This window comes from Cucurbita pepo, chromosome 11 (assembly GCF_057944985.1).
Source record: "Cucurbita pepo subsp. pepo isolate OVF chromosome 11, ASM5794498v1, whole genome shotgun sequence".
NCBI lineage: Eukaryota > Viridiplantae > Streptophyta > Magnoliopsida > Cucurbitales > Cucurbitaceae > Cucurbita > Cucurbita pepo.
In genome coordinates this window covers 1,696,599-1,907,968 of record NC_141808.1, presented here as the reverse complement: position 1 = coordinate 1,907,968, position 211,370 = coordinate 1,696,599, and the positions used below count along the sequence as shown (strand labels likewise).

General features: G+C 34.6%; 36 protein-coding genes, 1 long non-coding RNA gene and 3 pseudogenes across 58 annotated transcripts; 17 read left to right on the top strand and 23 right to left on the bottom strand.

Moving 5' to 3' along the window:
• Nucleotides 1–1,731: 1,731 nt before the first annotated feature.
• On the top strand, nucleotides 1,732–4,429 carry LOC111805372 (uncharacterized). Its single transcript, XM_087128233.1, has 2 exons — nucleotides 1,732–2,530; nucleotides 3,307–4,429. Exons 1-2 carry the CDS (start codon nucleotides 1,943–1,945, stop codon nucleotides 4,138–4,140), a joined length of 1,422 nt encoding a protein of 473 aa, XP_086984359.1. The 5' UTR covers nucleotides 1,732–1,942; the 3' UTR covers nucleotides 4,141–4,429.
• Nucleotides 4,430–6,138: 1,709 nt separating this feature from the next.
• LOC111805373 (PHD finger protein ALFIN-LIKE 4) lies at nucleotides 6,139–10,659 on the bottom strand. Of its 2 annotated transcripts, none has more exons than XM_023690430.2 (5): nucleotides 10,285–10,659; nucleotides 10,104–10,136; nucleotides 9,262–9,490; nucleotides 6,984–7,116; nucleotides 6,139–6,723 (listed from the first exon to the last, which is right to left on the bottom strand). In XM_023690430.2, the coding sequence occupies exons 1-5, from the start codon at nucleotides 10,379–10,381 to the stop codon at nucleotides 6,454–6,456; spliced, it is 762 nt and encodes a 253-aa protein (XP_023546198.1). In that variant the 5' UTR covers nucleotides 10,382–10,659; the 3' UTR covers nucleotides 6,139–6,453. The 2 variants fall into 2 exon arrangements, with proteins under 2 accessions (XP_023546198.1, XP_023546199.1); XM_023690431.2 differs by having other exon boundaries at nucleotides 7,044–7,116; nucleotides 10,285–10,656.
• An 8,671-nt stretch (nucleotides 10,660–19,330) lies between these two features.
• LOC111805741 (protein BIG GRAIN 1-like A) lies at nucleotides 19,331–20,657 on the top strand. Its single transcript, XM_023690958.2, has one exon. It carries the CDS (start codon nucleotides 19,417–19,419, stop codon nucleotides 20,557–20,559), a length of 1,143 nt encoding a protein of 380 aa, XP_023546726.2. The 5' UTR covers nucleotides 19,331–19,416; the 3' UTR covers nucleotides 20,560–20,657.
• A 3,553-nt stretch (nucleotides 20,658–24,210) lies between these two features.
• LOC111805621 (uncharacterized) lies at nucleotides 24,211–27,300 on the bottom strand. 2 transcript variants are annotated; one of them, XR_002816686.2, is made up of 9 exons: nucleotides 27,049–27,300; nucleotides 26,912–26,951; nucleotides 26,761–26,831; nucleotides 26,478–26,572; nucleotides 25,838–25,905; nucleotides 25,501–25,611; nucleotides 24,918–25,102; nucleotides 24,810–24,824; nucleotides 24,211–24,694 (listed from the first exon to the last, which is right to left on the bottom strand). XR_002816686.2 is itself a non-coding variant. In XM_023690758.2 (7 exons), exons 1-7 carry the CDS (start codon nucleotides 27,257–27,259, stop codon nucleotides 24,973–24,975), a joined length of 726 nt encoding a protein of 241 aa, XP_023546526.2. In that variant the 5' UTR covers nucleotides 27,260–27,300; the 3' UTR covers nucleotides 24,811–24,972. The 2 variants fall into 2 exon arrangements, 1 of the variants encoding a protein (XP_023546526.2); XM_023690758.2 differs by lacking the exon at nucleotides 24,211–24,694 and having other exon boundaries at nucleotides 24,811–25,102.
• Nucleotides 27,301–28,298: 998 nt separating this feature from the next.
• ACL5 (S-adenosyl-L-methionine-dependent methyltransferases superfamily protein) lies at nucleotides 28,299–31,788 on the bottom strand. The gene is made up of 10 exons (XM_023690756.2): nucleotides 31,495–31,788; nucleotides 31,333–31,399; nucleotides 31,105–31,199; nucleotides 30,084–30,186; nucleotides 29,895–29,983; nucleotides 29,644–29,800; nucleotides 29,483–29,558; nucleotides 29,328–29,386; nucleotides 29,119–29,255; nucleotides 28,299–28,621 (listed from the first exon to the last, which is right to left on the bottom strand). The coding sequence occupies exons 1-10, from the start codon at nucleotides 31,686–31,688 to the stop codon at nucleotides 28,516–28,518; spliced, it is 1,083 nt and encodes a 360-aa protein (XP_023546524.2). The 5' UTR covers nucleotides 31,689–31,788; the 3' UTR covers nucleotides 28,299–28,515.
• A 3,917-nt stretch (nucleotides 31,789–35,705) lies between these two features.
• LOC111806004 (uncharacterized) lies at nucleotides 35,706–39,028 on the bottom strand. Its single transcript, XR_015422830.1, has 3 exons — nucleotides 38,633–39,028; nucleotides 38,334–38,482; nucleotides 35,706–36,030 (listed from the first exon to the last, which is right to left on the bottom strand). It is a non-coding gene; the product is annotated as an uncharacterized LOC111806004 (long non-coding RNA).
• Nucleotides 39,029–39,603: 575 nt separating this feature from the next.
• YLMG2 (YGGT family protein) lies at nucleotides 39,604–41,600 on the bottom strand. The gene is made up of 3 exons (XM_023691324.2): nucleotides 41,232–41,600; nucleotides 40,821–41,020; nucleotides 39,604–40,153 (listed from the first exon to the last, which is right to left on the bottom strand). The coding sequence occupies exons 1-3, from the start codon at nucleotides 41,523–41,525 to the stop codon at nucleotides 39,886–39,888; spliced, it is 762 nt and encodes a 253-aa protein (XP_023547092.2). The 5' UTR covers nucleotides 41,526–41,600; the 3' UTR covers nucleotides 39,604–39,885.
• A 1,205-nt stretch (nucleotides 41,601–42,805) lies between these two features.
• Nucleotides 42,806–67,690, top strand: XI-I (myosin). The gene is made up of 38 exons (XM_023691323.2): nucleotides 42,806–43,135; nucleotides 43,235–43,381; nucleotides 44,275–44,420; nucleotides 44,574–44,730; nucleotides 45,098–45,156; nucleotides 45,910–46,066; nucleotides 46,267–46,416; nucleotides 46,517–46,653; nucleotides 47,354–47,500; nucleotides 47,593–47,694; nucleotides 49,020–49,077; nucleotides 49,152–49,253; nucleotides 49,665–49,702; nucleotides 49,797–49,923; nucleotides 50,023–50,196; nucleotides 50,674–50,805; nucleotides 52,047–52,156; nucleotides 53,020–53,080; nucleotides 53,582–53,759; nucleotides 55,694–55,899; nucleotides 58,618–58,737; nucleotides 58,852–58,950; nucleotides 59,166–59,387; nucleotides 60,508–60,647; nucleotides 60,868–60,979; nucleotides 61,118–61,165; nucleotides 61,261–61,350; nucleotides 61,504–61,674; nucleotides 61,841–61,993; nucleotides 64,394–64,570; nucleotides 65,366–65,500; nucleotides 65,855–65,925; nucleotides 66,015–66,114; nucleotides 66,206–66,262; nucleotides 66,343–66,399; nucleotides 66,532–66,612; nucleotides 66,690–66,772; nucleotides 66,901–67,690. The coding sequence occupies exons 1-38, from the start codon at nucleotides 43,016–43,018 to the stop codon at nucleotides 67,022–67,024; spliced, it is 4,548 nt and encodes a 1,515-aa protein (XP_023547091.2). The 5' UTR covers nucleotides 42,806–43,015; the 3' UTR covers nucleotides 67,025–67,690.
• Nucleotides 67,691–68,381: 691 nt separating this feature from the next.
• Nucleotides 68,382–69,812, bottom strand: LOC111806162 (protein OXIDATIVE STRESS 3 LIKE 2). Its single transcript, XM_023691533.2, has 2 exons — nucleotides 69,176–69,812; nucleotides 68,382–69,022 (listed from the first exon to the last, which is right to left on the bottom strand). Exons 1-2 carry the CDS (start codon nucleotides 69,487–69,489, stop codon nucleotides 68,635–68,637), a joined length of 702 nt encoding a protein of 233 aa, XP_023547301.1. The 5' UTR covers nucleotides 69,490–69,812; the 3' UTR covers nucleotides 68,382–68,634.
• A 2,034-nt stretch (nucleotides 69,813–71,846) lies between these two features.
• On the bottom strand, nucleotides 71,847–73,727 carry LOC111805653 (uncharacterized). The gene is made up of 4 exons (XM_023690801.2): nucleotides 73,060–73,727; nucleotides 72,354–72,449; nucleotides 72,194–72,261; nucleotides 71,847–72,108 (listed from the first exon to the last, which is right to left on the bottom strand). The coding sequence occupies exons 1-4, from the start codon at nucleotides 73,687–73,689 to the stop codon at nucleotides 71,994–71,996; spliced, it is 909 nt and encodes a 302-aa protein (XP_023546569.2). The 5' UTR covers nucleotides 73,690–73,727; the 3' UTR covers nucleotides 71,847–71,993.
• Nucleotides 73,728–74,557: 830 nt separating this feature from the next.
• LOC111806142 (V-type proton ATPase subunit c''1) lies at nucleotides 74,558–76,173 on the top strand. Its single transcript, XM_023691505.2, has 4 exons — nucleotides 74,558–74,833; nucleotides 74,929–75,006; nucleotides 75,371–75,541; nucleotides 75,663–76,173. The coding sequence occupies exons 1-4, from the start codon at nucleotides 74,706–74,708 to the stop codon at nucleotides 75,832–75,834; spliced, it is 549 nt and encodes a 182-aa protein (XP_023547273.2). The 5' UTR covers nucleotides 74,558–74,705; the 3' UTR covers nucleotides 75,835–76,173.
• A 1,823-nt stretch (nucleotides 76,174–77,996) lies between these two features.
• On the top strand, nucleotides 77,997–81,397 carry LOC111804972 (uncharacterized). The gene is made up of 3 exons (XM_023689819.2): nucleotides 77,997–78,252; nucleotides 79,492–79,614; nucleotides 80,904–81,397. The coding sequence occupies exons 1-3, from the start codon at nucleotides 78,099–78,101 to the stop codon at nucleotides 81,119–81,121; spliced, it is 495 nt and encodes a 164-aa protein (XP_023545587.1). The 5' UTR covers nucleotides 77,997–78,098; the 3' UTR covers nucleotides 81,122–81,397.
• Nucleotides 81,398–83,799: 2,402 nt separating this feature from the next.
• On the bottom strand, nucleotides 83,800–85,498 carry LOC111805775 (EG45-like domain containing protein). Of its 3 annotated transcripts, none has more exons than XM_023690999.2 (4): nucleotides 85,314–85,498; nucleotides 84,459–84,622; nucleotides 84,072–84,372; nucleotides 83,800–83,997 (listed from the first exon to the last, which is right to left on the bottom strand). In XM_023690999.2, exons 2-4 carry the CDS (start codon nucleotides 84,574–84,576, stop codon nucleotides 83,991–83,993), a joined length of 426 nt encoding a protein of 141 aa, XP_023546767.1. In that variant the 5' UTR covers nucleotides 84,577–84,622; nucleotides 85,314–85,498; the 3' UTR covers nucleotides 83,800–83,990. The 3 variants fall into 3 exon arrangements, with proteins under 3 accessions (XP_023546767.1, XP_023546768.1, XP_023546766.1); XM_023691000.2 differs by having other exon boundaries at nucleotides 85,412–85,429; XM_023690998.2 differs by lacking the exon at nucleotides 85,314–85,498 and having other exon boundaries at nucleotides 84,459–85,283.
• Nucleotides 85,499–87,590: 2,092 nt separating this feature from the next.
• On the top strand, nucleotides 87,591–90,238 carry LOC111805914 (ammonium transporter 2 member 5). Its single transcript, XM_023691208.2, has 3 exons — nucleotides 87,591–88,304; nucleotides 89,077–89,362; nucleotides 89,486–90,238. Exons 1-3 carry the CDS (start codon nucleotides 87,705–87,707, stop codon nucleotides 90,022–90,024), a joined length of 1,425 nt encoding a protein of 474 aa, XP_023546976.2. The 5' UTR covers nucleotides 87,591–87,704; the 3' UTR covers nucleotides 90,025–90,238.
• A 2,637-nt stretch (nucleotides 90,239–92,875) lies between these two features.
• On the top strand, nucleotides 92,876–97,490 carry LOC111804998 (putative boron transporter 7). The gene is made up of 14 exons (XM_023689854.2): nucleotides 92,876–93,066; nucleotides 93,752–93,876; nucleotides 93,985–94,067; nucleotides 94,177–94,369; nucleotides 94,460–94,598; nucleotides 94,672–94,837; nucleotides 94,930–95,096; nucleotides 95,252–95,425; nucleotides 95,513–95,608; nucleotides 95,691–95,807; nucleotides 95,891–96,195; nucleotides 96,319–96,607; nucleotides 96,687–96,824; nucleotides 96,918–97,490. Exons 2-14 carry the CDS (start codon nucleotides 93,782–93,784, stop codon nucleotides 96,948–96,950), a joined length of 1,995 nt encoding a protein of 664 aa, XP_023545622.2. The 5' UTR covers nucleotides 92,876–93,066; nucleotides 93,752–93,781; the 3' UTR covers nucleotides 96,951–97,490.
• Nucleotides 97,491–104,154: 6,664 nt separating this feature from the next.
• Nucleotides 104,155–106,257, top strand: LOC111806058 (BIIDXI-like protein At5g11420). The gene is made up of 3 exons (XM_023691406.2): nucleotides 104,155–104,353; nucleotides 104,881–105,378; nucleotides 105,604–106,257. The coding sequence occupies exons 1-3, from the start codon at nucleotides 104,170–104,172 to the stop codon at nucleotides 106,134–106,136; spliced, it is 1,215 nt and encodes a 404-aa protein (XP_023547174.2). The 5' UTR covers nucleotides 104,155–104,169; the 3' UTR covers nucleotides 106,137–106,257.
• A 962-nt stretch (nucleotides 106,258–107,219) lies between these two features.
• On the top strand, nucleotides 107,220–110,928 carry LOC111805613 (GTP-binding nuclear protein Ran-3-like). The gene is made up of 8 exons (XM_023690746.2): nucleotides 107,220–107,376; nucleotides 107,467–107,536; nucleotides 107,892–107,948; nucleotides 108,052–108,169; nucleotides 109,383–109,472; nucleotides 109,659–109,838; nucleotides 109,957–110,034; nucleotides 110,693–110,928. The coding sequence occupies exons 1-8, from the start codon at nucleotides 107,374–107,376 to the stop codon at nucleotides 110,760–110,762; spliced, it is 666 nt and encodes a 221-aa protein (XP_023546514.1). The 5' UTR covers nucleotides 107,220–107,373; the 3' UTR covers nucleotides 110,763–110,928.
• Nucleotides 110,929–110,967: 39 nt separating this feature from the next.
• On the bottom strand, nucleotides 110,968–118,497 carry DNMT2 (DNA methyltransferase-2). 3 transcript variants are annotated; one of them, XM_023690744.2, is made up of 10 exons: nucleotides 118,325–118,493; nucleotides 118,122–118,232; nucleotides 115,887–115,980; nucleotides 114,775–114,893; nucleotides 114,568–114,690; nucleotides 112,960–113,293; nucleotides 112,762–112,856; nucleotides 112,391–112,456; nucleotides 112,212–112,276; nucleotides 110,968–111,204 (listed from the first exon to the last, which is right to left on the bottom strand). In XM_023690744.2, exons 1-10 carry the CDS (start codon nucleotides 118,397–118,399, stop codon nucleotides 111,126–111,128), a joined length of 1,161 nt encoding a protein of 386 aa, XP_023546512.2. In that variant the 5' UTR covers nucleotides 118,400–118,493; the 3' UTR covers nucleotides 110,968–111,125. The 3 variants fall into 3 exon arrangements, with proteins under 3 accessions (XP_023546512.2, XP_023546513.2, XP_086984398.1); XM_023690745.2 differs by having other exon boundaries at nucleotides 115,887–115,942; nucleotides 118,325–118,485; XM_087128272.1 differs by lacking the exon at nucleotides 114,568–114,690 and having other exon boundaries at nucleotides 118,325–118,497.
• Nucleotides 118,498–119,107: 610 nt separating this feature from the next.
• On the top strand, nucleotides 119,108–126,175 carry LOC111805310 (peptidyl-prolyl cis-trans isomerase CYP95). 4 transcript variants are annotated; one of them, XM_023690314.2, is made up of 14 exons: nucleotides 119,108–119,267; nucleotides 119,689–119,815; nucleotides 120,092–120,146; nucleotides 120,489–120,577; nucleotides 120,882–120,906; nucleotides 121,902–121,940; nucleotides 122,894–123,011; nucleotides 123,190–123,317; nucleotides 123,420–123,795; nucleotides 124,032–124,150; nucleotides 124,275–124,470; nucleotides 124,560–125,246; nucleotides 125,359–125,427; nucleotides 125,617–126,175. In XM_023690314.2, the coding sequence occupies exons 2-14, from the start codon at nucleotides 119,738–119,740 to the stop codon at nucleotides 125,918–125,920; spliced, it is 2,283 nt and encodes a 760-aa protein (XP_023546082.2). In that variant the 5' UTR covers nucleotides 119,108–119,267; nucleotides 119,689–119,737; the 3' UTR covers nucleotides 125,921–126,175. The 4 variants fall into 4 exon arrangements, with proteins under 4 accessions (XP_023546082.2, XP_023546085.2, XP_023546086.2 ...); XM_023690317.2 differs by lacking the exons at nucleotides 119,108–119,267; nucleotides 119,689–119,815; nucleotides 120,092–120,146 and adding an exon at nucleotides 121,008–121,062; XM_087128496.1 differs by lacking the exons at nucleotides 119,108–119,267; nucleotides 119,689–119,815; nucleotides 120,092–120,146; nucleotides 120,489–120,577 and adding exons at nucleotides 120,722–120,760; nucleotides 121,008–121,062.
• A 3,091-nt stretch (nucleotides 126,176–129,266) lies between these two features.
• On the top strand, nucleotides 129,267–133,122 carry LOC111804872 (uncharacterized). 3 transcript variants are annotated; one of them, XM_023689678.2, is made up of 10 exons: nucleotides 129,267–129,451; nucleotides 130,106–130,197; nucleotides 130,287–130,401; nucleotides 131,293–131,329; nucleotides 131,425–131,494; nucleotides 131,619–131,723; nucleotides 132,069–132,219; nucleotides 132,330–132,412; nucleotides 132,519–132,612; nucleotides 132,698–133,122. In XM_023689678.2, exons 2-10 carry the CDS (start codon nucleotides 130,167–130,169, stop codon nucleotides 132,792–132,794), a joined length of 783 nt encoding a protein of 260 aa, XP_023545446.2. In that variant the 5' UTR covers nucleotides 129,267–129,451; nucleotides 130,106–130,166; the 3' UTR covers nucleotides 132,795–133,122. The 3 variants fall into 3 exon arrangements, with proteins under 3 accessions (XP_023545446.2, XP_086984714.1, XP_086984715.1); XM_087128588.1 differs by lacking the exon at nucleotides 129,267–129,451 and adding an exon at nucleotides 129,525–129,588 and having other exon boundaries at nucleotides 130,108–130,197; XM_087128589.1 differs by lacking the exon at nucleotides 129,267–129,451 and adding an exon at nucleotides 129,749–129,796.
• A 123-nt stretch (nucleotides 133,123–133,245) lies between these two features.
• LOC111805486 (CRC domain-containing protein TSO1) lies at nucleotides 133,246–139,102 on the bottom strand. Of its 5 annotated transcripts, none has more exons than XM_087128583.1 (10): nucleotides 138,864–139,102; nucleotides 138,439–138,596; nucleotides 138,272–138,362; nucleotides 138,032–138,187; nucleotides 137,816–137,941; nucleotides 135,480–136,235; nucleotides 135,302–135,400; nucleotides 134,136–134,202; nucleotides 133,881–134,034; nucleotides 133,246–133,810 (listed from the first exon to the last, which is right to left on the bottom strand). In XM_087128583.1, the coding sequence occupies exons 1-10, from the start codon at nucleotides 138,954–138,956 to the stop codon at nucleotides 133,357–133,359; spliced, it is 2,154 nt and encodes a 717-aa protein (XP_086984709.1). In that variant the 5' UTR covers nucleotides 138,957–139,102; the 3' UTR covers nucleotides 133,246–133,356. The 5 variants fall into 5 exon arrangements, with proteins under 5 accessions (XP_086984709.1, XP_086984710.1, XP_086984711.1 ...); XM_087128584.1 differs by having other exon boundaries at nucleotides 137,816–137,935; XM_087128585.1 differs by having other exon boundaries at nucleotides 138,032–138,070.
• A 769-nt stretch (nucleotides 139,103–139,871) lies between these two features.
• On the bottom strand, nucleotides 139,872–141,173 carry LOC111805485 (UPF0481 protein At3g47200-like). Its single transcript, XM_087128724.1, has one exon. It carries the CDS (start codon nucleotides 141,171–141,173, stop codon nucleotides 139,872–139,874), a length of 1,302 nt encoding a protein of 433 aa, XP_086984850.1.
• Nucleotides 141,174–143,698: 2,525 nt separating this feature from the next.
• LOC111805986 (RNA-binding protein involved in heterochromatin assembly dri1) lies at nucleotides 143,699–144,912 on the top strand. Of its 3 annotated transcripts, none has more exons than XM_023691299.2 (4): nucleotides 143,699–143,855; nucleotides 143,941–144,315; nucleotides 144,490–144,591; nucleotides 144,721–144,912. In XM_023691299.2, exons 2-3 carry the CDS (start codon nucleotides 143,942–143,944, stop codon nucleotides 144,587–144,589), a joined length of 474 nt encoding a protein of 157 aa, XP_023547067.2. In that variant the 5' UTR covers nucleotides 143,699–143,855; nucleotide 143,941; the 3' UTR covers nucleotides 144,590–144,591; nucleotides 144,721–144,912. The 3 variants fall into 3 exon arrangements, with proteins under 3 accessions (XP_023547067.2, XP_023547068.2, XP_023547066.2); XM_023691300.2 differs by having other exon boundaries at nucleotides 143,705–143,855; nucleotides 143,938–144,315; XM_023691298.2 differs by having other exon boundaries at nucleotides 143,705–143,855; nucleotides 143,935–144,315.
• A 1,515-nt stretch (nucleotides 144,913–146,427) lies between these two features.
• On the bottom strand, nucleotides 146,428–147,786 carry LOC147790079 (UPF0481 protein At3g47200-like; annotated as a pseudogene).
• A 524-nt stretch (nucleotides 147,787–148,310) lies between these two features.
• LOC147790078 (UPF0481 protein At3g47200-like) lies at nucleotides 148,311–149,776 on the bottom strand. Its single transcript, XM_087128601.1, has one exon. The coding sequence runs from the start codon at nucleotides 149,676–149,678 to the stop codon at nucleotides 148,365–148,367; it is 1,314 nt and encodes a 437-aa protein (XP_086984727.1). The 5' UTR covers nucleotides 149,679–149,776; the 3' UTR covers nucleotides 148,311–148,364.
• A 452-nt stretch (nucleotides 149,777–150,228) lies between these two features.
• On the bottom strand, nucleotides 150,229–151,695 carry LOC147790077 (UPF0481 protein At3g47200-like; annotated as a pseudogene).
• A 2,268-nt stretch (nucleotides 151,696–153,963) lies between these two features.
• On the bottom strand, nucleotides 153,964–155,568 carry LOC111805985 (UPF0481 protein At3g47200-like). The gene is made up of 2 exons (XM_023691297.2): nucleotides 155,424–155,568; nucleotides 153,964–155,339 (listed from the first exon to the last, which is right to left on the bottom strand). The coding sequence occupies exon 2, from the start codon at nucleotides 155,300–155,302 to the stop codon at nucleotides 153,995–153,997; it is 1,308 nt and encodes a 435-aa protein (XP_023547065.2). The 5' UTR covers nucleotides 155,303–155,339; nucleotides 155,424–155,568; the 3' UTR covers nucleotides 153,964–153,994.
• A 1,168-nt stretch (nucleotides 155,569–156,736) lies between these two features.
• On the bottom strand, nucleotides 156,737–163,278 carry LOC111805483 (UPF0481 protein At3g47200-like). The gene is made up of 2 exons (XM_087128312.1): nucleotides 162,242–163,278; nucleotides 156,737–157,236 (listed from the first exon to the last, which is right to left on the bottom strand). The coding sequence occupies exons 1-2, from the start codon at nucleotides 163,182–163,184 to the stop codon at nucleotides 156,737–156,739; spliced, it is 1,443 nt and encodes a 480-aa protein (XP_086984438.1). The 5' UTR covers nucleotides 163,185–163,278.
• A 1,957-nt stretch (nucleotides 163,279–165,235) lies between these two features.
• On the top strand, nucleotides 165,236–167,089 carry LOC111805482 (UPF0481 protein At3g47200-like). The gene is made up of 2 exons (XM_087128597.1): nucleotides 165,236–165,317; nucleotides 165,501–167,089. Exon 2 carries the CDS (start codon nucleotides 165,506–165,508, stop codon nucleotides 166,895–166,897), a length of 1,392 nt encoding a protein of 463 aa, XP_086984723.1. The 5' UTR covers nucleotides 165,236–165,317; nucleotides 165,501–165,505; the 3' UTR covers nucleotides 166,898–167,089.
• Nucleotides 167,090–168,304: 1,215 nt separating this feature from the next.
• LOC111805481 (UPF0481 protein At3g47200-like) lies at nucleotides 168,305–174,800 on the bottom strand. Of its 3 annotated transcripts, XM_087128018.1 has the most exons (4): nucleotides 174,656–174,781; nucleotides 173,308–173,442; nucleotides 171,077–172,627; nucleotides 168,305–169,685 (listed from the first exon to the last, which is right to left on the bottom strand). In XM_087128018.1, the coding sequence occupies exon 4, from the start codon at nucleotides 169,658–169,660 to the stop codon at nucleotides 168,347–168,349; it is 1,314 nt and encodes a 437-aa protein (XP_086984144.1). In that variant the 5' UTR covers nucleotides 169,661–169,685; nucleotides 171,077–172,627; nucleotides 173,308–173,442; nucleotides 174,656–174,781; the 3' UTR covers nucleotides 168,305–168,346. The 3 variants fall into 3 exon arrangements, with proteins under 3 accessions (XP_086984144.1, XP_086984143.1, XP_023546354.2); XM_087128017.1 differs by lacking the exon at nucleotides 174,656–174,781 and having other exon boundaries at nucleotides 173,308–174,299; XM_023690586.2 differs by lacking the exons at nucleotides 171,077–172,627; nucleotides 173,308–173,442 and having other exon boundaries at nucleotides 174,656–174,800.
• Nucleotides 169,988–171,016, bottom strand: LOC147790076 (uncharacterized; annotated as a pseudogene).
• Nucleotides 174,801–175,085: 285 nt separating the features above from the next.
• Nucleotides 175,086–176,944, bottom strand: LOC111805323 (UPF0481 protein At3g47200-like). The gene is made up of 2 exons (XM_023690340.2): nucleotides 176,642–176,944; nucleotides 175,086–176,557 (listed from the first exon to the last, which is right to left on the bottom strand). Exon 2 carries the CDS (start codon nucleotides 176,537–176,539, stop codon nucleotides 175,187–175,189), a length of 1,353 nt encoding a protein of 450 aa, XP_023546108.2. The 5' UTR covers nucleotides 176,540–176,557; nucleotides 176,642–176,944; the 3' UTR covers nucleotides 175,086–175,186.
• Nucleotides 176,945–177,418: 474 nt separating this feature from the next.
• On the bottom strand, nucleotides 177,419–179,328 carry LOC111805324 (UPF0481 protein At3g47200). Of its 2 annotated transcripts, none has more exons than XM_023690342.2 (2): nucleotides 179,036–179,328; nucleotides 177,419–178,941 (listed from the first exon to the last, which is right to left on the bottom strand). In XM_023690342.2, exon 2 carries the CDS (start codon nucleotides 178,921–178,923, stop codon nucleotides 177,571–177,573), a length of 1,353 nt encoding a protein of 450 aa, XP_023546110.2. In that variant the 5' UTR covers nucleotides 178,924–178,941; nucleotides 179,036–179,328; the 3' UTR covers nucleotides 177,419–177,570. The 2 variants fall into 2 exon arrangements, with proteins under 2 accessions (XP_023546110.2, XP_023546111.2); XM_023690343.2 differs by having other exon boundaries at nucleotides 177,419–178,938.
• A 902-nt stretch (nucleotides 179,329–180,230) lies between these two features.
• Nucleotides 180,231–181,530, top strand: LOC111805079 (transcription factor HY5). Its single transcript, XM_023689955.2, has 4 exons — nucleotides 180,231–180,398; nucleotides 180,522–180,702; nucleotides 180,987–181,143; nucleotides 181,279–181,530. Exons 1-4 carry the CDS (start codon nucleotides 180,302–180,304, stop codon nucleotides 181,318–181,320), a joined length of 477 nt encoding a protein of 158 aa, XP_023545723.2. The 5' UTR covers nucleotides 180,231–180,301; the 3' UTR covers nucleotides 181,321–181,530.
• Nucleotides 181,531–182,370: 840 nt separating this feature from the next.
• Nucleotides 182,371–185,112, bottom strand: LOC111805774 (adenine nucleotide transporter BT1, chloroplastic/mitochondrial). Its single transcript, XM_023690997.2, has 3 exons — nucleotides 184,160–185,112; nucleotides 183,190–183,351; nucleotides 182,371–183,104 (listed from the first exon to the last, which is right to left on the bottom strand). The coding sequence occupies exons 1-3, from the start codon at nucleotides 184,703–184,705 to the stop codon at nucleotides 182,631–182,633; spliced, it is 1,182 nt and encodes a 393-aa protein (XP_023546765.2). The 5' UTR covers nucleotides 184,706–185,112; the 3' UTR covers nucleotides 182,371–182,630.
• A 326-nt stretch (nucleotides 185,113–185,438) lies between these two features.
• On the top strand, nucleotides 185,439–186,429 carry LOC111804866 (EG45-like domain containing protein). The gene is made up of 3 exons (XM_023689669.2): nucleotides 185,439–185,722; nucleotides 185,817–186,096; nucleotides 186,176–186,429. Exons 1-3 carry the CDS (start codon nucleotides 185,602–185,604, stop codon nucleotides 186,180–186,182), a joined length of 408 nt encoding a protein of 135 aa, XP_023545437.2. The 5' UTR covers nucleotides 185,439–185,601; the 3' UTR covers nucleotides 186,183–186,429.
• Nucleotides 186,430–189,735: 3,306 nt separating this feature from the next.
• On the bottom strand, nucleotides 189,736–191,078 carry LOC111806201 (putative sugar phosphate/phosphate translocator At5g25400). The gene has a single exon (XM_023691583.2). It carries the CDS (start codon nucleotides 190,970–190,972, stop codon nucleotides 189,938–189,940), a length of 1,035 nt encoding a protein of 344 aa, XP_023547351.2. The 5' UTR covers nucleotides 190,973–191,078; the 3' UTR covers nucleotides 189,736–189,937.
• A 2,035-nt stretch (nucleotides 191,079–193,113) lies between these two features.
• On the bottom strand, nucleotides 193,114–198,098 carry LOC111805229 (DEAD-box ATP-dependent RNA helicase 15). 2 transcript variants are annotated; one of them, XM_023690191.2, is made up of 12 exons: nucleotides 197,940–198,098; nucleotides 197,691–197,805; nucleotides 197,263–197,363; nucleotides 196,311–196,483; nucleotides 195,963–196,194; nucleotides 195,654–195,772; nucleotides 195,022–195,078; nucleotides 194,760–194,944; nucleotides 194,247–194,391; nucleotides 194,073–194,156; nucleotides 193,940–194,003; nucleotides 193,114–193,512 (listed from the first exon to the last, which is right to left on the bottom strand). In XM_023690191.2, exons 2-12 carry the CDS (start codon nucleotides 197,801–197,803, stop codon nucleotides 193,502–193,504), a joined length of 1,284 nt encoding a protein of 427 aa, XP_023545959.1. In that variant the 5' UTR covers nucleotides 197,804–197,805; nucleotides 197,940–198,098; the 3' UTR covers nucleotides 193,114–193,501. The 2 variants fall into 2 exon arrangements, with proteins under 2 accessions (XP_023545959.1, XP_023545958.1); XM_023690190.2 differs by having other exon boundaries at nucleotides 197,691–197,809; nucleotides 197,940–198,097.
• A 1,165-nt stretch (nucleotides 198,099–199,263) lies between these two features.
• On the top strand, nucleotides 199,264–205,068 carry RDR6 (RNA-dependent RNA polymerase 6). The gene is made up of 3 exons (XM_023690187.2): nucleotides 199,264–199,514; nucleotides 200,902–203,624; nucleotides 203,910–205,068. The coding sequence occupies exons 2-3, from the start codon at nucleotides 200,910–200,912 to the stop codon at nucleotides 204,783–204,785; spliced, it is 3,591 nt and encodes a 1,196-aa protein (XP_023545955.2). The 5' UTR covers nucleotides 199,264–199,514; nucleotides 200,902–200,909; the 3' UTR covers nucleotides 204,786–205,068.
• Nucleotides 205,069–205,420: 352 nt separating this feature from the next.
• On the top strand, nucleotides 205,421–208,885 carry LOC111805228 (phospholipase D alpha 1-like). The gene is made up of 5 exons (XM_023690189.2): nucleotides 205,421–205,823; nucleotides 205,927–205,935; nucleotides 206,058–206,111; nucleotides 206,207–208,067; nucleotides 208,150–208,885. The coding sequence occupies exons 1-5, from the start codon at nucleotides 205,737–205,739 to the stop codon at nucleotides 208,581–208,583; spliced, it is 2,445 nt and encodes an 814-aa protein (XP_023545957.2). The 5' UTR covers nucleotides 205,421–205,736; the 3' UTR covers nucleotides 208,584–208,885.
• Nucleotides 208,886–211,370: the final 2,485 nt, after the last annotated feature.

Genomic DNA, 211,370 nt, shown 5'->3' with positions numbered 1-211,370 from the left:
ACCATCCTCTTAACAGACGCCGTCGAGAGGGTTGACTGACGGCTTGGTACCATCCTCTTTACAAACAATATGGGACGATATCTTTCCATAAGATTTCAAATGTATTCTTGAGTAGCATTCAGTAACAAAGATATCTTTCCACCGTTTCAAAGAATTAGAGACTCGATCTCAACTCATAATGGGTTGTAACCCTGCTTCAACGGTCATATAAAATTGACGGTTGAATATAATAAAATTATTTATAATGTAAAAAAAAATTATTATAATGTACAAAATTGACGGTTGTAACCCTGCTTCAATTGTTGACATTTGTATCGATAAATAATGAAAATATATATGTATAATCCATGATTTGAAAAGGGTGACGGTTTCTTTCGACATCCCAAATAATAATAAGAATAAAAAAAATTAACCATTTGATAAACATTAATTAATAATAATTTAGTCGGGCATAAAACATATTCGAATACAAGTATCACAATATGATTGTTTTTTAACAACAATAAAACATAGATTGATTTTTCTTTCGGTAAAACATGGCTAACTATATTTATCGTGGTCTCGTTCAATGATTTTTCGGACCCAACTCGTCTAAGAGTCTTATTCTTATGATGTTAACCAATTCTATAAGTCACGTGGTTCATAGAATCCTGTGACTTAACCAACTTAGTCATTGACCTAACCGAGACTTGGAATCGTTATGCAAGGCAACTTGAACATAAAATCGTTCACAACCCAATATTTTATTCTAATCTTGTTTGATAAAGTTATTATTTCTACTTCCAATTTTTTTACAAATACCAAACAGTTGTGATATTTCTCGAAAATTGATCGAGACAAAGAGGTTTCATCAAGCCAACAACTAGGTTAGTACAAGCTCATATAAAATCATGGACCATTGGTTGGACTGGGTTGTAAACTCTATTTAAGTTGATCGAATCACCAACCCAGCCAACCCAAAATTTGGAAATTTGGGTTGATCTAGTCAACCAAAGATTTTGTCAGTCTAACATACGAGTACAACTATTTTACATTGTAAAAAACTATATAACCCACCAAATAAGGAAAAGACGAAATTATCCCAAACTTGAAAGATTTAAATATCAATAAAATTCAAGAACTAAAAGGACAAAAATGTAATTTGAAATCAAAATTTAAGAGCAAAAATGTATTTTTCTCAAAATTCTACCCTTTTCTTAATTTTGGAAAGTTGTCTTGTCGGCTGTTCAAGTTGTCCAAGTTGTCCAAATAATTGCAGATTCCCACAGTTCCTCTCGCAGCTTTAGTTAGGCCTCTTCTTAAAACCGCTGGCCGCCCAAACGGGGTTTCAATGGCTAAGTACTCCTACTCGACGTGGGACCTTCTCGGCTCAGTGTTCTTACTAGCACACCACCTCGTGTCCATTCTTTTTTGGCGCTCACCCTTCTCGCTAGTATATCGCCGAGTGTTAGACTTTTATATCATTTGTAATAACCAAAGCTCACCGTTAGCAAATATTGTCATTTTTGGGCTTTCTATTTCAAGTTTTGTTCAAGATTTTTAAAACTTAGTGAGAGATTTCCACACCCTTCTAAAAAAATATTTCGTCCTCTCCCCAACTGATATGGGGTCTCACATGTACGGTCTTTCTTCGACCGATGTGGCGGAGCCCATCTCCCCTTCCTCTTCCAAGTTGAGCCTTTACAAGGATTAAAATATGGATTTGGTCATTAGATTGAAGGACTTAGGCATTGGCTTGAGTTTGGAACTAAGAAGTAAATTTGAACACTCAAACCCCATTTGTTTTTTATTAAACTATTCTAGGAAGAAACTTCAACGAATCCTCATCACTCTCTTCGGAGCTCCATCCATGGCTGCTCCGCTCCTTATATATATATACAGCCAAATATATACATATATCTACAAGCAACACATCGGAGAAGAAAAGAGATAAGCTTCATTAATGGCCGCAGACAATGGAAGTAAGAGGCTTTACGAAGCCGCCATTGAAGGCAACGTAACAACGTTGTTAGAGCTGCTCCGACAGGATCCTATGTTGCTGGCCAGAGTTAACCTCAACGACTTCAACGAGACGCCTCTACACGTGGCGGCTCTTCTTGGACACGTCGGATTTGTGGATGAGATTCTTAAGCGAAGGCCTCAGCTGGCTAAGGAGTTGGATTCCCGCCGTTTTTCCGCCCTCCACTTGGCCGCCGCCGAAGGGTTTGTGGAAATTGTGAAGCTTCTGCTGCGAGTTGATGCTGATATGTGCTTTGTCTGCAACCAAGATGGCCGGAACGCTATCCACCTCGCCGCCGTTAGAGGCCGGCTTGATGTCTTGGCTGAGCTCGTCCGTGTCCGACCGGCTGCTGCTCGGATGGCGGTGGACGGCGGCGGAACGGTGTTGCATTTGTGTGTGAAGTATAACCAGGTGGAAGCTCTGAAGAAGCTGATTGAAACTGTGGCTGTGGATGATAGTCACTTTGTTAATGCTCAGGATGATTATGGCTTCACTATCCTCCACCTTGCTGTCTCCATGAAACAACTTCAGGTAATTAATTAGAATTACTCGTCTTCATCACCTATTTCATCCTTAATTTTCGCAATGTGAATTTACGTCTACTTGAAGAAGAGACGGTTTACCCGATACTTTCATATTTGGATTTTCCTTTTCGGGCTTCTCCTAAACGTTTTTAAAATGCGTCTACTAGAAAAAGGTTTTTACACCCTTGTAAAGAGTATTTCCTTCTCCTCGAGCCGATGTAGGATTCCCATTCGGGACCCAACTTCTTCTACGACTTGTTCTCTTCTCCAATCAATGTGAGACCCCCCCAATCCACCCTCCTCGGGACCAGCGTCCTTATGTCCCATTTATTTATCATGTAAAAAATGTTTTCCACTCCCTCCTCCATTCTCTTTCTAAATCTAAACGGGTAATCAGCTATCAGTTCGAGACTAGTCTTATCCCTTATAAAGAGTGTTTCCTTCTCCTCTCGAACCGATGTAAGATCCCCTTCGGTTCAGCATCTTCGCTTGCACTCATTCCCTTCTCCAATAGACGTGGAACCCCTAAATCCACCATCTTCAGGGTCAACGTCTTTGTGTCCATTTATTTATAACGTAAAGAAATGTTTTCCACTTCCTCTTCCATTCTCGGTCTAAATCTCAATGGAAATCTGCTATCCGTTCGAAACTGTTCCTGCCCTGTGGGTAACATAGACATTTCTAGTCCCACAGATCAAATAGACATCTCTAACTATCTTGTGGTCTCGAAAAATTACGAGAGGACACGAACTCAAACTAGTTTATCTGGTTCTCTAATTGCAGGCTGTGGAGTATCTAATCAACCATACAAGAATCAAAGTAAATGCCAAAACCACAAATGGGTTAACAGCTCTGGACATTCTAACTCAAAGCCATAGAGATCTAAAGGACATGGACATCGCAGAGACTCTCACAGCTGCCAATGCCATCCGAACCACACCAAAGAAGCCGTCGTCGTTGTCGCGGTCGTCTTCTTCGCCTTCTTCCTGTGTCAGCAAAATGGAAAAGACTCAATCTTGGAAATGGCTTCTCTCCGCCGTCTTCCACAACGGAGATTGGTGGTTCTTTAACCAGAAAAGCGAGTGGCTGAGGAAGCAAGATTCACTAATGGTGGTGGCATCACTAATAGCGACAATGGCTTTTCAAGCCGGAGTCAACCCTCCAGGTGGCATTTGGCAAGACGACAAAGCCTCAGGGAACCCAAATCAGCCGGCCGGAACGTCGATATTCGCCGGAAAACACCTACAAACTTATAATAAGTTTCTGGTGTTTAACACAATGGGATTCATGACTTCCCTGATTGCGATTCTGATGATAATCACTGGGTTGCCGGAGAAACGTATTTTCATGAGGGTTTTGATCGTTACGATGTGGATTGCAGTGAGCTCCATGGCTTATACTTATGGATACTCCATTAGGTTCTTCACTCCACGAGCACCAAAACTCTCAGGCTCCGGTGCTCCGTCCGGAGCCGACTCCGTCATCTTTTTGATAGCCATTTTGGTGGCGATAGTGGCTACTTCTTCAATCGGTCTGTTCTTAATTGGGAAGCTTTTCTACGTTCATTCTCGACAGAATAAGTCTACTAAGCACCCAGTCCCATCCGAACAGATTTAATGGCTGCATCACCCAATTATAACTATTTCAAGTTCTATACATTTTGGTTTCAAAATTGGCCGGAATGTTCTTGTTTCTAGTTTTTCGATTCTGATTTGTATAAGTTTTATATGTATTTGGTAATTGCCCTTTTCTTCTTTTTCGAATTCAGATACGTAAAAATAGTTTTCGAACAAATAGTACTCGTTTTCTTTGCAACCTTACATGTACCATCTGCTCTGGAGGATCGTTACTCTATTGGGTGTTAAATTTTTATCCATACAACAACATCTTGATTCATGTTTTCACATGTTCATAGCTTAACATTGTGATTCTTAGAAAGTCTCGTGTTCAACTTGTAAACGAGAAATTATTGCGTGTAGTTAACCGTTTTAGGGATTGAATAATGATTTTATTGATGTGGGGGTAGTGATTGAATGTTTGGGATGTAGGTCAGTTATTAGAGCCAAGTGGTTCATTTTTTAATTCAAAGGATTTGGAAGCTAAAATTGATGGGTCAAAGGAGTTTGGCATTCACCAAAATTTGGAATTAGAAGTCAAATTTGGACGCTCAAAAGATGTTGTTGCGTTTGATGACTTTGTGCCTTCTTGGAATGGAAACTGTTTCAAGTCAATGGTTTGTCGACTAGTTATAGGGATGAGCTCATGACAAGCACCTAAGGAAAAATATTAAACCCTAGAAATTAACTCGAATTTCTTCCTTCTACAATAGTCACCATTTACGACCACATTGACTACCAGTAACTATGGATCGTTACCACTTCTGCAACGATCATCGATGTGATTGTTGGTTACCAGTTTATGGTCAATCACAACCACTAGCCACGGGTCGTAAGTTTTGAAACTTGGGACTGTAACCAAGGTTTGGGACCCATTGGTGATGATCGGTGACTAGAGATGGGTGGCCAATTATCGAGATTAGTGACCACTTTGGCAAACGAGATAGGGGACTGACGATTGACAATAATCGGCAACCACCACCTAGTACTAGTAACTGATGGTCGGGATCGACATCAACAACTAGTGATTGGATTTGACAACGAACAACGAATGACCATCATCAAAGTGGTCACTGATGATCAAGATCCTTGATCTCGATTGACAAAGTGGTCATTAATCACTAGTGATTAGTAATTGGGTTTGAAGACCAAGGACCAGCGACCATCCTCAGTCTCGATATTGATCGTTGGTCACTAATCCTATGCATCTGTCACTAGCCGCTTGTTGCCGATCTCGATTCTTAGCTAGTCACCAATTACTAGTGCCGGTCACTAACCATAGCCACCAATGATCGGGACTGATGACTAGGAATTGTGACTAAGGATCGAGATTAGCAACTAGTGGTTGGTGATCCAGGACCAAAACCAGCAACCAACGATCAACAACTAGGACCAATGACCAGCAACTATCCATCACTGTTGGTGACAAACTCCAATAAATACTTAAATTTAAGAGCAATCCCAACAAAGTTTTGCATAAAAACACTTGGAGAAAATATAATCAAACATAACAAAGTTGTTTGCAGAAGGAATTGTGAGTTAACAAAAACAAATATTCAATAAACAGCCTACTTTTATAAAAACACTTTAGGTATGCTTTTCTCTGATTTCTTTTATATTATTAAACAGCCTACTTCTAGAACACCTAAAGTTCTTCTTTCTAGTCAATTATAATGATTTCAAGTTAGAACAGAAGCCATCAATTATAAGATATCTGCGAGAGAATTGTTTAAAGAAAACTCCAAACAAATCCTCACGTTTGGGTATCTAAAATGTTGCCTAGTGGTAAGTGATGTAAATGGTTAATTGTAAGCAGCAAACTAGTCTACAAATACTTGAGTAGGATATGTTCAGCCTAATTCTTAATTCCAAGCGTCCTAATAGAGATAGGTATTGAGATGATAAATGAGAGAGTAACTAACCTTAACACAGTGAACCCACGAAGCGAACGAAAACTCTCTCGTGACCCCAACGGCACGTACAATGGAGATGGGCATCCTGACAAGTATAAACTTTTGACAGTAACATATTATACCACATACAAAATACAAGTAGTTCATACAATACACAAACAGAAAGGAGTTTGTCCACAAATAACATAGAATGTAAATTTCCAACCTAACCACAGTCCTAATTTAAAGTTTAAACTAATCCTAATACACAATTAGTGGTCTACACTGAGATCCTAAGGGAAGCAACATTTGACTATCTCTTGGTTCATTTTCCTCTCTTTTTTTTTCCCCCTTTTTTCCTTTGGTTTGGGGAGGGAGGGGAGGTTGTTGCAAATACCTACCATGCGTGCCGTGTAAACACATCAGGGTCGGATTCGCTTGTTGCTGCAAGATGGACATTTATACTGCTTAATGTGCTCTGCCCTTGCCGGAGTGATCTTGACACACTTCCCATGGAACCATTTCTCACATATGTCACAGCAAATCCAGAACTCATCAGATGCATAATTCTCTCCGCAAGCTCCACAAAGTGTTTCTCCATGTTCTTCTTCGTCTTCCTCTTCCAAGCCTTCCTCATCCTCGTCTTTCGATTGAACAGCTTTCGCACTTTTTATTTGAGGTTCGGAACTCCGCTGTATATTGCAAATATATGCCAAATAATATAATTAATAAGTTGCCTCCCACATGGATTGAAACGCATACTAAGCAAAGAGAATCAGTAATCAAAGAACACTCTAGTATGGTATGCAGGTCGACTGGTTTTCTACAGGCACCTCAACCAAACCATTAGAGCAATTAAAAATCACCAGCAGTTTTGTGTCTCATTTTAAGCCGAATTGGCTAGGAAAAACTAAAAAACAGGAGAAAGCAGGATAAAAAAATTCTTTCAAACCTTTGGATTTGATTTAGATTTATTACTGCTATGATTTGAAACTGATGATTTATCCTTAACTTGTTTTTTGGCTGTCCCTGTCACCACTTCAAATATTGTTGGAAGATCATTTATCATATTAAATAGACGCTTCCTGCAACAAAAGCAACAGAAACTTGAATCCCCAGTCATGGAAACTTCATCAGGAACCAAAATATGACCAAGATAAAAATGAAAGAATACAAGAAAGTCAAGAGAAGACCAGCAACCCAGACCAACAAAATGACAGCCCAAAATGGAGCCAAAATGAAGACAACCATCTAACTCCAATACATTAAATTATCTTGGAAACTGATAGAACTTTAAATCCAAGTTAGGCGGCCATTATGATTTGAACTCATTTCCTCACACTGATTATTTTTCACTGACACCAATGACTACGGCCAAACCATAGTTGATTAAAACCAAGCTTACATTGAGAAAATGAAAGAATACAACAGTATCCATCTTACAAAGAATGCTGTAAGTCCTAAAAACGGTCAAGAGAACAACTCCTTTGAAAAACCAAGCATGTATAGTAGGAAGATAAAGCCTATGACACCGTGGCATGCCATAGACACTGTGAAATCATTTTCTATAAAATGAGAACACGAGCATGCAGGGGCATGCTTAATAAAATTTACAATTTCCGGAATGTTGGTTAAATGACAAGTTTAGTGCCTAAACTATCATGTTTGTGTCATAAACTTTTAAAAAGTCTAATAGATCCCAATCTTTTTTTAACCTAGTAGATTCTGAACTTTCAAATTATCTAATAGATCCTTCAACTTTTTAAAATTAATAAATCTATTATATATAAAATTGATCTCATATCTAACAAGGTCCAAAACTTTCAATTTTGAGTCTAATAATTTCGCGAATTTTTAGGTGTTTCAAATAGATCAAGAACCTACGAACACAACTTAAAAGTCTAAAGACCTTTTAGATATCCAAGAACTTAATAGACACAAAATTGAAACTTTTAATATTCATGGACTTATTAGACACTAACTTAAAGGTTAAAGGACTAAACTTATAACTTAAATTAAAACATATTTGAACATATCCTATATTTTAATGTTTTTATATAAAAAATACATTGTATGGTCTTTTCGTTTCGAAGATAATATAAAAGTGATGAATTTTTTGTTTGAAAAGAGTCATGAAATGTACAATGTAGAGAGTTAATTTATTATAAATATTGCATATGTATCTAATGATGCAATGTCTTATAGTAAAAGAATCAAGAACCAACTAAACATGTTTCCAAATGACTCAACGTTGAATAGAAAAAGAGACATAAAAATCGACTATCATTAAATGCTTAAACACTTTAAAGAACGCATTGCGATCAAAATTTGTAAGTATTCTCCCATATTTGTTTATATGGTTGATTAGTCTTCAAACAAAATGTTAGGCATCCAAACACTGAAATTATATGAAAACACCAATGATAATTATATTGCAATATCTAAAGAAATTCAATATAGGTAATTCAAGATAGTTACACCCTCCCTCTTGAGATCTCTCCCTGACCCTAATTCACTAGCCACAAAGTAATGCCTCATTCCCTCTATTTTTAACCAAACTCCATAAACACCTCCCTATCTAATTACTAATATCCTATCCTAATAGCATTTCTAACAGAATAACAAATAAATAGCTTAACACTTAAAAACGAAGTGCTCAATAATTGTCTCAAATATGTCCATCCAATGTGTTCAACAAGCGTACATGTGTGTCATGTGTTAGACAAGTAACCAACGCGTGTCCAATATATTCAACAAGTGTGAAACACATATTGAGCAATCACAAATGCGTTTGTGTTTCCTTGTATAAAACATATAATATGAAAAAAAAAATTATAGTTTGAAATAAAACCTTAGAAGAAAGAGATTGGCTAATACCAATTGAATCTAAAACAATAACCAAAATATAACACCCCACAAAAAAAAAAATCCCATTATAGAACTTTAGATCATGAAAAGCATGTATGGGGTTGCAAAACCTATCATCATCATGAAAAGAAATAAGAAATTCAAGGGCAGAGAAAAACAGTTTCCCAAGAGCACGTGAAATGAACAAAAGTTGAACAAAATATTAAATTAAGAACTGCTCAAAGACAATAGAAGACAGAGAGAGAGAGAGAAAGAATTGAAGCTCATGCCCAGCCCTTCGCTACAACCTACGACCAGTTTAAAATATACTATGCATGAATCATTAACATAAAATAACGAAGGCAGATCAGGTGAACACATACCTATCTGTCTTATCAAATCCAAACCTAGCTCCAAAATAAAATGCCACAGAAAGCAGCCAAACATCACTATGCACTGCAACCAAGGATAGCCAATCCTTTTCTTGCATCCCGTCTCTAGCAAAGTTTATACCCAGTGCAGGTTCTGGAAGCTCTGGAGGCACCTCTTCCGCAGGTAAATTGACTTCCCACTGCTCACTAGGAAATCCGTAAAGGCAGAGATTTTCTTTCTCTGGCAAGTGTGAAGTTTAAGAAAATTTGGGTTATGATTCGATGTACCAAACAATCCCTTATTTGGGTTATAATTCAAGAAAAAAAAAAGTGTTAAAAGTAGTATGTTTAGTTCTTTCTTAACTGTTATAGATTATGTATCAAACGATTTTTTACACGCTGAAATTAGAATATCTGAACAGTATAAGCCTTACACATTTTAAAATGATACGACAAGATTACCATTAAACCTCATTACTTATCAGCTTACTACAGATTTCATCCTGTAAGGCCAGATAATTAAATCCTTGCATTACCATATAAAACATGTGCTCTGTTTTACGTTATAAAGTATGAAGGCTTCACACACATGCACTGCTTACAGACAAGGCGGTGAAATAAAAGGACAAAAGAAACACGGAAATTAATGACAAACTGGCTTAGGAAAATAAGCCGCGGAAACCTCTCAACTAAACCAGACATCAAAATCGATAAATTTTATTAGCTATTTATATTTGCAGTCATCGAAATTTAGTTCCTAGTAGACACCACTTTTCCTACGCATTACTTCTAGCATCCTCTCCGACAATGCATACTAATATTCAAAAACGTAAAAAAGCAGCGAAAAATCAAACCAGGATCACATTGCTGGTAGAACTCTTCAACATCTGCAACCAAAAAAGCAGAAATAGTAAAAATCTGATGAAATTAACGGAAAAACAAAAATTATTACAACACGAAGCAGAATGAAGCAGAGAAAACCAAAAGGACAACAGGTGAAAACAATTTAACAGGGAGAATGAAATAAAAGTTCACCAGTAGTTAGAGCCTTAATCAAACCAGCTCTACGGCCCTTGAAATCCCTAAACACCTCTTCCACGGTACGTGGATTGTACGGAGCACCCCCGTCCATAGCCTACCAACTCTTACCTTGAGAAACTAGAACTTGAAGCTCCAGAAGTGCGATAAAGAGAGCAGAGAAGTGTGCAGATAAGGATAAGAATTGAGAAAGAGAAAAGAAGAAAATGAATTACAGATCGAGAGGCATGGCGAGGAAGAAGAGAGAAGGGAAAGCAAAAGGAGGGAAAAAAACAGCCAAATATTTGACCTCTGAGCGACGACACACAGTGGAAGGAAGAGAGAGAAAGAGAAATGAACGCGGACTTGAACCGGAGGAGAAAGGTAAAATTAAATGAAATGGATAAAAAGAGGGAAAGTCCGGAACGGAGGATTTTGGGCCGGGAAACAGAAATAAAAAAAGGGGGAAATAGAGCCCTTAAAACTAACCACGCGGTAAAACCTGATTGGACAACATGGATTAGGGAAGGTCCCACAAAATTTAATCCGGAGATGAATTCTGTGAGTCAAAGCTGAGGTGGCACATGGTCCCCACCAATTTGCTTTTTCTTTTTCTTTTTCTTTTTTTTAATTGGGCCACGTCCTCCCAACAATTTTTTCTCAATAAAATGGTGATATTTGATAATGATCCGAAGAAATTTTAATCTGCCATTTAATAATCATTTATTTTTAAAAAAAAATTACAAAAATTTGTTTTTAATATATATATATATATATATATTTTTTTTTTTTTTTTTTTAACTTTTGACTAATAATTTTAATATTCATTTTAAAATGTAAAAATCACATTAAGTAAATTAGGTAAAAAAAAAATTAATTAATTTCTTAAAACATAAAATTCTTACCAAATGAGACCAAGTTAATTAGTAATTTTTTAATTTACTTTATTTTGCCTAAAATTAACTATTTATATCTAATAAAAAATATTTAATTTGACAATTTATAAGTAAATGTTGATCTTATAAATTATTCTAACCTTTTAAATTACAATAATAATGATTTTAATATTTTATATAGTCGCACTAAAATAAATATTACATCATCATTTAAATATTTTGTATAGTTTTCATATATTATTATAAGCATGTTCAATTAAATTTTAAATTTATATTTAGCTAGTCCTAAATTTACAAAATTACAAGGTTCGTATAATTTAAGATGGGCCGTTAAGCCCATTGGAAACTTATTGGGCTGTGGGCTGGGCTAAAAGCCATAGCATTGCTTTACCCTCTTCTAAATCCTTGTGGGCTCGGCTACTTTGGAGCCCAAAAGTGAAGCATTTTGAACTACGGATTTTTAAATTATTTATAATACATAAATTATTTATTTGTATTTACAACTTTTTAATTTTCCCATATTAAATTTTTTAAAATCTTTGTGCAAATCTCCCATCATTGTTATCAATTTTAATCCAAATATATTAGATTAATGATTTGTAAATATGACGTCATCTATTTTGTCAATATTGTAATAGAGGTAAATTTTAAATATTAAAATTGAGATTTCAAAATAAAACGTGTGTATTAGTTTAATTTTTTTAATAAAAAAAAATGAACCAAAAAAATGTGAAATTACAAGTATAGTCATGAATTTATGGTTTGTATTGGTCTATAAACTTTAAAAAATAAATTTCAAATTAATAAAATTTTAATTTATTCCAACATTTTTTTAATTTACAGATTTATTAGACATAAAAGATTTGTCTAATAATTTTATAATTAATAATAGAGACATGTGAAATAATTAAATTATTGATTAAAAATGAAAAACAACGATAGTATTTAAATTAATTTTTTATTAAATTAAATTGGCATCAATTTAAGCGGAAAAAAAAACCGCCCCGACAAATTATAAGATAACCATGGCAGGTGAGTTGATATGAGATGGGTGATTGGGTAATGGGCGCAACCGACTCCGACATCTCCACTACAAAGACGGCGACATGAAAACGACGCTGTTTTTGTAACTGTCATCCCTTTTGCTTTCTCAGGGCGAAATTAAACCCCCTGAACCCATTCCTTACACATACATACATGCACACCAACTGTTCGACGAAATGCGTAGCCGACTTGAAGTGAAGAAAACGACCGAACCCATAGGCCACGCCCACATTAATGAGTGATGGGTCGGCTTAATTAACCAAAAATCAAGATATACGTTTTGTTAACAATGAGAAAGAAGGAACGAAAGCGATTGATGTAAATGAAGGGGGTGTGAGTGTGCTGCTGATGCTGCTGATGCTGCTGATGCTGCTCCTTAATGGCATGGTGTGGAAGGAAAATAGAGGTAGGGAAGGGGCACGTGAAGGAGACAGAGACGTGAAGACAAGGCAATGGGGTGAGCCACATGTTGCAGCACGTGGAGGCAAGGCTCTGTGAGGCGCCATGGGAGTGAAGGGTTTTAAAGTGGATGCGAAAAGACAGAAACGTATATGGGGGAGTGGGGGTGTGGGGCCCGTGGCGGAGCCTCAAACACCACGCCAGCGCCAACGCCAGCGCCAATGCCAATGCCAATGCCAATGATTTAAAGATGACTTGGTTTGTGGAGGAAGGCTTCTTTTTTCTTCTTTGTGTTTGTTGTTTGTGATCAGAGGTTTCAAATCCCAATGTGGAAGGCGGTTGGGTCTCCATTGGGATCTGAATTTGGTGATTGGCCCACTGCTTTTGCAGAGGAATTTGGGTCATTTTAAATAGGCCAATCGGGCTCGTTTTTTCTTGAATCTGAATTGTGGTAAAACCCAAGCATCTGCTGCTGATCCGATGCTTTAAGGCGGTTGGGTCTCCATTGGGATCTGAATTGGGCGATTGGCCCACCGCGTTTATGGACAGAGTTTGAGATGCCACATTCGTTGAACAGGGAACTAACTTGCTGCCCTTAAGAGAGTGAATTGTGATATCACAAGTAGATTGGAAGTGTGAAAACATCTCCCATGACACGTTTTAAAATCGTGAAGCTGACGACAACACGTAACGAGCCAAAGTGGACAATATCTCCTAACGGTAGGTTTGAGTTGTTACGACACCGGGCAGTGTGCTAGCGAGGACATTGGGCCCCCCAAAAAAGTGGATTGTGAGATCTCACATTAGTCTGAGAGATGAACGGACATTTAAGGGTGTAGAAATCTTCCCTTAGAAGACTCAATTTAAATTTGTGAGGCTGACGGCGATACGTAACGGATCAAAACGAGCAATATCTGTTAGTAGTGGGCTTGGGCTATTACGACACTAGACGACATGCTGGTGAGGACGCTAGGCTTCCAAAGGAGATGGATTGTGAGATACCATATCAATTAGATAGGGAAACAAAATATTTCTTATAAATTGTGGAACATCTCCAAACCGTAACGTTGACAACGATATATAACGAGTCAAAGCTGACAATATTTGCTAGCTACGAGTTTGTATTGTTACATATTGCTATTTTTTGCTCTAAATTATTATATATATATATATATATATATATATATATATATATATACTATATGTTTATTTTATAACTACAAATATTGAATGTTTGATGATTTATTCATAACGGTAGGTATTGACTAACTATAGAATCTCACTCCTTTTTATGAACATGTTTTATATTATAATATACCATGTTTTTCATGAACTTATAAAATATTAAAAAATTATTTCTCACAACTATTTAAAAAATTAAATTATCATGGAACAAATATTCCTTAAAAATTTATTATATTTTCCATTCATGAAATAATAAAATAATCAATTTTGTAAATATTTTTATACAAAATATAAAAATTTATGTGTATTTTACTAATTTAGCAACAAAAAAAAAAATAATAATCTAAAATAATTTTCACCTATTATTAAAATAAATAAAAAAACAGGGAAATAAATGAGTGCCGGGTCGTTAGCCAATCCCGAGGAGCGGGCGCCATTATCGAAGCCTTCCTGGCTCGTTTCTCTTTGGCTCTGCTTTCTTGTCTCGCTGGATCCAATCTGTGGTCCCTCTCACAAACCCCAACTATGTTGTCTTTTTTTTACACTTTTCATCTCTATTTTACTTTACCTGCAATCAAATTCACTCCATTAATAAAAATATATTTACCGAGGTTAAAATACTCGTCAACGAGTGAACTTTCTAAGTAATATTAAAAAATTTAGACATAATCTATAAGATGTCTATTGACAGCTTTCGTCCATATGTTAATGGTAAAAAATAATTAACTGTTTTTTAGAAGGGTGAGAGGCGTTAATTTTACTTTTAAAATTTTATATATTTTCTATATTTTTTTTTATTAATTTAATTTGAACAAAAATTATAATTATCATTATGGTTTTTAAAATTTTAAAATTGGAGGAATTATGTCTGATAATTAAAAATAATAATTTTAAAGGTTATTTTGACCGTGAGTTGACTAAGTACAGTGATTTGGCAGTTATTAAATATTTTTGTAAGCTTATGTGACATTTCTATCTCTTTTTTGGATTACCACTTTTCGTGGTTCACGAAGAAAATTAAAACAGATTTATTTCTTACAAAATCGTACAAATAAATAAATAAATAAATGTATTTTTTTTTTTCCGTTTCCTTCTCTACCATCAAAGTCATGTTCTCGTAGGTCAAAAAAACAAAATGTACTTACTGGTTGTTGTCCCGAGCATTAAAATTCCTAAAATTTTCATAAATTTATCGAGATTTTAATCTCCCACTTCTTAAAATTCTCGTATAATTATTTAATTGATGCTAACTAAAAAATAACCCATAATTAAATGGTAAAGCTGTTCGATTCGATGATGAAAGTCTCACATCCGCTAATTTAGGGAATGGTCATGATATGATAAGAAATCACTACAAGGGGAGTAAGATTCGGATTACCTTGTTGATCGAATATCTCAAGGCAAGAACATTGTTTGGGATTCGAATGACTCCACATGCAAGATCGATCCTGTCTAGCTTGAATGATTCTTGTTGATCAAATATCTCAACGCAAGAACACTTGTTTGAGATTCGAATCACTCCACAAGCAAGATTGATCATATCGAGCTTGAATGATTCTACATGCAACATAAACTACATAGAATTGCAAAGAAACTTAGTCATTGGCTAAAGAAAGCACAAATGCTCGTTTTATCTATTTTTCAAGTCTACTTATAAATACAACATACATGGTTTTATATAGCATCAAAACGCAACTTGTAAAGACATTCATAATTAATTGTCATAATTAACCATTATGTAATTGTATCATAAAGTAAATTAAAAATGTCTTAAAATACATTAATTGAAATATGTTTCTTCACATTTTCATTGAAGTATATTATATGATTGATGTTTCTTAGTTCATATCAGATCACGAGTTTATAATCAAAGAATATTTTCTCCATTGGTATAAGGTCTTTCGGGGAAGGCCAAAGCATACCCACGAGAGTTTTTGCTCGAAGTGGACAATATCATACTACTATGGAGATTCGTGTTCATCTACATGATATCAGAGTCATGTCCTAAACTTAGTGGTGTCAATAGATTGGTAAATCCTCAAATGTCGAACAAAGAACTCCAAAAGAAAAGGATTCGAGCCTCGATTAAGGGGAGGCGTAGTTTGTTCGAGGGGAAGTGTTAGATGATGAAAGTCACACGTCAGCTAATTTAGGGAATGATCATGGGTTTATAATCAAATAATACTTTCTTCATTGGTACGAGGCCGATCATATGCTCAAAGTGGATAAATTAAACATATTTTTAAATTTTACGAAATAATAATAATAATAAAATAAATAAATAGAGGTAATATTATGGTAATTATTTTGGGTGTATTATTGAAACTGAACCCTACAATTAATAAAATGGATTTATTGAGACAATGATAAAGTAATCTATAAATTTGTCTCATTAAGTAGTGGAAAATGGTAGAGATTTATTTATTTATTTAATATTTTATTTTATTTTATTTTATTTTATTTTATTTGGAAGCTTTGTCACATCAATTATTTATTTTGAATAAGTTAAAATTATTTCATTCAACAAATTTGAAAGGGAAGAGACAAGGTGGACCACCAAAACGACGTCATTTTACCGTTTCCTTTTCCTCCAAATCAGCAAGGGAGTATATATTAATTGCATTTTATATTTAATTTTAATAATATCTATGCTTTTGTTCGGTTCTTTTATTAAATTTTAGGATACCTAACTGATTTTGACGTAATTTATATCTTATCAATTATAGAGGTTTATGATTAAAATGGGGATAATCGTGTTTTGGGTCGGTAGATACACGTGTAGAAGGAGAAACTAGTCGCTCGTTGCTGTTTGTGAGATCAAATTGTCGTCGTTTGCGGGTTTGCGTTGTCGTTGTAAATTGACCGATGCATGAAGAAAGATAAATTTATATAATCGATTACAAGATCTAAATGTGGGCTGTTACATGAAACCTATGCATGAGCGATCGACCTTGCTACAACGAAGAATAAAGAGGAATGATGATCGAATGAAAAAGTCGATTACGGGAAGAGGAGTGATCGATGTCGATCTTGTGAGAGAGGCTAGAGATATGGGACGAGGGAGAAATTTAGTGAATGTCGTGTCATGTTAAAATTTCGATAAAAATTTAAATCGATTACGAGTAAATGAGTGACCGATAAAATTTTTCCTTACATAACCAACACCGGACCCACCCCTCTTTTTGGCTCCACTCCACAAACAACCGACCTTACTACTTTACCTCATGTAAGTGCTCAAGCCAACCGATGTGTCCACGTTGGCCCGTAATGTATTGTCGTAAGCCTCACGGTTTTTAAAACGCGTCTAATAGGGAAACGTTTCCACACCCTTATAAGGAATGCTTTGTTCCCATTTCCACTCTCACTGGGAGCCAACGTCCTCTCTAACACACTCCAATAACAGTTTTTAAACGTCATCGTCAGCCTCACGGTTTTAAACCGCGTTTACTAGAAAGAACTTTCCACATTCTTATAAGAAATGTTTCGTTCCTCTCTCCGACCGACCTCAATTCTCGCAATAATTTATCAACCGAGGAGTTTTAGGTACACATGGCTAATTCGACGGGTTGGTCTTTGGTCCTACATCTTGCTTAAGACCCTTCACAAATCAATAGCTACAAGCATAGAGGGTTTGAAACTTTGAAAGTACACACAAAAAGAACTAAAGAAAGCATAGTTTAAAGAGCTTTAGTGGAAGCCACCCATGGTTTATGCCTAAAATAAACACAAAAATGGAAGGAATTGGCCTTAGAGAGGATGAGCCCATCATGCCCAATTGGAACCCATGTGATCTTGATGAGTATAATGGAGGCACATCATATCTCCCTTTAAACACCATGTTTCTATGCTCGATTTCTAGGGTTTTCGTATTTACGTTCCATTTTAGGTTTGTCTCGTCTCTCTTTATTCATATTTTTAGACTGACCGACAAAAATCGGTGATCCGACTATAGCTCAATAGATCATAAACGTATTCAATTCCTTAACCCACGAAAAAAAATTCGTATATCATATCTGGGTTTAGTGTTAAAAACCCAGTTCTTCGTTTATCAAATGGTCTAACTCTCGTTTAAAGTGACGTGCTGAAATTAGTTCATGTGTTGTTTTAATGTCGTGATCACGTATAATCACAATTGATTTCATTTTTTAAAATAAAATTAAATAGACACGATAATTAGTAATGGGTTGAATCAAATGGGTCCAAAAAATTTCAATTAGGTGTCTAATAAATCCCGAACATATTAAAAAAAAACGTTCTAGTTACAAAGTTAGACACATAATTAAACTCGGTAAATTTTCTAAAAACAAACGTCAACTAGGTTAAAATTCACCCGTTCTTTTTATCTATCACTTCAATCTACTTTGCGCACTCGACAGCCTTTCCTTTTAGCCTTTTTATCCAATCAAATCTTTAACATGGTAAAAAAGAAAATTTACTGATGTAAATAAAGCCTACCCTACAAAATAAACCCTAAAAATAAATGTAAAAAATTATATTTTATTTTATTTATGAATCATTAACAATTGTACTTCACTTTGCACTTATCTAATTATTATAAATTATATTAATATTTAATTAGTTATTTTTCATGGAACATTAAAGTTGCTTATGTACCTAACAAATTATTATAACTATAAAGAGTATCTAAATACATAATTCATATAAATGAACGTTAATTATATTACTAAGTTTTAATGTGAATGGTCCAGATGTTTATAAACCACACATTTAAAGCCTTGCAGCTCGATTAATTCTTATAATATGTTAATAACTTTATAATATAACACGCGATTAAAAGTTTTTATTATTATTAAAATAAGATTAAAAGTAACGGCTAATGTATAATAATTATAAGGCATACGTGGCACGAATGGTTGAAATGGGCTCCATTCTCATCCCTCTTTTTTTATTTTTTATTTATTAATTAAAATTTTAAATTAATAATTATTAAACTCGAAATTGTCATATGTAATTTAAATATTTAATTATAAATCAGCTCGAAATCACTTAAATAAAATTATTATTTTTCAAAATTTTAAAACAATTATTAATACATATACCGTATATATTAAATATAAATGGAAAATATTTTATTTTTTAAATGGAAAATTATTTAATAATGACAATAAAATAAATTTAATTGGGTCAAACATATCCGTACAAGTGAATTTACGGATTTCACCACTAGGTGACATAAGAAGTTATGTCTCTCATTTATTTACTTTAATTTTTATTTCATTAATAACTGAATTTTAAAATTTGAATATTTCACATTTTAATCCAAATTATAAGTTAATAATTTAATAATTAATTAAACGAGATAAAAATAAATTACAATATTTTAAAAAAATAAAAATGTAAGCTTAATTTTTTAAATTTAATTATAAATCCAACAGAATCGACGGCTCTAAATTAGAACTACGGAGGGACATTTTAGGAACATGGAAAAAGTGAATTCTATTGCCACGTCGATAATGACAAGCTGGCGGGCGCGTATACTCCACGCGCCGAACAAGCGTCTATAAAAGGCATCTGCCTGTCCCCTGCTTCTTCAAACGCCTGCCATTTCCTCTCTCTCTCTTCTTTCTCTCTCTAGAAAACCATTGCAATTTGCAGTAATTTAACGATGAAGAAGTGGGATAAGTATGAACACAGAAACCCATCTTTTTCTTCCACTCTTCTCGACGAAATTTACCGATCTATCACCGACGGCGAGACGAAATTCTACAGAGAAACATCGACGGCGAGAAAACAGAGCAAAACCAGAGGTTTTGAAGACCAAGAAATGGTTAATATCCGGCGAACTTGCATGATCGAGAAATGGATGGCGAAGAGAATCGATGAGAAAGCCGACGATTATAGAAAGAAAGAATCGTCCAGAAAAATGCCTAACGATTTCGACCATGATCGCGATGCTCTGTTTTTCACTTCAACTTCCAATTCTTCCGATTCCAGTTCCGGCGGTTTCTCTTCTTCCGACTCCGAATCGGCGTTTGGAGCAAAATCCTCTGCTATTTCGTCCTGTTTTACGTCGTCGAGGCTCAAGACAATTCGCACCGGCGCCTGCAGCCGGTTGCCGGAAACAGAGAGAAAGAAGACTCTGTTTCATGGAAAAATTAACCACCGTGAGTTCGATGAATTACCAAATTCAAAATCAAGTGGGTTGAAGAAAGTGAAGCAACCAATTTCTCCGGGGGTCCGACTCGCCGGGTTAATTAACTCGCTCTTCACCGCCGGAAATACCAGAAAGTCTAAGAACTCGCCGGCGACGGAGAAGAAAGTGAAAACAGGGAAAGAATCGACCTGTTCGTCGGCTTCTTCATTTACAAGATCGTGTCTCAGCAAAAACTCTGCTTCGTCGAGAGGAAATGGGGCAAAAAGAACGGTTCATTTCTGCCCAGTTAGTGTCATTTTCGACGAAGAAGATGGATCGAGTCTAATGCCGGTGTCAATTCCGACCGCCTGGAAAATCGGCCGGCCGGCAGTTCAAAAACCAGAGGAAAAAGAATTAAAATCCCAATTCGTTGAAAAGAGCAGGAAATTAAAAGAACTCCATAAAAAGACAAGAAATCATCAAGAGTTCGTTCCGACCCAGATCGAAAACGGCAGCGACGACCACGACGACGACGCTGCAAGCTGTTCAAGCTCGGATCTTTTCGAGCTGGATCATCTGGAAATGATCGGACAACGGCGGTACGGCGAAGAACTTCCGGTGTATGAAACAACTCACGTGGAAAAGAATCGAGCCATTTCAAAGGGGTTATTATGAGTGCAGTGTTAGATTGAATTACATTGGTGTATTGTGTTCTGTAAGTGAATTAATAGAAAAGAAAAGGTTATTTGGAAGGATGAAAGCTTAATGTTGTTCATCAATGGCGTAAGAACTGAAACAGAGAAAGAAAGAAAAGGGAAAAAGAGAGAGAGAGAGATGAAGCCATGGGAATAGAGAAAGTGAAGAACAATAAAGCTTTGTGCTTTCCTTTCCCTTTCTTCCTCTGGAATTGGACTCTCACTTCCTTCAACATTGCCTTACCAAGAAAACTAATATTAATAATGATAAAAAATATATATATTTGTTTATTGTTTTGTTCGATTAGAGCTAGGTTTGAACCGTATTAGATAGATACTGTTTTATTTGGGTTCTAAGGGCACATGAACGTGTCTCGTTATAATACCATTTGTAATAGCCAAAAGGGTTTTCACTTTAATAAGTTTTAAGGGCACACCCATACGTGTCTAGTTATAATACCATTTGTAACGGCGTAAAGGGTTTTTACTTCCCCTCGAGATTTTAAAAATGTGTCTACTATTTTTCGCACTCTTACAATAAATGTTTAGTTTCTCTCTCTCGATCTTACATAGTTAGATAAGGATAAGAAATACGCGTATGATGATATGAGACAAATATAATAAAGTCGTATAATAATATGAGATAAAAATAATAAATTTTGAGAGGGAAATACATATGGTGGCTAACATATTAGTTTTATATCTTACGGAGTAGGAGAATTTAAACTTTTAATATAAAAAAATATGTCAATTACCGTTGAACTATATTCATGTTTGTGATATCCCACGTGGAGGAGAACACACCACCATTTATAAGTGTGTGGAAATCTTCCCTTAGCAGACGCGTTTTAAAGCCTTGAGGGGAAGCCCGAAAGGGAAAGCCCAAAGAGGACAATATCTACTAGTGGTGGATCTAGGTCGTTACAATGTCGGAGATTTAAATCTTTCTCCTTGAGTTTGTATCTTATTTTTTATCGTTAATATCTCTATATTATAATGCTAATATGGCATATATCTTTTAGAAATTAAAATTCAATAAGCACGCAACAATAAAATTTTTGAGTTAGTTTTAATTATTTCCTTAAATTTTAAAATTTTTAATTTTTAATTTTTACGGATGATCCACTTATAAAAGATTTAGACCATAAAATAATTTACCTAAATTAACATTTACACATCAATGTTAAAATATTGTATTTATGCCTCCTAAATTTATATATTAACAATTTACCGATAACTTCAAATTCATTACAAAAATATTTTATTAAAAAAAAAATCAAGTTCAATAGTAAAATTAGAGCATTTCAAATCTTAAAACATAATTGAAATGCTAACTTTAGAACGGTATAATTTAAAATTTATTTTATATGATAATAAAAATACATTTTTATTTACCAAAAAAAAAAAAAAAAAATACGGCAAGCGTAGGAAGCAATAAATTGAGACCCACAAATACTTTATGTTAAACAATTATTGAAAAATCAGTGTCAATTATAGTATATGTTATTAATTCATGCAAAATTGTTATGAAAAATAATGATAAATAAATTAAAAGATATTAAAATTTAGAACGAAAAGCTCAAAGAAAGAAAGAAAGAAATAGGATTAAATTAATTAGCCAAGAAAATAACAAAGAAAATGAATGTACTGTTTAATCCTAGAAAAGGTTCCTATGAGTAACCTTTTAGGTAAATAATAATTATCCAATCAATTGAATCTTTTAATGTAAAAATAAAAATAAGAGGTATTAGTCATGTTTGACTTTTTTGGGTAGATATTGCAGGATTTGACCAGTAATGATGGAGAGGAATAATGAAAGGAAGGTGAAGAAAATTTCTCAGTTTTGGGACCCTAACCTATTGAAATTATCATAATTTCTCTGATTTTTGGACCATTTTTTTAAAATTGAATTATTTGTTTGGGAGGCAGACTTTTATCGCTTTTTTTTTATTTTCGATTTCAATTATTGAGATGGGAAAATAATTTGCACTCATAGTTTGGTTGCCTTATTTATTCGTTCTTATCGTACTTGAAATTATATAATGTACGTAAATTTATAGCTAAAGTTGGCAATCTTTTAACTACCACGCTCATTGAAATGTTTGAAAGTTACCAATACAATATTTAAGTCTTCAATAGGAAGACTGATCCTTCTTCCACGACGAATTTGGCCACTCAGTGACAATTTAAACTTATTTTGGGAAGCATGTGTTCGGCCATATAGGTTGGTATCTAAGGTAATTATGATTTAAAAAAATATATATGTTGAATATAATTAATTAAAAAAAATTGAAGTTGTGAATATTACTTGACTATGTTTGATATTTTGGTTTTTGAAAAGCACTTTTGAAAACAACTCAATGTTCATATTTTTCAAAACTGCCTAAGATTTCAAGAAAGCTTTTGAAACTCAACTAGAAATTACTCACAAAGACAAATGTTAGTCAATGGGTAAGATTTTCAATAAAGAACCAAAAGAACAATAAAAAAAAGAAAAAAAAAAAGAAAGGAACTATTGGAAATGTTTTTTTAATGTTAAAAACATTTTTAAAAAGTGAAAATTTGAAATAAATGAAGGGTGTTGAATTTGGGATAGTGAGAATATTTCGGTTTGTAGGGAAAAGGGAAAGCTGAAAATGAAACTAATAATAATAATAATAATAATATAAAGGACCCTTCATTGGGATCATCAACTATTCTAATTCTACCCTCTTCACCACCATTACCCTGATGACGTGGCACTCTCCCTTCTTAAAAGTCAAAAATACCCTCCACCATCCTTGTTATTTCTTTTCTCCTTTCAAACTTTTTTGCCTTTTTACACTATAATTACCTTTTGTTAACCTTCAAAGTTTTCCTCATCATCTTCTCAATAATAGTTAGTTAGAGGCTCAAAAAAAAAAAAAAAAAAAAAAAAAAAAAAAAAAATATATATATATATATATATATATATATATATATATATATAAAACCATTGATTTCATTTTCAATAAAATATTCAAATAATGTTAAAATATTAATTTATGTATATTTCAACCAAATTTTCAACAAGATGGTAAAAAGAAGGCTTCAATTTAGAAAATATTTGAAGCAATCTTGATAACTTGAAATACTAGAGGACACCTATATATATATATATATATATATATATATATATATATATATATATAATTTTAATTTTAATTTTATATTAAACTTGTTAGATTTGAAAATATAGTGTATAAGTTGAAAGTATTAGTAATTTTTTTTTCCAATTTAATGGGAGAATCTAAATCAAACATATGAATAAGTTATTATAAATACTATAAAGATTGACTGCTTCCTCATCTACTAAACTAAAAATTTCGCAAACTTGATAAACTATTACCTCCATCTTATTCTTCTCTTTTGTTGAAGGTCATCTCGTTTCTCGACCAACATATAATTTGTGAAATTTCTCCGTCCTCGAACCATTGTTTTTGAGTTCTTGACAGTCAGTGTTAGCAAAATATTAAACAAACTTAAGCTCACTAATATAAAAGAGAGATATAGATTAGTAACTCATTTAATCTAATATTAGTGAAAAGAGAGTAAATCTGATAATATTTAGATTCAAGGGCTGTTAGATGATGAAAAAGTAGTGAGAGGTACATATAGTAATGCCCGTATGCTTTAAAGAATAAATAAGGAAAGAGTGTTTTTTCATATAAGGCTTGTTCAAGCCCAACGTTATTAATGGGCCGAAGAAATTAGTAGTCGGCCCAAGGTTGGTTTTATGACTAAAAATGTAATTGTAAACGTTCAATTGAATGCCTCTCTATCACATTTCAGTAGGAGGGTACATGAATGAACTGAGATCACATTCGAATTGAGAGTAATACTGAGGATAGGATGACTAAAAAAAAACTTAAAAGAATTGAAAGTTACTAGCTATATAGGATGAACCAAGGCGAAAGCTGGTGAACATGTGACACTCAAGTAAATGAAGAGTATATGAATGATAATAATCTTGAGAATAGGATGGCTAAGAAAGACTTGAAAAATTGAAAGTTACTACTCAGACCAATAAGGTGTACCCTTCTTTTCGGTGGCTAAATCATAAAAACTCCATGGTAGCCGAATCTAAATTCTGAATCCTAAGCATAGGTCGTTACAAACTTAATTTATTCTAAATCTTCCATACCGATTTCAAACGGAAAAAAAAACTTAGAAGCTTAACAATGAAAAAACAAGAGGAGTGAAGACAATTACCTCATCAAACTGGACCTATATAAATTAAATAATATGTTAAGGGTGTCAAATATGCGTAAATATATTACTGTTATTTAACACATTTAATTTCAATAATGGAATACTCACATTAAAGAAGATTGCTTGAGTTGGGATGAATCCTCAGTTCTACTGGATATCTATATCATAAAATTGATTCCAACTGCTTCAGTTCTGGGTCTGCAATTTCGGTTTCTTCCTCTTCTGGAGAATTATAAGCATCAGCAATAGCCTTCCCTTTAGCCAGGACATCAGGAGGAACAGTTTGAAGGAGCCTGTAATAAAGGAAGACTTTTAGCATCTTTGTTCAGAAACATAAAAAATATTGAATGGTTGTGGGATTAGATATGGTCTCGATTTGACACTGAAACATTCTGATTCCTGAAGGGTGTGCTCTGTAAGTCATAATATGAGCACGGATCTCGATTTAACTACCTAAGAATATGTTCTTAACTAATAGATTATAAGCTTAGTTTTTAAACTTACCCTCTTGGAAACTCAACAAAATCTATGTAAGTTCACGCTTTTATTATCCATTTCTCTGCAAATCCCCACATAGACTACTACAGAAATTCAGGCTTCCAGAAGACAAATCCAAACTTAGAAAGTCTTGAATGAAAAATGAGATGCCAGATCATATATGTTCCTTATTAATGAATCAAAAGTAGGTTACCGGTCTAGAGCAAGGACGGCAGTGTCAATATTGGTCTTCATCGACTCAATTGAGGTTCCCCGATCATTTCTTGTGGCACGTAAAAGGGAAGAATCAAGTTCTTCCAGGGCTCTTCACAAGTTCAAATGTTTACAAAAGTTAGAAATGGATCATTTAATAGACGCAAAAAGTGTAAGATTCGGATGGATTTTCAGGCCATAACATTCAGAATTAAGTAATAACAAGTCCCTCACATCACATAAACTACCACAAGCAGCAGAAGCTATCATTTTAAGGCTGAATTTGACATTATCCTCAAAATCAGATTCCTCTGAACTCAAAAAAGGCTAACAAAAACCTGAGACATTGATCAACATTGTCAAACGCAATGTTTCCATTTCCATCCTCCAAGGCATATTGTGCAACCTATTGTTGAAACAAAAATTTCCACAACTCTTTAAAAATTCACGAACGTAAATAACTGAAGAGAAGTAAATGCAATCGAGAATAAACAGTATTGCTGTAAATAACATCCAATATGAAATATCAGAATAGCAATGAGGACTACATATGCATGTATTCAGTTTAAATGAGGCAAGCTTGCCTAAACGAGCACATGCATTCTATTACCGCGAAATCCAAAAACTTAATGGATAGATCAGAGTATATTCAATCTTATCAATATATTCTCAAACACTTCTCTCCTAGGTGAGCAACGCATGAACAAATATATAAAATAGAGAGGGATTAAAATTGCCGGAGTTTGATCTTAGTAACAACTGTTCTGATATCAAGCTTCTTTTCAAAATATTCTTTAACAAAATTGAGTAAAATGCTTCACAACAGTAGCTAACAGAATTGAGTAATAAATTTGACAACAGCGTACGGAAAGGAAAACGGGAATACTCGAACTCTACGACGTCAAATGGAGTACGGGAATTTGAAAGAGCAGGAAAGATCGAGGAATATGCAATAATTGCAGAAGGCTTTCAACTTACTGCTCGAATATTTACGCGAAGTGATGATGCAATTCCAGAACGCAAGAGAGATCGGCATGTCGCGTATTCTGGTTTACTACTTTCCAAAATTTTTCCTGCGATTGATAAGAAAAAACAGTTAGCATTACATATAATTGCGTAGATATCAACAAACACGTATGCTTTTACATGTGAAATTTTGAACCGCGGATCAAGCCTACACACAAACGATGAAAATTTTGTTTATAAAATGCACACAAAGTCCAAAAAATACAGAGACGTAGAAGATATCTTGCTTAATTACCGACGTCTTTGATTTGTAACTGCGTCAATATGACGGCTGGAACATAAATTTCAAGCGGATCCAGCTTTTTCCTGAATAGAATGCATCAGAATAAGTTCGATGAACCTCAGCAGACAGGGAAATTCTCAAACAAATATCAAACGATCGTTACTTCTTCACGTATTTGTCCAGAAAGCTTCCGGCAGAGGCATCTGCAGAGAAAACATTTTAAACTGTACTCAACGAATTTGTCCATCCAGCAGTACTAACATAAACGACATAGAATTCGATGAACATAACGACGCATACGGTGAGGAATCAGGAACAAATTTGAGAAGACAAGAGAGATGGAGAACAGTCGCCTGCTCTCCCGCCAATTGTTTGAGGACAATGCGCACCTCACTCGCCATTGATTCCTAGTTTTGGCGGCGGTGAATCTCAGCGGCAGAGGCGGAAGGATTGAAGTGAACGATTTGAACTGCTCCGAACTAATTAGCGAAGGAGTGGTTGGTGTCGCCATTGACGATAGGACATTCGGACGATCCTTTCCCCTCAAGGAGATTGCGTCTAATCCATTTTATCCCCTCCAATATCGTCCGCGGGCTTTTTAAAAGCCCAGCAGCGTAGCTGCCCGATAAGCTGTTAACGGCCCAATACCCAAAACAATTTGGAAAATTATTGAATTTTGCATTTTTATTTTTTTTGGCGGACAATACAATAACAAACTGACCACACAATAACCGCCATATTTACAATGCCTTTATCAACCCAACCCAAATTTGCTCGAGTACACTGCTCGCAGATATTTTCGTTTTGGTCCTTTACCTGTCGTCGTTAACCTTGCATTTTTAAAATGTCTTTTAGGAAAAGATTTTCACAGAACCGAACCCTATCTGGCTTGGGCGACTATAAATGGTATTAGAGTCAGACACCGAGCTCTGTGTCAGCGAAGACGTTGGGCGCAGAAAGAGGTAGATTATGAGATCCTACATCAGTTGGGGGAGGAGAACGAAACATTCCTTATAATGGGTGTGGAAACCTCTTCTTAACAGACGCGTTATAAAACCGTGAGGCTAACGACAATACATAACGGGTAAAAGTGAACAGTATCGACTAGTGGTGGCCTTCTGGCTGTTATAAATGGTATCAGAGTTAGACACCAAGTAGTGTATCAGCAAGGACAGTAACCTCAAGAGGGAGTGGATTGTGAGATCCCACATTAGTTGGAGAGGGGAATGAAGCATTCCTTAAGAGTGAAAACTTCTCCCTAATAGACGCGTTTTAAAACTGTGAGGCTGACACTGATATGTAACGGGTCAAAGCAAACAATATCTACTGGCGGTGAGCTTGAGTTGTTACACTCATCATCAATTCATTTAGAAGATGGATCGCCTCAACTTAATTAGATTTGATAATGGCGAGACATGATTCACTGGAGAGGCAACGCTATAAACACTTTCGCTACTACAGAGTGCCAAGACAATCACGACATGAGTATAATTGAAATCTTAATATCTCTCAATTATAGAATTGGTATTAAAAAACGAGTAATGATGAACTTTGATAGTAAAAGTAATATCCATTACGAAAGATTTTAGCTTACTAAACACATTTATCCATTACATATCCAATATCCAGTAGTGTTTACCTTTGCATATACAAAATAAAACTATTCTCCAACACTTTATTTAAGTTAAAAGAGTACAAATGCTGATTGGGCTTCTTAATGATGTCTATAATTAAAGTGTTATAGTTTAAGCTCTTTAATTATTATATTTATACACCACGACAACTCCCGCCATTCTGTTGCTTGAATCCAACTCCTTGACCATGTATGAATTTTGCGGTCGTTTCAGTGTAGATATGAGTTTCGTTCAACAACCTGATCGAAGTTATAAACATTAAATCACTCATCAACTCAAAATCATTAGAATCTTGAATAGAAACTGAGATTGTAACAGCTCAAGTCCACCGTTAGTAGATATTATCCGCTTTGACCCATTACGTATCATCATCAGTCTCACGATTTTAAAACACATCTTGTAGGGAGGGATTTCCACACCCTTATAAACAATGTTTCGTTCCCCTCTCCAACCGACGTGGGATCTTACATCAGTGAGAGAGAGGAACAAAACATTTTTTATAACGGTTTGAAAACCTCTACGTAGCATACCCATTTTAAAAACATTGAGGAAAAATTCAAATAAAACAATATTTAATAGTTGGTGGACTTGAGCGGTTACATAAATCTTGAACAACAATGGTAGACATCTAATTTCATATCCCATTTAATGACAGATTTATATTTCAAAAGTAATTTTGAAACATCTATGAACGACCGGGTCGAGAATAATATTGGATAAAGTTGGATGAACTTACGCTAAAGAAACCATCTTGTTGATAATGGTGGAGGACACAATGGAAGGACCAGTTAAATAGAGTAACTCCCCATCGATTCTATCTTCAATTCTCTTATCCAATTCCTCAGATTTTATACAGAAAGGATGATCTGATGCCTGTTTTTTAACAACATAAAGTCAAATTCATTCACAACAGACATGACTTCGCTAAATTTAAATATCTCATACCATAACCCATCCCCATGTGTCTGCAAAAGATGGTATGTAAGCCGTGTAAGCAATCACATCTGCAGCAAGAAACAGAGGAGTTCAACTAATCTTACTTGGGGTTTCAACAAAATGGTTAAAAATTCATAATTACTGAGAGAGGGAGAGATAGTTACAGTTGAATGTCTGTTTGATTGTGTTATATATGGAGGTAAAAACCTCTTTGTGGGTGAAAATTCCGGCAGGTCCTGCCTGCAAACCTTAAGAGTTATCGAAAAACTATATTGTAAAAAAATTAAATGAATAATGCAGTTTATATATAATAAGGTTGAGAAACCTGAGTTACGAAGATGCCATTGTCGTGGAGCTTCGGCTTGACGATCTCCTGGTAGAAGGATTTGGTGTAGAGCTTGTAGCAAGGCCCATCTTTAACAGGGTCTGCTAGGTCTCCTATAATTATATCATATTTCTCCTTTCTCTTTTCCAATTCCGCCCTTTTCAAAGTCTTTTTCTTTTAGTTTATGTTTTCAAATTATAATGAAAATTTAAAAGAAATTTTATGTATAAATAAATGATTAATTAACTTACTTGGCGTCGTTTATTACGAGATGAAGTTTTTTGTGACAAAATGTCTCATGGTTCACCGTCAAATATTTACGGCAGAAATCCACTACATCCTGCAAACAACACATAGGTTTTGTCGAATGAAAATTAAATAAATTTAGTAATAATTCTTTTTTTGTTCAACGAACATTGAAGAGGTTCGAGTAATATTACCTGATCGATATCGCACATGATAACTTTTTCTATTGATTTGTGTTTGAGGACTTCTCTAGCTGCTGATCCTTCCCCACCTCCCATTATGAATACAGTTTTCGGGCTGTAAATAATTGTATTATAATAATATTAAGTTAATTCCAAAGCTATAAACTTCAAATTATTATACAATTATTAAAATTTTGTTTTCTTAAGAGAAGGTACAGGTATAAATTTTTATTTTCTATTGGTTATTCACTCTTTTCCTAAATTAATCTAAAAACATGAGCCAAATGGTCAAATCATCCTGAAATTTTTAAAGAACTATTCATAAAATAAAAAGTTATTGGACTTTTTTTAGTTGGCGAGGAGGAGATTCGATCCTCTATTCATCATATTATTGTATGTTTCATTTAATAATAAGGAAAAGTAAAAACATTTGGGTTAAATTAATAAAAATACTAAAAATATTTGGTTAAATTAATAAAAATACTCCAACTAAAATTAAAACATGCTTTAAAAAAAAACATACTTTAAAAAATACATTTAAACTTTTAAAAGTGTTTAAAAAATATTTTTAATTTAAAAAAAAAAAACTCAAAATACCTTTTAATTTTTTTTAAAAAAAATTAAAAATATTATTATTATTAAGATATAAACAGAATGATTATTACTGCATTTAAAAAATAACACTACAGTTATTTTTTGTTTTACCATGAGTACGAGGAAAACAATGAGTTGTAAATTAATAGTTTTCGTTGTTAAATTTTTTTTATAAAAATTAAGAGTGTCAATGCTATTTTTAAAAATTCATGAATATTTTTTTAATATATTATTAAAGATAAAAGATATTTTTAAACTGTATAAATTTTTTTAATGTATTTTTGAAATAATTTAAAAGTGGAAAGGTATTTGATATAAAATAATCATAGTTTTAAATTTTTTTAAAGTGTTAAAAAGAAAAAAAGTTTACTAATATTTTTATTAATTTAACCAATAATTTGGAGATGTGAACAAATCATGGTGCAAAAGGAAAACGCACTTGGAATGGCATAATAGTGCGGGATGAATCAAGCATTCATGATAGACGAATTCATCGGCTTCAGCGCTCTGCATCTTCCCGTCGATCATCAATGCCTACACTCACAAATCTTAATCAGATCATCTCATACAGTTAATCGAGAAAAGAATAAACGAATCCGATTGAAAATTTTCAAGAATCGCAGAAAATCGCCGAACAGAAACGGAAATCAAAACTTGATAAACGCACTTTTCCGAAACACTTGGTATCTAATAGCGCAATATCCTGAAACTCGCTGGTTCCTTTCTGCAGAACGCTGAAGAGAAGAAACGGATTTACAAATGAATCGGCGATGGAATTAGAACGGAGAAATACGAAGAGATTAGGAAGTTAATTAGCGAAATCAAATACCTATTCAGAGCAAAAGACCATTTGAGATTTTCGTCGATGATTTCCTCGAACCAATAGCAATCGTTGCCATTAACAGTATTGATTACCGATTCATGAGAAGAATCTCCGTTGATGTAATTGCTTTTCTCTTCGAAGTTTCGATCTACTGATTTGGAGAAGCCATTGGTGTGGGAACTCAGAACTGCTGGACCCATCGCCTTACGGAGCAAGAAAGGGGGAAAATGGGAATATAATGAGAGAGTCTATGAAACAGGGAGGCGGAAGTTTTGGGCGGGATCTTTTGAGATGCTTGTGAGAATCCTTTTATAGTAGGAGCAATTTTTTTTTTTTTTTTTTTTTAATTACTCGAATTTAATGGCTTTTATTTGATTAATTATTTATTTTTAATTGCCATATTATTCCATCCATTTTTATATTTCCACCTCGGAAATTTAATCACTCGGGTTTTATCTTAAACCTCTTATCAATACCTCGTTCATTTAAAACCTAATATAACGTCTCGTCAATTAATCATAAAGTTAAGAACACGTGTCTCGAGAACACGTTCACGACCATTTGCTCGTATTCTCGTACTTCAGGTTTAACTAACTCGATTTTTATATTAACGTTTTTTTTAATTTCACCTCCCTATTTAATTTTTTAATAAGTGAACGTTATCGAATATCCGACCTCCGAAAAGGTTGAGGAATATGTCGTGTTGGTTCCACTGCTACAGATTGTGGGATGTTAGGATTGGATTGAGAAAGGCTCTTGCAAGCGTGGGGTGACTCCACTACCAAAATTTTGTTGGATACTCCACTTTTAACTACCTATTATTATAATAATTATTATTATTTAAAAATCGAACCGAAAGATATTTTTGTAAGATATTAGGTTACGGGTAAGTGAGTATAGATTCAACCCGAGCTAACACCTTTGCTTGTTAGCTCGGGAATTAGGAACAGTGTTAAAAGGGTTAAACGAGAAGACGTTAAAAATTTGTAGCGTCTCAACCCTACTGTGTAAGCGCTTAACATCGTGACGGTACGTGGATTTCTTATAAAAGTATAGCTTTTTCCACGATTTCGTATTATAAGAGCATGCTAGAACGTGCATGCAGTTAGTATTGTTGGTAGCGGAAGAATTATTTAAATTTTTAGTATTAATGATTTTTTTTTTTTAAATGGAAGGATTTTAAGGATATTATTGAATTTTTTAAAATATTTGTTTTGGAGATGGGCGGCTTCGTTTCAATCGTTTTCAAGAATTTTTTAGCATTGAAATAGACGGGATAGGATATTAAGTCAATACATCATTGTGGGCTCCAACGCACAAAGTCAAAACATTTTTAAAACGTCAATCATTTTTAAGGGATTAATTGTGTTCTTATTCATTTATAGTATTGTCGGTAACACGTTGGTAATGATGCACCTGATGTTGAGAATTATTATGAAGATTTGGTTCATGTATCTTTCGAATACATTAATATTTTTCGTACATTCTCGTATATTTGATTCAAGCGAAAGTAGAGATGTCTACGAACCGGGAACAGGGAAGCCTTTTCAGTCTCGGCCTCCAATTTCAGTCCTCATTCCCAATAAGTACAGATATCGAGGTGAAAATTCAATAGGGGCAGGACTGAGATTTGGCAAAGTTGGGGACGGGATGGAAATATAATCTCCGTTCCCGACGCTATTTAGTTCTTTTCATTAGCTACCATGTTTCTCGTTTAAGAAGGGACTATCCTTCGTGTTTGGGGCGGGTGACCCCACAGATTATCGAGAGACATGTTTTAACTAGTTGCCTTATGCTCGGGTGGAGTAATATGAAAAGGAAAAGGAAAAGTTGAGAACGTAAGTGCACACAAGAAAAGTGAGAAACTTTGAGGGTGTAAATCATTAGGCAAAGCGACAGGGAGGGATGAGGCGTGCTTGGTGCTGTCCACTACAATTCTAAGTATGTGAGATTTCCTTTTACTTCCATTATATCCACAATTCACTTAAAGGACGCCTAAGTGGCCCAAACCCTACCAAAAAAAATATGTCTCGAAAAGCGAGGTCCCTCGTTCGTGCTTTTCCGCTATGTTGTCGTCTTGTTCGTCTGATCCGTATTAGAGCCGTGAACATAGTCCTAATCTATTTGATATCTAGTAGGCTCGTAAATTTTAAAAAATTGAAATTTTAAGAAGGGATTACCTATTGATATAAAGTTGAAAGTTTTCAGCGATTTGTTAGACGTTTTTTTGACGATTAGAGGTTAAATAGTCATTGACGTTCAGTTACGAGCCATTGGGTCTTTTTTTTTTTTTCTTTCTCGTGACTTGTTTAGTTTATATTTTCTTACAGTGTCTCGATCTCGAGTTTTGAGATTATTTGACCTTATTGTAACTTTACTAACATTCTCGAAAGAAGATTGAAAGTAAAAGTATGGTTAAAGTAGACAATATCGTATCATTTTTAAAAGAGGGATTCAATTTTTTCGAGATTAAAATTTAAAGATATGGACGAACGCACTTGGAATGGTTTGGTTCTTAGTGCTTCACTTCTCCAATTCCAAGTGCAAGTGGGTTGCTTTTTTCATGAAGAATATGGATTAAATCAAAAGAAAATTTGTATTGGAAATCATAATACACTTTTATATACACGTGGGAGATTCAAATGTGTTAAGTCAATTGAGTTATACTTAAGTTGATATAGTACACTTTTGAGAATTTATTTTAAATGAATTGTTGTTGACTCAGTTCACTTCTCTCGTTCTTCACTAATTCCCATGGAAATGAATGAGCCTCAAACGATTGATTTCTGTACTTTATCGGAAAAAAAATCCATCGTATTTCCTAGTCATTTGGTTACCTAATCATGGGGAATAGTCGGGAGTATTCCAGTGAGTCCTCTTTTTGACTTTTTTTTTTTTTTTTTTTTTTTTATCTTTCTCTTTTTCGATGTAATTGTATGATGTTTTTTTTTATAATAAATATTTATGTTATTAAGAGAATCAAATGTTCGTATTTTTTTTTTTTTTTAGCAAAAAAAGAAAAAAAAGATATGATACACGAAATGTTCAAAAAAGATATGATACACGAAATGAACATTTGTGCCATTAAGAGAATCAAATATTTGTGTCTGTTTTTTCTTTTCCAAATTTTAGCCCAAGAAAAAAGATGTGATGTATTAACACGATAAATAAGCATTTATGCTATTAAGAGAATCATATGTTCGCATCTACTTTTTCTTTTTAAAATTTTAACTAATTAAAAGAAAAAAAGACATTATATCTTAACACGAGAAATGAACATTTGTGCTATTAAGAGAATCAATGTTCGTGTCTACCTTTATGTCTTTAAATTTTAGCTTAAAAAAAAAGTGATATGCACGAGGAATAAACATTTATACTATTAAGAGAATCAAACATTTGGAAAAAATATGTAATGTATTAATACAATTAAATGGTTCGTGTCTAGCCAAAAAAAGGAAAATATATGTTCGTGCCTACTTTTTATTCTTTTAATTGTAGCCAAAAAAAGAAAAATAAACATTTATACTATTAACGAATAAAATGTTCTATCCAAAAAATATGTGATTCGCTATATGAATAAACATTTATACTATTAACGAATAAAATGTTCTATCTAAAAAATATGTGATTCACGATAAGAACAAACATTTATACTATTAACGAATAAATAAAATGTTCCATCTCCTTTTTTTTCTTTTTTAAATTTTAGCAAAAGAAAAGAAAAACGACTTGGAGGAAATTAATTTTGTAATTTTGTAGATTTTATAAATTTTAGCAAAAGAAAATATACATTTATATGTATGGGTTAGTTTCACATTTTAGAAATACACCTTTAAATTTGCTAACATAAACTATTTATTACAAATATCTGTTTAAATACTAAACAACTAATTAGTTTAATGAAAATTGTGCAACATAGAACAAATCATATAAAGAAAGAATATAAAGAAAGAATATGATACTTACTCCAATGGTCTTAAAAAGTGTGATAATAGTTCAATAAATTCCATTAGACAACCATTAAATCAATAGAAGTCTATTGCCGATAAAGTCAAAGTCTGATATGAATTATTATGTTCCGATAGATCCAAATAAGTGTCTGAATCACCTAATAGATAAAGTACAATAACCTTGTTTTAACCTAACGAAAGGTCCAAGCTCAACACAATAAAGTTCCCAATAAGTGTAGACGTTACTTTGTGATAATCTTGAGGGAAGCAAAGCTAAACATTTAGATATCATATTCGATCATAAAGACTAATTTGAACTACTACAAAAAAAAAAAAAAACAAAAAAAAAAAAAAAAAAAAAAACAAATTCAGCAATATACATATTTGTTTTTATGACTCGAATTCTCAACGGCTATCTCTTTTGTGTAGTAAACCCAAACATTTTAACTCAAACTCATCTACTAACGTACAAACTTGTTAAAATATTCAAGTCCTAAGTTTCTCGTGGTTTATTCATAATATTGAAGAAGAGAGAAAAAAAAAAAACCTCTTATATCACACGTGGTTGTTTCTTGACGAGGGAAACCGACCCCTACACGAAACCAATATGTTAGCATCAGAAGTAATATAAAATGAGTAAATGGAGAGGATAATGAGTGAAGAAAAGCAAATAAAGGTATGTAACAACACGCAACCCACTTTGTAATACAACATATATAAATAAATGCATTGCACAAACAAGATACCACCAACCCAATAATAATGTTAGACAAAAACAACAACAGAGAGGGAGTTTCTTTCAGAATTTGGGACACCCCTTATCTATTACTCAGCCTTCCACTACTACTACTTTCAGTAGTGCGAGGCCAACGTTTTCAACAGCCAAACTAAATGTCAAATGCCACAGAAGGTATTCAGATCAGAATTCTAATCTTTACTAACAAAACTGCATATTCCCTAGTAAACTGCATATTCCCTTGACGAAGAACCAAGGTGTGGAGTGAAAGGTCCATTGAAAATTTACAAACGGTCATTAACATTCACACTATTTGGATTCATGTTCATGGGAAAAGCACTGATTCGACGTCCCATTTCGACTTGTGCATATTCCCTTGATGAAGAACCAATTTCGACTTGTGCATATTCCCTTGATGAAGAACCAAGGTGTAGAGTGAAAGGTCCATTGAACATTTACAAATGGTCATTGAACATTCACACTATTTGGATTCGTGTTCATGGAAAAGCACTAATTCGACATCCCATTTCGACTTGTGCATATTCCCTTGATGAAGAACTAAGGTGTGGAGTGAAAGATCCATTGAACATTTACAAATGGTCATTCAACATTCACACTATTTGGATTCATGTTCATGGGAAAAGCACTAATTCAACATCCCATTTCGACTTGTGCACCTCTTCCTCTAAAAAGGCTAAATTCATAAAAATACTATCAAACTTAATAATTTATCTCAAAAATACCCCAAACTTTCGAGAAAAAGTCTTAATAATACCTTTGAACTTTCAAAAAAAGTTCAAAGTTAACCTTACCGATAGTTTTAGAGGAAAACCGTTAATACTTTGTTTCAAAAATACCCTTGAACTTTCAAAAGGGTTTCAAAATACTTTTAAGTTTTAAAAAGTTTCATTATACTCTTACACTTTTTAAAAAAGTTAAAATATACTTCTATCGTTAGTATTTTAGTATGTTTTAAACATAGTACTAACGACAAGTATATTGTTGAACTTTTTTTTAAAAAAAGTAGGTATTAATGAATGTTTAAAACACCATTAAAAGTTCATGAGTATTTTTGAAACAAAATACCAACCGTTTCCATCCAAGAGTAAAGATATTTAAGTGCATTATTGAAACTTTTAAAAGATTAGGAGTATTTTTAAGACAAATTACTATCTAAAAAAAAAAAAAAGCCAATTATCCTCCAAGGGCACCGCTATGTATCTCATTGGCCTAATACACAGTGGTTCTCAAACTCATTTATAACTCAAACCAAAGCCTATTTCTCCCATAAAAAGAAGAAGGATTCTACTCATTAACCAGATGACAAGATTCTGGGAATACAAACCATTTTACATAAAACAATAGACCGCAAAGGATCTATGGCCCAAAGCCAACAAAAAAATGTTAAAATTAAGAGAAATATAAGAGAAATATATATATGAAAGAAAACAAAGCCCACAAAAGGAAGCAATCTTAAAGACAGGGACTCCAATTAAGAACAAATAATTATGAAAGAAAATTGTGATCAATAAGTATAAAACAAGAATGGGCATATTTACTAATTACGAATAGTATAGTGATTCATATAGTAGTAGAACAACAGCCTCAGCACTAATGTTGGAGAATATTCCAAACTCGAAGCACCTTAAAAGAAGCACAAGAAGCCTGACAAACTCCAAATGACATTCATGTGAGCATTACTAATACATAACTCCCCGAGGCCCACCAAGCAAGGCGAAGGGGAGACATATATGCTCATGTGTGAAGTCAGTTATAGAATTGTAGCATTACTTGGAATGCAACTTGAATTTACGAATTAAGGATAAAATTCACTGTCAATGTCAAAGATCATAAATCATGGTTAACTAATAAAAAAAGAACAGAAAATCACCGTCAGCCACACGCTTTTAGATTTTAAAAGGGTTAGGGAGAGGTTTCCACACCCTAGAATGCTTCGTTCCCCTCTCAAAATGAAGTGAGATCTCATGATCTACTCCTTTGTAGACCAACGTCCTCACTGGCACACCACCCGGTGCCTATATTTCATACCATTTGTAACAGCTCAAGCACGCTGGTAGATATTGTCCGCTATGACCCATTACTTATTGTCGTCAGTCTCATGATTTTTAAACGTGTCTATTAGGAAAATGTTTTCATACCTTTACAATGAATGAATACCTATGTGGATCTTACAGACCGGAGAGAACTTGCAGAGTGACCCTTGACCTTCTACTTTCTAGACCTTAAGGGGACTTTCCCTAACGGTTTATCAGATAGGTCAGCTCCACGTCCTTTACTCCTTTCAGCCCTGAAAAACAATGGGTGAAACACAAAATCCTACTTAAATCACAATCTCAGAGGTCTTAAATCATATAGCACTTTTGCAAATGAAACGACATCAGTAAAGTATAGATGCTCTGTTAACTAACTTTGAAAGTCCAGAATCCAAAAGAATTACCATTTGAACTCACTTTAAGACAGCTAAGTCCGACGGAGCGCGAAGATTCAACCGCAGCAACACAAATATACCGATCCCGTGACCAGCTCGTTCGACGGCGATCGAAACCTCCACCGCCGCTGCCGATGGAATCCCATCGGCTACCGAAAGCGATCTAGCACTCGCGAGGATCGCGCAATGTTTGATTATTGTAGAAACATTCGAATGTAGAACCCCGATGTCGAAATTACGCAAAAATGTGCAGATATAAATCTGCGGCTACAAGAGAAACAACTAGAACAGCAAAGAAGTAGAAAACAATGGAATCGGCGGCTACAAGATTGCTGCGGATTAAATACGTAAAACCCTAGAATATGATCGTGACCAAATTAATAAAAGATCTATAACCGTGGGTTAACGAATGTAATTCTTTGATCCTACTTTTATCCTCAACTTGCATTTTCCTTATTTATTTATTTATTTCAAACTTTAAAGAGTAATTAATATATTTTTTATTCAATCAATTTTTAAAATTTAAAATTAATAATTAAAATTGTAATTTAATCACTGCATTAATCACCCTCCAAAGGTGGATGGTTTGAACAACACTCCTTGGACTAAAAAAAGGGACAAAAATATGTATTTTGTCATTTAAAGTTTTAAACTTTTATAACATAGGGTTAGAATTGCCTTTAAAAATCTCGTGTATAATATATTTTTTAAATACACGAATTAAAGCAATATTAGAAAACGTTAAAATCAAATAATATTATTTAAATGATCTTAAGCTTGAACGTGTATTACAATTAAGAAACATCGCTAAAGAACAAAAAAAAAAAAAAAAAACCATTAACTTGCTAGATTAACAACTTATGAAACATATATTTGGTGAAAAGTTGACGATTAAATTTAAGGATATTTAATCTTTCATTTTGTTCATTTTTTTTTTTTTAGCGGAAATTGAAATGGATTAAATAGAACAAAATCAGGGGAGACAAATAGTCTGAAAATTATACAAAATATAAAATTTACATGCAATTTTAAAAATATATATATTTCTTATCTGCACATCACATGCCTTGAACATTGGAGATGGAAGAAGTGAACTCACCAAATGACTCAACTAAAAGATTTACAGTACAAAATCAAGAGAAGTGGCACAAAATAGTAATCCCATCAACCGCACTTTACAATAGAGAGTTTTATAAGGATGAAAGTGTCACAGTTTCAAATGAATTGAGCTGAATCAACTGATACAAACCTGAATTCGAGGGCTATCGAGCGCTATCAGCCTTATTTTCCACACTTCCCTGAAGCCTTCTGATCCATTTCTTTTGGGATGTTGTAAGATCAAATGAGCCTTTTGAAGGAGTAGCATTTGGGAGAGACGAATTTGGGACAGGAAGTTCGGCAGGAAGAGCAGCGGCGGTGCTGGTAAAGGCGTTTAAGACCAGGAATGCCAATATTGGAGACAAATCAAGTGTCCCCCCAAGAGGTGGGATAATCCCACGAAATATGTTCAAATATGGGTCACATAGCGTGCTGAAAGAGAATCAAACCTTGACAATTAGCACCAAATTTTACATTACAACTGTTTTTATGAACACAAACTAAAAAGGGGCAGTCGTGGAGCAATACCCATGAACACAAAGATTGTTGTCAGTGTCGGATCAATGAGGTTGAGGTTATTTGAAATGACTTTCTAACTGTTCACTTAAAAATTCGTTCTAAACCAGCACTAAATACTTAAAATTTCGACAAAAGATGCTTTCCAAACCTTAGAAAAAGTGGTTCTAAAGTTCTTAACAACTAATTATTGTTCTTCTACTATATAAGAAAGAATTTTTCTTCAGCTTTTTTATCCATAATATTTGATTGACAGGAGAGTTTTTAAGATATGTTTCTTAAGCATAAGATGACATATGATTGAATCCGTAGTTTTGTATATGTGCTGAATCAGTAGTTTTGTATATGTGCTGAATCAGTAGTTTTATATATGTGCTGAATCAGTAGTTTTGTATATGTGAATTTGAATATGAGTTGGATCAGTAGAACTAACAATTTAAACAACATACAGTTTCCACTTTCAACTTTCAACTTCTATGTTCAGTTCAGAAATTTCATTCCAGGCTCACAGTCAATCATTGTGAAAGCGTCTTTCTTCTTTCTTCTTTTTTTAATAGGAATGTCAAAAACAAGGAAGAGTTACCTTAGTGGACTAACAATGGCGGGAGGTGTGTTCGGAAACCAAGTCAAAACTAGCCTGACGACCAACAGTGTGTTGTAGATGCTCAAGAAATTCTGAATACCATTCGTGACCAAAAGTCCTGCCACCGAATCCCCAGGCAAAACTGCCGCAAAGTTGTGACTGGAGAGAGCTCGGAAATTCCTGGAGTTCATACCATGGATCTGAAATAGAATTCAACAGAAGTACCGCAGAAATTAGAAAAATCGAAACCCCCGGGAAAAAATTAACCGTAAGCAGCAGGTCATATTCTAGCTGAAAATCAAACTGTACAAACGGATGGAAGTGCAAGAGAAGGTAGCATTACAAACACGAATCCAAATTTCGCGAGACCGTCAAAATACAGTTGGTAGCATGAAATTTGCAGTTATTTACCTGGTGATGAAAACTCTGTAACTCAGAAGACAACGACATCAATTTGTTCAGAAACGGATTCTCAGAAGCCAAAGAGTGAAAAAATACGATGCACTTTTCAGCAGTTGACGCGAAAGATTCATGGAGATCGCGAAGAAATTTACATGGTGGAACAAAATCGACGTGCCTTCTCCTGGACGCTCCAAAAGGTGTTTGAGAAAATGCCGGTGAGAACGACGATATGCAATTTGGAACGAAGCTAAAAGCCGTGGAACTTCGTCTAGGGTTTAGAACCGACGACTCGTCTGGAGTCATCTTGCTTTGCTCGTCTCTGAGAGAGCTAGCCGAGGAAGAAGAGGATAAAGGGATTGAAGAGAGATGCAGAAGCGAACACCAGAGCTCTCTCCTTCTCTCTCTATCTCTCACAAGTTGGGCCGTGCTTTCGAAGCTACGGCCCATTCTTATCCATGGACCCGGCCCAGAGAATGATGGCCCAACATATGAGCCCAGTATAAGTTCATTTACTCGCCCCGGTCCAAGTTAGGCATGGCTTATGTCGGAAAAAGATAAAATTATACACTAAGGCTAACTTACTCCACATCCACATCACATCAGTTACAAGGGAACGAATGACAGCTAGGACGCTGTACCCCAAAAGAGATGGATTGTGAGATCTTATATCAGTTGAAGAGGAGAGCGAAACATTTTTTTACAAGGGTGTGGAAACCTCCCATAGCATACATGTTTTTAAAACCTTGAGGAAAAATCCGAAAGAGAAAGCTTAAGGAGGACAATATCTGACAGCGGTGAACTTGAGCTGTCACATGCCCATTAATTTGAATGCTGAGTTTATGTAGCAAACGACGATCGAGACTCTAAGAGAATGTTGTTGACCCCCGGTTTTAGAATAAGAACCCTTTGGTTTACCTGAAGAGTTATGAAGTTTGCGAATGAAAAAACTGTGTTCGTGTTGCAGAGTTGTACGTCATCACCACTTTTATACCTCGTTTTCATCAGTAGTAGCTATCAACGGCAAGGAATTGCCATTGTTAAAAATTACTATGTTATGTTTGCAACTTGTGATCTTGTCATCGTCACAATTCAAGACGTCACGTTCATAACTCAAAAGATATTAATTATATTATAGCGAAGACGTTTTGGCTTTGGGCCTAAAACCGAAAGGCTAAACACTAAACCCTAAATTTGTATACCCACAATAATTGGGCGAGACATGGTTGAGAATGAGACAGATTCTTTAACGGGTGGTAGGTTGAAAAAGTACAAATAGAATTATTTCAGAAATTCAAAAATTCAAAAATTCAAAAATTCAAAATCTACTTTACATAAAAATCAGTTTGGCGGGGAAGACGCTCCCTGGTGGCGCGTGGTGGCGGATTCAACTGAGTCGTTTTGAAGTAATTAAAGAAAGTAAATCTTTTCAACGTAAAAATAGTGGGAGAAATGGAGGATAAAGCGAGCCGTTAAGTGAAACGGCGGTTAAAAATAAAATTAAAAAAAAAAAAAGAAAAAAAAAAGGGGGGTGACGTGTCGGTAACGCTATAAATATCTTGCTCAGTTTAACATTTCAATTTTTTCTGGGGTTTCTTTTTTGAGAGACTCAAGTCTACACACCTGTTAGAGCGGGAACCCGAACAATGCCTCTGCAACTTCGTTTTCTCTCTGCCTGTCTCTCTATCTTCTTCTCTCTTCTCTGTTCTTAGGGTTTCAATTTCAAATTTGATTTCTTCCAAACCTTTTGATTTTGCATTCTTTCTGCTCACGTTTCCACTTTAGCAACCGGAAAAATGAGCCTACGCAAGGGCTCTAAGGTTTGGGTGGAAGACAGGGATTCTGCTTGGGTGGCTGGTGAAGTCATCGAGTTCGGCGGTAAACAAGCTCGAGTTGCAACTATTACTGGAAAGAAGGTGATTTCCTTCCACATCCTTTTATTGTGCGACTTTTCAGATTTTTGAAGCGGTAGGAAATGATGTTCTTATTGTATTTTTTTGTTTTGTTAACTGTAGGTCTTGGCTCTTCCTGAGAAGCTTTTGCCGAGGGATGCGGATGAGGACGAGCATGGAGGGGTGGATGATATGACGAAGTTGACCTATTTGAATGAGCCTGGGGTGCTTTATAATCTTCGAAGAAGATATTCTCTCAATGACATATATGTAAGATGTTAAGCAGTACTTTGATAGGTGGATTAATCAGTTGTTAGTATGAGTTTTGGCTTTAGGATATTAATTATGGTTAAATGTATATTTAGCTATAATTTATTCACGATAAGTTAACTTGCTAGTTCTTTTATCACAAGGAGTAATAGTCACATAAGAGATTGGGTTTGAAGGTTCTTTGAGTATTTTCTTCTCAGTAGTCCCCTGTCTGGCACGTGAGTGTGATTTCTGTTTTGATTTAATGCCTTAAGACCACAGAGTTAGCATCTCTTCCATCCGCGGAATGATGTTAGTGCTTGAGTTTGACAAGCATGACTTTTATTTACTAAGATGTCATCGGACATGACTATTGAAATACTTATATCTTTGATAAATGTTGGATTCCCAATTTACTTTTGAAAATTCATTTATATAGCTCTGTTTTCTCTTTCTATCACAATGTGATTGAACTCCAACTATTATTACAAATTTTCAAATATAGAGCTTTCGACTTGAATCTTCTTTCGGTTTGTGGTTTTCTTAGAAGTTGCCTTCAAAGTTATTTGGGGTCCATATTCTTACATGCCATGCTCGGCTTTATCTTGGCTTGTAGGGCAAGGTTTATGCTAAAAGGCAGGAAAGCCTAAAAGTGAAAGAAAGTTATTTTTTTTTCAAATATTTGCTACTTGTAGTGTTTACAACGTCATCAATGTGTTTACAACGTCATCAATGTTCAAGTTCTGTCAATCCAGAATCATGGAAGAATCTACTCTGGACAAATTACTCTAATCTGCCATTGTAGTTTTTCAGATGCCTTGTTTAAGTTAATATATTTTGGCATCATTGTAAAACGTTTTGTGAATTAATATATATATATAATATATATATTTGTTGTCTTTTGTTTCTGTTAGACATACACAGGTAGCATTTTGATTGCTGTTAATCCATTCACAAAGCTTCCCCATCTATACAATGTTCACATGATGGAGCAGTACAAGGGAGCACCTTTTGGGGAACTGAGCCCCCATGTTTTTGCAGTTGCTGATGCATCCTATAGGTAGGTCAAGTTGTAGGGAAATCAATTTAATTGATACCCGGATCATATGTGTGTGTGTGTGTGTGTGTGTTTTGCAGTTTCTAATGCATCATCAACAATTTTCACATGATGGAGCATTATGAAGCCCTCAATTATTTTCTTTCATTTTTTCAGAGCAATGATTAGTGAGGGTCGAAGCCAGTCAATATTGGTCAGTGGAGAGAGTGGTGCAGGGAAAACCGAGACAACAAAATTGATTATGCAGTATCTTACATTTGTTGGAGGTCGAGCGTCTGGCAATGACAGAACTGTTGAGCAACAAGTTCTTGAAGTAAGGGTCCCTGTCTGTCAGTCCAATTCCATATTGTTCCATTTTGGTAAAGATTTATATGTAATCACAATAATCTTACTATTTTTATTTGTTCTGGAGGGGAGTTTTATTTACCTTACCGGTGATTTTTGTTGCGAAGAAGATATGTTAAATATCAAATAGGTTTTGGATGGACGTAGTAAGTCTGATTTTGCATCATTTTATTTTTCATTCCAAAATTATAAATTGCACATTTACGTTAAAATTCTAGGGGTTGATGTATTTGTGCTGTATTAAGTTTGCTTTCCTCATCAAATCATAGTAATAATACTCTGTTAGTTCTGGCTTTCCTCATGGTTTCAACGCGTTCAATTTTTGCCCCATGCAGTCAAATCCTTTGCTGGAAGCATTTGGTAATGCAAGGACAGTTAGAAACGATAATTCAAGGTGGAAATCTTTTCTTGAACTTGTTCTTATTATTTACTTTTTCTCTAACCATCATTGGTCTGAGTATCATTTATGCTATACCATTCTGAAGAAGACTCTGCTGGTTGTGAATCTTGACCCTGCTACATCATATACTAGTCTGTCACAACCGGTCCTAAATCTTGAAACCTTGTTAGATTTTCTCCATCACCTACTGTTTAGTTGTTGTCGAAGAGATGTACTTTTTTATTCTCTTTAATTTCATGCACACGCGAATAGGAATGCAATGTTGCTAAAGGCCAGATCACTAAGTACTTTGCTGCTATTGTGTATTTTGTTCTTTTGTTCTTCTTCTTTTTTTTTATTTATTTTTTTTACCGTATATCATAGTTTTGTTGCCTATCTTAGTTATATCTGTTACTTTTTCTTATAACTTGTCAATGCAATATCTTCACTGCCCTGGTGCTTGTTTCTGTTGATTGCTTCTATTTGGGGAAACCCTGCTTGAAGGCTAACTCTGGATAAAAACTATATAATCCTGAATGATGGGGACATTTACTTATCTGAAGTTATTTGGAAAAAGCATATGGTATAGCTCCCAATCTTAGTGAACAGAATAGTTCCAATACATGGATAATGTGAATAATTAGAGGCTTTATGTGCAATTCTTGTTAGTCTGACTGTACTGTTTTGATGCTATTTGCTGATGTGTTAATTTAATTCAACCCAAGTTGTTTTTACTTAAATACTTGTTTTGTTCTCTTTTGATCGCAGTCGTTTTGGGAAGTTTGTTGAAATTCAGTTTGATACGAATGGTAGAATATCGGGTGCTGCAATTAGAACTTATCTTCTAGAACGTTCTCGTGTTGTGCAAATTACGAACCCTGAGAGGAACTATCATTGTTTTTATCAGCTATGTGCATCTGGCAGGGTAATACCTTTCCCGTATTCCTTGTATCTCTTATCATTCTGTTGTTTAGCATTGTCTATCTTTTTATGTTTTCTTCTCTAATGTCTCTTTCTATTATGCTTGTTTTCTTAATATAAATATCGTATCAACAATATATCATGCCTTTTGATGTTTAGTGTGCTCTCCATAAATGTATATATATTTTGTGTATTCATGTCTAGGATGCAGAGAAGTACAAGTTAGACCACCCAAGTCATTTTCGATACTTAAATCAAAGCAAGACCTATGAATTAGATGGAGTGAGCAATGCTGAGGAGTATATTAGGACAAGGAGGGCAATGGATATAGTTGGTATCAGCCATGAGGATCAGGTTTGAAAGGAATATAACAGTATGAGTTTTCCTTGTCTTTTCACGGTAGATTATACAAGGCACAATCTCTTATTGTATTCTGGTACTATCATCTTGTCAGGAAGCTATCTTTCGTACCTTGGCTGCAATTTTGCATTTGGGGAACATTGAGTTTTTGCCTGGAAAAGAACACGACTCTTCCGTCTTGAAGGATGAAAAGTCTACCTTTCATTTAGGGGTGGCTTCTAATCTTCTCATGTAGGTGACTGTGGGAAGCTTGAAAAATACTTATCACACTCTACCTGATTACAATATTTTAAATTCAATTGTTAGTTATTTTTGCCTATCTTTTTATAGAACCCTTGCTTTTAATTTTGTATATTTAAGTATAAACCTTGTTCTTATTAAATTGAATTTTGTGTCTAATAGAAACCTTGCTTTTAATTTTGTATATAATAGATTTGTTAATTTTAAATTTTTTTGAATAGGTCAAGTACTAAATTGAAAGTTCAAAGATCTATAAGACACTAAATTATCAGTTTTGGACATAAAATTGGGAAGTCTCTTTGGTTTGCTACTTCACAAGCCTACTACCCTTCCATTTCCCAATTCCTAGCGCGGTTGAGTTTGCTTCTTCCCAAGCATCAACACTCTCTTAGCTATTGCCATTGCAACCCATTAGCCTTTAGCTTGCCCAAAATTCTGCCCAGCCTCTAGGCCCTTCAATTTTTGCTACTTCATTTTAGTTTAATTGATGATTAAGGTTTGATAGTTGTGATTAATTTGGATGATTGTGTTACATGTGTTTCTCCAATCACTTTTAGGACTTGCATCAGTGAATTGTTTGACTACAATCTATTGCTTCTTTTAGGAATTTTATGATAATATGAATGACTAATTCATTGTTATTGATGTTCACTTGCCTTTTGGATTGCTAAATATGCATTCTCACAATTAGGTGTAATTCCAACCTCTTGGTCTCAGCCCTTTGTACTCGTTCAATTCATACTCATGAAGGAATTATTGTCAAAGCGCTAGATTGTGAAGGTGCCGTTGCTAGTCGAGATGCATTGGCAAAGACTGTTTACGCTCGTCTGTTTGATTGGTGTGATAGTTACTGCAACTTCAATTTTTATTGACTTTTTACACAAATTATGACCAAATCACATGCTTTTCATGTATTGGCATTTGTTTCAGGCTTGTTGATAAGATCAACCGATCTGTCGGACAAGATCCAAATTCTCAATTTCAAATTGGGTTATTGGACATTTATGGTTTTGAATGCTTTAAGGACAATAGGTAGTTCCTTACCCTTAATCTTATTTCCTTACATTTTGAGTTGCACCATCAGCCTTATGATTTATTTGAAAATACTCATTTCATGGTGCATTGAATGTGAAATGAAAAAGTTCATTTGTTTTGAACCTTATAATTTCTCATTAGAGCTCATTTCATTTGTTTTTTAAGCTTATAAATTTTTTACATTTTAATGTTGAGAAGGTTTTTTGTTTAACTAGCTATATTCTCTCCTCTTTACTTGTTTACTTTGTCTTTTTTTTGCCAAATACCTTCAATAATTGTAATATATTTTGGTACTGGCATCTATTTTGATGGGGAACTTCTTGATTAAGATCTCAATTTGTATAGCATGATGTAGTAAGTGAAAAATGGTGTGAAATATTTTGAATCAGTAGACTTTAGGAAATCTTGGATGAAGTGAAGCAATCCTGCAATCTGTGGCTCTAAACATGGAACTGATATGCATTTTTTTTTTTATTTATAAAAAACTGAGTAGCTTTAATTAATCAAGAGCCAAACTATACATCAAGAGAGAGGAGATTGGTATTGAATGTTAAATTCTCTTTGAAAAAATATTTGGTATTGTGGGACTTATGTATGCCATTTTGAGTTAGAAACCTAAGCTTATTTGCCTCAGGTTATTGTGATTAATTTGTACCTGAGCATTTTAAGTAGCCTAGTGTAACTTTCTTTTTGCTTATATTCAAAGATTTTCTTGTTAGGGCTGCTGGCTTTATTTTTAAGTATAGATCTTTAAGTTTATTTATAGTTCCCACCAAAGTACATATCTTTCTATACTTGCTGATGGTAATAGATACATGATTTTATCTTGGGTCTCGATGGGAAGTTATCAGCATGTTTTTCAAAAAGTATATATATTTTTTTTGAAGAGGCGAAAGTAGACATAGTAGGTTTTCGTATTTCAGTATTTCTAACAATTGATGGAAGTTGCTTTTACTTCTGTTCAAGAACTTAATAGGATGTTTCTATATGGTGCTTTGAGTTTCTTTCCAGCATGAGATCTTGATGCTTGAAGAAATTTTTATGTCTTGCATGGTTCCCACCCTTATAATTGAAACTTGACTGTTGATCAGCTATAAAGTACTCTACACTGCTTTTTTCGTTTTAAGTTTATATTCCTGATGCATCCTTTTAGCTTAGAAAAGTATTTTTCTGGTCTTCTAACAGTTTGAATCAAGTACCTACCCAGCTTAACAACTCAAAATGAACTGTTTTTGTGATCACAGTTGATCTTTTTGATTTGAATCTTGGTATACCATCATTGTTATTCATTGTTTGATTAATAACACATTCATTTTGTATAGTTTTGAGCAGTTTTGCATCAATTTTGCGAATGAAAAGCTTCAGCAACATTTTAATGAGGTCTGCAGCTTTGTAATTGTTTTTTACATTACGCTGATGATGAACTAGAATTTAAACTTTTCCACTTGTTTCAGCATGTGTTTAAGATGGAGCAGGAAGAGTATAGCAAAGAGGAAATAAATTGGAGCTACATTGAATTCATCGACAATCAGGATGTGTTGGATTTGATTGAGAAGGTTTTCCCCTGGTTTCCTTTGAAGCCTATTTTTTTATTGGCTGATATCTAGGTTATTATAGTTCAAAAAAAATTATTAGGAGAAAAAAAAAAGTTATTAGGAGTTTAACTGTATGAATTTTATTTGGTTGGGGACGGAAATTGTGCGCATAGTCGGGTTGTAAAGAGTGACATTAAGAATGATAGGTGTTCTTGACTTCTATATCTTATCCTCATTTTCATGATCGTCTATTGCTTATTGCACTTCTGGTATTTATTGCCAAATTAGTGGCTAATTTTCATGTTGATTGAAATCCATATTTTTAGTTTAGAGAACCTCTCCGTTGCACATATTTCCCTTTTCCTGTGTTCATTGATTTTTTTTTTTTTTTTTTTTTTTTTTTTTTTTTTTTTTTTTTTTTTTTTTTTGCAGAAACCTATTGGGATCATTGGTTTGCTGGATGAGGCTTGGTACTGTTTGAGTTATTCATTACCAATTGGTGCAAGTTAGCTATAAATCATTCTGCTGCACTTTATCCTTATCCTCGTTTTCCTTTTCATGCAGTCTGTTTCCAAGATCAACTCATGAAACATTCTCAACCAAATTATTTCAGAACTTTCATACTCACCCAAGGTTGGAAAGAACAAAATTTTCAGAAACAGATTTCACTCTTTCCCATTATGCTGGAAAGGTGTGTAGTATTATGATGTAAATATTTGATCTTATTGTTTGATATAAATACTATTTACTTTATTTTGATGAGGTTTCTGCCTTTTTCCCCTTCCTGTAGGTCACTTATCATACAGACACCTTTTTAGATAAAAATCGTGATTATGTTGTGGTAGAGCATTGCAGTCTATTGGCTTCTTCTAGATGCACTTTTGTTGCTGGCCTTTTCTCTTCCGTTCCAGAGGAATCTTCAAGATCATCGTATAAATTTTCTTCTGTAGCCTCAAGATTTAAGGTGAGACTTTGAAAAGTTTTTTCAATTTATATACCATGTACTAATTCTTAGTGTTCATAGTGTTGGTAGGTTGAAGCTTTGCTATTGATAATTTGGATGCTATTGATAATTTGGAGGTAGTATATAGGAAAAGATTTAGAGTTATTCGAGGAAAAATGTTACAAGACATTTGGATAATAGCCTTTTGTGTTTTTTGGAGTTATTCAATAATGTTACTATTTGCCCAAGTAGAAGACAGGATGAGAATGGATTTTTGCATGTAAGCCATGCTTTACGTCCTTTCATACTAATACTAGTAAAGCTATAACTAGAGTGCCATAGTGTTTGGCGGCTTTTTCTTTGAGTAATAGTACTTGGATGAACCTTTTCATTTGAAGAGTGATGCTCACTGCAAGGCTATATTTGCTTGTTAATGTTATATGGTTTTTTTGCCGTCTAATGTTCTGATCTACATTTTTCAAATTGCGGTGCTGACAGCAACAACTTCAAGCACTTATGGAGACACTGAATTCTACTGAGCCCCATTATGTACGCTGTGTGAAGCCAAATTCTCTTAATAAGCCCCAGAAGTTTGAGAACCCAAGCATTCTGCATCAATTACGTTGTGGGGTCAGTTTCTAGAAATTGATATATTTCCCTTTTCCACATGCAGATAAATACATGATTCACCTTCCTGTGTTTATTTGAGTGCCATTTTTGTAAACTATTGGCTGTTTACTTGGTGAGGTTGATTTTAGTTTCCATATGTACGTCAAAATGGGATTTTATTTTTTTATCTGTTTAAACTCTGTATGTTTTTTACCTTATATCTGTATTCTAATAGTTAGATTTTTGTAGGTCTTCTAAGATGCAAGTTAAGTCCACTTTTTATTTCGATCATAAGGAACACATCAAGTGTTTTAGGATTGAGCTAGTATATCTCAAGTTTATAGTCTACAAGGATTTGCATTGGAGTCTTTTTCTTCACTGCATTAACCCAAACTCATATTGACGGTAAAAAGTTTGCATGGGTAAAATGGGTAGCAAAGGTGCAGTTGCATTGGAGATCCCATTTCTTTTTTGTAACTTCAATAAAAAACGGGGTGTGCATATGAAATCCACCCAAACCAAGACCACTAAAAGATTAGAAAACACTTTTGGTCATGATAAAGACAAGATAGTTTAAAAATACTTTAGAGAGAGCTTTTGGTTTACATCTAGCTTGGAGAAGAGATTGTATCCCATGATTGAGAAGGTTCTCTTGTCTTTGCCTTTTTGTGAGAATGGCCATGTACTGTGGCAAGCAAGATTCTTTTTTTTTTTTTTTTTTTTTTTTTTGTGGTATTATTTTAGCATTTAGCTAGAGAGGAATAATTAGATTTTTAGGAAGATTGAGAGATCCAATGAGGAGATTTGGTAGTGGCTCGGTGTAATGCCTCCATATGGATGTTTGTTAATAGTCTCTTTTGTAATTATGATATAGGTTCGATCTTGTTAGAGTTGAGCCCCTTTTTTAGTTAGTTCAGGGCTTCCTCCGCTTTTCTGTGGCTGTTTTTTTTTGGTATGGTGACCTTGTGCCGTTGTTCCGGAGACATTGTAACAATATCTTTCTGAGATAAATTTCTAGTTGTGGCTACAAAGATAGAAACAGCAAAGATCATGAGTCGTGATAACAATTAAGAAACTTCTATGATGTAGACATGAACATTGAGTTGGTTCTATGGGTTGTTTTCTTCATATGTTGACTTTGTTTTTGTCTGCTATACTTGCATGCAGTTTGTTACTTGGGTTAAATGCAACGATATCATGTAGTCCTTGTTTTAATAAATACTAGGATATGATGTAATTTTTCTTCACTTGTTTGATTGAAGGGTGTTTTGGAAGCTGTTCGAATAAGTCTTGCAGGTTATCCCTCCAGAAGAACTTATACAGAGTTTATTGACCGTTTTGGTTTGTTGGCTCCTGATTTATTGGATGGAAGGTTTGTTTTATTTTTATCTTCTTTATTTTGATACACTTTTTTGATACATTTAGGTCCTCTTTGATAATCATTTTGGTTTTTCTGTTTTCTGTTTTTAAAAAAACAAAATCTGGTAATAGTTTTTGGTTTTCCATTTGTAAAAGAACAAAAGATAATAATCAATTTTAGTACAAGTTATAAGGACAAAAGATAAAATTTAGAAAGGTAACTAGATATAGAGAGCAGAAATGAAAAGCTACAAAGGGAGATTATATTTAGCGAAGAAAGTTAGAGAGACTTAGAGGGTGAGAGATGTGTTATATAGAGATTAGCTAGAGAGAGAATGGAGAGCAAGAGGTGGTGTTATACTTGGATTAGTTAGAGAGAGTGAGCGCAGTGTTAAAAAGAAATTTTAGAGAGTTAATTTAGAGAACAAGACATGTTAGAGAAAAAAGTTAGGTTAGAAGGAGGGGGGAAATTTATAAAGAGAAAAGTTGGAGAGAGAAATAGAGAGAAAGATGAAGTAAAGATACGGAAAGAAAATTTATTGAAGGAATAATTTTAGAGAGAAAAAATGGAAAAAGAGTGATATGTTGTTGAGGGAAAGATGAGTTAGTGGGAAAAGTTAGGGAGTGATAAGGGAGATTATGTCTAATAGGTTCTTGAATTTTGAAAGGTGTGTCCCTAACTTTTCAATTTTGTGCCCAACAAATCCTTGAACTTTTAGTTTTGTGTCTTAAAATTTCATGAACCTATTAGAGACATAATTGAAAGTTATGACACTAGTTAGAAACAAAAACCTTTGATATGTTGGTGTCCTTGAATATTCAGTCTTTTTTTTTTTTTTTTTTTTGTTAAGTTTGGTGCAACTTTTGTTTTTGTAGCTACGATGAAAGGTTGATAACAGAAAAAATTCTACAAAAGTTGAAGCTAAAAAATTTTCAGGTAAGTTGCTATATGAGTGTTCTTTTAGTCATTTCCTTTCTTGAATGGTTGAATGAGTAAGTGAATATGGTATGAATGCATATATGTGATACATCAAGGAATAATTTAGAGAAGTTGAAAGTTAAGATTTGTTCAGGGAAGTAATCTGAAGAAAGATTAAATTAAATTACAAGTTAAGTTTCTAAATTTTTAGGGTTGTGTCTAATAATATTTATTAAAATCCATTAACCTATTGGACACAAAATTTGCATTGACAATTTAGGAATCTGTTAGACACTCCTAAAGTTTAGGAACCTATTGGATGTCATTCTGAAAGTTTATTGACTAAATCTGTAATTTAACCAAAAAAAACATTATTATGCTATATTGTGATATTTCTGTGTTATATATTGTGCTTTTGATCGTTGTATTTATACATGTGACTGTCCTGAATTTTTTAGTTTAAACAAACATGCAGCTGTTGAAATGTTTGCGATTCTTAAAGTTATTATTATATTGTAGTTAGGTAGGACCAAAATATTTCTTAGGGCTGGTCAAATTGGCATTCTGGATGCTCGAAGAGCTGAAGTATTGGATAATGCTGCGAAGTGTATTCAACGCCGATTACAAACATATCATGCGCGCAAGGATTTTTTATTGATGCGTTCTACTGCAATTTCACTTCAAGCATACTGCAGAGGTCATTGCACTTGTTTTCATTTTCTAATTTATTCATTCTTTGGAGGTCATATGCTTGGTTGGGCTTCTCTATCCTATTCATATGTTTGTGATTGTGAGCATGTTCATGTCAAGTTTAAGAATGTTGCATTCATGGAGTTAAATGGCTTTTATTTATTTTTTTAATAATTGTTTTGCATGGATTACTCATTACATCATTCAAATAAGTTGACTTTACCATGTATTCAGCACGTAACAATTACCTATCATTGTATTTGATGCCAGGGGGCCCCATAGATATTTTATAAATTCTTCTAGTCACTGAAATCTGGTCTCCAGCCATGCCCATTCCTTTTGTTACTTCCATAACTTCTGGTTAATGGGTAGCCTTTTTGTTTTTTCTTATTTGTTTGGACATCTGCTGCTGTTATCAATCTTGATATCTTTTTTGCTTGTTAAGAACGTTAATTTAATAAACTAAAACCACCATAAAGGTCACCATACCATACTTGAGAAGAGTAAAGAGGAGAAGAGATTATGTTTGGGAAAGAAAGAAAAGTATTAGCATTTGTGAGGTCGGAAAAAGCGCTTCATATGGGGTTTTACCATTAACCCCTACTTCTTAATGTATAACTTGTCAGATAATTTAAAATTTTGATCTATTCGTTAAAATTCATTTGTGTGACAAATCTTGCTTTTAAATTTTAATTTTGTTGCTACTTCAGGTTGATTGGCATGAAAATGATATAAGAATTGAGTAAAGTTCACGTGTTTTCAAATTTAAATGTAGAATGGCTCCAAGAAAAGTTTGTTGGTTGCCCCATGTGACACGTTCATTAAATTTGTTTAACCATTTGTAATGTAGGCACTGGTTATTAGTTACAGATCCCACTTAGTTTATCAGTTCTACTGTAATTTCACTTTAATATTAATGACTTAATGTAACAGTCCAAGCGGCTTGACTGATATTGTCCTCTTTGGGCTTTCCCTTTTGGGCTTCCCCTCAAGGCTTTAAAACGCGTCTGCTAGGGAAAGGTTTCCACACCCTTATAAAGGGTGTTTCGTTCTCCTCCCCAACCAATGTGGGATATCACAATCCACCCCCCTTCCCTTTAAGGTCCAGCGTCCTTGCTGGTACTCGTTCCTTTCTCCAATCAATGTGGGACCCCCACCAAATCCACCCCTCTTCGAGGCCCGGTGTCCTTACTGGCACACCGCCTCGTGTCTACCCCCCTTCGAGGAACAGCCTCCTTGCTGGCATATTGCCTGGTGTCTGGCTTTGATACCATTTGTAACATCCAAGTCCACCGCTAGCATATATTGTCCTCTTTGGGTTTTCCCTTTCGGGCTTCCCCTTAAGGCTTTAAAACGCGTCTGCTAGGGAAAGGTTTCGACACCTTTATAAAAGATGTTTCATTCTCCTCCCCAACCAATGTGGGATATCGCACTTAATGTCTATTTATAGAAAGGGGCAATAATCCGTATCCTTGGATATTTTAAAATTAGCTACTGTATCTACAATATCTTGTAAGTTACCATCAGCACCAAATAAGCTACTAAAATGGCTGTGATGGGATCATGGATGATATGTGTAGGTCATGGGGGTTTATAGGCAACTTGGCAATAGTTGGATGATTGCACTATATGTATTGTTTTTTTAAGCTGGTTACTATTTCATTTTTATGTGTGTGGTTTCATGATAAAGGACCTAATTCTTTTCTACTCTATGGTATATTTTATTTGTTCTTACTTGCAAACGTATTATTGCTATGATGGTTTAGTGGATGATTGCACTATATGTATTGTTTTTTTAAGCTGGTTACTATTTCATTTTTATGTGTGTGGTTTCATGATAAAGGACCTAATTCTTTTCTACTCTATGGTATATTTTATTTGTTCTTACTTGCAAACGTATTATTGCTATGATGGTTTAGTGATGATTAATTTTATTTGTAGGATGCCTTGCCCGAAAGTTTTATGTTGCGAAACGAGAAAGTGCTGCTGCCACTACGATACAGAAATATATTCGCAGGTGGTTCTCCAGGAATACTTATTTGGAGCTCTATAAAGCTGCTCTAACCATACAGTCCAGTATTCGTGGTTTTACGACTCGCAAAAGGTTTTTGCATGATAGAAGAAATAAAGCTGCGATATTAATTCAGGTAAATAAAATGACCTTTACTGCTAATCAATGCTATCTGTATTCCCCTCCCAGGTTACTCTGATGGGCTGTGTGGGCGCTTCCACAGAATAATTTTTGGGTACTTTTTAATTTAGCTGTTTTAAATGGTAAAAACTGATAGTCCCTTCTAAAATACATGAAATTATTGTTTAGGAACACATTTTTCCCAGTTGCTCTGGGGAAAAAAGGTATCAGTGAAAACAATGCTAGGGAGAATAAGTTCTAGAAAACAGCATGTTTTGACCAAAAAAAAACAAACCTTTTGTTTTAGAAAACAAAAAATAGATGGTTCCTTTAAGAAGTCAACCAACGAAGACCACCTCTTTGTACTGATTGAGTGTTATATATTGTTCTTTTCATTGGCACACCGCACATATGACTTATGAGTCAAAGCCTTATCAGGTGGAAGGGGTTTCACGTACCATTTATTTTTATGCCATGCTAGTATGTGTGTTGATGCAAGTGGCAGAAGCTGCTTGCATGTGCAAACTTCGCCATCTGATTTGGCAAAGCTATGGCCTGTAGGTTTGGGATTTTCAAAAGCCATGTTTTCAATGAAAAGTTAAAAATCCTTGTACGAGGAAGAAAATATGATTAACAGACGGGAACAAGGGGGGGATTAGATTGGTGTCCACTTTAACCTATGGTATAAAGCCTACAAATGGAGTTGTCCTATCATCTGATTCCAACTCCAACGCAATCTTGATGGAAGTAAATAGATAGAAGTAGATATTAATTTTTGTGACGAAAGTGAAAGATCTTGTTATGATTGATTAGATTTAGTTCCCTCTTTTATAGTATAAAAGAGACATGTATTTCTCTAAGAAAAATAGCAAGCTAATTCAGATTTGCAACATAGTATCAGAGCCTAAAACCAGACCCTAACTCAATTGGTAAAGCCTTCATAGCGGTTGATTATCCATCGTGATAAGTTTCATTCGGAGTCTTTCGTAGTTGCCATCATCATGACCAATTTTCATTCAGATTGTGAGGAAAAAAAAAACCCTATGATTTGGATCTACTTCATACTACCTCAGCCCACCGCAAGCCACTGCAAGCCCGAAAAACCATCTATTGTTCCGCAAGCTTTCCATCAGCCTAAAAGCAAACCCACCACAAGCCATTGCAAGCGTAAGCCACTGCATTTTCCAATAACCACCACAAGCCATGGCATTTGTGAAATCCCCACAAGCCCAATAATCTCCTCGGCAATTTAGCCTACTAGAAATTTCAAACCAACAGAAATTCCAGCCCACCAACCGATTTCCCTTTTTCCTCTTTTTCCTCTTTCTTTCTTCCGTCTTCCACAAGAATACTTCCGCAAGTCCAGCCGCAAGCAAAGCCAGTCCATTTTTGGCTAGCCATTAGTCACAAGCTCATATCCAGCTGCAAGCAAAACAAGCCCACGGTCACTTCAACCACCAACACCATCACTTCAATCATCACTATTATGCAAATCCCCCGTGTACAAGGAAGAATTTTTCCATCGTGACTAGTCATTCTTTCAATCATCATTAAAAGGCATCAAATTTCGAGATTCAGATTTGAAGTATTCAATAATGGAGGGAACCAAAGACGTTAGAGGAAGAAAAGAAGGCAATAAAACTAAGATGTCCGAATTCTTCAAGGCTGGACTCCCATTCTGGATGGAAGAATTGAACGGTACCGTAAGAAAAGTCACTACGGAAAGCCTACTACCGTAAATTATGAGTCCACCCATACTGCCGCAGAGTTACCAACTGAGCTATGCACTCCAAGAGGAGTGAGCATGAGACAGGTGAGCAACGCGCGTGGAAGTGCTCCAAGAGGATAGTATGCATAAATTATGTGCTCTCACAACTTCAACTAACGAATGTGTTGACAAAAGAACTCCATAACCACTGATAATTTATTTAGAGCATTCTGGTTACCGTTGACAAATTTATTTGGACCCTTCATAACTACTATTGACAAATTTATTTGGAGCCTTCATAACTACCATTGACAAATTGATTTGGAGCCTTCATAGCTACTGTTGATTTGGAGCCTTCATAGCTAATTTATTCGGAGTCTTCATAGCTACGGTTGACAAATTTATTCAGAGCCTTCATAGCTACCGTTGACAAATTTATTTGGAGTCTTCATAGCTACTGTTAAAGTCAAGTCTTGACGTTGAAGACACGTTGTCAAAGTTTTGCAATCAATATTTCACATAAACCTATCTAGTGTAAGCTTAGAATGAATAATATCTCTTACTCAACTTGAGGAGGGTGTCAAAGGATATTTGTGTAATCCCATATTAAATAAGGGAATAGTTGACCATTTATCTTGTTGGATTTATTTAGATTTAGTTATCTAGTATCTCGAGATTATTATTTAGATTTATTGATACCAAGTGACTAGAAATTTATTTAGATTTATCATATCTTGTTACCTATTGATTTATTTAGATTATCTATCGATTTAGATTTATTCAGCCTTTCTCCCTATAAAAGAGAAAAACAGCAAGGTAATTCAGACTTGCAACAGTATCATTATTGTTATTTTTGGTTTGCTAGATTTATTGTTATTTTTAGTTTGCTAAATTTGTTCTTAGCACTGTAAATCTTGATCGGCATGTATACTACAGTCATGTTTATTGAACACAATAGGTTGTTCTCACTTATTTTTAGTTTGGCCCTACTAATAAATGGTCTGTTTTTGTGTAATGAAATCTTAGGCTCAATGGAGGACATTCAAGGTTCGTACTGTTTTCCATCGCCACCAAGCTTCTATTATTTCAATACAATGTCGATGGAGGCAAAAGCTTGCAAAAAGGGAACTTCGAAGACTTAAACAGGTGAATATTCAGAAAGTATCAGATGAAAATTACAAGTAAATGAGAAATACAGGATTTAGGTTATTTTATATCTTAAATTTCATCATTGCACCTTTTCTTCACCTTTTTTGGCAGGAAGCTAATGAAGCTGGAGCATTGCGTTTAGCTAAGAACAAACTTGAGAAGCAGTTGGAAGATCTTACGTGGCGGTTGCATTTGGAGAAAAGACTGCGGGTAATTTTAGTTACCTTGGGCATTGGTTCACTTATTTAATTTAGTTCCATTTTAGTATAAAATGTCTGTAAAAAGGTATATGTAAATTTGTTTTTATTTAGTTATGTATCTCAGAAGTTTATGTTCACAATGTAGACCACAGAAATTAGATTAATGCAAAGGTTTTCATAACTGTGGATTTTTTTTTTTTTTTTTTTTTTTTTTTTGATATGCAGGCTTCTAATGAAGAGGCTAAGTCAAACGAAATATTAAAATTGCAAAAGATGCTGGAATCTTTGAGTCTGGAGTTAGATGCAGCTAAATTTGCTGCAATCAATGAGTGCAACAAAAATGCTGTTCTGCAAAACCAAATGGATCTGTTGGCAAAGGAGAAGTATGCATTTGAAAGAGAAATTGTAGCAGTAGTTGAACTAAAGAAAGAAAATGCTTTCCTCAAGGTGAGCTGTGCAATTAACCTTTCTGGTAATATGGTTCTGTTTGTGTTTCTTTGAATTTATTTTCTTCTGTCATGATTCTTGGTAATATCATCTTTTTGGTATTTCCGCCAATTGCAATCAAGATTGAACTGTTAAAAATTCATGTTGTTCAATTTTTGGAGCAGGGGTGATTTCCAAACCAAGCATTAATTCAATTGGTTCTTTTGTTACAATAGCAACTACTCCCTACAGGATTCCCTAGAGTATGTGGTGGGTGGGACTGATAAGATTTGACAGTATCTAACAAATATTAATTAGAACATGGAGGACCCGATCATTTTAGATACCCATCTGTAAACTTGGCCAAGACAAAGTCTAATTTAAGATTGAACTGACCCGTAATGATGGTCAACCTGATTCCAACATGAAACTGGTCAAACCTCATTCAAAATGTTACTGGCCTATATGGACACTAAAATGTTTCATATCTTTGCAGTTCTTTACGAATAAACCGGATGCCTAGGTTTCTAATCGCGAAGTTGGTAGCCTACAAATATAGTTGAGGGGCGTTCATTGAGTGAGATCATAGATTAATCGTGAGTGTATAGACAAAGATCTTTGATCAAATCCTGATCAAGAATCAATAAACCAATGTCTCTGATTACTTTTATCATTTTAAGGAAAGTTCCATACAAGCTGTGTCTAAATTATTGTGAACGTAGAAGATTGATAAATGACTATGTTGCGGTGTATGGCTTGAATGCTAAAGAACAATTTGAACAAAACAGAATATCAAGTATCAACAGTCGGTCAGCCTCATAAATAGGATTTGATAGAACTTCCTGAAGATACCATAATAGTATAGTTATGCCCTTCATGTTAGCTAACGGAAGTGGTAAAAATGGGACTTCAAAGTTTAATTGCAAATGAGTCAGAGTAGCAGTGTATGTGAACCAAAAGACAAGGTTATAGTGGGCGGAATCATATTCTTAGAAGCCAAATGAACAACAAAAATAGAGGGGTATGGCTGAGACTTTGTTATTTGATCATTTTGCTCATTTAAATTGGATAATTTTACTCTTTCAAGTGTTTGTGGATTTCCTATGTTAATTTCAAATTGGTTGTTCATAAATCCTCGCAGAGTGCTTTGGATGCCCTGGAGAAAAGGAACTCAGCTCTGGAGGTTAAGCTTGTTGAGGCACAAAAGGATGGCAGCCACACTGTTGAAAAGTTGCAGGAGGTTGAACAGAAATGCACTAAGCTGCAACATAATGTGAAAAGGTGCTATTCTTGAATCAAAATGTTAAATGTTAAAAGTTATATTTGTGTAGCACTTGAGTTCGATGACATCTCCCCTTATTGTTTTTGGCTTTGCAAACAATTTTATGGCAGGTTCTTTTTGGACTTGTATCTATTTTGCTCCTTACACTCCAATATTTGTTCTGATTTATCTTTTCCTACCTCACCTTAGTTCTTTTTCTACCCTTGTTTTAAAATATAGTCTCGAAGAAAAACTCTCAGTTTTAAAGGATGAGAATCACGTATTGCGGCAGAAAGCCTTAAGTGCAACTCCGAGGAGCACCCGGCCCAATTTTGTAAGGGCATTATCTGAGGTAAGACATTTTGTGAATAATACATGAACAATCCCATATACTAATTTTATTTTCCCATGAACTATATTGCTCTTTCATTTGATAATATGACTTTTGTTTCATGACTTAGCATGATCATTGATTTTTTTGTGAAAACAGAAATCTTCTGGTGCGCTTATCCCTAATGCTGACAGGAAAACTCTCTTTGTAAGATAATATATATACAGCTAAATATCTTTTTTAAATGGTCTGATTTATTACTCTACTGAGTTATCCTTCTGAAAAAAGGAGCATCTTTACAGGAGTCACCAACACCTACAAAACTGGTTGCACCATTTTCGCAAGGCCTTTCCGAATCACGACGAACAAAATTAACTGTAGAGAGACACCAGGTTTTTACATGTTCATTGAATACCGAGTTTTGAATTTAAACATTCCATCCATGAAAATCCATGGCAAAAATATTTGTGATAAGTGGTAGTCATTTTAAACGTCACATGGTGGAACTTTTTCCATGAATGACGAAGAGTATACTTCCTTTACAGGAAAACTACGAACTCCTTTCTAGGTGTATTAAAGAAAATTTGGGGTTTAAAGGTGGTAAGCCACTGGCCGCTTGCATCATCTACAAATGCCTTCTTAACTGGCATGCCTTTGAATCAGAACGAACAGTTATCTTTGACTACATAATTGAACGAATAAATGATGCCCTCAAGGTTATTCTCTTGTTCAGTCTTTGACATCTCTTTACTACCTCGTGTTAACAATACATTAGTTTGATGAAAGTACTTAAGCTGTGTCCTGTATTTATTCCAAATTGATTTTTTTACTTTGCATCCTAGTTTTAACTTTTAGTCTTCAAATTTGTCTATAATAACTCAGGTTGGGGATGAGAACATTGCCTTGTCATATTGGTTGTCAAACGCTTCTGCATTACTATGCCTCCTGCAAAGAAATATAAAGTCAAATGGATTTTTGAGCGCAGCTACTCAGCGTTCTGCAGGTTCTACTGGCTTAGCTAGCAGGATTTCTCAGGTGAGCTGTGTGCCTTATTTTGGGTTTGTGATTTTGTCTATTGCGAGGGTTAAATGGTTTACTCTGTGTTTTATATTTGTTTAAATAAGTGGATGATTTTTTGGAGAGACTTTGTTTACGAGAAAGATTGATTTTAACGAGCAAAAAACGTGTATATGAACGAAGGAAGGGATGTGATGCTCAATTGAGTTGCAAAAACTCTAATATATTATCAGAACTCATCAGGATGTTTTTGCAATGGGAAGAAACTCACCTTTTTTCTTATTTCTAAACAATATTACATCCCTAATTCAAAGAGATGGCATTGAACAAGAAGGGAACTAGAAACAATCCAAAAACCCTTGGAAAGTAATTGCCGAGGAGTTTTTGTTCTTTTCTCTTTTTATTAGTTGTTTGGTTGGGATGGGAGAGACATCTTTTGATGGAAAGATAAATGGTTGGGGGATGGAATGCTCTACTTTTTGTTCCTTCGTTTATTCCAATTGTTCTCAATGAGGAATCATTCAGTAGTTTCTGTCTAGTATCATCCTTTGTCCTCTCCGTTCGTTGGGGTTCCATTAACCTTTGTCCAATAGGGAATGTTGAATGTCATTGTTCTTCTATCTTTGCTTGGGGAATTTCACTGTATTTCTGGGAAAAGGGATTTTCGACTCTAGAATCCTAGTCCTTATGAAGGGTTTGTGTAAATCCTTTTTTCTTTGTGTTTTTAACCTGTCTCCCTTGGCTGACTCTATCTTGGTCTCATTGTGTAAGGTTAAAATTCCTCCTTGTCTAATGGGATTGTTGTGTTGCATCCTTCGTAGGAGGACGATTGAAGATCTTAATTGCATTCAATAGAGTTGTGATTTTGCCTACACTATCTGGAGTTGCTTTTTTTAGGAGTTGGGTCTTGGCTTGGCAAGACATAGGGGATGTAGGGTGATGTTTGAGGAATTCCTTCTCTTTCCTCCTTTTGGTGAGAAACAAAGGTTTTTGTAGGAAGCTAATGTGTGTGCCATGTTTTGGGGGCGTTTGAGAGTAAGGAACAATATACTTTCTAGAGGGTAGAAGACGTCTGGAGCAAGCTGTGGGATTTGGTTAGGTTCTATTTGTCCCTTGCGCTTCTGTGACTAAGCCTTTTATAATTATCCATTAGGTCTCATTTTGCTTGATTGGAGGCAATTTTTGTAAATTGTCTTCCTTTATTTTTTGTAGGCTCTACGTTAATACCATCTTGTATTCTTTCTTTTTTTTCTCAATGAAAGTTCGGTTATTCATTGAAAAGAGAAAAAAGAAAAAACATAGATATGGAATAAGTTGTGTAGTCGTGACCCTTCAACACTTCCAAGTTTAAAGTTTGCAGAATATGATCAACTGGGATTACACTAAAATGTTCATCATCTACATTAAAAAATTGGCAATGAAGGAAACTCTAGTCCATAAATGTTTCTTCAAGATATCCTTGAAGATCCCTCTTCCCTTTGTTTCAAATGCTCAAAAATATTCCATATTCCTTGCCCATAAAACCCGAGTTGGTTGTTGTAAAATGTTTTTTTGATTTCTTGAAAGTATTCATCTATGGAAAATGCAAACTACCTCGCTAGTATGGTTAGATGTCTAATTGAGACTGCTTTTAAGTTTTGTTCTTAAGATAATAGTTGAGTTGCAAACATGAGCTTAGTTCGATGGTAGAGTTTGAATCCCTCGCCCTACGTGGGATGTAATATTTTAAGAAAAATGGTAGTTTAGGTGTGCAATGTCTCCATACTTCTTCATGGTGCAAATCATTTCTTAAATTTAGCATCTCAACCTAGTTGAGTCCTGCCTTATCTTCCCTTCGTCTTCCCATGCTTTATTATTATTGTTATTGTTGTTGTTGTTGTTGTTTTAATGAAAACTTTGTTTCCTCTAAAATAATTGCATCTTGTTTAAAATTGCCCCATCTTGGGTGAGAGATAAGTTAAAACTATTTATTACCAAAATCTTTCATTTAAAGTTTGGACAAGGAATGTTGAGGAAATATGTTTGACTTCAATGCAACTTTCTTGTTAATGATCAATCAAAGCTTAAGACTCTTTAACTCAAAATGAATTTCTGACTCCATCTTAAAATGATCGCTAAGTCTGTTATCTTCTCTCAAACAAAATAAAATGATCACTAAAGTTTGAGTTGGAAGATAAACTAGGAAGACAGAAGAGATTGGAAAGTCTGTTTTCTTTAATTTTTTGGACGTGCTGTAATTCTCTTTTATGTAGATGTTATTTTACATTTAACTTAATAACAGTGGAGAGATTGATTGATTCTTGCCAAGTGGTTAATAAATTAACGTGGTTAGTTTCTAGTACTCTTATAATTGCTTGTTCAACTTTGGTGGAAGTTATATATATTTTTTCAGCTGAATCTTGCTTGCTTCCATGTCAGGGACTAAAATCACCCTTCAAATATATTACCTTTGAAGATGGGATTTCTCATCTTGAAGCAAGATATCCGGCTATATTGTTTAAACAGCAATTAACTGCTTGTGTGGAGAAGATATTTGGCATGATTCGTGATAATTTGAAGAAAGAATTGTCTCCATTGTTGAGCTCATGTATTCAGGTCACTGCTCTGTCCCTGAATGATAAACATGATAATTTTTGCATTACGGGCTAGTGAAAGAATAAACGAGAAAAAGCTTTCTCTAGCTCATCAGCCTTTTTAGGATCATAAACCCACTTGGTGAAATGTGAACTTGGAGATAGTTTAAACACGAGTTGAGTTTTATGTTGACTAAAAAGCGATAACTTGGAGTTCATATCATCTTATTTATTTCAAGAATGGTTCATGGGTTGCTTGGCTTTTGCTGGTTTTATTTTATGATATTTTATAACACTATTCATAGAATAATTGGATTATCTTTGTGCTCTTTGCCACTGAAAAAGTATACTTGTTCTCTCAAATTGTTTTTTGTTCAATTTGTTTGTACGTTTCCCTCAGTTCAACGTTTTTAATTGTCTGCATTTTTTATTTTTTTTCGTGCCTAAATAAAAGTTTGCATGGAATGTTTTTGAGAGTAGATTTGAAATGAATACTTTTCTTACTAGCACAAAATTCTTTGAAGTGGTTGTTAAATGCTTAAAATTACTTCTGGTTTTTCTTTTCTTTATCCTATATTTATGGTAGTTTTTGCATGCATATTTTGCGGTCTTAATACATGGACCCAGTTTCTTTTCTTTTCTTTTCTTTTTTATATAAATTCACTATATTCTTTGACATATCGTCTATGGGGACAGCCACTTCATAGTTTCCATCTCGTTTATTCTCGTTGTCTATATTTTAATTTCTAGAATTTTATTTTTCAAGGTCGTTAGGCAAAGGTATTGCATAACATAACAGTTTTTGTTTATTTGTCAGGCGCCCAAAGCTGCACGAGTACATGCTGGGAAGTCCTCTAAATCGCCTGGTGTTCCTCAGCCATCTACAAGTAGTCCATGGGATAACATAATAAAGTTTTTGGATTCTTTGATGAGTCAATTACGTGAGAATCATGTATGTCTTTGAAATAATCATCGTGGTGTTTGATTTGTTTTATTTTTAAACTAGAAACGAACATTTCATCTTATTAGAAGAAGTTCTAGAATACAAGTGAAGATAACAAGCAACCTAAAAAGGATAGAATGCTAATGTACAAATGATCTAAGCTTTACGTGTGAATCATGTATGTCTTTGAAATAAACCTGAAATGCTTACTTTTGAGGACCTTTTCAGTTTCGTTTCTAGCGTTAATACACAACAAATATTCAACTTAATATTTAAACTTTTATGTGAAGGGATGGACAAATGTGAACTTACTAGTCATGAATTTTCTTGTATTATTTTCTTACCTGAAAAATACCTTGTCAGGTACCGTCTTTCTTCATTCGTAAATTGATCACTCAGGTGTTCTCGTTCATCAATATTTCTCTTTTTAACAGGTATGTGGTTTCATTTTTTGGTCCCTTCAAGGCTGTGACAAATTGTTTATTAAATTTGGTTGTGAGACTTCGTTTGTTTTGTTTTGAAGCCTTCTTCTACGACGTGAATGTTGTACGTTTTCAAATGGCGAGTATGTGAAATCTGGTCTAGCTGAACTAGAGAAGTGGATTGGCAATGCAACAGATGAGGTAGTACATATATACATTATAGTCTGGGTTGACACGATAATTTCTCGTCCGAAATTTAACGTTGAACTTATTTTTTGAATGGAAATTGTAGTATTCAGGGACCTCTTGGCATGAACTAAACTATATAAGGCAATCTGTCGGGTTTCTGGTATATATGCTTCCTGGACTCCCCTTTTCTCTAGTCGTAGGACTGAGGCTAATTTCAATGCCATTTTACATTACATGTAGGTAATACATCAGAAGAGAAAGAAATCACTTGAAGAGATAAGACAGGATCTTTGCCCTGTATGGTCTTTACTCTTATTCGTTTGTCTCACTTATTTATCGACTCGTCAAAATATTTATTTTTATCGTCCGATCTCAAGGAGTCATTTCTATTGGAATTCGGGTTTTCTTATGTATGAGTACTGAACGCAGGCATTGACTGTGAGACAAATTTATCGCATTAGTACTATGTATTGGGATGACAAATACGGCACTCAGAGTGTGTCAAACGAGGCAAGTGTTATCTCCCATAGTTTCTTGGTGAATTTACTTTCTTGGCGAACTATGTAATTGATATGGCATGGCTTTAGGTGGTTGCTCAAATGAGGGAAATTCTGAACGAGGACAATCAGAATTTAACCTCAAATTCATTCTTGTTGGATGATGATCTAAGGTAACTTTCTTACTAAATTTGAGTCATTCTCTCCTAAAAGCTTGGATTTTTTATGAACGGAGTTAGTTTCTTCCTGTTTCTCTTATATTACATTAATAATTCTTGTAATCATTATATGTTGATTGCAGCATCCCATTCTCTACTGAAGACATTGATATGGCTCTTCCCCCTATCGAACCTTCAGACATCGAACTTCCCAGTTTCCTGTCCGAATACACTTGTGCGCAATTTCTCACCGAGCAGCAAAAGTAGTCAGTTAGCTTACCACACACGAACAAACGATCATTCTGACGGAATCTCATCCTTTACCCACCTGGGTTAGACTAATTGTTTTGATACACAGCGCAAGTAAATCTTCTTTTTCTCTACTTGATATGATCTTTCGTTATATCGTCAAAGCCTCACTGCATATGCTTGTGAGATCTGTTCGAGTCACGCATGCTTTGAATCTGAGGTCGAGATTTGTCGATTGAGAAGCAAGGAAAGCTGATTTCCAACATCGCTCAAGCATTGTGCAGATGAAGAGACTGGTCTCTTTTCTCCATTCATTCGATTTAAGTAGCCGGTAGTATACACTACTTACAGAAGTAGGAAATGGATAGTGCTAGGAAGGATTCCATTGATGTGCAGCTGACTGATTTTTTTGAATTTGTAAATGTTTTCACTTTGAATCCATTCGTTGTATTATGATGCTGAAAACAGCACGGTATGTAAATATATGTAAAACCTATGACCCTCCCAAGCTTCAGATTGAGACATTGTTGGGTTCTAATGTTAGTTTTTGAACATTTGCTAAATGTTCAATCAGTGTAACCTCTGAACGCTTTTTTTTCAAATATTCCTTTAGTTTTAGTAAGTTTTGCTAAGGTTGATTTTTTTTTGTTTGTTTGGGTTTATATATAATTTCTTTTATTATTATTATTTGGTGTGAGATAAAACCTTTACGTTTAGAGATAATAAGAGGTGTGTTAAAGGAGCTGACAACAAATTACGAATAATTTATGTTCATGAGTAGTTAATACTCAAGTTAGATGAACGATTTGTACGTCAGTATCATTGTGGGTCTCCACCCACCAGAGTTTCCTTTGGTTTAGCCCTACTCGGGCATAGTTCATCATCTTTCAGGTCTCAAAGCATGTTCACACTCGAATCCTTTTCAAAAGAGTAAGGTTAAGGTTGATTGATGGTGAAACCCATAAAGGGGGATCCTACTAATTAGCTTCCTTATGTGTTACAGTTTTACTTGCACACATGTCAAGACGGTTTGAATGTTTATACATTAAATTACAAGCTTCGAACTTAGTTTATTTACGAATTCTTGTTCCTGATCAAATTTAATTTAATTTGTGATTGGTTTGGTTTAAACATATTTCTATGAAGAATTTTGGTAATTGATAGTTCAATCTAAGATCCCATAACTATTGTTCTTGATACTTGTATTTCCATTTTAGTCCACTGGCTCCATGTTCTTCACGTACTTTAAAGATTGGACATTGAAAATCCTTCGTGATTCGTTTCCGATTTGCCCAAGTTTCTGCCCAATAATCTGTGATTTTCTTTATAATTTTATCCGAAAAAGAAACTCAGATCTTTCCATTTTCCATGCAAATTCTATAAACGAACAGACGTTGATTCGATGACCAAACAGCTATTCTTTTTTGCTTTTCAATTTACATAAAAAAAATAAATTAAAAAAAAAAAAAAAAAAAGATAAGAACAACAAAACAGAGTTGCAGCAGAATTAAGCTCGATGATAATTTGAATGAGGACGAGTTATTTGGGAGAGGCCGATTTGATGAAAGGTCAAGTTAGTCTTGATGGTGATTCGCTTCCATGGGGCCATGGAAAACTCTTACCCTACGCTACTGTATATTGGCCAAGGAGTATGATCGCCAAGTGGGAAATTTACAGAGAAGAGGAACTGCGGAACCTGAATTGCTACGAGATGCTCGTCCCTTGGGGTGCAATGGAGGACGAATCGTCGGAGACAATCTCGAATTCAGATCCTCGCCGCTTTGCCTTTCAGAACTGCTCATGAACACGGCCAACGCTAACGAGCTTCCACGTGAACTAATGATCGGCCGCTTCGATATGCCGCCGGCGATTAGATTAGATGCAAGAAGATTTCTCCGTTTCCGAGAGAAGGCGTTTTCAGGTTTCGCTATGTCTTTTATGGACGAAGTAGAGGAAGCGTCTCCCAGGCTCGTGAAGGATTTCGATTTTCCGTTGTAGAAATTTGAAATTCCTCTCCTGCAAATTCATAAGTTCATCTAATTTGTTAAAATTGAACGGAATCTCATCGTTAAAATCTTCAGAAACGAAATCGCCGATCAAGTTGCCCTAAATCTAGAAAACTTGGAGAAGAAGATTACGAAAAATAAAAAACAAATTATAATCGCTAACCTGATAGGCAAAACTTCCTCCAACGATTCCATTCCTAGAGATTCTTTATACGAACTTTCCGCCTCATTATCCTCTCCATCATCATCATTCACCGATCTAACAGAGAAATCACTATTTTCTCCGATCGACGAAGATGAAGACGAACTACATCTATCCACCACCTCCGCCGGCGCCACCACATCACCAACAACAGCATCTCGTCGAACTACCGGAATAACTCCCGTCGTATTCAAGACGGAGCAGTACGACGGCAAAACACCTTGCGAGAAAACGGACGGCGGAATCCTGCTATTGCTCTCCAAAGCAATTGACATGACTGAGTAATTCAAATCCAAAGGTATGAACCGAAATAAACCAAAACGTGTTGAGAGCTAAGTGGAAGGGTATGATGCTTATATCAATGGAGGAAGAAGATCACCATGAAAATGCAAATCAGAAACAGAAACTGAGATCATACAGTGGAGAGAGATTGGGCAAAGAAGATCAGACAACAATTTAAACATAGAAATTATGGATTCTGAAACAATTAATGAACGCAAACAATAAAATCATCTTCGATCAGAGAGTTAATGAAAAGGATAAAGAATTCAGAAAAGGAAAGCCGAAGGCCTTATCCACACCTGCCGGCCTTTCATAAATCCCATTATTTTTATTTATAAATTTTAATATTATTTATCTTTTATCCACTGCCTGCGCCTCCACCATAATGTCATGTACCACTACCACTCTGACCATTCTACCCTTTTCCTCAATTTCTATTTTCTTAAATAAACACATATATTCCTAACTTAATAGTTTATTGTGTAACTAAATAAAATTAACACTCGTGGCTAATTTAAAAACTTCCGTTTAATATAATTATCGTTTAAATTCTTGACAAATAATCAAAAGTCAACGATGTAAAATTTGTAAGCATCTGATTGGAAGAGAGAAAAAGCGTAGTGTGGATCTTTGATACAGGAGATAATTTGGGCAGGCAATGTGTTTTATAAAAAAGATAGTGCCACGTAGGCAGATTGGAAAATTAACGGTCTGGGAAGAGGACACGTTGAGGATCGTGGTCGGTCACTGTGACAAGGAGAGAGAAAGAGAGAGAGGAGAGAGGAGAGAGAAGGAGGGTTCTTGAAATTGGATTGGGTGGACTGACGTGGCAATGACTAACCAAAGAAAGTTTCGGTAAGCCTTATCCCAAATATGGCCGTGACGAAAATTGTGGGCCCCACGCGTAACTCCACCCATCCGCTTTCTTCGAGGTTCTTCCATTCCCACACGGCCACGACGACACTGCCAGCTGTCCGTTCTCGAATTTTTTTTTTTTAATTTATCTATTAAATTTCTCAAATTTTACTTTTTGTTTAATAAATATTAATATTTAATTAGTGTATTAAATTTAAATTTATAGGCCTTTAAAACACTAAATACGTTTAAGAAGTAATTTTGTAAAATAGATTCAAATTTAATATTTAATTAAAATTTTGAAAATTAATTAGAGGGCCCGATATTGTGGGCCCAACGAGAAAACTTGGATGAAGAATATTGGAACACGTGTCAAAGGTTTCAGCCTAATCAATAATTGCTTCATGGGCAGACCGGTCGTTTTCACCTCCACGTAGGAAGCTGTTGGAAAATTATCCAACACCCCAACATTTTTTTTTTTTTTTTATGGTTTTAATTTAACTGGAAAAAAAAAAGGAATAAATAAAAATAATAATATTACTTTAGAAAAAAAAATGTTTTTAAATAATTAAATTTATATATTAATCTTTTATAAACAAAAAAGTATCTATTATTTCTAACATGTCAAATTAATAAGAAAAAACAAATTCTCAAAATAATTGCTTTATCTCTAAATTTCAGTAAATTATTAAATTTCAAAAAGTATTTAATAATTTATAATTTATAATTTTGCATTTAAAAGAAATATTAACTTTACATCTTTAAACTTTTATTATCGAATCAAATTAATACATAAAGTGAAATTAATTAAAATTTTAAAAATTTATCAGATATTTATTAAACTTTGACTTATGTCGTTATTATTATTTTTTAATATGAAAATAAAAATTTACTGTTTTATTAGACAAACAAAAATTTAATGTTTTATTAGACAATCTTAAAAATATGAAAACTTTTTTTCTAATTTATTTAACCAAAATATAAAAAATATGATATAATGATTTAATAACATTATTTGTTGCCCATTTTATATACCTAAACTATTATAGATACTGATTAAATCTAGAGATGGCCATGAGCTAGTCTCGAAGTGGTTGTGTAACAGTCCAAGTCCACTGTTAGAAAATAATGGGTCGATCATGAGCTAGTCTCAATGCTTGTCAATGAAGTGGTTATGTAACATCTCAAACCCACTCCTAGAAAATATTATTTGCTTCGATTCGTAACGTACCGTCACCAGCCTCACGATTTTAAAACATGTATACTAGGGAGAGGTTTCCACACTCTTATAAAAAATGTTTCGTTCCTCTCTCTAACCAACGTGGGATCTCGCAGATCATCATAGTTGGGGTTGCCGAAAATGGCGAAGGTCAGCTCGCTAGGGTTGGGTGTGTTCTTATTGAACCATTCTAACTTCCACATTTAGCAGTAGAACCGACATTAACGCCCCATGATAGTGGGCCGATGTCGGCATTCGAAAAACTCGACTAAAATTAGTGAATTTTACTTAATTATTATTAAAATTAGTGGGTTAATTATCTATTTTAGAAATTAAAAGCAAAATTAAATTGTATGAAATTAAAAATTTCAGGAAAAAAAAGAAACAAAATCACCAAAAATATGGAAATGGGAAATAATTAAATCAGAGCCCACACAAGAAACTCTTGACCACACGGTTGAATTCTGCAGGAGCCTCAATCTGCGGCACGTGCGAGGTCTCCTTCATCACCTCCAGCCTTGTCTTTTCCCCGAGAATCCTACACCACACATTTATAACCTAAGCCCACCAATATTTCAACAAAAAAATAAAAAATAAAAATAAAAATAAAAATAAAAACTCACTCTTTCAGCTCCTTAGCCATTTCCAAGGGAAATAACTGGTCATGATCTCCCCATATTATCAGTACCTCCTGCATATCGATCCCGAACATAAACCACTTCAAATTTATTGTTAATTTTAATAAAAATACGACACTCTCGAACGAGCTAATCTTCGACCTACCTGAAAGAGTGGAGAGAGGTCGATGGTATCTTCCCGCCCGAGCGTGAGCGACTTGAGGAGTTCGATCTTTTCCTTCCTCTTTTCCATGTACAATTTCTGGATTTATTTAAACATATTATTAATTAATTCATTTCATACACTAATTTTCTGAATTTATAAATATATCCTATGGAAAAAAAAAAAAAAAAAAGTCAAAACAATTCAACAGCATACACAATTTGCAATATTTATATTTATTTATTTATTTTGTCTTTTTTAAAGGTCAAACCAGACGTCACCTAATAAATAAAGCTTTAAATTATTGAAAAAATAATGGGGAGGTTTTCTTACCTACAATTATTTACCACCATCTCACTTTTAAATAATATCTCCAACTAGAAAATTACTATGATTTCTCGGAATTAAAATTACCTAAGTTGGCTGACTGGTATGTTATTTCAAGCGTTCACGATATCTTGGTGATTCTAGATCTGAACCACACACCATCATGTTACAGAAATATTCTAGCCAAATCATAAATTATATTTATATAATTATTTACCTCAATAATTAATAAATATGATTAATCCTTTCGTTTTTTTATTTAAATATATAAAATATCTTATTAAATTTTAATAATATTTTTATGAGAGAAAAAAAATATAGAAATATTTAAAAGAAAATAAATGAATAATAATAAAATAATATAAACGAATTTTGTCCTTACATGGATGAAATCGTTCAAGAAGAAGTCCGGCATCCGTCTGCCCACTCCCTTGAATACAGCAAGCTTCATTAACGTCCGTAACTGTTCCGCCGTCATCGGCAGCAAAAATTCATCGATATTCTCCACGTTAGCTCTTTTCAACATCGCGTCGTTATCTTTCCGTCTCATATTAACGCCGGAGCTCGCGATTACAACTTTCTCGATCCTCTCCGGCCAAATCCTCGCCATATGATACGCCACAAATCCGCCGTAGCTCGTTCCCATCACGGAGTATTTCTTCACTCCGATCTTCTCCAGAAGCTTTCCGATCGAGATCGCCTGAAAAACCTCAGTCCTCTCCGCTGATTTGGTCGTCGAACCGCCGAAGAAGACGAGGTCAGGAACGTAGACGTCGAAATCATCGGCGAGGAATTGGACTTGTGGACGCCATTGCCAAATCGCCATCGGGCCGAAGCCGTGGAGGAGGAGGAGGGAGGGTTTCGCGTTGGATTTACTGGGCTTAGGGCCCCAAAATGAAAGAGTCGTTTCGGCGTCGATGTCGATGGCTTGCTGCGTAAGGCCCGCGGCGGTGAAGCAGCGGCGGAGATACCCGCCGTACAAGGATACGAGGCTGAGAAACGACGGCCACATTGAATTGATTTGGGCGGCGCCGATTATAGCGTGAGTTCTTAGGAGCGGATCGGCGAATCTTTTTCAATTCCACGTTAGAAACATTGCCCATTATATCCTTTATTAATGCCATGCTAATCCAAAATTTTAATAATATTTATTCCATTTTTCTTCAAATTATGATTTAAATTATCATATAAAAAACAATTAAATTACGAGTTTAATCTATAAAAATTAAAATTTGTGTTTATTTGGTCTCTCGACTAATTAAAGTATAGAATTTAGGATAATAATTTTTTCTCGGGATTAATGGGTCTCATTTCACCTACTGGTGACCTACCTTGGAAAATAATTTTTCTTTTAACTTCACAAACTTTATATGAAGATCGTTCAGTAGCCAACTACCATGCTCGGCCATTAATTATGGGCACATATTTTCCATATACAAACCAACCATATAATAAATGAAAGTATACAAATATATTGATGGTTGAATCATTTGTAGGTGGGGACGGGGAAGCTTTTCCCGTCCTGTCTCTATTTTTTTTTAATCTATTTTTGCAATAATTGAAGCGGGATTTTTCGTGAAGAATTTGCATGCAGTAATTTGTTTCTTTATTTAATATATTTATAAAAAAAAAATCAATTTTGTAATGATTAATTTTAGAGAGTTATTAAAAGTCAAATTGGAGGTTTAATATTTAAAAATTGTAGAGAATATTGAACACAAAATAAAAATAAATAAAAATATTATAAAATTAAGATATGTATTTAATAGGAATAAATTTATGATTTACTAAAATTTTTAAATGAAAGCCATGAAATCATGTTGGAAATTACTATACTATCCCCGAGTTTAACACTTTCCCACGCGCGCGTGGACGTTTCTCGATACTCATCCATAGATCTCCACAATTTTCAGATCAGGAACTCTATTCCTCCAGGGTTCAGACCGGCGGATTTCAGATCAAATCGGAGTCATCTGAGTAAATAACTGCGACGATTTCAGAATTAAGATCGGAGATTGATAGATAACCATGTCGACCGCCGTCTTGGTCGCACGCTCTAGCTCCTGGTCTCGTGCTCTCATCAACATCTCTCCGTACACCTTCTCTGCCGTTGGCATCGCCATCGCCATCGGCGTTTCCGTCCTCGGCGCCGCCTGGTGCTGTTCTGAACCTATCTTGTTACTTTCTCTTTGTGTTTCTCTTGATGAATGTTTATTTTGATAATTTCCTTGCGGTGTTGCGAATTTGGTAGGGGGATTTACATCACGGGAAGCAGTTTGATTGGTGCGGCGATCAAAGCTCCTCGTATTACTTCCAAGAACTTGATTAGGTGAAGACCTTTAGTTGATGAACTTTTCGTTTTCCTATTGAATCTATTGCTACTTTTAAGATGGTCGGGTCGGGATATAGAATTTGGGATTCTTATTGCTTAATTCTTGGATTGATACAGCCGAGAACGATTAAACTCGTAAGGTTTTATGACTTTATTTTAGTTTTGAAACATAATTGAGCACGAGTCTAGTTTTTTTTGGGGGGAAAAAAAAATTGTTGAATGTAATAGTGTAAATTCCTTCTAGCATCTGCCTCTACCAGCTCGAATGATCCAACAAGTTTCATTGCCGACGTTAAGCATTAAGCTACATTTTTCTGGTGATTACTTTGATTATAACAACTTGAATGTTGTGCTCTTTCAGCGTAATTTTCTGTGAAGCTGTTGCTATATACGGTGTTATTGTTGCCATTATCTTACAGACCAAGTTAGAGAGTGTGTCAGCATCTCAAATCTATGCCCCTGAGTCTCTAAGAGCAGGATATGCAATTTTTGCATCTGGAATCATAGTTGGCTTTGCTAACCTTGTCTGCGGGTTTGATGGCTTCCCCTTTACTTTTTTTTTCAATAAAAATTCTTAAATTTGGCACTTTAAGATTCTTTTACTTCTCATTTTGATTGTTTGTTTTGAATCTCTTCTGATGCTTTGTTTGAAGGCTATGTGTGGGAATCATTGGAAGCAGTTGTGCATTATCAGATGCCCAAAACTCCTCCCTCTTCGTGAAGATTCTTGTAATCGAGATCTTTGGCAGTGCACTTGGGTTGTTCGGAGTGATCGTCGGTATAATTATGTCAGCTCAAGCCTCTTGGCCTGCAAAGACAGGTTGATGATCTGCCTCTTGGATTTCAAACACGAAATGTTGAAGTTCAATCATAATGGAGCCAGGGTAACTTGTTTTTCTACTCTTAAGCTCTGCAGTTTGCCCCTTCAATAGATATATGATATTCTTGTATAATCTAGAGTGGGAAGTGTATATGCATCTTTTAATTATCTGGGCATCATTCCTCCTCCCTTGGAGAACCATTTCAATCATTCTGATGTTGTTTCTAAATATTTCTCCTTTTGCCTTCTTTTTCAATCATTCTGTTCTGGTTCTTTGAAAACACTGGAAATATTCAATAATTCACAGGAGGAAGCCAATGTAGTAGGATTGCTTCCTTTCCCGACGAGTATAACATATTTTCCTGCAAAATCTGCCTGTCTTTGTTTCATGAATCGTTTTTGATCCAATGATAGTCTTGTTATTCATCGTTTCTTTACCGGATAATACTCTCCCAATTGAAGATCATCTCTTGTTCTTTTTAGCTAGAGCCAATCCAATCAGCTGTTTGTAACATGGCTTCCTTATAATTGAATTGATGCAAAATCTGTGTAGCTGCTGTGTAATTTAGAACCTGAGACAGATTCTCATTTGGTTATGTGGATTTGAAGATGAATTCTGTCATATAGGGGAGTTATTAGGCTTTTTAACCTTACAATGTATTGAGTACAATTAAATGCGACCCGAGAGACACTTCCGACCCGAAATCTTATGATGCAATGAATGTCTTCAAAGTTATGACTGCATTTAAGCTTTGGCCTTTTGGACTTTCTTGACCATGTAGACTTCCTGGTCGTATCAATCAATTGAGGAACATCATTGAAGAAAGGAATGTTTTTCTGATGGAGTTCTAGGCAGTTCTCTGGTGTAGCTACCCTCATCTTGAAGGGCCTGCAGTCGGGCAGAACCCAACCTTGCTTTAGTCTATCTTTGTACCTAGAATGCAGAACTTTTTGAGCAGATAGGCTGCCGAATGGATCGATATTCTCGAGTCGTGAGGAGTTGTGAGATGAGATGCGTCTTCCAATGGATTTCTATCATATATAACATCGATGAAAGACTCTTTTGTTTCTTTAATGACTCTGACAATCTCAGGAACCCAACTGTAACAGCCCAAGCTCACCGCTAGTAGATATTGTTCTCTTGGGCTTTCTCTCAAGATTTTTATAACGCGTCTGCTAGGGAGAGGTTTCCACGCACATATAAAGAATGTTTCATTCTCCTTCTCAACTGATGTGGGATTTCACACAAACCTTCTCTATTTGTTTGTGCATCTTCCTCACTATCTCATCTTGTACTCTTACCATCACCAGGTTACCCTACATTTGTTTTGCTCACTCGTGTCAACCGACACAAACTAAAAGATTATTGTATAGAGCTTTACTCGGATAAAGGTCTACATCATAAGCTCATTTAGGCAAGCAACTACTACTGAGCTGTGGCTCTGGTTGATTGATATATCAAATCCAGTTGATCATTTTCTTTGGAAGCTCAATGCGTGAGTAGCGGATCCTAAGTCAAATCAATAACTACTCTCCAAGCACTATGAACAGAATATCTAGAGATAGTTAAATACATCACAATTTCCTTCTAGAAGCCGTTAACAAATCGACTATTTATTTATTTTTATTTTGAAAAAAAAAAACAATATTTAAGGTTGAGAGAGAACTTCATCGAAGTCACCCGGTGATTAGACTATCTATCCAAATCGAATGATCATACTTCAGGTTTGAAATTGAGGAGTATAAAATATCATTATATGTAACGTCGGAGTAAAAATGGATACATAAATAAATCAATACTACATCCAAACGAGAGCATTTTTAGATGCTAAATTACTAAAACTTCAAATTTAAACGTGCTTGACTTACCGCAATCTCATGTCAATATTAGGGATCAAGATTAAAAATCTGTTTCGATCGGTGTGAAAATTAGGGATGACAATGTTAATTAAAGGATGACAATGTTGGACGGAGTTAGGACAAGAATATATGAATGTTTTGCATGGGGAGTAAATGGGCCGAATTAAGGCCCACCAATAAACGTGTGGGTGAAGGCCCACCAATAAACGTTTGGGTGAAGGCCCACCGATAAACGTTTGGGCGAAGGCCCAATTGACCGTATCGGAGAAGGAGGGACGATTTCTAGTTTTATAATCATTTCCAATTGATACGATCGAGCGGTTTTACTTCGTCTCCGCCAAAGAAATTTCTGTGCGTCTCTCTCCCTCTGAAACTTCCTTCTTCTTTTGTTTTTCTTCATTGAAAAGCAATGGTGGCGGGGCGCGAAGTACCAATTTCGCTCGACGAAGTGAGGGATAAGAACTTGATGCAGCTCAAGAAGCTCAATACAGCCCTCTTCCCTGTTCGCTATAACGAGAAGTATTACGCCGATGTCCTTGCCTCCGGCGACTTCACTAAGCTAGGTCTCATGCTTCTTCTATCCACTTCATTTTCTCTTCTTTCCTTCTCCCTTGTTTCTCTCCTCATCCATTCTTGTTGTCTCTCTTCTGATTCCGCCAATGATCTTTTTGGATTTAGCTACTAGCTATTTGGGAATACAGAAGAATGTTTGTGGGGTTTCTAGCATTGATTATTTGATTTTAGTTCGATTAGTTGGTGGCTTTTGGATTCCTAAGAACACTTTGAACTGTGGATTTGGCATTCGTTTTTCTGTTCAGTTGCTCTTTGCGACATTATATATAGTACAGGATTTTGAATTTCTATCCTAATTAGTGTTCGTTATGCGAAAGGGATAAGAGGAAACTATTGGAGGAGGAAAAATAACCCATTGGCCACTGTGGGTAGTTTTTTTTTTTTTTGTTTCAGATCATTGAAACTGTCCGGTGGATGGACTATGATTTTGATAGCTGTTGTGATCATGCGGTGTCAATTCTTGTTTCTTTAATTGTGTGGAAGCGGTTCTGTCCTTGATTTGTTTCTAATTGCGGGTTCTGTCTATTTATTTGTTTATTTTCTCTCTTGCTGTTTTGATCATGCGGAACCACTAAGAACTTCGTTTGGTTCATTGGATATCCATTTTTGAGTTTCTTCGTCGTTGTATTTCTCCTGTTTCAAGCTACTTTCCTAAATGGTGGTCTTGTTGGAATGGATGTTTTGATCTTTCTTCAAAGATAATTGGAATGATCCTCATATTCTTTCACTATTACAGTTGATTATTACACTCGGAGTTTGATATGAATGGTTTCTGAAACAATCTCCACTCTAATTGCATTATCTTCATTCACTTTCTTTGTCAATCATTTTGACAATGCTTCTCCCACGGCCCATCATTTGCATTATGCATTTCCAATTTAGACTCATTGCAAACTTGCATGTTTATGCAAAAAATAAACTAGGAGAAAGAACAATCTGTTTTTCCTTTTGAAATCTCTGGCTTGGCATTTCAGTAGTTTGATGGCTAGTAGACCTGCAGGCTGCAGCATGCCTAATCCAGTTTATTCTTAAAGGTTGAATGTATCTTCAGAAATAAGATTATCCTGTTTTTCATTAAAACAAAAGGGAAAACTATCCTGTTAGTCTTGTGTCATACTTAAAAGCTGAATCAGTGTAATGGTTAATAATTACTTCATCTATCTTATTACAATGAATGTATTTGTAGTATTTCATAAGGCTAAAACTATGTATTTCTATTGATTTTGCAGCATACTACAGTGACATATGTGTTGGGTCCATTGCATGTCGTCTTGAGAAGAAAGAACATGGATCTGTTCGTGTCTACATCATGACCCTGGGTGTTCTAGCACCGTACCGTGGACTAGGCATCGGTAAGTAACGACTTCAAATCTCTTATGAGATTCTTTTTTTTAAATAGGAGATAGGGTATATTAAAAATAAAAAAGAAAAGAGGTGACAACCTTATGGCCAATGAAGAGAAAACCCGTATCATGAAAAGGCTTATCGTACGTTGATATGCAGCTTCCATCCGAATTAATATATATATATATATATAACCGTAATTACAAAACAGCTTCTTGTGAAGGGCTCTCCAACTTCATGCAATATATTGTACGAAGTTCACCGAAAGGTTCATGAGGTTTTTCTCTATCTTGAACCATCCTTCCGTTTCTTCCTAGCCAAAGATTCCATTAGAATTCTCTAACTGCACGGTTTTGATACACTTGAGCTTTGATACAATCTTACAGCCACCAAATAAAGAGAGCTTTAGGAAGCCAAAGCTCAAGCTTATCTGGAAAAAAACAAAGAAGGTATTTCAAAATTCTAAACTGAAGAGGAATCCTCTAGCAGTAGAAGGCAATGCAAAAATAGATGATCTAGAGTTTCTTCTTCTTAGAGTCCCAGACTGCAAGTGTTTTAGGGGATGGGCCGGCTAGGCAGTAGGCCACCAATGGAATATTTCATTCTTTGGGATTTTTCCTTTACAGATCTGATTAGCTGAAAGTATCTTCAACTTTTGTGACATTGAGAACTGTTCACAAAGTTGACTTAACTTCAAAGTTCTCAATTTTATCTCGGGGCTGAACCGTCCATCTGTGAAGATCTGAGGCTCACTGAGTTCACTTTTTCTTTAAGAAGGATTCAACATTCAAATTTCTTTGTAAAATAAATAGATTTCTTCCCAGATGCAAATCCCTGTTACAACTGTTGTCATTCCAACTACTGTAATTACTGCTTGTTTATTGTTAGTATCCATCCTATATTGCAGTTCTGGATCTTCCATCAAAAATCTTTCTGTTCAAGTCCATCTTTTAGGAGATCTTCTAATATCTATTGGCACTGATCTGAAAGAACTCCTTTTATGGTATTCTCCAAGCATTTTACCATCTTTTAGGAGATCTTCTAATATCTGTTAGCAATGTCAGATCATTGTTCCCTAGGTTATTTGACATTTGCTAGTAATCGTGACTAGAATAACCGAATAATAAAATAACGATAACTGGCACAAGGCGTGCAAAAATATGTATCAAAGTGGGTCAAAGGGCCCATATATGTGTGTGTGTATATACATATATATTCTGTAAAAGCTTTCAATTGAAATGAGAAGTCTTCATTCTTTTAGTTGGTTGTTTTTTTTTATGTTCTTGGTTTTATGCAGGTAGTAAACTGTTAAATCACGTTCTTGATCTCTGCTCAAAGCAAAACATTCCTGAAATCTATTTGCATGTTCAGACGAATAATGATGACGCCATCAAATTCTATACGAAATTCGGGTTTGAGATTACAGAAACCATTCAGAACTATTACGCAAACATTACCCCGCCAGATTGCTATGTTCTTACCAAGTTAATCACTCAAACTCAGACCAAGAAGTAACCTTCCAACTTGAGTTCATTCCTGAGCTGTGTCCTACAATATTGTTTTGAACCCTCCTTTAACTCCCTATGAATTTAGTTAGTCAATTCAGGTCGAGATCGAATATCGCTGGAGCTAGAGGGCTTTTTGACATGCAAATTTTGTCCCATCTGGTAATTGAGTAAATCTTTCTGTGTGCTTCTTGAGGATGTTTAGAACAAGTTATAAATCTATTTATTGCCTTGTCATTGATGGTTACTTTTGCCCTTAATATGAAATGTTGGCATTGTTTGATTAGGACACTGTTTTAATACTTCTGGAGTAGAAAGGTTCTGAATATTTTTGGCATTCAAAAGTTTAGGTGGTTAGGTAAGAGTTGAATTAGCTATTCACTTATTGATTTGAAGGTGTTTACTCATTGATTCCTGTGAAGATAATCAATTGGTATCAGTGCCATTGTTAAACAATCACTTAATTATGCATTCATGATTAGTAGAAAGGGATTGAAGGTGGTGGTGTACTGTTGTTCAACTCCTTTTACTAATTAGTCCGAACAGTGCCCAACCGAATTCCTTGGTGATAATGAGACCGTCACAATGTGATTGGTAAACTTTCACGGTTGGATTATGAAATTAAGTGGTTATTAGGAGACATGTAGATTTTTGAATCAATGTCTTATAGTTATTATGAAACAACCACACATCCTTTTATTAGAATCCATACTTGTATCAAGTTTGATAGATGTATTTTTAATGATTGAGATTGTGTAACGCCTCAAGTCCACTGCTAGTAGATATTATCCTCTTTGAACTTTCCCTTTCGGGCTTCCCCTCAAGGTTTTTAAAACGCATCTGGTAAGGACAGGTTTCCACACTCTTATAAAGAATGTGTTGTTCTCTTTCCCAACCAACGTGAGATCTCATAGATGGAAAGATATATCGATCGATATATCCACATTAGTGTATAATTCAATCCTTGGATTGAGCCTATCGAGAGACTAGGGGACGTAAAAATCCGTGGGATCCACCTAATAGCATTCTATATACCAACTTTTGTCTTTAGGATATTCTGGCCGTTTCTTATTAGTCAAGAATTGATGTGGAAGGGTTGGAATATTTGTGCCATAATTGGCATATTCTACATATACAGAGTAAGAATCACTTCATCAATCATGCCTTAAGACAAGCTTTTTGGCTTTATATTGTAATAAAGTTTCGTTGGATCCTACTCGATATCAAAGTCTTCTTCCACCCCATCTTTTCGGTGCCATGTTCAAGACCAAAAAATTCTCGATGACATAGTTATCGCTCTGATACTGACCATCTCTCTCACTCGAACTCAGTTCGAACAACAATGACATTATGTTACCTCTCATTCTCTTTTCTTTGGCTGTCTTCCTCACCGGTCGGAATGTAAACCCTCTAAATAAAAGCTCAAGTTAAATGCTCAACCTCAACATTGGTCCAATTCAATTCTTAATGTCTAACAGCTAACTACAAGTCTACCGGCTGTTATAGGAATAGTAGTCTCTAGCGTCGGTTTAGCTTGGAGCCGAATTACTATTCGATTGGTTGTTGCATTAGCAATTTTCATTATAAAAATTGTCCAATTGAGCAAACTCTCGAGAAAAACTAATATCAATATATCTCTTTTTAAAAGAACGGCATATAGAATATTATAGGTTACGTTCTATTAATTTAGTCGAACACTTCGTCTCGTAATCAAGTTATTTCATTATTTACTTAAAAGTATTAAGCGATCATAAGTTAAAAAGCTCACGTACTTTTAATGTATAATATGTCCTTTAACTTCAAGAATTGTCTGAACCCTAAACCCTAATTTTAAAAATTCATTAACCTATTAAACATAAAATTTGAATTTTTAATATTCTATGAAAATAAATTAATTTATGTCTAATTAATTTGTTAATTTTAAAAAATATTGTTTGACATTTTTAAAAATAAAAAAAAAATTATTAGACATGAAAATTGAGAATTTATAAAAGTTTTGTTTTGATTTTCTTTCTTTATATTTTATTATTATTATGGAATACGAATGCAATTGACATTTTATGATCCGATCACGTGACCACTTTCATTGTCAAATTCGCTTTTGGCCGCCCATGTGACTGCATGCGACTTTCACAATTTACACGAATTTTCTATTTTTTTTTTTCATAAATTACATGTTTTTTTTAGCATAATTAATACATTTTAACTTTTTATTTAATGCCTAACAAAATTTTAATTTTATATTTACTAAATTTTAAATTAGCTAAAATTTAAAAAATTAATTATTAAATATGTTATTTCTAATAGAAAGCTTTTAAATTTTGTGCGTAATAAATTCGATAATATTTATAAAAAAAAAAAAAAAACATCCTATTAATCCTAATTTGGGAGTTAATAGATACCATATTAATTTGTATATTTATTTTATACATATATTAATTTACTTACCTTAAATTCCAATTTCAAACAATTACGTTGGAATAATGTTCAATTGTCCATTAAAAAAACCATATAAAAAATATTTTTTTAAAAAAATAAAATATGAAATTTCTCGAGGAGTCGACCCTACAAATTTTAGAAAATATCATTTCAATCCTGACAAAAATTGAAATAGGTGACGAAAATGAGGATGATGAAATTTCCGTCCCCTCTGAGATTCAAATATTTATTAGACAATATAAGACCGTATGTGCCGAATTCATATATATATATATAATATTTCTTTTGAAAATACAATTAATAAGAAAATTAGACTATAAGTTGGGGTGGGATTCAGATTTGAGGGGAAAAGAACAGAAGAAATTAGAGATGTGTCAATGGCGGAAACTGAACACAATGGACTTCGGACTTCATCTTCCTCTGTTTGATGAACATTCATTTCAAACCCTACAAAAATCCACAGAAAATTCCATTAAAAAAAATCCCCAAAATTCAAAAAAAAAAATCTCCAAACCACTCACTCCCGAAATTCAATGTTCACGAGCGACACAGATCCTTGAACAATGGATTTATACGCCGTCGTCGACAACACCATCGTCGTATCCCCTCTCGCCGGCTTCGTCACCGTCGAAATCGCACGATCCACGATGGTCACCTGAATAATCTGATCTGGAACGCACGACTTCGGCACATCGGCAGAGAAGCACCTCACTTGGTACTGTCTTCCACATGCCGCTCCCTTCTCCCATATTCCTTCTCCGGCCGCCGCGAACAGGTTGCTCGCCGGAAACACCGAGGTGTCTTTTCCGGCACAGGCGGCGGCTGTGTCAAATTTCACTCATTCATTCATTCATCGCCGCCGCAAAACGAAGAAATTCGAAAAATTAAGAACATTAATGCGAACTCACGTAGATAAGGAGCGGTGTAAAATGTGGCGGTGCCGAGGTCTCCATGACAGAATTGGAAGAGGTGAGCGGCGAAGAAGACGGTGAAAAGGAATCCAGAGAGGAACAGAGGATTCGACATGTCGTTCAGTTCCTTATGAACAAAAACTTGTTCTTGATTGATTTATCTGACCCCACCCAATTCTAATTTATTTTTTTCTTTCATAATTTTTTGAAATATATAGTAAAATTCAAATTTAGATTATCGGACTTGCCAAATATAACGGCCAAACAAATTTCGACAATAAAGGAAAAAATTTTAAAAAAAATTAATTTTTTTGGATTTTCCTTTCTTCAAACGGAACGAACAAAAATAGAATTAGGTTAATTATCTAGCTTGGTTTGTGGTCCCCACACATAATAATGTCAAGTCGACCATGATTACATGACATTACAGTCATGGATACATAATCTAGAGGTACTTGGTACCTCGATTGAAGAGGGGAACGAAATGAATCGGTTTGTGGTCCCCACACATAATAATGTCACATTGACCATGATTACATGACATCAAATCGTAGAGGGGAACGAAATATTTCTTATAAGGATATGGAAACCTCTCCCTGGTAGACAGTCTTATAAAATCGTGTTTTAAAAGTGTGAAGTTAATAGCGATATATAATGAGTCAAAATGGATAATATCGGCTAACGGTGAACTTGAGTTATTACAATTTATAAATTTTTTTATACTTCTATTTCTAACCGAGATTTATAATATAATCTTAATAGCTATAATGATAAGGTCAATAACAATCGTATATGCATACAACGATTCTTTCTTTCTTTTCCTTAAACGAAAACATGTAGAGATTTGTTTACCTTAAAAGAGAGAACAGACGAAATCTGTAAAATGACACGTATGATGATTCTTTCTTTCTTTCTTTTCTGTAAATGGAAACATATAGAGATTTGCTGACCTTAATAGAGACAGTAGCGGAAATCATCGAGAGGACTTTTGGGCAAATTTCGGAAGGGAAAATGTGGCAAAAGTTGTAATTTTTAATTTTGTAAGGGTTATTTGACAATTAGAAGGGTTTTATGGAGGGATTTGTTAAGCGTAAAAGAGATGGCTTAAGGAAAGAAAGAAAAGGTGTTTGGTTATTTGCTTGGAAGCAATGTATTTCATTAGCGTATAAGAGAGAATGATATTGAGAATAACAAAAGAAGCTATCTATATGAATGGATGCATTTCTGGGTCTTCTTGCTTTGGGGTTCAACATGCTTCAGCCTTGAGCTTTTGCTTAGTTCCTTCATGGGTACACCTTCAATTGGATACCCATTTGGAATCGCATATACGAACAATTCTCCGCTTTAAAATCTGGTCTTCGATTTTTGGTTGGAGAGAAGAACGAAGTGTCCATTCTAAGGGTGTGGAAACTTCTCCCTAGTAGACATGTTTTAAAAACGGTGAAGTTGACGATGATATGTAATGGGTCAAAACGGATACTATCGCTAGTGATGGGCTTGGGTTGTTAAAAATGGTATTAGAGCCAGACTAATATGGAATCAACCCAAGAGAAAGTATGGAACGGATTACCTTGATGATCAAGATCAAGAGTAAAGAAAACTCGTTTCTAAACTCGTGATTTTAATCACTCTACAAGAGGTTTGATCAATACCACTTGAATGACTCTAGCATGCAAGTTCTAAATACAAGAATTTGCAAAGAAAATCTTAACTCTCAACAAACCTAAAAAAAAATAGAAATTCTAATTTTTTTAATTACAAAATGTGAGGTCTCTTGTATAGCCTTTACCACCTTAACCTTGGTGACACATAACTCTCAAAGTAAATTGGCTAGTTAAGGGTGAGATATGATAACACGTGAAACTCCTATATTAAAAACTAGTTTAGATATGACAAACAAATATTTAAACTATAATTAAATAGTGCAATGAATGAAACGTGCTCATTAGTCGTCTGTGGACTAGTTCCATAAATTTAGCTGAGTTCATTAAATGTAACTTAAAATGCATTTAATGCATCTCTTTCATGAACTCAACTTTGCACAACATATAAGTGAGGTCTCCAACGTCTTCTGGAATTTCCTTTGATGAGTTCACCATAGCTTGAATATAAGTGTACAAGGTTTGTTGTAGCTTCTTGGCTCTTGTCCTTGTAATTGGACCTTGAGGTATAGAAATTCCTTGGTCGTGGTTCATATCACAGACACCAGGCCTTACGCACCAAAGACGCTGGTCCCTTCAGTGGGTGGATTGTTAGATCTCACATCAGTTAGAGATGAGAAATAAGTATCTCTTATAAGAGTGTGAAAACTTTTCACTGACAAATATGTTTTAAAAATTGTGAGGCTGACGACGATACGTAACGGATCAAGGTGAACAATATCTACTAAAGGTGGGTTTAGGTTGAAAAACACGATCACCTACAACTAAAAGACTTTTTACGTTTAGTCAATCTATGCAAAGTGAATCAATCTCTAAGAAACCCTGAAAGCGTTACCGTTCGTTGGGTACACAAAAGTGACGAAGTTGCTTTGAGTACAAAATCACGCTTGTCTCTTGGAGCGAATAGGATGATCGGGCTGCACGCAGCCCCCCTTCATGAAACGGAATCTAAATAAATAATTAATTAATTTAAAAAGACATAGCTAAAAGTTGGAAAATAATATAATGAGAATGTAAGTATTCGACATTCACAAAGTTTTTGGCCATTAATGGCCCTATCAATTTCCCTTTTCTTTATCTAAATCTTTGAACGTATCGCCTCTTCTAAGCTTCTAATTGGATCGCACGCCCAATTATCAGTGGTTTCTTATTATATAAAACTTCAACACTTAAATTGAACATTAAATTATAAAAAAAAAAACAAAATTGGAAACTAATTTAAAAACTTAGAAACCACCGGATATTGTTGACTTTGAGCATGAGTTCTCGTGATTTTACTTTGAGCTTCCCAAAAGGCTTTATATAAATGAAAATAATATTACTCACTTATAAATACAGAATCTTCCATTAAATTAATCAACATTTATTATGAAAAATTAAAAAAAAAAAATAGAAAGGACACGTACAAAAATAAATAAAATATAAAAAATTCAATGAACAAAAATAAATAAATAAATAAAAAGCCATATTCGAACAGCTTATCGTCACAAACCAAGTCGCAGCCCCCAAGTTATAAGCCGTCGAATCCCCAGCTGGTTTCAGAATCAACAAAAATAATTTCCCCCAAAGCCAAAGGAAAAAGATGAGCCTGATCGTCCCACTGCCATCAAACCTCCTCCCAGATCCGGCGAACCCGGAATGGATGAGCAAAGGCGACAACGCCTGGCAGATGACGGCGGCGACATTGGTGGGGCTGCAAAGCGTGCCAGGTCTGATAATCCTATACGGCGGGGCAGTGAAGAAGAAATGGGCCATAAACTCAGCCTTCATGGCGCTGTACGCCTTTGCGTGCGTGCTAGTGTGTTGGGTGGGGTGGGGGTACCGGCTGTCGTTTGGGGATAAGTTGCTGCCGTTTTGGGGGAAGCTGAATGTGGCGTTGGACCAGCAGTTTCTGCTGGAACAGGCGTTCAGTGGGAAGCTGCCGTCGGCTACAATGGTGTTCTTTCAATTCGTATTTGCGGCGATTACTCTGGTTTTGATTGCAGGGGCGCTGCTTGGGCGGATGAACTTCTACGCTTGGATGCTGTTCGTGCCGCTTTGGCTTACGTTTTCGTATACGTTTGTGGCGTTTAGTATTTGGAGTCCGAATGGTTTTTTCTTTAAGATGGGACTCATTGATTACTCTGGTGGCTACGTCATTCATTTGTCCTCTGGCGTTGCCGGCTTCACCGCTGCATATTGGGTACCTAATATAATAAGATATATATATATATATATATATATAACCTATAAACTATTCTTCAATTTTCAATATTATTTTAAAATTACTCTTCAATTTTAAAAATATTAATACTCCTAACATTTATTTAAAAAAAAAATTACTATCCAAATGGTTAATTACCTTCCCATAAATCAACTTAAAGGATATTGATATTAATTTTGAAATTTAATTGGTATATTTTGAGACGTGGTACTAATAATTTTCAATCCTGAGATAATTTTTTAATTAATTTTTATAAAAATTTGAGGATATTAAAGAAAATTTTAAAAACTCAAATTATTTTTAAATAAATTGTTAACCGTTTACGTCTAAAATTATTATATTTTTTAAAATATTTTAAAAGTTTTAAGGTATTATTTAAACTTTTCTTTTAAGTAACAAATTGGTAATTTATTAGACATTTTTTATATTTAAGATTTTTTTAGACATTAACAAGTTAGAATTAAAGTTGTAATTTAATTTATAAATTATAGATTAAATGAGGGGTTTAGTCATAAAATTTGGTTTATGTCTATTTAATTTAAAAAAATGTCTTATAAATCTTAATTTTGCGTTAATACCTCAATTAAAAAAATGTAATAAATTTTTAATTTTTTAAAAATTTTGTGATTTTATTAAACTCGAAATATAAAATTTAGAGTCATTTAAAAAATTGAAGGATAATTTTACTAAATTATAAATTAAAATGGATGGGTTTTACCGTGTAAACTGAAATGGAAAATGTGTCCGTCAGGTTGGGCCACGGCTGTCCAAAGACAGAGAAAGCTTCCCTCCAAACAACATTCTTCTAATGCTGGCCGGAGCAGGGCTGCTGTGGATGGGCTGGACCGGGTTCAACGGCGGAGACCCATACGCCGCCAACATCGACGCCTCACTGGCAGTTCTCAACACCCACGTGTGCACCGCCACCAGCCTCCTCACTTGGCTCATCTTCGACATAATCTTCTTCCGAAAGCCCTCCGTCATCGGCGCCGTCCAGGGCATGATCACCGGCCTCGTTTGCATCACCCCCGCCGCAGGTCCCTCCCTTATTAACCCCCACCATCTTTTTTACCCTCTCTCTCTCAGTAATTACTCATTTAACTTAGGTAAATTTTTTTAACTTTGGAAGCAATGTAAAATTTTGTGAACCCCAAATCCAGGAGTTGTTCAAGGATGGGCGGCGATTATAATGGGCTTGCTATCCGGATCCATCCCATGGTTCACAATGATGGTGGTTCACAAGAAATCAGCCATCCTCCAAAAAGTGGACGACACAATGGCCGTGTTCCACACCCACGCCATCGCCGGCAGCCTCGGCGGCATTTTAAGCGGCATCTTCGCCGAGCCACGCCTCAACTTCGTCTACTACGGCGCCTACAACAAGTACGTTGGCCTTTTCTACGGCTTCAACTCAAAGCAAGTCAAGCTCGGCTTCCGCCAACTCGGGGTCCAGCTCCTTGGTATCCTCTTCGTCACCCTCATAAACATTATCGTCACTAGCCTTATATGCGTCCTCCTCCAATACATCGTGCCACTCCGAATGTCCGAGGAGGACATGGCCATCGGCGACGAGGCCGCCCACGGCGAAGAGGCCTATGCTATTTGGGGCCAGGGCGAGAAGATGGACTCTTCTAAGTACGATATTGAAGTCCCGGTTGCGGCCAAGCATAGGCATGCAGGCCATGTTGAAATGGCATGAGATCCTTGGTTATTATCCACTCAGCTATACTGAAATTGATCTTTACATACTACAATGCAACAACTTTTCTCGTTAAGGAGGCATTTCTTGCAAAATTGTAGTATCGATTCAGTGGTTTAATTCGTGTAATAAGAGCGAGCATTTGGTTTAGCTTTGAACGATGGTTTCATATATAAAAAGTGATATAGACGTTAAATAAAAGTTTATATTTTAATTTACATTTTAATTGTACTTCACTTCAATTTATTACAAATTGAATTCCATATTTTCTTTTAAGTTTAAATAGATTTTCCCATAAAGTTACAAAAAAATAATATTAAAAAGTTTAAAGATAATGTGTGAGTCATATATCTGTTAATTTTTATATTCTTGTCTATTTTACAAATTTTAGACATATTTTTTTTAACATAATTTTAAAAATTTTAAAATTTTTAAGATATTATTAAAAAATTTAATAAAACCTAAAATTTATAAATATTTTTATTAATTTAACTTAAAATAACCATTTTTTTTAAGATATTAAATAATTAATTTTAAAATCTTAAAATATGAGGCAATTATAAAAGAAAAAGAAAATCAATTTAAAAAATGGTATATACTTCTGAATTAAATCCTATATTTACTGAAAAGTGAAACAAGAAATTTAATGGTGCAGTCACGTGGATGCTGAATGTTACACCTGGCGCCACGTCATTTACTACAACTTGCGAGTCACTAGTCAGTTGTCGCCACGCTACCCGAAGAATCCTCACCGTTCATTAATTCTCATAAAAATAAACACTAATTTTGTATGCTAAAAGCGTCGCATCTAGAACATTCCGTACACGTCGAGGATCCAATTGAGAGTACAAAATATGCTAGAAAAGCCCATTTAGACCCTTTAATAAAAATATACCTTGATTTTGTAATTTATTTTTAAAAATATTTCTTTTTTTTTTTTAATAATATCCTCAATTTTTTAGTATTATTAATTATTAATAAAAAACAATAGTTAAATATTTAAGAGGAAACACAACCATGGTTAAATATTTTTTTGAAAATATTTTAGAATAAAGTATAAATTGGAAATTGGTTGGTGAGGGGTTTCTATATTTTATTATAATTAAATTCCAATTGATCTGTCGTTTGGAATGTCGGTGTTTGAATGGAGGACGAAGACCGGTCTGACCGATGATGAGACGCGGATTTCCCACTGTCGGTGTGCTGCGATTAATCGCCGGCGGATACACGGCGGCTGCTTAGCTGTCATGGATGAAGCCAAAAATTACACCTGGCCACCGCAAAAAAAACGCGGAGAAAATCTCTTATTGCATTTTTTCGCGTTCCATATTTATGACCGTGGAACCAAATTTCATCCCGTATGGGCGGCTTCACGCTCTTATCGTGAGCCTCCCCTAATTTATTATATTATTTTATTAAGTTTATAAATACTATTTTTCACTTACTTTATAAAACTAGTTTTAACATTTATACTAAAATTAAAAAACAATGTAAAAAATTTTACGTTTAACAAAAATAATAATAATAATTATCTTAAAATGTGAGTAAATAAGTATAATTTTAAAATTTTAAAATAAAATTATTATTCAATAGACTTATTTCTGGCGGTCAATTTATTCTTTATAATAAATTTTTAAAATTATGTATATTTAATCATTTAATCTCTATGACTTTATATATTTAAAAATTATTAATTTTGAAATATATTTAATTGTTTGATAGTACACGATAAGCGTATACCATCAATAATAATAATAATAATTTATATAACCTTTTTTAATAAAAATTTATGAGTAAGATCGATTTACAATTAAATTGGGTTGAATGGAATTTATCTATTATTAATATATTTTTTTTCTTACACTACAATTTTATATTTCTAAAATTAATTTTTAATTATTTATTATCCAACTATTCTCAAAAGTAAAATTATAAGCATAATTTTTCAAAAATAAATTTTAACCCTGTGATTTTAGTTATATTAAAAAGAAATTGAATAAATTATTCGACTAATTCGATCAACTCAACCCAATTATTTTATGGTCGAGTTAGGTTAAGTTTGGTTCGGTTTATTACATAAAAATAGTTGTTTGAGTTACCACTCGAACAATTGAGTTGGATTTAAAAAATCTCTCTACCTGACTTAACTCGACCATCCGAGTCATAGTCAATCCCACTATATATATATATATATATATATAATTGAAAGAAAAAAATAAAAATAAAAATAAAACTCTCGTTGACTGCAATGAGTCGAAGTTATCTACGGCTGTGATGCACAAGTAGCAGGTGATCCCATAGTCACTGATCCAGTGGATAGAAGTTAGTTTAGTTCTCGACGTAAGCGATATCGATAAAATCGATAAATACTTGAGCAATTCCATTTAGATAAATTAGATAAAGTAAGGGCTTAAAAAAAATATCTCAAATCCTAATATATAAATAATACCAATATATTAAAGATGGCTAAAAATATATATTTATATAGTACCTCTTTTATTTTATTTCATCTCTTTGTCATTTTATTTACACGGCGTCACAATCAATCGTAGATAAAATTATTGATTTTATTTGAAAACTCAAAATAGATAAAATTATTGATTTTATTTGAAAACTCAAAATATTTTTGAAACAAAAAAAAATAGAAATTATTATTTGATTCTTATGATCCAGATGGCATCACAACAAATAGGGCCAAACACCGGGCACGCGAGTAATTGAGCTGCGATATTGTAGGCCCCATATTTAGTAATCCTGGCTTTGGTCATCACAAAACCCCGAGCCAAACGCATCTGTCCACCGCACCAATCTCGGTAGAAAAAGAAGCCAAATCAACAACACTGACAATTTTATTTAAGACTTCTTACTATCTATTTACTTCAAAAAAAAATTTGTAAAAAAATTTGTTTCCCCATTGGTTCTCACTGCGGCAATCTTCGCCGGTGATCTTCCGGCCGATAACTGTGTTCTTCAGCTTCCAACGGAGTCAATACTTGTAGTGGCAGTCTTTAGCATTTCTCTGTCACATTCTCCGGCCTCGAGGTGATTCTTCGTTTATCCGATTATTGCAAACGTTCTCTGTTAGGTCATTACTTCTTCTTAATCTTCATGGCAATGCCGCATTGTTCTGTGGATTGTCTTCAATGTTTAGAAATTTGAGATGACGATCGTATCGAGTTTTGTTGAAGAGGCTTAGTATTTGCCGCTTATAGCATTTTGAGTATGTAATGGTTGTTGAAATGTGGTTCCTGATTTATTAAGCCTGTTCGTTTAGCTTTTTCGGAAAGGTTACCTAATTTTAATCGCTGTGATTGGATTAGTGTTTTGACGCTATCGAGTGAGATTCATTTAATCGTGTTTTAGTTAGTGAAATCTTTGTATTCACGATTATCATTGGCATGGAAAATTATGTTTGCTTTTTCTCTGTTGCTAATTAATGAATTTCTAACCACTATCACATGCTCACCAATAATCTGTCATTCAAAGAATGTGGTAAGGTTGAAACGCTGCATTTGTTTCTTTCTCTTTTGTCTCGTGAGAATCTCACGCGGTATTGGAAATAGCATAGCCTTTGTTTTATTCTATCTTCTCCGTCCTTTTGCTTCTTCAGGGGCTGTATAAACACACATATATATATGTGCGTGTGTGTTTGCGTGTTCTTGGAATTCAATGGTTGTTTCTTGTAATGCGTAAAACTTAGCCAGTTGCATTGCTTGGTGAATTTTAGTTCTCGTAGTTGCTTTAATTGGCTCCAGCGATGGGGGCTCCATTCGAGGGAATAGCAAATGATTTCAAGGGGAGGATAGCATGCTACAAACAGGATTGGGTTTGTGCACTATGTTCAGGCGTCAGGTGCTTTTTCCCCGCCCTTAAAATGCCAATTCAAGAACAAATTTTATACGGTGTCTTGAATTTCTTACAGTGCTCTAATCTACCTGATGTTGTTTTTGCGTGTTCCAGGATTTTAGCTCCCACTATGTACATTTTCTTCGCCTCTGCTCTTCCTGTTATCGCCTTTGGAGAGCAACTTAGTAGGGATACAGGTGCATCTTTATCTCTGAAGTGCATCTTTTTGTTTGTTTTTCATTTCTATTAACTGGAATGGGGTTCTTATTTCAATCCTTTTTCTCTTCAAATTCTAATTATGTTTAGGTGGAAGTTTGAGCACAGTGGAAGCATTAGCCTCAACTGCGCTGTGTGGAATTATCCACTCAATATTTGGGGGGCAGCCTTTGCTGATTTTAGGAGTGGCAGAACCAACAGTTATAATGTACATTTACCTGTACAATTTCTGCACAGGCAGGCCGGAGTTAGGGGGCAAGCTCTTTTTAGCCTGGGCTGGATGGTAAGTGAATAAGTTTTCCAGATAATAGTCCCCTTCCTCCTCCGTCTTGGTGGAAATTTTGGATTATACTTACTATCTTCGTACGCGTAGGGTGTGCATCTGGACAGGATTCTTCCTGATTCTCCTCGCAATCTTCAATGCTTGCGCTGTCATCACCAAATTTACAAGAGTTGCGGGGGAATTATTTGGCATGCTTATTGCTGTTCTTTTCTTCCAAGAGGCAATAAAGGTATAAATGATTGACATTCATTACAAAGGAAGGAGAAGGATTGAGTGAGTCATACTAAATATTCTAATCACAGGGATTGATCAGCGAGTTCAATATTCCCAAGTCAGAAAATCCAGAGGAAGTGAAGTACCAATTTCAATGGTTGTATACAAATGGGTTGCTTGCTATCATTTTTTCTGTGGGTTTACTCTTCACAGCCTTGAAAAGCAGACATGCTAGATCATGGAAATATGGCACTGGTACAAACTTGAGAGGGAGTTAACATCTGCAAAATTTGAAGTCTAAGTTAGAGATCAATTCAATTCTTACTTATTTGAATTTTGGCGTGCAGGGTGGTTTCGGAGTTTCATTGCGGACTATGGGGTTCCACTTATGGTCGTGTGTTGGACAGCATTGTCTTATGGAGTTCCCAGCAAAGTTCCAGATGGAGTTCCAAGGAGACTCTTTTGTCCATTACCTTGGGAACCAGCCTCATTGTACCACTGGACTGTAGTGAAGGTGAGGTTTCTTTTCTACCTTAAAGCTATCAAGTTATGAAAGCTCATAAACGTTTGGGTAAACATTGCTTTATTATTAATTTTGTTCATAATCCAATCCATTTACAACAACCAACAATTGGAATTAAAAGTCTACTTCACATGCTCAATTCGCAGGACATGGGGAAGGTTCCGCCGACTTACATCTTTGCTGCTTGTCTGCCAGCCGTGATGATAGCAGGTCTATACTTTTTTGACCATAGTGTTGCATCACAATTGGCGCAACAGAAAGAGTTTAATCTTCAAAAGCCACCTGCATATCATTATGATGTCCTCTTGCTTGGGATTATGGTAAATATTTGTTCAAACTTGCTTTCTTTTACCTTGTGTATTTATCCTTTTACCAGCATTACGAGCTTTGTGCTTTTGTTGTTACAGACTTTGATTTGTGGATTGCTTGGATTACCTCCTTCTAATGGTGTTCTCCCACAGTCCCCAATGCACACCAAGAGTCTGGCAGTGCTTAAACGGCAGGTGTGTAGAACAAAATTCAGAAGTTTTATCCTATATTCAGACCATTCTTAGTGGATTTTTTATATTTCGATATCATTTGCAGCTAATTCGAAGAAAAATGGTTAAGAGTGCAAAAGAATGTATCAAACAAAAAGCTAGCAACTCTGAAATTTATGGAAAGATGCAGGCTGTGTTCATTGAAATGGACACATCTCCAACTGTAAAACTCTAAACCTTGTAGTCTCCCTTTTTTTTTTTTACTCCGAGAATGGATTATATAATGCACCTTTTCTCTTATTGCAGCCTAAAGAGCTAGAAACCTTGACGAAGGCAGTGATGAATGCCGATGATGGTAATCAGGACGGAAAATTCGATGCTGAGAAAAATATAGATCCTTATTTGCCTGTTCGTGTGAATGAGCAAAGGATGAGCAACTTGCTGCAGTCTTTCCTTGTTGCCTTGACATTACTTGCTATCCCTATAATGAAAATGATACCCACTTCTGTTCTGTGGGGATACTTTGCTTATATGGCCATTGATAGTCTCCCAGGAAATCAGTTCTGGGAAAGGATGTTATTGCTCTTCATTACACCCGGTCGGCGTTTCAAGTAAGTCGACTTAGACTTAGTTTGCAAGTTCGATCGTTTAGTCATAGCAACTTATAAATGCCTTGAATAAGGGAGGTCTTTCCTAACATACCTGATGTTATGTTTCTTCTTCGTGTTCTACAGGGTCTTGGAGGGGTCTCATTTATCCATCGTTGAATCTGTGCCATTCAAGATCATCGCTTCATTTACCCTCCTTCAGTTTGCATATTTCTTGCTGTGCTTTGGTGTAACATGGATACCTGTAGCTGGAATCATGTTCCCACTTCCATTTTTCCTCCTCATTAGCATAAGAGAGCATGTGCTCCCCAAGTTCTTCCAGCATAGCCATCTTCAAGAGCTCGATGCTTCAGAGTACGAGGAGATTGCCGGTGCTCGACGTCGTGCCAAGAATCTCAAGAATCTCAACATTCCGGTTCGTCTAACTTTCTCTTCTATCCAACTTGAGTTTAACTTTCTCTTCTAAATCTTTGCTTCCCATAATGTCTGCTTAGGAAAAGGAACGACCTGATACAATTGTGGAAGAAAATAACGAAGAATACTATGATGCGGAGATATTAGATGAGATGACAACTCATAGAGGAGAGTTGAAGCTTAGGACTGTAAGTCACAACGAAGAACGGTTCCTGCAGGTTGGAAACTGAAGCCCCACTCCATCCAACTATTTTACCCTTTTGCTTCTGCTTTAACTCATTATTATTATCATCCAACATTTTGAATTTCAGATTCATCCTGAAGATTCCCTTCAAAGACAATGAATGAAGCAGGTGGAAGCAAAATAGGACAATAAGAGAGCGTTTGATCGAGCTCGATGCAACATGATTTCGACAATCGGTTGAGAGTGAGTATACGGGAAGACATTTTCTTCTCAAAGAAGACATCAAGTTTTACATAAACCGATTCATTATATAAACATGCATACAAGAAAAATAAGATCTTAGAAAAGATTTAAGTTGTTATTCAATTTACAATAGGGAAAGCTTTTAGAGAATCAAAAAGCTTTTAGTCAATTCATTCATTTGATTATTGAAAATTAAAAAGGTAAGGAAAGGAAAGGAAAGGACGGTGAGGATCGGCTATTGAGATTATTAAGAAAGAAAGACAGCTGTAGTTTTTTGTTTTTTGTTTTTTTTTCCCTTTCCTTTCCTTATTTTGGTTCACTTTATTATTATTTCTTCTTTAAACTATAAATTTATGGTCAAATATAGAATCTATGTATTTCAGTTCTTGTTGCTTGCAGATTTCTGTCATGCTTTATGTGCAGACAGTTAAACTAAAACCCAAGTATTGGTTTTATATTTGGCTCGTGTTCTTCTTCTGTTCTTTTGTGTTGACTTTTAAGATCACAGCCTCTTGGAAGTTTGAGCGGTGATGATATATACAATCAGAGCCCGGGCTCGAGCCTGAGCCCGTGGTTTTGAGTCTGAACTTCGTGTTTGTCTAATATGTATGTCCAAACAAGTATAACGATCTTTGAACCTAAAAAAAAGAACACTAAGCTGTATGAACCTAATTTTATTAGTTTTTTTTTTTTTTTTTTTTCTATTCTTTTGTTTCAAAAATATTTAAAATTATGGTAAATTATTATATATTAAATATTAATATTGATATAAAATAATTAAAATAATATGCATTACCAAATTTAGCAAAGGTTTTTTTAAGAAAAAACACAGTGGCCTTCTGAACTAAGCTGAAGTTCATCTCCGTGGTTTTGTGTGTGGCCTTTTGTATTGGGCTTCAACTTTATTGGACCGGATAATATGGGCCGAGAATGATGGGCTGGTCAAGATTGGGCTTCTCTTGGTCTTTTTAGTGCTAGATCTTAATGGGCCGAAGTTCATCCTAAATAAATGCCCCTTTAACGGGAAATTATCCTTTCAGCTAATGGAATTCCGATAAAAACCTCAGTTTGTTAAATGAATAAATTAACTCTAAATTAAAAAGAAAATATATATATATATATATATATATATATATATATTCTGAGATTTTAAAATTATTATTAACGCTTTATCTTTATTAAAAAAAGTTCAAAAAAATTATTAATATATTAAAACTAAATAAATGTGTCTTCTAAATTTTTTAATATTAGTTTTGAAAATTCACAAATTTGAAACGTGTTCTAGATCAACCCAAAACTCCGACAACTGAGAAGAGCCATTATGTACCGAACAATTTACCCTTTATTTTCAATCTCCTCTTGATTTGTCAATTCAAGAGTAATTATTTTGAAAGAATGTCTTTCACATATTTATCACGATGTTCACGTATAAAATAAAAAATGTTATTGGAAAAACTTATAAAATCGAATTTATTTCGATGTTACTTATATTGAATCATTTATAAAGTCAAAAACATTTTAAGATTAAAAAAAAAAACATTCATCTTATGGTTGGTTAGTAAATATCAACCTAAAATATTTGGACCACCGAATATACAAATAAATTCAGAATTTATTCTCATTTTCAACCACAAAAAAAAGTATAAATAAATAAATAAAAATTGAAGTAGACGATTGGGGGCATAAATGTGTGCACGTGCAATTGCCCTCTGTCATTTTCCATTTCCATCATCGTGGTTTGGTTTAGTGTCAAACCAATGCAGCCGGCCGAAAGGTGGCCGGCGATCTCCAGCTCCTCCGCCGCCATCTCCGAGCAAGTTTAATCAGGAAATCGACGGTCGGCCGGCGACCTTCAGCTCCGCCACCGCCATCTCCGAGCAAGTTTAATCTGGAAAATGACAGTGCATGTGAAATAATGTTAAATAATGAACGTAACTGTAATTGCAATACACAATTATAAGACCCATCTCCCTCTTCTTCTTTAACCATTTGGTTTGATTTCTTCTAAATTTTCCATCCCTTTCAATTCTCACGTCTCTGTTTTATATATATATATATATATATTTGTTTGGAGGTTGGCATTGTCAGTTGGTGGCGAGACCAAATCTCTCAATTTATGGCTTTCTTTTTTTTTTTTTTTACTTTGAGAATTATCATAAATATTTTGATCTCTTCCCTGTTTTCATTCATTATACTTGTTGTTTTTTTAAATAAAAAATGGTAAAAAAATAGTTTTGTTTTATACTGAGTTTTGTATTAAATAAATTATTTGATAAAATTGTCGTTTTCATGGTAGTTAATATTTATTTTTTCGATAGTACAAAATTATTGATCGCGTTGAAACATAAATAATAGATAGATTTGAGATTATTTTACATATGTAATAAATAAATAAATAGGAATATGATACTTATCAAACGACCTCGTTTCATATCCGAGTTCGAGATGACCTAGTAGCGTGAGATGAGACAAAAACATTTATATGCTTCTCCAACCCGATTTCTTACGAAATTTGTAATGACTACTTCAATATCATTCGAACGTTTAAGAGAAAAAGAGTTTGTTAATCAATCTTGAGTGGGTAGTATACATATTTTAAAACCTAACTATATTAGTATAATTTAAGAGATCGAGAATCACAAAGCACCATATTTAGACATAGACGTAAATATCATATTTAGATTGTGCTTTCACCCACCATGTTATGTCTAACTACCTATCTCACCTAGCTCGGAGTGTTTGCTTTATTGAGCTTGATCATGAGTCTAGATAGACACTTCTTATTCGACCACATGACCATATTATATAGTTCATCAGTGATTATCATATTTACACGACGTTTGGTCTTCTTTTAATTTTATGAACCATTGAACACAAGTCGGCCTTCTAACCTCTTGTCGGTTCGAGTTTGGGATGCTTCGTATACATTCACTTCTTCTCGTCCGAGCTATGGTTCAAACAGATGTCTTTAGATTATTGAGCCACGTGGCAATCTTTCTTTTTAAAAATATATTTATGCATAAAATAGATAAATAAGCAATGGAAAATAGATGGAACCAAAAACTGTAATATATTGGGGAATTGCCAGGTAGGCCTAACATCTTATCTTGAGAGACAACCTTAATTAATGCGACACGAGCACGTGGATAGTCGCATCACCACTGGATCTAGCCAACGAAATCGCGTCGGTAGGCTTGTAAGTCACAATAAAAAAAAAAAAAAAAAAGCCTTAATGGGCTCAAACTCAGATCTAACCCGAAAACGTCAAATGATTTTCAAGGCCCCCACCAACTTTGGGCCCATAGGCCCAATATTCCGGCCCTTCACCTGACAGCCGCTATTATTGGGATGCCTGACCTTGAGAGCTACGTGTCTCAACACTTACACGTGGCCACTCTTCTGGCCTCTTCCTATTTCTAGTTTTGTGTAATTTAAGAAAGATTTTGTCCCTTTTATTTTATTTTGATACACACACACACACAATAATATTATTCTTTCGAGAAAAATAAAATAATAGCTCAAATACCATTTTAGTTTATAAAATTTAAAATTATTTTATAAAAATAGAACAATATTTAAGATAATAATAAAAATAAATAGCAATAAATATATGCATGTGTGGGGATTCCGAATCCACGGCAAAGTCACATGCCCATCTTCCCTTCAAAATCAAATCCATATCATATATTCCCTTAAATTTCCTAAAAATATTATAATTTTTTATTTATTAATGTTTTAATAAATTATAAAAGTCAAGAGAAATTCAGTTTGATTGATTAAAACAATATAATTAAATAAATGAATAATCAAACTAAATATATTTGCTAACAATTTCGAATTTTTATTATTTTCCTTTCATTTAATTAATATCAAACAAAATAATTAAATTTCGATTTAGGAATGTTACCATTTATTTGATTATTTTTTAAAAAAGGTGATGCGCTCCACGAGACATGAAACGCCACCGTTTTGGATTTTGATGGCTACGTAACTCCTTGCTCTTGAATCCTCTCCCCATTTTGTTCTACAAAAAGACAGTTCTTTACTTTATTATCCAAAACTTTATTTTTCTTCTTTTTAATGTTTAATTTTATTATTTATATTAAATGGATTTTCTCTTTATCTATTTTAAATATTTAAAATTTATTACCCACGGATGGAACAAATAAAGAAGCATATATATTTTTCTCGTTTTCCTAATAAGTTATTTAGTTTATTTTATCTCCTCATAAAATAATATATATAGAATAAAAATAATATATATAGAATAAAAATAATAACGAATATTACTAAAATTTAATGAATCGATAAACTAAATTTATATAAATTATTAAAATTAAATTGTTATATACTAAATTTATGAGATTTTTTTATGTGAATTAAAATATTCCATATTTAAAAAGTTTATAGAATAAATTTATTATTATTATTAAGCAAATCATTTTAACCACGATCGAACCTTTTAGGGTTTTTTTTTTTCATGTTTGACTTATGTTTGGTCAAATGGAATCTCAACAGACAGTCCAATTTTTTATTTTCTCATAAAATTCCATTAAAAATGGAAAGTAAATGAACTCGGTAATTATTTTTTTTACTAACTCTCACTTAATTGTATGCATTTATTTTATTATTTAATGTCATAGCTTTATACATAGCATTATTTAGAATACAATATTTAATAATCCATTTTTTCTCCTTATACTTCATAAATCATTTTTACAGTCTTTACTTAAACATTGCTTTAAATTTAAAAATTGTGATTTAATATTTTATAATATTTGGTACTTGAATATTAATGACTTATTTATATTAGTACATTGTTTAATGTAAATTTTTTTATTATTTTACCTTTTCGTAAAATATAAAACTAAAATTAATTTAATCATTAAATTTAAAAGATTTAAATTTAACCTTAAAATGTACTAAGTTCTCTTAATAAAAATTAAATAAATATTTTAATAATTAACATTGTATGATCAGATAATTTTTTAATAATTCATTGTAAATGGACATAATAAATAAGGATTCAACATTATATATTATAACTAAATCCAACTTCTTTTTAATATTCGAACATAAAATTCATCTGTCTTATAATAAATTTTTTATTAAAAATTATAAAAAAGTTTATTCACTTTTTAAATATTAAATTAAAATTTGAAGTATTTATCAATAAAGTCCTAAATTACATTTATTATTTAACAGGTAAGAATATGGAAATTTCAAATTAAACCAAAACTTAAACCTAATTCAGATTTAAGACGGTGGAATGAGAGAGATAGGCGAACTAGAAAAGTCCAAAAAGTTCATTTAATAAAAATTAATTAAAAAAAAAAATGAAGGTTGAAGGGCGGTGGTTCGAATCCTGTCGACCACATGCAGAAACAGACGAGACTTAAACCCGACCCGGCCCACTTCGAGAAGGTAAATTCGTTTAATTAATTGGAAGAGGCCCAGTAGGAACCAGCCACGAACTTATGGAGCTCTCATGTTCATGGGATTGTGTCGTTTTCAGTACACTTCCTGGGCCCCACCGCCCCTCGTGCCATGTTCCTTTGCTTTTCTTCAACCTTCTCTTCTTGGGAAAATTTCTTGGAATTTTCTTTTTTGTTTTTTTTTTTAATCTTTCTAAAATATTTTTCATTCACTATTTTAATAAATACATTTTTAAAAAATTAAAAGAAATTATAAATTTAATTGTTGTAGGATTTGTTATTCACTCTTAATTAATATTTTAAAATTTGACCGAAGTCGATAGATCGTAAACTTTCCATGTGACTAAACGATCATATAAATATTTTAAACTTACGAATCTAGAAACGACATTTTTGTTCGATCCATATATAGATATAGATCAATTTTATAATTATTTATTTATTTTTACTTTATAAATAAATTAATACATAATCAAAGAGATCAAATGACAGGTCAATCAAACCCGACACACTATTAAACTAAGCATTCTTGACAATACAAATACAGATATAGGATCACTTAAAAACCAAATCAAGTAAAACAATATTTTATGGGGAGCTAATTAAAATGACTATATGATTAAAAACAATACATGCATATCGTATAGTTTGTGTAGGTGATATCTAGGGATAATTAAATTTAAAATATGCAATTATTCCTCGATTAGTGCACATGGGGTTGTTCTCGTATTTACAAACACTTGAAATCTCATGATTCATTTTTTAAACTTATAGTGTTGGGGATGATCGTGTAGTTCTTTGATGATTGAATTGCTCTCTATTGGTGCACATGGGCGATCGAGCTATGCCAATGTATTTGTTGTTTACATTTTTTTTATCAATTACAAATCTAGACCTTAAACTTTGAAGCTCTATGTGACTGGTCCTAAAATTTTCAAAATTATAAATTTAGTTGATGTTGTTTTAAATGAGTTAAATATATAAATTTACTAGAAAATTAATATTTAAAAGAAATTTAACTTAATTTATTTGATTCGAGATTTTGCTTAATTTACAAATAATTAGTTAACTTTATACGATATAAATTTAGTTAGATAAATCTCTAATATGATATGCGTATCAATAAAAAAAAAACATATTTCGTATTTAATATAATAATTTTGATGACAAAAAGAAATTAAAAAGCTTAATAAAATTATTTAAAATATATTTATATTAAATAATAAAATTTAAATTCAAACTAAATGGACCACCCAATTAATTTTTTTTTAAATTATTGAAATTAAGTGAAAATTATTCTCAAATATAGGAGCTAAATAGACAATTTACAAATTATATTATTGTATTTAAAGTTGGTAAAAACTATCAATAATAGAAGTTTGTTTTCTTTTTTTAAAACATTGCTTTATATATAATAAGTTTTGTCCTGAGACTTAATTAATCAAAAGTTGAGGGAAAAAAATGTGGAAAAAGGAGTGAATTTTGAAAAATTCGAGGGGAAAATTGGATTTATTAAGAGGGCGACAGAGAAAACCATGTGATTAACAGGCTTTTGTCCCATTTTCCGGTCTTTTTTATTTATTTATTTATTTATTTTAACCATTTAGGGCACATAAACGACAAGTTCCTCATATTCAGTATTTCATCGATGGCAACTTCCGTTATTATTCGCCAACCCCAAGGGCTTCTTTGTATCCTCCCATGCATATAATCTCCCTCTCCCCCTCATTCACTCTCGGCATCTCTCTTCCCTCCGTCTCTCTCTCCCTCTCCCTCTCTTTCTCTCTCTTCCTTAAGAGAACTTCCACAATGCAGAACGCCGCCGTCATCTTCTTGTCGGTGCTTCTCTCCGCCGCCTTCCATCCCGCTCTCAGCCTCGTCGACGGTAAGCTTCCTCTACCGCTTCTTACTCTCCGATCACCTTCTCACCGGAATATTGCGTTTTTTGTTCCTTTGATTAGGAACTTCAGTTCCTGTTTACTTTCTGCGTGAGCAAATACGATTATTTTAAATAATAAAAAGGTTATTAAAGTAAAATAAATTAATAATGTTTTTTTTTTTTATTTACAAAATTGTCCCTTGAGCGTAAAATTTGCTTTCTATGGATAATGACCAATCCGACCGAGCTGGGAGTCCAGTCGGTCACGTGATAGCGAAATATCAACAAATCCAGACCGACACGTTAAAGCTGTGTATACAGATTTCGTTTTATGGACGGTTGTGATTGAATTTGGAGATGGGCCCCACTGCTTCGCTGGCGCTTTATAAGCTGATGGGAAATTGGGATCCCCAAATCCCCACATGATTTTTCAATTTTAACCATTTTTTTTTTTAATTATATTGTACAAAATGCCCGACTTTGAATTTTGTTTGAATGATGTCTTTAATAAATTTAATTTATGTTTTTTTCAGGGTATTTGCCAAATGGGGATTTCGAGAGAGGTCCAAAGGCGTCGGACATGAACGGGACGGTGGTGAAAGGGCCATACGCAATACCGGAATGGGAGATTTCAGGTTTCGTGGAGTACATAAAGTCAGGGCAGAAACAAGGCGACATGTTGCTGGTAGTGCCGGAGGGGGCGTTCGCCGTCCGGCTAGGGAACGAGGCGTCGATCAAGCAGAAGGTCAAAGTAGTGAAAGGGCTTTACTATTCCATCACGTTCAGCGCCGCTCGAACCTGCGCTCAAGAGGAGCGCCTCAACATCTCTGTAGCGCCCGACTGGGGTGTCCTGCCGATGCAAACTCTGTACAACAGCAATGGCTGGGACTTGTACGCTTGGGCCTTCCAAGCCACCTCCGACGAGGTAGCTATTCTCATCCATAACCCCGGCGAGGAGGAAGACCCCGCCTGTGGCCCTCTCATCGACGCCATTGCCATTAAAACCCTCTACCCTCCCAAGGCCTCCAATGGTGAGTCTCTGTTCTAAAAATTAATTGCTCATTCTGTGGAATTTCATTATAGAAAAATTAATTGCTCAGTCAGTAGTTGCTTGAATTTATTGTCTCTGTAACCATGTGGGCAGTGTTCATTGATTGCTCCAACCTGTTAATCGATTCGGTTGTTTTATTGATATGATTCTTGAAGATTTTGGAATTTTCCAGTGATTGAAAACGTCGTCGTTTTGCATTCGACAGATAATCTGGTGAAGAATGGGGATTTCGAAGTCGGCCCATACGTGTTCCCCAACGCGTCGTCAGGCGTTTTGGTCCCACCGAACATCGAAGACGACCACTCTCCGATCCCCGGCTGGATGGTTGAATCTCTCAAGGCTGTCAAATACATCGATTCCGACCACTTCTCCGTCCCAAGCGGGAAGCGCGCCGTCGAGCTCGTTGCCGGAAAAGAAAGCGCGATAGCTCAGATCGTCCGTACGATTCCGGGAAAAACCTACATCCTGTCGTTCGTCGTCGGCGATGCGAGCAACTCGTGTGAAGGATCCATGGTGGTTGAAGCGTTCGCCGGAAAGAATACACTGAAAGTCCCGTACCAGTCGAAAGGAAACGGCGGATCGAAACCAGCGGCGCTAAAATTCCAGGCGGAGTCGACGAGGACGCGGATTATGTTCCTGAGCACATTTTACACCATGCGAAGCGATGATTTCTCGTCGCTGTGCGGGCCGGTGCTCGATAAGGTGAGATTGTTTAGCGTTCGAAACCCTAAGGCGTGATGAAGAGGAAGAAAATGGATGGAGATTTGAATATATAATAATAGTAAGAAAATTGAAGGCGATCTTCTCTGTGAGTGGTTTTGCTTGTAGTCTTGAAGAAGAAGAAGAAGAAGAAGAAGAAGAAACAAAAGAGAAGGGAAGAGAAAAAAGAGGGGTTTTAGCGGAAAAATTAATAAATAATTATATAGTAATTAATACAAAATATAATTAATATATATAATGTATGCGGATCGGATAGGGCTTTCTATATAATAGTGTGATTTTAAGGCGGAGCGGTTTTTCTGTAATTGTGATGTGGAAAAAAAAATCGACTTAAATCGATTTTTTAAATTACTTTTTAATGAATTACAATTACCATATTTCATGATTAATATTTTTTTTCTTTTTAAATTTAAATTCTAATTTTCATTTATTTTGTCGTCACCTGTCACTGTTTCGGCTGATTTAAATCAATTTTTATTTATTTTATATAATTAAAAATCTATATGTTTTTATAGAAAATGGATCTTGTCGTTTCTTAGATGGGTAAAATTATGGTTTAAGGCAGAGAAAAACGATTTTTTAATGAAAAAAATTACCGGATTAGTTTTTATTTATTAATAATACATTAAAATAAGTTTTATTATTTTTATTTTACTATTTAAAGTTAAATTCATAACTAACTGATATATCTAGTTTTAGGAAATAATTTTGACATTATATTTTTATTTGTAATTAAAGTTTTGGCTCATTGGTGGTTAGTTAATTTTTTTTTAATTTCTATTTTGATCTATTTTTTTTTTTTAAAATTAATATAAAATTTAGAAAAAAAAATTAACATACTAAATTTGGAACCAAAATAAATTTATTATTATTTTTTTTTTGAAAATATAAGGACTAAATTAAACTAATATTAAAATAAATATTCTTCTCTTCAAAATTCAGTACACCTTCCTATGTCAATCTCAAAGCCCACAATTGTTGGGCCCAAGCCCAATGCGATAAACCTTCTAACTCGTTATTATTATGATCGCCACGTGTAGGGCTGAAATTCAAGCGGGATTTTGAAGCGGGACTTGAATCCAAGGGTGCAGAAAATCGCGTCAAATAAAAGTCGAACTCCTTCCCTTCACCGAGTATAAAAGACCTCCTACGGCCGTCCGTAACACTCTGCCTACCATTACTGACCTTTTGTTCGTCTAAAATTCTACGCTGTTATCTTCATTTCTTAATCCGCAGTTCCAGATAGACATTGTCGATGGTTAGATTTCTTCTCTCTGCTTTCCTTTTCCGCCTATCATTCGATGTTTTCAATGCTTCTACTTACTTTCGGTTTCATTGCTTTGCTCAGGCGCTGCCAAATCAGGCCACCGTGGAGTATCCTAGCTTTAAGCTTGTAATTGTTGGCGATGGTGGAACAGGTATGGACATAGATTTATTAGTTTCATTTTCTCGGCACTTTAGCACGATTTTCCATGTTTGTGTAGTTTTTAGGAACCAGAATTATATGATGCTGCTCCTCGGCTTTTACTGAACTATATCTTCTTTAGTAGAATAGAAATTGTGCCTTCTTTCTCCGTTTTTCTTAGCGTATGAATGAGATTGGAGATGATGCATAAACAGGCTATTGGACTAGGCTTTTTATTGGAAGGCGTAACTTGCTTCATGTGTATTTTGAGATTAGAGATTGTTAGATCTATGCATTTCTGTTTTACAGCTTTTTGTTTATTGTAATGATGTCATTAACCTCTAACGGAGGACTGTGTCCTGATCCAGGGAAGACAACCTTTGTTAAACGTCATCTTACTGGAGAGTTCGAGAAGAAATATGAACGTAAGAATGAACTACGTTGTTAATTAGTCGATCGTCGTTTAATGAATGATATATTTGTAAGGATGAAGTAGTATTAATATCTGGTGTGATTTGATTTGTGTAGCGACAATCGGAGTTGAAGTTCATCCACTGGACTTCTTTACGAACTATGGAAAGATAAGGTTTTACTGCTGGGATACCGCTGGTCAGGAGAAGTTTGGTGGACTTCGAGATGGTTACTAGTAAGTGTTTGTGTATTGTATCAACTTTTTTTCTGGTTCATGACAAAGATTTTTACTCTGAATACGCTGGAACATATTGTTGGAGCGGTATTTTTCCATGTGGACTGATCATTATGCTTGCACGCTCTGAAGTTATTGTGTTTTCCGTACGAGTGATTTGGTTACTGAATATTTATATTTGCTGAAATCTAGTGCTTCTTTTTGGTCTTGTTTTCTAGTAGTTTCTACAATGGAATTGTATTACAGTGTAGTCTATCCAGTTCTTTCGTGAGCCTAATACCTAGCTCAACACCATGGGTGGGAATGTTGTACAGTTTTATCCTAAGATGCCTTTTGATTTTCATTAACCTTGTTTACTGCTACATTATGATCGCTGCTTAAAATCATCAAGTTTTTGGTGGATTATTTCTGCTAGTCATCTGTTTCTCTCTATCTGACTTTTTGTTTAAGAAGCATCGTATGTTATAATTTGGCTGGCATGTTTATGTTCAACATTTCTAATTTCGTTCGTTTTCGCATGAACATGATGAAAAAGATTAGAGAAAATGTAAGGATATTAATAGAAATGTGGAATTTGTTTTTCACAGTAAGTGTATAAAGTGTTTTGATATCTTAATTTTGAGTTGTTTTGTTGGAAGCGGTCATCTTCCAAAATTTTGTTTGGAATTCCTTTATGAACTGTTGTGACAAAGACATTGTTTTACTATGATATTATGCATCTAGCTTTAACTTCTCTTTGTATGCTCTCACGAGCTCTGCAGAAATAAGCATTTCTTAGCTTATCACTCTGTTCATATTGTATTTTAAACGTTGATATTATAATAAGAAATGCAGATTCTATGTTTTACTATTGCAATATGTAGGAACCAAGATGTACTATAGTTCTCTTAGAATTTGATGTGGTGCTGTGCTACGCTTGTGTGACTTCAATTAATTGATTGCTTTTCCATGTCTTCCTACACTTCTACGCTACTTCAGTATTATTGTGATTTCAATTAATTATACTTGCTTTGTCCTTAGTGCGTCTGTTTTGTCCATTTTGATCAGCTTACTTGTTGCTTTGTTGATAACTCCTTCGGTTTAATCTATTCTGACAAGTTTTGTTATGTGATTGTTTTGGCCTTTTCGTTACTATATTTCGATTTTATTTGTTCTAATAAGCATATTTTTTCTAACCGTGTTTTTTTTTTTTTCCTTTTTTTGGATTTTTCAGTATTCATGGGCAGTGTGCCATCATCATGTTTGATGTCACTGCTCGTTTAACGTACAAAAATGTTCCAACATGGCACCGTGATCTTTGCAGGTATTGTGTTCTTATCACTTGAAAACTCAGGCTTGTATGAAACAATTTTCCTTCAACTTTTAATATGTGTAAAATGAAGGAAAATAGTGAAGTACATGAAAGAGAAATTTTAAAAATAAAAGAAAAAACAATTTTCCCGTCTTTTTGTATTGTGTTGGTCCTAAAGTTGGCTTTGCTTTGCATTAGGGTTTGTGAGAACATACCGATCGTATTGTGTGGAAACAAGGTCGATGTGAAAAATAGACAGGTTAAAGCAAAGCAGGTGACTTTCCACAGGAAGAAAAATCTCCAATATTACGAAATCTCTGCAAAGAGTAATTACAACTTTGAGAAGCCCTTTTTGTACCTTGCCAGAAAGCTTGCCGGGTATGTTCTGTTGTTAGTGTTAGTTTGATGTAATTTTGGTCAGTCTTTCTCTGACGTACATATAGTCTCATCTGTTAGACTCATTGACAAATGAATTCGTCTTTACTGTAACTTGCAGGAACACGGAGCTCCAGTTCGTCGAATCACCTGCCCTGGCTCCTCCTGAAGTCCAAATTGACATGGCTGTACAAGCACAGTAAGTAACTCAACTATTAACTCATTAACTTTTTTTTATTTATTAAATATCACTTTTGGTTCCTAAGCTTTCATAGAAGTAACAATTTAATCCAAACATGTAACAATCTAGTTCTCATACTTGTACTTATACATTTATAACAATTAAGTCCATACCAAGATAAATCTCATAAGAAATAAATTTTTATTACACAAAGACTTAGCCTTTGTAGTTCATAAACCTATTTGTAAGAAAATCCATTAAGCCATAATAATATTACTCATAATAGAGACTAAATTATTACAACTGGTAAAATGTAAGGACTCAATTGTAAATTCGTTCGAAAGTAAGATAACAAACTAATTTTGTAACCTTAATATTTAGACGTGCCTCTAGTCTTAGAATTTGCATGGAAGTATAGGGTTTAGGTTATTGATGAGATGGGTGTTACGACTTTATTGTTTACCACTTGACAACTAGGCCAAGCCACAGTAGCTCGTATAATTGCTACTTCTAAGCTAAACAGATTTGATAGGAATATTCGTGAGAATAATAAATCAGTAAACCAGCCCTGAAACTCATGGATATTTTGAGAAGAAAAGGGGGGGGCTTTATTTTATAGGTTGTGTTAACCCGTTAATTTTTAAATAAATGGCTTTCTTTCTTGTGCTTGTTTCAGGCACGAAGCAGAGTTAGCGCAAGCTGCTGCACAACCTCTTCCTGATGAAGACGATGATGCTTTTGAGTAAGCGTTTGTCGTTTTGGCTCAGTGTTTATAGTCGTTCTGGTTGTCTGGTCAGTTGTTGGTTGTGTAATTCACCAAGTGATTGTCATGGTAGGTTTTGGTTTGATATAGTACTTACTACCGTTATCGATTACAGTTTTGATATATGAATGCCATTTTTGCATTTTATTTTTCTAAGTATTATATTTAGAACAAGAAATATATCTCAGTTGAGTAAAATAGTTTAATACATAATTCACTAGAAAATTGATTACTCCGGAAGAACAAATAGAGTGCCTATTAGTGGTTGCTCTCTTGGTTTACAAATACAATGCCTGTTCCAACGTCTCCCCATTTTTGTATTCTTGGATGGGAATGGAATCTTTAATCAAGATGGCTCAGCGAAGAGATATTTGAGCAAGGGAGCAACAACGGCAATGCTCAAACTATTCCCCAGCAATGCATAGCTACACAGAATAACAAACGTTCTATTAATTCTATGTTTGCCAGTTTTAATCAGTGTAGGAAAAACAACTAAAAAGACAGCACCAAACTACTGAACCAATATTTCAGTAGTGATCACATTTCAGTAGTTCTTGTGATCACGTTTGAAAATGATTTTGAAATAGTTAAAATTACTTTTTTTTCACATTCAAGCTCACTCTGAAAAATGTTTTAATCATCCGAAATCAATTTTGATTGTATGGGAATGAAACAATTAATTTTAACTATTTTGAACTCACTCTCAAACATGCCCTAAATGACTCATTTTACCTACCTAAACAGTGATGCCTTTGTCTTTTGAAATTTGATAATTAGAAGTCCCAAGTTTTTTTTTGTTGTTATCAAAGGAATTAATTAATGAAAAAGGTCAAAATTTCAAAACACTTCATTGTCTTTTAAAATCTGATAATTAAAAGTCCCAAGTTTTTTTTATTATCAAAGGAATTAATGAAAAAGCTCGAAATTTCACAACACTTCATTGTCTTTTTAAATCTGATAATTAAAAGTCTCAAGTTCTTTTTTTTATTATCAAAGGAATTAATTAATGAAAAAGGTCAAATTTTCAAAACACTTCATTGTCTTTTGAAATATGATAATTAAAAGTCCTAAGTTTTGTTTTATTATCAAAGGAATTGATTAATGAAAAAGGTCAAAATTTCAAAACACTTCATTGTCTTTTGAAATCTGATAATTAAAAGTCCTGAGTTTTGTTTTATTATCAAAGGAATTAATTAATGAAAAAGGTCAAAATTTCAAAACACTTCATTATCTTTTGAAATCTGGTTTTTTTAATTATCAAAGGAATTAATTAACGAGAAAGGTCAAAATTTCAAATCAAGTGTTTTTTTAATAGTACGAGGAAAAACTGGTCGTCTTGAAATCATAACTATTATGTCTAAAGAGGCCTGCAGAGTTGAACCTATGAGCGATGAGGAAGGGAAAGGGTCCATGAGAAAATGAAGATACATACCGTTGTCTGAGGCCGATATGCTGTGGAAATTCAAAATCTTCCGGAAAGGAATGCAGGTTAGCAACCTAATATTTGATAAAAGGCAACAAAATCTACGAATTAATGAACTGAAACAACTGCAAAATGAGATCTAATTAAGAATCATTTCAATATCGCTTTAATATAAATTCATCGTGCACCTCTCTAGGAGTAAAATATCTGAGCTTCTGCTCCTTCAGAGAATGAGCCTTACCCATCCTTTCCACCTGCAGCAACAAAAGTCAGATGATGTTGCATAAAATTTGCATTTAATAATTCTAGACGGACGAATATCGCTGCTGATCAACACAAGGGGGGAAATTGCAGAAACACCACGATAGATCTGGTTCTAAATAAAACTTGAAATCTAAATATGAGAAGCATCAATGATTTTTGTTTGCTTAACATGCAACATCAAGTTTGGGACGTGCTTCATTTCCGGGTTCGGGGAAAAATACAACTCTATTGTACCCCCACACCAAAGGTGCAAGACCATACATTCGAAACTATTATGTAAAGGATGAAATTTTACCTCAAAAGGTGCCAAGAGTGAGCCGGTACCCTTCACATATCGGTAGTAGCTTTTTGTGAAACAGCAGCATCGCCTTGAATCAGGATATACGATATCTGAACTATTTTAAGGATCTAATCCATAGTCTATAGTGAGTACTGGTGATGAGATAGTATGGATCATACTAATAACAATTAAACGTAAAATATGTCTGGATACCCATAGCACTGCCCCATCTGTCAATCAAACTGGATGGGACGAGATACTGATCAAAAGAGTCAATGTCTTGCTCATCCACATCCTTGGTTTTCTCCAATGCACCCTCTCTGTGAATACTACTGGTATCATGAGAACTAAACTCGTTTTGATGGTTGGAATTGTCAAGAAACTTACATATTGGCTCACAAGAGAGCAGCAACTTATCAGAAGTTGTTTGTGATCCATGACTTTCAATGATTTCTAAGTCAGCATCATTCTCGAGTAATGGCCGCGGAGACCAAAGAAGTTGATTATTACATAATTGTGTCTGAAAGGATAAAGGCCTCCTTTTAGCCTGCAAAAGTAAAAGGTTGCCAAATAAATTTAGAAGCTACAGATTAGGTAAGAAAAACATATTTTTCATAGTACCAAGTAATCCAAAATAAAATAAAAAACAGATGATAAGATCTGCCTTGAAACACTTAATTCACAGACAAATAAGGCAAATGCATATTATGCCACCATCTGAGTGTTTCTAATCTAGACTACAGTGGGTTTAAAGCGCTAGAAGTAAGGCACGCATCAAGATAGTGACACAGTGGGGGCACGATCACAATCCTTTTTCTCAGTTTCTATATGGGAACAATTCCACAGTTTCAATATTTTGTCAGTCGGTGTCATCAGGAGTACTCCACAAGGGTATTTTAAAAGTGCATCGAGAGTAGGCCGACCAATAGCTGAATATGTCCCTGGGAAGTTGGAACTTTTTTTTTTAAAAAATTTTTATTGCCCCCTTCTCTCCAGTGTTATTCTTCATCTTGCTAGCCATTATATGAGTATTTTCCCCTGAAAGCCCGCAGCCACAGAGACTGAAAAGTCCTTCAGTCTCACTAAGGAAAATTCGCCAAATAAATCTTTCATGTGGTTGGGGGTGCATTGAATATGCGACTATTTATGTAGCAGCTTTGTAGGAGGTGGGAGGAGTTAAAAGTTCTGTAGGGGCAACTTCTAGTGTCTTGGTTTAGATGACGATGATGATAAGGATGAGGAGGTTACAACATAAAATGAATGATTTCTTTGATGTTATCAACAAAAGAACATGTTCCTATGACCCTTTAATGTTTTTTTTCCCTAAACGTTCCTGGCAAAATTATTGCCCTTAGGAGTTAAAAAGATGTCTTCCTTGAGAGATTTGATGTGATGTTTATTATTTTTTTCTGATATTTGTGAGTGTCTAGGCCCAATATGTGCGCACATATACTATTTTCATTGGACAACTGCCTGACCATACTACATTTGATTGCTAAGGTAATTTGTATAATATTAAATCTTAAGTAGTTGGCTACTATGACTTAAACTCATTCTCACTGAACTCTTTATTGTCTATATGTTCTTTATTGAATACTAGACCAACCCATAGTGATCTGTATTATTAAAGTTATAAATCAACAAGGACAGAAAGCTAAACTACATAGCCATTGAAACTAGCAGCATCTTTTTATTGGCATCAAAAGTCTCATGAAATTGTAATGATATTGGGGAAATTAGATGTGAAAGGAAACTTTTTAACAATAACCAGGAGAAGCTGTGTAAGAACAGAGAGAAAAGAGAGTGAGTAAAGTATGCTACCAGACAGAAGTACCGCGGTCTGGAATATGGGACACGAAATTGCATTGGGCTTAAAATAAACTCCTGTCTAGAAAAACCAGCTTTTTCCAATATCTCAATCATTTTTGTATGCGTGTCAGATGTCTGCAACAAAAAGGAAGGCATCTTAAGTATGGCAACGAATCAGCCAAATAAATTCCAGTGCACAGATAAGTTCAAGAAGCATACCTCAAAGCCAACGACGTTTTCCATGAATAACATTACTGGTGGCCTCGATGCTTGAAGCATCAACTCAAGAATTTTGAGGAATGAAAATGCCCGGGCATCGCCAGATTGCTTTTGCAAACCTAATTAAATGGTGCACAATTATCCACTTTCATTGCATGTATAAAATGGTTGCAGACAGATTGTTCTGGTGAAAGGCTTGTAAACCTTGGTGTGTGTGTTACACACATTTGTATATGTATAAAATGAGTATGAATGTTCCAGCATCAGGATTTCAACTATTCTAATGCACATTTTAGTTTGTTATGTTACAGTCTTATAGATACAGAACAAACACAAAAAAAAAAAAAAAAAAAAAAAAAAAAAAAAAAAAAAAAACTGTTCAAATCGTTTTGGCAACAATTTATAAATCAATGACATTCTATTTAGAAGGTGCCTTTTACAATACTCGTACTCTATTATAGATTGGAATTAAATGGAAAGAAAAGGCAGTTAAATGCAAGAATATATGAAAATAATTAATTGACGCATAGAAAGCAGCAAAGCCGTGATATAATAAACGAATTTCATCTCATTTCATGATTTTATACATTGCTAAACATATATTTCAATAAATTATCTAAACTATATTATATCATTGAAAAAGTATATATACTAAGATTTAACTGTGCTTGTCATGAATCTACCATTTTTGCTTAAAACGTTTTTCCAGCCAAACTCAAGTGAATAGGAAATCGTTTATCATAATTTACGGAAAATTAACTAAGAAACTAGCTTTGTAAAAGAATATTCTGGAAATTGGAAAATAAAGCCTCTAATATATAACTAGTTCGATTCTGAAGCATGTTCCCCAATGATAGTTGACAAGTAGAAATTTCTCACTTTATCACGGTGCTTTATTGAATGAAAACTGAAAAAGATTCAATAGTAGCATGTAGCAAAACCATTTATTTGAAAGTTTAGCTTGAAACTGGTAGAATATACAATAGTTTAAGACACTTTGATATTAATAAATAGTAGGTATGAAGTGTACTTTCGGTTTGCAAAAATTTCCTTAAACAAACAGCAGGCGATACAAATTATTTATTTACTTCTCAATTGTCTCGTAACCATACCTTGTCTAGTATATGGTTGGCAAGGAGGTGAAAGAAGCCAAACGTGAGCTTGGTAGCTGTCGATATCAGCAGCAGTCAGACTTTCAATATTACCCTACCAAATAAAGTTCTTAGAAAAGAATGATATGATAAATTTATTTGAAAACAGAACAAAGTTTGTCCCAGTAGTATGCAAACTGAAGAAGCTTAAAATTAACCCAAAACAGCACGTTTTGGATAATCTTGAGCCGTATGCTCTGTTTTGTTCTTGAAAGAAAACAGCCTAATAAATGTTAGTTCTGATTTCCAAAGCGAAGAAAATTGCACAAAATTTATTTACATTTTTATATTGTGTGTCTCATTAAGATAAAAATTTAAAAGTTTAAAAATGAGCTTTTATTTTGCACTAAAAAATTACAAAACATTGTTTTCAAGGGTTTCATATCATTTGGTATCAAAGCCCTAAACAGGCAAGTACTAAAACCTTGAATCATTTAGTATCATATTCTAAATGATACGAAACCCTAAGGAATTGCATATATGAACTCTCCACCCTTCTACCAAACAGGAATTCCACCCAACGAGAACTCCTGATTGTCAAGCCTCAAATCCCAAATCAATTTAGAATCAATCATAAGGGAAGGATTAGATGATGGATTACCTTGATGATCAAAGACCTGAGGTAAGAAGAACTAGATCATAGGTAGAACACTCCACAAGAAAGTTGATTAAACCTAACTCTTTTTAAGAAAAAAAAAAAGTTGATCAAACCTACTTGAATGCTCAAGCATGCAACCCTAAATTAATAATTGCAAGGAAGGTGGTGAACTTTCAGTCATTTGCACAAAATTGAGGTGTTTAATCTCTGAGGATCAATATGGAGGAGAAATATAATAATTTTTTAAGCATCCTAAACTTCTAGACTCCAAGTTAGATAATAGATCCAAAAACTAAGGATGTTGGACCTACGTAGTTGGGAAAAATGAGTACTGAAGAATTCAAGGGCACTCCATGGTTCGTTTTTTAATATCTAGTTCAATGTCTTTCTTATAGTTCTCATTTGCTTTCTGAATCTTACCATTAGCACAACCAAGGGAACAGGGTTGCTTTTGACTATAATAACTAAGCTTAAAAGGAAAAACTAACAGTCCTGGTTAAAAAAAGTTCGCTGGCGAAATGCAAGAATTTCTACAGGTATCCTAAATGTCTAGACTCCAATTTAGATAATAGATCCAAGGACTAAGGATGACAGACCAGGAAAAATGAGAATTTAATTGAGAGCTGCCATGCCACCTAACATCATTGTAGAATGCAAGGATTCTCGTTCATACTTTAGACTCAAAATTTGCGTCATTCTTGGACTCAACCAATCACAAATGGTCTCTTTTGACCATAACTCGTACAAGGAAAAAAAAAAAAGACACTCCTATTCAAAGGAAGCCTTGCATGAGCTGTTACATGTCCTAGATTGCATAACGCTTATAGTTTGACAATTCAAAGAGGAATAATAAAATCCACTACGCTAGTCATTTGAATAAGAGATTCCAACAGAAATGCTTCATATAGCTACCATATTCTCCACTACGTTGTGAGTTCATAATAACTTCATTTGTAATCTTATCGCTAAAGAAATACGTCCATCAATCAGAGGTAGGTAATTCCAACGAAATAGACAATCGTAGTTTCAACATTCAATAACTGCAACTTAAATCTACTAAAACCACGATTGATAAGAACTGGCATCTCATTTCTGAATTTAGAGAATTGTTTCGTTATCTGTACTGAGAAGCAGCAAAACTTTACTCCTTCGACAGATGAGTAATGGAACCGTTCTCCAAAAACAAGAAACAAGAAGAAGAAAATGATGTCAAAGAAATGTAGGACGCTTTTGCTTCGGAAATTCAAAAGAAAGTCCACGACGTTAGGCATTTGAATCAAATATCCAACAAAAACACTTCATATAGCTATCGTACCGTCCGCTTACGTTGTGAAGTCATACTAGCAATCTTAATCTTATCACTTCAAAAATATATCCATAAGCGTGCAGGAGGTAATTCCTCACAACCTAGATATGCTTAGCTCCAACATTCAACAATTTAATATTCAATCTACTTAAACCACGAGTGGAGATAATTTATTCAATTTTGAAGAAAACATCAGTTTCATTGTTTTATGTCGAGAAGCAGCGAAAATTTATTCCTGCGACAGCAAGCAAATCGATCTCAAAAACGATGTAAGAAGGAGATTCTGTCATACCTGATAAGGACGATCACCAAAATTGTGCTCGTAAACATCGTTTGCTTTGTTGTTAATATCAAAAGCTCGTATCACTTTCGCATCGATGCCAGCACGCAGTAGCGAGTACCTCTGTAAGAATTCAATGCACAAACAACGCCTCTGTAAAGATGTACACCTGAGATAGAGAACGAGACAGAGAGAGGCGTAGGAGGAAAGAGTACCATGCCGCCTATGCCGCTGTAGAATTCAAGGACTCTCCATGGTTCGCCTTGCAGCTTCGGAGAAACCTTCTCCATTTACGTCTGGTTACTCTGCCCCGCCTGTGCGGAATCTTTGCGCGGCAAGTGCTACCTCGGCTAGAACTAGCACAAAATTTTAGTTTATATATGGCTCCTAAAAAAACTTGTCTTATTGTGCTTTGCGGCGATCCCGCCTATATACTAGAAGTCATTTTGTTCAGGGTTTGGTTAAAATGCGAAAATAAAATGACTTGTAAATCAAATAATCGTAGACGATGCACCATAAATTTTATTTTTAATAATTTTAGATAATTAATTATTATCGATTATAATATTTTTATTAAGTTAAATTATTAAAATAGTTTCAACCAATTAAATTTTATACGTTATTGGAATAATAATATGCTTTAAATTTTAGATTTTTTTTTGTTTATTTAACTATGAATTTTAATCATTATCAATGAATAAACAATTTTAGTCAAATTATATAAACTTTTAATTGTAAATAATTAATACAATAATCAAATTAAATAATTAATAATAACTTTTTTCTTTGACAACCTGTAAAATTAATAATTAAAAATTTTAATTTCACCCGATAATATGTATTCGGTTAAGAAATTAAATCACCTGTGGTGTTTATATTTTACTTATATTTCTTGGACTGGGCCGACGAAAGAACAAATGGGCCACTTTTACAAGCCCAAAAACAATGAATCCGCATGTATTAGCCTACACATCGTCCATCTCTCTGAGCTCATCTGGGTTCAACTGTTTTATTTATTTTTATTTTTATTTTTATTTTTTTTCTGTGGTTCTGCATTTCTCAGGTGACATTAGGGTTCTCATACTTCAATCCGTAATTTGTCAACATTTGTTTGCAATTCTTCTTTGATCTGCGTGAACTCTCTTTCATTTGAGGCGGGTGAGTTTATTGGTTGCCCCCTTTAATTTTAGTTTTCGTTATGGCTTGTGCATCATGCAGTATGCTTGAAAATCTATTTCATCAAAGTTCATCTTCTATATTGTTTGAGCGGCTAGTATTGTTTCTCTGCGCGATTTTGTACTTTAGAGTATCAATTCTATTTAGGGTTTAAGGATTTGCATTTAGTTGTTCACTTATTTAATTTACCGCGAATATTTGCATGCGCCAAATTGACTTATCTGATAGTTTTTGATGCGTTAAATTAAATTTTATCGGCTGATTTTGTTTCTTGATCACCCGACTTAGCGAGCGTATAGAATATTTTTGTTAATGTGTTGCGTCTTTTTGACGTTGATGAACGACTGGTGTTTATTTGCCTCGTGGTTTAACGTAGTGACTTGCATTCAACTCATCCAATCAGGTATATGGTTGTAGTACAAATTTGAAGCTGAAGGAAGGGAAAGAAGAACATGACAAAGAAGAAGAACCCATTGGTTTTTCTGGATGTCTCAATTGATGGAGACCCCAAGGAAACAATGGTTTTTGAGGTAGTTTCCTATTTGCACCTGCCAAATGTATGGATTAAGTAGTTAAAGCCATTGTTTGTGTGATACTTATTGCAGCGTTTGTTGTTATTATTATTATTATTATTTTGTTTGGATAAGAAGCAATTTTATTGATAGTGTGAAATTACAAGAAGGGGGAAACCCTTTTTTAATTGAAGAAAAGGTTAATTATACTTTTATGTTCCTTTTTAATTTTTCAATATGGTTATTTTTGCATGATTACATATTTAATTTTTCTTTCATTTGCATAATTTTCAGCTGTTTTATGATGTTGCTCCAAAAACGGCTGAGAATTTTCGTGCTCTGTGTACAGGTAAATCATATTCTAAATATTAATGTTTGTTGTTATTGCAAATGCCAGATTCCCATTGTTCATATCCTATCAACCGTTAATAATTATCAGACTGCAGAATATGATGTTGGTAGTGTTACAGACCATATTATCTTACTCATATATAATAATCTTGTAGAACTATGTATGTTTAGCAATATTTCTTTTTTTCACCACTGAGTTATTATTGGAGTACTAATGTTGGCAATACTATCTTTGCGGTAAAATGTATTTTATTTAATTATTATGGTGAACAACTTGCCTTTCTCCTTTATATAACTATTTATGTAATTTTGGATTACTTATATTTTATTTTGATTTCAGGAGAGAAAGGAGTTGGCCGAAAAACGGGAAGACCACTACATTATAAGGCATCCTTTTTTCATCGGATTATTAGAGGTTCCATGGCACAGGTATGTCTACATCGGGGTGGTCATCTTCCCCAAATATAACAGATTTTATATTGGCTGTAACCATGTTTTCTAGTTGAATGTACCTTAGAAGTGGTCTGTCTTTTTTTAGTCAGTTACCCTTGTTTATGCTGTAGGCTACAGGGCTGATGGTCAAGAATCCTTTTCTTGTGATGTAGTTTTAAGGTTGTACTTGTTAAGCTGTCCATATTTTTTTACTTAGTTCTCATTGATACCCAAGTATTTTGTAGACATGTCATATTCTTTCTTTAATATGAATTAATGGTTCTTTTCCATATCTTTCCAGGCTGGAGATTTTGTCAAACGAGATGGTATGTATTTTCTTTGGCCTGTTTATTTTTCTCATTGGATTGTCTGTTGAAGTTATATTAATTGTTCTTTCATTTTTTTCACATGTATTTTAATGCTACAGCAATGAACTTGGCTCTGTAATTGGGTAGAGATGCCCTTACCAATCTTTGAAATTGGTAATGCACCTTTAGGTTTAGTTTTTTTTTTTTTTTTTTTTTTTTTTTTTTTTTTTTTTTGAAGTTGTGCTGGCAAGGGGAGTAAAATGAATAACTTATTCATGCACATTGGTTGCTTTCTATGTTTGGTTGATTCAGCTGGCTGCTATTAAATTATATGTTAGTTACCTAGTTAAACTGTAACTTGAATTTTGAATTTAAAAAGAAATGCATTAGGCAACAACCTGTTACTATTTTTTTCCACTCCATCTCTTTGACGAAGAGATTAAGAATTCAGATTAATGTAGGATAGTTTAATAATATATTTTGTATTGATGAATAACTGAGTTTCATTGCATTTTTTTTTTACATTTACACTTTGTTCGGTAGACATGCTTGTGTTCTATATGATCGTTAGTTGATAGTTGGTAGCTAGTGAATCGTTGAAGAGCTAGTCTATCTTGTGATTGGAGATATTCTTGCATGTATCAAAGAGTTGAATTAACTAAGTTTACTTTTTGAATAAAGTTGCCCTTTTCTTGGCCTTGCTATTGGAAACTAGAGCAATGTCTTTATTATTATTATTTTTATTGATAGCTGCCGTTGGATTTATTTTTATTTTATTTTCTTGAGAAACCTTGTTGAAGATTGTATCAATTAAATGTAATGTGCTGGACGACATCTGGTAACTACATCTTCTTTGAGGACTTACAAGAATGTGGTTTCTTTGAAAAGTTGTTTGAATATTGTCTTTGCTATTCTATAGAAGTAAGAACACTGACCTGTAGACAGTATTAACTTGTACGTAGGTTTTTACATGATGATGAAAGTTAATTCTTCCCTGCTCTTATCTTACTCAGGTACTGTTGGAGAGAGCATATACAGTGGAAAGTTTCCAGGTGAATTTTGCATTTTCTGAAAATTGTTTTTATGCTTTTCATGATGGAAGTTTAAATACGGTTTCATTTTGCTTGTATTACTCTAGTGTAGTTATTGAGTTAATGCATGGTTTGGTTAGGGACAAGAAGTCTGTTGTTTGTTGAAATGAGCTTTGAAATTTTCATCAGTCTTGTCCCAATGTGAATAATCTTTAAGTTTTGAGCTTGAGAGATTTGAAGGCAAATCTTCTATTTTTTTTAGCTTTAAAATGTGTGTTTTTATTTTTCAAATTTTATTATTGACAATATGAGGAGTATGCTTATAATTTTTGGTTTGATATGCTTATAATTTTTGGTTTGATATGATTTGTGGTACTGCCTCTTTACATACTTTGATTTCTTAATTTGCTTGCATGCTTGCTATTATGGAATGGGGCTGCTAATAAAAACTTTGGTGGCTGTATTGATTTCTATAGTATTCTATATCTATTAGGTTAATTTAGATTTATTTCATTCTCATGATAAAACTTATTTTGTTAACTAAGAAAATACAGGTCATGGAGCCCCACTTTTTATTTTCTATGAGGTTCTTCCCCCACATTGATAGGTTTCCTTTTTATAAGTAAATTACTGCTTTATATTCTTTGAAGACATTTTACTGAAAGAACTGCTACAAGTGATACTAATCTTGTTTCGGTTCTCTTGTTTCTTGACATGATATGATCTTAATCCATCTGTTGTAATTTTATGGGATAGGCTGTAGTGTCTCGCGCTATTTTTTTTATTGTGACCATTACTGCGTGGCTTTCTTAAAGTGTACACTCATGCTTAGTATATTGATTTTCAGAAGCATCCTTTTGTTTAGATATTGTTTTCTGCACAATTGATTGTAGTTTCACAAGCCATCAAAAGAGTTTTAATGTGCATGCTATTTTGGTAAAATTGAGAGTAACAAATGCTTGAAATTAGTACAGATGAACCTCCTCGGCTAAAACATGATGGACCTGGTCTTCTATCGATGGCAATTGCTGACCGTGACACTTTAGGCTCCCATTTTCTTATCACATTTAAGGCCATTAATCATCTTGACAGGTTTGTTAGTGTAGTATTGCGCTAATATACTATCGTTATTATGTCTTTGTTTAAAAAATTATTTTTTTACTATTGTACATATTATATAGATGAGAATAGAAGTTTGATGTGTTGTAAAGTTATCATATTATTTATGTTGACCTGATCTCTCATTCCCCCTCCGGTACTGCTCTTTTAGGAAGCATATAGTATTTGGAAAACTTGTCCAGGGTTTTGACGTACTGAAAAAGATAGAAAGTGTGGATGTAGAGGATGGTGTTCCAACTGTTACAGTGAAAATTGTCAACTGTGGCGAGTTTAATGAAGGTAGGAATTATAAAACATATTGATAACTTGTTATTTATTTTATTATTGTGAATTGTTTCTTGTGAGTTAATTTGTCGACCCTAAGGCCATTTTTTAAGTTAGTTGACTGTTTTGCAGAAAAAAGAAAGATAAACAAAATGAAAATAGGAAAGATTACTTCTTCAGATGACGATAGTCATGAAGAAAAGCGAAGAGGAAAGCAGAAAAGAACAAGGGAGAGGAGGAGGAGGAAGAGAAGATACCACACATCTGATTCAGATAGTTCATCTGATTCGGAATTAGACTCCGACTCTGAGAGTGATTCTGACACAGATTTGTCGTCGTCTTCTTCTTCTGAAAGTTCTTCCAGTGATGACAGGTCTAGAAAGAGAAAGAAGGCTTCTACGAGAGGCAGATATAGACGTGGTAAAAGAAAGGATAAAAGACGTGACCGAAAGAGATGGAGGCATGATAAGAAGTCTAAAAGAAAATCTAAAAGGTTCTTGATATTATGACTTAAAAGTATATCTTCATTATTTATTTTTCTGATTCTTCAAGATTTTTTTTTTTCTTTTTATTTGTTTGGGTGGGGGGAAGGAGCTTGAAAATGTATGATCTTGATACAGTTGATTGTTTGGTTCATGTCCTTTGGTTTTCTACGCATGCTTTTAAGTGAGTTAATATGGACTGCAAGATGGGCATTATCTAATACTGAGTTTTTTTTTTCATCGCCAGGGCCTTGGACAGTCTTACGGATACTGAAAGTGACAGCAAAAGCAGAAGCACTTCTGTGCAAGATGGCCTTGATGTTCAAGGGAAAGATATAAACCGTAAGGGCTTGTCAGTGAAACCTGGTAATTTTTTTTCCCTTCATCCTTGATCTTGGTGAATATGATGATGGGTTCTTCAATTCATCTCTAATTCTTCCCAATCACTGCTTGATTGCACGCATCATGTTGTTTTTGTGATATCCTGCAGGTGAAGATGTACCTCAAGCCTCAGATGCCTGCCATAGAAGGAGAGGAGAGGTAGATATGGTGGAAAATGATGGGGAGAGATCCCATAAGGAGAATGGTGAGCGAAGGAGCAATGGCATTGCTGAAGTGAATTCTAAATCTGACAGATGCTGTGAAAGACAACCTGATATTGTAGACGACCACCCTGGAAAATCTAGGTCCACTCTCCATTCTTGTCATGCCTCAGTTATTCTTTGTGCTTAACAATTGTTCCAGATCTGGTATTTTATTAAAAGTTGATGAGCAGGAGTCGAAGCTATAGTCCTAGAAGGACGATGAGTAAGAGTATTAGTCGCAGCAAGAGTCGCAGTGTTAGTCCGAAACGAAGTATGAGCAGGAGTCGAAGTATTAGTGGAAGCCCGCCTCGTGCACCATTGAGGAGCAGGACCATTAGCAGAAGTCCTCTTCGAAATGGTAGCAGGAGCCCGGGTATGGGAAGGGAAGGTAGGAGTATCAGTAGAAGCCCATTACGAAGCGGGCCTCGGAGAGGAGTTAGCAGAAGCCCCTTGAGATCCAATCTACAAAGAAGTCCAAGCAGGAGCCCACCTAGAAGAGCCTCTAGAAAATCAATTAGTAGGAGTCCTGCAAGAGTTTCCAAAAGTGTAAGCAGAAGTCCATTGAGGTCGTCTCGTCAGAGTCTGAGCAGAAGCTCAGGTAGGGGGCCTTCTAGGAGGAGTATCAGTCGAAGTCCTCAAGCACCAGTTAGGAATCGAAGGAGCTACTCTAGGAGTCTTACTCCCATCCGTAGGCCAAGGTCACCTGCATCTGATAGAGGGAGAAGTGCATCAAGAAGTGTTTCCCCAGAAGGATCTTCAAAGCGCATCAGAAGGGGGCGTGGTTTTAGTGAGCGTTATTCATTTGCTCGAAGATACAGAACACCCTCTGCATCTCCTGTCAGGTCATATCGTTACAGTGGAAGAGTTGAACGTGACAGGTGAGCTTTTTTGATCATGTTCAGTTTGTTTAATGTCACACTTCCAGTTTTCTATGCTTATAAGTGAACAGCTCAGAGAAATGATCTTTTAAGTGCTTGCTTGTGTTACTAGATATTCAAGTTACAGAAGATATTCTCCTAGGCGCTATAGAAGCCCTCCTAGAGGAAGATCTCCGCTAAGGTCTGTCATCTCTCTATTATTTCTCACAATCTAAGTTCTGAATTGAATCTATTCATGAACATAAGAGTTTCTTCTCATTTGACACATAGACCAACATAAAGCCTTAATCTTTTAAACAAGTACAAGTGCCCCTATGGTACTGTTACATGTTTTGTTCTTATGTTGCTTGATAACTTCTCATTTATACAGATACAGAAACAGAAGAAGCAGGACTCCCTCTGCATCTCGTAGTCCTCGTTACCGTAGTCGTCGTTATAGCTGTAGTCGAAGCCCTATTAGGAGCCGTTCCCCAGTTGAGGGATCCAGGTCTCGTGTGTCTCCTCGAGTCGTTAGGCGGAGATCTTCTTCAAGGAGCAGATCCCCATCGAAATCAAGAACCCCTGCGGATTCACAATCCCCAAGAAGAACGAGCAAAGATAGGTCCAGGTCACCTTCTGGTAGCCCAGAAGGGAAGAAGGGCCTGGTCTCTTACGGTGATGGATCTCCAGATTAAGAGAAGGTAAAAAGATCATTAAAAGAAAGAAAGGACCTTAATGATTTCATGGAGACCATAAATTATGCATTCTAGCCTTTGTATTAAACCCGGCTTAGATTTGTATCAGAGTACATCTCGTAGGATATAGAGTGTTTGCATGTTGGATCATTTTCTTTTCTGGGTATTCACCAGTGTTTGCATGTTTACAGTCGTTAGCCAGTTTCGGGCGATTTCGATATCTCATGTTGATCTAAGGTTCTAGTTTCTCCAAAATATCGTTTACCTCTTATTTATCTGGACAAGGTTCTTGATATATATATATATATATATATATATATATATGTTGCACTAAGCTCGATTTTAAATGACACGAATTCAAGATTCCTAAACTAAGCATCTGTTTTTTTAAAAGGTTTCATGGTTTTTCTTTAGTGTTTTGTTCGTTGTGCGTCAACTTGAAGATGCCAAAATCATATGAAAACTACCAAATTATATTCGACAGAAAGCATATTCACTAAATTTGTATATAATTCATATAGTTTAATATCAATCCAAAGCGTCGTATGAATTAGATTAATCTAAAATGTAAGATGAAATGAAGTAGTGGCGACAGCATCTTATTATATACAAATAAAAGGATTTGAAAGGTGACGAAGAGATCTATTTTAGTCCCATCGCCCATTATTCCAAAGATCAAATCCCATCTTAGGTTTTTATTATCAAAGAGTTGACAACTTTTTCTTTCAAAAGCAAAGTGTGTAGGGGTTTTTAATATCCAATTTTAAACAAAGTAAAAGTAAGTGCCTCGTAACTTTAGAGGCTTTTTTCGCCAAAATGTCAATTTTTTATTACGAGAAGTTTGACCTTTTGAGTTGATTAGGACAAATTTTTTACGTTCTGTATTTGGAGAAATAAAAATATTTTTTTTGAAATTTCACTCGTTAATAGTATATATAAACTTATTCATTGAATACCCATCCTGTCAAAGAAAAAAAAACACAAATATCTTTTGATATGAAAAAAAATTCTTAGCACACGAAAAATTGTATTCGCAATATTTTAGATTGGACTATTGATGTAACCGGGAGAATTCATTCTCATTACAAGATCTTTTTTAAAAGAAATGAAAAAAAAAAAAAAGTCCTTTCTCTTTTTGTAAAGAACCTTCCTTTTATCTTTTTAAAATTTGGAGATATTGCTATCTTTAAATTTGATTATAACTTTGACTCAAAAGAATTTCCTCACAAGAATATAATATTATACAATCCTATGAAGATTCTTTGAGCTGAAAGAAAATATATAGCGTTTTTTATAAAAAAAAATTCCCCAAAAAACCCTTTATTTCAATTTTAGCCGAAGTTGAAAGATATAATGATTTAGAGGGTTGAAATTGATTCAAAAATTTGGAGAAGAATCTAAAAGAATGGAAGAAAACGAAGGAGATCTATGATTCTTAGCTGTATTGCATAGCCATTCATTCTATAATTGACCAATTTTTCAACCCTTTTATCATTGGTTTTAGTAGTATTCTTTCAAAGTACATAGTGTCCGGTATTCGGTATTACTACAAAATGTTTATCAGTATGTCCCTTTCAAATTTGGATAAGATCTCTCTTTATCACATTTCGATTATTAAATTTTTTTAACGTTTTTCTTATTAATTTAAAATCTCCCCTTTATAGTAAACACAAAATTCAATATCATTTTAGAATTATGATTTAAATAAAATGTGTGAATATGTTTTTTTTTTCAAAAAGGCAAAAATGAAAATTTGAATTTTTTATCACAAAGAATGCATTGAGTAAATACTTTTTCTAAAAAGTTACTAATGTTGGAATAATTTTGAAATAAAATATTTTAAAAATAAAATTAACTTTTCTAGACACAGAAAAAAATACTAATTTTGAAGTGTATTTAATATAATTTATCAGGATAATGATTAAGAGAGAGTAAAAAATTGATTAATTTTTTAAAAAGAAAATTCAGCACTAAATCTTTCAATATTAAAAATTTCAACCAAATAATTATCTCAATTACATTATCTGAATTATTCATTCAAATTTTTGTTTTTCATAAAATAGATAAAATAAATTTTCATTTAAAGTTACATTATAAATACTTAAATAATATTGTAAATCATTTCCGAAGGCATTTTTGTAAAGCATTAAGGAAACGACACGTGTTTAAGTAGCATGATACTTTCCTTTTTAAAAAAAAAAAAAAATTCTAAAGCTAAATATTATTTTATTTTTCCCAGTAATAAAGATTGATTCCAAAAAAAATAAAGTCCGCATATTCTAATATTTTTTTAAAATTGTAATTCGGAATTGAAAATAGTACGAAAAGGTTAATAAATTCATTAATTAAATTTTAAATAGATCTAAAAATATAAGTTTATATTCAAACAAACAACAAAATTATATGCATAATATAAATGCAAGCATGAACAAAATGTTCTCTTTCCTTAAAGTCTAAAATTAAAGCATTCTTTTAAAAGTTAATATCAATTTTTGTTACTAAAGTGCTAATTTTAATTAAAAAAAATTAAAAAAACAATATTCACGTAGTTATTTTTTTTAATCAGTTCCTAAAATTTTATATTTATTTTATTTTTATTTCAAAATTTAGTATTATTCATATCATTATTAATTTGTTAACAATGTAATTTCATATATAAATACTAATTTGATAATCTAAATGTTATTAAAACTTATATACAATATTAAAATAAAATACAAACATTATTCTTTTATATACAATATGTAACTAATTTATATATATGAAAAGAAAAGTAGAAGCTTTGTGCTTCTATGTTTTTCATTATAAAAAAAAAAATTAATTAATTATTTTTAATGCATTTAAATTTTAAAATTAACCTTGAAAAATATAATCGAATTTTCAAAAAGGAAAAAAGTCTCAGACTGGTAAGCCATATTCATGAAAACATCATCACACGATTGAAAAGTACTTTCTCGAATGCTTTTCCTCTTCCATCTTGATTAGATAATTATATTCCAAACACGTATTTTTAATATATAATATTTTTAGGTAATTTTCTAGTTAAATTCTATTTTTAAATATAATTTTGTTTTTGTATTAATCTTTTATTATTTTTACTTTAAAGTATCTAAACAGTGTCACTTTTATATGGTAAATATATAATATCTATTATTAAATTTTTTATAAAGTATAATTGACATATATTTATTTGGTTAATTAAAAAAAAGTACTGAAATTACAGATTTCATGCACGCCGTTCCCTAAAAACCAAGGAAGTTAGAAGGCAAGGGGGTGCAAAAAGGTAATTTCACAGGAAGCCCATTGTGTAAGAGAGTAGCCGTTGTTTCTGGACTTTCTGGGCCACTTTAGTCCCTTCGGCGTTTGAAGTATTACGAAGGAAACAACGGAATAAAAAGAAAGCAAGAAGAAGGAGGAGAAAGCAGTGTGAAGGGACGCGAAGGCAAAGCTTATACAAAAGAGACAGAAACTGGAAAAGCCGATATGCTTTTCGGGTCGTTAAACACTTCTACCCCTAATTTTTTGTAATTGGTAAATAAAAACCCTCAAATCCTCTTCACTTTCTGCTTCTGTTCTTCATATTTAAGTAAATTTTAAGCAATCCGTCCAGATCTTTCCTATGAATTCTCGCCGTCATCAATGCTTGCTTGAACATTCAACTTTTAGGACTGTAATTTGATGGCTGTCTTTTCATTCTTTATGTATTGTATTATACCTTTTTTTTTTTTTTTTTTTTTTTTTTTTTTTGCATAAAAAATGGTTGAAAATTTTGATTAGTTGCTATATTCTGGTGTTGCTGTAGTTGAAGTGCTTTAGCCTTGTGGGTTGTCCTGCGTTCACGGGCATAGATTCTTTGCCTCTCGCTCTCTTGCCCTCGTAATCCCTCTTTTTGTTGCTCCCTCTGTGGCATTATGAACTGAAGGGCTATGTCAGCTCAGAGCTCGTTTTCTGCATCGATGCTTTAATCTCTTGTGGATTCTTCTTTGCCCATAAAGATTTCTTGCCTTTTTCTTCCTTTTTTGAGATGCCTTTCACTTTTTTTTTTAGTATTTGAGGACTTTGGAGGCTGTTTATGGGATGTGATATCAGGAGTAGCCAATGGAAAATTCATGGGTTTTAGTTCCATTTCAGCCCTCCCAAGTGCATATAAATACAGTTGGTCAATTCTAAAACTCTTCATTGCAGGAACTAATTCCAACGCCCAAGTTGTGGCCTGTCTTGCTTCCAACATTTTTGTGGAAATACAATGAGCTATAACAGCTCTGCTATGGGTTCTGGTTTGTTCGCTTTCTGCTCATTTTGTTTTATTGGTTTACTGTCAAGCAAGCTTAACTACCTAGCTTTAATTTTTGCTCCATTATGTCAGGTAGTAGAACAGGCAGGATGAGCTTTGAGTTTGGGAGGACCCATGTGGTCAGGCCTAAAGGGAAGCATCAGGCAACTATTGTTTGGTTACATGGCCTTGGTGATAAGGGGTCAAGGTACTAATGGCTTATCTTCTTTACGTTCTCCTTCCTGTTTAGCCAGCTTATTAGAGTTATGTTACTAGTTTCTGGTTGACTTCCTTTGAGGTTAAGAAGACACTTTGAGGTACTATGTGAGATCTCACATCGGTTGGAGATGAGAACGAAACATTACTTATAAGGGTGTGAAAACCTCTCCCTACCTGACGGGTTTTAAAACCTTGAGGAGCCCGGAAGGAAAAGCCCAAAGAAAACAATATCTGCTAGCGGTGTGCCAATAAGGACGCTGGGCCCCCAAGGGAGTGGATTGTGAGATCCTACGTCGGTTGGAGAGGAGAACGAAACATTGCTTATAAGTGTGCAGAAACCTCTCTCTACCAGACACGTTTTAAAACCTTAAGGGCAAGCCTGTAAAGGAAAGTCCAAAGAGGACAATATCGGCCAGCCGTGGGTTTGGGCTATTACATACTTGAGTATAAACACTCACTAAACTCTATGGCGCATTACATGTAACTTACAAACTTTCCATCCTAATTAGTGGGTTATATCTGAGCAGAAGACTTTCTTTTTGTCTTCCATGCCAAAAGTAAGGGAAGAAGTGGCTGAGTGAGAAAATGTCAATGTCTTGCCCTATCTTCTTGTGTATGTTCATATATAGAAAGTTTTAAAAATTCTATATGCCTTTACTAGAGATTCTTATTCTGATTTCTTTTTAAGTGGGAAGGTAACGTCATGTTTTCTGTCCTTTATAATTAGAAAAAAAATTCAAAATCAATATAAAATAATGATCATTATCATATGCTAGCTGATATCAGACATTTACATCATTAAAGGAGGGCTGGTTTCTTCATTATTGGAAGCCTATCTGGACATCTAATTTATTATTTATTTACTTCTAAATTTTTTCAGTTGGTCTCAGCTCTTGGAAACTCTTCCTCTACCAAACGTAAGGCTACTTAACATAGTAACCTTGATTGTCATTAAGTTTTGGGATTTGTTTAATATGATCAATTAACATAATAATTACGAATTCTGTTGCAGATTAAGTGGATTTGTCCTACTGCTCCTACTCGTCCTGTGACGTTATTTGGTGGATTTCCTTGCACTGCATGTAAGACTATCCAAATTTCATAAGCAAGTTTATTAAAATTATGAGCCAAATTCGTCGTATGAAAACGATATATTTATTCTTGGAATTAGTTTAAATTATGAGGTACTCTGCCGTTTCGTATCAGGGTTTGATGTGGGAGATATTTCAGAGGAGTCTCCTGATGATTTAGAAGGCTTGGATGCTGCAGCATCGCATGTTGCTAATCTTTTGTCTACAGAACCTGCTGATAGTATGTTTCTTCTTGAAAAGCTTTTTAACTCCCCCCAGCTGACTTGCTGTTTGTCACTTAATCACTGAACTTAATCATTGGTGTGATACTCCTCTGGTTGGTCACGTATGAGAGAGATAGAATCTCGTATTAGATTACTCGTTATTGTTGTGTCAAGGACTCGAACTGGTAGTTCTCATTTAAAACCATTTCATATATATGGTTTTGAAACGAAGAACAGTTATGAATTGTACGTAGGTAGGTATAGATAGAGGTTTCATCTACCTTCTCGTATCGTTTTTACAGATGATACTTGGTGTTTGGCATACAAATTTGTCATATTCTCACTCTTTTTCTTACCAACAGTTAAACTGGGTATTGGAGGCTTCAGTATGGGTGCTGCAACTGCTATTTACTCTGCGTCATGCCGTATTCTTGGGCAATATGGAAATGGAAACCTATACCCTATTAACCTTAGTGCAGTTGTTGGGCTTAGTGGCTGGCTTCCCTGTTCAAGGTTTGATTTTTGTTTGTGAATTATGAAGAAGCCGAAACACGCAGTGCACGGTCGTGAGAAAGCCTACACGGGTGGCCTTTGTTCTTTATCAAAGCCTTTTTTTGTTGTAGATCTTTGAGGAACCAGGTCAGTATGTCACACGAAGCTGCAAGGCGCGCTGCGTCCCTGCCCATTTTACTCTGTCATGGTTCAGGTACACTGCTAGTTTACGGGTTAAAGCATTAATGCACTCTTGTGAGAGAGATAGTTTCTCTCAATTCCCTTAATCCTATTGAATTTTACTGAGCGGTTGGTTACAGGTGACGATGTCGTAGCTTACAAACACGGGGAGAAATCTGCACATACATTAAGTTCATCTGGATTTCGCAATCTAACATTTAAATCCTATAACGGGTATGTTCGTATCTCGACTTTCTAGTGCTTCTCTTTTTGTATGTCTGATAGTAAGTAACAAATAAGATGGGATCTTGCAATGCAGGCTGGGCCATTACACCATTCCTGAGGAGATGGATGTTGTTTGTAATTGGCTGACAGTCGTTTTAGCACTCGATGGCGTACGGTTGGTCGATCACTGAAGAAGTTGCAGAGAAGCATGGAGGTAAACAACGAACACCATTTTTTAGGATCGTAACAAAAATGGTAGAGACGTTCGAGCATCATAGGGGCAGCAGAACGGATGATCATAGTTAGTTTTGGTTGCTTCGTTAGTAAAGAATAAACCATTGCCTTTCTGGTTTCTGGTCTTTAGCAAATCTGATAGAGTTACTGTCCACGTTTTACTCGTTTTCGCCTTCGGTTTTTTAGTCTAAGTTCGGGGGTATACGAATCTGAGAAAATTTTCAATGTTGTAATCTAATATAAACCCTTTTCTAAATCTATATATGACTACCTACTTACCACTGATCTTAGTTTTATGAATGAAATTTATTTATTTCAACTATTTACTTTAATTAGAACACATTTCCATAAATAAAAGAATCCATCAATCAATCCAATGCACAATTAACCCAAAAAAAACAACAAAATTCAAATAATACCTAAGCTGTGTATTCATATCTACACTGCTCCTCTATGATCCAATGGCTTGGCATTGTGGCTCAATCATCTCGCACTCGAGTCACTGGTAGCTGCTGCTCTTCATATGTCTCGTGGGGTGAGGTGCGGGAAGGGAGGCATCGACTTCACTATATATCTACGGCGCTCCATCCTCCCCAAAGAATTATTCATCCCAACCTCATATTCGTTGTTACCATAATGAGGGGGAAACACCATATTTGTTTCTGGTGAGCCTCCATTAATGGACGTCGTCTTGCCTTCCTGAACTGGGGGCGTGTCGGGTGAACTACTTCCAATGCGTAGCTGGTCGGTACGTGACATGCTTGTACAACCCTTTGGCTTGGATGGTATGAATGGCGTTGAATTGATCTGCTGCTGCTGCTGCCATTGGCAAGAATTTGCATCCATTATGTCTGTGTTTGGTTCTACAAACTTGTCGTAGCAATCTGGAGTAGACGAGCTCGCCGTATCAAATTCGGGTGAGGGGTGACATATTCCGGGCACGATCCAGGATTTTAGGGGATCTGTTTCGTAACTAAGTGAAAGGAAAAAGGAATTAGAAACAATTCAGATACAAAAATACCTTCATACCAATAGATCCTTACCCTGAGTATTGGAACGATGGTGTTTGCGGGGAGTTGAGTTGTTGACTATAGAACTCAGAAGGGGAGATATCTTTCCTTAATGCCGTCGCATCATGTTCATAGATCAAGCTGCCTTCCACGCTTCCAACATCAGCTTTTCCAGTTGGCACCACCTCTGGAATCGCACAAAATTTAAGTTGTTTTTCAATGCAGTTCACTAGATCATATGATCTATCATATGATGCTACAAAGCTTCTCATCACAAGAACACCATACCTTCTCTCTTGCCATGGTCATTCCTACAGTCATTACATCGACATCTCTCTGTGCATCCAACATTAGCCTTCGAAGATAATCATAATTAGAATGGTACGAAAGGAAGTCGATATTATAAGATTAAATTATAAGTTTAGCCTATTTGAAAAATTGAAAACTTAAAGATTCAATTTTTATATCAAATACGTTTGTTAATTTAAGAAAAGGTTGAAAATTTAAAGTTCTATACGATATTTGTAAGCTTAAAATTTTTTTAGACGTTTTTGTTAGGAATCGACTCCCTACAATAGTATCATATGATCCATTTTGACTATAGGCTCTCATGGCTTTGGTTTGGGCTTTTTGGAGTTTTTTTTTTGTTAGGAATCGACTCCCTACAATGGTATCATATTGTCCACTTTGAGTATAGCCTCTCATGGCTTTGCTTTGGTTTTTTTTTTTTTTTCTTGTTAGGAATCGACTCCCTACAATGGTATCATATTGTCCACTTTGAGTATAGGCTCTCATGGCTTTGCTTTGGGTCTTTGGGTCTTTTGGTTTTTTTTTTTTTTTTTTTTTTTTTTTTTTTTTTTTTTTTTTTTTGGGTTAGGAATCGACTCCTTACAATGGTATCATATTGTCCATTTTGAGTATAGGCTCTCGTGACTTTGCTTTGGGCCTTTTTGGGGTTTTTTTTTTTTGTTAGGAATCGACTCCCCACAATGAAATGGTATTATATTGTCCACTTTGAGCATAGGCTCTCATGGCTTTGCTTTGGGCCTTTTTGGGTTTTTTTTTTTTTTTTTTTTTTTTTTTTTTTTTTTTTTTTTTTTTTGTTAGGAATCGACTCCCCACAATGGTATCATATTGTCCACTCTAAGTATAGGCTCTCATGACTTTGCTTTGAGTCTTTTGGGGCGCTTTTTTTTGTTAGGAATCGACTCCCCACAATAGTATCATATTGTCCACTTTGAGTATAGACTCTCAAATAGCTTTACTTTGGGTCTTTTGGGGCTTCCCCAAAAGACTTCGTACTAATGGAGATCTATTTTTTACTTATAAACCCATAATTCAACTCCTAAATTAACCAACGTGGGACTACTTCTCAACCATCCACAACAATTTTTTAAAATGGAAAGACCAAACTAAATGTAATTTAACTAATTACATAGAGATGGGTAATAAACCTGAAAGCATTCGCAATATTGTTTAGAGCACATAGACTTTATGCATTTGCAACCTTTTTTATGTCTAGCCAAGGATAGAGTCGATAGGCTTCCGTTCTCCTGTGGAAAAATCAACAATGAACAGCTATATTAGAGTGAACTAAAATGATAAAAAAACAAATTTCATGTTACCACTCACATTATTTACTGGAATCTCATTACGGTCCTCAATAACTGTTGGAGCAAATGCAAGTGGATCTCTGGTTTCAATTTGATGCCTCGTCTCAAGAACAGTTCGTAAATTTTTTGGCTTGTTAAAGCATCCTTGACAAGAACAATTCTCAGAACAATACATCCCAGCAGCAAAACAATCGCAATACAGTTTCAAGCACTTTGATTTTGTGCAGCTGCAACGTTTTGCATCATCGCCATTGTTATTGACTGAGCTTTTCTTCCTTTTCCTTCTGGGAATAACTTTACTGATCTTTTCAAGATTAGGGGATTGGTTGAAGTCAGAATCTCTTGTGTCATGTGGAGTTTCAGATGTCTCGGCTTTGACAGCAGCATTGCAGGGCTCCAAAATGAAGGAATTTGGTAATGAAATGGCCTTGTTGGTACGTCCTACAACAGCATTGCAGGCCTCCAAAATGACGCTATTTGGGTGCAACCCTATACCTGAAGGCTTGGGAGCTTGCAAGAGAGGGTTGCCAACAGATGTAGGACGTAGTGGTGTCCGCACCAAATGAGGTGAATTGGCTGCTGCTGGTACTCTGTTGTTAAATGTTGCTTCAAAGTTCATGACTGAGAGCTCTGTGTCCTCAACCAAGCATGGATATTGTGTTGTCATATCAGCATTGATTGTATAATTTGAAGGAAAATTGTTGTGAGGAGCACTGGCTGCAGCTTCTTTAGATTGAAGGTAACGTTGACGCATACCGTGTAGGGGTTGACCAACCTGTTGCAACATTTGTCATCAGCAAAACTACAACTAAAAGGCTCCTCCCTTTTAGAACCAAATTGAACTTGTTTTTACCATGATTTTCTTTTTTAAACAAGATTTTAAAATTTTGGTTTTGATTTTGAAAACGGGTAAGAATAATATAACATGTTAAGAATGAGAAATAAAAGTGAGATTGAAAGTCCGAGAAACATAGGTGGGATTGAAAGTCCCAATTGGATATAAAGTCTAATTTTCATTAATGTTCACAAGATTTAAATTAGATACAAGCGGTCAACTAAATCCTAGAAATAAGATAAAATATTACTAATAACCAAATCTGAAGATAAGATAAAATATATATTGAAAGTTCGAGAAACATAGATGGGATTGAAAGTCACAGCGAGATCTAAAGTCCAATCTTCATTAATGTTCACGAGATTTGAGAGATCTAAAGTCCAATTTTCATTAATGTTCACAAGATTTAAATAGGATACACGCTCTAAACTAAATCTTAGAAATAAATAAAATATTACTAATAACCAAATCTGAAGATAAGGTAAAATATATATTGAAAGTCCGAGAAACATAGGTGAGATTGAAAGTCCTAGTGGGATCTAAAGTCCAATTTTCATTAATGTTCCCAAGACCTCTTACAAAACTATTATATGTCCAAGTTCCCTCATGAAACTTTCGTTATTGGGTTAGCCATACACTTCACATGTTTTTAGCGATTCACATGGCATCATCAAATGATACAAGTCTTGGATAAGAATCTACAACGCACTAGAACGCCCTTGTTGACGATCCTTTACTCCGACAGTATCTAAGGTTCCTTGAACAATGTGATATCTCACACCGGGTAAATCCTTAACCCTTCTCCCTCTTACTAAGACTAGAGAATGTTCTTGTAAATTATGGCCAATACCAGGTATATAAGCAGTGGTTTCAAATCCCGAGGTTAAGCGTACTCTGGCAACTTTACGTAAGGCAGAGTTTGGTTTTTTGGGGGTGATAGTGGAAAAGTTGACAGATAAATCACCCTTACTGCCACTCGACAGCCACTCGACAGAACCGTACATGAGATTTTCACCTCATACGGCTCCTCGTTCAATTCTTTCGAAGATTAATACCAAAAGATATTCCAATAAAAACATTCCTAAAAAGTAGATAATAAAACAAAGATATTAATAAAGAAAAGTGGTGTGTTTGAGCTTAATTTTCTTCGAAACAAATGGTTATCAAACGGGAATTAAATTATCGAGAATTTATTGCCTAAACTCCAAAACATATTATGATACAACACCATATGAACTGCATTTATTTAGACTGTGCTATATATCTAATCCATCTAATGTAACATATCTGCTTAAATCTGAAGGGACATAATCAATGCATGCCATCTGCACTCAGGTATCATAACTAGGACACCAATGCATAGAAGATCCTTCAAATGACCAAATGACATGCAACAGCTAAACCATTCAGACTCAATCTCTTTATATTTGATCGATTCAAATCAGTTGAATTAAGCCAAAAAAGAAGTTAATTTTGTTCATCATTTCCATATCAAGCATCCAATCAGTATGACATTGAACCTGAAAAGCTCTCCAAAATGCATCATTGCTATTGCATTCATAGGCTCCATTTGAAGTAGCATTGCATAACCGTTCATGAGGCACAAAATCTGAGTAATCCTGATAGATAGCACTACCATCCTGCATCTTCAAGTGTTCATGATCAGTTCATACAAGATTATGCAGAGAATTCAAACTACTTGTATTTTGGGATGAATGGCTACACCAAATAGTTACCTGTTCACATAAATCTTCATTCCCTTGTTCCTTATAAGCCTGTGAGTTGGATAAATCAAATTGGTTACTACAGAAATCAAAACATGACTGCTCTTCACAAACTTCAGGTTGTTCATCTTTATTAGAAAAGGCTTGGATTATGCTTGTCCCAGCAACCTTCAGTATGGCATCCACATATCTTAATAGGCTGAAGTTCTCATAAACATTTGTTTAATGAGTATACAGAATTAACATACAGACCTCTTGCAACTCCGCCAAGATATCGTCCACAAGATCTGGATTACAGTAGGCTTCAGTTTGTGCAGTGTTAGATGACTCAAAATTGGGAGTCCTGGATAAAAAATACGATAAGTAATTTGTAGTCGAACGGAACGGAATAATGGTATCAGCGATCAATGATCAAGAACCTTTTCGGAAGTAGTGATTCAACATTTTCCGCATTCAACTCTGGAGAAGAAAATACAAAAGGAAGGGATTCATCCTCGATAAATCCCGTGGCTGCTCCATAATTACTCTGGTTGGGCTCTATTAGAAATATGTTGTCGACGAATTCTGAAAAAGAATCCTGAATTCGAAATTTGAATACATGGATGATTGACAAATAAGAAGAAACCGACAAATTACAAAATCATTATACACAAATGAAAAGCCAAAAATGAATCCGCCCTGGAATCGCTATAAAGATCATCCTTAGATCATTGACAGATCAAAATACAAAAAAGAAGCATTTATTTACTATGCGGAAACTATCCATCCATATACATCAAAGAACATAAAGAAAAGAGAAATCATGGGAAGAGAAGAACGAAAATTCGGTGGAAAGAGTACAAACCCAAGGAGATTCGGATGGAGAAGTGGGAAGAGTCGCAGTGGATGAGACGGTGCTTAACGTGGAAGTAAATGGAACAGTTTTAGGTGAATCCATAATGAAAGAAAAAGCTAAATTTTGTCTTTAACCTAAAGACAACTCTCTGATTTTGGATTGAAACTGATTATAAAATATAAGCGACAATTGTTGTGCTCAATAATAAGAAAAGGCGGGCGAGGAGAGAGGAGCGAGGAGCGAGGGGCAATGGGCGATCGGCTTCGGCTGAGCCACGATTGTGAGAGGAGAACGTAAAGATATTTTTAAAAGATAGCGGGAATTCTATCCGTGGGTATTTGGGCCGGCCTATTTGGGCCTGAGGATTACTGGTGGCCTATTTGGGCCTGAGGATTACTGGTGGCCTATTTGGGCCTGAGGATTACTGGTGGCCTATTTGGGCCTGAGGATTACTGGTGGCCTATTTGGGCCTGAGGATTACTGGTGGCCTATTTGGGCCTAAGGATTACTGGTGGCCTATTTGGGCCTGAGCGGCTGAGCCACGATCTGCATTAATCGGCCCACGAATTTAACCAAACAATAGAAACGCTTTTTCTTTTTTTTCTTTTTTTTTCTTTTTTTTTTTTTTTTTTTTTTTTTTTTTTTTTTTTTTAATATTTACAAATTGGACTCAACTAGGCTGGGTGATTTAGAAACAAAAATAAATTAATTTCATTTATTTGATAAGAATATTTTTTGAGTTCATATTAAAGCTAGAAAATTAAATTAAAAATTATCCAAAGCTTGAAGGCGTCCGGTGAAGGTAAATTGTTAATCAATCATGTCCAAAAATTACTTCTTCTAACTAAAAAAATTACAAATTAAAGCGTGGTAAAAAATAAATTTAAAGTATTCATTAGTATACTTTTTACTGAAGTGTTAGTACTAAATATTTTAATTACATTTTTTTTAAAAAGTAAATAAAATATACTATTTATATGAAAGAAGATAAATATAATATACCATATATGATTTTGGCTAGCTAGAAAATGTTGATACACGAGAGAATATAGTTTGAAGGAGGGTTAGAACAATGAGTAAAGTTGCTGCAAAGAAGGAAACAATAGCCCATGGCGTATTGAAATAATTATGCTTGAGTGAAGCTTTCGCCTTATTCCATCGTCTATTGCAGTGTCTATGTAAAGCATTGCTAATATCGTTGAAGTGGTAACAATTTGAGACTATGACAAATTTACCGAGATTGTTAAACAATTCTGAAACTTCTTTATCATTGCCTCCAATATCATTGATTATGATTTCGGCTTTAACAAGTAAACTCACATCTTTCTCTGTACATATCAAAGAATCCAGTAATGACACATATTGAATACATCTGTAATTTTCCATGGACAAATTCTCAAATGCTATTAGATTTCGCATCATGGTTTCGAAGTAATCATCAATATATAAAGTTGGAATTTCAAAAACTCCATTTTTGAAGGTTATATCCATTATATGTTTTGCATTTTTGGCTTTTTTGACGGTGACACCAGCCTCACAAAGCTCAGTTATCGATGGAGGAATAATAAAGTTCTTATCATTAATGTTGTGTCGAGGAGGCATTGTAGGGAGGACAAAGAAGAAGCTTAAGAAATCAACAAAGTGCTTTGGTTTTATCGATGATGCATCAGAAAGAGAATAATTATATATCAATCCACACTGTAAAAACACGTATGTAAGTCTTATAAACGAGGAGGGAGCATAATTTTGTGGTACGAGGTCAAACAAATGTTGAAGCAAAAAGAAAGGGATTTGATTTTCGAGCTTAATCAAATCAATATATATATGAGGAATTCTTTTGTAGAAGGAAAGATCTACGTTGTTTTGAATTTTTGAGAATGCACTTGGGTCATATTGCTCATAATATAGAATCAAGAACTCCACTATGAAACAACCATCCACAAGCATCATCTTAACAAAATCTTCATCACTCATCTTTACGGGTTCTGCATAGCAATTTCGGACTTCTTTCATCAAAGTTTGAGTAGTTTTCACTAGAAACTCCAATGAAATCATTTTGTTATCTAGACGATGTAGAAAGTTACTAAGACCTTGAAGCTTATATTGTTCTGTGGCTATTAAGTCATTTCGACTACGATGATGAAATGGACCGATGGAAATGACTTGAGGAGTGTAGGCTGAATTATTCATCCCGCGTAGTTGTTTCGAAACTTGATAAATGGTACAATCTGCATTAACAGAAGGTAGTTGTTCTAACATCTTTTCAATGGATATCACGATATTACCACAAAATTGGTCAACCTCACTAATTTCTGACATATTATAAGGTATGTCGTTTGCTTGATGAACTCCAATTCGACTATTTTTCACGTATGATAGAAATGAACTCGGGCGAATGGTTGGGCTCTCAAACTAAATAATTTATATATAAGGAAGCAACAAAAATTTAAGGAAGCAAAAAAAAAAAGGTGAGAAAGGAAGAAGTACCTTGCCTGAAAATAGAGGGAAGAAGATGTTGGTAGTAAATGATGGTGAGGGAGGGAAGGAAGGAAGGGTATTTAAAGGCAAGGGTATGCATAAACTAACATTATGACGTGGGAGATAATTTATTCGTTGATACTTGTTCACACGGTAGACTTTTATAATTTTCAATTTATTTAGTGGTTGGCATGTTATGCTAGACATTTCAGATATTCTATGACACTATATCATCTCGACTTTTTAATTTATGGGTTGATATTTTTAATTTTATTAGTCTTGAACGTTCCTCATTTGTCGATCTTTTTTAGACTGCAATGATTTTCGACGAAAGATGTGAATAATTGCCTATATAAAGCTACGTAGATACTATTATTTGTCCTACATCTGCTAATTTAAAGTATGATCATGGGTTGGAATACATTTCCATTCGATGCTTTTTTGGAAGATCAAAGTGAAGTCATACTATGCTCACAACGTTTATTTAGCTTTTATATAGCGACGTTTATTTAGCGTCACCGTAGACTTTGATTGACATGTTATAATTGTCATTTTGTGAAAATTATACTTGTGGGAGGATACTTGTTCACACAGTAGACTTTTATAAATTTTAATTTATTTAGTACAGCATACTTTAGTTTGTGTAGTATTACATGACTGAAAATAGCATCAGCAATCAACGATCAAGAATCTTTTCACAAGCATTGATTTAACATTTGCGGCATTCAACCCTGGACAAGAAAACACAAAAGGAGGAGATTCAACCCCACAATCACTTTTGCTAGGTTCTACTAGAAATATGTTTGTCAACGAATTCTGAATTCGAAATAGAAAAGAAATCTGAATGCGTAGATTATTGGCAAATAAGAAGAAATCGACGAATTACAAAATCATTATACACAAATGAAAAGCCAAAAAAGAATCCGCCCTGCCGATGATATGCTAAAAGAAAAGAATCACCATGAAGATCATCCTTAGATCATTGACAGATCAAAATACAACAAAGAAGCATTCCTTTACCATACGGATCAAAGAACAGAAAGAAAAAGAGAAATTATGCAAAGAGAAGAGCGAAAATCTGGCAATATAATGAGAAACATTGAGGAAAGAATACAAACCGAAGGAGATTCGGATGGAGAAGTGGGAAGAGTCGCAGTGGATGAGACGGTGCTTAACGTGGATGAGCCGGTGAGCCACGATTGCGAGAGGAGAACGTAGAGATATTTTCAAAAGATGGCGGGAATTTTATCCGTGGATATTTGGGCCTGGAATAATATGGGCCAGTGTAGTATTTTGGGCTACTGAGGTTTAAAACGAAATGGGCCAAGCCCATCAACTGAATTTTCCATGGCCCAAGCATAAAGCATTTAACAGCCCACAATCATTTTTTTTTTAATTTAAATGTTTTACATAAATAGAAAATTGGGTGAATTTAAAAATAAATAAAGAGGTAAAAGAGTTGGAAAGTAAAAGATTTTGGACGACTAAAAAGTAGAACGAAAGAGGCAACTTTTATCATTTTCATGACGTTTTACTCCCATTCCTATACATACGTCTTCGCCACGCCACGTGCCCCCCTCACGTGCATCCAACCCAACTCCCCATTTATCTTACCTCACTTTCATTTTAAAAAAAAAATAATTAAAAAAAAATAAAAAATTCCAAGCTAACATTATTTAATTGAATATTTGCAATCATGTTAAATAAATAATTATCCATTTGATTCTAACTATTATGTTAGGTTCTTGTTTGCTTTTTTTTTTTTTTTCCTCTAAATTAAATTAATTATTAATGGAAGTTGTAAATTAAATTAAAAAAAGAATATTAAAGAGTGGGAGAAAGAGAGAGAATGGAATCAGTACCCCTCCTTCTTCCTATTGCCTTTATTTTTGCTTTGCTTCAGCTTTCCTTTACCATTCCCCAAGAACACAGCCCCAAAAGAATTAAATAAAAACAAAGAAAAATAAAGAAATAAAAAAAAAAAAGAAAAAAAAAAGAAAAAAGAGGAATTAATGGGTGATTGAAAAAAGTAAATTATAGAGGAAAAAAAGAAAGAAAAAGATGGTCAAAATTCAAAAAATTTAAAAACTCCTCGAAACCTTCTTCTCTCCCACCATCATCAGTTTCGACTATCTTTATCGAAACTCTCTTATTTTGTATTTATGGAATTTTTAATTATTTTTTTAAATAAAAAGGATTTCATTGTGGGGTCCCCAAAATGGGTTTATTTAGAATATTCATTTTGTCTGCTATTTGAAAAAGTATAAATTTTTGTTCTTCCTTATCCAATTCTTCATCAACCCAATAAGCTGACGTGTATAATTCTGGTACGTTGGATTTGGATTATGATATTTAAGGAAAATAATAATGGAATTATTACGAAGAAAAAAAAAAAAAAAAAAAAAAAAGAGGACAAAAATCGCAGTTCACCGGTATAAAACCCACCACCACCGGCTGTTTCGCCAGAGAAACGTGACCAGGCCATTAAAACCGAACCGCTGCCGCATAAACTTCACGCAAAAGGTAAGCTTTCCGGTTAATTAGAGTTCATTTTGTTTTTTTGGCGTTAAGGGTTGGGACTAAATTTGGAGAGGAATAAAAGAAGCAGGATGAGCAGACCGGGGGATTGGAATTGTAGGTCTTGCCACCATCTCAACTTCCAACGACGGGAGTCCTGTCAGCGCTGTGGCGAGCCTAGGGCTGACTTCAGCGGCGGAAGAGTTGGTTCCTCGTCCTTTGGTTTCACTACTGGCCCCGACGTCCGTCCTGGGGATTGGTACTGCGCCGTCGCCAACTGCGGCGCTCATAACTTCGCTAGCCGCTCTATCTGCTTCAAGTGCGGCGCCTCTAAAGATGACGCTTCCCCTGCCGCCGCCGCCGCCGCCGCCGCTTACGACGGCGATTTTACTAGAATGAGAGGCTTTAACTTCGGCGCTGCCTCCAACCGCCCTGGATGGAAATCTGGTGATTGGATCTGTTCCAGGTAGGGTTTCCAATTTTTCTCTAAATTCCATTTTCATCCCCACCACTTTCAATATTTTCAAATTTAGTCTATTTTTAATTATGATTATTATTTTTTCCTCCCATATCTACTTAATTAAACTATAAAAAAAAGTCAAAAATTAATTTAAATATATATTATATTACAAAACAACAGATCAGATTGCAACGAGCATAACTTTGCCAACAGAAGAGAATGCTTCAGATGTAATGCACCAAGAGATTCAAACAACACGTCTCCATACTCGTACTCGTAGAGGTAATTAATTAATTAATTTCCAGAAACAAAATACCATATTTATAAATGGATCCCTAAACTCTTTCTCGGGTTTATCGGGTTTAATTAGTTATTAATATTATTATTTTGGGAATATTTTGCAATTTACAGGTGGTAGCAATGGAAGGATCAAATTCTAGCTAGAAAGAAGAGAGTTTCCAATCAGAACGTCGTCGTTTTGGTTTCTTTATTTTCCAGTTTCAAAAGTGATTTAAGGATGGATTTATGCATGCATGCACGAAAATACTTCGTATCCAATTTTCTAATTTATATTATATTAATCCGTAACTTCACTTTATGTTATGTGCTTGCCTCGAATTAATTTTCTAATAATAAATCACTTTATTATTTTATTATAATAAACACGTCACTAATATAGACTTAATATTTAGTAATACAAAATTTACATTATTTTTTAAAGGAATGACGTTAATTTAAATATTTTTAAATGAAATTAATTCAAACTCTTTGAAAACATCTTTCCCTCGCATTATATTAATACTTTAGGTTAAAATTTGATCAAGTGTTTTATTTTATTTTATTTACTATTAAATAACATAATTAACTAATGAAATAAAATATATCCTTCGCTAAACCCTCAATTTCTAATTTTGGATGATGATTCCAATTAGTCAACCCATCTCTAATTAATCATATAATTACCACAAAACCATTGGCTTTATCTTGGATTAACCGATCGGGTTCTCTTTCACTAATTAAAATTAATAATTAAAATAGAATCTAATCCCACCCACATTCACAATAATATTAAAATTTTGGAATTAAATTACTTACGTCAAAATTTGACATTTTTAAAAGTTTAAGAACTTATTCGACATAAAAGTGACATTTTTTAAGGTTTAAAATAAATTGAAAGTTTAGATTGAATTTGTATTTTAAATACGGATCCAGGAGGAAAAAGAAATTAACATAGGATTCCATAGCTTTTGAAAGTAATAAAATAAAATAAAATAAAATAAAATTGGGGAGAGGGGTTCTTTATGTTCCCCCTTCGTTGATCTTTTGGGAATGTATTTTGAAGTGCAAGAGAGATTGAATTGGTCAAAAAGTAGTAAGCACAAACATATTTATTCTTTATGTTACTTCATGCATATGGCCCTAAAATGGAGTTTCTTTTGCTCCCATTTATTTATTTATATTATCCGTTAAATAAGAATTTAAAAAGTTATTCTGAACGCTATCGTTTAGAATAAATCTACTAATTCTTTGTTTGAGGCCAACTTAACGTCTCATTGCCATTCTACTCGATAAAACATTTTTCTTTTTTTAATCTTTTAATGATATTGTGTTGGATAACTGGAATCTTCTAAGGACATGTAGTTTGTAATATAATATTTTTTAAAAGTGATATTTGTATGCTAAGAATTACATAAAAACATGACAATTTAAAATTATGCTGAATCAAATTTAGGTCGATAATATTTTTGTGATAACTGTAATGGTCAAGGATTCGAAAGAGAAAAGTAAAATTAAGAACTAGTTTGTAAATGGGTTAAAGTTTTTGAAGTTTACTCTCCTTCCCTTTCCTTTATTTCTTTGAATTTGAATATACAAGCATTTGTAAAAGCACTTTTTAATAAAGCATTATGTTTACTTTTTCCAACCCCTTTTCTTTTCCATGTTATGAAAAAAATGTCTTTGGAGAGGTCAAAGTTAAAGACTGCACACATTATGTCAAAATTCTCAAGTTCATCGCTAGTAGATATTATCTGGTTTAGCCTATTATGTATATAACAAAATAAGGAGCAAAAGAGTAAATTTAAAAGAAACATATCTATATTATATAGATAGATTTGGCTAGCTAGGAAATACAGATATCCCAGAGAATATAGTTTAAAGGAGCGTGAGAACAATGAGCAAGGTTGCAGCAAAGAAGGAGACAATAGCCCATGGCGTATTACAATAATTATGTATAAGTGAAGCTCGTGCCTTGTTCCATCGTCCATCACAATGCTTATGTAAAGCTTCGCTGGTATTGTTGAACTCGCCATCACATGGTTGTTCAACAAATTTGCAGAGATTGTTAAACAAGTTTGAAACTTCTTTATCATTGCCTCCAAAATTGTTGATTATGATTCCAGCTTTCACAAGTAAATTCACGTCTTTCTTCGTGCTTATCAAATCATCCATGAATGCGATATATTGGATACACTTGCTTTCATTTTCCAAGGGAAAATGCTCCAATGCTATCAATTTTCGCATGGTGTGTTCGAAGAAATCATCAATAGTTAAAGGTGGGATTGTGAAAATCTCATTTTCGAAGCTTAGGTTCATTGCACATTTGACATTTTCTGCTTTCTTAATGGTGACACCAGCCTCGTGAAGCTCAATTATCGATGGAGGAGTTATCCGGCTATTATTATTATTGTTCTCTAGAGACGTATTTGAGACGAAGTAGAAGCTTAAAAAATCGACCAAGTGCTTTGATTTTATCGACGATAGATCAGAAAGAGAATAATTGTCAACAAGTTCGCGTTTAAAAAAAATATATGTTAATTCTATAAAGGAGATAGAGGTTATATTTGGTATGAGGTGGAAGAGACCGTTCAAGAAGGAAGAAAGGGACTTGATTTTCCAACATAATCAAATCAGTAAATAGCTCCATAGATGTTTGGTGGAAGGTAAGATCTAAATTGTTTGGAGTTTGGAAGCATGTATTTGGGCCGTGTCTGTTATGATGATGTATCAAAAACTCTAATAGGAAACAACCATCCACAAACATCATGTTAACAAATTCCTTATCATTCATGTTAGCAATTTCGAACTTCTTTCATCCAATTTTGAGTATTTTTCCAAAGGAACTCCAATGAATCCCTCTCATTACCTAGACGACTTAGAAAGCTCAAACAATGTTGAAGCTTATATGGCTCAATGGCTAACAAATACTTTCGATGATGGTGAAATTGACCTATGGAAATGACTTGAGGGGTATAGGCTCTATGATTCATACGTAACAATTTAGGAACTCGAAAGATGCTGCATTCTTCATTAACAGGAGGTAGCTTGTCCATCATTTCTTTTATGGATAGTACAACATTACGACGAGGTTGTTCACCTTGTTCAGCTTCACTAATTCCTGCCATATTGTATGGTTTGTCGTTTGCCTCATCAACTTCAATCTGACTATTTTCCATTTCAAACGAACATCCACGTTTTCAAATTCCCTAGAATAAAAATTCAAAAGTAATGCATATAGATTTAAATAACAAAGGTTTATATAAGTGTATAATATACTTTATCTCATTTTATATCATTTACTCTACTATATGCAACATTTCATTTTTAAAATATAAATTGACTTAATAAAATAAATGAGTTTAACAACAATTAAAAATTAAATAATATAAGAAAATAGTTAAAAATACTTTAATTAACACGCAAAACTATTCTTTTATGAGACATCATCAACAAAAATATCTTATTTGATGTGGTGATAGATACTAAATTAAAAATTTATTGAAAGAATATCTAAAGTAGTCGACAAAATAAAACAAACAAAATCTAAAGCTTTAATTTTTTTTTTCTTTTCCTATAAGAAGAAAGCACAACTTTAATTAGTATATATATATATATACATATATATATATATATATATATATATTTTTTTTTTTTTAATTTCTTGAATTTATTTGTAATTATAATTTCACAACCAAATAGGTGGAGTTCTCACTTAAGCCGAAGGTTTGAATATACATTTAATAGACCCAACTTCAACATAAATGGTTGAGTTCCAATTAAGAACGTTCTTCGAATCCAGTAACTACAGCGGCGATGGTCTGTATAAGAGTGAGGGCAAGGAGGAGGATGGCCGCAATGGAGGAAGCACAGAGCCATGGCGTGCTGAAATAGTTGCGATGCAACGACGTCATCCAACGATGGCGGCGGCCCTTGCAATAATTTTTCATTATTTTGCAATCAGAATTGTAGTAATTGACTCCAAGGCAGATGTGCTTACAGAGGTTGTTGAATAATTGGGTAACCTCTTTGATACTACCCAAGCCGTTCCGTATGATCCCTCTCTCAATCAACAATTTCACGTCTTGGTCTGACTGGACCAAGAACTGCATAAACACACCAAAGTTGCTCACCTCGTTCCTTAACTCTCTGCCAATATGGCATTGCTCATAAGCTATAAGGTTCCTCAAACGCTTTTCAAAATCGTCGTATATGTTGATTAGAGGCAGTTGTAGACACCCACCTTGGTCATTAAATTCTATGCCATCCCCCGTCCTGAAAATAACGCCGCATTCGTGAAGTTCGGTGACATTTGGTGGCCAAACTTGACATTCGGTGAATGTTTCATGGGAATACGTACGAGTATTACGCATTCTTACTAAATCAACAAAATGATTCACGTTGTCAGCCAAAAGTTGTTTGATATCAATAAAAAACAACTCTGGGCTATTGTGTTGGGATAAATAATTAACAACAATTTGAATGAAACTCGTATCTTCGAGTGAAGGTTGAGAGGGGAGGAAGAGGTCGTATAAAGATTGGAGAAGGAAGAAGGGAAGTTGGTTTTCAAGGAGCATCAGATCATGAAATATTTCATTCCAAGATTGCCATAAATTAGCCGCGTCTGGGGTATCCAAATTTGGGTACTGCCAACTGATGAGATGCATGACCACGAAACAAGCATCGAAGACGAGAAGTTCCACAAATTCATCCCTACTCATCTCGATGAATTCTGTGTAACAACAGCGAGCTCTTTGTTCCAAAGTCTGGACTGTTTCTACAATCGTGTTCACGGAGAGATGGCTGAGATTAAGGAAGTGTCGAAGGTACATGAGTTTGAGTGAATTAGCCATAAGATCTTTTCTACGGTAGTGAAAAGGGCCGATAGAGATGGCAGTAGGCGTATAAGCTCCTGGATTGATGCTGCGCAGAGGTTCTGGAACCTTGTAAATGGTAACGTCCGAAGAATAGGATGAAACAGGTTGTTGAAGAATACGATTAATGGATAGTACCACTGGATCAGAAGTACCAGTTTCATTTTCTATTTCTGCTCGACTCTTCTCATTTGTGTTGGGACACCCGCACATCTCCATTTTGAACTACGGAGGTAGAAGGGTACTCTCGAGTCCGGTCTGCGATGCCTTCGCCAACACACTCATCCCTATTTATGCCAATCCACAAAGTCCACCCCCCCCCCCCCCCAAATACTATATTAAATTTATTATATAATATAGTTTTTTTTCTACTTTTTTTTCTTTTTTTGCTAAATTAATAAAAATATGAGGGGTGGGTTAAGTTGAATTGACACCCACTAGACACCAATTGCTTGCATGGACCCATAGATGAAGACGAGACGGCCAATTTGACGTGTATATGTCAACGTCAAATAATTAATCTTTTATTGTTTACTAATTCAATACTATCCTTATATTTTAAATTCTTTACCACTGATTATTAATTTACCATTTCAAATTAAAACAAAATTTGGAACAAAAACTATTACTATTTTTTTTTTTTTTTTTTGTTCCTTTCAATATTTAACGTGCCATTAAATTATATATAATTTTATGTCATAGACTCGGACCCTTTTTTAATGCTTCTTCTATGAAAAACAATGAATGAACATATCGTAAATGCAAGATAGGGAACTTAAATATGACATTACTGTTTATTTTAAAACAAGCACAAGATAAGAATTAAAAACAAGAAATACATATGTAGTATAGAGTTCTATATAGTACTGAATATAGCCCATGATGTATTGAAATAGTTATGTTTGAGTGAAGTTTTTGCTTTGTTCCATCATCTATTGCAGTACACATGTAAGGCTTTGCTGATATCGTTGAAGCATTCTTCACTTGAGATTTCAACAAATTTACAGAGATTGTTAATCAATTTTGAAACTGATTTACCACTGCCTCCAATATTGTTGATTATGATTCCAACTTTCTCTAGCAAACTCACGTCTTTCTCTGTGCTTATCAAATAATCCATGAAGACAACATATTGGATACACTTGCTCTCATTTTTCGAGGGAAAATGCTCAAATGCTATCAGGTTTCGCATTATAGTTTCGAAGAAATCATCTATTTGTAAAGGTGGGATCGTGAAAATCTCATTTTTGAAGCTTAAGTTCATAACACATTCAACATGTCTCTGTTTTCTTGATAGTGACACCAGCCTCGCAAAGCTCAGTTATGGATGGAGGAATAGACAAGTTATTTTCATTATCGTTGTTCTTTAGAGTCATCAAGGAAACGACAAAGTAGAAGCTTAAGAAATCGACAAAGTGCATTGGTTTTATTGGAGATGCATCAGGAAGAGAATAACCTTCAACAATTCCACGTTGTAAAAACTTATTTGTTAGTGTTATAAAGGAGATGGAGGTATCATTTTGTGGTATAAGGTGGAACAAACGTTCAAGAACAAAGAAAGGGACGTGATTTTCTAACTTAATCAAATCAAGAAATATCTCATGTTCCCTTTGGTAGAAGTAAAGATCGAAATTGTCTCGGGTTTGAGGGAAGGAATTTCGGTGTTGTTCGACATAATACAATATCAAAAACTCCACTACAAAACAACTATCCACCAGCATCATTTGAACGAAATCTTCATCGCTCATGTTTATGGGTTCTGTATAGCAATTTCGAGCTTCTTTCACCCAACTTTGAGTAGCTTTCACGAGGAACTCTAATGAGTCCATCTTGTTATCCAAACGACCTAGAAAGTTAATACAACATCGAAGCTTATATTTAACTGTGACTATCAAATCATTTTGACTACAATGATGAAATGGACCTATAGAAATGACTTGAGGGATATAGGCTATATTATTCATCTTGCGTAGCAGTTTCAGAACTGGAAAGATGCTACATTCTTCATTAACCGGAAGTAATTGTTCCATCATTATTTTTATGGATATTATAACATGACCACAAAATTGTTCTAAGTTCACTAATTTCTGTCGTACTGTATGGTATGCCATTTGCTTGATGAACTCCAATCTAACCATTTTTCATTTAAAATGAAATACGGGCTTTTGTTTTGAAATCTGAATACAAAGGAGTGTCTGTATTTTAAAATGAACTAAAAATAAGAAAACAAAAATAAATTTAAGGGAAACAAAGGATACCTTGTCTTCAAATTGAGGGAAAGAGATGGGGGTGAACCAAAAATGAGGGAAGAAAGGAAGAGAGTTGGTATGGAAGTGGAAGAAATAAGAAGGCAAGCTTCTTATAACTAAGTTGCTACGTTACTAGTGATGGCGGCTAACATAATTGGGCGACTAACATAAATGATCACGATAAGGAATGTTAGGCATGGGCAGTTAAGATAAATGATCACGAGGAGGAATACCAGTAATAGCCGACTAACATAAATGATTACGAAGAGGAATACCAGTGATGGACGGCTAACATAAATGATCACGAGAAAGCATACCAGTAGTGGGCGGCTAACATATATGATCACGTGGAAAACGTAGACAACTAAAGGACAATGAGAAACTTGTGTCCTCTATTATTAATTATTCCACCCACTTTTCTTTTCCATCAACTTTCCGATCGGTATCTCGTGTCATAGTTATCACTTGCTAAAAAATTACATTTTTTCATCTTCCGGATGATTTTCAGTAAAGGGTGCGAACAAAATAAAAGAAATTTTCAGTATCGGAGAGCTATGAATATGTAGCATTAAATGTCTTCACGTGCATATCTTCGATAGAGAGTTCATCGCTAGGAGTATGTCAGCTTAACCAAATATTCGTCGTCACGGGTGAAAGATTGGTTTTATTTACAAAAGAAGAAAGAAAAACTAAAAAGTAGTTTTGAATAAAGATTGGACATAAAAGCATTTGTCAAGCACCTTTTTACAAAGTGGCTTTAATTATTATAATATTATAATGTATTTGTATATTAATTATAAAGTTGAAGGTTAAACAAAGGTAAATAAATATTTTTATTAGATATAAATTAAAAATTTATGTAAAAATTGTTATATTTATGAATTTTAAAAGTTTAAAGACAAAACGGGATGAATTAAATTTATAATTTAATTAAAATTCTTTTTTAAAAAATAAAAATTAACATTGGTAAAAGTTCTTTTTATGTTTTTTTTCTCATTATATCTTTTACCTGTTAATAATTTTTTTTAATCATAATTGTATAAAATAATCTCTACTTATTTCTTCAATTTTATTATTGTAATAATTATTTATAATTATGAGAATAATTATTACAATTGATTGCTTAATAAATTCAAAAGCTTCTAGACTATTATCCGGAACACATTTTTGTGGATAAAAATTAAATAATTAATTATCTAAAATGAACTAGTATAATAAAATTATTTAAAATAATTAAGAGGAGAGAGAAAATTGAAGTAAAAAAAAAAAATGATTGAAAATTGTATGAAAAATGCAATTAGAAATTTTCGTATTCATTCACTGACTAAAGTCACGGTAAATATAACATAATGTTTATTTAAAAAATATTAATAACTTCAACTGTGCAAGGGAGTCAAATTATTAAAAAAAAAAAAAAAAACGTGTATCATATATAGATTGGTCTTGCTGGCTAGTTAGAAAATGCAGATATAACAAAGAATATAATTTGAATGAGCTTCAATACAATGATCAACGTTACACCAAAGTAGATAATAACTAGTGATGTATTGATATAGTTTCAACATAAGCAAATCAGTATATATCTCATGGGTTCTTTGGTATAAGAAAAGATCTAAGTAGTTTTGAGTTCGAGAGAATGCATTTAGGCAGTATTGGACATAATATAGTATCAAAAACTCAACAACGAAACAACCATCCACAAGCATCATTGTTACAAAATCATCCTCGCTCATGTCTATGGGTTATGCATAGCAATGTTGGGCTTCTTTCACTCAAGTTTGAACAATTTCACGAAGAATTTAAATGAGCATATCTTATTATCTAGACGACTTAGAAAGTCAATACAATGTTGACGCTTACATGGTTCCGTGATTATTAAATCTTTTTGACTATGATGGTGTAATGGGCGAATGGAAATGACTTGAAGAGTATAGACTCTTTTATTCTTCTTGAGTAGTAGTTTAGGAACTCGATAAATGGTACATTCTTTATTATTAACAGGAGGATGTTCTTCCATAATTTTTTTTTCTTTTTTTTTTTTTTTTTTTTTTTTTTTTTTTTTGAAGGATATCACAATATTACACAAACCTGTTCAATCTTACTAATTTCAATCATATTGTACGATATGTTAGTTTGCTTATTGGGCTTACAAGTCTATTAAATGAAGGCCCATTAATTAAATAACTAAAGCACGGTTACAAACTTAAATATGACATAATCTTGTTAACACTTAACTAGATAAGAGAAGCCACGAGTAAAAGAAACATACATATATTATATGGATTTCTAAGGTTTACTCGGAAATGCAGATATTCCAGAGAATATAGTTTGAGAGAGAGTTAGAATTATAAGCAAGATTGCAGCAAAGAAGGAGACAATAGCCCATGGCGTATTACAATAGTTATGTATAAGTGAAGCTCGTGCCTTGTTCCATCGTCCATCACAATGCTTACGTAAAGCTTCGCTGGTATTGTTGAACTCGCCATCACATGGTTGTTCAACAAATTTGCAGAGATTGTTAAACAAGTTTGAAACTTCTTTATCACTACCTCCAATATTGTTGATTATGATTTCAGCTTTCACAAGTAAATTCACGTCTTTCTCCGTGCTTATCAAATCATCCATGAATGCGATATATTGGATACACTTGCTTTGATTACCCAAGGGAAAATGCTCAAATGCTATCAGATTTCGCAGGGTGTATTCGAAGAAATCATCAATGTTTAAAGGTGGGATCTTGAAAATCCCCTTTTCGAAGCTTAGGTTCATTGCACATTTGACATTTTCTGCTTTCTTAATGGTGACACCAGCCTCGTGAAGCTCAGTTATCAATGGAGGAGTTATCGGGCGATTATTATTATTGTTCTCTAGAGACGTCTTTGAGACGAAGTAGAAGCTTAAAAAATCGACCAAGTGCTTTGGTTTTATGGACGATAGATCAGAAAGAGAATAATTGTCAACAAGTTCGCGTCTAAAAAATATATATGTTGATTCTATAAAAGAGACAGAGGTTATATTTGGTATGAGGCCGAACAGACGTTCAAGAAGGAAGAAAGGGACTTGATTTTCCAACATAATCAAATCAGTAAATAGCTCCATAGATGTTTGGTGGAAGGTAAGATCTAAATTGTTTGGAGTTTGGAAGCATGTATTTGGGCAGTGTCGGTTATGATGTTGTATCAAAAACTCTACTAGAAAACAACCATCCACAAGCATCATGTTAAGAAATTTCTCATCATTCATGTTTATGGGTTCTGCATAGCAATTTCGAACTTCTTTCATCCAATTTTGAGTATTTTTCTGAAGGAACTCCAATGAATCCCTTTGGTTACCTAGACGACTTAGAAAGTTCAAACAACGTCGAAGCTTATATGGCTCAGTGGCTAACAAATCTTTTCGATGATGGTGGAATGGACCTATGGAAATGACTTGAGGGGTATAGGCTCTATGATTCATCTTGCGTAACAGTTTAGGAACTCGAAAGATGCTACATTCTACATTAACAGGAGGCAGCTTGTCCATCATTTCTTTTATGGATAGTACGACATTACCACGAGGTTGTTCAACTTGTTCAACTTCATTAATTTCTACCATATTATAAGGTGTGTCGTTTGCTTGATGAACTTCAATCCTACGTTTTCAAATTTTCTTGAATATAGTTTAAAATAAACTAAAGTAAGGAAGCAAAAATGAATTTAATGGAACGAAAAAATACCTTGTCTGCAAATTTGAGGGAAGAATGGAAGAGAGGCGTGGAGTAAGAAGAGAAGGTATTGAAAGTGGAAGAAATAAGAAGGCTAAGGTTGGGATGACCAAGTAAACTACCGATGGTGGCCTCACATAAATGATCACATGGAGGAGTAAAGCGGAAACAAGAACATCATACTCACACCTACGAACATAATGAACAAACGGACCAGATTTTACATGGTTTAGAGAAAATTCTTTTATAATCACGGGTGGTAGTCAATCATTATAATCAAAATATTTATAAATATATCTTTCACATTCTTATACTACAAAGTCTTACATACAAAATTCTTCTCAATTTCCTTTAAAAAAAATACAAAATGACAATGACTTAATATCTCGTAACAATACTAGAAAGACTTTTATATAAGCATAGTAATACTAACTCTCATACCTAAATAAAGATGGAGATGAATCAAATAAATTCAATAGATTCATGAATCGAAGGGATGAATGAACCAAAAGTATTCATGAATCCAAAAGATTCCTTAACCAAATTTTCATAGACAACTGTTAGACAATGAGACGTTGGGTCCTCCATTCCAAATGATTGAGACGTTGGGGTCCTCTATTCCAACTACCGGACAACATAGACTTTGTTGTTTGTAGAGAGGGTTTGTTGTCATGAATGCACTAGTCTTGTTTGCTATGAGACTGACTATGTCCATTGACTAGTATAAGCATATAACGACAACTATCTATTGATCAAAAAGTTTTTCAATCTTGTAACAATTGAAACCCACTGTTAGCAGATATTGTCAGCTTTAGCTCGCTAAGTATCTCAGTCTGCCTCACAATTTTAAAACGCGTCTGTTAGCCACATATTTATAAAAAATGTTTTTGTTCCCCTCTTCAATCGAAGGTGGGATCTCACAAATCTTTATCGGACTTTTCTTCTTATATTAACATATTTTTGGAGGGATTTAACAACGTTGCTATAAAATTATTCTAATCTTACTAATTTTTTTTCATAATTATAAGATACATTGTTTCTTTGATGAGGTAGGATCTTATTATTTTCCACATGACTAAAATAAAATAAACAAAATCTAATGCTTAAATTTTTTTTTCAAGTACAATTTTAATTAGTATTTTTTTTTTAATTATTTCTTGGACTCATTTGTGATTATAATTGTTTCATAGATGGAGTTGCCACTTAAGCTAAAAATGGTGTGAGGTTGGAATATAAATTTAGTAGACCCAACTTGAACCTAAATTGTTGAATTTTAAACTCACAAAAGAAGTTTGTTTGAATCCAGTGACTACAGCCAAGATGGTCTATATAAGAGTGAGGGCAAGTAGGAAGATGGCCATGGCCGCAATGGAGGAAGCATAGAGCCATGACATGCTGAAATAGTTGCGTAGCAACGACGTCATCCAACGATGGCGACGACGCTTGCAATAATCTATCATTCTTTTACAATCAGAACCATAGAAGTTGATTTCATGGCAGATGTGCTTACCGAGGTTGTTGAATAATTGGGTAACCTCTTTGATACTACCAAAGCTATTCTGTATGATCCCTCCCTCAATGAGTAGTTTCACGTCTTGGTCTGTTTGGACCAAGCACTTCATAAACACAGCAAAGTTGGTCACCGAGTTCATTGACTCAATGTCAATATGGCATTGCTCATAAGTTATAATGTTTCTCACACGCTTTTCAAAATCGTCATTTATGTTGATTAGCGGCAGTTGTAGACAACCACCTTGATTAAATTCTATGTCATACCCCGTCGTGAAAATAACGCTGCATTCGTGAAGTTCGGTGACATTTGGTGGTCAAAATAGACAATCGGTGAGCGTTTGATCTGAAAACTTACGAGCATTACGCATTCTTACTAAATCAACAAAATGATTCACTTTGTCATCTCAACGTACATCAAAAATGAACAACGAAAATCTGAATTGGCACCCACTAGACACCAATAGCTTGTGTGGACCCATAGATGAAGACTAGATTGCCAATTTTACGTGTGTATGTCAATGTCAATAATTAATGTCTTAATGTTATGTTTCTTGTTTTATAAATCGATTAATATGAAGGTAAGAAGCCATATACATTAACCGATAATCACCTATTCTTTTTTCAATCATTTTTACCTATCAAAATATACTTAAAGGGCTTTGGTGTTTATCGACAATATGTTTGCAAGTACAAACTTAAGAAATTTTTTTACCTTCATGGATAGTAGTCAATCACTGTAATCAAAGTGTTTACAGGTATATTTTTCACATTCTCACGCTACAAAGTCTCACAAAACTCCTTTCAATTGTCTTTAGGTAGATACAAAATGACACTGACTTTACATCTCAAACAATGCTAGACAAATTTTTATATCAGCAAATCAATACTAATGTTTATACATGAATCAAGGTGATTCTGTGTACCAATATCAAGGAATGTATTGCTGTGAGGATGAACCAAATGTTCATGAAAACTCTCGATAATAAATCTAGACAATTGTTGGACAATGAAACGGTGGGTCCTGTAATCTAAATTATTGAAACGTTGAGATCCTCAATTTTAAATTATTGAAATAGACAGGTCGTCTATTCCAAACGAAAAAGTCCATTGACAAGTATAAGCCATACAATAACCACTCCGATCTAAAAGTTTTCCAATCTTTTATCAGACCTTTATTCTTATTGTTCTTTTCAAAGCCTTATGCACCTGGACGGAGAATAAATTGGGTGTAAACAACTAAAAAATAATGGAATGGCACTATTTAAACAAATAAAAGGTTAATTGTTTTATTACATACAAATTTAAATTATATGTGCAATGAAACTAAAATTTTTAATTTCTGAGTTTTCTATGCAAGGAAACAACTATTTAAACCAAATTCTTAAAATTTTTAAACTAAATAGTCATTTATTGAACCCAAGTTTTGAGAATGAAAAGTATGTTTAATTATTTTTAATGAATTATTTATGTTTAACTAATAGTTAATTTTGAATAAGTGTATAATGATAAATTTTGATTCTTGTTTCTATTTTTCACTCGTCATCACTCTACGCGTAAATAAAAATCTATTTTCATTATTTTTTTTATAATACAGAAATAATGATGTAATTTAAGAGTAAGTATCAAAAACTCCACTATAAAACAACCATTCACAAACATCATTTTAACAAAATCTTGGTTGCTCATATTTATAGATTCTGCATAGCAATTTCGAGCTTCTTTCATCCAAGTTTGAGTAATTTCTACGAGCAACTCCAATTTCATCTTGTCACTAAACGGTTTAGAAAGTTATTCAAATGTTGAAACTTATATTGTTCTTTGGCTATTAAATCCTTTCGCCTACAATGGTGAAATGGGCCGACGGAAATGACTTGAGGGATATAGACTGTTTTATTCATCTTGCATAATAGTTTTGGAACTCGAAAGATAGGTACAATCTTTATTAACAAGAAAAATTTGTTCCATCATTTTTTAAGGACATCACAACATTATCATAAATTTGTTCAGTCTTGCTAAATTATTTTATGTTATGTTATTTGTTTTCATTCAACTTTTTAGATTAATATCTTTAATTTTATTAGTCTTAAAAAGACTATTAAATCTCTATAATAAACTGAAGCAAGATAAAATACATATATATAAATTTTTGCATTTGGTCATTTATTAAATAATTAAAGGCATGTTAACAAACTTAAATATAATATAATGTTTATTTAAAAAACATTAGTAAATACAAGGTTAACATTTAACAGCAAAGCAAAGGAGTAAACAAAAAACCTATATATATGAATAGGTTTGAAGGAGCCTTACAACAATGTGGAAGGTTAGAGCAAAAGGAGACGATGGCTCGTACTATATTGAAATAGTTATGTTTGAGTGTAAGATTATTTGTTGATATTGTTGAAGCGGTCATTACTTGGGAGTTCAACAAATTTACGGGCGGTAATCAAACACTAAAACCAAAGTGTTTACAAGTGTATCTCTTGCACTCTTGTACTTACAAAATTTCTCTCAATTGTCTCAACTTGATGGAATGAGATGTTGGTGGTGATCAAAAATGAGGGAAGAAAGAAAGAGTCTTTTTTGGAAGAAAATAAGAACCCAAGCCTATGGTTCTCCTCCCTCTCAAATGACAATTACTTAATAAGTTTAGTATTCCAACTGAGAGGTTAGTATCTATCTGAAATCGCTAATATAACTTTGTATCGTAGTACACTTAGAACAAGTTCAATTTTCTTAAAAATAAAAAATAAAAAATTTGTTCTATTAAATATAAATATAAATTTATGTGTTAGGAAACTCAAAAAAAAAAATTAAATTTTGTCTAAAAAACTAATGCCAATTTTTATCGGTCTATGAACTAAATGGACACAATTCATAGACTATTTTAATTCATGTTAATTTGGTTCACCAAACCTAGTTTGAAGACATAAAAGAGTAGGATTTAATAATAATATTAACATTGTAATATGTGAGAATATTAATAGTAAAATTTACGGGGATATATATATTATATATATATATATTTGTAACTGATAGAATAAGATAACAAAAAATTTTAGTCGTATGTCATTAAATGATATAGATAATTTAATTTATGGATACTTAGCTTACAATGTTGGTTGGTTTGTTGTATGAGAAACAAGAATGGAAAAGGAGTAAAGAAAAAGAGAGAAATTATGATTTAAAAATGAAGAAAGGAATAAATATATGAGTAATTAATAACTCCAAAATTCCCACTTTTATTAAAGTCACAAAATTAGAAAATCCAAATACGTGGAAGGCTGCCATTTGTTTGCCTTTATTTCCCTTTATCTCATAGGTTTAACAACCCAATTAATTTCCTAAATTAATTCCAACTCTTTATAAACATCTTTCCCTCAAATCATATTAATACTTTAGGTTAAAATTTGATCAACTATTTTATTTATTTTTATTTTTTTTACTATAAAATAACTCAAAATATATCCTTTCACTAAACCCTCAATTTTTTTTTTTTTTTTTTTTTTTTTTTTTTTGAGGATTATGATTTTAATTACTTTTATTGTCAACCCATCTCTAATTAATTAAAATTTTGGTATTAAATTATTATATCTTAAAAATTGGTTATGCATTTGGACACAAATTTAAAATTTATTGTCTAATAGATCCATTAATTTAAAAAAAATGTTAATAGATCCATTAATTTAAAAAAAATGTTAAAAATACAAAAGATCTATTAGACATATAGACACATTTATTTGACATTTTTAAGGTTTAAAATAACTAAATTGAAGTACAAAAATAAATTTTGAGAGATTGAATTTGTATTTTAAATACCCATTGATGAGAAAAAAGAAATTAACATAGGATTCTTTGAAAGTAAAAATTAAAATAAAAAATAAAAAATAAAAAATAAAATAAAAATGGGGAGAGGGGTTCTTTATGTTCCCCTCATCTTTTGTGATGTATTTTGAAGTGCAAGAGAAGTAAGCACAAACATATTTATTCTTTTATGTTACTTTAGCCTAAAATGACGTTTCTTTGGTCCCGTTTTATTTATTTATTTATTTATATTATCCGTGTGTAACGAAAAAAAAAAAAAGTTATTCTAAATGTAGTCGTGCTCAATAAATTTATTAATTCTTTATTCACAGCTAGCATGATGCCAACTTAATGTCTCATTGTCATTCTATTTGGTAAAGCATTCTCTTTATCTTTTTAATCATACTGTGTATCGGATACCTGGAATCTTCTAAGGACATGTGGTTTGTAATATAATATTTTTGAAAAGTGATACTCATGTGCTAACAATTACATGAAAAGTTACACTCAATCAAATTTAGGCTCTTTGAATTTAAATATATAATTATTTGTAAAAGCATTTTTTAATAGACGTTTTCTTTCTTTTTAAATTTGAAGCTTTAATTTGACTAAAGCGTTAGCATAAATTTTATCAAAATGCTTTTTTTTCATCGATCTAAATAAACATAATTCAATAATAATTATTGACATATATTATTATTATATTTAAATCCTTACACTTAGACTATTAATATATTACCATTATGTTTAATTTCCTAACTATCATAAATTAATACAAACATAATAATCATGAGTGTAAATATTATACTTATTGATTACTATTGACGGTTAAATAAATTCAAAAACTTAAAATTGAAGGCATTTTATTTATCATAGACTTATAAATTAGTAAAAATTAAATAAAAAAAAAGTATACTTTTATCTCATTTTATATCATTTACTCTACTATATACGACATTTAATTAATTTATAAAATAAAATTGTTTAACCACCATTAAAAATTAAATAATATAATAAAATGGTTGAAAATACTTTAATTATTAATTAACTCATAAGCATTCTTTTCTCAAACATCATTAACAAAACATTAAATCTCAAAGGTATAAATTAATTTTGATCAAAATTGGATAAATAATAATTATAATTTTGATGTAAGGTAATAAATTAAAGATTTATAGAAAAGAAAAATATACTAATTTTAAACCAACAAAATCTAGAGATTTATTTATTTATTTCCTCAATAGGAAGAAGGTACAACTTTTATTAGTGTTTTTTTTTTTTTTTTAATTTCTTGGATTTATTTATGATTATAATTATTTTTGCTTTTGTTTCACATAGTTATGAACAGAAATAGATAGAGTTGTTACTTAAGTTGAAAATGGTACAAGCTTTGAATATAAATTTAATAAACCCAACTTGAACACAACGGTTAAAATGTTTATTCCCGACGAACTCAGATATAGTTAAATTCTGAACTTCGAAAAGCATCATTAGAATTGGATCCAATTAAGAACTTTTTTTGAATCCAGTGAGTACAGCCAGGATGGTCTGTACAAGAGTGAGGGCAAGGAGGAGGATGGCTGCAATGGTGGAAGCACAGAGCCATGGCGTGCTGAAATAGTTGCGCCGCAACGACGTCATCCAACGATGGCGGCGGTGCTTGCAATAATCTTTCATTTTTTGGCAATGAGAATTGTAGTAGTTGACTCCGACGTAGGTGTGCTTACAGAGGTTGTTGAATAATTGGGTAATCTCTTTGATACTACCAAAGTAGTTCTCTATGATCCCTCCCTCAGTCAGCAATTTCACGTCTTGGTCTGTCTGGACCAACGACGTCATAAACAAAGCAAAGTTGGTCACATCGTTCCATAACTCAATGTCAATATGGTGCTGCTCATAAGCTATAATGTTCCTCACATGCTTTTCAAATTTGTTGCCTATGTTGATTGACGGCAGTCGTAGACACCCATCTTGGTCATTAAATTCTATGTGCGTCCAGGTCCTGAAAATAACGCCGCATTCGTGAAGCTCGGTGGCACTCGGTGGCCAAACTGTGTATGGGATCATCATTTCATTGAAAACTATATGATTTTTAGACATTCTTACTAAATCAATAAAATGATTCACGTTGTAGTTGTAATCCACCGAAAGTTGTTTGATACCAGCAAAAAGCACAGATGGATATTTGTTTACCGAGATATAATTTTGAACAATTTGAATGAAACTCTTATGTTTTAGTAAAGGTTGAGAGGGGCCGAAGAGGTTATATAAAAACTGGAGAAGGAAGAAGGGAAGTTGGTTTTCAAGCAGCATTAGATCATGAAATATTTCATTCCAGGATTGCCATAAATTCGCCGCGTTTGGGGCAGCCAAATTTGGGTATTGCCAACTGATGAGATGCATGACAACGAAACAGGCATCGAAGACGAGAAGTTCCACAAATTCATCACTACTCATCTCGATGAATTCTGTGTAACAACAGCGAGCTCTTTGTTCCAAAGTTTGGACTGTTTCTACAATTGTGTTCACGGAGAGGTGAGCGAGATTAAGGAAGTGTTCGTATATAGGTTTAAGTGAATTAGCCTTAAGATCTCATACAACAAACCATGCAACATGGTAAGCTAAGGATCCATATATATATATATATATATATATATATATATATATATATATTATTTAGTGAGATATTAATGATGGAACGATTAAAATATTTTTGTCATCTTATTCTATCCGTTTTACTCCTTTATTCATTATGTTCGTACGTGTGAATATGATGTTCTTGTTTCCGCTTTACTCCTCTATGCGATCATCCCAAGTAAAATACCACTAATGGCAACGTTCAAAATAACTTTTTAAATTCTTATTTAACAGATAATATAAATAAATAAATGGGAGCAAAAGAAACTCCATTTTAGGACCATATGCATGAAGTAACATAAAAGAATAAATATGTTTGTGCTTACTACTTTTTGACCAATTCACAATCTCTCTTGCACTTCAAAATACATTCCCAAAAGATCAATATAGGGGAACATAAAGAACCCCTCTCCCCAATTTTATTTCATTTTTTATTTTTTATTTTAATTTTTCCTTTCAAACAATCCTAAGTTAATTGGGTATTTAAAATACAAATTCAATCTTTCAAAAATTTATTTTTGTATCTAATAAATCCTTAAACTTTCCCGTTATTAAATCTTAAAATTATATATATCATTTAACATGAATTAAAATAATAAATTTAGTCTTGGTCTCTATTTAGTTTATAGACCGGTAAAAATTGCCATTAATTTTTAAAATTCGGACAAAATTAAAAAAAAATTTAGTTTCATAATACATCAATTTAAATTTATATCTAATAGAATATTTAAAAAAAAAAAAAAATTAAACTTGTTCTATGTGTACTAGACACAAAGTTATATTCGCTACCTATTAAATAGGTAATTGAAGATGTAAAGATTTATTAGACACTTTAAAAAAAAAATGAACCAAATAGATACTGACCTCTAAATTAGAATACTAAACGTATAGTTTGATCATAGGCTTTGGTTCTTGTTTTCTTCCAAAAAGACTCTTCCTTTCTTCCCTAATTTTCATTTACCACCAACATTTTCTTCCATCAAGTTTTGAGACAATTGAGAGGAATTTTGTAAGTACGATAGTGTGAGAGATACACTTGTAAACACTTTGGTTATAGTGATTGATTACCACCGGTAGTGGTAGGAGAATTTCTTTTCTTTGAACATGCAAATCTTTGTGTCTCTTTGTTCATTTATGTTCGTGGGTAGGTGAGTACGATCGCTCTTGCTTCCACTTCTACTACAACATCTACACCTCCATGTGATCATTTATGTTAGAAAGTATTGGTTATCAAAAGCTTGTCTTCATATTTCTTCCACTTCCAATACCTTTCTCTTCTCACTCCACAAATGTCTTACGATACGACAAACTGTTGTCATATTCATCGAAAAAATAATGGAACTACCTCCTATTATCGAGTTTACATATAATTTGATCCAAAAAAAAAAAAAATGATGCCACAACTATTACAATGGTCTCATAAATCTATCTTTCTTATTTTTTGATTTGAGAATTAAAATGCACAATAATTTTATAAAATAATTCCTGATTAAAGACGCATACGCATAGTTGAGGATGGTTGGAAACGAGTTCCATCTTAATTAATTTAAGGAATCATTATGGGTTTATATGTAAGTAATATATCTCCGCGAGGCCTTTTGGGAGAACCTCAAAGCAAAGTCATCAGAGTTTATGCTCAAATCGGACAATATCATATTGTTACAGAGAATCGTGATTTATAACAATTTAATAGAGTGTTCGTGACTAATAAAATTAAAGATATTCCTAGTACTTAGGCCTACAAACTTGAATAAATTGTGATTGGAGAGGAAGAAGGCCCACAAGTACGATGGATATAAAAGAATGTCTCTTCAATCATTTGAAATAGAGGACCCACGTGATATCACTAGTTGAAATACCCATTCATTTATTTCAGTTTAAATACCCTTTGCTTCCTTTCTTCCCCATCTTCATTTGCTACCAACACCTTCCTCCATCAATTTGCACGCAAAGGTACTTCTTCCTTTCTCTCCTTTTATTTTTTATTACTTATCTATAAATTAGTTTCTTCGAGTTGGGTTTGAAACCCCCGACCATTCCTATTCCTATGTATATTCATTATTTAGTTAAGTTTCTAAAGTATATATGCGTTGCTGTTTGTGTTCGAGCTGATTTGAAAACGTGGATATTTTTCAGTTCAAATGGAAAATAATCATATTGGAGTTCATCAACCAAACCGCGTATTTGTGGCAAGAATTCATGAGGTTGAACAAATTTGTGGAAATGTTGTGATGTCCCTAAGAAATAAGTTGGAACGACTGCCTCCTGTTAATGAAGAATCTAGCATCTATCGAGTTCCCAAACTGCTACGCGAGATGAATAATAAAGCCTATATCCCTCAAGTCATTTCTATCGGCCCATTTCACCATCGTAGTCCAGATTGTAGTCCAGATTTGAAAGCCACCGAACCATATAAGCTTCAAGGTTTTAATAACTTTCTAATTCGTCTAAATTATAAGATGAATCCTTTGAATAACTCGATGAATCCTTTGAATAACTCGATGAACCTACTGGAGAATCTTGTGAAAAATGCTCAAAGTTGGGTAGAAGAAGATCGAAATTGCTATGCAGAACCCATAGACATGAATGACAAGGATTTTATTGAAATGATGATCGTGGATGGTAGTTTTATAGTGGAGTTTTTGATACTACATTATGGTCAAAGCGATCCAACTGCCTTCCCTAAAATTCCAAACAATGTAGATTATTCATTCTACAAAAGAATCCCAGATATAAATCTTGATTTGGTTAAGCTCGAAAATCAAATCCCTTTCTCCTTTCTTCAACGTATGCTTGACCTTATAGGTGCCACCATCTCCGTTATACAACTTGCACACGTGTTTTTACAACACGGATTGTTTAACAAATATCATCTTTCTAATACCTTTTCGATAACACCGAAGCACTTTGTCGATTTCTTAAGTTTGTTCTTTGTCGTTTCTCCAAAGTCTTCTATAGTTAACGTTACTGAACCCCAATTTGTTATTCCTCCATCAATAACTAAGCTCCGCAAGGCTGGTATCACCCTCAAGAAAGCAAAAGATATCTCATCTTTGATGGACATAAGCTTTAAAAATGGGGTTTTCGAAATTCCACTTTTACATATTGATGATAACTTCGAAACCATGATTCGAAACTTGATAGCATTTGAGCAAATTTCCTTAACACAAGAGAGCAAGTGTATCCAATATATCACATTCATGGATTATTTGATAAGCACAGAGTTAGACGTGAGTTTACTTGAGAAAGCCGGAATCATAATCAACGATATTGGAGGAAGTGATAAAGAAGTTTCAAAAATGTTCAACGATCTTTGTAAATTTGTCATAGTCCCACATAATACCCACTTCAACGATATCAGTATTGCCTTGCGAGAGCACTGCAATAGACGTTACAATAGAGCGAGAGCTGCACTCAAACATGACTATTTTTATACACCATGGGCTTCTATCTCTGTTATAGGTGCTATCTTGCTCATTATCCTGACCTTCCTTCAAACTATATTTTCTGGTATATCTGCATTTCCTAAATAGAACTCTATACATGTAATATGTCTTTCTTGTTTTTAATTCCTACCTTGTGCTTGTTTTAAAATAAACAATAATGTCATATTTAAGTTGCTATCCTGCCTTTACGATATGTTCATTCATTGTTTTTCATAGAAGAAGCATTAAAAAAGGGTCGAGAGTCTATGACATAAAATTATATATAATTTAATGGCACGTCAAATATTGAATGGTAAATTAATAATCAATGGTAAGAATTTAAAATATAAGGATAGTATTGAATTAGTAAACAATAAAAGACATTAATTATTTGACATTGACATATACACGTCAAATTGGCCGTCTAGTTTTCATATATGGGTCCATGCAAGCAATTGGTGTCTCGTGGGTGCCAATTCAACTTTGCCCACCTCTCGTATTTAATGTGAAGATTTTTTCTTTCTTCAATTGAGAAAATTGTTATCAACTTAGGAAATAATCTAGCTTCAACATTATATTATATTAACGTGCAATATTAATATCACAGATGAATCAAGTTTTGTTTATGCAACGAAGACTTTAAGACATTTCCAGTGGACTTCGTTTATGATAAAGTATGATTGAATACTAAATTTATTCAGTTTTATTAATGTATTTTAAGTTTAAGTCTTTTTATTTATTTTTAGGTTACATTTACCTGGTAGTATGAATGTTACAAACTCTTCAAATGCCTTATGGTATGTCAAAGATTTTTTGAAGTTACATAAAACCATGTATATTATATTTTTATGGGAGATTTGGAAAATGTAGTAAATTTTTTTTTTTTTTCAATGATTAAATCCTTGGAACTTGACACATAATGATCTTATCTATAGAATGATTTACATCTCAACCTAAGATATTTAATCAATAACATAATCGGAATCTTACTCCCTTTTTATGGTAGATATTCGATTCTTTTGAACTTTTGTTGTTTCAGTTTAGTTGTTGTGATTGCTTGATAGTATGAAATGTAAGCATTCCAATTATTGTTTCAGTTCAGTTATTGTGATTGCTTGATGTTGTTGTGATTGATGTTGTTGTGATTGCTTGATAGTGTGAGTAAGCATGTTTCAGTTTAGTTGTTGTGATTGCTTAAATAGTGTGAAATGTAAGCATTCCAATTATTATTCTAGATTGTAATGAGAAATTACACATTAATTGGAGACGATGTCGTCCTCGAATACTGATTCTGCAGAAATCTATCTAAAAGAATCGAAAATTTTTTATTTTTATTTTTATTTTTATTTTTTTTTTAATTTCTTGGATCCATTTGAGATTATAATTGTTTCTATTTTTATAATTATATAATTATATGAACCCAAATAGATGGAGTTCTCAAAAATAGTATGAGCTTTAAATATAAATTTAATAGAGGGAAGTTGAACATAGGGTTAAACAAATTGGAGAAGTTGCTGAATTCTAAAATCAGAAAAGCATCATTTGAATGAGATTCAATTAAGAACGTTCTTTGAATCCAGTGAATACAGCCAGGATGGTTTGTATAAGAGTGAGGGCAAGGAGGAGGATGGCTGCAATGGAGGAAGCACAGAGCCATGGCGTGCTGAAATAATTGCGTCGCAACGACGTCATCCAACGATGGTGGCGGCGCATGCAATAATCTTTCATTTTTTTGCAATCAGAATTGTAGTAGTTGATTCCAATGAAGATGTGCTTACCGAGGTTGTTGAATAATTGGGTGACCTCATTGATACCACCCAAGTAGTTCTCTATGATCCCTCCCTCAATCAACAATTTCACGTCTTGGTCGGACTGGACCAAACACTGCATAAACACAGCAAAGTTGCTCACCCTGTTCCTTAACTCATCGCCAATATGGCATTGCTCATAAGCTATAAGGTTCCTCACACGCTTTTCAAAATCGTCGTATATCTCGTTTGACGGTAGTTGTAGACACCCACCTTGGTCATTAAATTCTATATCATCCCCGCTCCTAAAAATAACGCCGCATTCATGGAGCTCGGTGGCATTCAGTGGCCAACATAGGCGTTTGTCGGACTTTTCATGGGAATATGTATGAGTATTAGGCATTCTTACTAAATCAACAAAATGTTTCACGTCGTCAGCCGAAAGAAGTTTGATATCAATAAAAAACAACTTTGGGTTATTGTGTTCTGAGAAATAATCTTGAACAATTTGAATGAAACTCTTATGTTCTAGTAAAGGTTGAGAGGGGGCGAAGAGGTCGTATAAAGATCGGAGAAGGAAGAAGGGAAGTTGGTTTTCAAGCAACATCAGATCATGAAATATTTCATTCCAGGATTGCCATAAATTCGCCGCGTTTGGGGTATCCAAATTTGGGTATTGCCAACTGATGAGATGCATGACCACGAAACAGGCATCGAAGACGAGAAGTTCCACAAATTCATCCCTGCTCATCTCGATGAATTCTGTGTAACAACAGCGAGCTCTTTGTTCCAATGTCTGGACCGTTTCTACAATCGTGTTCACGGAGAGGTGGGCGAGATTAAGGAAGTGTCGAAGGTATATGGGTTTAAGTGAATTAGCCTTAAGATCTTTTCTACCGGAGTGAAAAGGGCCGATAGAGATGGCAGTGGGGGTATAAGCTTCTGAGTTCATGCTGCGCAGAGGTTCTGGAACCTTGTAAATGATACCTTCTAAAGAATAGGATGAAACAGGTTGTTGAAGAATACGGTTAATGGATACTACCACTGGATCAGAAGTACCAGTTTCATTTTCTATTTCTGCTTGATTGATCTCATTTGTGTTAGGACGGACGAAGAGCTCCATTTTGAACTACAGAGAAACAAGGACACTAGAAACAAAGACAAGTGGTATCAATTTTGTGTTTAGAACGGTCACTTCAAAGAGAATTATCATCTACAAATTTAGGATGAAAAAACATAGATGCAACACCCATAAAGGAGACGGGATACTATTATGTGGTATAAAGTCGAATAGACGTTCAAGAACGAAAAAAGGGATTTGATTTTCTAACTTAATCAACTCATTATATATCTTGTGGTTTCTTGGGTATAAGGAATGGTCTAAACATTTTTGAGTGTTTGATGGTGCATTTGGGTAGTATTTTTCATAATATCGTATTAAAAACTCCACTACAAAACAACCATCCACAAACATCATTTTTAAAAAATTCTAGTACAAAACAACCATCCACAAACATCATTTTTAAAAAATTCTAGTAGTATGGGTTCTCCATAGCAATTTCAGGCTTCTTTCATCCAAGTTTGAGCAGTTTCTACGAGCAACTTGAATTGTTAAAATTCCATTTTTGAAGTTTATGTCCATCATATTTATGGCGTATTCTGCTTTCTTAATGGTGACACCAGCTTCACAAAGTTCAATTATCGATGGAGGAGATCTCATACAATAATTATTTTTGTTGTCCCTTAGAGATTTATTAGGGATGACAAAGTAGAAGCTTGAAATTAACCAATGCTTTGATTTTATCAACAATGGATGAGAAAGAGAATAATTGACAACAAGCTCAAGTTGTAAAAACACGTGTTAATGTTAGAAAGGGGATGGAGGTTTTATTTTGTGGTATAAAATGGAACAGACCTTGAAGAACAAAGAAAGGGACTTGATTTTCCAACATAACCAAATCAGTATATATCTCACCATATCTTTGATGGAAGGAAAGATCTAAATTGTTTTGTGTTTCGGAGGAAACATTTGAGAAGCATTGGTTATGATGTATCCAAAACTCCACTATGAAACAACTATCCACAAGCATCATTTTAAGAAAATCTTCGTCACTCATGTTTATGGGTTCTGCAAGATTCTTTCACTCAACTTTGAGTAGTTTTCACCCGGAACTCCAATAAGTTCATCTTGTTATCTAGACGGTTTAGAAAGTCAACACAATGTTGAAACTTATATTGTTTTGTGGCTATCTAATCCTTTCGACTACAATGGTGAAATTGGTCTATGGAAATGACTTGAGGAGTATAGGCTGCATTATCGTAACAATTTAGGAACTCAATAGATACTACATTCTACATTAGCGGGAGGCAGTTGTTCCATAATTTTTTTAATGGATATTACAATATCATAGTATGTCGTTTGTTTAATGAGCTTCAATCCCACGTTTTTAAATCTCCTTAAATAAAGAGTAATGCATATATATTTTTAAAATGGTTTAAAATAAGGAAGCAAAATGAATTTAATGCAATGAAAGGTTACCTTGTCCACAAATTGAGGGAAGAAGATGTTGGTGGTGAACGAAAATGAGGGAAGAATGTAAGAGAGGTGTGGAGTAAGAAGAGACGGTATGGAAGTGGAAGAACTAATAAGGCAAGCTTCCGATAACCACGAATACTACTAATGGGCATCGAACATAAATGATCATGAGGAGGAATAAACATAGACAACGCTAGGGCAATGACAAGCTCAGGTCCTCTATTTCTAATTATTCCACCCACTCATCTATTCTAATTATTCCACCCACTCTTCTATTCCATCAACTTTCTTTTAAACTTACGGCTCTCGTATCAAATGTCTACGTACACATATCTCCGATAAAGGATTCATCGCTACAAGTATATCAATTTAAAATCATCTAAGTATTTGAACAAAGAAGCATTGGTAAAGCACCTTTTTACTATAGCATTATGCTTTATTTTTCCAACCCCTTTTCTTTTCTTGTCTTGTCTTTTCTTTTCTTCATGACATACATATATTGAGATTCCTTCCAATTTTTAAAGGTCGAGGAAAGTGGCTTAAAATACAAGCCAAGATATTTTTCGTGTTTCCCATTTTTCCCATGTTTCGTTTCCATTTCTTCATGACATACATATATTGAGATTCGTCTTTTAACTACATATATTGAGATTCCTTTCCTTTCCATTCCTCATTTTCTTTTTCGTGTTTCTCATTTTTCAAAAAACAAATCTTATTATGATCCATTTGTATATAAAGTTAAAAGATTAAGTTATAAGTTTAGAAGAGTCAAGTAAGACAATCAATGTCACAGTAATATGTGAGAACAGTAATATGTGAGAAAAATGACCTAGATTGCAAAAAAAAAATGGAGATAAAAGCCCATAGTGTATAAAAATAGTCATGTTTGAGTGTAGCTTTCACCTTGTTCCAACATCTACTACCGTGCTCATCTAAGGCTGGCAGTACTGATATCGTTGAAGTTGTAATTGTTTGGGACTCTAGCAAATTTACAGATATCGTTAAACCGTTTTAAAACTTCTTTATCACTACCTCCAATATCTCCAATATCTTTAATTGTGATTCCAGCTTTCATGAATAAATTCATAGTCTGACTCTATGTCTATTAAATAATTCATAAATATGATATATGGGATACACTTGCTCTCATTTGCTAAGGAAAGTTGCTCAAATGCTATCAAATTTCACATCATGGTTTCAAAGTTATCATCAATATATAAAGATAGAATTTCTAAAACCTCACTTTCAAAGCTTATGTTCATCACACATTTGACACCAGCCTCACAAAGCTTAGTTACCGATGGAGGAATATTAAAATTGGTTTCATCAATGTTGTCCACAGGAGACCTCAGGGGAACAACAAAATACAAGTTTAAGAAATCAACGAATTGCTTCAGTATTATCGACGAGGTACAAGAAAGTTCATATTTATGTACCAATCCATATTATAAAAACACGTATGCAAGTTGTATAAAGGAGATGGAGGCATCTTCTAGTATAAGGTCGAACATATGGAGAAAGGGATTTGACTTTCAAACTTAATCCAAACAAGACCTACAAATAAAAAATCTAGATTGTTTGGAATCTTAGAGAATGCAGTTGGTTGAGCCATAATCATCCACAATCATCATTTCAACAAAATCCTGGTCACTCAAATTTATAGGTTCTCCTCGATCTTCTTCTAGCCGACGTTGAGTAATTGTTACAAGGACCTCCAATGGGTTTATCAAATTATTCATATGTTTCATCTTGTCATTAAGACGAATTAGAAAGTTATTAAGACCTTGAAGCTTATATCGTTCTATGGCTATCAAATCCTTTCGACTACGATGGTAAAGTGGACCGATGGAAATGATTTGGGAATATAGGTTGTATTATTCATCTCACATAGCAGTTTGGGAACTCGATAGATGCTAAAATTCTAGATTAACATGAGGTAGTTGTTCCAGCCAGTATCTTATGGACATCACAACGTTACCACAATTTTTTTCAACCTTGAGAATTTCTACCATATTGTAAGATATGTCGTTTGCTTGATGAAATCTAATATAACTATTTTCCATTTGAACGGGAAACATCCACATTTTCAAATCTTCAAATCTGCTTGAATAAAGAGACATCTAACTAAATAAGGAATATACATAGGAATAGGCATGGTTGGGGTTTCAAACCCAACTCAAAGAAACTAATTTATAAATAAGGAAGAAAAGAAAAAGAGAGAAAGGAAGAAGTACCCTGCAAATTGATGGAAGAAAGTGTCGGTAGCAAATGAAGATGAGGAAAGAAAGGACAATCAAACGATGGGTCCTCTATTTCAAACCATTGAAGAGTCACTCTCCTCCTACTTTTCCTTCAAACTTATGGTTCTCCTTCTCCAATCACAATTCATTTAAACTCGTTAGCATGTCATAAATGTCCTTTAAGTACTAGGTACATACCAAACATCTCTCAATCTCCATTATTTTGTCTTATTTTGTCTTAGTTACGAAGACTCTATCAAATAACTATGGGAAGAAGATGTTGGTGGTGAACGAAATGAGAGAAGAAAGAAAAAGAGTTGTGGAGTAAGAAGAGAAGGTATTGGAAGTGGAAGAAACAAGAAGGCAAGCTTCTGATAACCAAGTGATAGGGCCTCACAAATTATCACACGGAGGAGTTAATGTTGTAGCAGAAGCGGAAGCAAGATGGATCGTACTCACACCTCCACAAAAATAAATGAACAAAAAGACAAAGATTTACATGGTTAAGAGAGAAGAAATTCTCTATTGATCGTAGCCAATAACTATAACCAAAGTGTTTCTCTTACCTTCTCACCCTACAAAATCTCACTTACAAGATTCCTCTCAATTGTCTCTAGGCAAATACAAAATGACACTGACTCTACGTTTTATAACAATATGAATCCAATAGATTCATGAATCAAAATGGGGAATGAACCAAAAGTATTCATGAATCCAAAAGATTTTCTTGATTCGACTGAGATGGTAAGGAAACATCCCAAACGTATGGAATTGCTACAACTTAGATCCATGATACATTATTCTTTCAATAGGAATAGCCATTAATTCGCAAGCAGTGGAAAGCACTTGAAATGCGTAAAGCATTAAATCGAAGGTTCAAATGAAAATTTTCTTTAGAAAAATGGCACAAACTTAAGCTATCCAATCTTTTCATCTCATTCTTCAACACACTCCCTTCCGGTGTTTCCTCGCAAATTAGTTTTAAATTCACGACACTCAACACATAAACTACTTGTATGAAGATATAGTTATTTAAGCCCCAATTTCCTCCTGTGACATCGCGTTAAATGACGACTAACAGTTAAGCTAAAAGAGATTCAATCTTTACAATTCTTCTTTCCGAGAACCAGCTATTCAAACATATACAAAGTCGCATGAAATAGGACAGAAATTCAGTGTTCAACGGCAACAAACAAGTGAAGATACAGATGCCAAAGCGAGTGATACTGACAAGGCATGGCTCTCATATAATCCAAATTTTTTAACGCTAACAAAACATGCGAGTAGACATTCCTACTATCAGAGTGCGAAAAAAAGAGGGGGAAAGAAAATGAAAACACACCTGAAGAGAGGGATTTGACGTATGATTAGAAAGAAATAGATGCGAGATGCGAACCGGAGAAAGACTTCTGATCCAACCCGTGGATGATGTTGATGTCGACGATGGCGCGGAGGTTGCCATTGTTGACAACTCGAGAAGAAAGTTCAGATGAGGGTGAAGGAAGGAAGAGGATCTGGCAATGGCGGTCTAATTAGAAAAACAGATGGGGAAGGATCTGTTGTCAACTGCAGGTTTGAAGTTGCAATGGGCTGGGCCGAATTTGGAAACAGAGAATTGAGAATGTTGAATGGGCTGGGCCCAATTTGGAAACAGAGAAGATAGAATGTTCAATGGGCTCGGCCCAATTTGGAAATAGATAAGAGAGAATGTTTAGCTCAAAAAAAAAAACTATTTTTAGCTCATAGACTAAGATGACAAGAAAATTAACATGTGAAGAACATAAATATACCATGTTTATTTGAAAAACACAGGTGGTTAATATTTACAAGATTAGAGGAGAAAGGGAGTAAAATTAAAAGAAACGTACATATATTATATGGATTTTTTTGGGTTTTCGGGAAAGGCTGATATCGCAGAGAATATAGTTTGTAGGAGAGTAAGAATAATGAGTAAAGTTGCAGCACTGAAGGAGATAGCAGCCCATGGCGTATTGAAATAGTTATGCTTGAGTGAAGCTTTCGCCTTGTTCCATCTTTTATTACAATGATCACGTAAAGCTTTGCTGATCTCGTTGAACTTATCATCACATCGCTCTTCAACAAATTTGCAGAGATTGTTGAACAATTTTGAAACTTCTTTATCACTGCCTCCAATATTGTTGATTATGATTTCAGCTTGCACAAGTAAACTCACGTCTTTCTCTGTGCTTATCAACTTATCCATGAATGTGATATATTGGGTACACTTGCTCTTGTCTTCCAAGGGAAAATGCTCAAATGCTATCAAATTTCGCATGATGGGTTCGAAGAAATCATCAATCATTAAAGGTGGGATCGTTAAAATCCCATTTTTGAAGTTTATGTCCATCATATTTCTGGCGTCTTTTGCTTTCTTAATGGTGACACCAGCTTCATAAAGTTCAGTTATCGATGGAGGAGTTCTCAGACAATAATTATTTTTGTTGTCCTTTAGAGATTTATTATCGACGACAAAGTAGAAACTTAAGAAATCGACGAAGTGCTTTGGTTTTGTCAACGATGAATCAAAAAGAGAATAATTAACAAATCTAGGTAATAAAAACTCATGTGTTAATGTTAGAAAGGGGATGGAGGTTTTATTTTGTGGTATAAGATGGAACAGAGATTGAAGAACAAAGAAAGGGACTTGATTTTCCAACATAACCAAATCAGTATATATCTCATGATATCTTTGGTGGAAGGAAAGATCTAAATATTTTTGGGTTTTCGAGGAAACATTTGAGAGGCATTGGTCATGATGTTGTATCAAAAACTCCAGTATGAAACAACCATCCACAAGCATCATTTTATGAAAATCTTTATCACACATATGTATGGGTTCTGCATAGTAATTTCGAGCATTTTTCACCCAATTTTGAGTAGCTTTCACAAGGAGCTCCAACGAGTTCATCTTGTTATCTAGACGGTTTAGAAAGTCAACACAACGTCGAAGCTTATATTGTTCTGTGGCTATCAAATCTTTTCGACGATGGTGAAATGGACCTATGGAAATGACTTGAGGGGTATAGGCTGCATTATTCATCTTACGTAGCAATTTAGGAACTCGATAGATACTACATTCGAAATTAGCGGGAGGCAGTCGTTCCATCATTTTTTTAATGGATATTACAACATCACCACAAGGTTGTTCAACTTCACTCATTTCTGCCATATTGTATAGTATGTCGTTTGCTTGATGAGCTTCCATCCCACGTTTTTAAATTTCCTTGAATAAAGAGTAATGCATATATATTTTTAAAATGATCTAAAATAACGAAGCAAAAATGAATTTAATACAACAAAAGGTTACCTTGTCTGCAAATCGAGAGAAGAAGATGTTGGTGGTGAACGAAAATGAGAGAAGACTGGAAGAGAGGTGTGGAGTAATAAGAGAAGGTATGGAAGTGGAAGAATTAATAAGGCAAGCTTCCGATAACCACGAATACTACTAATGGGCATCGAACATAAACGATCATGAGGAGGAATAAACATAGACAACGAAAGAGCAATGACAAGCTCGGGTCCTCTATTTCTAATTATTCCACCCACTCTTCTCTTCCATCAACTTTCTCTGTAATGTCAAGATATGTAGCATCAAATGTTTTCATATGCATATCTCCGATAGAGGATTCATCACTACCAGTATATCAATTTAAAATCATAATTTAACTAAATCGGTATGGTTGTCTTATTAATTAAGAACTAGTTTGTTACCAATATTCAACATAGAACGATTTGTAAAGCGCCTTTATACTAAAGCATTATGCTTTATTTTTCTAACCCCTTTTCTTTTCTTCTCTTTTCTATATGGACACGCATGTCATGTCGTGATTCCTTCCCATTTTTGAAGGTCGAGGAAAGTGGCTTTAACTACACGTCAAGATATTTGGCTCCTCGTCCTTTCATTTTCCTATTTACATTTGAAACACAGAATTAGGAACCCTCGTTTTTTTTTTTTTCATGTTTCCATTTTTTAAAAAATAAATATTATTACGATCCATTTGTATATTAGTTATGAAGTTAAAGATTAAGTTTTAGCTCATAGAATAAGATGATAAGAAAATTAATATGAGACGAACAATAATGGAGGTAGTAAGATTATTTTTTACTTGGTAACAGACATAAATATAACATGTTTATTTGAAAAAACACGGGTAAATATAAGGTGTTACAAGATAAAAGGAGAAAGGGAGTAAAATTAAAACAAACGTACATATATTATATGGATTTCTTTGGGTTTTAAGGAAAGGCTGATATCTCAGAGAATATAGTTTGTAGGAGAGTAAAAATAATGAGTAAAGTTGCAGCAATGAAGGAGATAGCAGCCCATGGCGTATTGAAATAGTTATGCTTGAGTGAAGCTTTCGCCTTGTTCCATCTTTTATTACAATGATCACGTAAATCTTTGCTAATCTCGTTGAACTGATCATCACATCGCTCTTCAACAAATTTGCAGAGATTGTTGAACAATTTTGAAACTTCTTTATTACTGCCTCCAATATCGTTGATTATGATTTCAGCTTGCACAAGTAAACTCACGTCTTTCTCTGTGCTTATCAAATCATCCATGAATGCGATATATTGGATACACTTACTCTTGTTTCCCAAGGGAAAATGCTCAAATGCTATTAAATTTCGCATGATGGGTTCGAAGAAATCATCAATAACTAAAGGTGGGATTGTTAAAATCCCATTTTTGAAGTTTATGTCCATCATATTTTTGGCCTCTTTTGCTTTCTTAATGGTGACACCAGCTTCATAAAGTTCAGTTATCGATGGAGGAGTTCTCTGACAACGATTATTTTTGTTGTCCTTTAGAGTTTTATTATCGACGACAAAGTAGAAACTTAAGAAATCGACGAAGTGCTTTGGTTTTGTCAACGATGAATCAAAAAGAGAATAATTGGCAATAAGTCTAGGTAATAAAAACTCATGTGTTAATGTTAGAAAGGGGATGGTGATTTTATTTTGTGGTATAAGATGGAAGAGACGTTGAAGAACAAAGAAAGGGACTTGATTTTCCAACATAACCAAATCAGTATATATCTCATGATATCTTTGGTGGAAGAAAAGATCTAAATTGTTTTCCGTTTGGGAGGAAACATTTGAGTCATAATGTTGTATCAAAAACTCCACTATGAAACAACCATCCACAAGCATCATTTTATGAAAATCTTCGTCACTCATATTTACGGGTTCTGCATAGTAATTTCGAGCTTCTTTCACCCAACTTTGAGTCGTTTTCACAAGGAACTCCAATGAGTTCAACTTGTTATCTAGACGGTTTAGAAAGTCAACACAACGTCGAAGCTTATATTGTTCTGTGGCTATCAAATCCTTTCGCCTACGATGGTGAAATGGACCTACGGAAACGACTTGAGGGGTATAGGCTGAATAATTCATCTTACGTAGCAATTTAGGAACTCGATGGATACTACATTCTAAATTTGTGGGAGGCAATTGTTCCATCATTGTTTTAATGGATATTACAACATCACCACAAGGTTTTTCAACTTGTTCAACTTCACTATGTTCACCTTCACTAATTTCTGCCATATTGTATGATATGTCGTTTGCTTGATGAGCTTCCATCCCTCGTTTTAAAATCTCCTTGAATAAAGAGTAATGCTTATATATTTTAAAAATGATCTAAAATAACGAAGCAAAAATGAATTTAATGCACCAAAATGCAACTAAAGGTTACCTTGTCTGCAAATTGAGGGAAGAAGATGTTGGCGGTGAACAAAAATGAGGGAAGAACGGAAGAGAGGTGTGGAGTAAGAAGAGAAGGTATGGAAGCGGAAGAACTAATAAGGCAAGCTTCCGATAACTACGAATACTACTAATGCGCGCCAAACATAAATTACGATGAGGAGGAATAAACATAGACAACAAAAGGGCAACGAGAAACATGTGTCCTCTATGTCTAATTATTCCACTCACTCTTCTCGTCCATCAACTTTCTTTTCAACCTGTGCCTCTCCTATTTCTCTTAAATCACAAGATATGTAGCACCAAATATCTATGTATGTATATCTCCGATAGAGGATTAATCACTACAAGTATATCAATTTAAAGTCATAACACCTTTTTACTAAAGCATTATGCTTTATTTTTCCAACCCCTTTTCTTTTCTATATGGATACAGATGTCGAGATTCCTTTCTATTTTTGAAGGTCGAGGAAAGTGGCTTTAACTACGAGTCAAGATATTTGGCTCCTCATCCTTTTATTTTCCTGTTTACATTTGAAAAAGAGAATTAGGAACCCTCGTTTTCTTTTTCGTGTTTCCTATTTTTTTAAAAACGGATATTATTATGATTCATTTGTATCTTAGCTACGAAGTTAAAAGATTAAGTTATAAGTTTAGAACGGTCGAGTATTACATTAAATGATATATACATATACAGCAGAGAAGAGATAATGAATGGGCTGGGCCGAGTTTGGAAATAGAGGAGAGAGAATGTTAAATGGGCTGGGCCGAATTTGGAAATAGAAAAGAGAATGTTAAATGGGCTGTGCCGAATTTGGAAAGAGAGAAGAGAGAATGTTGAATGGGCTGGGCCTCATATTGGGCCATGAAGAGTTGTATTGGGCTGGTCTGTTTTAACACCTCTAAAGAGTACGAAACGCTTCTTCCCAACTCTCAAGCCTACACCCAACATCCAATCCTGGTCGTCTGATGTATATCCCATCCAACGACTTATAACCCTACACGTTCCCTTAACTAATACCTTTGATTTCCCTAATTTCTCATGGCCAGAACGCTTCCACGTTTGCGTTTTGTGAGCCGTTGGATGAAAAAACATTTAACGGCGTGAATCCCTCTGTCCCCGCTTTCTGAGTTAATTTTGGGAGTGAAGCTTTTATTATGTCCCGCTCTTTCTACCTCACTATTCTAGAAAATATCTGAAAAAAAAAAAAAAAAAAAAAAAGAATTTGTCCGGTCTTGTCTCTGTTTGTACGAAGAAATGCAGGAGCAAGCGACGAGTTCCGCCGCCGCTAGCTCTTTACCTTCGAGCAGTGAAAGATCGTCCAGCTCTGCTCTTCACCTCGAAGTGAAAGAAGGTTAATCTTCTTTCTGTTCTTTCTGTCTCTGTTTCGAGCTTCTTGATTTTTTTATTTACAGATTTTTCTGTAATTTTGTGTGAATGGGTGTTTTTTTGGGACTGAATGGGGCGAGAAATTTAGGAATGGAGAGTGATGAAGAGATCCGGAGAGTGCCGGAGATAGGCGGCGAATCGGCCGGAACATCGGCGTCCGGCAGGGAGACCGGTTCGTTGGCCGGTCCGGACCGGGTTCAGGTTTCTCGGGAGAGTCAAAGGAAGAGAGGGCGAACTCCGGCTGACAAAGAAAGCAAGAGATTGAAGAGGTGAGCTAGACGCGGGTCGTTTTGGTACTTTCACGTTTCAATTAATAATTTATATTTTCAATAATTATTTTATAAAATAAGGGATAAAAAAATATTCGAATTTAATTTATTTATTATTTATTTTTTTTTTAATATTCTTACATATAGTTTTGAAATCAATTTCCATTTATTCTTCTAAATGAATTAAAAATTAATTGTGAAAATGAATTAATTAATATTTTGTATAATTTATTTTTGAATAGATTATTGAGGTTTTGAAGCTATTTGTGTTATGTTTAATAAAGATTGCTGAGAAATAGAGTATCAGCACAGCAAGCGAGGGAGAGGAAAAAGGCGTATTTGAATGACTTAGAGATAAGGGTGAAGGATTTGGAGAAGAAGAACTCTGAACTTGAAGAAAGGCTTTCCACTTTACAGAATGAGAATCAGATGCTTAGACAAGTACGTTTTATTTATTCCCTAATTATATTCTTAATAATTTCAAGTTGGTTTCGTTCGGATTGGAAGAACGATGAGCCTTTGATGAACGAGTATCGAATTTGTTTTAACGCATACCGACTTGATTGCGAGTTGTAGATTTTGAAGAACACAACGGCAAGTCGGAGAAATGGGGAGTGAGGATGTGAAGTAGAGATGTATTTAGATGTTTGAGGCTTTCATGAAACAGGTTGCTTATATAACCTTTGCAAGAACGAACTTTAAACTCGAGACGTTCAGATCATCTTGTTCGGTATGTTCTTAAGGTGTAAAGCACAATGCTCTGTCTCTATGTAATAGACAAGTAAACGCATTCGTTCTTTAGAATGACCAATTCCTTTGTTCACCGCATCCAAGTTCTTGTTCTTTAATGAATTGGAGCCGTGGCTCCATCCATGAATCCTGACGAACCTGAAGAAAAATTTGTATTTGTTTAGGGGTTTCGAACTGTAAAAATGACCAACCTGTAAGAAAAATCTGTCTTTGTTTAAGGATTTCAAACAGTAAAAGTGACCAACCGATAAGAAAAATCTGTCTTTATTTAAGGGTTTCGAACAGTAAAAATGACCAACCTGTAAGAAAAATCTGTCTTTGTTTAAGGGTTTCGAACGGTAAAAGTGACCAACCTGTAAGAAAAATCTGTCTTTGTTTAAGGGTTTCGAATGGTAAAAGTGACCAACCTGTAAGAAAAATCTGTCTTTGTTTAAGGGTTTCGAATGGTAAAAGTGACCAACTTGTAAGAAAAATCTGTCTTTGTTTAAGGGTTTCGAGCGGTAAAAGTGACCAACCTGTAAGAAAAATCTGTCTTTGTTTAAGGGTTTCGAACGGTAAAAGTGACCAACCTGTGAGAAAAATCTATCTTTGTTTAAGGGTTACAAACAGTAAAAGTGGTACAACTGTGAGATCTTAAGAGAGCTAGTAGTGGGCTTGAGTTTTTACAAATGATATCATAACTAGTCACCGAGCGGTGTGTCAGCAAATACATTGGACTCCAAAGGGGGACGGATGGTAAGATTTCACATGGATTTGAAAAAGGAACAAAACATTTCTTATAAGGGTGTGTAGATCTCTTTTTAACATATGTCAGCAACACGTAACAAACTAAGGTAAACAATATCTGTTAGCAATGTGCTTCGACTGTTACAACAACTCGGGACATTACAACAGGACATGTTTGACTAGAACAAGGTATGAACTAAAATCTTGTCACTTAGGCTTCAAACAAATGGAACAGAGTGTCATATAAGAGATTATCAAAATAAATAGTTCAAAAGATTCAGCACTAGCCTTTCTAAAAGGATCCTTGAACTGAATCTTAGCCAAACAAAACGAAACGCAAAAGAAAAAAACAGGAAGAAAAAAAAAAACAAGAACAGAAAACAAAACTGTTTTTCCTCTCTAGTTCATAGCATGAATTGGTTGCTGTAACATACCATGAAAGAAAGGAGTCTCTACTCTTCACCATCGTCCTCAACAAGGATCCTCTTGCACGCCTCATAGCACATGAAAGAAATCCCAGCAGCAGGCACCAACTTCATGCAGCTAGGACCAAGCCCTCTGAATAGCCCCGGCATGCCTTCTTTCTCGAATATGCTCACAAGCGCATGGATGACATTCTTATAAACCTGTCTCCCGCTCAGAGCTCCAACCTGCATTTGCTTGCGCGCTACTTCCAGTGGGAACGTAACGCTACTCGAGAAGGCACCAGCTGCCGAGCCAATTAAAAGCGTTTCAATGTTTCCAATTCTCTCTTGCTTAAAAATTTTCCGGTAGGCCTTTCGTAATGTGTCATATGCAAAATAATTAGTTGCAGAATATGGAATCACTCCAATCAGACTGGGAGCAAGCCCTCTGTACAGTTCGGCAGGCCCTTCTTCTCTAAGTATTTTTAAGAATGCATCAAATAGACCATTGTATGCATCTCTCTGCAACATTCACAAAGCTCTATATAGCACTATCTCATACCAAAAAGGATTTATATTTGCTTATATAATCTAGTTATGTAAGTACCTGTATCGTCAATCGGGTTTTGAGTAGCTCGAGAGGATACGTGCATATCGTTGAGCTAACTCCTGCACAGGCCCCAGCGACAAACGAGGCAGAAATGGGAAGTTTTGGAGCCTCACCAGGTTTGGGTGACAGATTCTTGTTGACTGTGTCATACACAAAGAGCTGCACAAGGAGTGATGAAGAAAGTTTCAAGACTAGGCATTCAAGATATCAAATGGGTACCTTACGAGCAGCTGTGACGTCGTTCGTGGCTGAACTTTTCACTAATTTGAATCGCAAACGAAATTTAAATTACTGTTCGAAACAGCATGAAACACATGTTACATTTTTCAGAAGTATGCTTTTTTATGGTTCAACAATATCAGGTAGATCAAGTAGGATTCAAACAAGGTGATTCAATAACCCCACAACCACAGGTATTACGACACAAGCAATGTAACATCCCAAGCCCACCGTTAGCAACTATTGTCCTCTTTGAACTTTCTCTTTCGAGCTTTCCCTCAAGTTTTTTAAAATGCGTATGGTAGGGAGAGGTTTCCACACCCTTATAAAGAATGTTTCGTTCCCCTCTTCAACCGATGTGGGATCTCACAATCCATCCCATTTCGGGGCCTAGCATCCTCACTGGCACTCGTTCCCTTTCTCCAATCGATGTGGGACCTCACAAGCACCAAAACAACATATTGATACTAGTAATACAATCAGGGAGTAAGAACAAATAAGAGTTCAATGCTCCCAAGACTCCTCAGCCACAGCCTCTTCCTCAATAATCTATCCCAAACAGTCATGTAGAATCAATCGAACAAGGAAAAGTATGGGCAAAACAAGAACAAGAACAAGCCATTATCAAAAGTAAGTCGCCAATACAACAGATAAGGATAAAGCATGCAGAGATATGAACTCCCACTCACCAACAACTAAGCATAATAAAATCAGAAAAACAAAGTATATATATCAGAGATTAGAATACCTCTATGGCCTTGCTAGGTGCAACACGAATGATATTAACAAAATTTCCCCTAAAAAGCCCCTTCCACCCATCAGTTTGCATAATATTATGAAACACTTCTGTGGAAGAATTCCCACTACTCCCCACCATTAGATGTGTCCTTATGGTCTCCAATGGCGCCACGCAGGTCCTTGACACTGCCCCAGCAACAGCGCCACTCATCAGCCTCCTCAGTGAAGGATTCGCAACTTTAACTTTCAATTTAAGCCCAACCTTCTTCTTTTTCACAACCCCTTCCTCTTCATTAGCCCCAGGAACCCAAAAACCTTCCATCCAAGATAAATACTTCATGTACAAATCGGCGTAAGGAAGTTTATTGCCGCCATTGTTGCGAGGATTGGTAGAATCTGGGGAAATTCCAAAGCCCACTCCCATCTGCCCCACGCTTGCAAATAAGCCACCGGGTACAAACGTTTCATCCTGAAGACGACATTGAGATCCCAAACCAGAAACCGTGAAGAACCCATCATTTCTATCATCGAAACCTCGAATTTCCTTCCTACCCATAAATCAAAATCGAGAAATCAATCCCTTGACGAACAAATTAACCCCCACTCCTTTTGAAACCTCAAAAGGGTACTCGAATAATGAAACAAATCAACCGAGAATATCCATTTTCAAAGCGGAAAATTCGAGGAACAGATATTATAACAAAGCCGCATGAACTTGTGGCGTTGGGGGAAGGGATTTGTGATTTGGAAGATGGGGTTAAACTCGAATTCGAAGGAAGAATTGGAAAATCGAAAAAACCTAGAAGGAAAGATAGAAGAGAGGCAGATGAATTGTGTCTTTCACCAACCCAAACAGTGCGGCCAAGCTGAAGGATTCGAAGGAAATATTTTAATGGAGGAATACTAAGGTACCTTTGCCTGCCTTATTCGCTCCGCAGATTGGCCTCTGTTTGGTAGCAATTTCTTCAATTTCTTCCATTTCTCATTCTATTAAAATATTAAATAAAAAATTCCATGAAATTTAATTTAAAATTTATCCAATTTTTTAAAATTATTTTTATAAACATTGGTATCAGACACACAGAGAACGAAACATTGTTATTAGACATGTTTTAAGACAGAACTTTTTACATTGTTATTAGACATGTTTTAAGACAGAACTTAAAAAGTGACAATATCTACTGACAATGTTTAATTACCATTTGATTATTCATTTTTTAATTAGACGTTCGATTGGCTGTAAAAACTAATACCGTTCTATCATGTGTTAAAATAATGATCCCACTAGGATTAGGATTTGCATTCGATAAGTGACTCGGAGCACTAACTTTTTTCCAAACCCACATGTGATGAAATCAAAATCAAATACAACCTCCTCCCAAAACCATACTATAAATACATATCCAATGCCTAAACCCAACCATATATCAACTCATCACATCAAGCTAGCTCATGGCTCTTCAACACAATAAGCCAACAACAATGGCTCTCCTCTTCTTCTTAGTCTTCGAGCACATTTCCACCGCTCGTGCAGACATTGGCACAGCCATAGCGTACGGCCCTCCATATCTACGTAAGTAAAAGACATTATCTTCGTACATATTTAACCCTACGTTAACTTAAATTTATAAATGGTCTTGTGTTTGTGCTTGTGCTTGTGCTTACAGCCACACGATGTAATGGAAACAACATCGATCAGTTCCCACCCGGTAACTTCTTCGTAGCGGTCAACGAAGGGTTATGGGATAACGGTGCTGCATGCGGTCGTCGATATAGATTACGATGTTTAAGCGGTCGAAATCGCCCATGCAAGACCGACATCATCGAAGTTCAAGTCGTGAACTTTTGCCCTAAGTCACCATGTCCCTCTTCCTTTCTCATGTCTAAAGAGGCCTTCTCCGCCATCTCTCGTCTCTCTAGTGTCAAACTCAACGTCGAATATATTGAGTACGTAACGTTTTCTCTTACTAAATATATCATAATTCATCGTTCTAAGCGTTTTCTAAATCGTAGCGTGTTTTTGCAGGATATAATATCAGAGTCTTTGCAGCCTTGTAATGTTAAGCATTAAATATGCTTTATTTTTCATTCCATTATGATCATTCAAGTGCATGTCTATCACGTTTGTTCTTTAAAAATGAGGGGCTAAGCTCTAATAGATAAGAATCTTTAAACAAGCTGCAGCTAATCCACTGAATGCCATTTAACAAAGAAGAGAGAGAGTTGATTATGATTTAATTAACAGTTTCCTAATTGAGTTGGTTAGTGGAACAAAAAGAACTAATACTTATAACTTATCTTAATGTATGGTGTATTATTATTGTTATTAATCTCTATATACCACCATAAGAGCTAATGGGTATAATGATTATGTGGCCAATAACCCGTCTTTATATTATAAAGAGACTAACTTACGTGCGTGTTTGAATGACGTTTGCGAGGGAGGCATCTAACGATAAAGATATCACAATGTGACTGACTGAAAGTTTTGAATGGTTAAATATATGAGAGAGAAACTGCAAAAGTACTTCACATTGATTACAGTGACATAATTTGTAATAGTCCAAGTCTACTATTGGAGAGTACTGTCTGTTTTAGCCTGTTATATATCGCCGTCAGCTTGATGATTTTAAAACGCGTTTGTTAGGGAGAGGTTTCCACATCCTTATAAGGAATGTTTCGTTCTCCTCTTCAACGGATGTGGGATCTCACAATCCACTCCTTGGGGGCGAGCATCCTCCCACACTGACAGGTGCTGGCTCTAATACTGTCCTCTCTAACCGATGTGGGATCTCACAATCCACCCCTTGGGAGCCAGCATCCTCCCACACTGCCAGGTGCTGGTTCTAATATCATTCGTAATAGCCCAAGCCCACCGCTAGTAGTGAGATTGGTCCATGACCCTCGAATTCTGAAGGCATCCTTGGAGTGATCTTGTAGTTTCTACGGGTGGAGACAATGGGATCGATCCATGGATTTTCCCTTCTTTTGCTGCAAATCGTTCGAAGGGTTGAAGGGAGATTGTACATCAAGTTGTTCAGAGGGGTCAACTTGATCCTATTTTTCAAGGATTCTAGACGAGGAAATCCTAATAGAGCTGCCGACTTTAACTATTTTCCATCCTACTTCTCCTACGTTCTTGACATCCATCGTTGTCTTGATAGAGTCTTTCGGTGACAAATATGAGTTGAAATTGTTAAAGAATCTTTTATTTGAGCTTCGATCTTTTCGTTATATTAAAGAATTTGTTGACCACTAACAAAATATAAGTAAATTAAAATGAGTTGGGGAAGATTTGATGATGATGAGTTTGATGAGGATGGCCTTAAATTACACCTTAAGTTGGTTGGTGAAGCAAAAAAGATAGGTTTTATACATGAATCTGCAAATTATAATCATATACCAAAAGCAAACCTTACTTTATTTGTATATTATAAGATGGAATCATGGGCAGCCATGGTTAAACAATGCATACCCAACATTATCACATAAGTAGGCATGATACACATATAGAGCAGCGTTTATCAATGAATATATTATATAGCATTATCTTTTGATATCTTTTGGCACGAAGACTCCTTAATTATTTAATCTACGTGTTGATAAGTGTGGATAGATGACAAGAAATATGTTTTGATAAGAGACTTAATTGATCATTGTTTCTAGAACGTTCGAGATGAGAAGGAGGCGTAGTCTTCAGTTTGAGAAAAGGATAGTTGGGAGATACATGTATAATTTTTTATCAATTAGAGAGGTCGGAAAAGATTAATTAGAGATGTTTATTTAACCGAGCGCTTAGCCCATTTGGTGTCCCATTTGGTGTCGTGAGAGCTCAGCCCATCTTCAAGCCCGTACGCTTGAAACAAAGCTCAGCCCATTTGGTGCCATACGCTTGAGTGCCACCGACTCATAAAGATGTAGACCTTTTTTTTCTTTTTTTTTTTTTTTTTTTTTTTGGCGTTTTACATTGATTAGTGGAATCTTTTTTTGCATTATTTTAGGGTGGCTATAAATAAAATAAATTATCAACTTCATGCATGGATATTTAAATAAATATGGAACAGTTTAATACTATATATTGAAAATAAGTACAAATTATTATTATTATTTTTAATTTTGTTTCAATTTGGTCCTATAATTTAAAAAAATTTTAATTTAATTTTAATATATAGTTTGAGTAATGTTAATCTCCATACATCCCTAATAATTATTAGGAAAGCCGTTTAATGACCTAATCATGAAAACGACCCATTGAGAATAGTTCCATTCAGGGTCTTTACCAATAAATTCTATAATTTTATAATTTTATATACTTTTGTTCGTGATCCATGCTACCAACTTTATATCTCAATTCTTTTGATTTAATATTTAAACTTTGTATTAAAAATATCTTTTTTTAATTCAATTTTTTTTATGGGTTAGACTACGTGTCGTTTTAGTCCATATTATATCTCAATTAATTAAATTAGGTTTGAATTAGTTTTAAAATCCAAAATTAGGAACGTGTATAAGTCGATTAGGTTGATTGGAGAAAAATCCGTCGAACAATTCTACTTTTGGATTAGTTAGGTTGGTGATTTGAATAACGGTAAACGTTCACAATTCAACTCAACTCAAACCTTATTTTTAGGTTTCGTTGAGTCGAGTCCCGTGTTAATTTTTTTATTATTAATAAAATCTAAATATCAAAAATTCACAAGTCACTAACATCTGTGACAGATATTAAATATTTTTAATTTTCATAATAGCTGACTTATGAATCCAGTTTTTAAATTGGTTATATATGAACCAAATCGAATTTTCTAAGCTATATATATTTTTATATTTATAATCTAATCTTAATTCGAGTTGATGGGTCAATCGAGTCATACGAACATTTATTATTTATAATGAAAATGGATAAAAAAAAAATCATATTATCTAAATAAATCCATAAAATATGAGGTGGGAAAAGAAAAATTGGAAGCTCCTCAGTCCTCACACTTAACTTCAAGGACTGAAGCAGTCAATTGTGACTAAGTACACACTAAAGTAATAGCCAACGTGTTCTGTCCTTTCATTTGTCTCTTAGGTTTGTATGGGGCCCACCTTCGCCAAACTCTTTGACTTTTCAACGTGTACAACACCAAAGTCAAATTATGCCAGCTGCCTTACCTCGGTGATTTTATCAAACTCCTTTACATTTAATGCTTAATTAGACTCTTAATTAAACTCCATATTTATTCCTTTTCATTGAATTGAATTGAATTAATCCATTTTTATTTTAATAATACATTAAATAATTACCGTTGACCCTAAATTTCCGAGTCGCAGAAACATCGTAACTCCTCCAAACGACGTCGTTTCAGTAGTTTATGTCGGGGACAGAGATCCATAAACTTTGCCCTCCCCCTACCTTGAAGTTCGTAGAAAATTATAAAATTGCTCTATTTTTTTTTAATATAATTAAATTTTATGAGAGAATTTTATATTTTTAAAATTAACGGATAAAATTGATGTCGAGGGTAGCTCAACATTGAGCTGTACTGGTTCGTTTTTAGTTCTAACCAGCTTTTCGAACTCATAAATTCTAATAATCCAACAAAATTTACCGAAATAAACAAGTAGATTTAAAACTCGGGATGAATTTCATTTTGTGTAATTTATTTTTCCCTTTCTTTCGACTCTTAAATTACATCATATGAAACATTAATATAAAAATCCTAACAGACAATGAGACACAGAAAGAAAGGGATTTTTTTTTTTTTTTTTTTTTTTTTTTTTTTTTTTTTAAATTTTGTGAATGGCTTCACTTCCCCGTTCCATCGCCGGCGTTTTTCACTTCTAACAACCTTCCAGCCTCCTCATCGGCCGCCGCCGATTTCTTCTGCGATTCCTTGGCCTTCAACGCCTGTAATTTCGAGTGATTATAATACGCCACACCCAAAAACGCAAGCCCATAACCAACCAAATTAATCGGCGTCACGGTATCCTTAATCACCGACCACGAGAAAGCAATCAACAACCAATCCTTAACAACTCCGGCGACATTCATCGTCAAAGCCGAAGTCTTCCCGACAAGAAGAAAAACAGCCAAATTCAACGCAAAAGCACAGAGCGAATTGGTCCCAAAAACCCAAAAATCAAATCGAAAACTGGAAGACTCCCTCAAAATCGGATACTCAACGAACACCCACGGCACGAAAAGAAAGACAAAACAACAGGGGGCGACATAATACAGAGACGTAATCGGATTCAGAGAAATCCCTTTAGAGGTAAGCAAAATTTGAATCATAACAAGTCTGGTAGCCTCAAAAGCAACAGCACCCAATTGAAGAAAAACCCCCCAACCATTGAATTGCGCCTCACCATAGGCGGCAACGGCGACCCCAAATGAAATTGATAGCATATTGAAAAGGGTATCGGATTTAAACGGCTCTTTTTTAAAGAGGACACCAATGGAGTAGACAGCGACAGGCATGAGCGCTTTGAGCATTTGGATGAAGGAAACAGAGAGGAAGATGTAGGCGGAATTGGAGAGCCAAAGGGAGAAGGCGTAGAGGGCACCGATGGGAAGAACAGAGGAGATGTAGAGATCTCTGGACATGGAAACAGGCTCAACAAGCTTGAAGACGCGGATGATTATGAAGGCCAGGGAAGAACAGAAGGCCATATGGATCATGGTGAGGGAGATTGGGAATGGCCAATTATACATCTTCTTGTCGAGGATGAATTTGTTGTAGACGATGACTGTGAAGCTTAGGAAGATCCATATGCCCACGTAGGCATAAGAGAGGAGGATTTTTTTCACGACGCTTTCGCTCAGAGCACCGCCTTTCCCCATTGTTGCCGGAGATGGAAGGAGGGGGGTGGCGGTAGCGGCGGAGGCTGCGACGGGGGAGAACAGGGGAAGAGGGAAGTGGGGGATTTGGGAAATTGGGGAGACTTTTTCTTTCAATATATAAGAAAATAAAATAGGATGGGGAAATGAGGTTAAATTACATATTTGGGTCTTTGTTAAAAAAAACTAATTTCGTTACTATTATAGTTTTAAATGGTTTAATTTAATTACATAAGGGAGAAACTAATAAACTGAAGTAGTTTAAAGATAGTATTAAATACTAAAATTATTTAATATATATTAATATATATATATATATATATATTGAGAGTAATGTCTAAATTAGTAATTTAACTCAAAAGACTAATACAGACGAAGGGTGAGGGCTTTTGCGTGGGGATAGGGAAGCAGAAGGATATATATATATATTAGACAAAGACAAATCAGAAAAATATTTACTATTTACTTGGTAACGTAATTATATTAATATGAATTAAAAAAAGGATAAATTATATAATTTAATTAAAATATAAAAAAAATTATAAAATATATAACTGGAAATTGAAATTTTTAGAAATAAAAATACGTAATTAAAAGTAAAGTCATTCCATATGGCCAAATTGGTAATTTAATAATTAAAAGAAAAAGAAAACCAATAATAGAGATGAGGAGTGAAGGAAAATTATTCGGGCTTTCAATCATACTGGTGGCGGCCTAAATTATTTAAATATTTATTTTATTATATTTATATTTATATATATATATACATAAAGACAAATTAGGGAAAATACGATTTTCTCCTTATATATTTATAATCAAATAATTTAGAATCAATTTTCAAATATTCCAATCTTCTATATATTTATATATGAAAAGTCAGTTCCACCCCCCACTCTTTCAGTAGTTGCAACATGCCACTGCCAGCTGTCTTAATACTTTTCCATTGACTTTTATTTTTTTTGCTTGGATCTCTCTCGTGAATTAGGCTAATGTATATTTTTATTTATCTTTTTAATTATTTTAGAAAATATTAATTGTCTTTTTAGTGTTAATTTTTATTTAATCTCTGTTAAAGATTTGATACAATATTTACTGAAGTCCTAAAAATTTAGAGGAAAAAATCATTCAAAATTACTACCAATTTTAGCATTTTATAAAATTTTAAATGTAAGATATTAGATTTTAAATTATAAGAAATCAAATAAAATGCCTGAATAAAATTATTAATTTAAATTTGGCTTTGTGACGGTACTGAACACCTTCATAATGGTATATCTAATTTTTACAGCTTTCAATTAGTTTCTATCCCTCAAGAAATCACATCTTTTTATCTTTTATCTATTTTTATTACTCATTCACCTATCACGTCCCACCGTGTTTATTAATTCGAACTTTAAACTTCTCGATCGAGATAGCTTATTTTTACTGTGTCATAAAGAAATCATTTTATAAGAGGACGGACTATTTTTTGTTTTTTCTCGACTTCATCATAAGGTCAACGTACCAAAGAAAAAGATTCCAAAAAAATAATAATTATTTAAAAGAATCATTATTTGAATAAATCATTCTGACCAAGACATTTTGATAATTGCATTGGTTGGGTGTAAATGTAATAATATTAAATAAGAGGGATTCGTTGCCGTGGATAGAAAAATAAAATAAATAAATAAATGAGCTTTTTAGAAGTTCATGAAAATTTATTAATTTATCACATTTGTTTAATTTTTCTAAAAAAATAAAGTAAAAACCTCATCATGCAATGCACGAACTTCCTAAATAAATAAATAAATAAATAACGTGATTGCCTCCTCAAATTTGTCGGTGTCTTCCCATACCATTAATGAAAAGGAAATAACGCATCTACTATTATTATTACCATTACTATTAATATTCGAATTTGGAACCTTTATTCAATCAATAATAGGTCTGAACTAGTTGATGCCAATGCTGAATAATACTAACAAAACTTGTATCATCACAAGAATGGCTAAAACACAATACGAAATGGATTTCAGGCATCTAATTTATGAACATCTCATTCACAAAACTTGGTGTGTTCATTTGCAAGCTAAATCTCCAGTGAAATTGGCATCAAAACATCAGGCAATAGGCAGTGACGAGAGAACCAGGTGTAGCCATGGAACTTAGGGAAATGGGTTCACATAAGGAATCCGATAAAATCACTGCAAATACTACCAACCAACCAGTCTACCGTTATTGTTAGTCTTGCAGAGAGGAATATCTAAAGTAATACATTTTGTTGTATCATTCGCGATTCAGAATAAAACGCATATAGAGACTTCTTCCATGCAAGACAGCCACAGCAATTAGAATACAATAAACTCAAATGGCAGGGTACACCCACCACCACCCACATTTAGCGCATCCACCATTGCCCTCGTTCACATCAAAGCTAGTGAGTGCAGTGGCTTCCATCCATTTTTAGTCCGAATCAAAATCAAACTACAATGACATGTGAACCACCCCCTCACCAACCCAGGTAGCCGATTTCTATGTTGATGATCTCTACGTCTATGATGGCACTGCAACCAACAAGAGAAAATTTTGGCATAACTCATGAGAAGAACGTATAAACATAGCAGAGAAAACTCTTGATTGTCTGACTAATAGGACAAATTCTATTGTACATACGTTGAAAGCACGTGGAGCTTTTAGAATTTACAAGATGCAACCAACAGAGCGGAAAATGCAAAGACAGACAAAAATATTAACGTGTTTCTTTTAAACGATGGGCTTGAATTTACCATTGAAAATTTAATTGCAACTGACTGACAAGTGACAACAAAAAGATAATAAAAAGAAGACAGTACCGAGGTTTACCACACGACAAGGAAAAGGGAAAACTAAATGATAATGATATAATATCAAATGAAGGATAAAACGTAAACTACGAGGAATTGGAGTTCAAAATGGAGAATAATCTCAAAAGAAGGATACAAGAAAACATACTGTATGTGGATGTATCGATCTGCTCCGGAAGCTCCTTAATATCGACTTCGAACCTTTCTTGAACCTACAATAACCAAGACTATGAAAACACCCATCTAATGGCCACACTATGTAACAACTGGAAATTACATACATTATTGAGAACATCAGAATCAGCTGCAGATGATACAAAAGTAATTGCAAGCCCTTTGGTGCCAAATCTACCAGCTCTGCCAACCTGTAGGATATTCGAAGAAAGACTCATTATACACACTCAGGAAGCACAATGTATGCATGATGAACATTAAAATAAGTAGGTCCACTTTACTCTGTGCAAATAAGTATCAGCAGAATCTGGCATGTCATAATTGATGACAATGTTTACACGTTCAATGTCAATTCCTCGACCAACCAAATCTGTTGCCACAAGAATCCGCTTATGTCCTTCTTTAAAGCCCTTGTATCGAGTCAACCTGGCACATCATCTTTTTATATTAGTTACTGACCTCAAGAAGATCAACCACCTTCAAACATAAATAACAAATTGAAATGGGCAATTTCACAACTTCCCAACGTTTATATAGTATGACACCTTGCAGGGACAAAAGTTCTACATCTAGAGAATTCAAATGTAAAAGGAAAATAAAATTAAGGACAAGAAGAAGATGAAAATTCAAATTTCAACAAAAACACTTCAGTAACTATACCATAGCTAACCTCAAAAATGAAGATGAACGTTTTGCATGCCCTTTAGTAGTAACATTAATAAATGAAAAATCAATATACCGAGGCATAAATGAATATGAAATTTTTGAACCTGAAAAAAAAAAGTTGGACCTACCTCTCTTCTTGAGACATGCCAGAGTGGATGCATATAGAGGGAAAATTACACTCCACCAACAACTTATCCAGCTCAGCTGCTCTACTAACACTTTTAACAAAAATAACCACTTGATTGAAGTCCAACGCATCAAGGAGGTCGTTCAGCTTCCGATTTTTCTCCATTTCGCTCAATTTGATGTAATGCTGACATTCCCAAAACAAATTTTAGGGAAAGCACATAAAAAAGGACAAACTATTCATACAATGTCACAACCATGTACCTGGACAAGACCATGCAAGGTCAGCTTTGCCTCGTCATCTACATATATTTCCATTGGCTGAAAGGAACAAACGTCATGGTAAATCATAATACTTCCTCAAGATGAAGGAAATGAAAGAGCATGTTCATCCCATGAATCAAGATTGTGGTCAACTGTTCTGCCTCCCCTTGCAGATACGTCTATATTCATCAAGAAATGCCGCAGATGCAGACTATTACACTAATACACAAGAATCCTATAGGATCCTTTTTTTTTTTTTTCTCATCCCCTAACTTGGATACTCATGACCGCACAGTTGGAAGTTGGAACCAGAATCCAACAACCATAACCAAATAAGAGAATAACAAGTGACATGCAACGGGAGACTAAGAAGAAAGAAGTGAGTGGCTTCAATCACCAACTACTACTTCAGAACCACTAAACAGTATCACCAACTATTATTCCTCCAAGACTAGAAAATTCCCGCACGAGCTGTAGGAGATGGCGGATAAAAGATAGTACTAAACAGATCCCCCTCAAATAACGAGTAGGGAACCCTACTGTAAAAACCACAATTTGAAAACTCTAGGAGAAAGTGAAATTTAAAGGGGAAAAACTTCTAAATTCAAGGTTTACTAGCTGTGGGACATTACATCTTGCATAAACTTCTTGCAAACTGGGCGGATTTCTTTGCTGAGTGTTGCAGAGAACATCATAACTTGTTTGTCATGAGGAGTCATCTTGAAGATTTCCTGTACGTCTCTCCGCATATCTGTAGAGCACATGTAGAGTGCACAGTAAGAAAATATGCCAATGCCAATTTATGCATGTATTAAAACATAGCCATGAGATATAAAAGGACCAGGATGAAGGGAAACAACTAGAGAACTTGGATAAACTAATATAAAGTGGAGAATCTAATAGAACTTTGAAGAACAAATGATTATCAAAAGAAAATATACCAAGGGACTCAAGCATCTTGTCACACTCATCCAAGATAAAATGTCGGACGTTCTTCAGAGATAGGTCCTTGTCTCTTGACAATGCCAGTATCCTTCCAGGTGTTCCAACAACAATATGAGGACATTCATTTTTCAGAAGATCTTTGTGAATTTTAATATTCACCCCACCATAGAAGACAGCAACCTTTAGATCGGGAAGATAAGTGCTGAACCTCTCAAATTCATGACAGATCTAAAGTGGTACAAAAAAAGAGTCAGGGCAAGATACACAACTAATGCAAGGAATTAAATTCTGTATATGTTTTAAGAGAATCAAAATTTAAAAAGATAAGCAACACATTTATGCACCTGGTATGCAAGCTCCCTCGTATGGCACAGAACTAGTGCAGAAACTTGACCAGCAACAGGGTCAATCTGCTGCAGTGTTGACAGAACAAAAACAGCAGTTTTGCCCATACCAGATTTAGCTTGACAAATAACATCCATGCCGAGAATAGCTTGGGGAATACATTCGTGTTGCACTGATGAAGAACCAAAGAAAAGGATCGAACCAAATGAACCGTTGGTAAGTAAATTATAACGTCTCCGATCCTTTTATGCGAAAGGTTTATCAAACCATATACATTGCTCCAAAATCAAGATTATGATATTAATTTATTACCTGCAAACCATTAAAAAAACTTATATAAACATCTAACATGTGCTGGTTAAAAAAAGCATGTGCTTAAGCGATATCATATATACAGAGCAATAAGAACATATGGAAATATCATAATCAAGAAAGACAAGTATTCCAAATTGATGTGTTTGTGCGAGTACATCCATGCTATACTGTTCAAGAAATGTTTCAAATAATTCTCTCTATTTGAAACACAATTATAAATTAATAAAATCAAGTGTTCTCAAGGAAGCGTTAAATTAAGGTCATGAACACATGAAGACTGCAGCATAGTAACAAGTGATGAACATCCTGGGCTTCTATTATAAACTAAAAACCCATTCGTATAACATACCAACGCAACACCCAATTAACTCTATCCTATTTATGACGTAATAACTTGACAAATCCTACTCCAGCTACAAAACCCAATAACCAATAGTTATGAACTTCAAAATGAAACCAGAGTTAATAGATATTTGTTGCGGGTTAGTGAGATACTGCATCCCGCACAAAGTAGGTCTTAAAGATGTTCCTTTAAAATCCTGTTAATAAAAAATTTAAGAATAATTGTGCCAATTTAAATTACATGGCCACTTCGTCTTAAGATTCATCTATTGAAAATAAAGATTAGAAATTTGCCTTCAGATGGATGCTCAAACCCAGAGTCTACAATAGCACGGAGAAGCTCTGGCTTCAATAGGAAGTCTCTGAATCCCGAACTATGAATTCCAACATAACCCCTGAAATCGAAGAGAAAGAAAGAAGGTAAGGATCTCGGCCAAACAAAAAATATGGACAATACAGGGGAAAATCCCCAAAATGTTAGGAAAAAACATATTTTTCAAGTAAGATGTAGCATGAAAAAGAAATCATCTCATTTAAGTTCACTCAAGCTCAAACAACTACTTTTTCCAACCCGCCTTAACTCTCAACTCTACCAAACGAATAAAATTACTTCCAAATCTCAAATTTTATCATATTATGAGTTCGACAAACCTCAGTCAAGTATTGGACTATTAGTTTATCCATAAGCAAACCTATATAAAACAAAGTAATAGACCGCTCACTTCTTTCCAGCTTCACCGTTGACTTTAGCTCCAACGGAATCCGGGGCCTTCTCTTCCTCTTCCTCGTAGTCGAGGAGCTCTTCCTCATATTCGTTGTCTCTTGTTTCTCCCATTTCTTCCTACACATAAAACCCAGAGAACAAACTAAATTTCGAGATCACAGAAAGCAAATCCAACCCTAAACCAAAACTAGGGTTTAAAACATCAAAAAAGAAAAATCAAGGCTTCGAACAGAGTGATTGAGATTACCTGGTAGCCTGCTATGAACTCGACTTAAGAGTTAGGTTGCGATTTCACGAAGTCTGCAAAGGAAAAGTAAGTTAGCTGGAGAGAAAATGTTAAGACCTGGGTTTCCAAATATCGTAGAGCGCAGGGTGGAAGTGAGGAGGGGGTTATTAGGGTTCCGAAAAAGAGAGTGCCGTTATAAAGGCTGAATACTTGTACGTATTGTCCAAAATACCCTTGCCCCATGCCTCTATTTACGATAACTCGCCCTCCTAATCTGACACCGGACAAAAATGAATTATTGAGATAAATGTGACAGCCCCATTATTATCATTTTTTTTTCCTTTTTTTTTTTAAATACAACAATTTTCTAAAATGTTTTTTTTTTTTTTTTAATTATGAATAAGTATATTTTATTTATATAAAAAAAATGAACAACATACCTCGAAAACAAAGAATTTGAGTTGGGTTGGATTGTGGACATTATTCTAATAATGGGTTTATTAACCCGATTTTTCAAGTTAGTTTGTGAACCCTATAGGGTTCATGTACGAAATACGATGTCGAATTTATAAAGTATGTACTATAATTGAAGTCGTTTTGCTCACCATGACTTGAGAGTTAGCAAATACCTTGACCTCTCGGCCGGAGGTTCGCACTCCCTTCTCCTTTTGCTCTAGTTGTAGTGTGATGCATGAAACACGAAATTACGATAAAGTCCAATTGAATTTCATAAAACTAACTGATTAGGTATAGTCTTATATGACCCTATTCCAAAACTTTGAACAACAAAAAAATATCTCTGTTGGATGATGAAAGTCTCACATCGGCTCATTTAGGAAATGGTCATGGGTTTATAATCAATAAATACTCTCTACATTGATCAAGACCTTCCGTGGAAACCCAAAGCAAAGCCATGAAAGCTTATGGTCAAATTGGACAATATCACAAAGAGTCAGGTTAGTAAAAATACTCATAAATCATTAAAATAAGGTTTTTTTTTTTTTTTAATAATAATTTCGTAATTTGCAACAACTTTCTCTTTAAACTATTAATTTTTAACAATTTAATATTAAAATTTTTATAAGTAAGAATTTGATTCCTATCATTTGTAATTATTTAGAGTAAAAAATATTTTAAATATTTAATAAAATTTATTATACGTGATTGAAAAATTGATTAAGAATCAAAATTATTTATAACTATAAATAGGAATGATTATGGTATTTAATTATATAAAATTTATTACCGTAAGGATTAAATTGGTATTTATATAAAAGTTTAGGGATTTAAGCTAAGGCCAAAGACAGACACAAAGGACCAAAAGCAGAATTCATTAATTTTGTGAAGATATGAAGACCAATGAGACCCACAAAGGTTCGATTCCAATTTCGCTCAGTCAATATTCTATATTCAATAATTAGTTCACTCCCAAAACTTACTCCGGAAGCTACCCAAGTGTACCATGAGCTTATACATTCCCCCTCGGATCTTACATTTGCGAACTCAATGCTCCCACTCTCCTGCAATCTGCAAGGATCATTGATTCTTGTGATTATCGATTAGAGGAAGCCAATCCGCAAGTTCTTGTTCTTCAAGGTTAGTGGCTTCGATTGATTCAGAATCACTTTTCATTTGTACTTTAAGAAATTGGGGTTTTGATTATTTTGCTTTGTGGGCTTGTTTGAAACTCTGTTTGGCTGCCAAGAAAATTTGAGAGGAGGGAGGGGCGGATCTTTTTTATGTTTATCCTGTGATGGGTTGTTTGGGGAGGCTAGAAATGTTTAGAAACTTGTAGTTTATGGATGGCTCGTTCTTTGATAATTGTAACTCATGGCTGTTTGTGTGTGTAGAATGCTGTACTATTTGATATTTAGTTTCTTGAAAATAGTGAATGCGTGGTTAGTTCTTGTTTAGTTACTTTTTTTTTTCTTTCTAGAATGTAATTTGTTTATAACTAGGCTGTCGACGTCCTACCATTGTTGTGAGATCCCACATTGATTCGAGAGAGGAACGAGGGCCCTGAAAGGGGTGGACTTTGAGATCTCACATCAGTTGGAGAGGGGAACGAAGCATTCTTTATAAGAGTGTGGAAACCTCTTCCTAGTAGACGCGTTTTAAAAACCTTGAGAGGAAGCCCGAGAGGGAAAGTCCAAAGAGGGCAATATCTGCTAACAGTGAGCTTGGGCTGTTACAATTATATTAGCTCATGGCGTACTCTTGGTCTCGGCAAACCTGCTTCACCTTCCATGTAGCCAACTCTAAGAGATGAATACATTAAAGAGTTGTAATATATTGCAGAATTATGATATGTTTAAGCAGGCTGTCGTAGGAGTGCAAGTTCAATCATGGTACCTTTCCCCCTTTAACTTGTTCATAAATATTAAAACCTGGTATGGATGATAAAGAGAAAGTATGTTCAAATTCCTGAAAGGCTTCATGATCATTCATTGCCATTGATGGTCCATTTTATTATGAATCTAAGATGGAGTATGAGACTATGAAAAAACTTATAAATTTCCCTCATACACGAACGTGCTGCTGTTGTGCATCTGAATTGATCCCTGGCGTACGAGTTCGTGCGTTCTACGGGAACTAGTTTTATCAGGAAACTTTTAGCATTGTAGATAGAATGAAGAAAGATAAAAGTTAATTTTGGAAAGCTCAACAAGCATATTCTTACTGTTAAAATTCAGAACCTTTTCCAGAAGAAGCTACTATATGTTATTTTTCTGCATGAAGGCTATCCTCTTGCTTTGAAGAGTTGGTAGATAAAAGTTGACCTTTTCCCCTATTTTAGCCTAACAACTTGAGGGTGAATTCTTCTGCTCTCAGTTTTCTGGAGTTATTGATGAAATGATCTTGTTTTTTCAACTTGCTTTTAAATTGGTTTATGTATGCTGTGTTCATCGACTTAAGATAATCTATCAACTAATTTATCGAGTATGATGAGAAATTGAAATCGTCTTCTCTTTTTCTGAACCAGAGAAATAAATGGGATCGGAAGAAAGTGAAAAGATAGTGGTAACTCAAGTAAGCATTGGAGGATTTGACAGTGATGTTAAAGCACAAGATCTTATGAGTTATCTTGAATCTGAAATTGGGCTTGTGGACAGGTGTAGATTGAAAACTTCATGGACTCCTCCAGAATCCTACCCAGATTTTGACATCGTTAATGTCGCCGATGTCATAAAATCTGATGATTATAAGAAGGTGGTGCCTCATGCATTTGTGCATTTTGCATTACCTGACTCAGCTGCTGGGGCTCTACATGCCGCAGGGCGTAATGAGCTATTTTTGAACGATAGATTGTTGAAGGTGAGTTTGGGGCCTGAGAGTCCATACCATGTAAATCAGAGGCGAAGGACTAAGGTTCCCTTTAAGTTATCTAATGTGCTTGTAGATATAGGGAACTTAACTTGTCAAGATGGGTTTTCGGTTGCTTGGAGAGGACCTTCCAGTGGAATGGATTTTCTGGTGGATCCCTTTGATGGAACCTGTAAATTTTGTTTCACGAGGGATACCGCGTTCTCTTTTAAAGATAACAACAAGCATACAGTGTTGAAGTGTGATTATAAAGTGGAGTTCTTGGTGAGGGACATTAATCAGATCAAAAGATATACAGATGTATCATGTTATGTTATTCTCTTGCAACTTACTTCGTCGCCCTGCATTTGGTATAGAACTGCAGATGACGATATTGCCAAATCAGTTCCATATGATTTGTTGGACGATGATGATCCGTGGATCCGGACAACAGATTTCACGATAAGTGGGGCTATTGGTCGTTGTAATACGTACAGAGTTTCAGTTCCACCCCGGTATGGTATCAAGCTGAATAATGCCATGAATTATTTAAAAGAACAAAGAGTGCACCAGGCGTCCCTCAAACGGCCTCCCAAGATCCTGAATGAACCAGATTATGGGGTGCAAATGACTGATCACTTCTTTTGCATCCATTACAAAGAAGACATATCCTTTGAACTGTTATTTCTAGTAAATGCCGTAATGCACAAAGGGATAATCAACCAGCACCAAATGACTGATAGATTCTTTGATCTGCTAAGAAACCAGCCCAATGAAGTTAGTTTGGCTGCTTTAAGTCATATTCATATGTATAGACATCCTGTACCGGACGCCTGTAAGAGGCTAAAACTTGTACAAGAATGGCTGTTGAAGAACCCTAGGCTTTGGAAAAGATCTAAAGAGCTGGTTGATATCATTGAAATCAGGAGATTAGTAATAACTCCATCAAAAGCATACTGTTTTCCACCTGAAGTTGAACTCTCCAATAGGGTCTTGAGAAGGTTCAAGGATGTTGCTGATAGGTTCCTCAGGGTTACCTTCATGGATGAAGGCATGAAGAAAATCAATTCACATGTTTATACCTATTATGTTGCTCCTATAGTAAAGGAAATTACTTCAAGCTCCTTTCCCCAGAAGACTAAAATATTTGGGAGGATGAAACATATTCTGAAACATGGATTTTACTTGTGTGGTCGGAAATACTCCTTTTTGGCGTACTCGTCCAACCAACTGAGAGACCAATCAGCTTGGTTCTTTTCTGAATGCAAAGATGTTACTGTTGATAGTATTTTACGTTGGATGGGGAGATTTACAAACAAAAATGTTGCGAAGTGTGCTGCTAGAATTGGTCAGTGTTTTTCATCTACTTATGCAACAATTGAAGTTCCAAGAAACATGGTCGATCACCAACTTCCTGATGTTGAGAGGAATGACTATATTTTCTCTGATGGGATTGGTACCATTACTCCTGATCTTGCGCAGGAAGTTGCAGACAAATTAAAATTGGGTGGGAGCCCACCCTGTGCTTACCAAATTAGATATGCAGGTTGCAAAGGTGTTGTTGCCTCTTGGCCATCCAAGGGTGACGGGATCAGACTTGCTTTAAGACCAAGCATGAACAAATTTCAATCAGATCATAGAATCTTGGAGATTTGTTCATGGACTAGATTTCAACCAGGTTTTCTTAATAGGCAGATTATAACCCTTCTTTCTACACTAAATGTTCCTGATGAAAATTTCTGGAGTATGCAGGAGACTATGGTTTCAAAACTGGATAGAATGATCACTGATACAGATGTGGCGTTTGATGTTCTCACGGCATCCTGTGCCGAGCAAGGAAATGCAGCAGCAATTATGTTGAGTGCTGGTTTCGAACCTCAAACTGAACCTCATCTAAGGGGCATGTTAATGTGTATAAGAGCAGCACAGCTCTGGGGCCTTCGGGAAAAAGCTAGGATCTTTGTTACTGATGGGAGGTGGTGTATGGGGTGCTTCGACGAGAGCGCCGTGCTACAAGAAGGCCAATGCTTCATTCAAGTATCCACTCCACTGCTTGAGAGGTGTTTCTCCAAGCATGGGTCTCTCTTTGATGAGACAAAGAACAATCTTACTGTGATAAGAGGGACTGTAGTCATAGCCAAAAATCCATGCCTTCATCCTGGAGATGTGAGAATTCTTGAAGCAGTTGATGCTCCTGAGTTGCATCATTTATACGATTGCCTCGTGTTTCCTCAAAATGGTGAACGACCCCATACAAACGAAGCTTCTGGAAGTGATTTGGATGGGGATCTCTACTTTATTACTTGGGATGAAAATCTTATTCCACCTAGTAGAAAAAGTTGGCCACCTATGAACTATGTTGCAGCAGAAGTAAAGACTCTTACACGCGAAGTTACGCGATTGGTATTGTCCTCCTACTCGATCTTTTTTACCATACAGTTTGTTCATCATAACCTGCATGCATAATTCTGTAATTCTTCCTGGACTCTTAACATAACCTCTTTACGTGAACTCAAATGCCTACGCTTGTTTCTTTCATTATTTATAGATTCATTTTATTTGTCTGACTGTATCGAAAGAATGTGGTTTAAATGTGAGGAGCGGCCTATCTAGACAATAAAGCGAGCGCATTTAAATTTTCTTCTGACATATCTTATTCTTGTGGTTTTTGATCTTATCATTCTATAGGATATAATGGAGTTCTTCGCCAAAAATATGATTAATGAGAGTCTTGGGACAATATGCAATGCGCATGTTGTTCATGCTGACCGCAGTGAGTATGGAGCTTTGGATGAGAACTGCATTAAATTATCTGAATTAGCTGCCACAGCAGTTGATTTCCCCAAAACAGGGAAGATTGTGACGATGCCTCCCTATTTAAAACCGAAACTATATCCAGATTTTATGGGAAAACAAGCTACTCAATCATACAAGTCCACCAAAATTCTGGGAAGAATGTATCGCCGAATTAGAGATGTATACGATGAAGATATGATCCCGGCATGCGAGCTAAATTTTACTCCTGGAGATGTCTATTACGACGTAGATCTTGAAGTTGCAGGAGCAGCAGATTTCATAGCAGAAGCATGGAATCAAAAGTGCTCATATGACGGTCAGCTGAGCGGTTTACTGGGACAATATAAAGTTAGTAGGGAAGAAGAGATTGTCACTGGGCATATTTGGTCCATGCCAAAGTACAGTAGCAGGAAGCAAGGAGAGCTGAAGGAGAAGCTCAAGCATTCTTATAGCACTCTTAAGAAAGAGTTCAGGCAAGTTTTTGAGAACATTGGCCCAGAGTTTGAGCAACTCACTGACGATGAAAGGAATGCATTGTATGAAAGAAAGGCATCTGCTTGGTATCAGGTGGCATACCATCCAACTTGGTTGAAGAAATCAATGGAGCTACGAGAACCCGACATTTCCGAGGCCACCCCAATGTTAAGCTTTCCTTGGATTGCTGCTGATTATCTTGCACGGATCAAGATCAAATGCCGGAAGATGAAAAGCTTCGACCCAAGAAAGCCGATTAACTCATTGGCGAGCTATCTTTCTGATCGGATGTGACCATTGTGACGGGGTCTCATGCTTTTGTAGCTGATTCAGGTAATTTTGCTGCAAGACCACTCTGCCAATATAGAATCATAGTTGTTATGTAAGCTTGTTGGAGTATATAATGTAGCACCATCGTGTGAACATGAATGTTCCAAAATCTCCCCTTAGTGAAGTTAGCTATAAGTTATATTTGTACTATAAATTCAGAAGTTTTGTTTCTTGACATGATATTGCCATTGATGTTTCTGAAAGTTCAAAATGTTTGTAAATAGAGGACAGGTAAATTTAGCATCAATCATTCTCCATCTAAGTTCTTCAGTACTGATTTCACTTGATCGGCACATTACAATCACAGAATACTTCTGCAATTGGCTTCTGATATTCATTAGTTTCTCGATTGGGTGTGATCGTGTTCTAGAATGGTGTAGAAATGGATCGTGTTCTAACGGTGATCATCAAAGATTGAATCATCGTTCAATCCATCGATGCCTCCAATATCTTTTATAATCGATATGGATATTTTATCATATATCAGAAGAAGGAAGACGATATTTGAAACTTGCAGAATAGGAAGGAAACAGGCTTGGAGTAGCCATGGCGGCAAAGGCTATACAAGGAAGAAGGAAAACCCCTAAAGAAGTAAACTTCTGGTCTGGGTTTTCCCCCATCTTCCTTCTCCTAAGAATACCGTTGTTGTGATCTGTTGGGTCAGTTTTAGACTTGGGCTTCTTGGAAACGAAGGCGGGAACTTATTCTATCTTCCATTCCTTCATGACTCATCTCTTTCTTCAAATAAAAAATTGTGAAGATACTCTTCTTCCCATTTCATTTTCCCTTCTAGTATATATATATGAATCTACGCTATCCCAGATGGAGGAATATCCGAGTTTTCCTGTTTGTTCGACGCATTTTCGGGGAAAAAGTAAGGATCCTTTTCTCTTTAAACTCTGCTGCAAGAGATAAATGCCGCGCCTGCTTCATGGGACGCTTCAAGCCGATATATATGGAATCGACAAGCTTCGAACTGGATGTCCTGTTTTCTGCGGGAAGGTATGGTTCTAAAATCTAATCCATCAATGAGGTCAAGTTGATTCTATTCCATAGAATGTCCTATTATTTGCAGTTACTAACTGAGGTGAATTTGTCATTGCAGGATAAAAGGGTAAGTCTATTTCATTGTGAGATTACTGGAAAAAGAAAGGTTTTGATACTTTTTCATCGGTTCTCTAGTAAATTGTAGTTTTATTTACCGTATTGTTCATCTTCTTCTCATGTAAAAAAAAGTCAGCCAAAAAGTTTCTTGCTGGAGTGAAGAGATGCCTTCTTTGCCGTCCTGAGGTATGTAAATTTTCTGGTGGATGTAGCAGTATCTTGTGACAGGGGGGTCTAATTTCTTGTTTGTCATTTATTTTCTATGTTCATCCAATATGGAGATTGTTGGCTCTCAAATGTACGCAACACTCGATCTTGATAAGGCCCGAGTTGGCCGAACGAGAATCGTGGATCAGCCATACAGTCCTCAATGGAATGATCATTTTCGTGTATACTGTGCTCATACACTGTCACATGTTATATTCACAATAAAAGATGGAGGTGTAGTTGGTGCAACATTAATTGGAAGAGCTTATGTGCCTGTTGAGGATATCATTAAGGGATATGTATATGAGAGATGGGTTGAAATATTAGATGAAGACCGGAAGCCATTATATGGTCGTCCTAAAATCCATGTAAAGTTACAATTTTCGAGTGTTGTTGAAGACAGGAGCTGGTCCCAAGGAATCCGAGATCCGAAGTTCGGTGGTGTACCATTCACATTCTTCAAGCAAAGATGGGGTTGCAAAGTTTCTCTTTACCAAGATGCTCATGTTTTAAACAACTTCCTCCCTCGAGTTGGGTTGTCAAGAGGGAACTTTCATGAAGTTCATAGGTGTTGGGAGGACATTTTCGATGCAATTAGCAATGCGAAACACTTGATTTATCTAACTGGTTGGTCTGTTTATACTGAAATAACATTGATAAGAGACAGAGAAAGAAGACAAACAGGAGAGGATATTACTCTTGGGGAGCTGCTGAAGAAGAAAGCAGAGGAAGGTGTGACCGTTTTGCTTCTTGTTTGGGATGACAGAACTTCCATTGAAGAGTTCAAACGAGATGGTTTGATGGCAACTCACGATCAAGAAACTGCAGAGTATTTCAGGGGCTCGAAGGTTCGATGCGTTCTGTGCCCACGGTATCCTGATGTTGGTAGAACCATAATTCAGGGGTTTGAGACAGCAACCACGTTTACTCACCACCAAAAAACATTGGTGCTTGATAGTGAAATAGCTGGTGGAGGAACAGGGAAAAGAAGGATCGTGAGCTTTGTTGGTGGTATTGATCTATGTGATGGGAGATATGATACACCAAAACACCCTTTGTTTTCAACTCTAGATTCAATCCACTATAAAGATTTTCACCAGCCTAACTTTTCAGGCTCTTCGATAAGGAAAGGCGGTCCTCGGGAACCATGGCATGACATCCATTGCCGCCTGGAAGGACCAGTTGCTTGGGATGTTTTGTACAATTTTGAGCAAAGATGGCGAAAGCAAGTTGGAAATAACTCGTTGATTCCAATGCAAAAGTTTGAAGAAATCATTACTCGTCCCGTAATGGTATTACCATCAGACGACCCCGACACATGGAATGTTCAAATATTTCGATCTATCGACGGTGGTGCTGTTGAGGGCTTTCCAGAGATACCTGAAGATGCTTCTAAACTAGGCCTTGTAAGTGGGAAGGATAGTGTTTTAGATAGAAGTATTCAAGATGCTTATATTAACGCCATTCGCCGAGCTAAAAATTTCATATACATTGAGAATCAGTATTTCATTGGAAGCTCTTATGGGTGGAAATCAAATGGTGTGAGGGTAGAAAGCATCAATGCTTTGCATCTTATTCCAAAGGAGATTTCATTGAAGATTGTAAGCAAGATTGAAGCTGGAGAGAGGTTTACAGCATATATTGTGATTCCAATGTGGCCGGAAGGTATTCCTGAGAGTGCTTCAGTTCAAGCAATATTAGATTGGCAGAGGAGAACCTTAGACATGATGTACACTGATATAACTCAAGCTCTTCGGAAGAAGGGTCTCGACGCGAATCCTAGAGATTACCTGACGTTCTTCTGCCTTGGCAATCGAGAGAAGAAGAGAACTGGAGAATATATTCCACCGGAGAAACCAGAACCGAACTCGGATTACGCTCGTGCTCAAGAGTTTCGACGTTTTATGATCTATGTTCATTCTAAAATGATGATAGGTAAGACTTCAAAACTCATTAAACCATGTTATGTGATTGTTCTCTGAGTTCTTGTTTAAAAGACATGAAATTTCTATTTCAGTTGACGATGAATACATAATTATTGGGTCTGCAAACATCAACCAGAGGTCAATGGATGGAGGAAGAGACTCTGAGATAGCCATGGGGGCTTTTCAGCCGCATCACTTGGCATCTAGTGAGCCTGCAAGAGGTCAAATCTATGGCTTCCGAGTGGCTCTCTGGTACGAACATCTTGGTCTGTTTGACAAAGTCTTCCATAACCCGGAGAGTGAAGACTGCGTCCAACTCGTAAACAAGCTCGCCTTAGAAAACTGGCAATTTTACTCGGACGATACCTTTGATGGCGATCTTCCTGGTCATCTTCTTTCCTACCCCATCGAAGTAGGCCCCAATGGGATGATCTCGGCGCTTAAAAAATTTGAACTTTTCCCTGACACGAAGGCTCGTGTTCTTGGGCAATTGTCTGATTATCTACCTCCAAACCTGACCACTTGATGGCATTTCGGCTGAGCCCAATTGTTATCGTCTCGTCTCGTCGTGCCTAGGCTTGTTTTAGAGGTCAAATGATGTAAATATGATGTGTCTGTAAAGATTTAGTCCTTAGATTACTTAATTGATGATAAATTGCTTCATTTCCTGGCTTCTGGGTCTTGTAGATCACGTTAAAAGGAGGATTTGTGGCCACTTTTTGGTTCTTCCCTTAGCTTGCAGGGTAAACAAATAGATGCATTAACTTGTCATGTATTGTTCAAGATTATTTTACATTCATTTGGAATCTTTCATATTTATTTTTTGCTTCTTCATCAAGCAAGCTCGACGCGAATACCTGCGCGCTCTTATACTTCAGATGGTGGATAATCTCAAGCTTCTTTTCCAAGTAAGGCTCCTAGTTGTAGCAAAAGAAGCATAGCTATAGATGTCCTTAAAGAGGTTGGATTTGATCACTTTGTGCTTTAATGGCTTATAACAGAGAAGAAGCCGTCATGGATGCTGCCTGGCATTGGCACTGGTAGTGCTATGGGCCTAAAGAGGACAATATCTACTGGCGGTGGGCTTTGACTGTTACAAATGGTATCAGAGCCAAACACTGAGCGATGTGCCAGTGAGGAGGTTGAGCACCGAATGGGGGTGAACACGAGGCAATGTGTTAACGAGGAGGCTGAGCCTCGAAGGGGGTGGACACGAGGCGATGTGTCAGCGAGAAGGCCGAGCCTCAAAGGGAGGTGGACACAAGGCGGTGCCAGCAAGGACGTTGGGCCCTGAAGGAGGTGGATTGGGAGATCCCACATTGATTGAAGAAAGGAACGAGTGCCAGCAAGGACGTTGGATCTCGAAGGGGGGAGGATTGTGAGATCTCACATTGGTTGGAGAGGGGAACGAAGCATTCTTTATAAGGGTGTGGAAACCTTTCTCTAGCATACAGGTTTTAAAAATCTTGAGGGAAAACCCAAAGAGGACAATATCTGCTAGCGGTGGGCTTAGGCTATTACAAATGGTATCAGAGCCAAACACTAGGTGATGTGCCAGTGAAGAGGCTGAGTCCCGAAGGGGGTGGACATAAGGCAATGTGTCAGTGAAGAGGCTGAGCCTCGAAGGGGGATGGACACGAGACGGTGTGCCAGCAAGGACGTTGGATCAATGTTAGTAGATATTGTCCGCTTTGTCTCATTACGTTTCGTTGTTCAGCCTCATGGTTTTAAAACGCGTATACTAGGGAGAAGTTTCCATACCTTTATAAAAAATGTTTCGTTTCCCCTCTCCAACCGATGAGGTGTATGTACATATAGGATTGTGTACATAAAGGATATTTGCAAAGTTGTTGGTACTGAGAAGTTAGCATTGTGCGCACAAAGGATATCTACGAGGTTGTTCGTGCTGATAGGTTAGTGACAAAGCAAGCGACACTTGATAAACAACTTACGAGATTGATATGATATCAAAGATGCTCTTATTTCAAAAAATATGAAGAAAAAAAAAAAAAAAAAAACTACACGTGTGAAGTGCAGAAGGTATTAGGAAATTTCTCGTGTAGCACGAGCGAGTCATTTCTTATGGAATTATTTATATAAAATATAAAATATGTAACAATCCATTTAATTGTCCAAGGGTGATTTTTTTGTCGACCATTATTTTAATTAAGGCCCGATTTACCACCAAATAAAGCATTCTTATTATATAGTTTAATTTGCTTAATTAAATTTCATATAAAGTTGGCCCTCAATGATGTTACCTGGCAGCAATTTGCAATTTAATTAATTATTAATTAATTGATTAGCGATGAACATACATGCACAATCCCCAAGTCCTCCCTTTGCTGTGATTTAAATGCACTAATTAAAATATATATATATATATTATTTAGTTATTGGAGCCTTTATTCTTCCCATTAATATAATAAAATGACATCAAATGGTCTATCTTTATTAAATTAAAAATGATTCATGAAATCGTGGAGATCATATCCCAAAGTAGCATAATCATAACGAAATTCCATTTATGCCCCTACGACTTACGAACGATTTCGATTTTAAAGTATTATGTTAAAAAGATTATTTTTTTTTAAATTCTTACCGTCAATATATGAATAAAAACATCTCTGTCAAGAAAATCACTGATAGGTTCAGTAAATGTTTCAAACGTCTATAATTTTTACTGTCAATTATTAACTCTATAATCTTAATCTTCTATATTCTAATTTTTACACGTATGTATAGTAAGTTTTTTGACATTTTGTTCTTGAATGATAGAGAATTCTCGAGTAGGGAAGGGCTTTAAATTTAGACCAATAAAGTTAGGGAAAGAATCCATTGGTGGATCGGTGGGTCAGTCAATGTCTCACACAGAGGATTGGTTTTCCTTCTTCCTTGCTTTCTATTTCTAAATTATACTTGTACGTTACCAACATTTATCATGTACCAAATTAAAATTGGATGACCGGTGGGCTGCAAAAAGATGGGCGTATATGAGATTCTACATTGGTTGAAGAGGAGAACAAAACATTCATAGTAAAGGTGTGGAAAACCTCTTCCTGGTAGACGCATTTTAAACTGTGAGGGTGATGACGATACGTAATAGACTATAGTAGACAATATCTGCTAGCAATGAGCTTGAGCTGTTTCATAATGCACGGAATCATAATTGTATAAAGGAAGGTGTAGTTTTCAATCAAACAAGTTGGTCCTCATTGATTGGTTTGAATTGAAAACAATTTGAAATAAAGATGGGAATTTCCCCATTGCTCAAAGCATTCATCAAGTTGGTCCCCTTTTTTAATTGCAAATT

What these genes read in the sequence shown, in the direction of transcription:
- LOC111805372 (XM_087128233.1), top strand. Translation starts at nt 1,943, where the DNA reads ATGGCCGCAGACAATGGAAGTAAGAGGCTTTACGAAGCCGCCATTGAA. An exon ending in TCTCCATGAAACAACTTCAG is followed by an intron (nt 2,531 to 3,306) that starts GTAATTAATTAG and finishes CTCTAATTGCAG; the next exon opens with GCTGTGGAGTATCTAATCAA.
- LOC111805373 (XM_023690430.2), bottom strand. Translation starts at nt 10,381, where the DNA reads ATGGACGGGGGTGCTCCGTACAATCCACGTACCGTGGAAGAGGTGTTT. An exon ending in CTACCAGCAATGTGATCCTG is followed by an intron (nt 9,491 to 10,103) that starts GTTTGATTTTTC and finishes CACACTTGCCAG; the next exon opens with AGAAAGAAAATCTCTGCCTT. An exon ending in AATCTAAATCAAATCCAAAG is followed by an intron (nt 6,724 to 6,983) that starts GTTTGAAAGAAT and finishes TGCAATATACAG; the next exon opens with CGGAGTTCCGAACCTCAAAT.
- LOC111805741 (XM_023690958.2), top strand. Translation starts at nt 19,417, where the DNA reads ATGAAGAAGTGGGATAAGTATGAACACAGAAACCCATCTTTTTCTTCC.
- LOC111805621 (XM_023690758.2), bottom strand. Translation starts at nt 27,259, where the DNA reads ATGGCGACACCAACCACTCCTTCGCTAATTAGTTCGGAGCAGTTCAAA. An exon ending in AATGTTGATCAATGTCTCAG is followed by an intron (nt 25,612 to 25,837) that starts GTTTTTGTTAGC and finishes GAACTTGTGAAG; the next exon opens with AGCCCTGGAAGAACTTGATT. An exon ending in GCCGTCCTTGCTCTAGACCG is followed by an intron (nt 25,103 to 25,500) that starts GTAACCTACTTT and finishes CCTTTATTACAG; the next exon opens with GCTCCTTCAAACTGTTCCTC.
- ACL5 (XM_023690756.2), bottom strand. Translation starts at nt 31,688, where the DNA reads ATGGGTCCAGCAGTTCTGAGTTCCCACACCAATGGCTTCTCCAAATCA. An exon ending in ATGGCATCTTCGTAACTCAG is followed by an intron (nt 29,559 to 29,643) that starts GTTTCTCAACCT and finishes TAAGGTTTGCAG; the next exon opens with GCAGGACCTGCCGGAATTTT. An exon ending in ACACATGGGGATGGGTTATG is followed by an intron (nt 29,256 to 29,327) that starts GTATGAGATATT and finishes GTTAAAAAACAG; the next exon opens with GCATCAGATCATCCTTTCTG.
- YLMG2 (XM_023691324.2), bottom strand. Translation starts at nt 41,525, where the DNA reads ATGACTCCAGACGAGTCGTCGGTTCTAAACCCTAGACGAAGTTCCACG. An exon ending in TACAGAGTTTTCATCACCAG is followed by an intron (nt 41,021 to 41,231) that starts GTAAATAACTGC and finishes ATTCTATTTCAG; the next exon opens with ATCCATGGTATGAACTCCAG. An exon ending in GCCATTGTTAGTCCACTAAG is followed by an intron (nt 40,154 to 40,820) that starts GTAACTCTTCCT and finishes ATTCTCTTTCAG; the next exon opens with CACGCTATGTGACCCATATT.
- XI-I (XM_023691323.2), top strand. Translation starts at nt 43,016, where the DNA reads ATGAGCCTACGCAAGGGCTCTAAGGTTTGGGTGGAAGACAGGGATTCT. An exon ending in TTGGCAATGCAACAGATGAG is followed by an intron (nt 66,115 to 66,205) that starts GTAGTACATATA and finishes TGGAAATTGTAG; the next exon opens with TATTCAGGGACCTCTTGGCA. An exon ending in GGCAATCTGTCGGGTTTCTG is followed by an intron (nt 66,263 to 66,342) that starts GTATATATGCTT and finishes CATTACATGTAG; the next exon opens with GTAATACATCAGAAGAGAAA.
- LOC111806162 (XM_023691533.2), bottom strand. Translation starts at nt 69,489, where the DNA reads ATGTCAATTGCTTTGGAGAGCAATAGCAGGATTCCGCCGTCCGTTTTC. An exon ending in GAGGAAGTTTTGCCTATCAG is followed by an intron (nt 69,023 to 69,175) that starts GTTAGCGATTAT and finishes ATGAATTTGCAG; the next exon opens with GAGAGGAATTTCAAATTTCT.
- LOC111805653 (XM_023690801.2), bottom strand. Translation starts at nt 73,689, where the DNA reads ATGTGGCCGTCGTTTCTCAGCCTCGTATCCTTGTACGGCGGGTATCTC. An exon ending in TCTTGAACGATTTCATCCAT is followed by an intron (nt 72,450 to 73,059) that starts GTAAGGACAAAA and finishes AAATAAATCCAG; the next exon opens with AAATTGTACATGGAAAAGAG. An exon ending in ACCTCTCTCCACTCTTTCAG is followed by an intron (nt 72,262 to 72,353) that starts GTAGGTCGAAGA and finishes ATCGATATGCAG; the next exon opens with GAGGTACTGATAATATGGGG.
- LOC111806142 (XM_023691505.2), top strand. Translation starts at nt 74,706, where the DNA reads ATGTCGACCGCCGTCTTGGTCGCACGCTCTAGCTCCTGGTCTCGTGCT. An exon ending in TCCGTCCTCGGCGCCGCCTG is followed by an intron (nt 74,834 to 74,928) that starts GTGCTGTTCTGA and finishes CGAATTTGGTAG; the next exon opens with GGGGATTTACATCACGGGAA. An exon ending in ACTTCCAAGAACTTGATTAG is followed by an intron (nt 75,007 to 75,370) that starts GTGAAGACCTTT and finishes GTGCTCTTTCAG; the next exon opens with CGTAATTTTCTGTGAAGCTG.
- LOC111804972 (XM_023689819.2), top strand. Translation starts at nt 78,099, where the DNA reads ATGGTGGCGGGGCGCGAAGTACCAATTTCGCTCGACGAAGTGAGGGAT. An exon ending in CGGCGACTTCACTAAGCTAG is followed by an intron (nt 78,253 to 79,491) that starts GTCTCATGCTTC and finishes TTGATTTTGCAG; the next exon opens with CATACTACAGTGACATATGT. An exon ending in GTACCGTGGACTAGGCATCG is followed by an intron (nt 79,615 to 80,903) that starts GTAAGTAACGAC and finishes GGTTTTATGCAG; the next exon opens with GTAGTAAACTGTTAAATCAC.
- LOC111805775 (XM_023690999.2), bottom strand. Translation starts at nt 84,576, where the DNA reads ATGTCGAATCCTCTGTTCCTCTCTGGATTCCTTTTCACCGTCTTCTTC. An exon ending in TTACACCGCTCCTTATCTAC is followed by an intron (nt 84,373 to 84,458) that starts GTGAGTTCGCAT and finishes AATTTGACACAG; the next exon opens with CCGCCGCCTGTGCCGGAAAA.
- LOC111805914 (XM_023691208.2), top strand. Translation starts at nt 87,705, where the DNA reads ATGAGCCTGATCGTCCCACTGCCATCAAACCTCCTCCCAGATCCGGCG. An exon ending in GCTTCACCGCTGCATATTGG is followed by an intron (nt 88,305 to 89,076) that starts GTACCTAATATA and finishes TGTGTCCGTCAG; the next exon opens with GTTGGGCCACGGCTGTCCAA. An exon ending in TTGCATCACCCCCGCCGCAG is followed by an intron (nt 89,363 to 89,485) that starts GTCCCTCCCTTA and finishes CCCCAAATCCAG; the next exon opens with GAGTTGTTCAAGGATGGGCG.
- LOC111804998 (XM_023689854.2), top strand. Translation starts at nt 93,782, where the DNA reads ATGGGGGCTCCATTCGAGGGAATAGCAAATGATTTCAAGGGGAGGATA. An exon ending in ATCATGGAAATATGGCACTG is followed by an intron (nt 94,838 to 94,929) that starts GTACAAACTTGA and finishes TTTGGCGTGCAG; the next exon opens with GGTGGTTTCGGAGTTTCATT. An exon ending in TGGCAGTGCTTAAACGGCAG is followed by an intron (nt 95,609 to 95,690) that starts GTGTGTAGAACA and finishes TATCATTTGCAG; the next exon opens with CTAATTCGAAGAAAAATGGT.
- LOC111806058 (XM_023691406.2), top strand. Translation starts at nt 104,170, where the DNA reads ATGCATATAATCTCCCTCTCCCCCTCATTCACTCTCGGCATCTCTCTT. An exon ending in CGCTCTCAGCCTCGTCGACG is followed by an intron (nt 104,354 to 104,880) that starts GTAAGCTTCCTC and finishes TGTTTTTTTCAG; the next exon opens with GGTATTTGCCAAATGGGGAT. An exon ending in CCCTCCCAAGGCCTCCAATG is followed by an intron (nt 105,379 to 105,603) that starts GTGAGTCTCTGT and finishes TGCATTCGACAG; the next exon opens with ATAATCTGGTGAAGAATGGG.
- LOC111805613 (XM_023690746.2), top strand. An exon ending in GGACTTCGAGATGGTTACTA is followed by an intron (nt 108,170 to 109,382) that starts GTAAGTGTTTGT and finishes TGGATTTTTCAG; the next exon opens with TATTCATGGGCAGTGTGCCA. An exon ending in TGGCACCGTGATCTTTGCAG is followed by an intron (nt 109,473 to 109,658) that starts GTATTGTGTTCT and finishes GCTTTGCATTAG; the next exon opens with GGTTTGTGAGAACATACCGA.
- DNMT2 (XM_023690744.2), bottom strand. Translation starts at nt 118,399, where the DNA reads ATGGAGAAGGTTTCTCCGAAGCTGCAAGGCGAACCATGGAGAGTCCTT. An exon ending in CACTCTTGGCACCTTTTGAG is followed by an intron (nt 112,457 to 112,761) that starts GTAAAATTTCAT and finishes TTGTTGCTGCAG; the next exon opens with GTGGAAAGGATGGGTAAGGC. An exon ending in GATATTTTACTCCTAGAGAG is followed by an intron (nt 112,277 to 112,390) that starts GTGCACGATGAA and finishes ATCAAATATTAG; the next exon opens with GTTGCTAACCTGCATTCCTT.
- LOC111805310 (XM_023690314.2), top strand. Translation starts at nt 119,738, where the DNA reads ATGACAAAGAAGAAGAACCCATTGGTTTTTCTGGATGTCTCAATTGAT. An exon ending in GACCACCCTGGAAAATCTAG is followed by an intron (nt 124,471 to 124,559) that starts GTCCACTCTCCA and finishes GTTGATGAGCAG; the next exon opens with GAGTCGAAGCTATAGTCCTA. An exon ending in GGAAGAGTTGAACGTGACAG is followed by an intron (nt 125,247 to 125,358) that starts GTGAGCTTTTTT and finishes TTGTGTTACTAG; the next exon opens with ATATTCAAGTTACAGAAGAT.
- LOC111804872 (XM_023689678.2), top strand. Translation starts at nt 130,167, where the DNA reads ATGAGCTATAACAGCTCTGCTATGGGTTCTG. An exon ending in TGGATTTCCTTGCACTGCAT is followed by an intron (nt 131,495 to 131,618) that starts GTAAGACTATCC and finishes GTTTCGTATCAG; the next exon opens with GGTTTGATGTGGGAGATATT. An exon ending in ACATTTAAATCCTATAACGG is followed by an intron (nt 132,613 to 132,697) that starts GTATGTTCGTAT and finishes CTTGCAATGCAG; the next exon opens with GCTGGGCCATTACACCATTC.
- LOC111805486 (XM_087128583.1), bottom strand. Translation starts at nt 138,956, where the DNA reads ATGGATTCACCTAAAACTGTTCCATTTACTTCCACGTTAAGCACCGTC. An exon ending in ATGAAGATTTATGTGAACAG is followed by an intron (nt 137,942 to 138,031) that starts GTAACTATTTGG and finishes GAACACTTGAAG; the next exon opens with ATGCAGGATGGTAGTGCTAT. An exon ending in CCATCGTTCCAATACTCAGG is followed by an intron (nt 133,811 to 133,880) that starts GTAAGGATCTAT and finishes CCTTTCACTTAG; the next exon opens with TTACGAAACAGATCCCCTAA.
- LOC111805485 (XM_087128724.1), bottom strand. Translation starts at nt 141,173, where the DNA reads ATGTCAGAAATTAGTGAGGTTGACCAATTTTGTGGTAATATCGTGATA.
- LOC111805986 (XM_023691299.2), top strand. Translation starts at nt 143,942, where the DNA reads ATGAGCAGACCGGGGGATTGGAATTGTAGGTCTTGCCACCATCTCAAC. An exon ending in GGTGATTGGATCTGTTCCAG is followed by an intron (nt 144,316 to 144,489) that starts GTAGGGTTTCCA and finishes ACAAAACAACAG; the next exon opens with ATCAGATTGCAACGAGCATA.
- LOC147790078 (XM_087128601.1), bottom strand. Translation starts at nt 149,678, where the DNA reads ATGGAGATGTGCGGGTGTCCCAACACAAATGAGAAGAGTCGAGCAGAA.
- LOC111805985 (XM_023691297.2), bottom strand. Translation starts at nt 155,302, where the DNA reads ATGGTAGAAATTAATGAAGTTGAACAAGTTGAACAACCTCGTGGTAAT.
- LOC111805483 (XM_087128312.1), bottom strand. Translation starts at nt 163,184, where the DNA reads ATGAGTAGTGATGAATTTGTGGAACTTCTCGTCTTCGATGCCTGTTTC. An exon ending in ACTCACTGGATTCAAAAAAA is followed by an intron (nt 157,237 to 162,241) that starts GTTCTTAATTGG and finishes GTCTATTTTGAC; the next exon opens with CACCAAATGTCACCGAACTT.
- LOC111805482 (XM_087128597.1), top strand. Translation starts at nt 165,506, where the DNA reads ATGGAAAATAATCATATTGGAGTTCATCAACCAAACCGCGTATTTGTG.
- LOC111805481 (XM_023690586.2), bottom strand. Translation starts at nt 169,660, where the DNA reads ATGGAGCTCTTCGTCCGTCCTAACACAAATGAGATCAATCAAGCAGAA.
- LOC111805323 (XM_023690340.2), bottom strand. Translation starts at nt 176,539, where the DNA reads ATGGAAGCTCATCAAGCAAACGACATACTATACAATATGGCAGAAATG.
- LOC111805324 (XM_023690342.2), bottom strand. Translation starts at nt 178,923, where the DNA reads ATGGAAGCTCATCAAGCAAACGACATATCATACAATATGGCAGAAATT.
- LOC111805079 (XM_023689955.2), top strand. Translation starts at nt 180,302, where the DNA reads ATGCAGGAGCAAGCGACGAGTTCCGCCGCCGCTAGCTCTTTACCTTCG. An exon ending in TCACCTCGAAGTGAAAGAAG is followed by an intron (nt 180,399 to 180,521) that starts GTTAATCTTCTT and finishes CGAGAAATTTAG; the next exon opens with GAATGGAGAGTGATGAAGAG. An exon ending in GAAAGCAAGAGATTGAAGAG is followed by an intron (nt 180,703 to 180,986) that starts GTGAGCTAGACG and finishes TGTTTAATAAAG; the next exon opens with ATTGCTGAGAAATAGAGTAT.
- LOC111805774 (XM_023690997.2), bottom strand. Translation starts at nt 184,705, where the DNA reads ATGGGTAGGAAGGAAATTCGAGGTTTCGATGATAGAAATGATGGGTTC. An exon ending in CACCTAGCAAGGCCATAGAG is followed by an intron (nt 183,352 to 184,159) that starts GTATTCTAATCT and finishes CTCCTTGTGCAG; the next exon opens with CTCTTTGTGTATGACACAGT. An exon ending in AAACCCGATTGACGATACAG is followed by an intron (nt 183,105 to 183,189) that starts GTACTTACATAA and finishes TGAATGTTGCAG; the next exon opens with AGAGATGCATACAATGGTCT.
- LOC111804866 (XM_023689669.2), top strand. Translation starts at nt 185,602, where the DNA reads ATGGCTCTTCAACACAATAAGCCAACAACAATGGCTCTCCTCTTCTTC. An exon ending in GTACGGCCCTCCATATCTAC is followed by an intron (nt 185,723 to 185,816) that starts GTAAGTAAAAGA and finishes TTGTGCTTACAG; the next exon opens with CCACACGATGTAATGGAAAC.
- LOC111806201 (XM_023691583.2), bottom strand. Translation starts at nt 190,972, where the DNA reads ATGGGGAAAGGCGGTGCTCTGAGCGAAAGCGTCGTGAAAAAAATCCTC.
- LOC111805229 (XM_023690191.2), bottom strand. Translation starts at nt 197,803, where the DNA reads ATGGGAGAAACAAGAGACAACGAATATGAGGAAGAGCTCCTCGACTAC. An exon ending in GTTTGAGCATCCATCTGAAG is followed by an intron (nt 196,484 to 197,262) that starts GCAAATTTCTAA and finishes GTTCTTCATCAG; the next exon opens with TGCAACACGAATGTATTCCC. An exon ending in ATTCTGATGTTCTCAATAAT is followed by an intron (nt 194,004 to 194,072) that starts GTATGTAATTTC and finishes TGGTTATTGTAG; the next exon opens with GTTCAAGAAAGGTTCGAAGT.
- RDR6 (XM_023690187.2), top strand. Translation starts at nt 200,910, where the DNA reads ATGGGATCGGAAGAAAGTGAAAAGATAGTGGTAACTCAAGTAAGCATT. An exon ending in CACGCGAAGTTACGCGATTG is followed by an intron (nt 203,625 to 203,909) that starts GTATTGTCCTCC and finishes ATCATTCTATAG; the next exon opens with GATATAATGGAGTTCTTCGC.
- LOC111805228 (XM_023690189.2), top strand. Translation starts at nt 205,737, where the DNA reads ATGCCGCGCCTGCTTCATGGGACGCTTCAAGCCGATATATATGGAATC. An exon ending in GCCTTCTTTGCCGTCCTGAG is followed by an intron (nt 206,112 to 206,206) that starts GTATGTAAATTT and finishes TCCAATATGGAG; the next exon opens with ATTGTTGGCTCTCAAATGTA. An exon ending in TCATTCTAAAATGATGATAG is followed by an intron (nt 208,068 to 208,149) that starts GTAAGACTTCAA and finishes TTTCTATTTCAG; the next exon opens with TTGACGATGAATACATAATT.